General features: G+C 40.3%; 1 protein-coding gene across 1 annotated transcript; it reads left to right on the top strand.

The window, feature by feature from the left end:
• Window positions 1-63,927: 63,927 nt before the first annotated feature.
• On the top strand, window positions 63,928-283,039 carry LOC311497296 (CUB and sushi domain-containing protein 3-like). The gene is made up of 70 exons (XM_084557548.1): window positions 63,928-64,365; window positions 79,193-79,415; window positions 99,901-100,013; window positions 111,172-111,366; window positions 122,642-122,888; window positions 129,777-129,889; window positions 131,047-131,124; window positions 132,591-132,678; window positions 133,169-133,293; window positions 134,865-134,986; window positions 137,604-137,707; window positions 138,291-138,403; window positions 138,663-138,845; window positions 139,557-139,883; window positions 140,633-140,827; window positions 141,317-141,455; window positions 142,288-142,475; window positions 146,534-146,722; window positions 149,256-149,372; window positions 151,906-152,121; window positions 153,491-153,679; window positions 154,496-154,665; window positions 156,035-156,191; window positions 158,148-158,339; window positions 159,575-159,701; window positions 160,709-160,911; window positions 162,870-163,061; window positions 164,379-164,517; window positions 165,858-166,045; window positions 166,406-166,600; window positions 171,890-172,006; window positions 187,763-187,876; window positions 188,426-188,521; window positions 188,877-189,080; window positions 196,122-196,246; window positions 196,427-196,523; window positions 197,454-197,558; window positions 206,355-206,473; window positions 207,478-207,547; window positions 209,195-209,311; window positions 209,552-209,761; window positions 210,191-210,379; window positions 211,724-211,901; window positions 215,894-216,039; window positions 216,566-216,646; window positions 217,449-217,562; window positions 222,788-222,976; window positions 223,086-223,244; window positions 224,517-224,705; window positions 227,392-227,577; window positions 228,488-228,682; window positions 229,339-229,512; window positions 231,927-232,100; window positions 232,724-232,897; window positions 235,384-235,569; window positions 238,317-238,490; window positions 246,467-246,649; window positions 249,143-249,319; window positions 255,270-255,452; window positions 260,628-260,801; window positions 265,785-265,958; window positions 266,606-266,679; window positions 267,890-268,001; window positions 275,011-275,190; window positions 275,627-275,692; window positions 277,355-277,513; window positions 277,910-278,022; window positions 278,748-278,835; window positions 279,820-279,961; window positions 280,648-283,039. Exons 1-70 carry the CDS (start codon window positions 64,188-64,190, stop codon window positions 280,805-280,807), a joined length of 10,872 nt encoding a protein of 3,623 aa, XP_084413674.1. The 5' UTR covers window positions 63,928-64,187; the 3' UTR covers window positions 280,808-283,039.
• Window positions 283,040-285,124: the final 2,085 nt, after the last annotated feature.

The following is a 285,124-nucleotide window of genomic DNA, read 5'->3' as shown; positions in this document are numbered from 1 at the left end:
TATTTTTAGGAGTCCCAGTAGTGAAGTTTGGCTTCAAGCAAAGATTTGTTTTTGTTTTCTGTGGTTTCAAGACAACACGGCAGGTGTGCCAAATTACAAGCCGAGATAAACTGTCACATGCACTGGGTGGCTTTCCTTATGTAGCGATTGTGTGTGTGTGTGTGTTGACAAAAAAACGCTTAAAATAATGGATATGGCAATTTGAGGGAAATTACCAAACGGGACACATTAAAGAGTAAACTTGCTGCTTTTTGTTTGGTTATTTAATTGGTACTGATCGTAATTGAAGTCAGTTGAAGAAATAGATTCCTCAGAGCATGCTGCATTGACAGAGAAAGTTGTTTTTTTAACTGTTTTTTAGTTGCTCCCACAGATGTCATTGCATTTCATGCACCATGTGCGAGTAGCCAGCCCAGACCCTGGAGGCAAGCGAATTTTCTAACTTACTCTGCAATATCACAACCTCTCTGTTCGACTAAAACACTGCAAAAACAGCATTAATTGAGTAACGCTGCATTTTGGTTACATTTGCACAAATAGTGCTAATGTCTACACAAAATCTATTTTCAGCATTTCCTGTTATCACCGCCCTAACCTGCAGCTATTTCCTAGTAAATACTGAAACCCCGGCTGTGTATCTGCGTCAGCCAGTGTGCTGTAACTACTCGTCCATAACATCGCTGTTGGAAATGTTGTTTGCAATACAAGCAAGCAAACAAGAGCACCAACCTTGGATTTTTGTAGTCCCCCCTCGAGCCAGTGACATCAACAGAAGAACAAGCACCGGCTCGAGAAGAACATGACCCCCCCCAAAAAATTGTTCCCACTTCATCCTTGATTTGGACGAAGAGATAAGTATGAAATTGTCTATTTTGAGTGTTTGTCAAGTTTATCTGGAGAATTGTAGGAGGGCAGTTTTTGAGGAATTGTGCTAATGTTCCAAACCTTTACTTTGTTTCAGTAAATGACTTTTATATGTATTATTATCTTGTTTTAATAAAAGGACAGTAACAGTCTGCCTTCAGGATGTCCCTCTCCACTACCTGAATATAAACTCACTTCCGAGTTCAATATTTTTCAGTCGTAGAAGCCAATTAGTGGTGTTACTTTTTTAAAGGAGCCCTGGCTTGAAGTATGAGGATGTTCTTAGGCATACTAAACTGAAAGTTAATCTCAGCGTGCTAGCTTTCTCACGGTGTAATGCTGATATTTCACAGCTACTCCGATCAGCCACAACATTAAAACCACTGACAGGTGAAGCAAATGACATTGACCTTCTTGTGACAATACAATGTTCTGCTGGGAATACTTTGGACCTGGTATTCATGTGGTTGTTAATTACTTAGACATGTACCACCCACCTAGATTAGACCAGGCACCCCCACCCCATATCAATGACACTCCTTGATGGCAGCAGCACACACAAAAACAGTTCAGGAACAACTCAAAAAACAGCACAAGGTGTTGACCTGGCCTCTAAATTCACTAGATCTCAAACTGATCAAGTATCTGTGGGATGATCCACAGAGGCCCCTCTCCTCAACCCATAGGACCCAAAGGCCCCCACTAATAACATTCTGTTGGACACCACAGGACACCCTCAGAAGGCCCATGTCCATTCTCTGATGAGTCACAAACTTTTTTGGAGGCACAGGAGAGACCTACACAATATTAGGCAGGGGGTCATAATGTTATGCCTGATCAGTGTATATTGCTTACCTTTTTCACCATCTTAGATGAGTCAGTTTGCTACCATTTGATAATGAATGCAGTTTAAGCTGAATGTCATGAGTTTGTGGGAATGCTCTCGACATAGATAATTTGACCTGATTTTAGTGTTGTGACTAAGAAGTCGGGGCTACAGTGTTCCTGCTTTTTCTGGCCCCCTATTAAATTGGCAGCAGTGCGAATCGGCCAAGAGTGTGAAATGGAAAAAAATAAACTTATGTTAATTCTTCCAACATTTCATGCTACAGTAGCATATTAATCCTCGAGGGGACATTCTGGTAGAGCTGCACCCTCCAGACATTTAGAAAAGAAAAAATTGTCCTCCTTTGAATTTTTGTTCTTTCGTAGCCTGGACCCGACTTGTAGGTTGATGCTGCTTTTGTTAATCAGTAACCAGTCCTGTGAAGTGTCCTTGAACGACTCGGGAAACCTTAACCACTCACTCCTCCTAAATCCTTCTGCATGATAACCGTAAGCTGTTTTAGTCTTGATCCTTTGCGAAGCTTCACATGGCTCCGAATTACCCCTCGAATCATAGAAAGCGCAGCTCATTTGTGGAGCTTGTCACCAGTGTCCACTCCACCCAACGCCAGGAAGCTGAGTGATGGCTCTTCTTGCTTCATTTAATAAAGAATCTGCCCGAGTGCGGTTCATTGTATAATAATTACACTGCGGCTCTATCCTGCTGCGCTCTCCGTTGTTCTTCCTCGACCTGTGGTTAAACAGCACCATCTAATTCAGCGGGTGATGTTATTTAACTTGTCATCAGCTTCGCCTAGTCGAGTAATAACTTGTAGTGCTCCTGCCTGTCATCGCCACATTGTCATTAACAATAATTACAAGTCAACCAACAAGATAAACGCTTATTGGAACAGCGACACTCGAGCCGGAAATGATTTCTTCCCCAAATCATAACATGTTTCCCTGACGTGCTGGCAGGAGGGGAAATATTAATTCACCACAGAGGGCTCAGTTGATATTTATTAATTAAGGTATCTGCTACTTTGACAAGCACACCTGTGCCTAAGATTGATGTGTCCTATGATGAGAGCCATTTCTTCCCAGCAGGTATTGATTGGCTTTTGAATAGTGGCTTCTGGATCTGGGTTGTTTGTAATTCTGAACCCACGCTGTAGGTTGACGTTGCCCTTGAGTGCCGACTGGGTCACAGCCTCCACTGTCCCTAATCCAGGGATGTGTGAGGAATTGCAAACCTTTAAATGCCCTCAGCCGAACCACGAGCGGCGTGTGAGGCCGCTGAGGCGCCACTCGGCCCTGCAGAGTGCGAACCCGGTGACAGAGGTTCAGCTGGTATTTAAAGCGACAGTGGTTTGATTGTAGTGGAAAGCAGTTTGGACTGGATCATGCAGTCACAACAGGGCTCAAGGGCAGTAGAGTGGAGGTGCGTGAAAGTACATGAACTGATGTTGTGCTTCCACATTACTCCAAAGCAATATAAATCCTGACACTGGCTGTGTTGGTCAGTAAAAGATAAAGAAAGGTTTAACCAGAATATAATAGCAGGGTCGTGTTAGAAACCTTTCTGGATTCAAATTCAGCAACATTTTCACAAGCTTCTCATTAGAAAAAACTAATATACACTATATTGCCAAAAATATTCACTCACCCATCCACATAAATGAATTCAGGTGTTCCAATCACTTCCATTGCCACGTGTATAAAATCAAGCACCTAGGCAAGCAGACTGCTTCTGCAAACATTTGTGAAAGAATGGGTCGCTCTCAGGAGCTCAGTGTATTAGAGTGTGGTACTGTGATAGGATGCCACCTGTGCAATCTGATGACGAATCTGGGTTTGGTGGCTGCCAGGAGAATGGTATTGAAGTGTGAAGTTTGGTGGAGGGGGGATTATGGTATGGGGTTGTTTTTCAGGAGCTGGGCTTTGCCCCTTAGTTCCACTGAAAGGAACTCTGAATGCTTCAGCATACCAAGAGATTTTGGACAATTCCATGCTCCCAACTTTGTGGGAACAGTTTGAGGATGGCCCCTTCCTGTTCCAGCATGACGGCGCACAAGTGCACAAAACAAAGTCCACAAAGGACTTCAACCCAATACAACACCTTCGGGATGAATTGGAGCGAAGACTGTGAGCCAGGTCTTCTTGTCCAACATCAGTGTCTCACCTCACGAATGCGCTTCTGGAAGAATGGTCAAAAATTCCCATAAACACACTCCTAAACCTTGTGGGAAGCCTTTCCAGAAGATTTGAAGCTGTTATGGCTGCAAAGGGTGGGCCAATGTCATATTAAACCCTATGGATTAAGAATGGAATGTCACTTATGTTCGTATGCGTGTAAATGCAGGTGAGCGAATACTTTTGACAATATAGTGCATATCTGTATATATAACATATTTATATACACAGCTACCACCTTAAATCTATATTGTGTAGGTCTCCCTTGTGCCTGACTCATGAGGGAATTCACACAGGCCTCCTGAGAGTGTCCTGTCGTGCACAAGGATGCTGGTAGTGGGAGCATTTGGGTCCTATCGATTGAAGGGAGGGACCTCTGTGGATCAGGCTTGTTCCAGTGCACCCCACAGATGCAATCAGTTTTTAGGAGTATGGCGGCCTAGGCCTAATTCATGTTTATTAAGTGGTTCTTGAGCATTTTCCTGCTGTGTAATGCCACTGCAGCCTAGTCAACAACGACCTTTAGGCGGGTTAGGCTATGTGTCTAAGTAACATCCACATAAATACCAGGACCAAAGGTTTCCCAGCAGAGCATTGCATCGTAATGAGATGATCAATATTGTTTCACATGTCAGTGCTTTTAATGTTATGGCTGGTTAGTGCAAATATCAATTGTTTTAAAGCACTGTAGCTGGCGTAGCTGGCTGGCATGGAGCTTTAGCGTTCATGACTTATGTATGAGCGATGTTTTCAGTACATGAAGAGTTTGTGCTTACATTCACAAATCATTCACACGGCTTTTTTTTTTTTGGTCAATAACATCACAATTCTATCCAAACGGTTCATGAGATTAATCAATGCACAATTGCATTTGTGTAAAAACTGTTTTCTTACACCGGTATTATATTTTCATGTTTTAAGATGCCTAAAAATGTGACGCTTTAAGTAATAATATGGAACAAATAATTGACATTCTCACGATTTATGTCAAGGGTTTCAGATTGTCGTACACATCCACACAACGGTGCATATTGTGACGCAAAGGGCTTCCAAACCAGCTGTAATATCACATCGTTATACAAGTATGTATGTGTCAGACTAGACTGATCCACACACATTAAAACAACCATAAGCAAAATGCATATTTAGGTAAGGACGTGTGGAAATGTTACATATGCTTACCACAACACTGTAGCATGTATTACATAGTGTAGCTCATAAAAGCTAATTGGGGTTACCTACTTATTATGCGTGTTGTTTTTCAATTATGCCAGCTGCATTCAGCAGACGTTAATGAGTTATTCTTTGGAGCACATTCATTATACAGACTTGAGTGCATGCTGCAGGCAACAGGAAGATTTTGTGCGAGACCCACTTAAGGCCGTCATGTGTCCATACTCTTCACCTTTGTGTTCCCACTCGAGGTATTGATGTGGACTCATAAAGTGTCTTTGCTTCACGGTGCCGCTTGTTTTGAAATGTTAAACTGTTTGGAAGAAATAGGCGCACAGAAACTCACAGCAGCAGCCGCAGTTGCAATTTTCTCTCCCGCACCGTCCTGCTCAATTGACCGTGAGACTGCTGGGAGTCGGTGAAAATGAGAATGACATCCTCAGATACGAGGGGGACGTTTTTCACCTACAAACATCACGCAGGCTGAGTCTGTGGTATGCTTTGTACCTCTAAAGCCAAAGTGCTTCCTTTTGCTATCCCAGTGATTTCTTTATATAACTTAGAGTGACGTCACTGCTCTCCACAGTATTTGCAGAGATTAACCTAAACAGCGTGTTTGAACTCAGCATGGGAACCAAATTAGGGCTTCACTTGTGTAAACAGCCGGGCGCTTCGCGCGCTGCAATAGGAGAAAATGCTTAATTAGGATTATGGGATTTGTCTGCACCTCCAGATTCCGGATGAAGAGGAGGAGGAGGAGGCTGGGAGATGTCAGAGGGATAAAAGTTTGGTCTCATTTAATCAGCGAGCGTGCCCTGCACAGCCCTGACCCCTGCAGTAATTTATTACCGCTCAAACACAAACACAAGCTCTTTCACCGGGCCTGCCGTTGCCCTGTCATCGGTGACAGAGAGAATCAGCTGGCTGAATATAATGAAACCAGTTATTTCCCTGTCAACTGTGAATACTTTTTTCTTTTCTTTTTTTTCTTCTTCTTTGCACTCTCTCTCTGTCTCTCTCTCTTCTTTTTTTCCTGCCACAGATATTGCCATGGCAACTGTGGATCCTGTATGGAGTAGCTGTTGAGGATGTAAAGTAGTTCCCGTGGAAAAATAATCCTGCAAATCCCCAAAACAAGAGCAGAGGAAGGCATGTGCGGTTGTAGGAAGAGGTGTGGGTATGCTTAGGGAATTTAGCATTTATGGGATTATTCACACAAGTCCGACACTACCGACGCTTGAATACACTCCTTCACATTGCCCCACCTGTCACTGAAGCGGCTCTATATTTACCTTATCTCTCCTTCTTCTTCGTGGTCAATAGATCTTCGCTGTGATTGGCAACTGTATAGATTGAGCGCTGTGTTCTAGTTGCAATTCGTCTGCGCCTGCCACCCAATTCGACGGCTGTCACCCGGCAGTGGCACAAATCCCACAGGCCATTATGAGGCTGGTTTAATCCCCAGAACAGCAGCAACAGAAGCCTTTCAAGAAGGGTTTCGGAGCATGATACCCTGTCTGTCACATGCAACCGTGGGCTCCAGGCAAGGCTACAGTGTGTTGCTGAGATCCCACTCCATCACTTATGTCTTGTCTTATCCCCAAGCCACTAAGACAAATATACTGGATGTCCTACCGCTGAAGATCAATGACATGTAGCATGTAATCTGCTGGGCTTTGTCTCTCTGCTACTGATACTCTCTTCTTTGGCCTTCCCTTTTGCACCTGATAAATTACGTTTTTATTGACGTCTTGATTTTATAGGTCGAGATGGATTTCTGAAAGAACAGCCCTTTTGGCCCTCTTATTTTTTGCGATTGTTTATTAAAGGGATTTTTTTTTCTTGATGAAGTCGAGGACCTCTTAATCCGTTAATGCATACTTGCTTCTTCAGTCTCTCAGTGCTTTTTTGGACCACAACCAATTGTTCATGTGGTTTTTAGCATGTTGAAGAGCAGCTGTTGATGAGAAGGCCAACACCACCCCGGCAAAGATGGTGGCACTGTCAGGAGGTAAATAGCTTAGCACAGCCCAGCATAAGTTGTGAACGTAGACATGTTTTAATTTAGTTTTTGCTTTAGCTGTCATTTTGAAGTTAATGCTCATTGCACATCGAATGACTATCGAATAATTACACCATTGTTTTTTAGATGGGTTCCCTGTAAGCCTGCCTTTCATTACACAATTGCCAGTGAGTACGAAATGTCACGTGCACAAAGGTAATGTGTTCCTGGTAAGTATGCGGACAGCGGAGTAAGGAAGGATTGTGCAAACTGTACCCAGCAAATTAAATGATAACCAACTGTTGGAGGAGATGAAGAGGCAGAAGTGCATAGATTGACCAGATTGATAACTGTCTGCATGCCGCTACTGCTACAGCAAGAAAACAAACCAGAAGCTCCACTGAAGCCAGGACGCTATGGAACATAATCCTATGTTCGACTATGAACGACAAGTTACAAAATGGCCAACTTTAGCATTGTTGAAGAGTTGGAGTGTTTTTCCTGTGCACATTTTGGTGTTGCCATGTCATGAGCCTGGTAATCGCATAATAGCTGCAACCCTCGTCCAAGCCGTTGTTGTTGATGTTACAGGTAAAAACGTTAAATATCAATAGAAACAGGCCAACGGCAAGAAAACTTTTGTTTTTCAGGTGGATCCAGGTAAACAGACTCATATGATAAGATTAGAAACAAAGTATCTGGCCTCTAGTTTAGCGAGCACTAACTGGTAATTTAGTCAGGCTGGCAAGACAGCTTGTCACCGCCCATTGTTCACTTTAAAAGAGAAAACTTTAAAACAGAAAATGAGATGACAGCAGCTGCTGCATTTCATTCCACTAATCTCTCATGTGATGCCCAAAAATAAATAAAGTGCTAAGTGTATAAATTATTGTCTTGGCCCACAGTATGATTGTGGTATGGTTCTTCTCATCTTTCATCAGGAAAGCAAATGAGGAATGACATTCAGTTCCTTTAAATCAATTGACAATATATTTATGTTACAAATGCCTCAGACAAATTTGTGTTTTATAAAGAAACTACATTGTTGAGCTGCTGCTTGAGGAACACAGTGAACAGGAGTGAGCTAAACCTACGTACAGTACATTAGACTGAAGCGGAAGACTCAGGACACACATACTGACACTCTTTTTGTTAAAGACCACGCTTGGTTTGTATGATTTGTATTCTCTTTGGCTGGCACACACACACACACACTTCGTGACCTCCAGATTCTCCTGATGCGCTCTTTGTTTGCCCGTTGCTATTTATTCAGTGCTGGACGTTGCCATCGCTGTCGAAACCTTGAGTTTCAAACTCTGCCCTTTTTTTGCTGGCTGGCCATTTTTCCTCCTAATGAACAAAATGAGAAAATGCCAAGCAGAGTAATTTATTATAATTCATGATCAGCTTCCCTCTGTTCCTTAAAGTCAGGACATGCCAGGTTGCCCTGGGTACTGTGATTGATGGGATGCCTGTGACCTACAATAGACAGACCCACAATTAAAGCGCGACTTATCTCCCAGCTGTGAATCTCAAAGATAAATGCTGATAACACCCTCCCCTTTGATGTTCAATCATGCACTCCACGCCTCGGCCTCAGCTTGTGTCCTCAGAATGACTGATGCGCATTTGAATATTTCCTTGCAGCAGGTAAACATTAGCATTCTTTTCACTTATTCGTTCTCTTGGTTTAATGTAGTCTGTCTGTTTCACACAGTGAAAGCCAGCATCTTATTTAAACGTGATCAGCAGTGAATATCCTGTTATTCTGACAACGTCTGTCACAATGCAGAAGATATGGGCAGTATTTTTTCCTTATTTCAATTGCAGCTTCTTCTTCAGATTGTATTCTTTCCTCCTTATTGTTCTCTTGGCTCTGTCCCAAATATCATATTTTAGAATCTAAAGCCAACTTTCTCTTCGATCGTCGATGCAAAAGATAGTCGCTTGCCATCTGTTCTGGTCTTGGGACAGCTTGAAGAATTTTCTATGGCAGTTTACGTGTTTTCATCCTGCACCAGATTTGGGCATCATTTCCCAGGTGAAGTTCATCTTTAATACAAACTTTCTGCATTGATTCTGATGCAGCCTGAGATTGTGGGCAAACCAAAGCAGACGCCCATCCTCAAGGAACACACCTTTTAGTTTATAATTGTCCTGTTATACAGGATTTTATTGGAGAACTTCACAAAGAGATCGAAAATATAAAGAATGACGTCTGCCTTCCTTCCTTTTGCCTTCAGTTAACTGCTTAGCCTGTGGAGCTACTCAGAGGCGTATTTATCACATTGTACCAGTATGTAAAGCATTTAAAGAATGCTGTAAGGTCATATGGTCTTCGATAGTGTTAAAGTGCTCAGTGTGCAGTGCGTCATGCTAAGCTCTAGTTCTGTATAATTGCATACAGAACATAATGTCTTGAAGTCTGAAAAATATACACACAGCTGCGTTTTAACTTTTCGAGTGTTCTGGTATTGAAGAAATTATATTTCATTCAAAGTGGTAATGAAGCTGCTGAGTATAACGCTATTTTTGAAGAATGGTTTTCCATAGTGTTAGAGCGCACAGTGTGCAGTGGACTCTGAAAGTCACTTAGATCGATGTATACCAAGGTGTGCGCCACGCTAAGCTGCTCCCTCAGCTCTCCTTTTCTCCCCTTGCTTGCCCCCACTTCCTGTACATTTTTCTGTTTGAAAAAAATAAAATAAAAAATAAGATTCCACACAGCTGGCTTTTAACTTTTCGAATTACTGAACTGAAACTAAGTACCTGATGTGTGTTTGACACTCTTAAAACAAGTGCGAACACTCAGAGATGCAATGAAGCAGTCGTCAGTGACCTTTTAGCGGTATGAGCTACCACATTATCCACCAGCTGGGAAGACAGACTACCAAGAAATTTTAAACAAAGAGTAGAAAACCATTTTCTTAGATTTGTTTCAGTTTTTAGCCTTCAGCTTTATTCTTTTTCTCTGCACATGCATTTTGACTGTAACAGATGTTGATGCCTGGGCCCTGAACCTTGTCATTTGGCGTCCATTCATTTCCTTTGAGGGAAGCAGCAAGCCCACTGACATTCAATCACATTATTTTGGCACAGTGATTTGCTGCCTCCACCTGTGACCTGAACCACACATAACGCTGTGCATGACAAATGCTGCGTAAATCACACCACCGCCACGACACATACACACAGACGCCAAATGAATCTCCCGGTGAGACCCTGACCAGCAACAGACATGATCACGAGCACATCTGCAAACAAAGCAGGCCGTGGTGTACATCCAAGAGCACACTTTTCCCCCCTTTCTTCCATATTTTAATTCAATTTCTCCTGAGCCACCTGCAGGGCGATGCTGCGCCGCTCAGATTCCGACCTGTTATTGCAGGAGCGCGATAGAGAGTAAGCTTATAGCAGCCATAACAGGCTTTTTTAAGGGCACGGTGGCCTGCAGGTAAGTGATTTCGAGAAAATCAGGTTGATGCTCTTCAAACCTTCAACCCGAGTCACGGGCCAAGGCCAGGCAGTTGTAAATTTTTTCAAAGTGTCAGCATTTTCCACCTCGCTTACCTTAGACTCTCCTGGAATAAATTCACACACAATTTTCAGAGCTGAAATTGGCCATTGCTGGTGTGCCTTTTCACTCCAGGACCTTTAAAAATTGTCTGAAGGCGCCATTTTCTTGGCTTGCCTCTCTGTATTTAACTCTCCACCTGATCTATACCCTCAGCAGAGACACATTTCTGAATCTTTCACCCATTTTGGAAGGAATTAGTAATGCCGCACGTTGCTGATTTGACATGGCTTGTGCACAAAAAGGAGCGCATCTGACGTGTTCAGGCTCACCAGACACTTAACCCAGGTATATTAATATTTAACACTGTATGCTAGAGGTGAGCGTAAAATGCTTTCCAGATCCTGTTTAGCATTTAACGATTATCCCCTTACTGCCCCACCCTCCCCATTTACCGATCATTTCATTGACAGATTATAACCTTGTAGAAGCCCAGACAAAGATAATTGGTACAGTGACTGATGAACATAATCTGATGAAAGCATAGCAATTATATCTACAAAAAAAGAACTGTAAAAAGTAAAAAAAAAATCAAAAATTTTCCATGAAGAAATAGGGGAGATACAGGTATAGAGAAATTGAGCCTAGATTAATGTGAATAAAATACCATCAGCTTCCAATTAAAAAAAGAGTTTCCAGCTAAATGGAATTATGACAGATGCATTGGATTCTCGAACAAAAGATTTACACCGAATGACATTTTAAGAGTTCAATAGCTCGGAAAAAATTGCAGGATATTATTTTAAAAAAGCCTTCAGTTACACTATTATACCACCAGCTACCCGTGTCTACAATTGTCTCCAATTATTTCAGATTTGAAAAGGAGAAACTGCATTATTTTACAGAAAAATTATCCCAAGCAGACAGTGCTGGCTGGGGGTTCAAGATAGGGTTTAGAGTCTGTGCTATGTCGGCACTAATCACATTTTGACGTGTGTCCTTGGGCAGTTACATCTGCCCCAATAGTGGCGCGGACACAAAGGCCTTGAATCACTCTTAACACAAATGGGAAATGAAATGACAGCATCTTAGTCATAATATTGACTGAACAAATTTGACCGAACAAATTTCGGCTCGTTAAAGCCCGTTTTTTTACACAATTAATGACTGACGTATGCGTCAGACTTAACCGTCATGTTAAATGTTCATTTCTGACTACTTATCATTTCCAGCAAACTCAGCCCACCAGGGGATCAAACGGAAGAAAACCTTGAAAATGTGCGAAAATCTATGCACACACATTGAACATGTCAGACTAAACTGTGAAGCTGAAGTACGTGAAAGCAAGGAGTCAGACTTCTTAAAGGGTTAGTTTCATATTTGAACCAATATGTCTTTTTACCTACAGGTAAGAAAATACCGTAAAAAGGTGGCTGGAGGTTGCAGCTAATTAGCGTAGCATAGCATAAAGACAGCAATATCATATCAAACCAACAAAGACTGGACTTCCAACAAATGTTTCACCTCTCATTCAAGTAGCTTCTTCAGTTCTAAGTGACATGTGGAGAGTTAAGTTGCTATTGGGAACATCAAGGATTCTCCACTTGTGTAGAAGGCTTTCTTTACTTCTCTTTCAACGCATCTGTCCTCCTTGACTAAAATGTGGAGGCTGTCGTGTTCAAAACAGTGTCCCTTGTCCTTCAGGTGTCGGTGGACTGCAGGGTCATGAGTTTGTGAATGGTTTAGTTTTTTTCCCCAGTGTCTACGTCTGTGAAGTGAGAAATGTACAGACTTGTACGCTTGGGGGAAACAAAAACAAGTTGACACTTTGAGCCTCGAGTTTCTTGCTGGTAGCGCGTCCTTGAGAGTAACATTCACTGGGAGGAAAACACAGGATCAAGACAAATTCCTCCAATTACAGGTATTGAGTGTTTGGTTGTGAACAGACCTTAGTCATTAGAATTTCAGGTGGACGCCACCCATGGATGTTGCTAATAAACACCTAAACACCCCACCAGTCATTTAGAATAAAAGAAGCTGCTTGAATGCCTTTGCTTTAGCTTTGTGTGTTGGGTTTACCACAACCTGGATGATTGGACTGCGCTTGGGGAGCAATTTGGGGGTTAGATGCTTGCTCAGGGTACCTCAGCCATGGACACGGCGGGATGCAAACCTGGGACCCCTCTCTCTCAAGCCTCACCTCTTAACCACTACTCCACAGCTCCCCCAAACTTCATGGACGACAGGAACATCGGTTGACGGCAAACTTGGCAGTATTCAGATTTAATTATATCCATTTACCTGCACCACTAAAGGTCACTAAAGAAGTCGTTGGATTTTGTAGGTTTGTATGAGTCCCAACTTAACTTCTTGGGGGTGCATTCACTGACTTGGCTATTGTTATCTCATTACTAAGTGCTGATAGTTATTGACAAAGTTTCTCCAATTCCAAGTTACTGTGCTATAAGCTGAAATAAAAATGGATGTCCAATCTTGACGGAGCCCAGTCTTAAAATGTAAAAATGCACAGTTTGCACTTATGCTGCTTCAGACAGCTGCTGCGGTCAGTACCATTACAGATGATTAGCAGGTATAGTTTGGTCATTCTGCCCGCTTTAATGCACACCTGTTAGTTTTCTTGCTTGCTTTAGGGAATTTGCTGCTCTGACGGTCTCAATACAATTGGACACCTGGCTGAGGGATTCGACTGTCATCTGGCGCCGTGGTAAGTTATGATTTGTTTTTTTAGTTGCTTGCCAACAGTCAACAACAACAAAAAAAAAGCATCTTGAGCCAAGCAGCTGAAAGGTTCCTTTTTTGTGTAAAAGAAAATTTGATGGCATAGGTGCAGGTGAAAATGCGGAGTGTTTATTGACTGATATGAGCGATAGGGATCTGAAAGCAGTTATTTCCTCTCCACCAGGCTGTCATTTGGCTGGCTGAGTGAATCCAGCCCGGGCCTGGTTTCTATTCTTTTACTGCCAGGCGGCTGGGTGATTAGTGCTGGGGCAGTGTGCTCTCGGCAGCTCGGTGCAGTTTCCTGATAAAGGGGTCAGGCTCAGCCTCATACCTACCGCCAACCCACCCTGCCACTTAATAGTCTGTTTCCTGTCGGCCTGCTCTCAGGGAACAACAACAGGTCCTTCTCCCACTTTTTTTTGTTTCACCACGTCTTCCTCCGTGGCTCCCCATGAAGCAGATCACCTTGTGCTGCTGCTCATTGGTGCAAAGCATCTCTGCACTGCTGCAAGAATTACTGAAATCGCTGATTAATCTTTGTCAACATCAGAGCCCGAAAGCCAACAATACAGTCCGCCTGTAGCCAGGTTCCCATCATTGACTGCAGCGGGATATGAGACCACACAGAGAGGGCTGAGAGTTAGTTAATTGGATATTATATTGAACAGAAGTACTTTAGAGCTGAAGGAGAAAATAACTTTTGTTGGTAACGATGCAATTGGGGCTGCATGGGGAGATAAAATGGATGTGATTCTCCCATCAAAGAGGAGGTTTATTGTGTCTCAGATCTTCTGAAAGGGATTGAGATTGGAAAAAGAGATGGGGTTTTCATCTTTTCACAAGATGATTTACTACACTGATATAGTTTCTAATCAGATTTCACTGGTGTTTGAGAAGCTTTTTAACATCAGCTATCTGAAAAATCCAGCGCGGAGTGAAAATCTCAGGCAAATGCAACAAAAAGTCCAAGTATTAACACCACTGCTGCTGCGGCTCTGAAAATTCGCCGTTGCTTCATCCCTCCAAGGATTCTGTGTGAGAAATACTACAGTACAGGGTGAGGGTAGCATTTTTATGATGTCCTGTAAAAATCTCTCTGCATCAAATAAACTTTTTTTCTTTTATAAAAGAAACAAAGGGACGAAGGGCAAAGAGAAGAAACAGATAAGTCAAGTCACATTTATTGAGTGCCAACTTGTGCGGACTTTAAACGACGTCTTCAAGGCTTCTTCTTTATTCTGAGCTAACTTGTTGTGACATGCAAATGAAGTTCAGCGCAGAGCAGCAACAATTAGATCCTGATCAATCATGTCGTCCACAGAGAACGTGTTGAAGTCTCTGCAGCTCACACCGAGGGCCGCTGTAGGGTCAGCAGTTGGATACTTTTAATCTTTTATCCCTCACATACTTGTCAGAGTGACCTTGTACACCCACCATGAATTTCATTACATGCTTTTTTTCCTTTGAAATGGCAGTTGTTGTTAGTTTCCTGAAAGAAAGATAAAAAAAAAAAAAAACTTTAGGCGTCACTCACAAGCCAGGGAATCCATCAATTTACAGGCCTGTTTACCAAAGGAAAAAAAATATTACTTTCAGCTGTGCTTTGAGATTCAAGGCTCAGTCAGAATTCAGTCAAATGTGACTCTTTTGAGAATTCATTTTATTGTCTCGTTTTTAGACACACACACAACACACACAACGCGCCGGCTCAGTTCCATTACCTTGGCTGGCTTTTCAGAATGCATTGCTAAGCGTTATCTGAGGCTGCCTCGCAGTTGTTACTAATTGATGTTGCAGTCAGTCTATTATTTTAGTCTCCCATGGCTGCTCAGATATCTGATTACATGCAGTACACCCTGCATTTAATCAGCGATGAAGCAGCCATGAAACCAAGTATATAAAAGCCATCAAACCTAGCGCGTGCAACCTATCAATAATAAGGTTCGTCTGAGTTATTTGCTAATTAAATGGTTATTATGAACTTCTGCATCAGAGATTCAAATGAAGACTCAAAAGATTCCATTTCATTTGTACGCTGCCTGGACAAAAAAAAAAAGTCGCCACCAACTTGCTTGCTTTCTCCAGCACATCCCAAAGATTCTCAGTGGAGTTAAGGTCTGGACTCTGTGGTGGCCAATCCATGTGTGAAAATGATGTCTCATGCTCCCTGAAACACTCTCACAATTTGAGCCATCTTGGAATATGCCCGTGCCATCAAGGAAGAAAACATCCATTGATGGAATAACCTGGTCATTCAGTATATTCAGGTAGTCAGCTGACCTCATTCTTTGGACACATAATGTTGCTGAACCTAGACCTGACCAACTGCAGCAACCCCAGATCATAGCACTGCCCCCACAGGCTTGCACAGTAGACACTAGGCATGATAGGTGCATCACTTCATCTGCCTCTCTTCTTACCCTGATGCACCCATCACTCTGGAACAGGGTAAATCTGGACTCATCAGACCACATGACCTTCTTCCATTGCTCCAGAGTCCAATCTTTATGCTCCCTAGCAAATTGAAGTCCTTTTTTTCCAGTTAGCCTCACTGATTAGTGGTTTTCTTAAGGCTACACAGCTGTTCAGTCCCAATCCCTTGAGTTCCCTTCACATCGTACGTGTGGAAATGTTCTTACTTTGACTATTAAACATAGCCCTGAGTTCTGTCATTGTCAATCATGATCAATCAGGATTTTTTTTCCGACCACATTTCTTCCTCAAAGACGATGGTTCCCCACTACTACTATATAATGCGTTGGATAGTTCTTAACCCAATTTTAGTAGTTTCTTCAATCTCCTTAGATGTTTTCTCTGCTTGATGCATGCCAATGATTTGACCTTTCTCAAACATCTTTTCCACGACATGGTTGTTTAAGATATGAGAAGCTACTCATTGCATCAGTTGGGGTTAAATAACTTTTTGCCAACTGAAAGATAATCTCCCATGTAGTAATTATCCAATAGGATGCTCATATCTATTTGCTTCATTAAATCCAGGTCGCAGTTTGTTTGTTTTTGGCCAGGCAGCGTATTTCTGATCTCTGATTTTAGGCTACAGTTTTGTTTGTTTTTATTCTTGTTTAAGTATTTACTAACTTGAAAAATGAGGCCAATGCCGATATCAGAAGAAACTGCAGTTCCTTCAGTGGCCACTTGAGGCTGGCTCCACAAGCGAGTCAATTCAAGACATCCATGTTAAAAGATTCAGGATTTAAGTCCTGTTTATTGTCACTTCTACAGTATGTTAATAAAAAATACAGAGGTGTGAAATACTGTTTACCCTATTCCCACTGTTCTACATATATGCTGACAAGACACACACAATAACTACTATAACTGCAACTGCTGCTGCACTACTCACACTACACATAATACAAAATATTATATAAATAGAAGATATACAGACCTACAAGTGGAACTTTTAACTATACAACTCTCTATAAAAACTGTACACTGTTATTGATATTTACCACTACACAGGAAAACAGTACCTAGAATACGTACTGATAACAGTTCAGAAGCCACAGATGCATGTAGTGCAAAATATCATGAATATATTTATAAAAACTGTACAAAAACAAATAGCAATATTTGCGTGCAAGTGCCCAGCTCGGCTGCAAGTGGCTTGTGCAGTGTTTGGGAGTCTGTGGTTGTATGGAAGTACATTATGTGTGTTGATGTTGAGGGGGTTAGTGAGTCTTTTGAGTAGGGAGAGTGGGTAGAGTGTTCAGAGTCCTGATGGCCTGGGGGAGGAAGCTGTCTGATATAAGAACAGTTTTGGTCTCTATAGCTAACTTCTCCCTTAGTGACAACAGTACAGTACATTTAGTAGAAAACCTGTCTATAAAAGATCGAGGGTCAATCAAGTTATGAATGATTCAAGGTGCGGTTTATGCCTCTGCAGGACTAGACGCAGTAACGTTCGCACGTAGCCTACACTGGTGTGAGCCTTTCATACTTGTACGCTCGTCAGTCTGGCTCGCTCTGTAAACACGGCACCCAATGCTAGTCAGCGCTGTGTCTTTTTTGTCTTACAAGTTAATTTTTCTTTCTACTTCCTGCTTCACGTTCAACAATGCTGACAGAAACTTTCGCCAAAATTTCGCCGAAGACGAGTCGTACAAGTGCTTGTACCTTCGAACCTCCTCAGTCAGTCTTTCTTCTGTGTGTTCCATCTTTATTCATCCAAAACAATCAATTTGAAAATTGCAGAAATGGAGAAGCAGCAGGAAATACTAAAGCAGAAACAAGCCACTACCAAGCGAACCAATCACAGCTCTTGCGGTCTGTGTCGTCATGACGCGTAGTTACATTTCTGAGGGAGTGCACATCAGGCTACGGCGTTAGGGTCTGTGTAGGGTCTTCTTAGGGTCTAGGTTGTCGCCGCAGCTACGCAGAAGTGGTGTAGCCTCCTGGCTGCTATAAGGCGTGGCTGCTTCTAGTGGTAGGCGGTTGTTGGCACAAAGCTAGCTGTGTGCTTAGGTATCACTCATCCACACCGTATCTCTTTAACCATTTTTGCATTAGTCAGGAGTTTGGAAGAGTAAAACACTGGCAACATTGCGAGAGTCACCAAACAGCTCTTCAGGAATCCTATGGGTGACGTCACAGAGGGATTTTCCTACAGTCAACTGTTTTACTGCTGTAAGGGGTGAGATTAAGGAGTCAGATGTGGTAAGTGTCTCATTAAACCACATTAGATTTGATGCTCTGTTTCCCAGTAGGTTGTCAGATCGTGTTATCCCACATGGTTTGTACAGCTCGATCATGAGTTGTACAACTGCCCTCCTTAATAACTAGATATGATCTCATTTTAGCTTTTACTACCCAACATAAAAATGGAGCACCAGTGTGATTACTCAGAATGATGATGGTAGTAGTGATAAACACTGTCCTCTTCTGCTAAAGAGGAGCAGCAAAGGCCAGAAACAGCAGCCGTTACAATACAATAAATGCTGGGAAACCCCTTATGGTGGTGGGATCACACAAACCCCACTAAGACCAAAACAGACTTAATTTAGTCCTTATGTTGGAAGTTTACTCGAAACATCCATCAGCTATCTAAGGGGACATCGGGATTTAGAAAACTCAGAGGACGACAGAGTGAAATTCTCTAATTGGAATGCATTATTCTGGGCAGCACTCCCACAAATGATGCATTAAAATGCCATGATCAACACGTAAAAGACCTTATGCCACTGGCAAAAATTCCGTCAGGCAAAAGCGACTGCATGCCTCTGATAAAATGCAGACAAAAAGAAAGACAATTAGGACGTGAGAAAGAAATTATCAGCCTCGCTGATGGCCCCGAATAGAGTCCCCGAGGAGGAAGAGGTAAAATGTAACGCTTCAACAAAAGCGCATTAACACTGATCCCTTCATCAATTTGAGTATAATGACCCTCCCCCACCCCCGCCCACGACTTATCCACATGACCCAGCAAGAAGAAGTATTTACAATGTTCTGGTAGCAAAGTATAATCCTTAAAAAACATCACGGCACCATCCAGACATCGTCAGACAAAGTGTCACGAGCTCGGATGTCACCGTTGTTAATTAATCCTTGCACCCTAGCCCTGGATTAAAAATCCTTCTTAACAAGTATTAGCGGCGCAGTGTTGTTAAACGAAGTAATGTCGTTCTTGGTGAGATATTGGATCGTTTGAACATTTGCAGACACCAAACTAGAGTGGGCCGTTCAGAGGGAAAGAAAAAATCAATAGTTGGTGAAGCTGTTAACAAATCCTAGAGCTCTGAAACCCGAACCTATGTTCTACATGCTGCTTTTTGTGAGATGTCTGCAGCACCAAAAGTATCTTCACCCTTTATAGGGCACTCATTGAAATAGTTGGGAATTCAAAATTTCAACCCCAGTGTTATTGTCGTTGTAGAGCTTAAGAAGACTTGTGTACTTTTGGGAGATTTTTCTCATTTTCATGCAGAAAATCAAGGTCAATGAAATTACCATATATGGTAATGTAAACATGTATTTAGACCATTAGAATATAAGCGCTGATTGAGGCACTTGTCAATATACACTTTATCACATTTGGCCACTACTTTGTGGCACATAATGAAGCCGTTATGCTCATCGTTCATGCACAGGTCCACATTTGACCTGAAAATGATGCCTTGATCTTTGCTGATTGGCTGGGTTAAGGTCAGGGTCAGGGTTAGGGTTAGGGTTAGGTTTGGGGACAAAGAAGTGATCTTACTCATAAAGAGAAAAGTTACTATGCACAGGCACAGGTTGAATCTTATGCAAGTTAAAGCAGGGTTGTTAAATGTGCTCCATTCTCTCTAAAATCAATCCTAAAAAAAATCATCTAGCAAAATATTAATTAAAAAACAAAAAAATGAATTAAAAAGGTTAGGGTTAGGGTTAGGGTTCTCAACCTCACTGAGCGGCATCGGCGTGCAACTTAAAACGTGGGTGGAAGTTACCAAGTACGGTTCCTCGCCCTATAAAGCATTAAGCTCTCAAATAAATATAATGATTTATGTGAGTAGAAAATATGTTGTGGTGTATTGTTTGCACTGGAGTGGAATTATGGTAAATTTCACATTTTACAGCTACTCTTCACCACTACATCATAGGTTAGTAAATCATCCTCATCTTCTTCTGTAACTGCTTGTCCTGTTAAGGGTAGCGGGGGGGCTGGAGCCTATCCCAGCTGTCATCGGGCGCGAAGCAGGGTACACCCTGGACAGGTCGCCAGTCTATCGCAGGGCTAGAACAGAGAGACAGACAACCATTCACACTCACGTTCACGCCAATTTAGAATCACCAATGAACCTAATGAGCATGTCTTTGGACGGTGGGAGGAAGCCGGAGTATCTGGAGAGAACCCACGCAGACACAGGGAGAACATGCAAACTCCACACATGGATTCGAACCCGGGATCTTCTTGCTGTGAGGCATCAGTGCTAGCCACCTCGCCACTGTGCTGCCAGGTCAGTAAATCATTAATTCCAAATTAGCTAGTATACGAGACAGGTGGTAAAAGACATAGCAACAGCTAATGCAACGCTGCCCCGGACTCACTGAATTAAATCCACAATCAGCCTTTTCCCCAAAGTAAAGATGGGTCTTGGTAATATTATCCTAACAGTATTACTTCATTTTTAATGAAGTGCTGGAGTAAGTTCAAGTCCTTAATTTTCTTTTGGCTGCCTTGGCCCTTGTGCTGAAACACCGCTGCGGTTATTTTTTGCAAACACTCCAAGTAACTATATTGATCACCTTGAATGCAAATATTAGAGACCCACGAAGCGAAGTTTCTCATTACGGCACTGAATGCAATTACTTACCGACACTTGAAAAGTTATGCGGCAATTAAACCGAGTCACATAACGTGAGCTCAATTATCAGAGAGCATGGATTAGTATCCATGTTGAGATACAGTGAAAATGATTACGCTGCGGTATCCGCTCTCAGCATTGGTCACGTTCGGAACAAGAGCTGCAGCTGAGTAATTAATGAATGAGCGAGCCTAATGAGCAGAGGTGAGCGCTTCAAATATGAATCATGCAGTCTCATACTAATGATGAGGGAGTTAATTTCAATATTAAAGAGATGTATGTTCTTGAATCATGCCTGGGTTACAGAGGAGGGGGATTTAAAATTTGAATAAAACAACTAAGATGGGATGGTGTTCAAGCCAATCAAATATTTGAGCTGGTTGCCTGAATATTTGAAGTAGAAGTGAGTTACGTGTGGACGGAAAGTCAAGCAGGATTTTAGTTTTATAGCTTTAATCCGTTGAACAGCAGACTATAAACTTCCAATTCAACTCATGTGATTATCGAATATCCAGCTACTACTATTCCCATTCATCCGAGTTTACCTGAGGATACTTTCAAAGCTATGTATTTTTCTTTTTTCTTTCAAGCCAGCAAAAATATCAGGCCGCAGTGTGTCGGTGTCATAATCCTTCATGTTCTAACCTTTTTCTCTCTTGCCGAGTCAGCCGAAGCTCAAAATCTCCGGTGATAACCTATTATAGCCTCCGCCAAAAGTGCTGCGGAGCTCAGTGGTTCCCTGCACAATGGCTCGTTGATGATGCCCTGACATTCTGGCGACACACAAAAAAAGGGATATTTAGAAGTCCTTGTTGTCGCCAACATGGAGTTTGTTCCCATGTGCCACGGTATCCTGACTAAATGCAGCAGCGATGACTTTGAATTCAGCTTTTGTGCTCCTATATGTCCCAGAGCAAAGAGAGAGTTCAATATATTTCCCTAATAAACTCCCCGAGAGCAGGTCATCTTTATTTTATGCCGCGCTAGAATAATGGAGGAAGGATGTGACTTAGGGAGTGATGGAGAGAGTAAGGTGGAGGACTGGAGTGCCCTCGTGGTCCCAGACACAGATGGACAAGATGAGAGGGGAGCACAGGCACAGCTGAGGCCTTGTAAGCGAGGAGCATTATAAGACCAGGAATCAGTGAGCCCCAGCTCTGCACTGATGACACTGGCTTTTCTGCCACTCAGTCAGTCGCTGCTCTCACCATGAACCCCTGGGACGCCGCTCGCCGAGCACAGTTGCATGAAGATTAAAGGCACTTTTCCCCCCTCCAAGATCAAAAGTTTGCTTTGCTCTGCCAAAAGTGTCTCCAGTGGAGTGACGAGGATACAATCTGATAAGTGCACAAGTGCCTGAAGCCATTAGCAACAGGAACGTGAAACTTATCTCAAAGCATATCTAAATGATTTGCATGTTCTAATTAAGCTGAGTTCATTATGTACTGTATGTCCTCCATCTGCTCGGGCAGAAGTCTTTTGACTGGAGTTCAGTAGCCAACACCCCGAATTTGTTCTGAAGTTTCACTCTGACATTTTGCTGCTCCAGGTTACCGTCGTAACTACAAGCTTTGCACCAGAGCTTTTCTTAAAGAGTGTAGTTTATGACAGGTGGATTGGTTTGACCTATAGCGACTGCCATACTTCATTAACTGGACCAAAGTGAGCAGCAGAAATGGAGTAAAATTATGTTACTATTAGTCACCTACAACTTTTATATTCTTCTTCTCCTTATAATTATTATTTCTTTATTTTATTCACAAATTATGCACATCATGCCCGATACCTTACATCCCTTACCGTCGCTTTTATTTCATTTGATTCAGTTTTTTATACTTTGGATGGAAAATTGTTTAAACTTTTCTCAGGGGCTTTACTCTCCCTGTGAGATGAAGTACAAAGCAAACTCTTTCTGGACTCCATAGAGGACAGACAGACTAGTAATCTTCCACCGAGGCTTCACAGGGGAGGAAGAGAAACCACACAATAGCATCACCCACTTCTGTGTCCATTTTGTGAAGGAGAAAAGAAAATGAACACATGGCCTCGGCAGTGGTACAGAATGAAAAAGAAACAGCGCGAGTGACACAATGACATTCCTTAAAGGTCTCCTTACTTCATGTGAGCCTTCATGTGCATTGAGCAAACCGGAAAGTAGGATGTTTGCTGCAGATTCTCAGAAAAACCTTCTCATTGCCTGAGCATTAATTGACATGATTTGACCGTGTGGTGCTAAGGAACAGCTTTTAGCTCAACAATAGACTTCAGAGAATAATTAGGCAAATCCCGAATTCATGGAAAGAGCATTACACAACTCTAATCATTTCCACCCTCGCCTCGTCATCTTCCTCTCCTCTCATATGAGGGAACTTTCAGGTAGGCAACATAGAACAAAGTAACTCCACAGACCAGAGCTGGTTTCCAAGGTAACAGCGAATGGGCCCCCTTTGGATCGAATGGCTAATTTCCACACCTGCACCCTCGCCATGACTGCAGAACTATGTATTTTTCAACATGCTTCATGACTTCTTGCCGGAAGCGATCAGCGGCAACAGACGTGACCACGCGGTGCTCAGGCGGAAATAGCAGACCAACACAGTGCCCCCTCATTAGCAGAGAAGAAGGAGGTGATAGGAAAGGCTGTCTTTTTTTTTCACTGCCACTCTCTTGTCTAATAATCTTTTGTGTAGCTGGTTCTCTCTCTCTCTGTGTGTCTGTCCGTCACCTCATCACCACCTCCCATTGTAAACTCAGACACAAACTGTCCTCAGGTGGTTCTTTTCATCCCCGCCACCGTCAGTTTATCAAGCCTGAGTGCACTCCCTATCTCTCTGCATATAATTATATAGTTATCTGACACCAAAAGATAAAGATCTTACTAATTGATAGCTCTATTGGCCACTTAAACTGTTTAGACAGATTATTTTTTTCCATAATATTAAATGTGGTGCACTAAGGTCCTCCAGGACTACAGACTACATAACCACCAGCTGGTAACTACACACCCGTCGAAGCCTGGTTGTCCTCTCAACCTGCTGGCTATAATCCTGACATTACTTTACTGAATCAGTCTTCAAAACTCAAACTTAGTTTACTGTAAGAACCATTAAGGCTCCCCACAAAATCAGTTAGTACAGTAGTACAAATAGTCATTTTGAAAAGAATCAGACAAAATCTAATCTAATCAGATTAGGAAAACCTCACAAATCAAACTTCAGTCAGAACAGATTGACCCAACTGGAAGGAGTTTTCAATTCAATAGAGAGCGGTGGAAACAGTTCAAAATATTATTAGCGCCCAGTAACCATGTAAATACTTGATCCAATTGTTTCTCGCTGGGTGGAATAAATATTTTCTGTCTGTGCATATTTTCGCCCACGTGGGTAAACATTAGGTGACATGGCAAGTATCTGTGAGGGACAAAAACAGAAGAGCTGTTCAAGCGTTTAAAAAGAGAAATGAAAGCGGAATCGATGCTAAACGTTGGTCCATTGTGTCGTATATTGGTTGTTTTCTTCTGTTAAGTGAATTTATTTGTTTCACTAAAGCTATGGGGAAAATCTTCCTCTTCCGTTATATTCACAGAAAGTGTGGAGCCATTTGCGCAAGTCAAAAAAAAAAATAAATAAAGACATACTCTGATTGATGTTTTGGGGTTCTCCCTGTGTCTGCGTGGGTTCTCTCTGGGTACTCTGGCTTCCTCCCACCGTCCAAAGACATGCTCGTTAGGTTAATTGGTGGTTCTAAATTGGCCGTAGGTGTGCATGTGAGTGTGAATGGTTGTCTGTCTCTCTGTGTTAGCCCTTGGATAGACTGGCGACCTGTCCAGGGTGTACCCTGCCTCTCGCTCGATGACAGCTGGGATAGGCTTCAGCAGACCCCGCGACCCTTCACAGGACAAGCGGTTACAGAAGATGAATGAATGGCACAAGCTTACCTGTTATTGGATTGTTTTGTTTAGTGCCTGTGTAAACAGTTCTGTTGTAATCTCTTAATAGAATGATTTTTGTTTTTTTTAAGTTGGTATTGTCCATTTAAAGATAGCCAATGTGTCACAAATGAGGCTGAAGCTGTCGCTCGCAACTTGAGATACTTCAGCTTCACCTCTGAAAGAAGTATAGCTGCCTCCATGCTTGCTTTGTTGCTTTAGAAATAAATAAGTAATAAACACTTAACTGAAGAAATAAAGGACACAAAAGTTCATTCATTTTCTGTAACCGCTTGTTCCTGTGAAGGGTCGCTGGAGCCTATCCCAGCTGTCATTGGCGAGAGGCGGGCTACACCCTGGACAGGTCGCCAGTCTATCGCAGGGCTAACACAGAGAGACAGACAACCATTCACACTCACACTCACGGCCAATTTAGAATCACCAATTAACCTAACCAGCATGTCTTTGGACAGTAGGAGGAAGCCGGAGTACCTGGAGAGAACCCACGCAGACACAGGGAGAACATGCAAACTCCACACAGAAAGGCCCAGGCTAATGTTTTTGGGAGCCAGAATAGCAAATGAAAGATGTGACTGCTCTGGCAGTGATTTACTAACTCTAAGTGTTTGTGATGAAAATTTCCTAAACCATGTTCAGGTGTTATTTATTAAGAGTTGAACAGTTAATGTGTTCCAGCAGGACTGTGTGGGTTGACCTGATTAAACGTCAGCATATAACCCAACAACATTCATCACTTTTTGACCTAGTTGTTGCGAAATCCTTCCACTTCAGATCCAAAAACATAAAATAGAAATTAGACTCACATTAATGTTCACATAGTACCCCATCACACTTGTACCAAGAAGCCGACAGAGGAAATAACTTCTCAGATCAATTAACTGTGAAGTTTTAAAGAAAAGTTGTGGCATTTCAAGACATTTAAATGAACTCTGCAGAGTGTTTTTGTTTCATTTTCCTCAGGTTGAGTGACTGTCCTCCAAGGGCCAGCAGACAAACAGTATAATGGCAGACGTTCTAATTTGTGCGCATCCTAATGACTTCTGCCCCGAGCTGTTTGCACAGTTTCCCAGCAAGCCATGTGAAGGTCAGCATGGCATCACAGCAGACATTAAAGACACACTTAATTGCTTGAACAATTGACAGTTGAAACACACACAGGCGCGCACACACACGGAGGAAGAGAGGCAGCACTTTCTTCTTTGAACCTGTAGCTTGCACAGCTGATATAAATAAGCTGCACACATGCACCTTGTGTACATATATGTTTTGACATTGACACAGTTTTTGCTGTTTCCCAAAATATACTGTCACAGTTACGGTTATATAATAAGAGCTTGAGGTGCAGACTCTCTGATCTATCTGAGGCAGTTTACGTCCGAATTGGAGGAAAGGTGTAGGATTAACGATCATTTTCATACTTAGTCCCCTTTAATGAGGGGCTCAAAAGTGATCAATTAACATAATAATTCAATAAGTTCATTTTTTATGCAGATTTCTGTGCTAACAAGGACTGCCTGAAGTCAGAAACCATCACTAAACAACATGTTTCCTCCTTTGTGATGCTTTGCATGGCCTTTCCTGCAGCTGTCTTCAGTTTTTAAATGTTTGATTATTTTGGGTCATTGCACATTTGTCCAATCCTTGGACATTTGGCTGAATCTGAGCAGACAGTATGTCCCTATACACTTCCCACAGAGACAGAGTTCATCCAGCTTCCTCTACTGTCACATCATCTATAAAGTGACCCATTACCACTTGGCGCTATGCATCCTCATGCATCACACTGCCTAATCATGTTTTACAGATGACATTGTCTTCTCCATACATCTTTCTCCCGGTATGCTGGTACAGGTTGATATGAGTTTTATCTGTTCAAAGGATGCTGTCCAAGACTGGTTCGGTAGTTAATTTTGCTGCTAATTTGTCTGACATATTCCTTAATTTGTTAACCCAAGGGCTGAAGGAAGGCCTGTTTCACTTGATTTGAGAGGTCCCTATGCTGCATCGGTTCCCAAATGCAAATGGCACACTTCAGTGAACTCCAGACCTTTTACCTGCTTAATTGATGAAAAAAAAAAAAATCACGTAGAGTTATTTCACATCTTTCCATTAAACAGCTTTTAAGCCAATTATCCAATCACATTTGGATCCCTGAAAATAGTGGGTTGTTATATAATGTAGATTCTGAAATTAAAACTGAGAGTCTACATTTTAAGCCCATATTCATTATATGGCTGTAACTTGATTATGTCTTGGTAAAAAGGTTAAATTATGAAAACATACAAACGTACATGGACCTTGCTCTATATTCAGGTATATCTAAGTACACACACATGCTGCATCCCTATCTGTCTGTCATAAACATACTGTATCTTTAGTGTATTGCACTCTTTCATCACAGTGACAGGAAGCCTACCAGCAGTGATATTCTCTACAGCTAAATGAAATGTGTTTTCTGTACCCGAGAGTATTTAAAGGTCCTTTTGATTTCTCTGACATGTTAGACAAAAGCTTCATCTTCCTTCTAAACTGCTGGCATCCTTATAGAGATGCTGAATTCATCCTGAATATGCAGAGTCAGTCAAAGAAATGAAACAATCAGATAAATCACTCCACTGCACACCCTTATGCTTAAACAGATGCATCTTGCGTTGTTGAAAATGAAAAACTGCAATGAATGTGCTCGTCAGAGCAAAGCTGCTCTTCACACTCTCACACTCCTGTAATATTAACGCCTCCTCCTCATAGTTCAGCATTTTTTGCCTTATTTATTTTTTACAAGTAGCGGTAAGGTGATCAAAAAATCTGAAATTCCAAGGGTGGCTTAGAAGTGGAAGTGTTCAGGTCAAAACCAGTCTTTTATGATATTTTATGGTATCAAGCGAGCTAATTTAGATTAGATGCATAAAGACCGAATTAAGGAACGCAGGGGACAAAGTGGCAAATACAAAATGAGCTCAGACATAATGATAAAACTTTGCTTTAATTAACCCTGGAATAATCTTCCTATGCTCTCTGTGCCCTCTAAATCAAAAAAAATATGCACACCTGCCGAGCTGTCCGTTGACTTTAAAGCTAAATTCTGTTTTCACTTATCAGCAACTGGGTTGAGTAACTTCACAGTCCAAAGAAACAATAACAGTATTTGTCGTTTTTATTTGTAAAACCTGAACTGTTGTTTGATCGTCTGCAAGAGCAAGCACATTATTTGTATATATCATACATTTTTGGTAAAACAGGCATACTGTCCTTAGCTAAGGTTCAAATTACTAGTATTTATTGTTTTTCAGTAAATGGTTTTATCTGGACAATTTTACTTCTGTTTGATCTGATGACACCTGTAGTAACTGGCAGTGAATGCAAATGCAGTTCAATACTACACCTCACAGAATTGTGAAGGCAACAAAATAATAAATAAGGCATGACTGATCTATGATTAGCGATTATGGTGCGCACTTAACACTTATCACAAGTCATCTAAGCCTTTATTTCTTCAAGGCTCTTTTAGAGTTTGACTATGGTTTGTTTCACTGTGCTTCATTGAGCTGGGAGTCATCTGCATAGCAATGAAAGCATGCAGTTGTTCGTAATAACATTGCCAAATGAAAGCATTTGTTGTGTAAAACCTAATGGTCCCAGTACCGAACCCTGTGGGTCTCCACGACTTTGTAGTTTTTTTGTACTCCAAGTTTTGTAGGGGAACAATCATTGGTGATATTGACAAATTATAATCTGCCTGATTAGGCTTCAAACCATAGGATTCAAACCAGTCTAATGTGTTTTAATTTTTATCCCAACACTTTCCAGTCCCTGAATAAGATATTGTGATCAGCAGGGCGGATATAGCGTCAAGTCCGTTACAATGTAGGAGATTGTTAGTAACTTTAACCAGTGCTGTTTATGTACAATGATGATGATGACCTCTAAAACCTGACTGCAATTCTTTGTCTAAACCATTCCTGCTAATAACTGATCAGCAACAGCTTTCTCTGGAATATTATTATTAAATTATATTGTTATATTGGCCTATTGTTGGCCAAGCACCTGGGTCTAGAGTAGGTTTCTTTTTAAGTAAAGCCTTAATTACAGCAACTTTAAGAGCAACTTTAAGATACTGTAGTGCGGTTTGGTCTGTTGCTTAAAGTACATTAGTGTGATATAGATTTTATTGGAGGGAAGCAAATATAGATTAAGTCCTACAGATGTTTCTTATACCAATGTACTTATTGATAAATCTTTAACAGTTGTGAGAAGGAAATCTTGAATTCTTTCTCCAATGGCCACAGGTTTGTTTTTAAAGAAGAGTAGAGGGGAGTTTTGTAAAATGTGTCCTGCTTCTTGAAGTATTCTCACTTGTTTCTTCTAGTTGAAGGGTCTTTATGGCTAAAATGTCAGACTGTGATGCAATTTTCTCACAATCCATGAATGATTTTGAACCAAAGATCACTACCTTTGTCCTGGGAATGATTGCAGACTTACTTGCAGTGTCCATCCTTGCACAAGAATAAAAGAAAAACGTCTTCATTGCGGACATGTATAAGCAACTCTGTGATTTTCTACCAGTAGCTGTTGTAAGAGTCAAGACATTAATTACACACAGTGTTCAGCAGCTCTTTTCCAACAATGTTTTTTTGTCCATAGGGGAAGTAAAATCTTTATAACCTCATTCCTCTCAAAGCCTTGACTCGTGTTAGCTCACAATCAATACAGTATCCCCAAAAAATATCTGAAATCCAGTCTTTAAAACGTTTGCATAATGACTTTTAACGTAATACAGAAAAGAATGTCACTCAATGCAACCAAACGGTAGCCTAGAAAATGTGTGACATTGGGCAGTTCATGCTTGAACTGCAATTCAGTCTGAATTACAGCTGCAGAGTTGAATGGTTTCAAAGCACAGCATTGTAAAGGCTGTAAAATCTGACGACACACAAGCACTTAAATGTTAGCGTGAAAGTAGTGCTCCGAACAGCTCGCCTTCCCTTAATGTGTATTCTTCTTGCACACGGAGCAAAATTCAATAACCTATGTCACAGATAATGGCTGCTTTTACAGTTCAAAGCAGTGTTTGTTGGTGATAGAACCATGTAGAATACAGCATTTGGGAAAGTTATGTATATGACACGGCTGCTGATGAAGCATGGCTCTGCACCAGGTGCATTTACTTATGAAGGGGTTGTAATTGCAATGGGTTTTGGAGACAGGGCAGAGAATACAGCAATCTAAGCAGGTGAATTGGCAGCTTTGCCATGGTGGTGCTGAGCAGACTGCTAAATAAGGTTTTCTGTTGTCCAGAGAAAGACTGTGGCGAAGGGGGAGAGAGAGAGAGAGAGAGAGAGAGAGGACAAGGGATACAGACGAGGGGCAAAAGCAAAAGGGAGAGGGAGAGAGAAAGCTAGAAAGACAGAGAGACAGAGAGACAGGGAGGTAAGGAGACCCACTGACGATAGATGGCAAGCATGGAGCTCTGAGGACAGGGAAGAGTAAGGGAGGGAGAGAATGCGAGACGTGCACCTTAGAAAATCAAGCAGCCAGTCCCTTCCCCAGAGAGGCAGTGAGACCGGCTGTGGCTGACTGATCCAGTGCTGTGCTGCACTGTGTGAAAGAGGCCAATAACAGGCTGAGTAATGGGATTGTGCCACTGCAGATTGTGTGTGAACAGGTTGGGTCCTTGGGTGTTCCTACGCGTCAGGTTAGCACCGGCCTGAATAAGACCGGACTGGGGAGCCAAGCCTGCCTGTTGTGCTCAACATCTATAGACTAACGGATAAAGCAGGGGATATTCTATATTATATTTCATAAAAAAAAAAAGACATATGCAACAATGACTTGATCCTCCTAACCGGTATTCTTTTGCGTTGTCAAACGCTGATGCTATCTATTCGTCTGTGCCATCACGCGTCAGGTGTCCAAAAGACCAGTGGTAGTACATAGTGAACCATTTGGTTTCCAACTGTGTTATTAAATTCAAAATGCTTCTGCAGCAGAGATAATTCCTTCTCTTGTCATTGCTCTGAATTGACCACTTTTTCTCAGTAGTGTGCTATATTTCACCGTTTACATGTGAACGTTATCATTCACTGTAACACTTGTCGTTATGATGTCAGCAGTATGTCATTTCTAATACTTCATCTTCCCAATGTGTATGATTCAGGGTAGACCAAAAACCAATCTATATAGTGCAATATGGTTCAACAGCAAATGACACCCTCTAAAATAATCAGAAATTAAACCTAAATGTTTATTTAATTAAAATAAACTTGTTAATCTGACATTTGCGCCACCAGATCTAATTGAAATGTATTTTTTAAGGGGCCGCTTCATTTGAATACATCGCAATATTTCCTGTGTGTACCGAATAAACGCTACACCAGGTGAATTTTTGCCATTTTAGGTGTTCCTCTATGTGATATCCTGGAACTGCATATAAATAGCACACAACTAATGGCACTTTTTTTTTTTGTGCGCCTCCCTACAGTGGTGTCTGACACAGGAAATGGGTAGAGTTAGAGCCGAGGACAGGGGTAATCTTCATGAAAATACATGAAATTATGCCGAAAACACAAAATGCACTCTGACAACATGAGATATGACTTTGCGTATCAATCATACACCGTCAGATGATACAGGCGCTGGAATTACTTTGTGTTAGCCTTGTTTGTAGTATGCTATAGCTATTTATTTTCACTCTGATGTGTCTGCTGTGTCCAGTAATACTTTCTATAGGTGCATAAAGTATGTGTATGTATATTTTGTCTGTCAGAACAGGTTTAAAATGACACACAGCAGATGCCTCTGTGGCTGTGCTGTGCTATAAAGTCTGTGGTTGTCACCGCGTTCGTTGTATATTTGTTTTAGAGCAATTTCCTGAGCACACCATGATACTGGTGGCTTTAACTTGCTTGGATGTTGTCATGTCTCACGCAGCTTGTGGTCCAGCATGCTAACTAGAGGTTAGCTAAATCATTTCTTTCTTTCTTTCTTTCCTTCTTTATTGTGCTTTTGCAGCGTGCTACAATGAAACTGGCTTTGGAAGAAGCTTAATGTCAGTCTGTCATTGGCAGGAATTCATTTTCAGGTTCTGGCCTCATTTATTGCAGAGAGAATACACAGCTGCTACACAATACCATACTGTTCATTCAGTTTGATCTCATAATTATCTTTTTTTACCCCCCATGTGTTAAATAGTTAATACAATAGCAAAATCTCATGCTCTATCCCTGCGTATGTTGGCCTGTCTTAAAGGATATGATAATCTGAAGTGAGTCAGTGGGCTCCATGCTGATGTGTGGTTTAGTTACTGTAGTTCACACAATGTCAGTCTGGATTAGAGCCTCCACTCCTCAACTCCCGCTTTGAAGCCCTCTTGCTCCACGTCCTGCCCGTGCTTTAGCTCACATTTAGCACGTCCCCTTGCATTAGTCTCACTCTGTCCCAATACCTTGTGGCTCAGCTCGAGACGCCGCTGCTGCCCAGTCACTTCCATTTCCCCCGTTGCTTCTTTGATATTTGTCCATCACACCAGCTTGTGTGCGAACGCGCGAGGGTTGTGCCAGAGTGCAGGCTTTAATTGTAATTGATGCCATTTGGCTCGGCATCCAGCTGTGATCAGTCAATTCATTTAGCAGTTCAAGGCGCCGCTAATGCTCGTCTAAAAAGCACAGATGAAGATGGCAGTGTGCAAACAACTTGACAAGATGCTGCCAAAGGCATGGCTGTGTGTCATTTTCACACCAACACAAAATGCATTCACGGGCCCAAGATGATGAGTCACAGGCAATAAAAGTGAGGGTTTGAACAGTATTGATTTAGGATTATTCAAATGAATGTCCCACTTGCTGCATTTGTTGAAAGGAGAATAGAATTCGTTGGTGAGGAACCAAAGCCACGATTACCGCTTGTATTTAACAAGCTTACTATGAAGACATAGTCACTTTCTCTAGCTGCAGAGAGCACTCTATAACTCCTTCAAAACAGCACCATTTTCCACCAAATTTCAGGCCTCTGACGTCTCATTACTTTGGGTTAACTAGTCGTAAGTGCCACCCCTGACAGCACTGTGGGGGCTACAGATGATGGCCTGAGGGCTTATTCATACCCTGTGGCACTATGCTATCTTACCCTGGCATGCTACTGAGAGATAAAGAGAAGCGGGTGAACAGGAGAGTTTAACCGGCTGCAACAGCCTGAAACCTAATTTTGTTTTGACCTTGAGCACATTGTTTGGAGTAAATGTGTTTTTATTCATATTTTTATTCCGTAATTTAGTGATGAGTCATCAGTACAGTAGAAAGGTTGTGTTCTCTGCGCATAATACTTTGTTTTTGCCAGCGTAGTTTGCTCCTTTAAGATGGGCGAGTGTGAATTAGACTTTGCTGAAGTGAAGAAACACATTTATGATAAACTCTCCAGGTAATGAAGTGAAAACTTCCCTCAAACTCCTAGAAAACCAAAGCAAACTTGGTTTGATTTTTTGCCGCTGTCCCATCAAATCACAGTTTAATACATTAAAGGATAAAGGATCTCTTTGGCTCTTTCCTAGACAGATGTCGGTATACTTCATGATTCATGATACATATGAGAAAACAGGATAACACAGATTTTACTATTGACTTCTGTTTATATTAATCAGTATTTTTTGGAACAAGTAGCCGTGTAGAAACATTGGCAATGTGGAGGAGATGGGGAAAAAAAAGGCAGAGAGAGCAAGGTGAAAAGTAAATATTTTACATTTGCAAGATATCCAGAATCATATATCTCCTAATAAATACTAATGTTGCTATGCGTCTCCTGAATGCATAAATGAGCAAAAGGCTAACACATTTGCTAAAGGCGATAATGTGTCACGTTTGTATTTACAGCTTGTTTAGCTGGCCTCGAGTGGCCGAAAGATTAATTTATGCAGGTTTAAGGGCGCCCCGCTCCAATTTAAAATATCAAAGTCAATTTGCTAGACACGTGGAATATTATACAGCCATGTAGTGTCATCTGTGGTGGAGGAGATTAGTTAAGTTACTCAGGTGACATCAATAACGCAGTGATTCCCAACCGGAGGTACTTGTACCCCAGGGGGTACTTCTGCGCTTTCAAAGCATGGAATGATTAGATCATTTGAAAATAAATAAATAAATAAATAAAAGTCTAATTTGAAACATCTGCATTGAATCATTAAACGTGTGTGTCCCATCAGCCAGTTAGCTACAGCAAAGGCATTCATAACATATACAGAAATAGCTGATATAAACCAATCAGGCATAACATTATGACCACTGACAGGAGAAGTAAATAACATCGACCGTCTTGTTACAATTCAATATTCTGCTGGGAAACCTTTGGCATTCATGTGGATGTTACTTAGACATGTACCACCCACCTAGACCAGACCAGAGACTGCCACCCCATAGCAATGACACTCCTTGATAGGAGCAGCCATTCCCAGCACAGTGCAGCCTGACACAGGCACACGCATAAAAACAGGAACAAGAAAAAAAACATGAAAAACAACCCCCTCGACCCATGGGACCCAAAGGCCTCCACTAACAACATCCTGTTGCCAGACACCACAGGACACCCTCAGAAGAACCATGTCCATTCTGTGATGAATCACAACTGCTTTGGAAACACAAAGGAGATCTACAGAATATTAGGCAGTTGGTCATAATGTTATGCCTGATCGGTGCAGGACAATGGATAGATATTGTTAAATATTCTATCCAAATGTAATGGAGACATGGCCGAATCATCTAGGATCTGACAGGTGCTGTGGATAAAGTGGTACATTACCGAGGACTGTGTGACAAATCCTGCCTGATGATCAAAGGATAAAATATTTTAGTAAGTCTCTTTTATGAACTAGCGGTGTTGAGTTTGACGGACATGGATGGGAACCACTCATTTACACCTTAGACCAAATCAATTTATGGAAGCACACTCTGTTAATTATAGGCATTATTTGTATTAAAATGAAATTTGTACATACAGTATTTGGGGATGAAATTAAGACGCAGCCCACGCTGCAGTGGACTGTTCCTGTAGGACTTGAAGCGAGCTGGAGTCAGGGGTAATTAGGCTGGTAGGTGGATACATTTCATTATGCCCAGAGAAAGACGTGGCTAAGCCCCTGTGTTCCACTGTAATCCTTCCACTGCGCTGCCCATTATGACTCAACCCTGATCTGCTGCACTGAAAGTCATCACTTTTCTCCAGCCAGAGTGGGCCTGATGAGCCAGGTGCCTCGGGCTCACTGACACTAGCCCCGTCTCTGGTGACTGAAGTCGCCTCGCCGCTCAGCCGGAGTTTCCTCTTCTCAGGTTGAATAGGGCTGGAGGGAGCACTGCTTAGTTCCCCTTGTTTAAAGATAAGATAAGGCTAACGACTGTAATAGCTCCTCAGGGAAACAGATACTCAGGATAATAGAGATCTACTCTAAGCATCGGCCCAGGTATATTGAACAAAGCCAAGGTTTTAGGCTGCGGGGAAAAACTCTGCCTTACGATTCAAGTCACACTAATGACTGCGGTATATCAACATGTGAGGAAATATCACACCTTGCCCCTTTTTGATTTTAAAGGGGAATTACTGTTTTTTACAACCTGGACCTTATTTCTGGCATAAAATACGATTGTTTACTCACCCATATAACTTTGATGTCATTTGGAGTCGTTCGTCAGATATTTAGATGCACATATATCCATACAGTGGGAGTGACTGGGGCACCGAAACGCATCCTCTAAATAACGTATTATCTGCCGCGAAACTCATTAATTTCACCAATATTTTGTTATGATATGCTAGTGCTATTCCCCATTGAGTCCGGAATTACCTGTTATCATCATCCGGGGTCTGCTAACCTCTCACCTGGGTGATGTCATCTCTGAGCGCAGATGATGTGTTATTTAGAGCCTGCGTTTCGGTGCCCCAGTCACTCCCACTATATGGATATACACAGATCTAAATATTGTCCAAGCGACTCCAAATGACACCAAAGTTATATGGGTGAGTAAATGATCGTATTTTATGCCAGAAATAAGGTCCAGGTTGTAAAAAACAGTAATTCCCCTTTAATTCCTTGCCATCATTTATCACTTTAGTCCATTCAAGTTTTGCTCACTGAAGGAAAGAATTTCAAAGAAAACGCTGGACAGATGATGAAACTTCCTTCACAGTGCTTCTGTGGGGGCGTGAATATTTTTCCCTCCCCTTCTTTTTCAGTCCAAAACTTCTTCAGTCTTTTTGTTTCCTCTCCTCATGAATCTTTCAAGGTTTATTCTGCAAAGTCAAACACTTCCCAAATGTTTTGTGCAGAAATTCTCCGGGACACAAGTAAAAAAACAACCCAGGATGAAAGCGTATCTCACCAAATGCCAAAGGGCTCAGAGCTACAGGTAATTTCAAGCACTTGTTTCGGGGGACGAACACTGATCGTCAACCCCCCCTCCCCCCGCCCCCCAGTTTAAAGGTACCGCCAGACTCTTTGCTAAGTCAGACGAAGCTTCCCTGGTCATGTTTCCGACTGCTGATAAAAACGAGTCGGCTGAGTAGCTTCAAATAACACCATTAGGAGTCATTGCTCGCACCGTGCTTGTTATGTAATTCTGAAAGGGCACCCGCAGCCAGAGTAATTTTTCCACGCTGCTATATCAAATGATTCAAAGGACCAGAGTATGGAAAATAATCATTCAGTGACAGGGCTAATATCGCAATTTCAGGCAAATGTCTAAATCACCAGTAATCTGAACACGGACACAATAATTTTCATTGCGATCACATCTTTAAACAGCAGCCGTCCCACATAGCATTGCACATTAGAGCGAGAGAGCACGCTTTCTGTTAGACTCTCTCCTGCTCAGTGTTTTGGTCTAAATGTGGGCAGGTGCGATTGTCCCTTCTGCCCACACCTTTTACTTTGTGTCGACAAATCCTGTTCGGCGCCTTAAGGTTTCAGTTCCGCATCGACCATTAAGATTATTTGTCCTGATGCTGACCTTTGAAAAGCGCAAATGATTTATAAGAAGGTATTAATATGAATCCTAATTGGTATTTATTTCCCCCCAATTTAATGTCAGAGCAGCACTCTCATACTTTCAGAAGTTTCCAAGTTTGATTTCATGTAATTCATCCGAGGGTACCGCCCAACCATCCGTTCATCCATCCATCCATCCATCCATCTATCCTTCCATCCCTCCGTGCAGCTGTTGAGAACAAGAGGCCTTTCAGAGTGTGACAGCAGCAGCAACAAGTGGCATCATGGGACATACTTTGTGTGCCATTCTTCATGACTGGTTTATTGCATCCACTCATCCATCATGATCTCCTGGGGGCTCTCTCTCTCTCTCTCTGTGTGTGTTCTCTCCTTTCCCACCTTTGCTTCTGCATAAATTGGAAATGCCACTTCTCTGGCCTGTTGGATAAATACTCAGACTGGAGCACAATAACCTTCGTGTTCTTTTTTAAAAAACATTTTATTTATTTTTGGATAATATAACTACAATGACACTTAGATGAAAGTGCTGAGCGTGCGTTTGCGTGCGTGCATGAATGATTGTGCATGTGAAAGTCTGAGTGTAGTCCCACGACAACAAATCTGGGTTACTGTGTACCCATTTTGGATTTTGCTCCTGCTCACTGTGGAGTGAATGTCATCTCTCTCTCTCTCTCTCTCTCTCTCTCTCTCTCTCTCTCTCTCTCTCTCTCTCTCTCTCTCTCTCTCTCTCTCTCTCTCTCTCTCTCTCTCTCTCTCTGGCGTTTTATGTCTGCAGCTAACACACTGCCACCGTGAAATCTCCTGAATCACTGCTGTGCCACTGATGAACCAGTACCGTGAATGATGTAACATAAGTGAGCTGGCATCCTTTAAATATGACGCCCCAACCGTTCTTGAAGAACTCACTTGGCTTGGACTCTGTAAAGGGGCTAACTCAGCTGACCCACGTCTCAGTTTTGTTACTCTCCTTTCTTCTTCTTTTCAAATTGTCTTTGGGCCTGGGTGGCACTGCAACACACAGCTTCAGGTATTGGACTGTAGTCTGTGACCTGTAATTATGTATTTCTGTCTCTTTCCTCGCCCTAACACCTCCCTGATCTTTTTATATTTTAAATATTGACCGTTACTTTACATACTATTCATTTATTTCAGAAAATGTATTTTGCATGCTTCAACGTAAGCACAGGACTCTTAAGCTCCGCTCGTCGCCCCTTACTTTGTCGCTGACTGTTGGTTGCTAGTGGACCTAGCCAACCGTTTCCGAGTAAAACAATCAGAGCATGAAAATATTGCTCTGGTATGGATGGAGCTAGCTCTTCTTCTCCGACTTTAGAGACTACCACCACTCCGTCTGGCTCCAGTGAACGTTCAAAGCCTTTCTACCGAGTCATACCAAAGTCACGGGTGGTGTTTTACCTCGTGGTAAAGTTTAGGGAAGTGGTTGTCGCCTCAAACTTGAGGTATTTCAATTTGCTATAGTCAGCGCTTCTTTTCACCTATTGTAGCTACCACTTTCTGAATTTCATTTACGTTTTTTGGATCTCTTGTTGCCACATCACTCCTGGTCTCTTCCTGTGTGCACGCCCCTTCACTGTGAAATATTTCCTTAATGACTCTGAGTATAATTTCCCTAAACAAACACATCCATAACAGTAAAAACTGGCAGGCTCTGACGACGGCTCCAGCTGGACACTGTAACCTCAATCAATCTTCTCTGGTCCTGCACTGAATTATAGTCTTGGACATGCGGGTTAATTTCCTGTGTGAGAATGCCCACACCCTGACTGAAAATGGCAAAATGTCCTATACCACTTTGGAAGTGATCAAGCAACAATCTTTGTGAGATTGGCTTCACATCACATGCTTATAGTCATTTGCGCAAAAACTGTTTTTAACTTTTTTTTCGTCTCTTTTTTGAAACCACAATGACTCTGCAACGCTCTTTCTGCTCTCATGGCGCATGGAGAGAAATTCCACGCATTTCTCCCTTCCGCTTTAGTCCAGCCTGACAAGAGTGACTAACAAAAATCTGTAGAAGTCGTGAAATTGCAGCCTCAGTCACAATCACACACCTTACAGGTTCATAAGAATTTCTATTCTTAAAGTCTGTTTGATTTCACCAAGTTTGATTGGCTGTGTGACTAGATTTTCTTTTCCATTATTCCTCTTTGAAGTGTCGTTTATTTGACTCAACCAGTGCTGGTACTCTGAGGAGCTAATCCTCACTTGTTGATGTCAGGTTGTCAGTGGCAACAAGGCTTATCAAAATGTTGCTGGCCACCTCACCATTAAAAAAAAAACAACTATTGTTTGAGTGCGTTCTCGGTATAGCTCGAGACTAGCTTCGTTAAATCTCAATTTAAGGATTGAAATGTCTTTGCAACACCAGCTAATCACTTTTTCACTAATGTGGGGGAATCGCTTTTATAGCTTTATCATTTATAATGGCGCTCCGATAATGTGCAAAACATTACTGAACTTCCGAGCAAAATGCACCACAAGACAAATCTCTCCCGTCTTCACTTCGTTTCCAAAAACCAAGACTCTAAAAGAGAGTCAAGACAATCTTTTCCTTGCCATTTGTCAAACACAGCTTGGGCCTTGGGTACACAGACATTTGTCACATAAAATGCTTGATAAAAGACTCTAAGCGGGGCTGGCTTGGACTGATTGCAAATGCAACACCAGTAATAATGAATTTTGTTGGCCCCTTTCTGGGAGTGGTGCTCCCTGTCTGTGTGATGCTTTGATCACGAGACACCAGTAGCACTGGGCATGTTCCCTACCTTTAACTCACCCTATACCACGGGAATATATTAACATATTTAGCTTTAAAAGAGCTGTCGTTAGTGGCTGCATATCTGTAGGTTTAACAATGTCTTTAAACAGATTTGTTTTTCGTTGCCTGCATTTGAATATTGGCTGTCAGCTGGCGTTGTTGCTCTTAGTGTTGTTGCAGCTTACTGTCATCAGAGCATTGGTGTGATATAACACAGCAAACGGGAGCTTAGTGAATAATAGAGACCTTGTGCTATTTGGTAGATATTTTTGTTGCAATTCATAAAACTTCTCACAACTAAGTGCGGCTTGGCTGCAATTTACATACAAAGGGGCTGCAGTGCACATGTCTTCATACCCACTAACTTGACATCCGTGAAAGGAGCACAGACATTGGCATGAGATGGGATTCTCAATAATTCGCATACTGTGTGTGTGTGTGTGACTACATCCATCCCTATGGTATTACACTGTAAGCTCATAAATATGTGGATTTTGATGCATAAACTTTTCGCCCGAATGTGCCGCCTCTAGCAATGTCAAGTTTGATCTGCTTTGTTTTGAGTGCAGAGGTTTCAAGTTGGCACACACTGACCAGGCATTCACTTAATATTTTCCTCAGGCTTTGTTTACATCAGGTCATGTTGAGTATATGAGACATTGCTGCAAAATTTGCCCACATTGTGAGAGCAGCACACAAAAGTTTGAGAGGTTTTTTTTTTGTTTTTTTTGGAGCTGCATCATTAATGAGCCTCTTTGCAAGAGAAAATATGTCCAAAATGTCAACAGTAGCAGTGATGAGCTGTAGCCTTAAACACACAGAGGATACTGACCTGATGGCATTTCCAGCCTGTAATGAAATGATAGATTTCTTATGATTTCATCATATCCCCCACAAGTTATGCTATTGTACGTGTTTCAGATATATTATATTTGACAATGTTTCTCAACTCCACCACTCAGTCAGAATGATTTGGTGATGCTGTATAAAAGTGAATATTCCAAGTGCCTTAAGTGAGAGGAGTCAATGGCAAATTGGACGTATTCTGTGCTTAATCTAATGCTTCAGTTCAGTGATGATACTGCCCCTGCTGAGAGACCATCATGCCCACGGTGAGGAAACTGCAATAATATTCACTGCCACACAGCTTACTGCATTTGCACTTGAGGACATTGCTGAATCATGCAATTATCGTTTGGATGAGGAAAGTCGATAAGTCCCCGATGGAGACGTGCAGAGATGACTAAGGTCACACCTGTAATCATGTGGGAGCAGCACAGTCCATTGACACAATGATGAGACTCCACAGGCAGTCAGGCAGGATTGAGATGGGGGCTGATTGCTCCTTATTGGAAGATGGAGCCTGGCTGTCATGAATGCTGCTGCCTCACAGATGGAGATATGCACCAGTAGTCTCGAGTTTTCTCAGGTCAGGGTCTTACGCCCTGCCGGCAAAGCTTGTCCCGGTGGATCAGATGCATAAAGGCCATTGTAAACACGCAACAGCTAGAGGCACTGAGGTGTCTGAGGAGTGTCTTATGTGGAATTTAGACAAACAGTTAGCAATTAGTAAGATTGTTGGCTTGGGAGGATTTTGCCCCCGATCCAATGAAACTTTTTATTAAATAAAACCTTGGATAATGTGGAGTACAAAATGAAAATCAACTGCATAATAAAGAGAAAATTAGAAGAATTTTTCTAAAACAAAATATTTCATCGAGGTAGAAGGTATAATTAAAACTGCTGACAGGTGAAGTAAATAACAATGACCACCTTGTGACAATTCAGTGTTCTGCTGGGAAACTTTTGGACCTGGCATTCATGTGGATGTTACATGTACCACCCACCTAGACCAGACCAGGACCCCCCATCCCATAATAATGACTCTCCTTGATGGCAGCAGCCACCCCCAGCAGGATGCAGCCTGACACAGGCACACACACAACGGTTTAGGAACAACTGAAAAAACATGAAGGTGTTGACCTGGACTCCAAATTGACTAGATCCCAAACTGATCAAATGTCTGTGGGATGCACTGGAACAAGTCTGACCCCCCGCTAACAACATTCTGTTGCCAGACACCACAGGACACCCTCAGAAGACCTATGTCCATTCTCTGATGAGTCACAACTGTTTTAGAGGCACAAGGGAGACCTACACAATATTAGGAAGGTGGTCATAATGTTATGCCTGATAGGAGCCTTTAATAAGGGAACATGTATGAAACAAATAGAAGTATGCTGAAATTAAAGGCAGCTGTATTCAGCATTGATTCTCACAACTACCCAAAGAACCAGTGGTGCATATTTATATTATATGATCTGATTTTGACGCCAGCGAAATACCAAAAGCAAAGCATGAAGGCATACAAAATCATTTGCGTTTGGTTCTTTGTCGAAGCAGAACGTTAAAGTCACAAGGACGCCAGTGTAGGTTATTTTATCACAACTTTCATTTTCAAACCTGTAAGCCATCTAGGTGAATTTCTCCCTAACTAACCCTAGCACTCAATAAAAAATGAAATCTTTTTAAAATGCATTCCGTTGGCTGCGACTCAGTAGGTAGACCGGGTTGTTCACGAGCCAGCGGGTTAGTGGTTCAATTGTCAGTACATGCTCCACGTGCCAAAGTGCCCTCGAGCAAGACACTAAACCCAGAGTTGGTCCCGGTGATGTGTGAATGAATGAGCAGATGAGCCATCGTGACTGTAAAGTACTTTGAGTGCTAATAGGTTGAAAGGGATGATATAAATACGTGACCATTTACAATTTAAAAGTAAAACACAGCCAGAGAATGAATGAATGAGGCTCCAATGAAACACTGGATAACATTCAGGTTTGTATTCGCAGTATGTCCTTCATTGTTATGTCAGCGACTTAAACCTGCTGCTCTGAACTGTCTTCTACAGATATGATGTGTCCCAGAGAGCAGAATAGAAATGTCTTGGATCTTGTGTCTTTGTGGCAGTCAAGCTGAATGCTAATGCCGCCACTGAGTAAGTTAGTCTTTGTGCTAATGAGTGGGTGACAGCAGTGACTTCAGTCTTCTGTTAGTGCGCCTCTATTCAGGTATCCTCTGCCCAGAAACACCAACGACTGTTTTTTGCTTTCAACCTTTTCTTTGATGATATGTGTACATGCTGCACTAGAAAATGCGAAAGTACAACACGCTGTGCTGCATACTGAGTCGCAGCCGTGAGGAATGTGCAGAGCATTTGTGCAGACTGCAGTTTTGTGGTATATGAATGCATTTGTTTTGTTTTGTTTTGTCTCGTAGAAAAGTTATTGAAATCGTTTAAACCTGATGAACGATATGAAGCAAAACAAGGGCAAGCAGGTAACCATAGTAGCAGCTGTAAAAATTGCTTGTGTGTCACCTTGTTGATCAGTGAAGATTTTGCTTTAACTCCATGGTGAAGCTTCTATGTTGACATGCTAGCATCGCACTGATTCCTCATTGACTTTTGATTTTTTTTTTTTGCTGCCATCGCCTGAAAAACCTTTCCTCTCGCAACATGTCGTATGCACTTTACATTAATAATCCTGTGAAAATCATGTGTGAGCAGGTTCCTGCTGAGCTGCAGCCTCTCATGTAGGTGATTCATTAGATGCCACCCAGGTTTTCACCACGCTTCTCTGTCCACTTCACTCCAATTATTCTTAACAAGTGCTCACTCTGAGGTCATTATGCCAAACCGCCTCTCTGTCTCTCTGTAATTTTGAGTGGGGGAACATCATTTACTCGTCTTTCTGCAACTCTGTCTTTCCTTTGTCTCCGCATTTGCATGTGGTAAACTTGATTAGATGAAAAGAAAAAAAAAAATCCCCCTCATACTAACGTGGCCTCCGCTGCTAATAATCCAAGCTCCGTGTGTTTACCTCTCTGAATCTGCAGCTATTACAGTGTTGCTTTCAGTTTACTATACCCTGAAGCAGACATACCCGCTGAGAAAGAAGGATGGTTTACTGCCAGATTCTCCAGTAGGGCTGCGGAGGCAGAAAGGAGCAGAATCCAGAATCTCGCCACAATGTAAATGAGCGCCATTATAGCAATGAAAAGACATTTGGCTGCATTATTCTAATTGGGCTGTCAGATGAGTTCTATAATGTATTTTCTAAAAATTACAAATGATTCGTTTTCGCACATAAACTGCAGCCTGTATTATCAAGTCAGTAGAAAAACGCCATTGTTTACCCTTTCTCTTGGGCTGAAGACGGTGCAGAGCTTCATTAATTCCCGAACTTCAGCATATTTGCCTTGGCACAAAAATAGGTGCAATAAGAGAGAGGGACTCATCAGAATATCGTTTTGACTCAGTAATGGTGGACTGTTTCTGCTTATAAGCTCGTTGGTGTGTTTTTAGTGTGTGTGTGTCTCCTCTGCAGTTTAAACGTCAGTCCCGTGCAGGGCAACTGTCATGCAGGTGACAAAAAAAAAAATCTACAGACGCGACGTGTTTTGTTACAATAGTAAGCTTTCCAAGTGAACACTGGCAGGGAGATTTAATAAAGGTACGTTCTCTCTAATAATGAACTCTCTCAAAATCCTCGCAGCCGCAAAATCCTCCAGAAAAGACTCGGATTTGTTTGTGCTTAATCAAAGTGATCCGAAAGTAAACCGTGGCAGGTGTTAGATTTTTTCCAGCCGCCTAATTGTATTTACTTAAATGGCTCTAATTTATTTCATAGTTGCGTTAACATGTTTGTCAGGCCCCTCAGAGCCTGCTGTGCTGTTTTACAAACTTGCCAGAAAACGGTGGAAATTGCTTAAATTTACATCAGGTACAGCTTTGCTTGTGTGTGTTCTTTATTAATATTCGCTCGTGTTCTGCACTTGTTCGGCGAAGCATTTATTATTGTGTTCGACTACACCGAGGATAAGATATGTTGCATTTAACCGCCTGAGACTAACAAACATATTTTAGGTGCTGCTGTTTCACCTGGAAGACATTCCTCTTTTTTGATCTGAGTCCTCCACTCTCTCGCACCAAGCTCCTATCCTCCGCTTTCTTTTCTCTGGCACCGAGCTCTTGTCCTCTAATTTCTTATCTAATTTCTTCTCTAGGAGTTTGCATGTTCTCCCTGTGTCTGCGTGGGTTCTCTCCGGGTACTCCGGCTTCCTCCCACTGTCCAAAGACATGCTCGTTAGGTTCATTTGTGATTCTGAATTGGCTGTAAGTGTGAATGTGAGTGTGAATAGTTGTCTGTCTCTCTGTGTTAGCCCTGCGATAGACTGGCGACCTGTCCAGGGTGTACCCCGCCGCTCGCCTGATGACAGCTGGGATAGGCTCCAGCAGACCCCACGACCCTTCACAGGAACAAGCGGTTACTGAAGATGAATGAATGAATGAATTTCTTGTCTAGTACTCGTCATGCAATTCTGTGCTACTTCTGTATAGCATGTTAACTGCTGCGTGTCCCTTTAGACTTGCTCTGGGGGTTTCAGACCGGATGTCGTAAAGCGTCTTGAGACAATTTGTATTGTTATTGATGCTATATAATTGAACTGAATCGAATAACCTTTCTCTAAGAGCCTGGAAGCTATTTACAGTGGAGATTTATGTCACTGATTCTGTTCTGTGCACAATGAGGCATCTGAGCTTCCACCAGGTAGAGGAGGGACTGCTTCAAGCAGCTGCTCAGTGGAAATGTACAAGTTCCTCTCAAACACAAAAAGAGGGAGAAAATAAAAAATGAAATAGTCCACTGAGTGTCCTCTGAATGCTGCTAGATGTATGTAATACTCCTTTCAAAGGGTTGAAGTGGGAGGCAAATGTCCATTTATGAGCATATCCTGCCTGCTTTCTTGTCAGTGCTGCAGTAAAAATACAGCGGCAGGAAACTTCTGTCAATTTTCTAATAACAGTGGACACAACAGTATTTTCATCCGCTCCTCTGTGGCTGCAAATAAAACAAAGGAGATATGAGTGGACTTCTCCGTTGCTTTTTATCTGCCAGCTCCAAAGTGAATTACGACAGCCCTGAGCAGTGTCTGGCAGGCCTTGAGAGATTTCCAGACGGGAACAGTAGAGGTCAAGGTGCGAGAGCAATGCCATAAGCACGACTTGAAACTCTGCCAGTGATTCCTCTCTCCCACAGGCTCATTCACACTTCCACCTCTTTATGTTGCTCTTTTTCTTTCTCTCTCTCTGTCTTTCTCTGTGCTCATTCCTGTCTGTAAGACTGCCCGTCTCTCACTCTGCCATTTCTTATTAGCACCTCTTACGACTTTTCCCTCTCCTCTGCTCTCTCTGTGCAGGTGTAGGAGTAAGTACAGTCAAGGATGCTTTTATGTGACACCATCTCTTTTTAGACTCTAAGAATAAGTGGCTGTCATCCATTGTTCATCCGAGCATAATTATGAGGAATATGTAGGAAGGCTTGATAAAGGCATCTAAACATTTTACTGTCAGAGCCGCAGCTCTTCAAGTCCCTATATATATTTTTTGGCATTTTACATTTTATAGTGTGAACTCGAGTATGAGATGGCTTTTATTATTTTCTTTGCTGCTTACTTCCTGTATTACATACTGCATGTATTCATTTATCATATTTACCATTAGTTTAGCTAATCATTACCATTGCTTCCAGTAATTCCCAGTAAATAACCTCATTAGCCAAATTTACATTCTGATTCAACATCCTGATACAGGCAGCTGCAACATATCAACAATATTTATATGATGCATAAGATGAGTGTTTGTTTACGGCGTCTGACCTAATGTTGGGCTTACTCCATGCATCGTGGCCACCGTAGAGGAAAGCTGTGACAAAGGATTAACAGGAGCCAATATCAATTTCTAGCGGCTACGGTAAACAAAACAGATTACCGAGCCATGGAGACTTTTCTCATGCCACTAACATAAAAGCCCCATATTGGCTGGAAAAACACTCCCTACAATGTCTGACATTCATGTACAGGTTGTACAGGTTTGCTTCTGTTAAAGCAACTGAATTGTATACTTAGTTCAGCTGTATTTTGCTCAAATTGAGAAAAGATTGAAATAATGGGTTGCTGTTGGGTCAATATTTTTAGACAGAAAAAGGAGATAGAAGACAGCCATGTTGTAAGAATTGTAGGAAGTCTGTGCAAAGTGTGGAATTCATAGTATTCGTGCTAGGGCGAGAGGCTCTAATTGGAATAAATAGAGCCACCATTTTTGGATTCAAACCTCCGTAGATTCCATTTATCATCCATGGGTGTCACAAGTATTGGGCTTTATATAATCCCTGCAGATATCACCGCCAACCGTAGTGTAAAATGTGATCCCTCACCGGTTTCCCACCTGGCAGCAATAGTGGCACTTTGGGAATTTTCGTGTTTGATGTCTCTGGCACATTACAATCGCAGGATTCAGGCTGAGAATCCACACTGTGGCATTCTTCATACTTCCTGTGTTAAAACCTTGCCCTACATTCTGTTTTCATTCTACAGCTGCCACTTTTTAATATTTAAAGTTTTATTGCATCACATCGTGCCACAGCCTGCCTAATAACTGTGCCTTTAGCAGCCAACGGGGCTGTGAATTATGAGGCGTTCGGCAGGAGGGGACCTCTGCGAGTGTGCGCCTTTGTAATGCCGGTGAATATTACGGCGTGCTCTTCAGAACACCCAGACCCACACGAGCCAAAAATGTACAGACTGTGCTCCTACACCAGGCAGTATGGTATGGAGGCAGCACTCAACTTCACAGGCCAGGCAGGAGTGTGCGTATTCGCAGCTACACCACTGCTTTGCATTAAAACTCTATATGTTCATTATGGTGGCTGCAGAAATTGAGATGTAACAGCATCGCCCAAAACATGATGTAAATGCAACTGCTAGATTTGTAAGAATAATCTAGGAATAAGAGCGACAATTACTACATCCACTACATTTGCCTGCATATAGAGCTGCTTTCATTTGGTTTAACGCAGGGAACACCACATTAGACTGTCAAAGCTCACACTGTGATTCTGTGATGCCTGGAACAGAGCGATACTAAATGTAAATCTTACGCTTTTGTAATTTCCCATCTGTGCAAACTCTGCGACTCTGTTCTTGTACTGTGTGCATTTTTGATAACAACCAAAAACCAAACAGTCTAGCTTTTGTTCTTAGTTCATTTACTTCACCTGTATCGTATTACCGTTAGCCCCATAATGAACAAGCTGCACGTTTTCTGTGCTTTTGCTGCTGAGCTGCTTAAGTGTGTGCCAGTCATCCTGAGTGAACACTGCTATCCTTTGAGATGGTTTATTCATCATAAGAGTTTATCAAAGGTGCATGTGCAAGGCTTGAACTGGAACAAGCTGCAAAGCAGGATATGAAAGATAACTGTGGTTACATCTACATGCTCCATGCATATTAATGGGAAGTGTTATGGGTCCAGGTCTATTAAACTCTAAATATCCATTGCACTTTGGACACAGTATTTCTGCAGTGAGTGAGTACGATGCATGTGGGAGGTGTATCATCAAAAACATTCATTTGACTCCACTTGTTTTGTTTTCTCTCTAAAAGTACCAGCATTTCATATATAAAACGGCAAATGAAAGCGATGGCTGGGTAGAGAAACACAGACAACCTGCACAATTTCATTCCCACCTTTGTGAAAAATATACAATTTACTGCATGGTAGTATAATAAGATTATTTTTCTTCACATCTTCAAGAAACTCCTACTAAACATGTAGCCAGGATGAGTATGGAGTAGCAACAGTTACTTCTGTATTAATTAAACTAGAAGGGACAAAATAAATTACGAGATAATGGAATTTATCTCACACACTGAGCGTGAGGTCGAAGCAAATCCTGCAAGAGCGCTCTGCAGGATTGTGTCTGAGCCGTGGGTGTCCTGTGTCCTCCAGGTGGAAGGGAGCCAGGGTGGCGGTGTTCGCCTGTGAGACAAGCAGGAGGGACAGCGAAGCACAGTTTTTGAATGAGATGAGACACAATAGAAGGTCTGAGCGCATAGCAATGGGATGAATGGGATGAAGTGAGAGGCAGGAGGACAGAGGCTGAGCAAGACGGAGGAATGTGTGAATGAAACTGGCTCAGTCTCATTGTTGAACTGCAGTAAACTCCTCAAAAAAAAAAAAAAAAAGCCTCAGCTAACACGAAGACGCATCTCTTCCAAAGATGTTTATGCATACAAAACGTTTTTATCACCACTCATTGGAAACTTCTTTTAGATAAGAAAGCGTTGTTCAGTTGTCAGTTTGTCATTAGGTTCATTACCTGATGACAAAACTGATCACAGCATTACACGACTGCCTTTTTTGGTTGCACAAACTAGAGCTTGCACTGCAGTATGGTGAAGGCATAACAGCAGAACAGGTCAGTCCACAGTTGAGTGGTAAGCTGCCAGCTTGTGTGCATAAGTATTTTTTATTTTAGTTGGAAGTCCATATACTTTCAGGAGAGCTGCTGGATATGTGTACGCAATCTGAATATACTACCGCTTATACATATCACTCTCACCTTTAGTTTGGCTGGAGGATCACATCTCTCCGTCTATAGACACACATCATCAAGACACATTTAGAGCTACAGGATACACAATTACTTCCACTTGTTGTGCATAACGTTAATAATTCCTCCATTTGCGCCCATGTATTCAACACGGATTTGACTAAATTACTCTTGGAAACCAAAGCCATTTAGTTGTCGCCCGCATCCTTGTTTGCACCGCGTTCTGCTCTAAGCTATTACATCCAATTTCCACCCTGATGATTATTATGTATGAAATACTAATAGAATAATGGTAGAAGAATAGAAGAGTGCAGAGGTAATTAGTAAGCAGTGGGTCATCTCGTTTGCCCAGAGGAGGATGCAGAGGGAATTACCAGGTCCACAGACAGAGGAGACAGGAGGAGGCAAGCCAAGAGTGGAAAGAGAGAAGATGATATAAGCGTGGCGAGAGATGAAACAGGGACGGCGCAGAGAGAGAGAGAGATTCAAGGACTGCTTCAAGATGCAGACTGAAAAAGAAAAAGAGAGGAAAGCCTGACAAGAGAGAGGAAAGAGAAAAATGAGACTTGTTTCATTTTGAAATGATGGAATGTGTTCCTCGCTTCATAGGTCTGTTCAATAAGCTGCCTTCTGTTGTCGAGCTCCGGAGGAGATGTAGAGGGGAAGGAGGGAAAAGAGGGAAAAAAAAAAGAAGAAGCAAAATGGCCGTGTGTGTGTGTGTGCGTGCGTGTGCACAGACGGAGAGAAAGTGTGCGAATCCAACCCATAATTCCATAAAGAGCATTAGTCCGCCTACTCTGCTGCCTTCAATGCTGTTCACTCATTCCACTGCACGGCTGATTATGATCAAAGAAAGATTAACAGATGGATCGCTACAGTCATACATAAAAAAAAGAAAAAAAAAAAGAAAACAAGTTATATGCCGATGTTGATCTATTTTTGTGTGCCAAGTGTTTAAGTGTTTTAGTGCCTGAGTAATTGATAAACAACTTTGGTTTATTCTGGGTTTGAAAAAATATCCAGATATGACTGATACTGAACTAGATGCACAGCATGGGTTATCTTCATCCCACATATCAACTGTTAATAAAAGTATAATTCAGCCAAACCAATAGAAATGATTAGACAACACCTTAATATTCACCTGCAGCACAATAAAGATGTATTGGATTTCATTTTTGGCCCTGTGGGGGAAAAAAAACTATTCAGAAGAAACTTGCCTCGCAGGGTTTGAATCTTGAATGTGTTATGTTTTCAAACAGAGGACCTTTTTTCCCGCTTGATAAAATCTCTTAATTAATTGTGGATGGTGGGGAAGTTGCTCCAGGAACATATCAGAAAACTGTTCCACTTTTGGAAGAAAAAAAACTTTTGTTGTTGTTTAGTTTAATTGGCCGTGTGTTAGACCTGTATAGATTTAATAGCTCCAAATTAAACTTTTTAAAACCTCCGTGCGCCGACATGAGTGGACAAGCAAACCTCGGCTCAGGTTGAGAAGTTCTGTGAAGTCACCAAACTCCATAGACCCCTAAATATTATAACTTAAGTATGTCAGATTGTAATTAGGTCCACTAAATGTATTCGCACGGTGTGGCCACAGCTAAGCTGGGCAGGAGATAGTGTGGGTTGTGAGCATAAAGTACAGAACTAGAAGGCTGTCCGCTGTGTTGTAATTGCCTGTACAGTTCTCTGTCATTAACCTCTTTGACTGTGTTTGCCAGACAGCATGCCTCCTCCTCTGCAACCTTTATTATTGAGCCACGTGGCTATGAAACGAGAATATCACCCAGCAATGTGTCCTGGATGAAAGGACACAAACTGGCTTGAAAGTTGAGGGCTCAAACTTTGCGTTAAGTAGAAAGATGAGGCCATATAGAAAACGTTACTGTCCATAGTGAGGCACAGAAGTGAGCCTGGAATTTCTACAGATGCTTAGACGTCCTCCCACTGATGCTCAGTCCGCTAAATATAGGGTGTGAATGTGAGCTTGAATGGTAGTCCTTTTGTCAGCAGTAGCCCCTTTATTAGTGTGTGTGTGTGTACTTGCAATGGTACCATTATGAGTTTTAGACTATCTGAGGACATTTTGGCCAGTCCTCATTTTTCTGACACATCTACAAAAGACGGTTTGATGGTTTGGGTCTAGGGAACTGCCAAAACTAACAAAAAACAACATGAAAAATATTAGATTGTTGTTTTGTTTAGTGCTTTAACCACCCCAGATGTTAGTGTAACCTATCATAAAAAGCAGTGCAGTCGAAGCATAGAAATCATCTAGCATCAAAGGGCTGCAGAGAACCACCTTAACGACTCACATCTAGCTACTACAGAGCCATTTGATGACCCTTCAAATGGCTCCAATTTAGAAAAAATGCCAGAATGATTTAAAATTTCAATCTCGTTTCATCTGCAAAATAAAATTCAAAACCACCCGATCTGGTAACACCGCCTCAGGGTACGATACAGCTCCAGACCCTACACCACGGGATGACATGTACCTGCCCAGAGATTCTAGTATACAGACCAAAACAGGTGTGATTGGTTTCATTCACAAGCACAAAAAATTCGACCCCTTCTGTCTCCTAAACATCATCTGCTCAGGTGTCTTCTGTCTTTTCTGTGCTGCAGAGATTTCTGTAAAAATAACTGCGGTTCAAAACTTCTTAGCTTCAACTCCAGCTCCAGTCACCACAGAGAAACTCAACACAGCCGACGTGCCTCTTACTAATGTTTTTGTGGCGTGATTACGGAACAATACAGACACATCAGCGCGCAGATAGACAGTCTACAGTCTGCAGCTTAAGGGTTGGGCATAGGCAATTAGTTTTTATGGTTAATGTTGAGATAAGGAGATGGGGAATGCATTAGCGTTTGGGTTAGGGTTAGAGATAGCCATACAAATATGCAACCCACAGGTGTAGATTTGCTGCTTACCCCTTCACTGTAGCTGATGGTTGAGTTCCATTTAACTGATTCATTATCCGGGTCCTGTTATTGTGCATGCTGGGCTGCTGTCACACTGTTATGACTAACTGGGATGCTTGAATTGAACAAAGAAACAACACCCTTTGTTAACGTTGATATCGAGGCTCGTGCTTTTCCTACAATGACAAGTAAAATGGCTGCTGTGAAAAATAAGAGGCCAATTAGCTGGGAAATGTGTTTGTGTTTTCTCTGGGAATCTCAATGGATGGCCATATAAATGTAGAATAAGTAGCTATGTGGAGACAATGTTCTGCGAATCCAGGACTATACGTTGAGAGAACGTATGAAAATTGCATGCACCGCTCATGTTTATGTTTTTTACATGGCAAAAAATTATTTATGACAAATTACGTGTGACAGTTGGTTTCGTTTTATAGGCTTTGTTCAATGAAACTTAAATGGACAAACCCAAACCCTCTTCTATGCTGATTAACCCTGCCAAATTAACCGGTCACCAGTCCTGCATTATTATTGCAGCATTAAAGTAATCAGAAATGTACCTGCTCAGGCACCTCTGCAGGCCACACCTCCAGTAATTCTAAAATGCGGCCCAGCATCTACACCTCGCTTGAAGTCCTGTTCCAGCATCTTGTCCCGGTTCCTTTTCACACGCATCAACAAATCTTTTCAGACATAAGATGTGCCTCCTGGCTTTTTATTTATTTTTTATTAAACCGCTCCGAGTTCAATTCTGGAGTAGCCTAACCAAACCACCACAGCGCTCCTGCTCAAACCACCCAGACCCAGATCCGCTATTTACCAGAATACTACAGCAAGCTGCTCTCGTTATAGCTATCCAAAAATGAACCCGGGGAAACATTATAGTGGGTATGAAGTTTTTCCTGTCTGACTAATGGCAGCCAGCTCAGCTTCAAGTTTCCTTTTTTATTTTCTTGTAGACCACAAAATTCTCCTTCATGAGTATGTCTCGAAATGGTTTTCACTCTACTTCTCCAGCTCACTCTGATATTTTAGGTATTATTTGCAGCATTATTATGAATACATTAATACATTTTATACAAGTGACTGGAGGAAGAAAAAATCTATGTGTGAGGTTCACTTCATGCAGTCTAAGGAATTGAAAGAGTGAACTGACAAATAGCTGTGCGTCACTGAGATGAAATGTCCTCGAAAAACACAGGACAGTGTCTTTTCTCTATTCTTTATTTATTGTTTATGCTGTATTGTGACGTGTGCACATGCAGTACTTGGTTCAAATAAACTCCTTTGCACACGTGCTCAGATGTACGTCCGCAGCTGACAAAATTTACGGGTTGAATTAGTTCAAGTGAAGCTGAGAATAATACTGAAAAATAGAAAACACAATTTCACGTGATCCACCGAGACAGAGGAATGCCACATACAGTGTCTGTCTGTCTAAACTGTTGTGGACTCTTTAATGTAATACTTTCACTTTGCTGTGGATGTGTATTTGTAAAATAGTTTCTCACCATGATCCAGACACCATATTTGTTTATTTAGTGACATTTCTGCAGTGTCTTGTTTGCAGGAATGATGGGGGCGGTTCAATTTCTTTCTCAACCAATATTTATTCACAGCGATGAAGCAATGAAGAAAAAATTCAAAAGGAATAAAAGGGAACTGAGGTATTAAAGATATTCAGGCCGATGCTAACACTCAACAGTAAGGAGCAAAGCTAGATACAGGCGAGATGCGAAATTACAGCAGCAGCCTCAAAACACACAAAGACAAAAGAAAACACGAGACACAAAATTGGGACTATTACATTATATACTTATTTCTGTCTGAGAGGTTTGAGAGGACTCTTGCAGACAGCACAAGAGAAGTCAAAACAAGGCAACTCAGAGTCATCATAAACAGCAGAGATGCTCAATTAGGGCCACAGAGGGAGGTGGCGTGAATGGGAAACAGATTCAGATGTGAGCGAACTTAAAGCCGCTATAGGGTGAATTTATTTCCTGCTCATTCCAGTCACAGGACACCACAGGCTAAAACTGTCAAATACAACCAGAGTCATCGGAGAAACCAATTCCCTATATGCTGCAGGATGCTTTTCACTGACCCAATCAGGCATGAATAATTGGTTCAAAGTTGTACTTTCTCATACAAGCGAATATGCCCTATTCTGTTTCTTTTTTAGTTTTTCTGCAGGCCTGTTTTTAGTTGCTATATTTTTCAGTTTGACAATCATATGTGCTCAACATTTTAAAGTCTTTCCCGATTTATCTGTGCAAGTGAAAGCTATTGTTTATTTATTGTTCTTATACCTAAGGCTTTAAGTCTCAGTGACGCAGACACAAAGTAAGTTTTCGGGTTTCCACTATTGACTTTTCGGCTCTCTGAAAGCTAAAACCCAAAACAAATATATCTGGCAGCGCCACACAAGTAGTTATTCTTCAAACACAAGAAGTCTAATTGGGCTTTTAAAGGGCAATCACAGCGGGGAGCGCAGAGATCAGGCCTTGATTGCTGCAAATTGGTGATTAAGCAGAGAGAAAAACAAAAATGCACACTTTTCACGACAGTTAAACTGCATTCAAACACAATTCAGTGACACTTCATGATCTACGCGCACTCCGTTTCAGTGCAACCAAAGCACTCACAGCTGTATGTCTGTGATACCGTCCGTTCGGTGTGATTGTGATTCTGGGTTGGAATAATGTCGTTATTAACTCTGAGGGAGTATGGGGCACTAGGGCTGTTGCTGCAAGCCTTGTGGTCCTTGTATAATGAAAGTATGAGGTGCGTCCATATCTTTGGCACTGAGTCAAGCATGTTTCCAGTGAGTGTAGGACTCAGCCAAGGCTGCCCTCTTGACTCAGGTCAAGTTTATGATATTGATGAACAAGATGTCAAGGAATAACCGGGGTGATGAAGCTGTCAGGTATGAGAACCTCAGAACTGCATTATGCAGATATAGTGGTTCTGTTGGCTTCAACAAACCGGGGCCCTCAGCACGTCCTGGGCCTGTCAGCACCGCCAAATTTTCCATCAGAAGAGAGAAGAGATAAAGTAAAGTGTGTCACAGGACGGCTTGAACTTTGCACCTCACTAAGTTGCTTGTTTTTTATAGCGGAACTGATTATTCCTGTTTTAATTTCAGTAACGTTACCTAAGTTAACTGTTTATTAATGCTAAGCTAGTAGGTAATAGTTTAACTAGCAGCTTATTCATTGTTCTTTCAGCCTCCTAGCTTAGCTAAGACGTAGGAGTGCTGACCCGACTCCCCGAGTTGGCGATGACGTAGTCACGAACAACACAGTTAGACTCACTTCTCTGCTAGCTAAGTTATTTTATTAATTTGTGTCTCCTCCATAGTTAAGGCTAAATTAGCAGCATTCAGTTTGCTATTTAGTATTAGATGACTTAGAAGAGTCATGCACATGACATGTATTAAGTGGATTAAGTGTGCAGAGTTGTGTCAGGTGGGGGCCCCTTAAGAAGGTCTCCTACTGTCATTGGAAACTCGTGTTGTAGATTAAGTTTGTCAGCCCTTAGGGGCCCCTTTACTGCTCTGGGGCTCCAAGAAGTTGCCTGCCCTGCCTGTTGACAAGCTGTGCCCCTGTATATTCAAAGATAACAGGGTAAATTGCCTCTCACATGTTATGCTGGTACCGCAAAATAAATGTGCACTCACCTCAGAGATGGAACTGCTGTGTATAATTAAGGTTGCTGGGCATCCATGGAAACTAAAACAACAACAAAGGAGTTTCTGAAGTATGACCCAATTTTGGCAAAAAAAACGCTCAAAGACAGGGGTAAGTACACAAACTTTATGGATGTAAAGTGTTCCCCTTTGAAATAATACAAAAAAAAAAGTGTCTGCAGATAACAAGGTTGCACGGCTTCAAGTCTTTTACGCCTCTTTTGGCCGTTTTACCAGAACATGTTCAATCTGCCACCTGTTGGACTCCAGGCACAGATGATTTATATCTCTGCAGACTGTCGCCGGTTTCTGTTCTAAATGTACACAAAATCTGCTGAAATAACACTATAAAGCTTTACTATCCAGGTTTGTGTTGTGTACATTATGTAGCTGTATCGGATGCTGCAGCCAATCGCTCGGCTCTGATCAAATCAACGTACATCTGCTCTCTGACATTTGAAAATCCCACTTGCGCCTGCATTTGTTCATTTAAGTTCTCTTTTTAAAAGATGTATTACGCCAGAAACTGCATCACACAGCAACTTAGCTCCATAATGAATTCATATTGTACATAATGGTAAAATCTGCCATTTATCTAATTCCATAGCTGCATTAACATGAACTCGTTACCCGTCATCAGGGACATAAAAAATGGAACGTTCTGACCTTTTACCTGACTCTATTTAACGCTATCTCTGTGTTCTCTCATTTTCAGAGATGCAGCAAATGATTTAAATTTGCGATCGCACTCGTATGTATCTCTGTGCGGATAAACACGATGAGTCATCTAACCCACTTGCTCAACCTACCCATTTTCAGCACAGCTCAGCTCTCAGCTTCCGCTCAAAATGGGGTTCATTTTTAAACGTACTCGTTTCTTCTTCTTTTTTTTGTCTCTTTTTAAAGCACGATCTGATAACTTCTTGTATTATTTTATAACTCATTCCCTTTTCCTGCCTTTTCAAATAGGAAAATTAAATGTAAAATGAAGCCACTCATGTGTTAATAGTTAGAAGGAGCATTTTGTACTGCCAAAGATGATTCAGCAGCCCAAAGTCATACTGATACACAGAAAAAAAAAGGCCACTGCATTATGTGTGCGCAGACTGGGGAATCATTTCTGTTTTATTCTTTAAGATCTTAAGTCATAGCTTCTCAGATTACTGTATTAACCTGCTTTTTGACCGCTGCACCTTCATTTCATGGTACATAAATTTGTTACCCCTTGGATATGCACACTTTTAATTTCATCTAATGAAATTTCTTTAGCTATTAATGTTCAAAATAGGCTGATGCAACATCACATCACATAGTGTTTCTCGCTGAAGGCAAAAGAAACACATTTTTATGGTGTAATTTCACTGAGCTATTGATTACTTTCAGTCCTGCTTGAGAGTACGCAGAAGCTGAGTCACTGTGAAGATGGGCAAGACAAAGACGATGACAGCTGAGGAATTGAATGAGCTGGAGAGTAAAAGGCTGAGCGCATCCAACGCCGAGCTGCAGAGCCAACAAGATGCCCTTGAACCAACACTTAAAAACAGGAAGAGCTTGGACCCTCAGGTAAGACAGGAAAAGTAGTGAGCTGTTCTGACACATGTGTATTTCACCAGAGGAGTTATGCTCTTTCTGTTTCTTCAGTATGCTTAATTTGAATCAGGATTTCTCGTTGCTCTGCGAAACAGTAATGCTTCTTCTAAAAATATAGAACCAATAATCTTGGTGGTTTGGCTGTAAGATGCTGAAGGCATTCAGGAGTATTGTAGATTTTCCATTTGAGACAATAGACCAGCTTCTCTACTCTTTACTCTAGCAGAGTTGCTGATGGCATCATTGGAGTCTGACACTCCAGTCGACATGTGTTTTGTGGACCTGGAGAAGGCTTTTGACCGCGTGCCCCCGGAAATCCACGGGGTACTGAGGGCCGCTGCAACAAGCCATCCAAATCCTTATATAACGAGAGCTGTGAGAGCTGTGAGAGCTGTGTCTGTATCTTCTGCTCTAAGTCAAACACATGTCTGGTTCTTGACGCCTTCCTCCATCAAGGCTGCCCTTTGTCTCTGGCCCTGTTTATGATATTCACAGACAGCATTGCAAGGTACGACTAGGGAACCTCAGAATTATGTCTCTGCAGAACACGCAGGGACAGTTCGCGGCTTGTTGTCAAGCAGCAAGGATGAGAGTCTGCACGTCCAACTCTGAGGCTATGGTGCTTTGCTGGAAAACGATGGATTGTTCTGCCCGAAGCAAAGGAGCTGTTGTTCATGTATGATTGTTGAATGGAGCGACAGATGGACAAGTGGTTTGGTGCTGCTGCTCCTGCTGTATTGAGCCATTGTGCTTCAAAGTCCTTTGAGTTTTGCCGCAAATATTCCATATCTAGGACACACTGACAAACAACATGTGACCGAGATAGTACAAGGAAAGGAGACAACATAAATACAATAAATATGCAATGTACACAGTGTGTATACTACACCCTAGATGTTGGTATCATTCAGTAATTTCCTCGTGTTGTTACGAACGACATATGTAGTCTTTTTGTCCTCACAGCAGGTCAGACTTCCCCCTGAGTGGGTGGTCCTGGGACTGTACTCTGGCATTGGCCTTACTCGGAACTTGTCCGTCATCAAATGTCACCAAGCTGAGCCAGGCTCAGCCCTGAAATCTCACTTACCACTTTGACTGCCAGACTGCCAAGTGTGTTCTTTCTGGAAACAGTAGGATTCTCAAGCGAAGCAGCAATACAGAAAGATGAAACAGATTCAATAAAACTGTGATTTAGAAAAAGTGTTATCATTTCAGCGGAGACGTTGAAAGTGTTCCATTTCCTCAGGAAATAAAAATATTGCTGGACTTTCTTTGAGGTTGCATCAACCCATGGATCAAAACACCATTTGTCTAAAATGAGGTATTTGTAGTCTATACCAGTTCTATTTCAGTGCCTTTAATGACAGTATGGGTGGGCCACATGATTGTGTCTTGTGCCTTTGACACATTTAATTTAAGAAGAGTCATCAAGCCATGTAACAAAGCCTCCTGCAAATGGCCCGTGGTCTTGTTCCTCCTGTTTGCGCGGGCTGATGATCACTGAGTTGTCAGCAAACTTGAGGATGAGACTATCATTATAAGCTCTGCGACACTGGTTAGTGTAGAGAATGTAAAGGAGAAGGGGGAGACAGTAACCTTGAGGGGAACCTGCAGATAAAAATAACAAATTAGAAAGAACAGCAGGAGTGAAGAAGGGGCTGAGCCATAAAACAAAGCTTTTGATTTACCAGTTCCAACCCTGACCTCTTGGTAGTGAGTGAAAAAAATGGCACCGCAGTTTCCACAATATGTTTCATTCGAGGAGCTCGGACATTTGGGCCAAGCTCAGGGTAGATCTGCTCATCCTTCATGTCAAAAGGGGCCAACAGATGTGGTTCAGGCCTCAGGTGAAGATGACTCCTGGGCGCCTCCCTTTAAGGGTTCAGTGGGCCAGTTGGGAAGAAACGCTAGAAACAGAATTGGCTGGAGGGATTATATACAGCAGCTCAACTGGCTTGGGAACACCTTGGGATTTCTCATGAGGAACTAGAATACGTTGCTAGACGGAGGGAGATGAGGAGGAAAATGAATGGATGGATGGCAGTTTTTCCCCTGTAATATTGCAAGTACTATAAAAGCGTTGTGCAAGTAACACAGCCACCGCTTTAAAGTAATTCAAATGAGGCTATTTTCTCCTCAGCAGGGGTGAGAATATAGGTAACAAGTAACAAATGCTTTAAAAGGAACTCATGCTTACAGGTGATGCATAAATTGCCCGTATTTATGGCCTGCGTGGCACTGCCTAAAAGGTGTTATTTAAGCATAGCAGCACTTTATCCTCTGTAGTTAAGTCTGGTACTTTAAAGCGTGATGAGCTTCAGCTGTCGTGAATACCAGATTACGGTGCGGACTGTCAGAAAACCTCTCACTCAATAACCCCGGCACATTTTTAATACCGCCAGCACATTTCTAAGTCTCTAGTCCACACTCACAATCAAACATACCGTTTTCCCCTCCCAGGAAAAAGGTATTTAACTCGGGTTTTTTTTTTTTCTTTCTCCTTTCCACCGTCCTCTCCTCTGTGGTGTGAATCAAAAAGCTAGCGTTTGCTTATTCTGTCCTCCTCCCTCTCAATCAGCAATTTTTCCCTTTGATCTTTTATTCATGTGATTAAGTCTGTGTATCACCAGACTGTTCAGTCTACATTTCAATATATGATGAGACCATCTTTGAAGTCAGGCCTGCAGTGGAGTCGCTTTGGCGAACAACAGTTTTTTTTTTTATTATTATGATTATTATTTTTCAGTTTGTATTTTTATTCCAATTATTGCTGGTATGGGAACACATTCCATCTTGTTAATTATCCAGTTTAAATGATTTGACCTTAGGCGTAAACGCATATTTCCTGTTGTTGTTGTTGAGGAATATTGATTTTTATTTTTTTTCGTCCTAAATATAAAATAAAAAACGTTGTGCAAAAAACATGTGCACCTCAAGAGTTTTTTCCTATTATAAACCTGTACCCTTGCTCCTCTGCACGCTCTGCCTCTCTTCCACTTTTTTTTTTCAACGGCAACAACTTCGATTCATCCTCACTTTGCCCTGCTTTTGCTACTTCGTCCTTCCCTGTCTTTCTCTCGCTCTCTTCCATTCACTTCTGTTTTGTCAGACGTGTGAACAAAGCACACGAGCAAGCTCAGTCATCGGGGATTCGGCTCTTACCTAATGAGGAAAGAGCTTCCGAATGTGGTAGACTGGAATGTAATAATAAGGTGATGGTGGTGAGATTTCAGGAAGGTGTGATGAAAAAGTGTTCATGCGGAAGCAGCGGGTCATGCAGGGGAAAGACAAAATATTGCGTGATTCATATTTTATGAAGCTTCTCTTACTCAAAAGAAAAAAATGGAACAAAAATGGTTTTGATGTTTTCGATGTCACTTCCATATTTATTCAGACTGAACCATTTAGCGTGACTCATGGCTCAGAGTGTTGCCCTCGGCTAAAGTGCTAGCATTGCACTGATGATGATCTCGCCAGGCATGTCAGTGAAACTGTCAATGTGTGTTTTTGTCAGTGGGCCACCATGAAACGCGCTACAGGATGAGGCGTGAACGTACGCTTTTGTGTGATTGAAAGATTTGCATTATACCACGCAAATGAATTTGCATAAAAGAAAATAAATCTGCCTCTGTTTCAGACCCAACCTCTGCCTTTCACTTTCCCTATTCTTCAGTTATTATTCATCAGGCACTGGAGCAGAGCAAAGATCATCCACACTGCAATGGTGGACGAATTCATTAAAGAATAATAAGTACACGTAAAAATAAAGAAAAAAAAAATGCAGCTGTAAATGTGACAAGGCCCTGCGATAGACTGGCAACCTGTCCAGAGTGTACCCCGCCTCTCGCCTGATGACAGCTGGGATAGACTCCAGCAGACCCCCATGACCCTTAACAGGAATAAGCGGGTACAGAAGATGAATGAATGAATGAATAAATGTGACATTTGTTTGCCTCTATAGCTCAACATCTTACCGGGTCTCAGATATCCCCTCTCCCTTCTTACTCACATGCACACATATCTCCCCTGTACTTTTTTTACCTACCCCCACCTTCCACTTGCCCCTTTGGGGCTGTAGGTAGCAGACCTGGAGCGATGGAGCAGCAGAACCCAGCAGTGGATTAGAGGAAGTGTGTAAAAGAGGCCAGATTCAGAAACATTCCCCTAGGGAAGTCAAGCCAGCTAATCCTACCCCAGTGCTTACTCTATCAACGCCCTACCAGCAGCACTCTGCCCCAGCACACAAGCAGACATACACACAAACAAAATCTAACCCAGGCGTGAAGATTTCAGCTTAGATGTGTATGCCAAGGCGTATACAGCCACATCATGCAGTCATAAGAACAGACATGCGCTGAGAGGCGCACATGTTGCACGCACACAGAGTGACTCTGACGCATTTATTCACACGTGTGCATGCCTGCCATACACACGTACAGTAAGCACAAACACACAGTAGAACACCTACAGTTCAACCTCCCTCTGGGAATACAGCAGACCTTTAGCCTGTATGTGACACAGAAATCCCTCCCAAGTGCAAGTTCTCATACATGGCCTCTCCTAATCAGAACATGCTGACCAGATTCACATGTATAACAGTCTGAGTCCCTCAGGTGGTTCAGTCACTGCAGCAGTTTGACTGGTAGGTTGGCCGGCTGGTACTTGATGGAGTGGTCAGCAATTAAAGGTACATTCAACAGATTAAGTCCCTCTCTGTATGGCTAAGGCATGCAGCCGTTTGCATAAGTGTGCTTCCGTCCAAAGAAAAGGCCCAGCCATGCACTAGAGTGTATATGTTGCTACACGGAAGTGGACACACACAGAAATGCACACAAAAACACCAGGAGGATCAGGCAGGAGGCATGCTGATTGCTCATCAAGCAGCAAGCGAGAGTTGGTGAGAGGCATCAATACGACTGAAGCCCACTCTCCTGGGCCCACCTGTCGATTACAGTGGTAAAGACAAGCTGCCTGGTGCCTCAATCCATTCCCTGCAGCCTCCACTGGGCCTGTAGACACCTGAAGAATTCTGATGCCAGGGGGGAATAAGGGACCTTCCACTTCACACTGGCAGACACGCGGTGGTTTGCCACTGCAGCATAAACCATTGCGATAAACAAGTCTACAGAGAAATAGAGCGGGGATACAAATCTATCGCTCATGTGGCAGCGATTCAGTTTGTATGGTTGAGCGAGATAGATTTATATCAGGCTGTCCGCAGGAAAAAAGCACTACAATACATTTAAGTCAGTTGGCAAAGACACAATAAATACAGAATAAAACATAATTTATAGGTTACAATAGCCATAAAATGCTTTTTACAGCACAATTCAGAATAAATCTTGCTGTGTTACAATTATAAAAGCAATGCCTCCAGAGCTGAATTATGTTTTCTGGATATTTGGCCAAAGGACAACAAACTCATTGTCCTCTGCTGCCTCATAATTGGAAGAGATTAGGGCTGAATCAAGCTGCTTCCTCTCATTTATTCTCCTAAGGGACAGGAGGGGTATGGGTGGGGGGCTCACCCTGCCTGGTCAGCTAACCTTGGCCAAAGAAACTATTTTTTACAAAAACGATTATAATCTCGAAAGCAGATTTTAGGTAAACAACAAAGAGTCGTATATTCGATCAATTCATTAAGTTTTTGAGCTTATCAGTAAAGTCGTAATTTATATCTTTGTAGAGTAAGAATAACTGAATTATTGTATTCGTGTATTAATCTGAACCACGGTGTTTTAGTGATGAGGTAAGATGAAAACACAAGCGCACAAAAGCAGCAACATGTCCAAGCAGGCGCGCTGGTTCATGTTTCAGCACCATGGACAGCTTTCATACTTCCTCTCATAGTTACTGAGGAGTCCGGGTTTTTTTTTTTTTTTTTTTTTTTTTTTGTCTTCTTCTCCAAGAGGCTCTGCCTTAATTTACCAGGTTCCCTTATGAGCTTAACCTGCTGACATGACGCTAATAAATCTTGCCAATAGGGAACAAAATACTGATTTCTGCGGAGGTCGTTGCAGCTCCAAACATTAATTGGGAAAACCCGAAGTTACGCACGATTTAAAGCTCAGCGGTTATCCAAGCTTTATGCAAAGCTGCTGCTCTCGGCAAGGAGAAACTTTACTTTGTTGGGAATTTCAAAGCTGTAAGAAAATCCATAGTCTGTGTCATAAAAAAAAAAAAAATACCCGAAGCAGCGTCGTGCGCATTTGAATCAACAGCTCTTGAAGAAACTGTCCTTCGTTCTGTGTGAAATCACGACCTCCCGCCTCACTGCTCCCCCCCTTTTATTTACGCCGTCGTTTCAAAGCAGAGGTCGGTGACTCTTCCGAAGCTAGATGGCAGAAGAGCCCCACTGCAGCCGAGCCGAGCTTTGCGCCGTCATCATTCCGTCTTTGCATTGCAAATTGCCCAGGCCCATCGCTCCCAATAACGGCTCCGCTCGATCTCCAAAATGAAAATCAGAGTTATGGTGGGATTGCCTACCGGGCGAATTTCTTTCATCAGCTCTTCGGGACGGGTTGCTGCCTGTCTGAGTCTCACCTAACATCCCCCCCACACCCCTTTCCTCTCCTCTCCCGCACACGCATAAAGCACATGCTGTCATTAACGGAGTTCGTTTCTTTCTCAGGATTTACATTCTTCCCATAAAAGACGTGCCTCCACCCCTTTCTCCCTTGCCACCCACACCTCAATGTTCCCACTTCATGATTTGTTACCCACACATCAGCCAAATCATACTTACACAGGACGCTCTCCCTCCACCCTCTCCCCGCCACCGCCACCTTTTTTCTCTCTCTCTCTCTCCCCCATCTCTCTCTCTCTCTCCTCCTCTCTCTCTCTCTCTCTCTCACTCACTCTGCGTGGTTCAATTGCAGATCGATAAAGGCAGCATTCAAATTGTAGGCTAGACTCCTCTCCGTCCTCAGCCGGTTTTGCAGACATTTAACAGGAAAAGATGTTGAGCAGCAGATGCAAGAGCGCGCCAACAGAGACCCTCACACTTGATGCCCCTCTCAGCAGAGATGGTTGAGCCCTCGTCCAGGTTGCTGTGGTCCTATCCTAAAATTCAGTCTTGCTCACTTCTCTCCTATCAGCTGACATAGCGCGACGGGCGGCTCTGCCTGTTTCTCCTCTGAGAAGGGAATCCAGTTAAACCCCAGAGAAAGAGACATTAGCCCACAGCTTACATGTTTGAGTTGTGAACATGAAGGAGATTTACAGAGACGGATACTACGACGGATCTATTGAACTACGGGACGTTTTCAACAGGAGATGCGTTAGATGTGGCCGGAGGGACTTTGTCCAAGCCAAAACGATGAGGATTAGGACGGGAATTGTTTTTTGGAACCTCATCTTTTCACTGTTGTTCACTTGTGTGAAAGGTACGAGCCACTGCAGCAATTTTCTGTGTTTTCTCTGTGTGCCTCGGTGTGTGTGTGTGTGTGTGTGTGCGGTGTGCGTGCGTGCGTCCGTGCCTGCGCGTGTGCGGGAAATCAAAAGCTTTAACGTTACAGACGTGCGCAAAATGGGCTGCTTTCTGGATGGAGTTTTAAGGCACGCATTTCAGCGGTTTGCGCTCAATGCAGGCTTTGACTGAGCCGCTCAATAGATATTCTTGCGGTAGCCTACGCTCCTTCTAATAGCCTACGTGAGCTGCTTTGCTTAGTAGGCTAACTAGTGAATTGTTGAGTGTATGCACTGCAGATCTCCTACAGGATGTTGAGAGATTCTTATTTGTTTAGATAAGATTTCCTCTTTTTCTGGGTCGAGTTTTTCAAGTGTTAATGTCTGTTTCTTTCCTTCTTTTTGCATCAAGCTATTTTCTCGCCACAGATATGACTGGACCCTTTTAGGGGCCGAGGCAATAAGTGGTGTAGAACCAATTATGTGACTGGTGTTTATCGGACTTGCCAGTGCAGGCAGGTGTAAGGTGGGCTTCTTAGTATTCCAGTGGCTCATTCTCAAGGTCTGCCTATGTTTGAATGAAGCTGGTGAGGTAACCACAGGTTCCATTTCCTTGCAGACTATGCATCCCATTAATTACTTCAGACTAATGAACATTTGTGCATTACACTGAAATGCCACTCCTCTGATAACTAGTTTTTGCGTAGGCTCCTCTTCCTTTGAGACTATGTGGCAACAAAATTCCTAGACATGCACTACTTAACTGTCTGGAACCTGTGTTTTTTTTTATTTTTTCATTATTGCATAACACAACAATTTAAATCGCATTATATACATAGTGGAGTTTCTTTAATCTGAATCAGTCAAAGCAATTGTTGCTTATTTCACCTCATTGCGATTAACATGTCCTCAGCCTTTTTCCAGTGACATTTTAAAAAACCATTTAATGAAAACAAACAAAAATCAATATGTAGTTTCCTCTCTATGCCAGTTACATGTTGATTGCATGTTGATAGAGCATGAGCGCCTCCGTTTTTGTGTTACATGTAAGTGAAATTAAACCCAGAGAAAAGAAAATCTAAATTTTTTTCTTCTCAGCGTGTGCGTGTGTTGCATATCTGTTGAATGCATGTGTTGAATGCACGTGCTTATGAATATGGGCACTCGCAGATATCAATTTACATGCAGATTGTTCGCCCTGTGAGTAATTCTCATGTCTGTCTACTGGGGGTGGATGAAATGTGCAGCATGCAGAGTAGCAGCGCCCACCAAGAATGAGCCAAGTCGTGTCGAGCAGAGTCGGGCACAGTGCTGTTTCATCACCACCCACATTGTGGCAATGTCAGACCTTGAGGCCACTGCCAATCCTCCTAGTTCTGTTACTTATTAGGGAGCCAGCCAGCCAGGAATTGGGGAGGGAGGGAGGCAAGGAAGGGGGGGAGGAGGAGGAGGAGAAGGCCTGGGTCTTCTTTTGGAAAGGAATAGAGGAAATAGTGACACAGGGCAATGTGAGGAGGAAGAGCAGTGGAACAGCTGTTGTTCTTCCGCTCTGACAGTTGACATGTGTTTGCAGAAGTAAAAAGATATCGACTAGATCTGGTCTGTGACTCACTTCTGCTGCTAAGATAATGATGCCGTGGAAAAAAAAAAAAAGCGAGGGAGAGACTGTTCAACCGCACATATCTAGAGGTTCTTCAATTAGATCATTTCTGAGCCAGGACCCTTCACTGGGCAGTGATTCTCAATCCTCAAGGTCTTCTCCATCACCTGTCTGATTCTTGGCACCGGAAAACGTAGCGTAAAGTTTAGTGAAATCTAAAACAATGTTTGGAAGAAAAAAATTTCAAGGCAGCAGGCCACAACCAAAAAACATGGACATCCACTCCAACTGTGTTTCACCTCATCCTCGGGGAACTCATAAAACTGCTTGACACAGGCACAAATTTAGGAAGCTAAAGTGCAGCCACTGGATTTTTTAAGAGCAAAATGAGCAAAAAAAAAAGCAAAAATACCTGGGTCAAGCACAAATTGAATTCCTTTGCACAATGAGCAATCTATGTACTCTGTCTTCTGTCGAGTACGAGAGCTGCATTTGCCCCATTTTCCTCATGACAGTCACACTGCATTCATCGATCGGAGGACAATCAATCACCTTCACAATAATGAGACGGTCACAAAGCTGAGAGCACCGCACTCTTACAACACATGCTTATGGAAGCAATGGATAACATCATGTGAGAGATTAGGGATGTTCTCAGAATGAAGAAGTTCCAGATCGGCATTTTGGCCACGGCTTCGTGCATCTCCGCTTTACAAGTTTATTGTTATTGGGGTTACTGAAACAGATGGGTGCTATTTAACTTTATGTATGCTCTTATGGATGGAAACAAATTTAGATGACACTTTGCATATCAAAGTCCACTCAGATTTTCAATCGCTGTCATTTGGGACTTCCCAGGGAAAGGAGGATGGAGTTGATCATCATGTGAAACTGAAGAGACACCAGTCACAGGGGAGAACAAACAGAGCAGGCAGGCTCTGTTTTTCGCACCACATTTACACGTCAAACGACTGTCAATGATTAATAATAGTGAACAGATTGTTGGAAAATCTGTTGTGGCCCACCACTTGTGTCTTGTGATTACATTGTGTTTCTCAACTTTACTTCTCGCTTCCATACATGTTAATATGAGTTGGGTTTTTATCTCAATACCAGGCAGCAACTAATTGCTGGTAATCAGGTGGGTTGTGCACTAACTATAATCTGGCCACTGAGTCCTTGATGAAGACTTTATCTCAATGTGATTATGTAAACAGGCTGCAAAGGCTGCTGGGGCTAATCAGGATTACAATTTGTCTGTGTAATTATACTCTATCTACAGGGAATGCAGGGCATTATCCCACTGCCCCTAAGGTTCCTGATCTCCTGAAGAGTAGTAGAAGAAGAACCAAAGTACCGGGAAAGAGTGGACAGTCTCAAGAAGAAACTTTTCAAGTGGAACTAGGAAAAGTTTAGCATTTGAAACAGCAACAGATTTATTTGTTTCAGGGCTGACTTCTCAGTGGCCAGTCTTAGCGGTGTACCAAGGCACTACTTAGCTCACCCACTGGCCTTGTGCCTGTGGCTTTAGACCTGGGCCAAGCTCTTAGACGTTGCTGACAGCTCCCTGTGAAGGCTGAATGTGGGTTGGTGGTTTCTGATTATGTCCATTTTAATATAAGCGGGACTCTTGGGGGAAAGCGATGGCAGTGTCTTGTCTTCAGGAAGAATAATATCTTGCAGTTTGTTGAGATTAAATATAATGGGTTGAGGAGAGGCTGCTTCTAGAGACTAGGATACACATTCAAGGTCTCCTGCAACCCAGGTGCAATTTTTAGAGGGGATAAAACTCTGTTAAGGCATTTACTTAAGATAAGATTTCATTTATACATTATTAATTACTTTCACAATGTAATTTAATATCGTTTCCTATGTGGTAAGTGACACTCACTAATCTTGTCAAGATTTCTTTTGGCCACCATATATTATAGTTTCAGTATTATTGCCATTATAAGCTGTAACCGTACATACCGTCATACATCTTCCTCTGCAGTGCCCACTGCTGCTCTTGTTTGTTTCTGTGGCTGTCGACTAGGCTTTTGATATGTGACAGAAGAGCAGGCAGGCCGAAGCATGGTCAGGGAAACCAAGTGGGGTGATGTGAAGGTATCCGAGGAGGGAGGCTGCCGGGTGGAAGTTGTTGTGATTCTACAGCACATTTCAGCGGCAATTAAGATGATAGGTGAGGATGGCTTAACAGATACCTGTTTAGACTCTTAACTAAAACACTTTCATGGCCGAGGTGGAAGCGCAGGGGACTGTATACTCAATTCAGTTGGAAAATAGATTCTGGAAGGCAGAACACAAAATCGCTTCTGTGAGGAATAAAGTTACATGCAGTGTTGTAACATGTGTGATTTTCATGTAAGAATAAACATCCAGGCTTCTGCTGTGCATCTTAAAGAAAATCATGGATTAATTATTCATCTGATTTCAGGGCTCCATGCCGTGTTCATTAGCTTTCACCCAGGCCTTTGGAGTTGCAGTTCTTAAAGCAGTTGTTTATCCATTATTGTCCATCATGTAAAATGTGCCAGAAATAAAACCTATAATGTTTTTTTAAGTATTTCAGTGCATCTTTGCATAATCAAGAAAGTGTTTCCGTTTGGTCCAGCAATTGCATATATATATATATATATATATGCAGATAATTTATGTTCTATTTTCAAAGGTTTAATTTTGGTCATAAGAGCATTATTAGCAAGGACATGCAATACAGAAAAGGTGAACGTCACACAGCCACTGTCATCTAACTGCAGATAACAGACCGACAGTGACAGCAAATTTTAGACCTGCACTTCTAAACCAACCTGTGGAATCTGAAAGCAATGACAAATCACCTGCGGTCTTTTAATCATCTGTTGTGTGTGTGGGTGTGTGTGTGTGTGTGTGTGTGTGTGTGTGTGTGGCCTGCAAAACTCAAAAGCGTACAACAATCAAAGCCAAATAAGGGGGTATGATCCAAAAGGCCAAAAGAAAATTAGTGGTGTAGGTGATGATAATGCTGGCGTGGTTGTCACTGGGGCTTTTCTGTGTGGAGTTGGCACGAAAACCCTGTGCCCGTAATGCTTTTTCCTGTTGTTTTTTTTGTTTTGTTTTGTTTGTTTGTTTTGTTTTCCATTATAAATTCCTCACGGGGATATTCTGTCTCTGCATTTAAACCATCCATTCGTTCACACCAGGCGTGCAGCACCCGGGAGAGCACTTTGGGGTTTAGACGCTTGCTCAGAGCAATTCAACCATGAACTCAGGGGGATGCGAACCTGCGACACAACCCCTACCCCCAAAGCTTAGTGATTCTAATTGGTGGAAGGTGTTCATGTGAGTGTGAATGGCTGTTTGTTATCTGTCATGGACTGGCAACCTGTTCAGGGTGTCCCCCGCCTCTCACCCAGCGACAGCAGGATGGAATAAAGATGATGAAAGGCAACTATTTGATGGACAGGAAATAATAAGGAATTAATAAGCAACAACAGGACATTACGACTTGGATGGCTGTTTTTAAAATCAATAATCACTCATTTCTGCTTCTAGCTTCGCAGATGTTTTTTGTTCTGTAATGCTTGACAGTAAACTGAATATGTTTAGTCTTTGCTCTGTTGGTTGAAGCTTTGGTCACACAACCTGTTAAACAGTCTGAAGGCCTGGCCTCTGCTATTGCATCTAACTATTCTGAATAAACTTATCTGGAAAATAATAAGCAGATCGCCATCCCTAAGCTGAATGTGACAAAAACAACATAAATGTTTGCAACAAATGTATATAGTTGTCTCAAATGCTTAACACAAACCTTTTCTTTACAAACCCAGTGGTTAGTTTAGGGTCAGTAAATTCAAAGTTAATTTGTCAAACACATCTAATGAACTGCTATTTTTTTTTTTTTTTTTACAAAGGTCCATGTTACAAGCTAGAATAAATAAGGCAGATTAATTTAATATAAGGTTACTGTTCCATTTTTGTCTCCTTTATTTATTTTACCTAAGAGATGTGACACACACAAACCCACACCTGCCTGCAGGTGGAGAAAGTGTTGCAACAGCAGCAGCTATTACCGTTTTTTGTGCATGGCGTGATCACCGTGTCTAAGTCTGCAGGTTTAAAATGCAGTCAAGGTTGTTTTTCTTTCCTGGAGGGGCTGCAGGTTTGCATGTGTACAAGTGGACTAACAAATTCAGGAGAGTAACCAAGCTATTAAATATTAACGAGGTGGTTTGTACGTTTGTGATTACAGTTTCAAGCAAGTTGGAAGATGTGCTTTGCACCTTAAAAACATGCCTCCGCTGTGTGGACAAGTTTTTAGCTGGAAGAAGATGTTTACCAAAAATCTGCGGAGTACTGCTTCAGCCTTTGTAGTTGTCTTTAGATGATAATAATAATAAAAAAAAGAGATAGATCCTTCATCTCTGCTTCTTTACTTTTCTCTTTTCTGGGAAAGTGAAGTGTTGATCTTATTGTTTGTTTGGGAGATTGGAGGCTAGAGAGACAGGCATCCTATTAGATGCCCTGTTGGCTCACAGCTTTGTGGTGTACAGCAGCTCTCACAGTGGTGGTCTGGCATCAGGTGCAATATGGCTCAGTAGCACTTCGAGAAGATATTGGTGTCTAGCCACAAAGTACTGTATCTGTCTGGAGGTAGCTAAAGCACCAGCGGCACGCTGATGTTGGGAGATAGTTATTATACCACGCAGACACACAACCTCTGTTATTTCCTTGTGCAACGGTGTGTGTGTGTGTTTGGCGCGTGTGTTTGGCGCGTGTGCTAGCTGTGTTTCCGTGTGGCAGTGTATTTGATTTTAGTATTTTTCACCTCACTGGTTGGCAATTTAAAACCCACCAAATGGAATATTTCAGAGGCCTTTTCCAAATTGCAGTGACACACTCATGAGGTAATAGTCATTCGCAAGAAAGCCTCTTTTCTGTTTTTGTTGTATGAGCCCATTTCCCTTTCATCGAGCATGCAGACAAGCATAGAGAAGGGCTGCGATTATGCACATTCTATCAGTATGAATTGTGAAGGTGCAGCACAACCATGCAGATAAATTCCTTCTCTTTGGGTACATCAGTTTAACACCTCTGTGTGTGAAGTTTGCCATCTCAACCTTAGCAGCCATCACTTATTTCTTCCTGGTTTTGCTGATGAGAAATTATTTTCTTTCCCCCCCTCCGTATTTCATGTCTCAGAGCACAGTTTGTCACACACATAAAAGTTCCTGCATTTAGAAAAAAACTAAAGGGCCTCTAAATATAGCTTCTAAGTGTTGCAGTAGCTCGGATTTGAAAGGGTGCAGACCCCCCCGAGATTAATGATCAGAACACATGACAGCTGCAACATTTTTTTTGTCTCTCTCTCTCTTTCTCTTCCGTATTTGTTCTAATCAAATGTCATGCTCATTGAAAACATAAGCTATGGTTTTCATTTTCCTTTCATTTATATGCATATGAAAATGGTTTCTCAGAGCTGCTCTCATTTATCTTTGAAAAATAGGACTTTATAAAATCAATACTCTGCATCACCCATGACTTATTTTTCTTCCTCTACCTGGTGTTCCGTGAGGTGTGAGGATACAAGAGTGAAACAGGGACTTTGCAGCAAATGAAGCCAATCAGGATGTTTTCTGACCTTTGTTTTGCTTGGTAAGGGCTCCATCACTACAGTCTTTGTTCTGTAACCAGGCCTCACTGATGGATATCTCTATATTGGCTGAGTCACCTTTGAGGTCAGGTGCAAATCGATGCAGTTTTGTTTGTACTTTAACTTTAATGGCTTGGAGTGGTGCTGTTGCGATTCCTCTCTGTTTGTTTTTTTTTTCTCCTTTTGATAGGCCATCATCATGAACGGTGATGAAACGCCGTTCCGAGCAAGAGGTGTCCTTGACTAAGCATACACTACAGTCATTCGTGGAAAAAATAGGGTGTCAAGCAGAGAGACAAAATAATACGTGGCAAAAATAAGTCTGAAAGGAGGAAAGTACATACCTGAGTGGGCTTGTGGATCTCCGGCTTTGGATTTGTTTGAAGAAAGATTGTGTAATGTATGAAAGCAAAATGGCATTGAAGCATGAATTGACTGGTAGTCCAAGAGATGTTGAAAGCAAAATTCACAACTTAAAGGTCTGAAATGACGCATTTTGCTGTTATTTTATGTTTGTTCGGTCTGTACCGTTGTGAATATTTATGCATGCATGAGTATTTGACATTAAATCATATATTTTTACAATCACCCTTGTTTTTTTTTTCCTATTTCATTATTAATTAGACACAATACTGAAGGACTACTCCAGTAAGGTGACAGAGATTCGAACTAGTTCATTGTTGCAAAGTTGAAGAGTCTTTTTTCTAGTGTTTATGTTTGGGTGGAGAATAATTTGTTATTTTGCACGCACTGGATACAAAAAGTCAATTGTAAATTAATTTTTAAATAAGCACTAACAATGTGCACTCAGTTTATGGGGTACCACTAGCAAAACTGATGCACTCTAATACAACAGTCCTGCAATAAATCCCCTTTTGTAATTTTTATAATCTTCCGTTTACGTAGAAGCAATTTAACAGGGGTGGTGACTGTATGATCATTCCAGGGGGGATGCAGTTTTGTGGTGCTGTTAAATCGTATTGAATTACACACATGTTTGGGTTATTGTATTATTTAGCCAGACTAAAATGGGGTAGTAAAAATAATAGAAACATGTGTCAGTACAGCACAATACCATTCAATGGTGCTAAAAGCTTCAGTGAAATGAACACACGGATAAATCAGCAGTTTAAGCAAATGCAGAATATTGCATTCTTTATGGAGCCAAGATTTACTGCAGGAGTTGTGTGTGCGTGTGCGTTAGTTTTAGCTCAGTGTCCCTAATAAACTGATAAGTGGTATACCATAGTTTAGTACTGGTGTAATAAACATGTTAAGTTAATGAATGTGCTGCAGTGGAGCTCGCTGTGAAAATTCGTTTTAAGGATAAGAAGTGTAATTGGGCTTGAAAAATCGCAACTGTGTCAGAGCTCAAAGTAAGATGAAACCAGTTCACCTCTCATCTGTAGTTGTGTGTCTCGGTCCGTGACACGTGCACACGCTGGCTGCAATAACTGGGTACATGGGGGGAAATGTAAGTCGCTTTGGTTCAAAGAATCTGGCCAAGCCGCTGCCACTGCAGAGCTTTCAAAGTGCGGTCCCTTGACAATGTCCGTTGGACTTTTAGCCCTGCAGTGGACGGCCTCCTGCTGGTTTTACGCCACAAGCTATGGCATCATTTCGACATGTTTTTAATGAAGAATGAAAGACTTACAAGTAAAGTTGCCACTGTGAAGTCTTTAGTTCCCAACTTGAATGCCACTTTGAGGATGATAATAATAATAATCATTTTTGCCTGCTACTTTGGAAGAAGCTTACTCTGATTGGTGTCAGACGGGTTGCTACAACTGTTCTTTCATTGTCAGAACCTTTAATACCATTAATTAGGTCAGAAAAACATTCATTTTAATATTATATGGATTAAAGAAGTTAGACAAACTAATCTAACAAGCTCTAGAGGACAATAGACAAGCAATAAAATACAAATACAGGGCAACGGACAACAGATAAAGTGAATATACTTCAAGGGCAATATAGCAAATTGAACACAATATATTTCCCAAACTAAGTGGGGCAGTGTTTCATCCCAATTCAACTGCTACACTGCAGGCAGAGGCGAAGAAAAGACCTGCAGTGAACTGTTCCCTGTGGGATCTTGGAACAACTACCTGCAAGGAGCAGGACGGACTGTGATTGTTTATTTTCAAGGCCTATTTAATGATGGTCTGCTCAAATTAGAGTCAGTCGGGATGAGCCATCTCTCATATATATCAGCAATCATCCATTACCCAGTGGTCTGTTTGTCACTCATAATAATTTGGACAGCGGTTAATGACCGCTCCTCCCATCTCCTGCTGCACATAATTGTTGCTCTTTATGGCCCAGTACAAATCCTCATTAATGGTGGAGGACAACATATTAGCTGTTTACTTGTTCAGGGTGCACCTATCTTTTTATCCATCAGTCGATGTACTGGGAAACCTAAATGTTGCCTTTAATTTCCTTCCCTGCTTTAAGTAAACAATTTAACCTGAAACAACCTGTACAGACCTTAAAAATAATAAGATGCCTTCTATGACGTATTGGGTTTACAAAACCAGTCGCATTTGCCATCCACACTGCACTGTGATTCATTAACTGAGGGAGCTGTGGAGCAGTGTTTAGAAAAGCAGCTTGGGAGTAAAGAGTCACAGGTGCACATACCCTCATTTTGATGGCTAAGGAGCCTTGAGCAAGCACCTAACCCCCAAGCACTACACAGGTGGCAGCCCTCTGCTCCGAGTAGACACACTACTTCATGAATGAATGGATGTGTCAAATGCAGAGACAGAATTTCCCCATGTGGGATCCATAAGGGAATAATCATTATTATTATAACTAGTGAATTTTGCCCCAAATCCCTGTGTTCGCTGCAGGAAAGGAGATCACATTCAGTAGTCTTGCTTCACCCCTTTGCATTGGTGAGAAGGCCAACAACAAATACGGTGTTATTACAGATGTACTTATGTATGGATGTACACACACATTTGCAATTCAGACTGACAAACACCTTCTCATCAGAAGTCTCGTCAGAGTGGCAGATCACTGCCTTTCTCCTCAGTCTGTGTTTTGCACAGCATAACTCTCTGTTATTATCCCTAAAGGTGTGGTAAAAATATATTTATGTTTTTGAGTATCCAAAAGGCCAGGGGTAACTGTAACTACGTGAGGAACAGCTGGGACCGTTCTTGAGCTGTCTGTCAGGCAGGCTGGCTGCCCACTGAGGCCCCCCGCTCCTGCCAGACTCGTACGTTACGATGCTGATTCATATTTCTGAACCATATTTTCCCTACTGAGCAATCACAGCATGTTGTTAATTTGGTTTCTCATCACAATTTATGGGCTTTGCTGCAGAGTGGCGCTAACACGGGGTCGGGGGAAAACTCTGGGGACTGCGTTTCACATCAGAAGTGATGATGGAGGTCGGAGCAGGCTACTGAGCGGTGAATTCAAAGAAGACATACTGTAGGTCTAAGTGATAAATGGATTTATTGCAAGTCCTCTCTCCCGTACATGGAAGCATATGTTGTTGTCGCGATTTCCTTTGAAGTAACAAGATGAATGTTTACAGTGTTCTTTTTATAGATACAGCTTTCATGGAGCTGATAGTGCTTAACATATTACAAGCCTGTATACTTCAGAGCATTGAAACAGGATTGTAGTACATAATGAATAGCTTATGGGGAAAAAAAGGAAAACTAAGAAGGCAAGAGATATGAGGGGGTGAGAGGTAGGGAGGCAGAGAGGGACAAAGAAAGATGCGGGGAACGATTGGCTGAAGTGGCAATGAATTGAAAAGGTGAGTGAACCAGACAGAGGGTGAGAAAAGAGGTTGAGGGAGACACAGAGAAGGGGGGAAATACACATGGTGTGAGAAAGTTGCAAGAGTTGAGAGAGGGATAATGAAGGTTGAAAGCTGTGCACACATCTGAGGAGAAGTAGGTGGGAGAGCGAGAGAGGAGGCAGAAACAAGGAAATAGATATCTTGGCCATGCGCATCTGTTCTGTCATCCCTGGTATTTCAGAACAATCAGCCACACAAACACAACTAAGCAGTTCATAAAAACAGCATTACACTGAACGGTGCACAACATTAGTCTTTGAATGCTTGACAAATTGTGCTGTAATTACCATACATGAGATATAAAAGGAGCGTCAACTAAAACATATAATACTTGATTTTAAATTGTGTGATTCTAACTGCTTCTGAGCCCTACACACGATGTTTCTGCCAGCATCGCTTCGTGTTTACGTTAACTGCACTTAAACTGTGTGGTGACCTTGCTACAACTCAAGTCTAGTTTCCTTGATTTGCACTCATGGTTATGTAGCAGTGATTAAAACTGCATGTTTCTGGTTTCATACATTTTTTACTGTTTTAAGGCTCTCACTCCGACAGACGTCAAATCAAGTGTTAGTAGGCTGGCAATCATTCTGCAAAATTGAAAGAGGGCACTCCAGTGATTTAGTAATGCCATCCACACGTGGCAAAAGGTCAAAATTAAAGCAACTGAGAGCAATGTGATCCACTTCCAAAACTTTGGGACCAAAATTTAACCTAATGCAGAATTACAGCAGCTTTCCAATTACTTTCTGCAAACACCTATAGACACAGGAAGTCCCATCCTTTCTGTTAGGCAACGACTGCTTAAAACATATTTACTGCATTTATTTCCCACGTGTTATCTTATTCATAACCAGACATTGCTAGTCTAGAGTTAACCAAACTGTGATTGGATTTTTAAGCTAATGTCAGCTCACATTCGCAAACGCTCAAGCTGACTAATATATGTAATGCTACACATGTCTGTTGATGTAACGCAGGAGGTTTTGGAACTCACGCTGCCTTCTGATTGAACTTGTGCGCTAATCTGAAGGCCACATGAAGTTTGGAGGTCTGTAGCGATTGTCTCTGCAGAAAGTTGGTGACCTCTGCATACTATGCGCCTCAGCATCTGCTGACCCTGCTTCATCATTTTACGTGGCCTGCCACTTCATGGCTGAGTTACTGTCGTTCCCAATCGCTTCCACTTTGTTATAATACCACTGACAGTTGACTGTGAAATATTTAGTAGCGAGGACATTTTACGGCTGGACTTGTTGCACAGGTGGCATCCTTTCACAGTACCACGCTGTAATTCACTGAGCTCCTGAGAGCGACCCATTCTTTCACAAATGTTTGTAGAAGCAGTCTGCATGCCTAGGTGCTTGAATTAATACACCTGTGGCAAGTGATTGGAACACCTGAATTCAATTATTTGGATGGATAAGTGAATACTTTTGGCAATATATATATATATATATATATTGCCAAAAGTATATAAAATGGTCGAGCAGTCGCAAGTGAATTTTGGAAAATATGTACTCATAATTATGTTCATAATAACAGAGGAGGTGACAAAGTCAGACATCAATATTCAGACAGTGTGAGTTGTGCATTTCTGCCCTTGCAATTATCTAATCCCCCCATTTGACCGAAGTGAATTAAGTCTAAGCTAGGGCTAAAGTACTACAGCACGACTGCAGGTGTGCTCACTTTCAGTAATGGACACGTATTCATGAAATGTCTTCTTCGAGACCATTCTAAGCGTTAGTGTGGGTGACTTTCATTTTCATTTGCTCTTTTCTTTTAAACAAGCCCTCATACAGTTCATTGCTTAAAGTTGGAGACAAATAAAAATACTGGTGAGCTCTTTTGGAGGCGTATTTGTGTGGCTCATTTAAGCAACATTCAGATTTAATAAATTCAACAACGTGCAGCAATTTAACAATATCAAATATCACATTAGTTGTTGGCCAGTCACATTGTATGCAGCCCAAATTTCCACATTTTTCAGATCAAACCCTCAACTTTGCTGGCTCATTGATGAGGGCTGTTCTGGTAATTACGATGTTCCAGAGAGCACTTGAAAGCAGCCATAATGCACTGTGTAACAGGTTGGATCATTTTGACCCTTGTAGGCGGCACATCAATGGTGCAAATTTACCGTGTTTGCTCAGTGCTGGTAGAAATAATTGCAACTTAGGTATGCACCAAACCTTAGTGGGAATTTATTCCTGCTGCATTTAGAACAGAAGCTCATCACCAGACACAACATTATGTATGAGACAGTTTGGGCACACTCTGTTTACAAGTGTTTCTGTAAGAAGGTCGGGGCACTGGATAGAGGAGGAGTGAAGTGGCAGTAGGAGTTTCAGCTGATGAAGATCTACAATTCTGTCAGAAACTGTGGGGCATGACCCCCTTCCTCTGGGCCAGGGCCTCTATGAGAAAGGACTGTGGGGGAAAAAAGTACTGCACTGCGTACATGCAATAACGCAGTTTTTCTTCTGTGAAATACAGTCAGCTGCCAAATGAACCGACTTGACAAGAAGGAAATTGAGTGTCACTTTTAACCGTCTGCTCACATCAGATCAGAAGCCAAACATATTATTGGGGGAAAAAACTACTGTATATCTTGTTAGAAGCCATTTAAGTTACAAAACTGCCAAGTTATCCGTGTTTTTTTTTTCTTTTCTTTTCCATACTGCAGTGTGTGTGTGTATGGCCAACACTATGCAAAACATCCTTTACCTACCGAGTGTGAAAAGCTAATTACACTAGGAGTAAATTGTGGGGGGTAAACCATGCATCTTAATTAAGTTTGCATTTCATTAGACAACATGGAAGACAGACTCAAATAAAAAAGGGCACTCTGACTCAGTGTGTATGGGAACACGGCCATGTAACGTGGTTGATTAGAGATTAGCCGAGAACATGTGTACTGTAAATGTTTATCTGATGCTTTATATTGTTGTATGTGCTACTAAACTATGGCCAAGCTAACCTTGGTGGTGTTGACGGTGAAGATATAATGTTTAACCTAATATGTCAAGGATATTGATTTTCAGTAAGCCAGTGCATTAAAGTGCAAAGATTTATCTTGTGTGGGCTGACTGTTAAATGTTTGTGGCACTAAAATGCAAGACTTTGCATGTTGCTTGTCTCAGGAGCTTTCTGACCCTCTGGAAAGAAATTGGGAAATTGTAGTGATGCATTACAAGCTTTTTGTTTGATAAGACATTGAAAAACATTCCCCAGTTATGCATTTTTCTCCGATTATTACAGCAGTGGGTGTTGGAGCTTATTCTTTCTTCTTCTTCTTGTTTTTTTTTTTTTAATTTGAGGGGGAACTGAAAACATAAATGGAAACACAAAACTTGGCTCTCTGTCAGCGGGTTGCCAGATTTCCCTCACAGCTTCTGCCAGCTGAGAACAATGTGGATTTTCCGAACAATTTGTTCTCAGCTGAAGAAATATTACACCTGAAGCTTGCAGGGTGCATGTAGTTGTTGCAATAAAATGTTACCCAGTATAGCATCTGAACGGGTCCGTTTAAACATTTTAAAGCCATTCCGTTTATTTATTGCTGATTGGATGCTTGTACGAGGCAAAGCTTAGCAAAAGAAAATACCTTTTCTGTGATACCTACAGTTTACTCCCTCTTTTCCTGTGTTGTAACACATATTACTTTGTTTTTCCTTTCAGCTTAGAGTGTCACGCACATTCAGTACATGTGTTTGATATTGACTTGTTTGTTCTCTTTCTTTCCAGGTTTTATCCACACTTGTGGAGGCACTTTAAAAGGGAGGAATGGGACGATAGAAAGCCCCGGGTTTCCATATGGATATCCAAATGGAGCGAACTGTACCTGGGTGATTGTTGCAGAGGAGGGAAACAGGATTCATATAGTTTTTCAATCTTTTGCCGTGGAGGAGGAATATGACTTTTTATCTTTGTATGACGGGCATCCACACCCGGCTAACTTCAGGACGAGGTAAGGAAGTGTTGCACATTGACGGCTGAGTTTGATGGGTGGCGGGCAGGGACGAAAAGATGTAAGGGGGGGAAAGCCTTCAGTGATCGCTTCTGACGGAAAGTTCATCTTTAATGTACACATAACAACAACTGCTTATTCCTGTCAGGCGAGTCTCATGTGTAGTGCGAGGAGTGTTGCGTGTCTGCTCTTTGCTGACACGGTTTCTTGTGGAGCTGAGCTGCCTTCTCAAAAGATTTCCATTGGGCTTTTACATATGAAAAGCTAGTTTTATGTTTTGGTTTCAGCGGAGCAGACGTACAAAAAGGTTTGTTCCACATTAAACCAAAGCAGTCATTACATGTAGGATATATATTTCTCTAGTTGTGTCTTAGGAGGCAAATACATAGAAAGAATTTCCACAAGGGAGTATATAAAAGTCGGAAAAAGACATTTCCTCAATGATATACACTTTAAATAGTCTTTATATTCCAAAGGAAAGCAACCATCCAACCAGACAGCTCTAAGGAGAAACCCCAGCATTTAACTGTGAACGAGCATGCTGTGTTGGCTTCAGTGATGCATGGGTCATCTCAGCAGCCACCATCGTTCATTCAAATGCTTCGCTGGAAAAGATAGAGGTAGAGAATTACATGAACATCAAACACAGTGAATTCTCCTTCATTACTTTACCCACTGAAGAGGCAATCAACAGTTTTTTGGATTGTCACAGAAGCCTGGCATTCAAGAGCTGTGTCAACATTTTTTTTTAATTATTATTTTGCCCTCCGAGTTTTTGTTCTAAACAGAATGATTTGGCCCTTCGTGCGTCCCTTCATAATTCAACCGATGAATTTAACAAAGAATATTTAGATGACAGCGTGCTGAACCCACGTGTAAGAGGGATTAATGTAAGACTGCTCAAAATAGGCACACATCTACAAAGAAAGATATACATAAGGTTCAGGTCTTAACACACATGTATTCTTAGTGTACGCCAACAAACGGGTTTAAGTGTGAAGGTTTTTCAGTCAGTCGTCGCTGACTTGCCTAATGAAATATACCTGTAAATTTACAAATATTCTGCTGTTCAAAAGAAAATGTGATCAAGAAGAATCTCCGCTGCAGAATTTGTAGAATGTACTATCTCCTACTTTCCTCACACACACCCTTTAAAGAATCCTTTGGTGGATTTTAAAGAAAACGCCACAAAGGTCACATTTTTCTTCTCAAATCTGATTTCTCTAAAATAAACCCACTGTTTATAGATCGGTTTGCTGTGTATTATGACAAGATTATCTCTCGGCTGAGTTGATAGAAAAGTGTGGATACACACGTCAGCTTTTAAACCTGTCAAAAGCTCCTTTTTTCTAAAAAAGACATCTCTGTGTCTGATTATCCACTTGTATTCACAAGCATGCTCCATCAGAGGTGAAAGAGAGGTCCAGCAATTCACCGTGAAACACTCAGAATGACGGTACCAAATGATTTCTCATCGTCTATTTACAGTATGTGGCTCAGCCTCAGTGGAGGTGGACCGAGGTCACGTGACATTACAATCGAGGATGTATGGCAAAGAGTGGAAATGAAGGGGAATAATTCAGGAGTTGAATCATTGTTGATACTTCAGCAGCTGAATCACTTTAGATACTTAAAAGATTATGTTGCATAATGTTTTCAAGGTCGGGCTTATTAAAGGCAACCATGCCAGACCATGCCAGTTGGCTATACATCACTAACTGATCTTACAAATCTAACCAATGCTAAAAAACAAAAACACACATAAAATATCACGCTGTTTAAATCTGCAGGGAATTATAGAGCAAAGACTTTGCTATTGAGCAGTCATGCTGCACAAGTACTGACAGCATGTCGGTTCAAATTGGCGTGTTGGATATTAATGGCGTTAAGTTTAGTTTCTGTAAAATGGCACAACATCAGTGGCTCGTGGCAGATACATGTGATCACACACACATTGTTACTGTGCTAACGTTAATCTAACTTGGGTTACTTTCCCTTTTACAGTTTATCTTCAGCGCCAATCTCACCAACTTTAAAAATCAGTGACACTGACAAACTCTAGTACAAAAGGTAATTTCACAATTCAACATGAGAACTGATGTAGCCCTTGAAGGCCTCACGTTATAGGAACGAATTGAAAGCCGAATTTCCCATTATTCTTGAAGGCAGCACACAAACTGTTGATTGGCACCACAAATGGCAGCTGTGTGTAGAAGCGGAGAGCGGTGGTGCTGCTTCAATTTCACCTCCTTGAACAACTTTTGTAAGTTATACATTTGTTTGTGAAGCCTGCTGCTAAATGTTGCGGTCACCTGGATTCATTTGTTTAGGCTAAAATACAAAATTAGTTTGTTTTGCTCATAGTAACGTTAGTAACGGTAGCTCTGGTTGACATGATGGCAGAGCGATTAGCATTGTTAACAAATTAGCATTGGCATTTTTTATTTTTTTATTTTTATTTTTTTTAGATAAACCCTCTAAATCTCAGTAAAATGAAATAAAATGCTGGTAAATTTCGGTGTAAATACTGGAGGTAAAAGAAGCAGCAGGTCAGAAGTAAGCAGGCTAGGAGTCCAATTAGAGTCTGACAGGCTCCTTTCTCCAAATTTAAAATAAGGCTTTGTCTCTTCCTCCTCTTCGCAACCCTTATTCTATGCTAAAACCAGTGACTCAGCTATTAGAAATCAATTTATTATTGACTAATCCATAGCAATCTTAAATGGCAGCCTAATTATGTTTTTGGAGAATATTCAAAATGAAAGGAGATTTCTTTAATTAATTTAATCCATTACAGCATTTATTTTTTTTTCTTTTCTTTCTTTCTTTGCCTCAGTGTTTTGTTGTTTTGTTTACAGTCTCATTGACTTTGTGTTGCTTTCAACTCACTGGTCATGATTGTGTTCCTTGGCCTCGGTCTAATTTGTCTAATTGAAGAAATTTAATTTGAGTTTAATTTCATTGTGATATGATTGCAGCAGTGGTGCAGGGTTAACCCTGGCTCCACACATGGCTATGGTGGCATGCTGATCGAGGGAAGTTTTTTGTGTTACGTTGGGCTAAATGACAGAAAAGATTTATAAGTACTTGCCTCTGTTGTGCACATTAATTGTGGTTACTGCTTTCAGCTATTTTCTTGTCGTTGTGGCTCCGTTAATGCAAATGTAATCATGCAGCCATCTGGATTATCCTCCTACTGTATACCAGTGCAGGAAGAAATATTGTTTTAGTTGTTTCGGTAGGCCTGCAAGATATGAGGACAATCTACTGCACTGTAACATTGATCAATGGTAATATGATGCAAATATTGTGTGCATCTCCTTCCTCAGCAGCCACCGTGCTACAGTAGCCCCCAAACTGAGTCCTATAAATCTGACTGGAACTGATGGCTAGATGGGGCGTCTTCTGATTGGCCAGATGGTGTTAATGCATGGCTCCTGTGTCCAGGGTTCCATCCCGTACGTCAAACTTTCGCTTGCTGGGTGTGAATGCATGCCCTCCTGTAAATACAATATTTTTTCCTCTGCTGTGTTCACACTGAACGTCTTTCCTCCTTTTCATTTGAATGAAGTTAGGGAATTTACATGGGGTTGGGGCTGAATGAGGTGTAGAAAATAAACCAACTTTGCGTTGTGTAATCCTGTTGAGAAGGACCACAAAGACATTACTATAATGGGGGAAGGCATAAAGCAAGAAGTATGTATTTGTTTGCTGCATTTGCATGATAAAACCATTTGCCTTTTCAAGACCCACACAGTGCAGTTTGTCCGTGTTCATGTGTGCCATCTTTCCAGTGTAACATAGCAATGAACTAGCAAACGGCCATCAGAAATCGGAGTGGATCTGAAGATGTTTAAAGGAAATTTACAACTGTGCTTTTTCAATGCCTAGATCCTTTCAGTCTGTTAGATGTTTATGGCCAAATGCATATTTCTCTCTCAAAAAATTAAAAACATGCTTACAAAGTGTTGTAAAACCCGAGGGGGGGGAAAAAAGGTGGCCCTTAACTTTCAACTTGAAAGATGTCGGTACCTCTCTGATTTGTCCCCCCCTGCTGTCCAACATTTCCCCCCTGTGAGTTTCTTCTTCTTCACAGCAAGTTAGTAAATTCTGTTCCCTTTACCCTCAAAAAGCACCATGAAAAGGAGTCAAAATGGCACAGTGCCTGCATGTTTTAATAAAATTATTGATATTTGGCATCATTGCATCAATAATTAACCCAAACCCTCAAGACGCAGTAATTGCATATATTCCTATATATTCCATATTCTGTCCCAACACTATTTAACTGGGGGCTTGTAGTTTGCTCAGACTTCAATTAACATTTGCTTAGAACCGGGTATCGATACTGATTTCCTTTATCGATGTGATTCCGATAGTCAAGGTGTCTATTCAATTCAATATCAATTAATTTAGTGTTTCAGTTTCAAAAAAGATTTTACTTAGTTATGAAATACATTTTCACAAAGCTAATGTTGTCATTGGTACCAGACATTTGTTCTATTTCCACAATATTTTACTTGTAGTTGACACATGGCTTTGCATTTGTCCCACTCTTCTCTTTAGTCATACATTTCAAATCCAATTGTTGCCACACCTCTGCTCGCAGGCTGGATGGTGCTCTGTCATGTTTTGGTTCTCCCTCACATGTGGACTAATCTAGTTGCTCGGTCTTATGCGAACCAGTCTTGCTGGACATAAGATCGATGCAGGAGATTGCATGTGTTTAAAACATGACTATTTTTATGAATCGATATCAGATCTTTCAAAACAAGATCGATTTGAATCAGATTTAAAACAAAAAAATTATTTTTTTTAATATAAAGTCAGTCCTACATTTGCTGTTATTCTGGACTGACTGGCATTCGAATGAGACGGCTGAAATTGTGTCTGCTCTCCAACACTCAGTTTTTCCCATAACAAATTCCCTCATTGACATAATTTAGCCATTTTCCATAGACGGTAGAAAATTATACAAGATCCAATTTTATGGCTTAAAAGGAAATAATTGGTGCAATAAACTGTTCCACTGTCATAGATTACCTCAGGCTAGACATGCTGCATCCCATTTTGCCTTTGCCATTTGCCTTGAGTTATATAAATGATAACATATCATCAATATACAAGTCCAATTAAAGTTCATAAACAGCATTTATCCTCAAGGAAACGGCTGTTGGATGGATATAATGTTTGACTGTAATGAGAGATATGAGATGGATAAATGATAGCAGACTTTCCATAAGTATGTGACTCCAAGTAAAAATTTCTGTTCATATATATCTGTAGAGATAAAGTGCTTGTAGTTTAACCTAATTAAACATTACTTTTCCATGTTCAGTAACAATATTAAAGGAGATGTTGTGTGCAGGTGTAGCTTTAGACAAACTTTTAACATTGCTTACATTTCACATCTGTGCAAGACTACTGCTGATGACTGTCAGTGAACAAATTCTGTGGGCATTACACAATGAAAGTGGAGAACTTTAACTTTATGCATTACTTTAACTGTAATGCAGAAAGTTTTAGTAGCGTACTTCTCAGTATGTTGTCTTTCACTTGTTTATCCAGAGTTTTCCTGCTTGCAGTGCTTCTGTGCTAGTGGTCAGTTATGACTAGGACAGGAAGAATAATACACTGTGGTATTGAAGTGTGCAGGGCTGTGTGAGGTCAATATATATTTTATCAGCAGTATGATGGGGGGATTTTAGCTAGAAGAACTGTATAGTAAATACATTGAATATGCATTTTTCTTCATTCAGTGTGACTCTCCACACTTCTCCCAATAGTACACTGAGGTGTTTGTTTACTGAGATGTTGCTTCTAGCATCTGTGGTTGAAGAAAGCTGCTTAATATTATGCAGTGACAGAAAACATCACCAAGCTGCTATGAGACAAAAGCAAATGTCTCAAATTTTCATGGGTATGTCCCGTCCCGACCTCTAACCTCTAAATTGCACTTGTTCTCTGTGTTTTAGTCACACAGTGTACACAGATTTAATGTTTTGAGGACATTGTATACTGGCAGGATAGTTTTACATCAGCAATGTTGCACAGTCAGCCTGTAGCGACATAAATATTGATAGTGGAACCATGAGGGTACTATACAGTGCAATTCTTATGCCAAGGTATTCAGTACTGAAACCCCAGAAATCCTGAAACTAAAATTATACAATATTTAAACACTGTATGCCAGAATATTTTCTGGGGACGATCTAATTGTGAAGGTTTTTTTTTTTGTTTGTCATTTAGATTTGCAAGTCAGCTTTCAGGTCATTATACACTACAAAATTTTCAAACATGTAATGGAGCATTACCACACAAGATACCTTTAATATATTAACTTCTCTTTATTTTGAAGCTAGGAATTGATCTTAAATATATGAATTGCTTCCAACATTGCCATTATTTATTCATTAGGTTTTTAATTTAGATAAAGAAATAACCATGTATATTAAGTTAACACATCTGACACTGCCTAATGTGTTTTATAAAGGTGAGCCATAGAACTGGACTTGAGACCATAGGGTTATTGAGCGATGCACCTAACTCCTAAACTGCTCCCCATGTGTTCCAATCGACTGGTTAAATGCTGAGAAAAAAATTACTTGTATGTGTATATTTGCTCATTAAAGCTGATATACATTTGCATTAATATTATAATGGTAACCTTTGCAATATGCTTTTTGAGATTTAAAACTAATTGGTTGATTGCATCCTATGATGTAATGTGTAGTCGGCTAAAGTAACACATTTTGGTCATTCAGTCATTTTTTTCCGACAGCATATTAGGCTCAACACTGTAAACTTTAGAATTAAGTGTGACATTTTATGGTTTCAACCATAAACTTCCTTGTGATAACAAGCACTGATATAATCAGGGATTTGGCATAGCTGAAAAGATGGTTTCAAAAAAGACGGACGTTTTCTAGAGTAATAACATTACAATGCCGCTTGTGTGGATGCATGTAGTACAAATTGTGTTTGTATTGATGTTCTGCTACATTTGCACAATTAGATTTATTAAATATCTCCCTCATGAGATTCGTTGTTCTTGGCAATACTGGGCAGTGCTAGATATTTATACATCCATAATTTAGAAACTCTTTAGATTTTAGGAGCTATTATTGATAACATAGTGTTAACAATTTGCAAAGCGTGAAGCCAGAGACAATATTTTGTTGAGGCTTTTTAAATTGACATGAAACTAATCCTTCCATTCAGAGAGAAGGAGGAAAACCACAACTAATTCTTGCTATGAGACAAAAACAAATGGCTGAAATGTTGATGGTTTTTTCCTGATCCAGCTCGAACCTCTAAATAGCAGTGTTGTTCTTTGTATTTTAGTCACACTTTTGTTTGTTTTTTCCACAGTGTGGGACTGCACTGTGTGGCGCTGCAAAATGATAATTCCATGAGTCTTTAGCGTGCCTCTAGGGCCCAACGTATATGCTAGTAGCACTCTTACACAGTTAATCCTTTCCAAAAACAAAACCCAGTGGGAAGGAGGAAAAAACAAGATTCTTTTTCTTGGGGTTTCTTACCTTTTATTTAACTTTGTGAAGAAAAGATGCAGAATATAATTTGCCACTCTCTCCTGCAGCAACACGTTCTAAAAGATACCTAGATCCATATGGTAACATTGGGAACAACTGTTTCCTTTTCTGATTTTTCATGTTTTCCTTTCCTTTCTCGGAATGCGCCTTGATGTGTTGTTGCTCAGGTGTTTTTTTTAGCTGGAATAAATAACAGGGTGAACATAATGACAGGACAACCCCGTGTTCAGCTTTTCTTTTCCCCCTTTGAGGGCATTTAAAAATAGAAACCTTGATCGAGATTAAAGAGGCCTTTTATTTATTAATGCTATTAATTAATTAAGGGAGAATTTCCGAAGGGAACCAGACAAAAGCGACTGTGAATTTTTAACATGAAAAAGAATTGACATCCCCGTGATGGACCTGATTAGTGTGTTTCCCCATTGATCTATGTATTCTCTTTGCTCTGTGAAGTTTTTCCCCATCCCTCTCACTCGGCGCTGAACTTACTTTATGTTCAATCCCTTATGCCTGAGAATGGCTGGTTGTAGCACTCATTATTGTGCTGAAATTATATGCTGAGGAAAGTACAGGAGAGGAGCGTTATGATAAAGTCTTTTATTCCACTGTTGTCCCACACATATAGTGTCCTGATTACTGTAATCTTTTTGCTCCTTCCATTATACAGTTACTATGACAAGTTTAGTTTAAATTTAGATTTTTCACCTGGCTATATGATCTTGTTTTCTTGCTGTAACTTATAAATATGAAATCCCTTCGCACCAATCCTCAGCCGAATCCTGATCTAAGTACTGCATCCATGAAGTATGAAAACATTATTCGTCCTAAGTATTGTTAAGTGACAGTCATTTTGAAAGATGATTCTGATTAATTGTGGACCTGCTAGTTCATTTTAATGTTGTAGTATTTGTCATATTTTTAGTCCCCTTGATATCATTTCAACACAAGCATCGGCTGTTGGTTTTTCATTTGCCATCTGGACAATGTTAGCGACTGTTGTACTTGTATTTTAACAGAATATAGCCAGAGTGGCAGAGCACTGTTTTGCATCTTGGCAGTTGTTCTCTCTCTGCCTGTCTCTCTCTGTCTCTCTCTCTCTATGTAGATTATGTATGTCAATCTAGTTTGTGTAAATGTATGATTAGGATTCTGACCCAGGGATGGAAAGAGTCTTCACACAGCAGAACACATTGTGTTAAGATCAGTTCCTCAAACTTATCTGATCTTCCTCAAACTTGATATATCCTTGGTGAATCTTGCTGACATGGAATATTAAAAATTTGCATGATATGTTTGCACGTTAACTTTACTACTGGGCAAATTAGTCAGAAAATTCCATTTAGATTTTAAATTATTTTGTACTTATCCCTCCAGACAAATCAGTTTAATGACAAAAGTGGCTACAGTTACTTTGTACTTTGTAAGCTAGTTATTGCTGGTCATGCCGACGGCCTTTCATAATAGGAGGCACAAGAAGCTTGAAAAGAATCGTGGGCGTACAGCAGTGAACCTTATGTCAGACTGTTTGCCTTTTCAGAAGGATCATAAAATGTGGTGTTCTTTCTGTAATTGACCAAAGTAACCAAGACTAGGTTTCAACAATGCATGGCTTGCATGAATCTGAAAATAGCATCACTCCGCTGAGAGTGCCAAAATTTAAGCTTTCCTTGCAATTGACAAACGGAAGAGCAACTTCATTGTGCAACAAACTTGTCAAAAGGACATCCAAATGTTACCATGTTGTTAGAGGTACAGTCCAGATAATTAATATTTAAACAGTTATTGTTCATGGTCTGTACTTCACCACAATCAGTTCGAAATGCAGTGATGCACAAAAGAGCTCAGACATGGGTTGATTGAGAGTCGACTGAGGTGGATTGAAGATTTAGGTGACAAAGTGAGGACTAAAGAAGTGACCATATATGTGCATCAAAGTAATAATGAGTCTGTCTGTCAAATGATGTAATTGGGGGGAAAAAAGACCCCTTTGTGACAGCATGGCAAGTCCAAAATGCTCTCCCAGGTGCAGCGTACACAGTTCTTTGTCAACAATCAAGATGTTTTTAACCACAGAGCATTCACAGGAAAGTGCCAACTCCTTGACACCTGCAAAAACCGAACATGCTGCAGCTGACCAGCACTTATTGTGGAACAAAGTTCTATGGGATGGTGAAATACAGTTCAACCTCTATAAAAACTATCCACAGACAAAAGTGTGTAGGGGGAAAGAAAGAGAACATGGCCCAAAACACAGAAACATCATCTGAAGCATTGTAGTAGTTTTCCTATGACTTTGTCGTGACTACCAGTAGAACTGGTGCTTTAATTGATTTATTGCTCCAACAAAAGCGTTGAAATTCATTTGGCAATCTGCACGTGGAAATGTAATGACATTTCTTTGTGCTTGTCATCTTTTTGAAATTTGTTGTTTGTCTCCAACTGTTTTACTGTTTGTGTGTAATTCATCAAGTCTTGAATTTGACGTCTAGTTCGTTCTGTTAGTTTTTTTTTGGTTTTGTTTAGCTGTCTGTCAAACATTTTTTTAAATTTTGGCTTTGTTACTTTCAGAGGATTCTGCATTCTCCTACTGAATGCCAACCCTTGAAAAAAGTACCAAAATTATAATGTTAATTAAGCCGCCACAGTGCCAAAAATCTGCAATCAACTAGTAATTGTTTTAAAGTATCCCAGTCTCACTTGTTTAAAAAAAAGCCCTATTTGGACAGGACTACCATCACCTCTAGTTATTTGTAATAATTACGGAGTTTAGCCCTATTTGCATGGGACTAGTTTTACCTGGGGACGTCTTGTGATTCAGAAACGACCCCCCCTACGTCTGTGTTTCATGTGGTGCATTCGGACGGGATAAGCAAACTGTGTTTTACTCTAATTTTCTATGCATAGTTATGTCTCCGCTACTTTCTGCTTCTTTCCACTGCATGTCAGAGGACATTTTACACTTTTTGACAGCTTTAGTTACTTTGCAAATTCTAATTGATAATAAAAAAAAAAAATTTTTTTTAAAATAAAACATGATGAGACCATTGATCCCGGGAAAGAAATTACGAACGACCTTTTACACTGCAAATTACCTACCATATTTCTCCAAGCACAGTGGTCCTGTGATAATATCAAATGCAAATCTGCATCTCTGTGATTTGGGGTAAGGAAAGGAGGTTTTTTCGTGCCTCCTTCTCACTTAATAGTTGTGGAGGATGTGTTTGGAATTATACATGGATTCTAAAATTCATAGAGCAGTTTGGGTGCACATTGAGGAAGATGTTGCAATGCAGCATGAGACTCATTTGCAGAAAAAGCAAGGTCTAAACCATCCAACTGGTGAAATCTGGTAGGATGATGAGATGGATGACATGCAGCACGTTTCGATGTATTGGATTTTATTTATTGATGCATTAATGTGTCAGTCACTTTGGTAAAGGGGACGCTCATTTAAATATTGCCAGACTGCTTATTAGTTCTCCCTTGGGATCAATACAGTTTTATCACCAATTCAGTTTTTTTTTTTCCCTCCAATGAAACCAGACTAAAATTGTAGACATGTAAGTGTTTCCTTTGAAATGTAATGGAGTGGAAGCGCAAAGTAGCAGAGCCTTGATATCATATATTAATATAATGTTGATAGATTCAAGTAAACCACAGCGCTTATCCTTTGTGAATGCGCCTCACGCAGCACTTTGAATGTCAAATGTGAAAACAAACGCATTATGACCATAGTTGCATTTCCATCTAAAGCTTTTAATCAAGACAAAGCCAACTGTCGAGTTCAAATGTATTTTATTTTTTTTGATAGAAGACCATTTAAGGCGTATTGCAAATATTGGACCATAGTATTGGTCTTCTATCCCTGTAATATTTAGTTTATAGTTGACTTATCAGCAAAGTTCAAGTCCCAGTGATAAAAGTCAGATGAATTACTAAAATTGTTGAAGGTACATAATTCCCATCTGCTTGGACCTTGGTTCTGCCACTGCTCATATATCAAAATATGCAGCCATATTTTCACGTATCTTTTACAGAGTTCTTAAACTTCCCAAATAAAAATACTGAGACGGATCTCATCATGAAACTGTCTTACTCAACTGGGATTTATTTCCATACTGGCGGTAAACATACTTTCTGTGTTGTTCTTCATAACAGATGTCACATTGACAAGAAGTTCACATTGGACAGACTCTACTTTGTAAAGCAAACCACATTACTGAAATACAAAAATATTGTAGCTACCTAGCATGCACAAATTCATCACCAAGAACTGCACAGTACAATTTTTTTATGTGTTACAACTAGGTGTGAGTTAAAACGTGATTCACTGTTGGTATAAATGTTCTTAGTGTACAAACTCTCTTTTATTTGACAGTGTAGTGGCCGGGCATTTACAGTGCATATTTTACCATCCTTATCCCTTGTCGCTTTTCAGTTAGCACCTTGAGTTTTAGGTGGTACAACATGAATCTGTGTCTCTAGACCTGTGTTCTATAGATTCATTTGTTGTGGCTATGCCCTGTGATAAAATCGCTGAGCTTGGACAGCACTAGTCATGGAACAAGTGTTGCCACTGGCAAGTGGTATATTGTACATTCTTCCAGAAGTAACATGGCACAGAAAGTGCAGTACAGAAATATTATGTTATGTTGTTTGTTATAAATGCCTACAGCCAGTCCAAGTACAGTTTCACCTTGCTGTGAGAGGCCGAAGGATAGAATTGAAATGATAAAGTGTTGCGTACGTGATAATAAAGTAACTTAAGAGACATTTTGACAACACATCTAAGTCACAAGCGAGAGTTAAGTCTAATTTATGTTGTCGTTGAATTTTTATGACACAAGTGTGTTTGTTAAGAGTGATATATTTGAGGTTCCTGTTCAAATGTGCATTCTTCTTTTGCATGCTGTATTGTGTTTGATTTATTATTATTATTTTTTTTTTTAAAGATAAAGTTGCTGTTTTTAACCCATCAATCCACACTCATCAATGGCACAATTTTTCATACAAATCAAAGTTATGAAATGTGTGTCTTACAATATACTTTAGACGGTTACCTGTGGAACTCCACATTGTGGTCCTGTTTGCTTTAATGTCACTTGATTAGAACTAAGTTGAGACCACTGCATAACATAGTACCACCAAGCCTTGGTCAGAGAACAAACCCTAGATATGAAGAGTTTTTTCCTCTGCAGTGAAAGGTGCTTCAGCTTTTCCTAAAGCTTTTACCTAGTTCTTTTCGAAGTTCTCAATAACTACTAACTACTTTCAAACTTGCGATTTTCTAAATTAGAATTTAAACTTAAGGAGTGTTTTAGCCAGTGGACTTAGTAACATGTTAGGAAATGTCTGTAGCGTCCTAAAAAAAAAATTCTGTTGGAGAGATGCAAAAGTTCTCTGCTCAGAATACGTTTTAGACCACGTCTTTTCTCATCTGGAAAATTTTGTATAATGTCGCACAAAATGACAACGTGGTTCAGTTAAAAGCTAAAAATGAGCAGCACAATAGACAGGAGGACAATATGAATGTCGTGACCATTCAGCGCAACATGAAAATACCTTTGTTTTTCATTTTTCACTCTTACTATTCATCGAAGAACCAAATATTAATTGACAGGATGATTTGACCTTTAATTCTGTAGTTATTAAAATGAATTTTCTGTATCTGGTGCGTCTTCGATGATTTAGGACATGTCACTGTAAAGTAAGTCTATTAATCTCCCCTTGCTGTTTTTCTCTGTTTCGAGGAGGCGGCCAACTGGAAGGTCATTATTCACCTTCGTGAGCAACAGTTTCCAACAATAAAGTACAGGCAAGCAGTTCAGTTTAATTGCTGCTTACTTGGTAAGATCAGAACACTTAAGGTCTCTTTCCCACTCCATCTGTTTTGCTTCGTTCTTGTTTCACACAAAGAGGTTAAGAGTAGTGTAGCAACAAAGAGCCGTGGGCAGAGACAAACACAAAAAGATACAAAGGGGCATAGCAGCAGAAATGGTCAACCAGCTAGGCAAGAAAAGGAAAAGTGAGAATAAATACAAAAACAACCTGAGGAACAAAAAGTGAGATGAAGGCAGCGTGACAACACAGAGGGAGGAACAGATGGAGGTAGACAGACAGCGAGTTAGACAAATCGAGGTACATATTTCCCGTCTCTCTCTCTCCTCCCTCTCTATGGCGCGGTGATACCACGACACACTAATCAGGTGGCGGGAATGTCTGACAGCTACCTTCAGGGCTGATGTAGTGTGTTCAGGTGGAAGGAAAGGCTGCATCTGTCCAGGCAATTATTGGCACTTTGTTCCCAGGCACACAGCCATTCTTTTGCCACTGGAGTGATGCATGAACAGGGGGCGCTATAACAGTTCAGACAGCCAATTTCTGATTGACTTATAGTAACTAATACAGATTCATGACACCCAGTTAGTCGAGCTAGACTTCTAGTATCTGTTCATGGCTGCACAAATTTTATTTTACTATTATTTTTTTGTGACTAACCTTTGATCAAGTGTATAAAGGTTTCAAAGATGGGAACTCAGTATGTACCTACTGCAAGCTCTGCCACTGTCTTGCCAAGTGTTGTTTTTGAATAGGCTTTGATCAAATCCATCAAAGAATTTTCATGCAAGTTATTTGGTTCTGACCTTGTATTGTTCCTTCTGCACTTGTAAGACCCTTCATTTCTACCCCATCAAATAGTAGATGTGGTATTCTGTAACATGGTCCTAATGTGCTTGAATGAGGTTTGATAATAATAATAATGATAATAATACACTGGTTGGATAAAACTCCGTGAAGTTGTCATGAGGGGCGGCACAGTGGCGAGATGGTTGGCACTGATGCTTCACAGCGAGAAGGTCCCGGATTCGAATCCAAGGGTTCATGTTCTCCCTGTTCTCTCCGGGTACTCCGGCTTCCTCCCACCGTCCAAAGACATGCTCCTTAGGTTAATTGAGTGTGAATGGTTGTCTGTCGCTCTGTGTTAGCCCTGCGATAGACTGGCGACCTGTCCAGGATGTACCCCGCCTCTCGCCCGAGGACAGCCCCGCGACCCTTAACGGGAATAAGCGGTTACAGAAGATGAATGAATGAATGAAGTTGTCATGAAAGTATGCTAACTTGGGATGCGATGACCGCATTCAGAAACGACTAACAATCCCTAAAATAGACAGTGCAATATTTTAAAACAAGAGTCAGACACAGTCCACATTACCATACCAAGATAACCCTTTATGGGGCGAGGAACCATATATGGTAACTTTAGCACACATTTTAAAGTAGAGCTGTCATGCTGAAGGTTGAGTTTTTATTTTCAAGGACACAATGATGACACTCCTCCAACTAACAATCAGACAAAATTCACAAATTAGTCCAAATACTCAGCGACTCATCTGCAGTGGGGAGCGGTTTCAGTTCTAGCAAGCGCAACTACTACTACTTTTGGGGTATTGGCAGTTTTGAGCAACTTGTCATAGTACTGCCCTCTGCTGGATAAAATTAATGAATTTCCTCACCTTTGATCTTTGGGTAATATTTTTTTCAATAAATATTGCGTTGACATATTTCACGCAAATCCTCGTGTATATATGTCGATGATGTTGACTAGTTGTCGCGACACATTTGCAATCAAATCTTCCTAGAGCCTGCTTCTTATTGATGAGAGACCGGATCATGTAGACACGTTTAGAGTCTGGTTCCAACACTGGTTGGAAAAGGCAGATTAATCAGAACTAAAGGTTTATTAGTTCTGTTTATTATTTTTTGGTTAATTAAATGATTAATTTACAATTTAAAATATTGCATATATTATTAAACAAATATAGATTAAATGATTGGAAACATAATAGTTGGATGCAACCCTGAACCTTATGCGGCTATAAATTCTTAATGTGTGCAGTTGTATCAACAGTTTTTTAAAAATACGATTAATGAGCACACTACTGGTTCTCTATGCGAGTATTGATATTGGTGCTTTCCTAGTTCTTGACTTAACATCACTGTCAGTTCACATCTTCCAGTGAACAAGACGGGCCATTTGCTGTGAGCTGTGATCCATTGTTGTCGGATAACTATACAAACTACCACATTTACAAATGTGATATCTGTGACTATGCTATGATGAACTTTACAAGTTTATATTGCAGAGTCTATTATAGTGTGTGGCGCATTTTTATCCAACGTTCCCTAATGAGTGTGGTCCACCTCCCAAAGCCAGAATAGTGTATACACTGATCAGCCACAACATTAAAACCACTGACTGGAGAAGTAAATTACACTGATCCTCTTGCAACAGTGCAGTGTTGTGCTGGGAAACGTTTAGACCTGACATTCATTTGGATGTTACTTAGACATGTACCGCCCACCATACAAGGCTAGGCACCCCCACCCCATAGCAATGACACTCCTTGATGGCAGCAGCCATCCCCAGCAGGATGCAGCCTGACACAGACACACACACAAAAACGGTTTAGGAACAACTCAAAAAAACATGAAGAACAGCACAAGGTGTTGACCTGGCCTCCAAATTCACTAGATCCCCAAACTGATCAAGTATCTGATGATCCACAGAGGGCCCTCCCTCTCAACCCATAGCACCCAAAGGGCCCCACTAACAGCATCCTGTTACCAGACACCACAGGACACCCTCACAAGGCCCATGTCCATTCTCTGATGAGTCAGAACTGTTTTGGAGATACAAGGGAGACCTACACAATATTAGGAAGATGGTCATAATGTTATACCTGACCGATGTACTCTAGTATTTAATATGTTATTTTTTTGTAAACTTTCAAATAGAAATGTGATTTGATTTACAGACTTTTGTGTGAAATCTGAGTCAGGAGCTTCTTTTGTGTGAAAAGACAGCAGACCCCTTGGTGTTTGTTAATGACATTTTCCACAATTCACCTGATGCTCCTGTTGCCAAAGCAACAGCCTGCTGTGAATGCCAGATGATGGAGATCTCTTTGCTTGCTTGCTTTTTATTTAGACACATACGTACTGCAGGTCACAATGTGCTATTTGGCATAAAGCTGACCAAAACAAGAAATATTCATTAAAAAATAAATAAACATCTATCTATCAATCTATCTATCTATCTATCTTATGGGAAATTCTTTTATCAAGAATGACAGTCACTGGAGTCTCATTCTATCTCTTATGTTAGTCTGTTTGAGAAGGTTCAGCAGAGAAAACATCTCTTGCAGAAACTGCTCAAATTGGCTTGAGAACAGTCCAACGCATTATTAAAAACTGGAAGGATAGTGGGGAACCATCGTAAAAACATTGAAAATCAGCAGTACAACTCAGGGCTATGTTTAATAGTGAAAGTAAGCGCATTTCCACACATACAATGTGAAGGGAACTCAAGGGATTGGGACTGAACAGCTGTGTAGCCTTAAGAAAACCACTAATCAGTGAGGCTAACTGGGGGCTTCAATTTGCTAGGGAGTATAAAGATTGGACTCTGGAGCAATGGAAGAAGGTCATGTGGTCTGATGAGTCCAGATTTACCCTGTTCCAGAGTGATGGGGGCATCAGGGTAAGAAGAGAGGCAGATGAAGTGATGCACCCATCATGACTAGTGCCTACTGTACAAGCCTGTGGGGGCAGTGCTATGATCTGGGGTTGCTTTTTAAAATGATTTGTAAAATAAAACGAACCTTGAACCTTGAACCTTGCTGCAGTTGGTCAGGTCTAGGTTCAGCAACATTATGTGCCCACAGAATGAGGTCAGCTGACTACCTGAATATACTGAATGACCACGTTATTCCATCAATGGATTTTTTTTCTTCCCTGATGGCACGGGCATATTCCAAGATGACAGTGCCAGAATTCATCGGGCTCAAATTGTGAGAGAGTGGTTCAGGGAGCATGAGACATCATTTTCACACATGGATTGGCCACTGCAGAGTCCAGGCATTGAGAAGCTTTGGGATGTGCTGGAGAAGACTTTGTGCAGTGGTCAGACTCTCCCATCATCAATACAAGATCTTGGTGAAAAATGAATGCAACACTGGATGGAAATAAATTTCTCTTGCAGCTGATATTGCAGAAGTATATCAAGCAATATCACAGCGAATGCGTGCTGTAATCAAAGCTAAAGGCGGCCCAGTAAAATATTAGACTGCATGACCTTTTATTTTTGGTGGCAAATGTTTTTTGGCCTGGCAGTGTAACTATCTCTATATCTCATCTCTATATATCTCTATATATCTCATCTCTAGCTCTATACATCTCTATACATCTTTATATATCTCTTTGTATATAACAGTAGTTTCCATGTCTTTTTCAGAACCTGCAGACAAACCAAAAATGTACAAAATTCATTCAGAATAAATATTTCTTGGGCAGCTGCTGGTTTTCAAACCCAAGTTTTCAGTGTGTGCTCGTTCAAGTTCAAATTATTCTTACAGCTTCCTAATCAGTGAAACGCAGGTCTTCATGTTGGAATACAGAATTTTGACCAACTGTGCCTTGACTGTCACTTTATAATCCTTTTCACTGCCAGCTTTAGACGACATGTCTTCCCCTCATGTACACTAACCCTGTGACATCCTCATTCCCTGGTTATTTTCTGCCAAAATGACAAGAGTACAATCTAAGAAAGGATTTATTTCAGTTTGAGGCTCAGTTTGGTGAGGGCAAGCTGTTTCTATGGTATTTTTCTCTTTTCATATAGCTAGATAGATAGATAGATAGATACATTTTTACATGTCTAAAGGAGAATAAAGAGCTAGACTTGAGCTCATCAGGCCGTGTTCTTCCCATTACCCTGAAAATATTCATGTGCCACTGAATCTGTTTTCGCTCTCATCCTTGGCTCTCTGTGTCACTTGTTGCCATAGCAGCAAATCTTGTTTGCTCCTTGTACACGCCAATGTTTGTAGTAAATACTTTACCATAACAAGTTTGCTCAACTTTTGATTTGTAGACACACTAATTTAGTCTACATTTGTTCCACTTCTACAGTAACTATTGCAGGTCAAGGCTTTTTAGTATAATTGTGTAACTGCACTCTAGCTGGTGGGTGCCATTGGCGGTGTGAGCATGTATTCTGCAGCCACTGATTGTTCTGTTCCTTTCTGTTCTGCTCAGCCAATAATTAGTTCCCCCATGGATCCTCCTTCCCAGACTTGGGGTAAGGAGTGCTGTTATAAAGACTGCCCAGCTTGACATCAAACTGTGATTCATCGGAAATGTATGACCCCCGCATGGAAATGGCACTGTGGACCCCTCCACCCCTGTCTTCCTGTTTAAATGGCAAACTGAGGGACAGAGTCGTGTTGCAATAAAAAGACTGAAGGCTTATGTGTTACATGCTGCAGCAGCTAACTGTTGGACCAAAGGGAAAGGCCAGGGTTACACACTCGTATTTTCAGTGTGACTTTTGTGAATGGTAGCACAAAGCCCAAGTTGGATCTTACAGATACAGAATGTCCATGACATTTTCACATGAACTGTCTTGAGTTCACAAACCTTCATGTTTCAGTTGTCCACACCTCTAGGTATGTTGTTGCTTTTGTCGTTTCCTCTGTTTTTCATGCTTCTGGACCTTCAAAATGAACGACAAGGCTTTTAATATTGAGACTGTAGCCACTTTGGATACTGCCAACCAAATTTCAGTAATAAAACGCGTTAAAAAATCATTTAAAAAAACAGGAGAGGTCCTTGTTGCAGGCCAACAGGGATTTCTGATTCCCAAATGTGCATTTACTTTTAATTTAATCTTTATAGCTTGTAAATTCATTTAAATCGTCTTTTGTGTTCTGAACTTCTAACAAGGTTATGTTTTAAGTTCTGTTTACAGTATTTAAAATTGCATCATGGTGCAAGTCACTTTTAGCAGGAGCTTGGCTTGCTGTGCAGTACTTGGAAAAAGAGGCAATTATTTACTGCAGAGTTCATGGTGCTGTAATTGGAAACTCTACTGAAGCTGTAAATACAGCACCCTCTTCCTTACTGTCACTGGAGGAGTTTCTGTTTTTCCACATTTGGTCTGCTGCAGACATTATTTACCTGCCCTATTGTCAAGTAAAGATTCAGTCACACAAACTACTCTAAAACGAGCAAAAAATAATAAATAACAAGAGAAACGACGAATGCAGTTGAAAAGGAGACATTTTGTATCGCGTTCAAGTTCAGTCCATACTATGCTGCCTAGGTTACAGCAGTGGAAGGTCGATAGAACATCAGCGGCTGCCGCTGAGGAACGGTCAGCAACACATCTTCTTTACGATGTCGTGAAAGCAAATGGATTTGTTTGGATCTACACCTAATTTAAAATGCAGTAATGAAGCAGTCTGTTACAATGCAGCTGCAGGCCCTCAAACACCATCCAACAATAGGGAAAGTTCCTGCTTGAGATTATATAGTACTCGGCATGTTATTGGTGGACGAATTGTAATACAATTCTCAGAGCAGTTCTGTTTTATTAGGCTCTACAAACGCACCTGTTGTGTGAGGTCTTTGAACACTGAACACTGCAGTGTTTGTGCATCATTACTCTCAACAGAAACTTATTAATTTACAGCAAATTACTTCTCAAGAGGCCTGTCTGGTTAAATACAAATATGGCACATGCTTAACATTTTGTATTTCTGCCTCGCATTTTTTTAATTGGAATTGCTACTGTTTGAAGAAATAAAAGGCCTAATTTGTTTCACAAATAGTTGACATCAAAATGTCGGAGTTGATTACTCTTGTGTGGTTTTAGCATGTGGAAGCTGCAAAATGCAAATGTTTTAATATGTGTGTAATAGTTGGCAGGCTGTTGTGGGCATCATCATTTACATTTCTCTAAAAGGTTGGCCTTTTTTTTTTTTTTTAAATCCGGCTTGGCCTGCAACTGTATCATATAATTTTTATTATTGTGTCGAAATGTGATGACATTAAATCGTACCTTCTATAATGAAGTCTCGTTCTCTTCTCTGCAGGTTAACAGGATTTACCATCCCTGCGCCTGTTACCAGTTCTGGCTCCATTTTTTCATTGAGGCTTACCAGTGACTTTGCAGTAAGTGCTCATGGATTTAAGGCAGCTTATGAAGGTAAGGACAGCATCATTTTTATTCTCTTTGTCTCTTAAACTGCCTTTATATAGAATTTAACAGGAGTATGTGATTTAAGTGAGATGCAGTATGATGCAGATCATCATAAACTGCTCTATACTAAGAAGAAAAATGCATCAGCCAGGAAAGCAGACACCAACTATTCTTAAGAGAGGGACGTGTGATCACACTTGCCTCTACCTGATTTCCTCTGGGACTTCTACTGTTGAGTTATGGAAACATTAGGTACTTCAATTAAGCAAATTAATCTCATATTTTCCAAATCAACATCCCTCCCCCCAAAGTCCTGAACCTTTTCTGCGACTCCAGAGGTGCATCAGAAATTGCGTGGCAGATGGCGATGGGAATTAGTTGAACTAATGGATGTACTGAGTTATCTGTGTTGAAGCAGAGCTGAGTGCAGTGGGGAGCTGTCTAAATATGAACTATCCTTCTGTGACCATCTTCCTGACCCCTGCTCTTTTTCCCCTGCTCCTACAGTTGAATTTCTTTGCTAAGCCATCTATCTTTCTCTTTTTGTTTTATATGTTTTGTCTCAAGCATTGCTTTCCTCCTGTCTCGTCTCCCTATTTCATTTCTACCTCATATCTGTTTGTTTCTTTGGCTTGTCTGCACCTCTCTGCTCCCTGCATTTTTTTTGTTGGCTTTCAGTTCTAGCCTCTTAGCTTCTGCTTCGCTAATAATCTGACCCCATCTTCTAACCACACTCCTCCTCTTTTTCTACCATCCTCACCTACCCCCATTTATTCTCTCCGCACCTGGCCCAGACCTTGCCATTCTAGGACCTTTCCCCTCGCCATCTGCCCAATTGTACTCGCTTTCTCTGTCCCCTGCTTGGTTTCTCTCCATCTTCTGTTTGCATTTTTTCTCTTTCTTAGTCTCCTGTGGGTGGCTTAGTTAAATAAGACCGTATTCACCACCTCCATCTTTTGCCAGAATTTCATGCTTATTTTGATGTTAACCATGTCTATTTTTCAGTAGAGAAATGACTACAGTAGAGAATATTTGGGAGATGCAGTTTATTATCAACATAAATTTAGATATTGACCATATACTTGAGTTGTCGTTATGTCACTTTTAAAGAGTGGGAGTCAGATTAAGGATTGAGCCACAGCTGTGATATGGTAATAAAGTACTTAGACTGTAACTTACTGCTCATGTTTGTTATGGCCATCATTCATTCTTTAATAACCTGTTGTGGCAACACAATATTCAGCCCACTGCATAAATGCTTAAACCCTCTCTCGCTCTCTCTCGCTCGCTCTCGCTCGCTCTCAAAAATGTCTTTTGGTCATTGTGTCCTAATGTTTGGCTTTTATGCCACATAATGATGAGTCAGACTTTCTGTCTGTGTTTGCAAAGAATAATTATTTTATCAGTCTTATTTATTTAGTATGTTTGTTTTCTACACTACAGTAATACCATTCAAGTAATGTTTAACATGTTCAAGTCAAGTGAGATTGCACCATGAGACCTGGCTTATGATGGGCAAACTAGCAAGACAAAAACTTAACCAGCACATCCGAACTAGCAACAGCTCACAATAATATAGTTGTACAACAATTAGAGGTTTGCCTGAACTTATCTCTAGCAACCTTTATTTGGCAAACCTCTTGTCCCGAAAAATTGTCACCCTCTACTGGGGATCAAACCACTAACCCTCTGGTTTGTGGTCGGCTTGCACTACCTACTGAGCCACAATGATGTCATGTGATCTGGGATGCATCTTTTATCTTGTTGTTAAGCTTCTGGAACACAAATCATGATATGCTTGACCATTTTCATTTTCTTCCATCAAAGACCCATATACACTGTGTGTATGTATAAAAACAAATTCAAATTCAGTGTACTCATCCATAATGTATTAATTTTCAAAGCATGGTACCTCACTGTCACTGCTATACTGTATATTCTTCCTTGTTATGCTGATACGGCTAGCTACATCTTGCACATGAATATGTATGTGCTCCTCATTCTTATGACTGAATGTGTGTGTTGCTTCCACACTCTGAGTTGATTGAATCATGCCTGCAATTAAATGGATTTGAATCTACACGCAAACCAAGGACACAATGAAGGACACGGCCAGATGGAATCTAATTTTGACGGCCTGTCAATCTTTTGCCAAGCATGTTGGAATGCAAACCAGCTCCAACTTTTTGGGAATGTTATTACTGATTAGCGCATACTTTCCTGTATTATAGCAACTCTGCCAGTGTGATCGTGCTGTGAAGCTGCATTTATTAAGGGATAGAGCTATGCAGCCTTTTCTACAACACAGCTGAACAATGGACACTAGTGCTTTCAAAGGGATAGTGATAGGCTGCAGACATGTACACAGGAGATGGGAGTAAAGCTATCTGTTTGCCCTTTACTGAAGTTTGTGTGTTTGCAACAAAAACATAGCCGTGCCTATCTAAAACCTGCCTTGATGCCATCTTAACATGCCCTTTTGTTGGAAAAGTCTTTGAAAGACAGCTGACCCATGAAATGGAATTTCATCTTTTCTCCTCAAATCATTTCATTTGTCCTTCTGTCGCAGATTGTCCATTGAGTTGGAAAAGTATGTTTATGCGTGTACTGTGAGCATTTGTTGTTTTTTTACTAGCTGCTTTGCCATGTAATCCAACATGGGTTCAGTCAGAACTGTATTCCCCACCTGGAGAAAAAAACAAAAAACAAAAACTCATTTCAGCTCAGCAGCCAGTAAAGCAACCATCCAGGAAGCCAGACAAACAGTCTACACAGGCGACTCCTATGGGGGAAAATGTGCTGCTTGTGTGCTCACAAACACTGCCACTCCGTCAGACTTCCCTCTTCTTCAAAGAGCTACAGAGTCATTAGATATACAGGCGAAATAAATAGCTCAGCCCCAGAGAAATCTCGCACCCATCTACCTCATTTACTAGTTCACATAACTCACTTGTTACCAACGTGATGAGGGATAATGCAAGCCAGTCTCACTCCTGTTGTTTGTCTGTGAATTATACATAAAAACTGAGTTTTGTTTTGTTTGTTATAATGACGATTTCCTGTGGCCTTTCTCTGTGTATATACTAGTTTAACTCGACATTCTTTTATATATATTTTTGTAAATACACCATAGTTTACAGATAACTCTGGGACATTCACTGGTTTAAAACACCCTGACATTAATCTTTGCTTTTGAGTTTCTCTGATTTAACAGTCTGACTTCACAATCTTTGCCTTGTAAAGATGTTATGCACCATGTGCGTGTATATTTTTAAGTAGATTATTTTGAAGATTTGCTTTGTCGGGTCGTGAGTACTCTTCTGACTTCATATTTGTGCAGGTTTTAAACTCAACACCAACTATTGGTGTTTTCGAGCAGCTGTTTTCCCAAGGTTCAGTTGTATCAACAATTTATTTAGGATCCTCCAGACAGCAGCACTTGTTAGCTTAGGGGTAACACTGTATCTGAAACACTTCATTTCTTTAGGGGGTTCTTCAAATCCTCCATAAAAACGGAAGCTTTGATTCAGTGTTAAGTGCAGCCTGTTATTCAAGGTAGTACTTTTCCTCTGACTTTCACATTGAGTTATGCAGCTGGTTGAAACTGAAGCACAGAGTTTTATGATTATTTCTCGGTTTTCTTACAACGAGAGCCTTATCCAAAGCAGCAACAAATGTCTGCTCCATGTCCTGTGAATTAATTCAAGAGCCATGTCTGCCTGAGACATTAGTTATGACTTTCCATGCACCAAAGGGCAGTGAGTCAGTTCTGGTATAATTACAGCTGGGATGCATCTATTACTTTTTAATTAGTGACCTGGGGTGAGTTTCTCAAAACATTTACTTGCGAGAATGGGTCTTCTGTTTCTCTATATAGTGCTCTCAAGAACAACCCCAGTTAGTATACCTGATATTTACCATAAATTAGTATGTTAGTTTTTTGTCAGACCAGTGGATCTATAAACTGGATATATAATTAACATAATGACCATTAATTAAACATATAAACTCCTTGATTTAAAAATTGTGTTGAGGTTAGCTAAGTTTCATACTTGAGTGCATTCAAACTCTTGCTTGAAAACATTTATTTAGGACAACTTCTTGGAAAAATGAGGTGTCGTCCTGGAAAATAGTTTGTTATCACATTTTTATTTGGTGCAATCTGCCCAATGTCCCAGCAACATCTGGCAGCTGAAATTAGAGTTCTGTTCAGAAGCAAGCCGAGGTTCACAGAGTACAATCTGCTTTTGGGTATGATTTGTAACACTCCCAACAGCCCACGACGTTCTGAGGTTTGGATTTCGCTCAGTCACATTAAAGCACACAGCATACTAGTCTCGGACTGAAAAAAATACATGAAACAAGTTGACATATTCTTGCAAATATTCACCAAATATGAGATGATACGACGTAATGGGTCCAGGTTGTACACACTTTCCCCACTGCTAATTTTTGCAATTTTAATTGTTCTCAGCCACCAGTTTTCAACCCAAACTGCAGTGGTAAAGGCACCAGTATACTCCATCTAAACCGTCTGCTTCATGCTCTAATAGCTTCAGAAACCTCTTCCCACCGCACTTGCACTCATCTAAGATATATACAGTACATATGTCATGCATTGCTTCAGAACCCGACCATATTATTATTTTTATTTTCTTAACATCATTGGCACAGTTCTGTACCAATAAGTCATCCAAAAAAATGCTTGGCGGCATGGTTCAGCAGCCAGGCTCTTGCTGCATTTCTTTTTAATTGCCTGCGAGTGTTAAATGGCTAAATCAAAATGTGTCTATGGTGTTTTCCAGTGACTATCACTGTTCTTGCATTTTTAATGTCAAGTCAAATGCTATTGGTGTGATGGAAGGCTTTGCAGCAAACCACTGGGGAGTACTAAATCTAGTTGCATATAGCACACTCCCCGACTAGATGATTTTCTGTCTCGTACAGATATTTTTTTTATTTTTTATTTTTTGGGATGCGTATGTTTTCAGCTCAGGACTATGCTGTATTTCAGCCTGACATTCTCTGCTTCTAACACTAAAGGCTTGTTGTGGTAAGTTTGTAGATATTTAGATTGCCTTTGATGTGCTTAGTCACACTTTGTTGAACTCCACAAATTTGTTATTTCAAACAAATGAATTTCAATTTCACAGGCTTTCCGCAACTCCCACAGAGACATATTTTCAGTTAGTTGCTGGGGATGCTGTGGTATGGAGGGATGCATATTTTCATTGCAGCAACAACATCAAGTACGTTTCATAACGATTGTGAAGCAGGGATAGAAAATAATACAGCAGATCAATTGACATTGGTTTAAGAATGTGTAATGCTGTGTTTACTGCTGATTTAAAGTCTTTGTCCTCAAGTGTATAGAACCACAGGTTTTTGGTATTTCAGATAATTTTAACATTATATATTTAAATGACCTTATGTATTGTGGCACACAATTTATTAGTTTTTTTTAATTTTTATTTTTGAGTGAACAGTGGCCTGTCTACCTCAGACATGTCACATTAAACAGTTTGCCCTGGTTAACCTTTCTCAAACTTTGCGTAAACAATAATTTACATATTTGCTAATGCAGAGTGCTGTAGTTGCATATGAATGTAATACTCTGGCTGTCTCGCCTCACCTCAGACCTCTTCACTAATCAGATGTCAATCCCACATGCCCTTCATTCCTCCTCAGTTAGCTGTCATTAGGTCTGCGCTCTATGGGCCTGTGCAGACCTGATCTGGGCGATCCGATCACGTAAAAGACAGCTGTGAACACCCCCAGAGATTCATTTAAGAGATCTCTGACCACATTTGGAGCTGGTATGGGTTACATGTGCCCAGGTTCCTATGTTAGTGTGAACCCAATCCGTCCCGAGTCGCAATAAAGATCTCCTATACTCAACAGGGGTGCTCCTGCCTCAGAGGAGATTCTATATTAATTATTGATGTGGTCATGTTGATGTATAAGGAGCCGTGTGTGGCTAAGTTGTATGTATTTCCTCAATCACTGATCTTTATCTAACTTTATTACCAGAGATTACAGTGTGTATGGAAACTTCCACGGTTAGAGTTATAAACTGAGTTTTGTGCAGGTTTAACTAAAACCAAGACACACACACATAACATGGCACTGTTCTTGGTTCTGGAGCAGTGGTAGAGATCCATTAGAGACGGCCACTGTAAAAATATTCTATTTGGCCCCAGATGTTGTCGTGGTTTATTTGCATATAGAGTGCAAAACCGAGGTCGGATCTGGAGATGCATTTGGAGATGCATGTTAATGCCAGGTCTTGACACTCGTGCTTAAAGCTGGCCACTTACGTTTGGATTGCCCAGATCAGATCTTAGTACAAGGTCTGAATAGACTCTATGTGTGCTGATCATCTTCCTCAGTTTACTGAATGTCATGCTTTAAAACAGTACATTTCTAAAATATTTTTCTCTAAAGTGAGTATTGTGAGTTAGTTGTGGAAGGAGGTAGTGCAGTCTGAAATGGAACCTGCATGGATCTTAAATGTATAATAAATCCCATTATACATATTTTATTGTTCTGAAGCCAGACCCAAAATAGGATTTAAAGGAATGTTTAAACATAGCTGGTTTTATGATGAATCAAAGCTTGAGCTTTCAGTGTTAGAGTTGCATCTCACAGCAAAAAGCTGAGAAACCCAGCTGCATATACTTTATGTTGTTATTTCAGTTGTTGTGTTTTTGTTTTAGAAATTTTACGGCTTAAGTGAAGCTCAGGAATTAGTCTTTTGGAAATGGTCACTGTCCCAGTGGGTCTGTCAAGAGTGCCAGTATTTTTCCTGTGTTACTCAACAATTTGTCTAGTTAATTAAAAAAATCACCTGGCAGCCTGTTGGTATTTCATTTTTCTCATAAACCTAGATGGCCACAATGGATGGCAAGGATTTATATTGGCCTTCATTAGATATTATACGTAAGAGGGAACATCTGCAGTTTAAAGAGGATTATTAATTGGATTTCCAAAACCATTCTTGAAAATGAACATTAAAAAACGTGACTTCAGAGTCCCTCTTTGAAATCTACATCAGGATCCAGCTCTCAAATAAAACCTTCCATATTCCTCTCCATCTGCCTTTCTGTCCATAGAGCCATGTAAACACACAGTGTATGTGTTTGAATCCTGGCTTGCCAGTTGGAATAATAAGTCAGAAACAGATGGCATATATCAAAATAATAATTTTACTTGACTGCATGATCAGTCACTGTGTTAAGCTATACGGTGAAAGGAAGTTTTATACTTCTACAAAGAATTCTGGATCAGACTAAGAGGGTTGTATCGATCATTAAACACTTGAGTTATGCAGTGTTCCTTAACAAAAACCTGGGCCAAGTCTGTATACAGCACAATACAAAGATGATGCGTACAGGAGAATTAAGAGAGTGACTGTGCTTAGCTACAGTACCGTTTAAAGGTTTGGAAACGCACCTTGTTCACTAGTCTTTCGTTCTCCATTGTAGATTAATACTGAAGACATTGAATCTATAAAATAACGGGTGTAGCAGTTATGTAGTACATAATTCAACCAGCACTAGAGTAAAGTACTCCAGATCATTAATACTGTTTGTGTCACACAGGAGGTAAAGGTTCAGTGACATGAACTCCTGCCTCCAAGCTCAATAGTCAACACTTGAAGTCAATTTGAAACGGCAGCCCATTTTTCTTTCAGTAATTACACTACATTCATTTAATGGTTTTCAAAGTCAACATTACTATCAGTTCTGCTATATGTGCTGGACATACTGAACAAAGATTGAAATTACATTTCTCTTAGACCCATGATGAAACCCCTCAACAAAGAGGACACAATTTTAATAATTATATATATATATATATATGTTAAGGCCGGGACTTTAACGCGTTAATTAAGATTAATTAATTACACAAAAATAGCGCGTTAAACATTTTTTACGCATTTTAATCACACTTATTTTTGCACCGCGGAACGTTTCTCACTGGATGAGTTTCGGCGGACCGATTATACTGGAGCACCAACTAGCGTTCATTACTTCAGACAACAACAAACCACAGTGAACATGAACGAAGAAGCTGATGAGACCGCTTTGGTTGGCCCCGTGGATGGGAAATATGCTATTGCTACACTTAGTGGCAAAATTGCACTGGTCTGTTAGACAAAAATAAACAATATTTTGTTGCTTAAGCTTATGTATTCAGTCATTATTCAATGGTATACTAAAAATCCATATGAAAAAAATTACTTCTCACTGTTCTCAGGTCAAATATTTATATGCGATTAAAATTTGATTTATTTCGATTAATTACAAAGCCTCTAATTAATTAGATTAATTTTTTTAATCGAGTCCCGGCCCTAATATATATATATATAGACACACACACACACAGTATATGAAGTACAAAAGGGCGGCACCAGTGGCGTGGTGGTTAGCACTGATTATAAGTGTGTAGATTGAAATGTAGTTGGGCAGTTAAAATTAAGTTACTATATTTAATATTTTGTGGGAATTCCTTTCAGATCCATGGACCGACTGGGCCTTTCTATGTGGAGTTTGCATGTTCTCCGTGTCTGCGTGGGTTCTCTCCTGGCACTCCGGCTTCCTCCCACTGTCCAAAGACATGCTCGTTAGGTTCATTGGTGATTCTAAATTGGCCGTAGGTGTGCATGAGAGTGTGAATGGTTGTCGGTCTCTCTGTGGGTGTACCCTGCCTCTCGCCCAATGACAGCTGGGATAGGCTGAATGAATGAATGAAGTACAAAAACTACAATTTAGCAAGATCCTTTACTGTGGTTTCAAATAAAAGCCTAACATACACATAGTGTGCAGGCTGGATGTGTGTGGGAATCCTGACAGAGATTGAGTTATATGTCTAATATGGCTGAGAAATATACTAGAAGATTGTGTTCAGCCTGAAGAATGCAGGACTGAACAGCCCTCCAGATTGGTTTATCACAGCGTATGGTCGTTATCAAAATTCTCTTTAAATGGTTTGCCAAGAAGCACATTAATCACAGTCAGTGACTGAACACAATAGGATGGTGCTAGTAATTTCTGAGGGGTGGCTTCTTTATGTAAGATATATAACTTCAATATGCTATTCTCATATGCGTTTCTGCGTTAATTTCAAATGACAGGAGTAACGTTATTTTTCATGGTTACAGTCTATCACATGTAGTTCTATAAATATATGTTTGTCCATGTTTAGCAGTATATTATGGATAGAAAATTGGTAATAAGAAGTGGTGCAATTAAGTATGGATTAGACATTGTTTGTGTTATTCAAGTAACATGAAGATCAGGCTGCAAGTATTGAGGCAGATGCACTTTATTTGTTATTCAGGCTTTGAGCATCAACATGTTCAGTTTAAAACAAGATGTTGCATACAAGAATGCTGGCAGCTGTTATTTGGTTAGATTTGTATGTTTGTTAGATTCTTACTGGACTAAGTGCTGTGTATAAGTGTATAGATTCAAATGTAGTTGGACAGTTAAAATCAAGTTATTATATTTAATATTTTGTGGGAATTCCTTTGCAGTTAGTGAATGCATCAAGTCAATAGACATGCTTTCTATCTTCCCTGGTGATTCTCGCAGGCATTGGTTGCAGGAATCATCAGCCCTTGCTTTTTGTGCAGCTTTACTGCACTTAGTCTGGTGGACTGTGGATTTAGATCATGCAACTGACTCAACTTGTGGTTATGTCTGCATTATACTTTTATATTAGTTTGCATTTGTTGCGTCTGCAGTGAAATCATCAATAAATGCCAGCATGACGGTTCCATTGGCGGCCAGTTATTTCCGTGGTTAATCTGCAGCTCGGGCAGGCCAGGGCCTAAAAATTAACATTCTGATTAATAGCGGCTGGGCGAAATAATAGCTTATCTTATTAATGAGGAAAATATCAGCTACTTACATTCTCTGACCGGATTTTCATCAGGCATGAATTAGCAGTCATTCATAATTTTAGTTAGAAGCGATTAAAGATGTCGGACTGTGTTTAGGCTTTTGTGGAAATGCCCGTTACCCTTTTTATTTTATCAAATATACACCCCAGCAGTTGTCGTGTGTGTGTTTGGGTGCCTTTCTACATTTGAGAAAATATTTTGTTGGGGTGGGTCGCAGGTAGATGATTTATATGCAGATTCAGATGACTTCAGAGCCGATACGTGCATCACTACTTCCTATTGACGGAAAACTCCACTAATAAATCGGTCTAAATGTCAACTCTCTGTGATCTCTGATCCATACGTGAGCTCTTTTGTCCATGCACTAATATGGAAAGAACATAGAACATAGGCAAATGTAATGTGTCCAGTTTCATTTGGCAGTTATGTCAAAAGGACTACATCTGCCACACCGTTCTTTCAGTGTAGACCTAATAAATGAATTAGGAGACTTGCCACTTTCATTACATATCCACTGTTGTTGCTGACACTGCATAGCATAGAGCATAGAGCTTGAAAAAAAAAAAGAGAACTTGTCTGCAGTCTGGACTGTACATACATGCCGTTTTCACCATTTTATTATGAAAACAAATGGTAATACCCATGTCAATTGAGGATAATTAATGCCCTTCAAAAATCAAAGTCTGTGATGTTTTACGATGATGAATTTAAGAAAATAATTAGAATTTTACCCCTACTATGAAGCAAAATGTTTGAGAACCGTACAAAAAAATGATTAGTCTGTAGATGTAGCTCCTTCCTCCATTTCTGCCTGCCATTTTACACTACCTTGCTCTTTCTCTCTATGTATATTGTTTTACTGTGCTTGTTTTTTCTGCTCCTCATTGCTGCCTACAGCTATAGATTTATGTTATTTCACTCGTTTTTTTAAGTAAAGAGATGGGTACGACACTAGTGCGACGCTTCAGCACTCCCCCCGGGGGAGAGCATTTTATCATATCACATCTTCTTTTAATGCAAATGCTAACTGAGTAGCAACTTTTTTTTACAACTTTTGCTTTCATTATCTGTTTATGTGGACTCTAGCTCTAAGCTGAGATGACTAACAATCTTGGCTATAACACTGGGATAGAATCCTTTTAGCCAATGAAAACTAAGCTTTATCTTTCTTCATTTACAACTACAAAAGAAATTAAGGAAATCTTGGAATATTTCATCACAATTTTTACTCTTTACAACTCTCTTTTCCTTTTCCAGAGCTGCGAAGCAGTTCATGTGGAAACCCAGGAGTTCCACCCAAAGGCATACTGAATGGAACTCAGTTCAATGTAGGTGACAAGATCCGGTACCGATGTGTCACTGGCTATGTCCTGGACGGACATTCACTCCTCACCTGTGTGAACAATGCAGCCGGTGTGTCAGTGTGGGACTTCCCCGTGCCAATTTGCAGAGGTAAGGATGTTTTATCACTGAAAGTTAGTTTCTAATTGCATGTGATGAGATGCTTTTCTTTAGCCAACTTTTTCTTCCAAATAATACTTGATGGTATCTACATATTTCACAGTTCCCTTAAGAAATTTTAAATGAGGAGGTGATTGGTTTGATTTGACCTCTCCTCGTTTGATTTCCTTGAATTGCTTAATGTTAATTGCTTTTTAATGATTGACAGCTTGATGGCTGTGTGATTGGCGCCACAAACGTACTGAAGTCTGGCACAAATCTTCATTAGAGCAATACATTTATTTGGAACCTGATGGAATGGGATCATTTTAATCATGTTGAAGTTGATTAAAGTCTCCGTGGCTGTAAAGGTTAATTGAATATTTTTTTTCTGACGTGCATGTAGCCTAAATACATTAATGCTGTAAGCAGGAGTGGTACATTTACTAGCTTTTCGCAGCCTTATTTGTGCTATACTTTGGCTCTAGTCAAGCTATGACACCTCTCTTGATATATGTAAAGGTTTTTAAAGATCCGTTCAACCAGCTGTGATGCCTGTCCTAACATCTCGGCTAATAATGCGCCTATTATAAATCCCCCAAATGACCTTTTCAGCCTGTTGTCTTAACGTTTCCATATTATAAATGAGCCTATATTGTACGAATGTACAGTTTGCAGAATAGAAAAGCTTTCAAAAGTTTCAAGAGTCTGTATTTGTGACACTCAGGGAGCTTCCTAATGTCTTTTGCTTCATTTGCTACGCACAACCTTCAGAGCATATTTAATATACGGTTATGCCCGGGATTTGAACCCTGAAAGATACTGTATATAGGTAATTTGTCTCAGCAAGGTCTTTTGCTCAACCATGAGGAACACAGAGATGCTACAGCATAATGACGGTTTCTCTCTGACAGCTGGGTGATGAATGGCTTACTAGTGCTCTTCATAATATGAACGTTATCCTTCTGAATGCTTAAATGAGACCTGTTGCCAGACTGACACAAATGATCTGCTCTTACATATGTAGAAAGTCACTTTGATGGCGTGGTGGGGTGCAGTAGGTCGGAGCACAAAGGAATTTTAAGCAGTATTGATTGATTGATAGACAGCAAAAAGACTACATTGAATGTCGTTTTTGCAAATTGAATTTAAACCTCATTTAAGGTATTTTGAAATTTAAGTCTGATCAAATTTCTACAACTGCCTTTCTGTCTGGCGCTCTAGTGACTCACATCAGTCATTTCCATCACTTATGGTAAGACACAGCTAGACTGAGTACAAATCATGCTGCTACACATATCTGACCCGTTCTTTTTTTTTTTTAAAAAAAACAACACTGGCTGGCCGTCTTGGCTAAAGATCTGATTTGAAAACCAAATGAAATTTATGTGCAATTTGCACGATGGGCCCAAAATTAGATAAGCAAGACCAGCACTCACAATAGAGTTAATTTCAGGAACTTTTTACCGGCTGAATTAGTTTTTCCGCAATACAGCTGTTGAGTGAAGAGATGTGGATATTTATCTGACATGCAAATTCCAGGTAGGCAACACTTTTTTTTTTTTTTTTATTTGCATTTGCTGCGTCAGCCTCCCTTTGCCCTAATTCACGTCCCACTGCTGCTGTAGTCTTATTTTGAGCAAGTAGAAACCTTGACAGTTCTTTTGAGTCAGCCACCATTTCATACAGAATGTTGCAAGGACAAATAAGCTAACATTAGCCAAACGCTTTAAAGGAGAAGGATTGAAAGCCGTTCCTTGGCACATCATTTCCTTCGATTCTAACATAATAGTCTGCTTCCCCGTTTGTCTTGTTACTGTAGTGAAATAGGCTTATCCAACCTACAATGATTTACTGAATAGAAACTAAAATACTTTGTATTATGGAAATGTTTTGGCCCTGTCTGGGTTTATTTTACATACTTTCTTTCTTTCTTTCTTTCTTTCTTTCTTTCAGAAGATTATTCTTATAGTTTCTTTTAGTGGGACAAAAATCATGAAAAGTCTGTTTTGATTTAATAAATGAGTACATCTTAATGCTTAAAGACTAGGTATAAGTGTGCAGAGACATCCAAACGGAAGAGAATAAATAAAAATAAATAATTCCTCCTCCCCTCTTAACGCTCAGTCAATCCCAAAGCCAGCAGAGCAAATTTGCTCATGCCAAGTCATTCTACAGTGCAAGGCACAGCAAAAACTGAAAGAGGCTCTGCGTATGTTTGAGAAATGGTAAAAAAAAAAAAAGAATCTTCACATGAAGGGTTTCTTTTCATATAAGGATGGTGTTAGCCTCTATAGCTACAGGCCAGAAACATCATTCCTTTTCAGGCCTGGGCGCCGCTTGAGCCACACACTCTCTTCTAAATCCAGCCCGGCTCCTGTATGTGGGCAGATGGTCCTTTGATCTTATTTCCTCAGAGATCCTGCCCTTTCTGCTCATCACCAATTGTTTCACTCTAAACACACAACAACACAAAATCTCTCCCTAGACCATCCCCCTTCCACCACTGTCTCCTGACATCTCAGTCTCTCATCCAGTCACCTTCTTTAGTTACCATCTCTCTGTTTCATCCTTCTCCCAGTTCTCCCCTCCATCCCTGTTCATCTTCTCAACGTCCATTAATGTCAAATGTTTGTTTGTATACGACTGACAGAAAGACATAGGAGGGAAAAAAGAAAAGCAGGTGAAACAACAATGAAAACGCAGCATTTAAATCGGAGTAATGTAGATTAGTAGTTGCTGGACAAAGTTCACTTTAATATAGTGGTCACCGCAAGGTTAACCCTGCGGGCAGAAAGTAACAGATAAAGTGCTGTAATTTAGTATTTTTCTTAATTTGTCTCCTTTTGAGACAAGTAACACATAAACAACATATTTATGTATCTCTATTATGGAGAAAATTTGAATTTATTGCTTAGAGGCCTTGAAGTGTCAGTCATAGAAATTCCATAATCATTCGGTAGTATTTGTACAGCCCTTTTGAAGCTGTCTTCATGCCTGCTCTCTACTCATTTAGCTCAACCACAAACACATGTTTATCGTGGATCACTTTGAAAGGTGACATGGCAGTAGTACCGTATGAAAGAGTGAGAATGTGTACAGGCAGAATCAAAAAGCCTGGAGGATTGACAAGAAAAAGCAGGCAGAATATACTCTAAGCCGAAAGCCAGTGAGATGAAGTGTTAATGGCTAATCTATTTGTGAGTTACTACTGCTCCTCCCAGCAGCCCGTTTTGATTCTTTCCATCTAAATTGTCTCTGGACATTCATTAAACCAGGCAGCAAGACGGCAAACGGGGACGGCATTGCAACAAGAGAATACGTTGTATTGATATGCTGTTATTCTCGCCGCCAGCCACTATTCAACAAAACAAGAAAATTAGGCCATAGTAAGCTTTGCTTTTTTTAAAACATTAACATGTCTGCTAATGTGACTGAACCAAACACAATTCTTTCTCCAAAGCCTCTTCAACTCTCTGCTATTCAAACTGGAGAATTCAAATATGAAAATCTGACTTGCTTACTTGCCTTTGGCAACGTTTTTAAGTCCGAGTGAGTGCTCCGGTTCTCCTCCGCTGTTAGATTTGATATGAAATAACCCAGTGTTTTCACCAGAAGCTACTGCAATAAATCCTTACATTAAATCCAACAGAGTGAAAAACGGGAACCATTTTAATAGCATTTGGATTAAGAAATAGATTACCAGTGTGAACCTCCTTATTCAGTATACATATATTTCAAATACATATTAAGAAGACGGCTAAAACCACTTAATTACTTACTTTTACTTACTTAATTATTTACTCTATCATTTTGTTTGTTGCTGTGCTGCAGTTGCTGTTTGAATCCTCCTCTTATTTACTAATTTTTCATTTAAATGTGAAATTACAGCGAGATGATCACTATAATGAAATGACCCCCAGAAATATCCATGGTGCAATATAAACTGCATCTCTGCACCCATTACAGATCTCCTTATTCCTCAACCTTATCAATGTTTAACATGACTTGCAGCTGAGCAAAGGGGAGACTTACTGTAGACATAGTCACTGCCTTTGCATTAACACAGGGATTATTACAAAGGAAAACCTGAGGTAGTGTAGAAAATTATACATGAGTTCCTTCTCCTCTATCCTTGGGGATGAATATTTCTAAGTAGAAAGACAAGTGTTGTATATCTGATCAAAGTCAAGGGGAGAGAGGCTTAATCCCTCCTCAAGTAGCATTAGATTGCTGATGCTGGGGATGTAAATGAGCTCAGCTAAAGCAGTCCTAATCCTCACACCATCTCCCTTTTTCTTTACACTGCCACCGTTTTTAAAAGAGAGCGATCCTTCTCCATCTTTTAAATCCAGAGCATGCTCTAATGATTTGCTAGGGAACACATTGCCCAGCATTCAGCACCTCTTTTGTGTTGCCAAACCTTGTTGGCAAACTGTACCTTAAATAATAGCGTGTATCCCCATGAAACACTGCTGCAAGTGAATATATTAAACCTGCAAGGCTTTATCCAGTTGATGCCATTTAAAATTTTCAAGCTGCAAAGCACTTTTTAAGCCTCAGACAGCAGTTTGCCTGTACATGATTTACTGTGCCATGCATGGATGCTTCTCAGAGAAACAGCACAGATATTGCATCTTCTGTACGACAATGAATTTCTCCGAAGCGGCTAACTAATTTTCCTGTGCAATTTGTCTACAATTGTAGACATATTAATGATTTATAAGTAAGGGCCTTGTTAATAAAAGCAGCTGTGGGCATCTATCTCATGCCTGTTGGAAATATTGGTGATTGATCATAAAAACTAGGGATTAACTGGCAGCTTTTTTTAGTTTTACGAAAAAGTCTATTTGATCGACTAGTGTGGTGCTTTTCGGGGTCTAAGAGAAAAAAATGCACTATATATTTTTTAGTTTGTAGAGTTGTGGATGTTTTAGCTTAGAATAAGTCCTTCATATCTACATAGGGAGGGGCTGCTCTTCCACAGAGCCAGCCATATTGACCAGGTTTCAGCAGTGCCCCAGAACGGACAAAGCAAACACCTAAAGGCAGACTTCTATGTTTTTTGTGGCGGATTAAAGCGTTGCTATGGATATTATGAAATTATTTTGAAAGCAGCAACTGGTACTGTGCACACTTGGAAATGGAGGTATGAAGGAGGGGTACTGCGTGGCTGCACCACTTGATGCCACTAAATCATACACACTAGTCCTTTAATGTTGCTTTTACTCTGCAGTTGCCACTGTGGTGTCTGCTATTTTCGACAGGGAAACGCACACAAGACCATCTTTGTGCCTGTCAGTCCTTTGCTGCCGCCACCCGAGCTGGATGATATTCACCAATGATCACAGAACATGTCTGTTATCATGGAAACCACTTCACAGAAAATCATAAAAGAGCTACCTTTTTCCAGCATCCTATTCCCGTGTACAAAGATCTTAGTAACAAAAAAGGGCTTTCATTTTGTTTACAGTTTGAGGGAGACATTTCAGTGTCTCTTTTTTTTTGGTTTTTCCTCCTATGATAATGTCAGTGGAATCATTTGCCACAATGGCAGTGCTGTGTCCTCTGTGCCTCCCAGTAAAAACTTGGAACATACAGTAAATACTACAGGATGACTGGCTAAGGTTTCCACTCACTGTAACCACATACTTAAAGGTCGAAAATTAATTTATTGCGCATCGACAGTACTGTTTCTTACTGCCGTATGTTGATAATTGATTGATTTATACTGTATACGTGTCATGTTTCATCTTATGATGCCCCTAGGCCCTAGCATATGCCCTGCAGATTATCAGATAATGGTTCTAGACATATTCCTTTCACATTTCAAAAGCTGAAAATGCAGTTTTATACTGCATGTGTAATTCAGTTACGGCTGCTATCACATTCAGTTTGAAGAACAGTTTAGAGATGAAGGTCTGTGGGATATATAACGTAATTTTATTCTTTGACTATAGTTGTGTCTCCTGTCTTGCAAATGGAGGTTCTGCTTCCTCGGTTATGAGAAATCTTTGGCTGATCATTGCCAGCTGTTGAAAACTGTAATCCATTTTGTAATCCATCTGCCGTCGGCACCATACCTTAAATAGTTGTGTATCTAGTTTAAAAGGTACTGTGCATTTTGTGAAGTTTGCCAGTGTCCCCGGGGATGAATAATAATCAGGCCAAGATCAGATCTCATGCTTTAGCTGTTGTCAGTGTGCCACATACTGTAACTACCATGTCGCCCTACAGTGGCTATACAGTAGCCTAGAATGGACAATCGGTGGATCTAAAGACTCTTTTACATTCAAGTGGCAAATTGAATAAGGTGTTGCTAGACACGGCGAAATCATTTCAGAAGCAGCTGTTAGAATGAAATTCAGGCTTATCCTTAAGTTCAGATACTCGTGCAGTTATCAGTGTGCCACCTAAATACAGATGGTCATTTTTAATGGGTTTCGCAGTTATTGCATTTTATGTCTCTGTACTAGTCCTAGTGCAAAATTGTTCATAATTTCACTGTTCCTCAAAGCAGAACATTTCCAGAGCTACATAATTCTTACTGGCAAGCAAACTATATAATACACTATTTAGTTTAATGTTGAAGGATTTCAGACTCGGCTTAAGAAATGAAAGAGGACATCAGACATGTCCTCCATGATCTGGTCTGGTAGCCATTTACTAGAAGAAACTCTCATGTGTAAAGTTATCACCCAAAACCCAGCACCTTGTTCAACAAGTTTGGAGTGTATTGTGTATTTTACATGGGTAATGATTCAGCTGCAGATTAAACTATGGAACAAAACTGGAGTCTGAGTGATCCGCTTCAGTTACAGCCCTTGCAGTTATTGATCAGAGCAGACATGGCTCTGAGAATCCTACCTGCAGGATCAAATAAAACACTGTGTGAGACAGATGGATTCATTAATAAAACATTTAATACTGGTCGATTTGAGTCTGAAACCTGCTCCCCTGACTTCCATGTTTACAAGTCTGACAAAGAAAAAAGTTTTGATTTTATTTAAAAAATTTAACTGTTTGGCAGGATGCAAACATACCAGATTCTCTGAATGGCACCAGTGTTTTCAGCTTTGTGTTTGGTCTAAAATTTAAACTGGGAGATAATTAGGAATTGAATCACAGCAGTGGTAATATGGGGCTAATATACTAAAGTGGGTCATACCCTTATTCAGCTTACAATTGTTTTAGTGATGCTAGCAGAGACATGTCATTAAGGTTGTCCTAATACTACCAACTGCATATTTTTCTGTATGTCACCTAGATAAACCAATAGATTTACTCAAAACATCTCTGTTCTTTTTGTACCATTTTCTATTTTACTGGGGAATAAGTCTTTCTCTCTTTCTGTCTTTGTCAACAAAACAGTAGCTCCAGCCTGTCATCCTCCATCCACTGTGATAAGACATGTTGATTGATGTGTCATGGCCGTAAGTGTAAACAAAGGAATAACTTTAAGTTCCTGTATAATTGTCTGTCCAGAAGTGCAAGGTTAATGCAAAGATTTAGTGTAGGGGAACACCATTTACTTGAGGCTGTAACAGAAGCCTGCAGAACTGATTTGTGAATTGAATTTGAATCGTAACACTTTTTGAATCATTTGAGAGAACTAGTGTGGGTGGCCTTCACCAAAAGCGATTAAGGCCTGTATTGAATGTATCAAAACTCAGCATAACTCAAAAGTATAACCAGTACCGCCTGCATGCTAGAAGTCTATTGAGGAACAGCCACAATGTGTAGGTATGAGTTAATGAATTCCTCAACTTGATATCAAAATCTAATCTTTCATGTCATAACGTAACAGACAGGTAAGGAGAGTTTGACAGACTTAAAATAAGGCAGCATCAGCAGCACAAAAGACTTTTGAAGTGAGAGCATAAAGCTTTCAATGACGTAATAAGAATGCTTGTACTGCTACTAATAATTATCATATATACTTCAGAATCATTGTGTCTTGTTTTTATGATCCTCTTGTTCTTCTGCAGCTAAACGTGCTACTTGAAGACGGCATCATGAAGTTGATGCTGATCTATAGATACAGTAGGCTACAATACAGTCTGTAACTTCAGCACCACGGACAGCGGTATGGATTTATTAGTGACCTACATGGCACATTTGCTGATAATTCAGAGCTAAATACACTGCCTGGCCAAAAAAAAAAGTCACCACCTGGATTTAACTAAGCAAATAGGTACACGCCTCCTATTGGATAATTACTGCATGCCGATTATCTTCCTGCTGGCAACAACATTTATTTAACCCCAACTGATGCAATGAGTAGCTTCTCATTTCTTAAACAACCATGTTGAAAGACACATCCTGTGGCTGTGGAAAAGATGTTGGTCTGTTTGAGAAGGGTCAACTCATTGGAATGCTTGAAGCAGAGAAAACATCTAAGAAGATTGAAGAAACTACTAAAATTGGGTTAAGGAATGTCCAACGCATTATTAAAAACTGGAAGGATAGTGGGGAACCAGCATTTCCGAGGAAGAATTGTGGTCGGAAAAAAATCCTGAATGATCGTAATGGGTGATCTCTTAAACATTTGGTGAAATCAATTTGAAGAAAAACAGCAGTAGGACTCGGGGCTATGTTTAATAGTGAAAGTAAGAGCATTTCCACACGTACAATGCGAAGGGAACTCAAGGGACTGGGACTGAACAGCTGTGTAGCCTTAAGAAAACCACTAATCAGCGTGGCTAACTGGAGTAAAAGGCTTCAATTTGTTAGGGAGCATAAAGATTGGACTCTGGAGCAATGGAAGAAGGTCATATGGTCTGATGAGTCCAGATTTACCCTGTTCCAGAGTGATGGGGGCATCAGGGTAAGAAGAGAGACAGATGAAGTGATGTACCCATCATGCCTAGTGTCTACTGTACAAGCCTGTGGGGACAGTGCTATGATCTGGGGTTGGTCAGGTCTCGGTTCAGCAACATTATGTGTAACTATGCGGTTTGTATGACCTCATGACTGACTGACACTTTTCAGAAATGTCAGTTCACAGCAGCATTGTTGTATTTAATTTAACCATAACATTATATAAAAGCAAGACCTTCTCCCCTCATCAATAACTGATTCTGGGTAGCAGTCGTGGACTCTTCTCCCACATCTGACAGCTCCTCTGCCAAGGACACTACTGGCCAAGGCTTGTGTGCACACACTTATTTTTAGCTGTCAGTTCATGCATTTAGTTAATGAGCTACTTTACCAACATAACATACAGTATGCTAGAAAATCAAATGTTAATGGATTCACATCAATTTGAGTTAAACAATGGTTGATTATGATTGGATTTAAAGGGCACAGTGGTTGATTATCACTGAATCATCATTAACATTATATAACCATAATACCTGGCTTAGACTCGATATTACCATAAAACCTGAAAGTGGAGGGAGGGGGGCAGGCAAAAAATATGAGTTGTTCCCCCTATACTGACACCAGTGGGCAGAATGTGTCCCTCAATAAATAATAAGACCTCATTTCTCATTTGCAACATTTAGACAGAAGATTACTGCATCTTGAAGAGTGACTTTTAGATTAGTGTGGGTTCGGCCTGTGAAGAGGCTCGCCTGCAGAATTTTCTTCTGACATTTTATTTTTCCTTTCCTGTCCCTTTTATCTCTCTTCTGTCTTCCTGCAACAGCCTGACATCCCTCTCTTCCTTCTATACTTCTGTGTACTCTTCTCTCTCTCTCTCGCTCTCTCTCTCTCGCTCTCTCGATGTGCTCTTCGCTTGTCTCCTTTCCTTTCCACTTACAATTTTTTTATTTTTTTTTTTATTTCTCTGTCTTCTCTCCCACACTTGCCCCCGCCATTATCTAATGCTTCTCAACAATTCCTTCTTGGTCTAGTCACTTAGATAGCCATGAGAACACTCTACACTGCCCTCCTGTCTGTCGTGAAGGTTAAAAAGTGGTATTGCTCCTCTGGTTAGATTCTGCAGCACTTTAATATCAATTTCATTTTAGCCTATAGCAATTACTCAGCAAATCTGCAGGGCGCTCTTTTGACATGCCATCTTAAATGCATTGAGGGATTATACCATTTGTCACTCAGGGTAAGTTTTATATGGTGGAGAGTGAGATGACTTAAACCAGAAACAAATCATGTCTCCATATTCTTCTGTTATTACAAGGCTGTCGGCTTTCAACAGATGAGCCTACACCAATGCTGCAAATGAAAGTTTTTCCTGGATATGAATCATACATGTGTGGACATCACTGATGCCCCACGCAGTATCAATTTCACATCCCTGCCCTTCATATAAAGACTTTGATCAATTGCAGTGCCTCTGCTAATGCGTCAAAGGACACATCTAGCTAACTAGCAGCTCCTGCTCTTCTTTATTCTCCTTTTCCCCCCTCCGTCTCCTTTTGATTTTCATACATCCACTTCCTTGTTCCTTGACCAATCGTGTAATGCAGCATACAGGAATGTTCCAAGGCTGGCGGCTCTGACAGCCCTGAGTGGTGCGCTGAGCCATCAAAGGTTTTAGCTGGCACAGCCGAGTGTCACATATTAGTCTTAAATGATGTGAAAACTGTGAAAGCCCTGACATCATTAGAATTATTTAGGGAGGAAAACGGATACAGGGATGGAGAGGAGGGTGATGAGTAATAGTGATCTGAGATGGGCTGTGAGAAGAGGAATGGAAGGACATAATAAAGAATGGAGGCAGAGGGAAAAGCTATGTGGAGGGAAGGAGTTCATTAGCATTCAGGTGACGTGTCATGCTCTGTACACTAGAAAAAAAGATACAGCATTAAAAGTCCTATTTTTGATCATTTGTTTGTTTCTTGAAACGTGGAGGGGCCTCAGAGGAGATGATGAATTACAGACTCTGGAATAAGGGAAAATCGTAAGAGATATCTCATATTGTGACTGCGATGAAGAAAACTGTGAATTATTTCACAGTTAATTTTCACATAATTCTGCCAATTGTCACTTGTCTGAATGCTTTATTTTCAGTGTAAAGAACACAAGTAACCTTTTTAATTTTTAATTTTGAATCATTAACAGTTGGGCTGGTATTCATTGTAAACACTTGACAACCTATGAATGTGTGAATTTAAAGAAAACTGTGTTTAAATTCCTTATGTGTGCAGCTTCCATGTTGGTCTTTCTCTGGTTTGCTTTTATCTGAGTGGACAGGTACTGATGTTTCATGCCTGCAGCTGTTTTTTCCCCCCACGTTGAGTTACATGTCTGAAATAACCCAGAGACTATGTGTCTGTTCTGCTTTCACCTCCCCCACCCTGCTTTTCCCTTTGGTGACTGACAGCGGAAGACACGTGCGGTGGCACCCTGAGGGGCTCCAGTGGGATCATCTCCAGCTTTGATTTCCCCAGCGGTGACTCCCCTGGCACTGGTGGAGGTGGTGGGGTTGGAGGCCTGGGCAGCAGCGGGGAGTGTAAGTGGACCATACTGGCAGATCCCGGCGACACCATCTCTCTGGTGTTCACTGAATTTCAGATGGAGGAGAAGTCGGATTATCTGGAAATAGAAGGCTCCGAACCGCCAACTATATGGTGAGTTGACCTCTGAGGAGGAGTGAGTGCTGAACATTGTATTAACATTTAGTTGTACAATGGGGTGCTTTGTGTGTTGACAAAAAGGACTGTAATTGGTGCGAGATGAGTTATTAAGGATGCAGGGTGGCTTTCAGCAACTGCAGCTGCAAATCTAAACCAGACTTTCCAAAAATATGGTGCATAAAAAAAAAGGGAATAAAAAGCAGTCCCAAAATGATTTAGACTAGAAAGGGGTGAATACAAAAATTTAAATGGAAGTTCTAAAAACATAATACTCTAACAGTGCCATTTTAATCCAGTAATAAAAATAACTAAGCTACGCCAGCCGAGTTTCTTTTGTTCATTATCCTTAAAAAAACAAAACAAGGCTATGGCCGCTGGAAATAAACGCACTTTGATTGTGGATGTGCAGGTTGTGAGAGAGTTGCCAGCTCTAAATATATTCAAAAGAGAGGTAAGCACATAGTAAGACAAGACAGGATTGCCTTAGGATTTTGTCTTCGTTCCAACACCTGCCTGCTGACATTTTAATGCATGCGAGGGAACAAAGGGAGCATGACCGTGTAATATTTTGGAGAAGCATTAAAAGCATGTATTGGAAACTTAAAAGAAAAAAATACTCGACTGGCTTGCAAATGTAAATTTAATGAATTTTAGTCGAGAGTTGAGTGCAGAGAATGTAAATATGCCTTGTGGCTCTGATTGAATTCAATCAATTCACAGAGATTGCCTGTTCCATTATTCAAATTACACATGAATTACAAATCTTTGACAGAGTTTTAAAGCCTCCTTCAGACAGATATGTGTCTTTGTACGGGCATCATGTAGGAGTCTTTCTCAACTGGAACAAGGAAATATGAAAGGGTTTTAACCTGCAACCTTCAGGCTAAGGTTATCCATCTTCTTTGCGTCCCGTGTGAATGGGAGCATCCACCAGGTTTATGTGATCCTGCCGGGCATTAATTATAACTGGCTGAAAGAAGCTTTAATCAATCAGCAAGCTCGGAGCTTTGTTGTCCCTGAGAGTTGCCATTGGAGTCGAGAGAGAAAGAGGGAGAGAGGCAGTCACTGTGTCAGTGAGAGACAGTCTAAAGGAGAGGTGCAGTGAGTGCGGTGATGACTGCTAAGTATTCTATGTTGACGTAGCTAAGAAGACTGTGACAGGCGGCCGATGTGGGATGGCAGTGATGTGTTTTGACAAACCATCAGGTAAACCACCTTTCATGAGTATGAAAGCTCCAAAATTAACCGTCTCTTTGTCTCTGCGGTGTATTATCATATGTATTCTGCTTTTTGGGGTTTATGAAAAATGTTTTTGCAAACTAGAATTATTTTCACACATTTTATTACTGTGTGTTTTTGGCATTCATCCCTATGGTCAAAGAGACTGGAAATGACCAGTGTGGACATTTGACTGGCATTTGTGTTGCTGTTTGACCTGATGGACCACATGGATTGTTGCACAGAATACATGAACATGGAAGCTGTTTGATAAAGAGAAGGCACGTTCAGAAAATACTTGGACGCACAATGTGTCAGTTGCTGTCCGTCACAGGATAACTTCAGCCAACCAGATGGTGTCTTGCTGCCGTCACCATGTAATGTTCTCACACCTAAACCTTGCCTTTAGCTGCCCGTAGTTTCTTGTACGATGCTGATAGGGCCATGTAATTTGCAAGATGGATTGTCACATTTTTTTTTTGCCAGAATCCACATCCTTGCAAGCTAAATTGCCATTTTCCAAGACAAACAAACTTGTGCACCTAGCATTGTTAATGCGTGACATGAGAAACTAGGGATGCAGGGCAGGTTACTTTGGTACGACTTCAAAATAAAAGCATCTACAAATATATGAAATTAAACACATGCCGTAGCAGAAACAGTATAGTCATGTTTTTGTCTAGTTAGTCTGTACTAACTACACATGAAAAAAGTATATTGCAATATGTTTTATTGACCATAACAAACAACTCTTAATATAAACTAATTACATTAAACTATAACAATAACTAATAATAACTGTCAAGCACTAGCCAACAATTAGTTATTAGTTATTAATTTATAGAAATTATTATAATAAATGTTGAAGTTAAACTCTATCAGTGTATGTTAAATGAATAATTATATATTTTTTTTTACATTACAGTTTATTTAAAGCAGTGAAGCACTTTAACAAGCAGTGATTTTATTTGTGGAGGGGTTTTTTTTGTGTGTGTTTTGTGAGCGATCACCATGCATCATTTGAAACTCCAGGATGATTTTATTGTATGTCAGCAAATGTCAGAGGCTGTCAGGCAGAGTTCTCATTTTATGCCCTACAACCCAACTGGGACCCAGTGAGCTTGAGTGCAAGTGGGGCCACATTTGTAGAGCGATGGCTTCAACTTTGCCAGGTAAACAAACAGACAAGCAAACAAACACAATTCAGAGCGAGTGATTCTCTCATGTCCATAAAATTCATTGCTCTCGCTCGCTCCCTTTTTATGAGCGTCTCTGAGAGTATACAAGGCCATTTGACAGCTAAACTTTCAAACATCCTAACATATAGCACGGGCTTCAGGCAGAGACAAGCAAACTGTCAATTTACCCTTGAGGTTTACTGCTGCTTAACAATGATTGACAGTCTGGAACCTGACGTCTGCCAAATATAACGTTGCCTGTTTGCTTTTTTTCAGGCATATGGACTTAAAATGTGATCCAACTTAATTTGTTATCCTCCTCCAACCTGTGGTATTACATATTGTCATTATTATTATTATTAAGTGATGATCCATTAAAAAAAAAAGACTGACAATTAGTTGAATGTGAAGAAACCTTCATCCCTGACATAATAATTAACTTCAGTGCTGGAGAGTAAGAAATGCAAAATAATTCCTGAGACAGCACATTTCACACACACACACATAATGATCAGATCAATACATATTTTCCGCTATACAGCTGCAGATCTGAAAAAATATAGAGACGGTTTGGAATCGCACAGTTTTGCCAGCTCCTTTTCTCAACATGGATGTGGACATGATTACTAATAATGGAACACAATTCCAGGAAGTTGAAAATTCAAGTCCAGAAGCACAGGACAAGGCATTTGTTTTGCTGACACCTCTTAGCAGCTTTTATCCTTTTATCAATTGAAGATTTCTATCAGATCTCTGCAAATGAGTTTATTGATTCCATAGTAGTCCAGCTGGGCGAGGTTGATATGAGGCTATACATCAATCACTGTGAAAATAGAAAAAACAAATCTGTTTCCTTTCATGAAAAACAACACTGGACTGTGGCTAGGCCAAGGAAAACAGTTCTTTGTTATTCTTCTGACCTTTAATATGATTGTTCAGCCCTGTTCACAAAGGGCAACAACATCAAGCTGTAGATTACATGTCAGTCATTATTTCTGATATGGACACAGGACATGAAACCTGAAGGATGATTAGATTTGGTCATATACTATGAAATTTGACCTGAGAATTTTTTCATTCTTTTCTCTGTCCATCCTTTTGGATATCTTTATGGTTTTGATTCAGTTTGATTCAGAGTTTTCTTATTATTCAGTTCAATCCAGTTACATTTTATTTAGTGTCAACAACAATCCAAATAGTCTCAAGACACGTATAACAGAAAAGGAACCTTGAGCAAAACCTATATGGGGGGGGATCCATTAGCTTGAGACTGGCCAGGTAGAGACAGAAAAACATAAATGAGAAGAGATGAATTCATACATATATCTGAATAAAATATACATGCAGCGTTCTCTTCTGTCAACCTGATCCTACATGTTAACATACCATGAAAGCGGAGAGTTATGAATTAATTGTTGCTTCCTCAAACAATCCAGAAATATTTTGTTTGCTTCACTCTATATGAACAATCCTTATCTAAGTTGTTGCCAGAGTAGGAACACAACATTCAAAGCATGTTCAGAGCAAGAATAGACCTGCAGTTAAATTACCAACCACGATTAAATTATCATTTGTATTAGATTCAATTTCTTCTTTCTGGGGTTTACTATTGATCTTTCCAGGCAAAATATAACCCATCAAAATGCCATGCTCTATTGCGGTCAGACTGGAAAGAACACAATGTCTAATTGTTGGAATGTGAATTGACAATTGTCCACCTGGACGATAATGTAAGTAGCCTCTGGGTCCACAGGAACTCTTTGTTCACAGAGGTAGATGTACTTGCATACGGACAGGTACCGAACAGGTGAAGTTCAACTCCTGAATGTAACTGATGATGGAGTAACAGAAGGATTAGAGAGCTTCCTTATCACAGAAAATATTGCTACACATACTCCCTCTTGACAGATTTTATAGAATATGTGTGGGATGAGAGAAAGAGGAAATTACCTGGCTCTTTTTTTTATTTTTTTGACAAATTAGAATTGATCGCTCATTATCTGTGATGCACTGATGTATAACCTGCATCTTTGTGAAACTAAGTAGACACACCAGAGGCTTCAGCTTATCGCTATGGCCTTGAGGCTACGTTTGGCTGCAGTATGAGCACGCTGGGACTCGTTACGTTGGCATTTTGATGAGATAACCATGCTTCCTTCAATCCCTCATTTTGCTCAGAGAACTTCACAAGAAGTCTCTAATAAGCCTCCCAAAACAATATCAGAGCAAGACTACCAATAGTCCTTGAGACGCCCCAAATCAATGCTATGAAGCATGCTAAAACTTGGATGAAACCAGGCACATAAAAACTCTGCACTCATGCCAAGAAGTAATCTCCGAAAAGCCATATTGCATATCTGGGAATGAACAAGTAGATGGCCTGAATGAGTCTGCAGGGACAGAATGGCACTGCGTTATGTGAAGAATCCATTTTTCCCATTGGACTTTCTCATCTTCTGTTCAATATGTGCTAGAGGAGATGCAATAAGAAAACAGTAGACAGCGCTCACTTGTTCTTATCTGTTTCAAGGAGACTAGGCAGTTGACTTTCCACAAGTAATTTATTTGTTTCCTGCACAGTTACTTTGGGAAGTACCAACAACATGCACCCTTTCGCAAAATAGCCTTGAATAATTTTGTACAACCATCTGGCTGCTCTTTAAAATTTTATCATCAACTGGACAAACAAGGACAACTTGTTTCATACAACATTCAGTATATGTCAGAAAAATTATGAGAAATATTTAGCACACGAGTCATCGGTTTCTTGTATCACATCAGATGCTGTTTCTTCTGTGCTGGCCTTCAGCCTATCAGCACATTTGTGTTCATTTGGGTGGCTAGCAGCAGCTGGAGGGAGTGTGTTTCTGCTGTGCAAACCAGACTTCCGAGGAAACATGGCACGATACATCAGTCATATTTTCGTGTCCACATTGGGAGATTTTTTTTTTTTTTGCCTGCAGGACATGGTTTACCACTCACTGATTAAAATATACCTCTTGGATTAAAATGAACTTCCTTCTTAGTGACTTGTCTTTAAACTTTTATTTTGTGTCATGCTTCTCTTCCTTTGCTGCAGTTGCTGACTGAACATATGCACTACCTCTGGCCTTATATATGTAACATCATTCTTGTGCTGTCTAGAAAATCCATGCAGCTGGGTAGACCTTTACTCTAACATCCATATTAGTTTAGACATCTGTATTTGTTAATTTGTAATTCCCACTACAGGAGACATGGAGGCTGTTTGTTCTACCCCAAAGCTGCTGTTTTTCATCCCGTACTACCCTTACTTTATATTGGTGTCATTAGCATTATATCTGTGACTTAAAAAGGTCAGCTTTTGTGTGAAAATCAAATAGTTTTCAACGCCCATCTCGGAGCTGCCATCATCTCCCCTTGTGGTGGATAATTTGGATTAAAAAGATCAGTAGTTAAAAGCAGCATTTAATTTGCCCATCAATTAAAAATAAAACATGCAACAGCCTATAATCTATCTGACACATATATTACCCTTTGGTTATAGAGCTCAAATTTAAACAGCGGATACCAGTGGTGAAATAAAAAAAAAGCAGGCTTACTAATGCTTCACTTATGTCTGCACTGGCCACCAATTAAAAAGGTCACCTTCTCCTCTTTGTTTTTCTCGTAAAACTCATCATCTAGGAACTTATTTTTTGCTTTTGTCTCTTTGCCCCTTAACTGTAGTAAATGCCAAAGAAATTAAATAGAAAAAACAAAACCTTAAACATGGCTCATCACACCTTGACACATAAACAATATAAAAGACAAACACGTGGGTGGTCACACACACACAGACAAGCTAACACATTTTCACATACTGAAAAGCAGTGAGAACACAAGGCTCGGCTGCATCGTGGTCTTTTTCAGCCAGTCCCAAGTCTCTGTTTAATAGCTGCAATGACACTATGTGCTATTGACTGTGGTATGACAGGGCACGGTGTAGAGATTGCAAGGCATTAGAAGAAGAAAAAAAAAGAACAAAACTGAGATGGTTAGCCAGACAAATGAGAAGGCCCCTGGCAGCTTTAAATCTCTACAATTATGGAGCGTCCCTGATGCCGTGGCCACACACTGAAAAGAACCTCTGATCTAAGACCAACGACAGACAGCAAGACAGATGGAGTCAGAACACACAGCTTTTGATAGATCGTTACTAGAGATGTGACAACACATCAGTGCCACTTTCCTGTTTTCCACCTTCACAGATATACAATTGCAAGCACATATACTTATAAGAACCTGTGGAGTCAGTTAAGGAATTATTTGTCCTTTCTTTTAAGAGATTTTAGCTGGTGTTTACCTTCCATTTCTTAAGTCTTAGCATAGAAGGTTTGTAATTATGGTTTCTTTTTTTTTTTATGCACCAACGGCACAAGCCTATAAATGACCACAATGCAGTGTAGATGAGTAAAAGTTAAAACAGATGACACATATTTTCTGATGGCTGACTTTTCACACTCAGGCTAACTGGAATGAATATTCCAGCACCCATCATCAGCAACAAAAACTGGCTACGGCTGCATTTTGTGACGGAGAGCAACCACCGCCACAAAGGCTTCAGGGCTCAGTATCAAGGTAAGACGTGATTACTTCATTTACACTGCGTAATAGAGGACCCCGTGCCTGAACAAAAAGGATCATCGGAGGAAAAACACGCTGTAATTACAAAACATGTTTTTGATCTTTGTTAACTGAATATTAAAGGGTTTGGTTAATACCCTCTGTAGAGGGTGTGGAGGCTTTTTTGCTTCAAACCATTGACTTCAAAGAACCTTGTTAGTCAAATATTTGAACAAAATATACTGTATGTTCTTTTTTTCCTCCCTCTTAGCAAATCCTTGCTTTATCAGCTCAATAATCTATTACATTGACATTGTTCTCTGGTATGACTTTAAAGTCGGTGTATGTGCTGCACAGCTGCCTATGCTCTCGAAGCCCGGCCCCAAGCCACAAATGAAACCTGCACCTTCACTATAACAGCTGTGTAAAAACCTTCAGTGACATGCATGTGCGGCAGTTCGTGTCAAATTAAGACGTAAAATCAACTGCATGAAAAAAATCTATTACTGTTTGTTGTGCAGTTGCCACACAACTTCCGAGAGAATAATTTAGGATTATTGCTCATTACGATTTGAAGAATATAACAATTCTTATCTGCTCAGGAAATAGATTCACGTCCTAATTGTGCTTGAAATAAACGGTTGACCCACAGTGTAGTTCAGACAAGAGGCGTCGTTCCAGTCGGTTCACATTCAGATTGCCTTGTTTTTACTTGTTACGCCATTTATTGCTTTTGGCTCTTGTGATGACAGCCACTTGCATCACCTGGCTTCTGTTTGCAATCTGGCCCCTGCTGTGTTTAATTAGACTTTCTTGAGATAAGTAGCATCACAGTCCTCGGGCTGCTCTTTGATTCTGTGTGGAGTTTCCCCCCTTGACAAGCTTTACCCATTGAATCTGCTCTGACCAATCAATTTCCATCCACTGTTTAAAATGTCGGAGTTACGCGAACAGGCAATCATAACACCAAAAAACAAAAAACTCTTAGGAGTGACTCCCAGACTTGGCACACATCTCTTTTGTAAAAGGATGCACAGTAATAGCAATTACCGTCTGATGTTCTTCATAGGACCAAGCATTGTCCAGAGAAAGAAACACTTGTACTGTATCTTCTCACATCTAATACTGTAACTTCTTTTATCTAATGAACTCTTTCTATTGCTCTCGACCAGTGAAAAGCTCTGGAGAGCTAAAATCCAGAGGGGTAAAATTATTACCAGGAAAGGACAACACTAACAAACTGTCTTTGAGTAAGTCTTTTATTTTTCTTATGCAACTGTTTTCATTGTTTGGATTTTTGTTTATGTAGAGCTTGCGTTCTGGGTCTTTGTTTCTTTCTTTGTCTCTTTTTTGTTTTTTGGTGAAGGAATTAAGCTACAGTACTAGATTTTGCAGAAGTGCAGTCTTTTTCTTTCTGATGACCTATTTCGCCCGATGTCCCCTTACTTCCCCGTCCTGACTGAACTCTGCCAGATAAGGCCTAGTTATGAATATTGCACCATTACGCTAAATTTTATCAGCTTCAGTCTGACAGAACTCCCCCTCTCTCATTCTTTACTACTTAAGCTTTAAAAAGGAGATTGACTTATCGTATATCCATGCACCGTGTGATCTAGGTCAAGGTCGAGTGACCAGTCACTCGTCAGACGAAGCGGATGCATTCTAATTGCTGGCGGAGCTTTGTCATTAACATAAATCAGGAACACAATTCCCTTTAACTCAACGGTGTGCTAAACACTTTGATAATAACAGGTTGTAATCTTTATTACCTTGTGTGTCATAGATTCGGCACTGCATGGAGACATGAATAATGCAGAGGCCTGTAATCTTTTCTGTGAGACAATACTGTATATCATTTAAAAGACTATGAGGAGAATCTTCATAAGCCCCGTGGATTTACTGCGTATAATTGAACCCATAACTGCATTATAACCCACAACAATTAAGTTCAAAGCCGATAAACTTGCTGAAAGAAGTCAATGAAGAAAACACATGCCGTTGGAGATACTACCATTTAAATGGATGGGTCTGTGTGTGTGTGTTTGGGGTTATGTCTTGTTTTCAAACACGACAATACACAGTTCACTACATAATTCATAAATTTAATTTCCAGTACATGCCTGTCTTAGGTTTACAGATCATAAATTGAGGGGAGGTAAATTAAAAATCTGTACACATACAGGCTCAAATGATTTTCCTGCTTCTAAACTACCTCTCCGCATTTCTATCACAGTAAAGGCAATACTTAATATAAACCGTATCTCCAAAGCTTTATCTAGAGGGCTTAAATTATTATTATGTATGGAGAGTCTGAGTGATTATGGTTGCTCCTACACTTGATAGTTGAAGGTTATTTAATCCTCTTAGTCCCTGCTGGGCCCAGATAGATACTCCTGTTTTGTTTAGCTCAGGTACAAGACATTCACCCTCGGCACTCACTCCAATATCACAAAACACAAGTGTGAATATACAACAGCGCTGCCAAATAACTGGCAGTTAAAAGGCTCTGTCAGTCAAGAGATTAGGTTGCACTGTTGAATGTCTAACTATGTGATTCCTGGAAACTAATTCTGTTACCAGACACAAGTGTTGAACAGGCAGAGTTATTGCTATTCATGCGCTTTTCATGGCAGTGGGTGTTTTCTGAAAGCACGGAGCTTTGACAATTGAAGTGTCTCTCTCTCACAGCGTTCTTGGTCTTTCTCTTTCTGTGTAGTGAACGAAGGAGGAGTCAAACAAGTGTCTAATTACTGTCCTGACCCCGGGGAGCCGGAGAATGGCAAACGAATCGGCTCTGACTTCAGGTGAGTTGTTTCTTTTATTTTTTTGCAGCTGAAGTCAAAGAGCTAATATTTGTGTGGAGAGTTAAGGAGTTGGGAATTATGCTCTCCAACCAATTTCAAAGTAATATGATGTTCAGCATATTACTGCATGTCATCAGTATTACTATCACATCTATGAGTCAACAACAGTTTCGGCCACAGTCTGTTTATGACCACCTACAGCAGTTTGCAAACTTTCCTATAACACTGTCATATATTAGATTCGCCATCTCCACAGTCCACTGGGTAACTTACTTTTTTAATAAGTAAACATTACATTAAAGCAGTAAACAAATTATCTCTTTGTCACGCTAAGATTTAGTAACCTTCCATTAAGTCCACACCTGAGTGCAGGTTCCTTTGTCCATGAATGACGTGAAATAAATAATGAATCCAATATTCGGTCTGCCGTCATTTTTGAAGAATTGATTGCATTTTTTTTATGCATTAATGGTGTTTGTTATCTTCGCAGCATCGGAGCAACAGCTCAATTTACCTGTGATGAAGATCATGTGCTGCAGGGTTCCAAAACGATTACCTGCCAGCGCGTAGCCGAAGTCTTCGCTGCTTGGAGCGACCACAGACCTGTCTGCAAGGGTGAGCTCGGCTCCTGAAGAGCTAATAAAACAGTTTGATTAAGGCAGTGCCTGTGGATATAGGCTCTATGCAGATAGGAAAGTTCATTTCTGTTAATTATGTATGAAAGCCTCTGCAGCAGCACTCTCCACTTTTCCATTCCAAAATGCTCTGCCTGTTTTTCTGTGTTTCATAATACCTGGAGCACCTTTTAGAATTTGATTAATGGAATGGCAGCTAATAGACCTTCTCTCTACTTGTGCAAACAATATATTAACTTTCAGTCATATTACAATGCGGGAGTTATTACTCTCCCTTCTGAGCACCATTTCTATCAATATTTATTCTAAGTTAGAAATGGATTTTTAGGTTGTGTAACGATGGTTTATACTCTGCGTCCTGCATGCACTGATCAACCTTAACATTATGACAGCCAGGTGAAGTGAATAACAGCAATCATCTAATTATCATTGAACCTGTCACTGGATGTGGCATATTTGACAGCAAGTACAAGAACATTTTGTCCTCAAAGTTGATGTGTTAGAAGACAGAAAATAGGGCACGTGGAAGGATCTGAATGACTTTGATTGGGTCAAATTGTGATAGCTAAATGACTGGGTCAGATCATCTCCGAAACTGCATTTCTTGTTAGTTGTTAATTGTCTGCACTGATTAGTACTTTTCAAAAGTGGTCCAAAGAAGGAAAACTGCTAAACTGGTTACAGGGTAATGGGGGACCAAGGTTCACTGATGCACATGGGTAGCAAAGGCTGTCCCACGTGGTTCGATCCAGCGGATGAGCTACTGTAGCTCAAGCTGCTGAAAACTAATGCTGGCAAAGCAAACTTGGTTCATGAATTGTCTGAGGAATACAACAACCAGTTCAAAGTGTTGTAGGTGTTTGACTTCCAAAGTCCCCAGATCTCGAACCAGTTGAGCATCTCCATCTCATAACTTACAGGACTTTAAGGATGCGCTGCTAAAATTTTTGTACCAGATACCACAGCACCCCTAATGGTCTAGTGAAGTCAGGGTTGTTTTGGAGGGTAAACGAGGACCTGCTCAATATTAGACAGGTGGTCATAATGTTATGATGGTCATAATGTGCTGATCGATGTACATACATATATCTATATAGAGTACCTATGTCTTAATCTATACATAAATACATTGTCAGATATCTTGAATCGATCTTTCAACTTAATATATGTTAAACTGAGGAAAGGTTTAGGTCACGAAAACAACAGTGAGGATGCTTTCAAAAATACTGGCACAATCACTTTTTATTCATCAGTCAAATTCATAGGTACTCTTGAGCATAGATTTTTTGGAAAATACTTGGCAGGTCGGTTGTTCCAGGGATCTTGGAGAACTTAATGAACTAAAAGCTTCATGTCTCTTTGTGTAGTCCTGTTCGACATTATAAGACCAAGATCAAGGCCCTTTGGGGGTCAGACCTTCAGTTGCAGGATTCTCTGTTCTTCATTTTACTTAAAATATCTTTTTTAATTTTGGTTGTGTGAAGTTGTTGCCATGCTGCAGAATGAATGTGACTCACTGTATTGCTTATTTTCTTCATATTTCTGTTGCAGTTAAAACCTGTGGGTCAAACCTACAGGGACCATCTGGGACGTTTACGTCCCCTAACTTCCCTATCCAGTATGAGAGTAACTCCCAGTGTGTGTGGATCATCACTGCCAGCGATCCGAACAAGGTAGTAGAACAAACTATTGGCATCATTCTCACTCTTGGATTCTCCATTAAAAACCCACTGACACTCATATCATGTGAAGATCCAACAATAACACGCTTTATGATCCATGTTCACATGTCAGAGTTGTGCAATTAAATACAGATACAATCGACAAATTTCCCAGTTATAGCCAGCTTTACATTATACACATTGCATTGGAACATTTATGAAGCCATTATTTCTGTAATAAAAATGCCAGATACAGAAGATGCCGATTAGAGGCCCAATGAGGCTCATGATTACTATTACAGTTGGTGAAAATATGAGAAAAAGGAAAAAAAATGCTGTGTACTTCCATCACTACCTGCAGTCCTATTAAGGTAATAAATACTTCGCTACCACTTGTAAAATGTACCGCTGAGTAATCTCTCTGCGCTGTTTTTTTTTTTAAAGATTAAACAATAGCTTTTATTTCCTTGATTAATTTATTGAAGAACTCCCAGCCCAAGGGTATAGGTAATGTGCTGCAGGTCTCACGTGTGCTGTACATAAACACGTTCAACAGTCCTTCATTAAACATTTTTTCCTGCTACCCCGATGAGGAAACTCTCACCTTATTATAATAGAAAACTCTCCCTGATTGTGGTGCAGAGCAGTTGACTATGCATTCCCTTCCTGGCTGTCCTTTAGGACATGCATCTATTTTCTGAGGGTTTCCAAAGGTAGGAAAAGGTTACATAGAATATGCATAAATTTGGGCTTAAGTTCATTGTTACTGTTTCTCATTTATGTACATAGCTGCAGTGGATTGCATTTTAGGTTCTCTCTAGACTACCAGCTAGACCGTGACTGTTGGCAATTGAGCGATTCGCTACGCTGAACTAGGGTAACAGAAATGGCGAGAAATAATGACTGAATGCGACCAGCTTTTCCCCAAAGTGAAGAGGTCAAAGCCGTTTTCCTAATTGTCATTACTGCTTTCTACATAAATCCGTCTCTATTGGTATTCAGTCCACTGAGTCATATACATGGGGGTGTCAACTAAGTGCTGTCCTGCTAATAAACAATAAGTAACCAACTAACACCCATTCAGAGCTGACTAGTACTGGCAGTTGCCACAGCTGCGTGCCACTGTGAGCTCTCGTAAGCAAACACGCCATCGACTGGGCACTGAAACTTGGTCCATTAGTGTTATTATGGTAATTATGCTTATGTGTGCGTTGTAATGAGGTTGTTACATGGATACTGTGCTGACATTGTCCTCCCCATGGCCAGAAATAAGGGAGGATAAGGATGAGTGAGCGTCCGTCATATGTTTATCATCAACAGATGTGACGCTGGTGTCATTACACCATCTTTCCTTTCAGCACTAATCCATGCAGACAGAGATATGTGGCGTTATTGAAATGTCTCTGCAGTAGCCTCACTTTAACATGATTATTATTAGCATAAGCAGCTGTTGCTAGTCTCATTATTAATATGTCATCTTTTGTAACATTATGTACATTTGTTACGGGGGGAAAAAAGATAAACCAGTGACAGCCAACAAAGAGATCTCAAGGGTAAATGCAGGACAGGCAGTTAATAATTTTGATCTCCCAAATTTACTTTGCTATGATTGGTTCTCAGAATTTCATTTGTGCTCTGAAATGATGATTCTGCTGTCAGTTTCTATATTTCTTTAAGGGATGTTTGCTGTGTCCTTTGTTTGTGGGGAGGCACAGCATCGGCACGCAGTGTCTTATTCTGTGAAAATTAAAAAATTTGATGTGAGCTGAGCTTTATGTTTGCTTCGCATTTTCTGTTGATGACCATGTTTATTTGAATTTTTGCCGTGGTTTCTGTATAATTCATAAAAGTACCAGTAGGCTGCATTACATGTAGGCTATGTAATGCAGCTATCTGAAGTAGTCAAAGTCAAAGTCAAAGTCAGCTTTATTGTTGATTCTTCACATGTTCCAGACATACAAAGCAATCGAAATTACGTTCCCCTCCATCCCACGGTGAAGACAAGACATGTAGTTAAAAAAGTAACCTAGAGTTAAACATAACTAAAAAAAAAAAAGATAGCTAAAAAAGATAAATACAATAAATAGACATTTGAACAAGTATGAGAAACATCTCAGGCTTTTCACAGCATTGCTTGATCAAATATGTTAGTCTCTGTTTGTGCAAATGTACATGGCATTACATTGGCTTTCACTGTATAGCTATCCCTAGAAACATTCTCTCAGATGGCAAGTTATGGAAATAAGCAGCTGTGTTATGAATTTTATATAAATGAGATGGGTTATTTGGTAATATTGCTTGAGAATCATTTAGAGTAACACCTCTTCTGATATGAGGGGGTTTGCCGTATTTAAATTAATACTATGGTTAAGGTTAACTCTCAGGGTAGCAGTGTCTGTCAGTAATTCTGTCTGTTTTAGCCAGTTCGGTACAGTCGGAGGTAAACAGAGCAGTGTCCGGGGGAGATGGTTTACTTTCAGATTCGAAGTTCTGTGTCACTTTAAGTCTGCACTGTATGTTGACAGATATAAATGTTTCACTTGTTAGCATTTGTTGGGTTGCCTTGCTGCTTGTTAACTCTTAGCAAGAGACAGACTGTCAAATTGACTTCCGTTATATTTGCCAACAGGTTATTCAGATCAACTTTGAAGAGTTCGACCTTGAAATTGGTTATGATTCGCTAACCATTGGAGACGGAGGGGAAGTCGGTGACTCTAAAACAATAATTCAAGTGTAAGTGTTGCTTCACAACCTATCTGCACATTTTTAGGATACTTCCACACTAAAACGTTTTTATTTTAAACCACTGGTAGTTGATGTCTCAGAAAAGGGTCACATGATAGAGGCACAGCGAAGCAGGAAGAGGACACGTGTAGCAAACCTGGGTGTCTGTCATTTCCAAAAGTCTGTGTTTCTGCCTGCCCAGTCTGAGTGTTCGACCTAAATTGGAGTCAGCGACATTTAAAAATAACTTGTTGTAGGAGTTGTCAGGAGCAGTGTCAACACTACATACGAATGTAGTAAAAGCAATATGTTTTAAAATAAAACAGATTGTTGTGGATGTAGCCTTGGACTATTTTGTAAAGCACTGAAAAAGAAAATATCTAATCTTGAACCAATTAAATTACTGCACCACTTCAGATTCTTCTTCTGTTGAAACATACAGTATTTTGTTATGCTGTTTAATTTACTTATATCTCTATGTAACACTGTTTGCTGTGTGCAAGTCTACAAAGTGTCTATATTGCATTGTGTGGTGAGATGGTGTTTGAAAAGGTGTGTTTTGATACCATAGAGACTGTTGTTTTGTCTGCAGGCTTACTGGGAGCTTTGTCCCAGACCTGATTGTCAGCATGTCCCATCAGATGTGGCTTCACCTTCAGTCTGATGAGAGCGTGGGCTCGATTGGCTTCAAGATCAACTATAAAGGTACCGCAGGCTTTTGTGCTGATGTTATCTCTCTCTGCCTGTATTCATGTCAGTCTGTGACTGTGTTTCAGTGACGCAACAAGTCTCTGTTCCTGTCTGCCTGTCTGTTACCCACTCTCTATCTCTCACCAAAGTAACTTCCACTGCCCAACTCTCCAACTGAACCTTTACAGATAACGGTAAAGTTTCAAAGTGCTTGACTTAATCCTCTTCTCACTCTTTTTCATATTTCCTTTCCCCCCCCTCCCCTCCCCCACAGAAATTGACAAAGAAAGTTGCGGTGACCCTGGTACACCTCTGTACGGCTACCAAGATGGTAGTGGCTTTTTAAATGGAGATGTTTTGCGCTTCGAGTGCCAGTTTGGGTTCGAGCTCATCGGGGAGCGGATGATAACGTGCCAGAACAACAATCAGTGGTCAGCTAATATCCCCATCTGCATATGTGAGTCCCGTGCATTCTCTATTTTTCATGACAGCAAATAAAGCAATTACTTATGCACTTGGAAAGTTCACAGTGACACTAAGCTATTGGAGGATTAATTACAGTGCTGGTAATTGTACACGCATTAACATCCATTTTTTTTGTAAACAGCCAGCAATACATATAATGTAAAATTGATGGCATATGGTTGCCTTGCTGCTTAGAGTTGCCTAGAAAGAGAATAAAGTAGGGTACTCACTGTTATGCTACACAAATACTCTGGAGAAAGGAACCTGCATTATACAGTGCATTGTCCTTTGTCAAGTCAGCCTAAGTTCCCCCTTTTAGTTTCAATATTCCTAACCCAAATCCATAACAAAAATCTAGACTTCTGTTTCTCCAAGTTAACTGCGTCCTTTGGGACAGTGTGCAGTATTCCTGTGCACCTATATTGCTATATGTCTGTATTTTTGTACACTCACTCCTCTACTCCCTCCCCCTTAAAGTTTCATGTTTCTCCAACTACTCAGCGCCCATGGGAGCGGTACTGTCTCTTGAATGCTGAGCTACTTATACAGTACTGACATTGTTCTGTGCAGATCTTTGTTCCTGATCCTGTTGTGGCAGAATCCACTGTGTAGACTGTTTGGCCACTAGTGAAAGTTGCCTTGTTTGGGATATTTCAGTTTTTTTTAATCGTCACTGATATATTTTGCCACCTCTATCACACAGTCCCCTGTTTCTCCAACTTCACCGCTCCCATGGGGACGGTGCTGTCTCCCGACTACCCAGAAGGCTATGGGAACAACCTCAACTGCGTGTGGCTAATCATCTCTGAGGCTGGCTCCAGGATCCATCTGGCCTTCAATGACTTTGACTTGGAGCCGCCGTATGACTTCCTTACTATCAAAGACGGGGATCAGACAGGAGCCACGATCCTAGGACGCTTCTCAGGGGCTGAAGTTCCTTCTCATCTGACATCCAACAGCAACGTTCTGCAGCTGGAGTTTCAGGCTGATCACTCGATGTCTGGGCGAGGGTTCAACATCACGTACAGCAGTAAGTGACTGTTGGATGCGTCAGTCATATAATGGTAAAACCTTTAGAAGCAAATAAATACAACCACCATATAAGTGTGATTCATTTTTTGATTCATTCTTATTTATTTGGTTAATTGTTTACAACAAATTTAAGAGCAAAATAGTTTGATATTTTAATAAAAATAAAGGAAGGAGTGAAGTTCAGCAGCACCTGTAAATTATGTAAATGCTCTCAGTCACAAAGGTTTTTCTGTTCCTTTTAAAAAATAATAATTGAATAATGATAATAATAGTAATTGTTTGTTTTGGCGCCTTTCAAAACACCTGAGGACTCCTTACAATACATCAGAACAAAATGCCAAAAATAATTACACAGCAAGTTGTTAAAATCTAAATGGATAAAGCCGCATTACAGTTGAATTATAATAGTCATCCCAACCTGAATAAATGTTTGAAACATGTTTAAGCGTTTACTGTGCTGCACCTAAAGTGCGGCTAAGAGGATCTCAATGGACAAAAAGCACCATTTAGGACAATGAATGTAGTCCTTACTGCTCATGCTCTATTGACTAATACAGTGCACAACAAGCTCTAAAGACGGAGGCTATTGTCATCCTCAGGTGTATAGAGCAGACCTGTAGAATTTTTCTTTTCTTACGGACAGCTACATCCTTTTCCCTTATCTCTCTGAAACTCAGACCCCATTTGTCATTCATACAAGAGCAAGAGTGTCGGGTCACGTGACCTTCTCTTTCTTCTCATTTCAAGCTTTCGGAAGTAATGAGTGCCCTGACCCTGGCATACCGTTGAATGCGAGGCGCTTCGGAGACAGTTTTCAGCTGGGGAGCTCCATCTCTGTGGTTTGTGAGGAGGGCTTCATCAAGACCCAAGGGGCAGACACCATCACATGCCATCTGGAAGAAGGCAAAGTCATGTGGAGTGGACTCATTCCTAAATGTGAAGGTACAGAAATGGAATTCCTACTAATTGGGTGGGTTTTGGTCTTGTCATCACTCATCTCTTTAGTTAAGATGAGGAACAAAGAGCCGTGAATTTATGTCTGTGAATGTTCTCAGTCATCCAGGTCATTGTAGTCTGGACAAGGGTTTAAACCCAACACGTCTAGCTGTCCTCATTTCAGCTTTGTTTTTTGGATAACTCGGAATTCAGATGAATAAAGTGAGTGGGATATGGCATGCAGCTCAGTGCACCCAAACCAGGCTCCATTTATTTTCAGATATTTGTGTAACTCTAGCTTTTTGGTGACTCATCCTCTATGTACTTTCTTTCAGTATTTTTCATGTGGGTACAAAAAGATTACCAGGCGATATCATATTTAAAACAAGAACTTTTATTTTCCCTCCTCTCACCTCTCCTCACCTCACATCACCTCATCTCATTTTTCTATTTCCCGCAATCTCTCGAAAAATTCCCACTTCTCTGCTCCTCCAGCTCCTTGTGGGGGACACTACTCAGGGCCGTCTGGTGTCATCCTCTCCCCGGGGTGGCCAGGCTACTACAAAGACTCCTTGAGTTGTGAGTGGGTCATTGAGGCCGAGCAGGGTCGCTCCATCAAGATTAGTTTTGACAGGTTTGTGTGACATAAAAACACACCCTCACACAAAGGCGGACAAAAAAACTGAGATAGCACTTAATTCCTTGGGTAGTATATCCACATACTGTACATGACATAACTGCTAGTATACACATGCAGGCACGTATCTTCTCATAGTATATTAATACATGCATACATGCACTGTTAGCCTCTCAGACATAGGAAATCATCAGAGGTAGAAAACAGGCCCTTTATCTAGTTACCAAAAATGATGAAAGCCCCAAACAATTTTCTTACCCACTTCACTCACTTTCTCAGTGAACTGTAATTTAAAGAATAAAGTCAGCTTTAAGAGCTTCATTTCTTAACATCAAAAAGTGAAAGTGTATTCGTATTTTCTAATCATCACTTTTTCAGTGCTGACGCACTCCTTTGTAAAGAAACCGAGAGCTTCTTTAACTATGGTTTTGTGAAATTAATCCTAACTTTTCACTCTTCTCTTATTTAAATGATTTTTTTTACAAATACTTTATGCAATTCATGGTAGCATTATACTTGAGGTAATGTGCACATTTTCTTTTATGAATGAAATAATTAACGGCACATATTTTAGTCTGAAAATGCTATTGAAGTTATTTTTCAATAATATTAATAAATCGTTACACTGTTGTAGGCATTTGTTGGATATGGAGGCCAGAGGGTGATCACAGATTCATACCACATTTCTAAGAAACTGGCTGGTCCCACTCTATTGCAATAACTGGAGTGCCTGATGGGCGAGATATCTTTTGTAATCTTATCTCCCCCAAATTAGGATTACCTGTTGTAAATTCTTCAATTCCACCTCTCTTCTCTTTTTTCTTTTAAGGTTTCAAACTGAGCTCAGTTATGACTTTCTGGAAGTGCACGACGGTCCCAACCTGCTGTCTCCTCTGATTGGCTCGTTCAATGGAACCCAGGTCCCTCACTTCCTGTTTAGTAGCAGTAACTTCCTGTATCTGCTTTTTACCACTGATAACAGTCGATCAAATAGTGGCTTCAAGATCTTCTATGAAGGTAAGACTTTGCTACTGTTGTCTGGATTCACATTTATAGTTTTTTTTCTCCAAAGGATTTAAAACCTGAAACCTGAATCTGAATCATGTAAAACGAGCAGTCAGGACCAAACTCTGTGGCCGGTGTGTTTCAGGTGGATTACACGAAGAGCACTAGTATTAACATAACGGCTTGCCTTAATGAGCTTTGGTTCTCTGGCTGAAGCTAAATTTATTCTGCTTAATATTTTAAGAGTGAGGCTGCATAATTTCAAACACTACTTATTTTGGGAAGGGAGGCACACCAAGGTCAACCGCTGCTGTTGTGAATCTTGTTGTCTGGTGTTGGCTCTTAATGTCTCAAGCTCATCTGTAATAGTATTTTAAAATAAAGTAGGTTGTACATATTAATCATGTGAATATAGCTGGATTTCTTCTCATTAGAGACTATGTGGGCTGTGAATGTATAGAAACTGTTTATGCCAGCTGTTCAAGTTAATTGCACGGGCTTTGCCTTCACATTCTGTTAAATCTCAAAATGTGTTAATTACAATGGCAGTTGCCAGTGTAGAAATCAGACACAGTGTACATTTTCTAAGTATTTAAGCTATTATTCTGGTTAATAGTGTTCACTTTTAAAACTTTATAACTAAATTTAGCTTGATATACTGTATAGTGCACTTTATGGTGTCATTCTTTCTAAAAACCTGGTTTATACTTCTCCAATGAAACTATGCAGAGCCTACTGTGTGTGGGACGACGACAGTGTCGGCATCGTTTTGTAAATACCCGACCAAATCACTAGTCGGCGGCTCATAAGCCAGGTTGAGTTTCTCTGTGTACTTTACACAATGGCAGCTGAATTTTGGTGGCTCATGTTGGAATGGGTTTATCATTGCAACCTGAAGTTATATTTCTGGGGAGGTGCACATCGGGCTGCGGCATCGGATCCGGAGCCAAGGTGTAGCTACTGCATGGAAGTGACGCGTGACCATAAATTTTGGCTCAAGGCTCTCACAATTTCTCTGGCTACGTTAACTAAACTCACTAAACTGGTCTAAATGAACTAATCTAATAATATATCATCAATCTAATACATCAACTAGAATATAACATTTTTGACATGTGCAAAATAGTTGTGTCTGCTGTGTTGAATGTGCTGGAAATATAAAAGAAGATTTGTTTTTTCCCCAATTTAATTGACAACAAATAATTTATTTGATAAAAGAAGATAGACAAATCTGGACACATATTTTCTCATTCTGTCTCCACTGAGGTGGTTGGACATGAGGATTGTTTGTTCAAATTGAGTTTTTATTCTGATGAATAATCGAATACAAATGTCCATGTAAATGTTGTCAATATGTGGAGTTAATTAGGGCTTTCAGTAGCACCAGCAGTATGTTTTGCAGTCATTATGTTTACCGTACATGTTTTTCTACTGAGAAGAAGCGAAGAGCGAAAAGAGGCTGTTTTAATTTGAGCAACCTACCACTATACCTGTGGAGCAAACAACCACCTGGAATTATGTTAATGTCCCCTTTCTACTGAGTCATATGCTGAACATCATTTGATGGCTCAGAGCTCTCAGAAAGCTCTGTCAATACAAATTATCCAGCTAATCTTAGGTAGTCAAAGGTGGAAAATCCAACACTTTTGCTGTAAACGACAAATGTAAACAAACGGTAAAGAAAAGCGTTTTCAATGGAGTCGTGGGACTTTTGTCAATTGGGGACTTGATCAGGCACATATGTGACTGGAGCTGTTTACTTGCACTTTACATCTTGTCAGGTGCAACATGTAAAACAGAAATTATGTGTCTTTGAAAGCTAGTGAGTCAGCTTTTCTTGCAGGGAGTTTGTAGTCTAAGCTTCTTTTTTTTTTTTCTTTCCACATCATTATGCATGGAGTCGTAGTCTTTGAAAGATCTCATAGTAAACTACACTGGACACAGTGTGATCGGTTTTCACAATTGTTTACACTAGCGCCATTACCCCTGTCACTCAGATTTGATTCATAAGACAGAGTTTGTTATTATGTCTGTGTTATTGACTGAAAGCGGGCCACAAGTGCCTTTGTCTTATTATGTTTTGCTCTCAAGTGCACTTCACTTTTGTTGATGAGGCTATTGAAAAGCAATAACAGTAGGATCATATTAGCTTCTTCCATTGCCATTTAAGACATATCTTATTGCTAAAATACTTTGGGGAAACCTAGCCTACTTCATTTGTAAAATTGGTCGTATAAAATAAGGGTGGATTATGCAGCGAATAAAGTGAGACACAGAAACGCTGCGTCATTCCCTTTATATGTAGGAAACTAATCACATGCAGCCCCAAACATTATATGCACAGTACACAATAACATGCCTTGCAGGACCCTTAAAGGTTAGAGGTTAATGGAAATATTTTTTTTTTCCACCAAGTTCCTGTTCTTTAGAGGCCAGTACCAGCATTGATCAATGAATGCTCCGCTTCTCTAAAAGTCTAAGGCAAGAATCATTGACTTCCTTACTAAAAATATCAAGTATTAGTGAATCAGAGCAAGACAAGAGGCTTAGAAGTACAGAGGGAGATCCACAGGAGGAATCTGTCTTCCTTGGCTGTTACTATACAAGTTATTATCAAACACAATAATCTATAGCTTACAAACCTAATTGTTTAACTCTGTTGCACCGTGTCATTTTGGTCATTAATGTCATACTGCATGTGTTTGAAATACCTTTAGATGCATTTGATGCTGGGCTCAGTCACAGATAATGACCAGAATCGTATTGACTGACTGATAAGAAGAATAAAAGATTTGGATTCTTCATTAATATCTGTTCTTAATCAGTACACGGAATATATTGTGTCGAGCTACATTTCAAGCAGATTAAGCAATTTATGTTATCTGCTACTGATCAGTTGTGGTTTTATTTTAATCTCAGTGATAAATTATGGACTGATGGAGTAATAGACTGACTTGCTGATCATAGCCATTGTCCCAGTAACTGCATAAAGTGTAACATGGCTTACCTTTTAAGTGAAATTGCTTGCAAAGTGACAAAAGTATGAGCTAAAAACACAGTACTTCCTTAGAATAGCCTATCCACTGGTGACCTGACAACTGCTTACACAACTATTACCAGTCAGTGCCTAAAATCAGCATATTTTTAGTGCATCAAAAGCAACCCTACTTGGAAGGTATCCAAACGGCAGTCCTGGAAATCACAGGGAAAAATGGGGGCATCTCTTTGCAGCTTGCATGCCTGAAAATTAATAGGGAGCAGACGCTACTATGAAATCTGCTCTAGGAGCAAAACCAGCAGACAAAAATAATTTTATGGCACACAGAAGTGGTGGCCCAACACTTAGAGGAGGAAGTATATTTGTACAATTTCACCAAGGTCATACCCCCAATTCTCTCTACCAATTAAAATACCGCCCTCTACTCTATACAGCACCTATCTTACATCCACTTTGACCTTCTGTCAGTGGGCGACTTACTGATTTAACAAACAGGGGTTAGCAAGTTAAACTCTGTTTTCTTAAAACGAAAAGGCATGAACAACTCTGTCAAGGTTATTCGGAAAGGAACTGTCAGACATTTCATCCGCTGATACAACAGAGCGGATTTTCTACAAGGTCTCAACTGCGGTTGAGTGCATGCGGTCTTTTAACATGAGCGAGTTTAAGTTAAAAGTCAAAAATAATCTCTTACTTGTTAGCATTTGCTTTGTATGTTACATATGTGACCTGATGGTTAATGCAATGATTATGTCAATGTTTTATTAACATTTCTGACTGCAAAAATAGAAATGCTGCTTCATATTTGATGAATGAATGTGTGATTTCAGTATACATCTGTAGCGCAAAGGTTGTAAATTATTTGCGCAAGTAGAGTAGATCATCTTTACTGTATAGGTCGTTCAATAATATCTAATGTTCTGCATGTCAGAATGGAGGAAACATTCACAGTAATTCTATATTCTATAAATACGCCAATGGCATTCGTAGTTTTCAATTGCCTTCAATTGTGTAAAGATGTACAATTATCTCTCACGTATTCAAGAATGATGTTTGATTTTATTTCCTCTAGTGGTCACACTGGACACATACTCGTGTATGGATCCTGGTATCCCAGTGAATGGCATACGGTTAAGCAATGACTTGTCCATCGGCTCCACGGTGTCCTTCCAGTGTGACCCAGGATACAGACTGAGCCATGAGGAGCCGCTAGTTTGTGAGAAGAACCACTTTTGGAGCCATTCGCTGCCCACTTGTGACGGTATGTGTACTGAAGTTGTTGTTGTGCATTCAAGCAGAGATGTCAGTGAAATACATAACACTGCAATTTTCTTTTGAGTGAACGCTCTAATGACATAATGGGGCTTAAAGCTATAAAATACATGGAATGTATTTTTAATAGACAATATAAAAATACATGGAATTATATTGTTTATAGCCCTGCGTTAGACTGGCGACCTGTCCAGGGTGTACCCCGCCTCTCGCCCAGTGACAGCTGTGATAGGCTCCAGTCCCCCTGCTATCCTCCAGAGAAAGAACTTTTTATTTTGCTGTAGTTTTAAATCTGGTGTCTGTGACAGCTGTGGCAGTCGAGGAGATTGAAAGAAGGAAGTGCTCAAGAAGACGCTTTTGATGCTTCAGGAAAAAAAAAAAAAAAACGATACAGGGGAAGGGTTTACATCTAAAAATCAAAGTGATCAGTGGTGAGGACAAACGTGTATTATTGTTAGAGGTGTTGTCCTCGCGAGAGAGACACTAGTGAAGTCACTGCACACATTGACGGTGTTTTTGCAGTTCCTTTCACTGCCATAAGGGGGAAGTTTTGCTCAGCAGGTCAAAGTATTTTTGAATGAATGCTAAGAGTTATTAAAAATGTATCCAATAATTGGCCTGGTAATAATTTAATAGACTATTTGAATTTGATACAGCACCAGATGAGTTAATTGCAGTGTCAGAAAATACACCAAGACACCACAAGTACCACTAGTTACCGCTAGTAACTGGCAAAAGATTTCCAAACAGTTTTTTTTTTTTTCAGATTCTTAAAAATGAAAGATTTGACTTTGACATGACAAGTTCCCCTTTAATTGAGCAAATTCGTGCTCCTTAGTTATGCCTGGTGCTTGCGTGAACAACATAGTGGAGTTTTATGAATCATGCAGTAGTGAAGACGGATCATGCTCCACTTCAAAGCTCAAGAAAGTTCAGTATGTTGTTGATACTTGTGATGTCTCGCATAATTCCCTCTGCTTTTTGAAGCAAAACTGTACACACACATTTCTTTGTTGAGAAAGTATGCTGTAGGACAATTGTAGTGATTACTGTTGCAGTGCACAAACTAAAATATGCTTCCTAATCGCAGATCACCCAGCAGAAACTAATAAGAACATGCAAGGGTTGTCAGGCAGCACCATACTACGCCATATGGCACACTAACATGTTGTACAGCTCCATCCCAATAGTTGCTCTGAAAAAAACATGCTATATCCCGTAGTGTTTTCTTGCCTAGGTGTGTGCCAGACTGGTGCCAAATGCCTTGGCTCTCTGCCTATGGAACCTCTAAAGTAGTCCATTTGCCAAGGATACTCATCCACTTTTAATGACTTTATGTAATTTTGGTTCATTAATAAAATATCTGATATAATTTTGTTGGTGGGTAAGGATTCAGGCCTTGATGTGTTGTGCTCGCTGGAGGGCCCAAGGGTAGAAGGAGAGAGGATAAGACGGGGCTGGGTGTGTGCAGCTGTGGAGCCCCAAGCATCCCAGTGATCCTCCAAAACATCATCTGACATTTATTACTTTGAAAATATGTACACACGCAAGAGTTCTACTGCTAATATTTGTCAACGATAGCTGTTTGAGGAAGGCATCCATGCATTTGGCTTTAGAGCCGCTTGTTTTCAGGCCAACACACACAAACATGAGCACACGCTAGAAAGAACAAAAAAAGAAAATGTCTTGTCAAATTTCATGAAGTCAGTTTTTTCTTTTAAAATCATTGCATTTTATGTCAATTGACCTTTTATTTGAAACCCAATAACGGCATGAGAAAACGTTAACAAGTTTGAACAGTATCCAATTACATCGGTTAACCTTCAGGCACATGTAGCATTAACCCAGTCCCCAGCAGCCAACGCAAGTAGAGATTTATCTCATTAACGACGGCTGATGAGCTAAAGAGCTTTTCCGCCAGTAAATTATGTCAATGGTTAGCTATTCATGAGATATTAACTGAGGTGACATGAGCGTTGTTCCTTTAGACAACATTTCCTATTACCTTATATCTAGCGACACGGGTGGTTGCAACTGGATCATCTCCCAAGCCTGACAGAAAAGCACTTAGGTGGCATTTGTTTCGATTTGGTAGAAATTTACTTGACTTTAAATTACATTGACGCCAACAATGAAAACAAATCAGGATCGGCTGAAAGTGCTTGTCAGTTCTTGTAAGTAAATTTAATGGATTATCATGTTTCCTGACAATGTCTTTCTGTGTAAGGTACCAAGAGAAAGGCGAAAATGTGGATAGATGGCTGAATTAATGAATAATTTATTGTCCTGTTAGGCAGCTGGGCTGGTTTGGAGAGAGGTAGTGGGGGGAAAAAAACATTGTGTTGGCAGAATTACAGGTACTCATAAAAATAGCAGGACAGGATGTGATATGACTCAAATGCATTATTCATCTAAATCGCTCCTGTGTCTTCAGGTGAAGGATTTATTGGTTCATTTACAGTTTTCATTTTTTTTTCCTCTCCAGCGACAGTTATCATTCATTATCTTTCCTTTCTATTCAGCATCATGTGGTGGGGATATCAGGGGACCTGGAGGGATCATCTTATCACCTGGCTACCCAGAGCTATATCCTAACTCTCTGAACTGTACATGGACTGTAGAAGTCAGCCATGGAAAAGGTAAGAACACCCTTCTCATTTAAAAATAATGCATTCCTCCATGAATGCATGCAATGTATAATACAAATATGCAAAAGCCTTGTTAATAAGACAATTTTATTATTTATTTTTATTTTTTTGTATATGCATCAATTCACTTCCTACACTTTGGTAAAAGCTGGTTTTATTTTTAAAGCCCTTACCACAGTGACACATTCAACACTTCTCACAATGCCCAACTTATGTAACCATACATTAAAAGGACACCCCCTCAACAAATTCTTTTATCATTATTATTATTATGAAGTGAGAAGCGCTTAAAGCATGCTATATCTTACTGGAGCAAAGTTTAAATATTTAATTCAGGGCTCTTTTATCAGTAAGTCTTCAGCTTACTTATATGAACAAATTATGTTCAGTAAGGTGCTTTTCACATCCTTCAGACTGATTTTATAGTTAGGAGAACATTACATATATATATATTTCTTTTTACCCTGTTCATTTAATGAACTGCTTTTACATTTCAGCGAGTGGTCCACCTGCTAAGAGAATTCTATTATATCAGTTTTCTTTTCAGATGATTCTTTATTAGTTTAATTCTGTTATCGCAGCACGATCGCAAGTTTCTCCAAGATGTTCTCATTCATACATTTTTGAAAAGCACGCTGGGCTTATCTCGGTTCCCTAGCTGTATTATCCCCATATTTCACCATAGTGTTTCTTGTTATCCTTCTCCAAACCGGGAATTGAAGAGCCAGATTATACTCTTTGTACATTACTAGTTTATCCTATTGTCAAAGGGATCTCTATTTCTTTTCTAAAGAGTCTTCTTTGATTGACCTATCAGCAATCCATAAAAACAAGATGTTTTATTTCTGCCTCAAAAGGGTTTGGTCATTAACTCTTTCCCCTATTCCCCTTTTTGTAAGATGAATGTTATTACTGTTCATATACTAAACTTGTGATCAAGGTAATGGTTAGCTCCCTGTGTGTAGCTTCCACAAGTAGACAGCATGTAATGAATAAGTGAAGTACCCACTGACGGCGCTTAATCTTTCCCCAATGACTCACATTAACAACAGAGTGATTTTTTTTTTTTTCACGTTACCATGTTGACTTTGTTTTTCTTTATTTCCTTGTGATTATTATAAGATTAAAATCTCTCTTCCTTATTATTTGTTACATGGGTCTGTTAAAATTGTAAAACATGAGGCAATTAGCTTAATTGTAACTGTAAACCAATAACAACAAATCAAAAAGCTGAAAACCTCCAACAAGTTGATTGTAGATTCATTTGACATAGGACCTAATAAGGCTCAGTCAGTTACTCAAAATGGAATTAATTTTGTGTGAGGAAAGTGGTATCAACACCTGTTCCTGTTCTGTTCTGACTTTTACATTTACCTCACCTAAAACCTCATGGCTTGTTTAGCATCATTTTTTTTTTTAATCCAGTTGTCAGTCAGTTGCTCATATGTGATTTAGAAAGGCAGCGTTTCACAATTTGCAGAAACTGCCGAGCAAAAACCATCTCAAAGTTTTAAGATAATCACCATAGCGCTGATAACTCAGAGGCACGGTGACTTTCATCAGTTTGGGACCTCGGGGGTTTCCTCTAAAGTTGATTGTCCACCAGTAACTGAATCAGCACCTTGGTGTTGGGTTATATACTAAGTCTATATCTTACATAATATAAATTTACTCTATATAGTTTCCGTACCTGTGCTACATACCTGATCTAGGGTTTTCTTTTTCTGATCCATTTTAAATTATTAATCATTTCTCAAGGCTTTGATTTCCTGTGTGTATTTCATTAGAAAACACATTCATCTTCAGCGATAGTAGCTAACTACGAACAGCATCCTGTACCTTCTGTATCCTCACAGGGATGGCACTTGATTAATTGATCATTTGCATTTATGCACCATACTATATAATTGTTTTAAGGAGCACAATCAATCATTTTGTTTTTATTTATTTATTTTTGGGGCCATTTGGGAATTACTTTTATGAAGTGAATCAAACACTATGGAGGACATTATAGAGTCGTATTCCAGCAGATTCAACAGATGGCTTTGAAATTGAAGCTCTGATTGTGCTGAAAAGCAGCCAACTGGCCATCACGGATGGAATGCCGATTATGTTAGTCGGTCTGGGTTAGTGTGGTGGAACAGATATGCCTATACATTTTGCAAATGTTGAACCTAAGCCTTAATAATTTATTGCAGGAAAATACAGAAACATCTTAACTACATGAAGGCAATTTATAGTTTTTTGTGATTGGTGTAGGCCATACTTCTTTAGTTACATCCTTTATAGATGGAAATTGAAAGAGAACGTAAAAATCTATTATATTGACAGTTTAAGATATACACAATTTAGTTTTATTCTATGCTCTTAATTTTAAACAGAACATCTATTCCTAAACCTCATGGGTCAATATGATCATCAAAACATCAACTTTTTGGAGTACATATTCTATTTAAGGCTATCTCTGTAATTCTGTCAGCGGTTCTTTCCTGGAAACTTACATTCTGTTATTTTCTCCTCCAAGGTGTCCAGTTTACTTTTCACTCCTTCCACCTGGAGGATCACCATGACTACCTTCTGATAACCGAAAACGGCAGCTTCGCTCAGCCACTGGCTCGACTCACCGGCTCAGAGAGGCCCGCTGCGGTTAATGCCGGCCTCTATGGGAACTTCAAGGCCCAGCTACGCTTCATTTCTGACTTCTCCATATCGCTGCAGGGATTCAACATCTCCTTCTCGGGTATGAAGGCATATGTGGGCTCTGTCTGTAGGAGGAAGGGGAAGTAGGAGTGTTGTTATGCGTATGGACAAGGTGGCTAGGGAACGTTTTAACAAAGAACAGAGGATGAATTGAGTGGAGCAGGCGGGGCGGGGAGTAAGGTGATGAAAATGTGGTGGGTGGATTTGTGAAGGAGGGTTAGAAAGGAAAACGCGGAAGGCGTTCACCGTCAGACAGGAAGAGATAGACAGTTCTTTCATTGATGAGATCAAAAGCGCCAAGCCTCTCTCAAACGTGCATACAGTAACATGTGAGGAGTGAATTGTCGGTCATCGGGCTTTAAGGTAGACCATGCCTCGTGCCTGCGCCAGTCAGAGGAGGATAATTAAGAGACGGCGGGGTCATGCAGGTAGAGGGTGTCTGTCCGTGATGAGAGTGATCATCAAAGCACGCCATGTGGTCCGGTGTCTTGAGGACTGAGGAGGAGGCGACGAGGTAAGGCGGGTGGGGAAATTATGGGCCCCCCCACATGAGACCAAGGAACAGAGAATTAGAGAGAGGTGGAGATGCAAGGCTTAGAGAGAGGGAGAAAGAGACGGGAGATTAGACAGATGGCGATGCTGAGAGAGTGGGGTTGATGGAGAGGGCGAAGAGAGAGAGAGCGCGAGAAAAAGAGTGACAGTAAAGTTGGAAGAGGAGAGAGAGAGAGAGAGAGAGAGAGAGAGAGAGAGAGAGAGAGGGAGACTGGCTAAATGTTTGCCTGCTGTTCGCTGAAGTGAAGCATAACTTAAGCAGCCATGAATATTCATAAAACTTTTTTTGAGTGTGTGTGTATGTGTGTTTGCACGTGTCCTTGCATGCTCTGTAATTAGCATCTATAGATTTCCTAATTTGAATTCATTTTTTAACCTTTTATGACCTTTGATGAAAGTCTGCCAGTGCTGTCAGGCCACGTTCTACACCCGAGCGCTGCTGTAATGTTTTGTGGTGCTGAAATCAATAGACTTACGTAGCCCTGCATATCCCGATACAGACCGTGAGAGAAATCCTGATGGGAGGAAGATTTTTATTCTTCTTTCGCAGCCTGTGTTGCACCTTCTCAAATTTTAAGGCCACCAACTGCCCATGTATAAAAATAATGCATAAAGGACGGCCTAGTTTTTAGAGAGCACATCTTTCATCTGGGATTCAAGCTTACGGCTCCTGATGATGTGTCCTTGAGCAAGACAGTAAATCCCTTCAAGCTGCAATATTGCTTTCTCAGGCTGAACGTGCACTCTTATTAGAAATGAGCATGAGAAAAGATTTCCTTTATATGAGCTATTATCAAAATTAAGACACACATTGTTTTAAAGATTTCAATTAGTCACAACTGATTTTTCCTTTCCAGAGTACATCCTCGAACCCTGCCAGGATCCTGGAACACCTCCGTTTGGATGGCACACAGGCTCCAGGTTTGGGATCGGTGACTCGCTTGCCTTTTCCTGCAACACGGGCTATCGTCTACAGGGGGCGAAGGAGATCGTGTGCTTGGGAGGTGGCCGCCGCATGTGGAGCGCCCCTCTGCCAAGGTGTGTGGGTACGTGGTCAGCTGCTTTTATTCCGTTTCCTCTCCTGTTTGTGTATTGCAGAATGTGCAGTGTTAGCTAGTGTCAGCTTTAAATGTGTGTGGCGTGTATATAAACTTTTCATTAGATGTTCAGGACCTCTGTGGAATTGGATGCACTTAAGCAGGCTACAATTAAAAGTATGGGCCTGTGATTAACTGATGTCAGCCGCTAGGTTGAAACTATCTCTTTTCCACCGAAGGGTGCTCAAGGGCAGGTCAAGGGAGAGCAGTTCAGGGAAAATGCCGCGGAACTGATTCCCTTCACATAGAAGCTCAATTACATTACTTGCACATTTCAGCTCTCCAGAGATGTAGTCATTTCCTAGCAGAGGCATTGTGTCTTTTTAAGTAGTACCATCACCCTATTTGGTGGAGTGCCTGGCGTGTTTTAGAAGTAGGATTGTTCTTATTTCAAACAACTAAACATAAAGGAGCAGAGAATGCATGTAATGTTTCTCCTGTGCACTGATGCAGAGCAGTTAATTCTGGAAAGTAATCCTCTATACTTTTTGTCTTTTCAAGAAAGCTAGTCGATGTTTTTTCACTGAGCATTTAATAGTCTACTCACTGCTTCATAATGTGTCAGTTCCACTTGATAATGATGATAATAAAGGAATAAAAATGGATGGACACTTGGATAATTATGGTCATCCAAGTAAGACACTTAGAATTGTACAGTTATCTCTTTAGTAACATGCTAATGGACCAGTCATGTAATGTCTTCCGTGAGCATCCCACACAAGGCAGCTGATTATGTCTATTGTCTGCGTGTTTGTTTCCTTGCAGCGGAGTGCGGATCGACAGTCGCCAACAATGAGGGAGTTCTTTTGTCACCGAACTATCCAATGAACTATGACAACAGCCATGAATGTGTGTACAGCATTCAGGTCCAAACAGGCAAAGGCATTAACATCACTGCCAGCACCTTTCAACTCGCACAAGGTGACATTCTCAAGGTAAAGGCACAATGCGCGCATTCCTCTTTGTTGACAGAAAATGGATAAACCAACAAATAAACAAAGAGCTCGTGTTAGTCAGTTCAGTTCATGTCAGCGTTGAATTAATGTTAAACTATATTAGCAAGATCTGGGTGCTTTTTGCTATGTGCAACGTGGGAAACTAGAAAAGGGATTTTGTGGAAAAGCACCAGGCAAAATACTGACTTGTTTTTTGCCTTGTAAGTCAGAGCAAAGGTCAAACTATAGCAGCAGCACCCCCCTAGGAAGCAGAGTATTCTTTTCTTTGCACAAGGGTATTTTAATAGTCTTGGTAAGCACCACAGATGTGATGCAAATGACTATGTAGCCCCACTTCACAGCTGGATTGCACTCTTTTTAGGATGCAGATGTCTTATCTGATGCTGCAATTAACAGCACTGTAGCCTACTATCTGTGTTTCCAGTAATGGAGCTGTGTAGACTGTAATCTCTTGTACTTCCTTTTTGCGAACATCTGAAATGTGGAAAGACACGTAGAACGCTAAATTGCCTTGAAGAAAATGAAAAACAAAATGAAGTGCCTCGGTACGATTTCAAAGAAAGAACTTACATCCTTTTATCTAATTTGTTGTTATTTCACTGACATCTGTCATGAAAGATTCGGTTTGCAGGTAAAAACCTGCATTCCCGAAGGGTCTGTGGATGAAAAATGGAGAACAACATCTAGATAAAAAACAAAACAGCAAATACTGGCATAGTCATACTCAATTCCTATTAGAGGGTGAGTCTGGTAACACTGAGATTTCATTATGGAACCTGTTTCAGCCAGTACAGAGAAAGAAATACTGGCTCTGATTGGTCGTAGGACTATTCAATTGCACGTAGAGTGCATGTAGAGTGTTACTCTTATGTGCATGACCGTGTAAACCCTGCTCAAATGACTAGACTGGCCTGGCAGATCATTACTGGGACATAACTAGTTCACAACAGAGTGATTCCAGACCAACTTTCCTTCACGGAAAATTTTATGGGTGGGCTCAACTTTTGCACAAATCCACAACACCTCTACAAACAGTACCTTACTCTGGGCTTGGGGAATTTTAGTGCTTAATTATTGAAGAAGAACATTTAATAGTTATTCTTCCACATCATGAGTCCATCATCCACTTTCGTTTAGCTCTGCCGTGTCAGATCAATGAGAAGAATTATGGTCCAATCAAATTTTCACATTTAGGACATTGGCTTTGCCATAAAGATACCATAAAAAAAACAGGATATACTGTGCTAATATCTCCTATTTAATTGTTGTTCTCTTTCCTCGGCATTAATATTTAATTGTTGCAGCAGAACCTTCCATCATGCTTTTTTCTGTCTGTTTCTGAATATAGCTGTATGATGGAAAGGATGGTGCAGCTCCACTCCTTGGCACCTACACAGGCACTTTGATGCAGGGTCTGTCCCTCACCAGCACTTCCAACTATCTGTGGCTTGAATTCTACTCTGACCATGAGATGACAGCAGCGGGGTTCCAGCTCATATACCACAGTAAGTCACATTTCATTTCCCATGGGGGAGGAGGACCCTAAAGCTTTTCCAAATGAGTGACTTTAGCCTCCCTTCTGGAGCCAGGCATTTCAAGTAGCAGAATTTAAAAGAATTTTTAATTGACCCTCACCCTGCTTCACTGTGTCTCTCACTGTCAGGGTATCCATTAAACACAGCGTGGTGTTTCTGCTCCATGCCTGTTGGAAAATTAGCTTTCTTCTTTCCCTCCTTTCCCTCTCTCTGTCTCTCTATGCGGATCTTTTTTTTTTTCCCCTCTCTTTTCTTTTGGCCTCCACTCCTGCAATTAGCGTCCATGCCTGCCTAACTGTACCTTGTTAAAACAGGTGAATTATTGTTGGGACCGTTTGAAATCACTGTGCCTACGTTGTGTGCGAGCATGCACTGCATACAGCGCGTGCCTCATGCATATACAAGAATGCATGTATGTATTGAAAGTTTTGGTCATCGCTGTTAGTGGGCCGGTAACAGATGGGTTTTGTTTCTCTCCCTAATTGGCTTGCTGACTGTGTGTTGTTGCTAACCATTTCTAATTTATTACTGTGACGAGAGAATGTTCTGGTGACGGTGCATTTCGCCATCCAATTTAAAGGGTTTTTGTGTTTCACCTGCAATTGCGCTCTTTGAATTTTTTTGTGTATGTCAGTGGGTTTTCTCAGTTAGTGAGAAGTTGTGTTTTAACTTTTGGACAGTTTTGAACTTTAGAACTGTGTGAAAGCAAAGAAAGATTCTGGCCAACCCACAGTTACTAGGCCTACAATTTTCAGTCTATGATAATTACACCCGGTGTGCCAGGTACAAGCAGTAACGGTTTTACAATTCAGTGCAGTTTGGTGTTACTCATGAAACATTTGAGAGTTTAGATCCTGACAGACCTTCAGAAATAATAAGAAAATGTACCTTAATCAGGGATGTGCGCTCATTTGTAACAACAAAACAAATTGCCATCTGTATCTAAATGCAAGTGCAATTAGTCTGGAAGAAATGGCTTAATTACAAGCTGCCATTTAAGTTACAGAATAACCCATAATTAATTATTGCATAATTGGATTTCATTTGTGCTTTTGTTTCAGGGATGTGCACAAGGTAAAAGGCATATTGTTAGCTAGCACACTTTACCCATCTTAAAGTGCAGTCTTTTCAACCAGAATGAATAGCCCCTTTCAGCGTGGAGAGGATTGAGTGATGTACAGCGAGAGGGCGAGGAGAAGGTGTTGGGATATGGTCAGTTTAAATCTTCTCTGAACATGAAACCCGATCATGTTTTCATGACTCTTCCACCAAAAGTGCAGAGGTAATTTTCTAAATGTGAGCAGTAACTGCTGGAGATTTATACTGGGCATGACACTTGTAATACTGCCATAACATCTGGCATGGGCATGGACCTCGCTGTGAGCAGAGAGGATAAATCAGAGCTGTTAGGTTTATGTGCGGCCACTGTTGCTGCATAGCAGAACACTTATGTTTAGTACCTGGAAGAGAGGGACACATATAAAGGCCATGGCCAAGTTCAAACTCGGTGAGTTATTGCAGCATTTTCTTGTTTGTGGCTTGTTTTTTGAACATCTTTCTTAATAACCAAAAGGTTTCCAAGTGGATGGGCTGTTTGTCAGTTATTTCCACACTCAATTGAACATTTAATTGTGAATGTCTAGTTGTGGCCTTTGTCCAGAATGGATCTTCTCCTGCCAAGTAGTATAATAGGACTGTAAGCCCTCATCTGTGCTCAACCGGAAATTAATTCTCAAAGCTCAATCAATAACTTTTTACAATGCAGATAAATGGTGATATGGTACTGGGTTAAGGAAAGGCTGCTCTCCAGTGGGCTTGGTTAAACACTGATATATAGTTTGGATAGTCAGTATGTCATTTTTCAACTCATTCTTCTCCATCCTTCTTTCTGTCTTTCTCCTGTCTGTCTAACTTGTACCTGTCCAGGTTTTGAGCTATCCCACTGTGATGATCCAGGTGTGCCTCAGTTCGGCTTCAAAATCAGTGACCAGGGTCACTTTTCTGGAAGTGCCGTCACGTTTGGCTGCGACCAAGGATACACTTTGCACGGCAGCAGCGTCCTCAAGTGCATGACTGGCGAGAGAAGAGCATGGGACAATCACCTCCCATCTTGTATAGGTAATCCTTTGGTCTCTGTCTGTCTCGTGGCCCACCTCTCTTTCTCACCCCCACTGTTAGTGGCTTATTTTATCATTCTGAACAGGCACACTATCAACATTGCTCAGCTAGGTGTTAATCCTAAGGATTTATCCCAACATGATTTCTACTTAATTGAACTTTGTTGAAAGAAAATACACTGTGTGTCATTTTGTAAAGGAATATAAACAGCTCTGATGTTTTATTGTGAAACATTGATCTTTCTTTGTGTTCTTGATTCAGAAGTGGCTGCTCTCTATAGTGAGAAACTTAGAATTGCTATTGAGCTTCCACTGTGTCGCTCTGACTCTGCTTCATTTGTTGCCTCTGTAATTTAAATGTCTGAATCCACAATCAATCTGCATTTTTCTCGAGGTAAAAGCACGATAATCAGCGTATTCATTTTATATTGAGTAATGGACGCGAAACACAGTCTTGGCCGTATTTTCAGAATTTCGAACATGCTGAGAGAGAAAGGCGAAGCTATTACCTGCACACTGCTCGAGTCTGGAAGGTGTTGTGAAGCAGTGTCTGTTTCCTGATGTCTAGCAGTGATGGATTAGGGCAAAAAATGATTTCCAAATTCTGGACGTGTGCAGAATTGCTCTTTAAACGCCTGTGTTCCTTTTGCCTTTTCCAATGAAACATGTCTTTGGCTCAGCATCGAGGCATATTCAACAAAATGACTAAATCAGTCAATTGATTAACACGTGTGTATTATAAGTGAGCTTTGTTTCAGTGAGCTGAAAGCGAAATGGATTCTGCAGTCATGCCTCCAGGGCCACATACTGGCTCCCTTCAAGGACTTTTACATTTGCCCAGTGTAACGATACTGATGATAACCCACCACTGTAGCAAGCTAATGCAATTTTCCTATTAATTAAGCGCCATTTACTCTGTAATATATATCACAGGATTAGGGAAGAGACCACATATACTTGATGATAAGATATTACTTTTGTCATTAACATTTGTAGCAGTGTCCTCCCTGCTGTTCATGCCCCGTCCTATATGAACACAGTCTTTTCAATGTTAATTAATAGCATCATTAGGGACCATACTAAAGTCTTTTTTTTTTTTTTCCCAATCTATGAGTATCTCTGCTCAGACACAAAATCCTTGTTGCAGTCTCAGTATGTTTGGTTATGCAAAAAAAACCTGCATGTTGGCACTTTTGGAGGTAATTGTGTATTTTGTGTTCACTTTTGTGCATGCAGCGGAGTGTGGTGGTAGTTTTAAAGGCGAGTCTACTGGGCGTATCCTTTCTCCTGGGTATCCCTTCCCCTACGACAACAACCTGAGATGCACCTGGACACTTGAGGTCAACCCTGGCAACATTGTGAGGTAATTCCAGTTGCTGATAATGCAACATATTTAATACTTTTTAGAAAATAGTTACAATTTTGAATTTTCAAATTACGATGTGGGATAATTATCAACACATGCAAATTGTATTGAACATCATTACCCATAAAAGGTGGTGGCCAGTGTTTGTGACTTTAAATAATTACTCCTATCGAGAAATTAATATATTAGAAATATAAGGCCAAACATTCAGATGATTTATGTAACAACACTAGGCGAATGTTGTTTGACAAGAAGCTGCAGTTAACACACAAGGAAATTAACTGAGGGCATCTAACTTGGCCTGACTTCACAAAGTCTTAAAAAATGAAACATCCTAAAAGTGTTTTCATGAGATGTCGTAAAGTTCATTTAAAACATGAAAAATTCTCCTCTAAAGTTAGATGTCATCAAGAGAAACCGCCTGCAGCAGCTCCATTAACAGAGAATGGGATAGGGACTTTGTAGACACAGTGACAGCACCCACGGGAATCTTCCTGGGACATGGAAACACTTTTTTTTTTTTTGGTTTATAGTTCCTAGTATTACTGTGAAATAAAACCCATTTGGGCTTAGAGGTCGAAGTAAACATGGTATGATTTCATAAAGTCTGCCACGCAGTTTTTGTCAGAAAAACTGCTTCGGGCCATCTCTTGATGAGATTGCAGATAAGTCTGTGGTCTTGTACTATATTTCTAACTTTGACAGAAATTGACTGATGATTCCAAATCTCATCTGAAATGCCCAAAAGCATAGGGGCAATGTTTTTAGTTAGAATTCTCTTTTGAGCTCAATGCAATCTTGCCAAGTCTACACCCATTTGACTTTCCTTCTTGTGAAAATTAGTTTTGGGATGCAGAATTGTGCACATTATTAATTCAACAAAGCGATAATTTGTCTGATTTTGATTCAGTCCTGCAGACCGTATTCAAAGTAATACAGTGATTTGACTCAAACTGAACTAATGCCAAACTGAGCCAACAATCTCTTGTGCTCACCTCTTTCAGTCTCCAGTTTCTTGCATTCGACACAGAGGCCTCCCATGACATACTGAAGGTATGGGACGGGCCTCCTGAGAACGAGATGTCTCTGAAGGAGGTTAGTGGCTCGCTGCTGCCTGAGGGAATTCACTCCACTCTCAACATCGTCACTATTCAGTTCGAGACCGACTTTTACATCACCAAATCTGGATTTGCCATTGACTTCTCAAGTGAGTATATTTTAGTACTTTATATTTTTTGCTCGCTCTTAGTGAGAGTTGCTCTGAAGTGTTGAAAATGATCAGATTTATTACCCAGCTTATACATAAATGTAAAAGTGTGTCGTAAGTACACTGCAACTACAGATTATTCTTAAGCCTTATATTGTAGCATGCTGATTCCTAATATTTGCCCAAATGTGCTTTTTAGTTCCATGTCATGTGGAGCTTCCAGTATTTTGTATAATCTTTATCCATGCCTTGATGAGCAGTGAAAGTCCCAGCTATTTTACAGATCATAGCTGCTGTGATACTAATGGAGTCTATGTGTTCAGCTGTCAAAACCGAGCACCTGGAAGTTACTAAAACCTAATGTATGCCATGTGTGATGGGTTTGTAAATGTTTTCATTAGCATACCGGTATGGCAGCCTAATTTAAAAATCAATTATATGAGATTTAATGCACTGCGTTGCAAAATTGGAATTGATTCTGCAGAGACATACTGTACTTAACTACTCTGTTTGCCTGAGGCTGCTGTTTTTCAGAACAAAATAAAGAAAAGAATAATAGGGAAACTATCATGGTACCAATAGTCTCTCAGGGTTGCCCCCAATTATTTCATTTTGTAAATGTGTCTTATTCTAGTAGAATTGAATCTATGGCTCTTTACACTTAACTGAACATCTGTCGCATTCAAACCCAATGCTCTTTAAGCCAATCGGTACCAGATAAGTGTTCCTGTATTTCATAGTATACTAGAGTTCAAAAGCTGTTGACTCTGGTGACGTTTCGCCATTGGTGCACTGGTATTGACGCGTTTTACATCAATCAGCAATGATGATTTGCCAGAGCAGAAGAGGGGAGACACTCTATCGATGGAGTAACCCACAGCAACTGACAGGGCTCATGGCAGAGAAACTAGTGTTACAAATATAACTAAGGCTCTATGAGTTCATCGTCTCCGCTGTTGAGGAAAGATTAAATGGAACTTTTGAAGCGTCTGAGAAAAGTTTCTGATTCTTCAGATTGTTTCTAAAAAAAAAAAAACAAAGCAACAGCAAATACACTAGTGTAGCTTTTCCTTGTTTGAGGAGCCCTGAAAATGTAGGTATACATCATATGCATGTGTCAACAGTGTTTGTGTAAATACTGGGATTGCCAGAAAGGGGAGACAAAACCTCTGCACTGTAGCTTGAAATGATTGTTAGGTGAAACTTTTACTTCCCTTATTCACTGATTGACAGCATCTTGTAGATGGTAACCATAATTCTGTCAAAAAGTTACATTTATATAATCCTTTGTGTAGAATTGAGGTTAAGTGTGTCTTTATTACAGGGTGCATTATAGCCCCTTGTTTCACAGGGATAAATAATATTCATTGAGCCTATCCTGCTAGAATCTGGAATTACATAATCAAATCCATTGTGCCGTGTGTGTAATAGCGTCATCTGTTAATCAGATCACAAACATCAGAATAACCGTTGCCTTTTGTTAATCAGATCACAAACATCAGAATAACCATTGCCTTTAATTTCCTTTTTCTTTCCTTCAACATTTTATACTTTTGTTAGATCTATTTATATTTTGATGGGGAAAAAAAGAGCAGCACTGAGCAGCAAACTGCAATAAACTTAACAGTGTTAAGTCTCTCAATAAAGTCTGTCGAGATGGAGTATTTTAAGAATCCATCAGATTTTACCAGATCATTGTGGAAGCTCTGGGCTGCTGCACAGCTGCGGTTTACAGAAACCTATTACGAAAACATGGCAGGATTTTGACTGATAGTAATGTGCTCTGTGCTGTAACTCTGTTTGAGCTACAGTTTCAACTTAACAGCTGTCAACCGTATACTATGTAACTCTGTCTGTGTACAATAAGTGTTCTTTCTTGCACTTATTGATCCCTTGTAAATTGGATCTACATGTGTGTCCGCTATGTGTGAGTCACGTGCGCGTGTGTTGCTCTTCAGGTTCACTTGCGACAGCCTGCAGAGATCCAGGTATTCCCATGAATGGCAGTCGCAACGGTGAAGGGCGGGAGCCCGGCGACTCTGTGACCTTCTCTTGTGATCCGGGATATGAATTGCAGGGAGAGAGCAGAATCACCTGCATCCAAGTGGAAAATAGATTCTACTGGCAACCCAGCCCTCCAAGCTGCATTGGTAAGAAAGAGCAAGAGCGGGTGATAGTGTGTGCTAGAAAAAAAAGGGGGAATGTGTGGAGGAGATAGATAGGAACATATAGATTGAAAGAGAGAGGGAGGGAAGTGTAGGGGATCAGAGTGAAAGAGAGATGAAGAGGAGGAGAGGGAGTTTGTCTATTAACCAGCTGTACCAGAGAATATAATTCTTTGTCGCTGATGTCTCAAATTGTGTGTAGGATAAACAAGACTCTTCAGATATGTTTGAGCTGTTGCCAGCTCTTATGTGGACAAATCCACTTCTGCTGGTGGTTAAAGACCGAGTTCTCTACAGTCTCCCAACACATTGTCTTAATAGAGCTTAACAGCTAATTACTTAACAATACAATTAGAAATAATTACACTAAGTAGAACCAAAGAAACCTAGATGTTCTTGAGCTGCTGCCAACTAGTCTAACAGAGTTTTTCCTCCGGCCTGGAAAGACCTCGTCATGTGCAGGTCTTGCAGTGCAATTACAAGATAACACAACCTCTGCGTAATGTAAGGGCACCAAAAGCAACCCAAATGCATTTGCAACTTGGTGTAAAATGCCGGCTGCTCTGTAAGCACACTAAATAAAAGTGTCACCGTCATCAGCGGATTTCATAGCTTTTTTTGTGTGTTAAACCAAATCATCAAATAACAAGTGAAGCCATTTGTGAGGCTTTAGGATTTTGGTGTTCTGAGGCAATAAAAGAATGTCATTAAAAAATCACATAAACATAATCCATCCAGTTAAATCCCAGAACAGACTTTTCCACATTTATTAACTGATTATTAAATTGACTTGCTGGTTTGACGTCTGCTGCTTCCTTGTAGTCCCAGCGAGATCCATGAACTGTCATGTACTATAGTAATTAAGCCCCCCCCCAAAAAAAAAATAGTCTCTCAAAAATAAATGGATGATTGCTGTCAGTTTTGAGAAAGAGAAATCCATGTTCTTGCCGGTAGAAAATACATGCACTACCGTTGCATTGTGTTGTTACATTTTAGTAATGTGCAGTTACACAAAGAACAATTTTCTGTGCATGCATGTCGTTGCTGTTTGTTGAACTGACTAAAACACTTATGTGTAAGGCAGAGATGAACTGTGTAGCCCTTCTAATGACCACATTTTTGGTCTGCAGTACTTGAGCTCAACAAAAGTCTATCATATTTAATAACCTATTTATGCTCATTCCTTATCTGTGCTATTGATAGATTTAGAAAGTAACAGGACAAGTACAAAGACTTAACTCTGATTGCTGTATTCTTCTTTTTGTTCATCTCTTTTTCCTTTTTTTTTCTTTATCTTTCAAGCTCCTTGTGGTGGGAATGTGACGGGGTCCTCTGGATTCATCCTCTCTCCCAACTACCCACACCCTTACCCACACAGCAAAGACTGTGACTGGCTTATTGCAGTTCACTCCGACTATGTTATTTCGCTGGCTTTCATCAGGTAATATCACAACATCCTACACGGCCCATTTCAGTTATTAAAAACAAGTTCTTAAAAAGAAGTTGGGAGCTGGAGTTTTTGCATGATAGGAACAGCTCGACAGATTTTATATTTGAAAAAGAAGAAGAAGAAGAACGGCGATGTTGGTGAAGAAAAAATAGTTTTGTCCGTTAACTACATGGTCCAGCAGCTTACAGGATAAGGCTTTCCATAAACCTGTGGTCTGTTTGTAACTTGCCTGAAACAGAATGGACTCAGTTCTCAGCGGATGCTCAGTGGCTCAGTATGTGCCATGGAATTGCTTGTTTTCTGCTGTGGAACCGGCTATAACATCACAGTATTGAGCAAAGTTGGCCATGTGTGTTAAGCAGAATACCTGAGTTAGAGTCCAGGTGTGTTGAGAGATAGGGCGACTGCAGTCTTGCCTCTACCGACGGCGTGAAGACAGGTATTCCAGCCACTTTGCCGAAATGTGGTGAAACAAGATTTCTGGATTAATACTGTATGTCAGAATTGCGATACGAGTGCATCTCGCTTCCAATCCCGAATGATACCCAGACCTTATGCTTTATATTATTAATTGCAATCCAAGCATGTAGCAGAAATGCCAGCAGGGCAAACTAAAGGATGTGCCTGAGGGCGGTTTTCACGGGGAGCCTTCTTTTGACTGTTGAGTGTTATTTTTATAGACATTTCATGGCGGGCTAGAGAAGGAGTATAGGTACATTTGTTCTTTCTGTACACCCACACTCCCTGTTCTGGAGGTGAAGGAGAAGTCGTTGCCATGTTTCTTTCTCAACTTTGTCCTTCAAAACAAACACCTAATAGAGTTAGCACAATGCTGCTTTCTCTCTTGGGAATATCAAATGAAAGGATGGAGTTATGATTTTAAATTGGAATTGCCTTGATCCAACTCAAATGCAATTATCTCCGAGCTATTTACATTTTCGTCATAAACCGCGCTCATTATTTTGAAAACAAACGCCCCTCTCTCTCTCTCTCTCTCTCTGCAGCATGTGATTTGATATACCGAGCTACGATATGAAACGATCTTTTCACACTGCATTGCCGTGTTGCCGTCTGGGAAGATTTTGTGCCACCGCAGTGTCACAACAATTTAATCTCTTCTCACCTCTTGGGGGAGATATCTTTTTTTATGTCTTTGTCTGGAGATACAAAACAAATCGCTTGGCGTGACTCACTAGCACCGTAGCGCACACTTTCATTTTGAGACCCTAATGCATTCTAAATCTCTCCTACAATCTGTACAATGTAGTGGTTAAGACTTAAAATAATAGCTGTTTTATCTTTCATTTGTCTGTTGCTTTCACTCGTCACAGCTTCAGTATCGAGCCCAACTATGATTTCTTGTACATCTACGATGGGCCAGACAGCAGCTCTCATCTGATTGGCAGTTTCCAAGACAGCAAACTTCCAGAGAAGATTGAGAGCACTTCCAACTTCATGTACTTGGCATTTCGTAGCGACGGCTCTGTGAGCTACACCGGCTTTCATTTGGAATACAAAGGTACTCTGAAGGCTTGTGCAAGTGGGATTCTGTATGTATTTTCACTGAACGTGTTTATGTATTGCAGCGGGGGATTTAGTTTGATACATATGAATTAGAAATCATGTCTTTGAAGTATGTTACTGCATGCAGCTGCTCTTTCTAATCTTGATCCTAGCTGTGAGAATAGCCTACCATTCACCCTCATCTCTTAACACATGGTTACCATAGTAATTCATTTTTTGTTATAATAGCTTTGTTAACTCAAACATACCCTTGGAGTCTGTATAACAGTTTATACCTATCTGCTTAATTATAAAGCCCTCTTATGTTAGACTCTTACCAGTGCTGTAAAAGCTTTTGTTTTTGTTTGATTGGCAGCAAAACTACGGGAGGCGTGTTTTGATCCGGGGAATGTGATGAATGGCACAAGAATGGGTATTGACTACAAGCTGGGATCTATGGTGACATTTCATTGCGAGGCTGGCTACCTGCTGCAAGGCTACTCTACTCTGACATGTGTCATGGGCAACAGCAAGAGACCAGAGTGGGACAGAGCTAAACCAAACTGTCAAGGTGAGTTTCTACATTTCAGCAAGGTCTGAGTAACAGTGTGCTGCTGTTTAGTGAGTATTTGATACTGTGTGACACCAGAGCTTAAAAGAGCTGGAACATTGTTCACATTACTCTTGTGGAATGCAACAAAAGCAAAAATCAGAGGACTGAATTCTGTGTGGCGGCACAGATGTGTAGTGGTTAGCACTGATGCCTCCAAGCAAGAAAGTTCTGGGTTGAAACCCACTGGTCGGCTGGGGAGTTTGCATGTTCTCCCTTTGCCTGTGTGGTTTCCTCCCACAGTCCAAAGACATGCTCGTTAGGTTAATTGGGGATTCTAAATTGGCCGTGGTTGTGCATGTGAGCGTAAATGGTTGTCTGTCTGTGTCACTTTGTGCCTCTTGCCCAATGACAGCTGGGATAGGCTCCAGCACCCTCTGATACACCGGAGGACAAGCAGAAAACGAATGAATGAATGAACTCTGTATTATAGATGTAAAAGACTTAAATCACTACAGATCGTTTATTGTAATTTTTATAAGCATAAACAAAATAACACAGGACAGTAGCTTGTAAGGTAGTTATAGAAGAATCACTATCTCACAAGTTTATGTACATTATACTGTGGTATGTCACGTTCTTCAGTGTACCAAAGCTTAAGCTGTAGCAAGTAGCCATTTCCAGAAACACGCAAAACGGGTAACGAAATAAAAAGAAAAATAAATAAATACTTCAAATTGCTCACTTATGACTTAATTATTCTGAAGCTCATCAGTCAGTATAGGTTAGATGACTGTCATTTAAATGCAATAAACACAGATAGCTACCTTTGACTGTATTAAGATGTACAAACCCTCTGTGTTGCCTGTAAGATTCCTGAAATCCCTGTGTGTGATGGCTCCAGCCTTTGTCATCACTGCATTGCCTGTCTCCGGCTAAGACAGTAATTGGTGACTGCACAGGTGAGTGCAGTACCTGTCACTTAAAGCGGCTATGCCCTAAAATATGCTTAAATGTAAGTACTTAATACTAAATAGACAGGTCCGTTTACGGGGTAGCTCCCCAACTGGCCTTCCAAGGAACTGCAGCTTTCTGCAATTTCTTGTTGCCTTTATTTTTCAGTGGAGGTTGTGACTTAACACCAACATTAACTACCTATGCACATTTTTTTTTTTTTATTGTTTTTTTTTGTTTTGGGTTAACGATTGATAATCCCATTAAGACAAAACTACACTTCCGCCATAAACACTGCAGTTCCAATTATTCTGAACAGAATAAAAGAAATGGTCAGTGAGAACAAGCACAGCGCTAATACATTCATAATAATGTATGGCCCTGACTTCATGCTAAGTAAAGCAACCTTTGTGGTGAAGAAGAATAGACGGGACTAATTACTGAAAGTATAAAAGCCCACATATTTGTCTGCTGTATAAAAGGTCTGTTCTGTAGAAGTAGTTTATTTGTGAACTAACAGTGGTTGAAGCAACCTCATTAAGTCTTGGCATAAGGGTGTATTGCAAAGAACATTTGTTATTGTTATTTGAGGCCAAATGTAGGCATTGCAGAGAGCGTTGCAGTATCACAGTGTTACAGGAGGAGAGAAGTAAGAAACGGTGCGAGTCGAAAAGAAAACTATCAAGCGCTCCTTCCTCCAGTAGCTTTCCACCGTTTAAAAAATTTTCTATCCAACTATTTAATGTTGAGGTTAAATTAAACCTTAAATCCCACTTTCAGCAGAGGAGAACAGGAGCTCCTACTCTTACACCAGGGAGCTATTCATTATTTTTACCCTTGGCACCTGTGTAACTTCACTCAGACGCTCTGGGATTATGTGCTTTACTAAAGGGTCTATCAGCATCTCTCTGTTAAGTATTTTTACTCTAAGACCAAATCTAAACTAATGACTTAACTGTCTAAAGGCTAAATGCAATGACTTCAGCTGCCCCTACATATGACAAGCTTCTTTACATTAGTTAGACATTACTTGAGGTTGGTAGTTTCTCTCTGCAGACACACGGTAGACACATTTTACTTTATTATGGACAGCAGCAATTTTCGCTGAAGTCATACGTTTCACCTGGATCACTCAAATCCAGTTTATGGTCAAGTTAAAAAAAAAATGAGTACATCCCAAGGAAACTGTAGACATTTTCCACATTTTTAAACAAGCAAGCGTTCGGTCCTCTTTTAACCAGTGTCTACAGTTAAATGAGACATACTGAAAGAAATTACATATATAATCCACATTTTTATGAATCCACTAACAACAAAGAGAACACCCTCTACATTTATCACAACATTAAGTCCATTAAAATTAGAATCAAGTGCTCCGGTGTAGGTGCCGACGAATTCAAAGTCCTCTGAGAGTGACAGTTAGAACTTGATTTAAACCTTTGCACAGCAAGGGTCTTCTATTCACTCTCTGATTGAAGTACATGGTGTGATCACGCCAAGATCTAAAGAGCTCTCCAAAGGCTACAGGAAGGAAGCTGTGGATGCCTATAGGCCTGGCATGTGATTTAAAAAGATCTCCAAATTATGTGAACTACTCTGAGGAAAATCATCTACGAATGGTGCGTATTTAAAAAAACTGGCAACTTGTCCGGGACTGGTCGTCCCAGAAAATACAACCCAAGAGCTGAACATTTGATGCAAAAGGAAGTCTCTACGAACCTAAAGTATCCCCCTAGGATTTTCAGATAACTCTTGCAACTGTTCTCAAAATATGTCTGAGAAAAGGAGTGCACAAGTTTGACCAGTACAGGAGGCAAAAAAAGAGTAGAACTACAAAGATTATATTGCAATAATGTGCTCTGGAGAGAGGAATTAAAGATAGTTGTCAGCTCACTGTATCAGTATTCATATTTGGACCAGATCAATGATAACATTTCAGGAGAAGAACCTTAAATCAATGTGAAACAGTGGTAGTGGAAATATTATGACTTGTGGTTGCTTCACTGCTTCAGGAACTCAGCAGCTGGTAGTCACCGTTTCAACAATATTCTGCAACATATCAAAGTAAACCTTAGAACTGGTTCATAATCCCGAGTGGACAAGCAAATCCACAAAGGAATGGCTCAAAGTGAAGAAATGCCTGAACAGGGCAATATTAACTTTTGAGCCCATCTTTCTTTTTCTACAGAAGAATATTCCATCGACTGATATTCCTATTAAATAAATGATTGAATAATCAAATTTCCCTTGTAGAAGCGTTCAAATGTACCACATTTATCTTTCGGCACTGTTTCAAAGAGGATCACTTGTTAGCTTGTCCAAATGGGTACCAAATAGTGAACAACGTAACAAACGAAACACATATTTGTGCATTAATTTTTTTCAAGAAAATGAATAATTTCAACATGTATATTGTAAAAAGTAACAAAGCATCAAATTTCCACATTTAAAAAGCTGGAAGCAACATACTGGAACCCAGTAGTTGACTTTCCTGCTTAAAACGCTTAAGATACTTTGTGAACCCCTAGTAACACTATAGAGCAATGTTTCGATTTTCATTTAGGTTGTAACCTGCATGTGCTAAAGAATGCACATTTGACCTGGACTGACGTTTAGATCCTCCTCCTCCTCTGCAGCTGCCAGAATAATATTTTTTTTACTGACGTATGTACACAAAGGTGAAAAATACGAGTTTGCGTATAACTAGCATTTTATTTTTCTCTTGAATATTGATATTGATAAAGGCCTCACTATGTTTTGTCCCTGCCTCTGTCCATCTAGTCTAGCATTTCACCCAATGCATTACATTTGTCTTGTTGTGCAGTAATGTTTCCATTAGCTTCCATTAGACTATCTAATTAAGAATAGGGATAAGAGGATTGAGGGGCTGGATCAGTCGATATTGTGTGTGTGTGTGTGTGTATATATATATATTTATATATATATATATATATCTATATACACAAAGTCAGTTGAACCCCTTTATTCATGGCTGTCGATATAATGGTCAGTATTCAGATGTTTTTAAAGCCCTCATAGAACAGTAACTCGCATAAAAATGTAATTCTATGCACTGAGAAGATACTGAAATCTTATCCACTAATATGTTAAATTTCTATCACTATTTGTAGATTTAAGTATTAATGCAAGTATTGTGGTTATTCCTGCCTAACAGAACACACAATGATTTTGCAGTGTGCCCACTTCTCCACAGCATTCCCCTCTCCTGTCAGGAGGAAACCATTAAAGCATATCTTGAGAATCCCTTCCTTTTCTTGGTGCTGCTCTCACCTGCTGTAGATTGACAGTGCTGTGTGCTCTCCTTCCCAGTAGCAGCATTCTTAAATTCCTTCCCCACCACAGTCCTTTGTCTCCCATTCTGTCCAGCAAATCAGCTTGAATTAGAGTCCCTCTTGCTGTCATTGCTTGTTTGATTACATGCGTCTCGCTGCTTTCCCAACAGCCAAATGCTGGTAAGCTGCTGAGCCATCTTTTTACATTAACACCTCTGCTCACGCCTCACGTGCTGCACGGTGAAACAGCAGTAACAAAAGCATTGTGTGGGCCACAGGGGGTTCAGAGCAGGTGGTGACAGCTTCCCTACGACAAAATGAGTGCGCGTTTGTTTACAGCCGAGGCTCCCCCGCCTGATGTCTTGGTCCGTGAGGTCTGAAGCAACTGTGTTAGAGGGCCTCTTGGCAAATTAGGTACATCATTAACAGCTTAAGTTAGGACTCTGAGATGTGACGCAGGTGCAGGACAGACCATAGCTTATTCTAATGAACCCAGTTTCCAACTTGCCGACAGTAGTAGTGAGTAAGTTTAAGAGATCCAAGCATCAGTTCCTCCCTTGGGGATGGGGTCTTCATACCTTACTGTTGCTTCAGCGCCACAAACTGCATTACTGCATATTAAAATACATGCACATTGTATTTAAAGGTTAGGGAAAGCAACTTAAAAAAAGCAACTCAACGGGTGACAGAGGTCAGCTAAAGAGATATGAGCTGAAACCAGTGACATTTGTGATTGTTTTGTTGATGGATGGTGCTTTTAAAGGCGAAAAGTAGTCACAGGTGCTCCCTGTGGGGGTTTAATCCTGTGAACACGCCTCAGGCTTTTTTTCCTGACTGTTTACAGCTCACTTTTAAAAATGTCCCCAAAGTGTCTTTCAAAAATTACATTTGCCAAAATTACATTTGTCAGCAGCTGAAGGTTCAAAGGTGACTCCTTACCTTGCGTTTCTGCAAGTTAAAATATATTTGCTGATTGTATTTTATTATCCTATTTCCCCAGGTATCATAAGCTGGTTGTTTCACATTTGGTAACTGTGCTTCTCGTGCATTTCTGTCCCTACAGCTCCATGTGGAGGTCACTTCACAGGTTCAGAGGGAACTGTGCTGTCCCCAAACTACCCACACAATTACACCAGGGGCCAGAGCTGTGTCTATGACATCTTCGTCCCCGGGGACTTTGGTAAGCATTTGAGTTGTGTAAGGTTTTTAATTATAGCCTGTGAATATCCTGGTTGTAGCTCACACAGGGCGTAGTTGTCCAGAAATATATTTATTTACAAAAAGGAATAGGCTAAGAGAGACAGCTCTTTGAGCATTCTTTCATCTTTCATGTGGATATTTTTGTGTCTGTGAAAGAATTGAGACTTATTCTCATATCTTGTCATATGTGACACAGTACTAGCAAGCAAAACATTCATTTCCCTGTGGAGCTTAATCTGTGTTTCATGTATTCTGTAGTTTTGTAAGTCTGGATTGGTATGTTTGATGCTGACAGACACTGACACTCTAGCGACATGCCTGTCTGTTGCCGGAGTGATATTCAATCCATGTAGACTTGTCTCATATCTAAAACTGAATCTGCAGCGAATGACCACTCAGTGAAGGCATCTTCCGGTATGTACCTGACGAAATTTTATTTAATCAATACATACGTGTTAGAATTCCACAGCTGGTTGGGGACCCCTGCACTTCTTCCAGGTGCTCTGCACTACAGCGTACGAGAGATAGGATCAGTGCAAACAAAAATTGATTGTGTTGACATGGAAAATGCTCGACACCACAAGTAATCGAGAAGAAGGTCAAGCAGTGAAGGGATGTGGGGAATAGAAGGAGCAAGAAAATTCTCGAGCGCCCAGTTAATCCAAGCACCTCTGTATATACATAATTCAGCAAAGACATCCAGAAGACCTTGATTTGTTTTTGCTCAATACCCCATGATGTTATATTCCATGCCTATGGAGACACAGATTAAGATTAATCCCCTGTGTGATGGTCCAGACCAACAGTTTACATCCTCTGTTGTCAACTCTCACTGCTCATCGAGTCCATTTTAAGTACATGAGCAAATATTGCATACAAGCGCAGCCTTTGCTTAAATTGCCAGCAAAAAGCCTAATGGAGTGTTGAATCCACCAAAAATCATGCCCTCCTGGATGTGTGAATTTATTCAAATTTATTTGCACACCCAGGTGGGCATGTTGGCAGTTAGGTGGAGAGTGTAGAGAGATGCTATTGAAAAGTCTCACTCATGGTGAACAAGACTGCTGTGGTACGGCTCGGAGGAAATCATGTGTATAGTAGTCTAAAAATGAAACTGGGCTTCACATCTTGAGTGTAGCAAATTGAATATATTGGAAATCCAACTCTGAAATTTTTCATTTTACTGGTATTATGTTAATGTTTGGTGTACAGTCTAAAGCACTCAGAACATTTAATGCACCTAAATCAATACTCTAGTAATGGTAATTAAATAGGCTCACCACATTCTCTTTTTGCTGCAATAATAATAAACTAAACAGAGCTTGTTTGCATATATATGTAAATACCCTTGGAAACCAGCCATTTGTTTAACATGTGTTCAGTTATACATTTATTTGAACATCATTTTGTTGCTTTAATTAATCATGTGAGTTATGAAACTAAACACAATGACAAGTACTGACTGGAAGATCCAACATTTCACCGTTTTTAACCTCCATATGAAACAGCATTGATAGAAATTCTGTTTTGTCTGCAGCAGCTTGGATGCTGAGTTTAGCCTATAGGCAGTGTGATAACAGAAATCACATTTCAGTGTCTAGTACACAGGTAATTGAAATTTGTAAGCGCCTAGGGTAGAGTGTCAAGGGTGTGTCTTAGTCTGTCCCACATATGACCGATAGCGCACCATAAGCCTTTCAGACATTGTGTCAGCCTCGTTGCGGTGGCAGGAAAAGGTCAGTGGGAAATATCATCTCCTGGCTCTGGCATGGTAACCTGAGGGTTTTACACCTGGGTTGAAGGGTTGGAGAATTATGTTGATGTATGCCTTTTGCTGTCAAGGTGTAACTACAAGGGTTTAGGCAGATCTTAAAATAAATAAATGTTATATGGTGTCATAAAATGTTTCTGAATATTTTAAGAGTTGCAAGCACCCTGTGTATGCGGAAAACTGAACAATTTCAGAATGAATTGATTATATTCTAATTATTACTGGAAAGAAATGTGAGTACAGTGTTTGTGTTTTATGGGATTCAGTGCTTCATTTTTTATAGTTTTTATTTTCTGGAACACAAATGCACAGAATGACTGATCAGACAGGTCATCAGGAGTAATACATACAGCTCATACTTTATCAGCATTTGGCTTTGTTTTAATGGTTTCTTTCCCAAAAGCCCCAGGAAAGGAAGAGAGGCATAAAATAAAAACACTAACAGCGTATCAAGTAGGGTTTGCTTTCATATCCATAAATCCATATCAGCTTCACTCCATCTCCTCCCAAAAGTAAACTGAAGTCTCGTACAAAAAATTAGTCTAGCAGTTCACATACAGAGACAGTATTTATTCACTAAGGAAATAATTAACAGAAATGAAAGTGTTACATTTTTAATATTGGTAAACCACATACTAAAGTCTAAGGGAATGAAGGCAATGCAATATGTTGGTGCGTTGCAATGTTTACTAAAAATGCCTGACCCCAATGTCAAAAGTGAGTTAATTCCCCGACACTTGAGAGATGCTTGTTGTTGTTAATAATTTTATCCTGCTGAAGGCAGTAATGCAACTACTAGCTAAAAACTGTCAATATCACAAAGAAGAAGTTGCAGGCTTACTAAAATTTAAACCGATCCCCACTTTTGTCTGATTGTTGTTTGGTGGTCTGAGCCTTAAGTTGTTGTGGGGTCCAGCTCAACATGAACCTGGGACGAGATTCTAATCCCTAGCCTGGCAGCACTGCTTTTCATTGCATTTACAATTTGTAAGCGGTTGGTTTCTTCACATACAAACCTAATACCCTCTGGATTAATGGTAGTAATTAAGTAAAATAAAATGAACAGATATTTTATTTATTATTAGACCTGAAGTCCATACTTAATTAGTTACATTACAACTGTATTGCAGTCAGATGTGAACGCACTCAAGACCATGTTTTGGAGGTAGTCCATGCCTCATGTGACCATATTCTTTTAGCTGGCGGAACATACAATAAGTCCTGGCCTTGACTGACCACCCCCTCTATTAGTTTTCTAGTTTTGCATCACAATTTCATGTCTTGTCTTGTACCACCACTTGAAGAAAAAACACAAAACCACTATCATGAAAGATGAACAATTAGAAAACATAAAGTATTCATCCATGTCTATTCATTAGCCTTTTTAATGTTGTTTGCCTTTGTAGCAGTTAAACTAAGCTAGTAAATGTATCTATAATCTTTATAATCAGCCTGTGGTTAATACCCATGTTGAATGCCAAGTGACCACATGCAGTTAGTTAACTCAACACACTGTTCATGGTTCTGAAACGTAAGCATTGATTGATCCCTCTGAGACGGCACAATATTCTGTTGCGCCTCAAATGATGTAGATGTTTATTTGCATACAGAGCTCAAATCCGAGTCCAGTTATAAGTGGTCACTGTTGACGCATGTGGAATCACATTCTCCTGAGCATACAGTACGTAGTTACTGCTGTACACAAGAAATCACCCATATTAATGGCAGGTGTGAGCTTAGATTCGTTCCAACTAGAAGATGTTTGCAGGTAAGCGTACAGTAAAAGACAGATGTGGTGACATTCAGCTACACTGGTTTCTCTTTGTTTTGCCATCTGCTGTAGGTTTTTACTAAAAGCACTGTGTGTGTCTTAAGATTCTCTGACAGGTTGTCAGAGAAAAGGATTGTGGAAGCATAAAAAGAATTGGCGATATTTCTACATGTGTGGGATGTTGTCAGATATTTCGTTCCTTGTAATCATTGTAAAGTTTGTATAGGTTTACTGTATTCAGCCCAAGCTGTCAAGTTTTCTGTCTCACTAGCTGAAGGCATCCTGTAGGAAGGTTCATACCTCCCTGTGTCTTGTGTGTTTGTTTGGACATCATTTTTCCATACCATATTTTGCAGCTGTTATCACATAATGTATGCACATAATAAACATCTTTCCATCCATCCAGCATCATCATGCGGCAGTATGTAATCAAGTTCATTTCTCCCTCAAGCATCACCGCAATCAAACAAATGTATTTTGGTCTTAAATTGGACTGACTGGTCCTACACAGCATATATTTACATTTTGGAAACCTGTCTCTGTGCTTTCGGTTTGTTCACATGTTAATATAGGCATTTATGTACTGTATGCAGTTGATGATCATAAAAATGATGAAGAAGCTGGCAGTAGACACCATTGCTGTAAGCATGGTGAGCATATAGTCCATAAAAAGGCTCTTCTTTCATTTATGTGGCATCATTTCTTGGTACCTCGGCACTCACGCAGCCTTCTGTGCGTAGCTTAGTTTACTTTGCACCGTTCAAATGTCATTAAGGTGCAATGTGCATCTGTCTTGCCCTTTAATGTTTAATTATTCTGTCAGAAATAATGGTCGTAGTCATATTTCAAACAATAACTCTCTTTCTGTAAGGGGATGAATTATTCATGAGACTCAACCTTTGCCTCGGGCATTGCTTGTAAACACACAGAACACACTCTGCCCCACAGGAATTCACTCTTGTATGCAGCTATTTAAGAGGCTAGCGTGTAACTTTTCTGGTGTGGTATTCTCCTACATAAATATTAAGACAAGATATAACTTCACGGTCGTAGTGGACAAAAATACCAAAGCTTGTTTCTCAGTAAATTGTGTTTTTTGTTCAGTGTAGCCTTTTTTTTCATGAACATTCAGAGGTGAGCCAAATAGTTATTTTTTTTCTTTTGCAATGCAAAATTTGCTTGTTTTTAATGCTGGAAAATAAAATTATCTAACAATCTAATATTCTTGAAAGGCTGAAGTCAAAATTGAGGCCATTTCAATGCAATAGTCTACCTATGTATAGTATGTAATCTATCTGTAACCCTGGACCTTATCTTTAACAAGGTTATGTAGCAGATTTTTAATCGTGGTTAACTTTACAAAAATGCAGTTTCATCTACTCTTACTGGAAGAATCTCATAATGAGTTGTTGCTGCACTTGATTTCAAAGAGCCAGCATTCATTTACCTCTGTTTATCCGCCTGTGACTTTTTATAGCTCCAGTGCATGTGTCTAGATAATACTAACAACAACATATGCATAATGGCCGAGACCGAATGTGTCAGGAGGGCAAGACGGGAGCACTGACAGATTGCTGTAATAAATCTGGGCTGTAACAAGATGGACCAAGAATGAGTGAGAGAGAGACTGCTCAGACTGCAAGAGGCAAAGGGAGTAGGTCTAACTACAAGAGAGAGGCATATAGATCTTAGTCGAATGTGAAAGTCACAGAGAGAGAACAAGTAAGATGGAGAGTGTGATAACGAGTGAGAGAGTTATAATGAGCGAGACAGTGAGTGAGAAGAAAGACGGGGAAGCGGAGTATGGCTCAGAGCGATCATAAAAAAAAATGACCCCTAGGGGCTGGTTGTTGACTCATCAGTGGTGTTTGCTGAAGACTAAGATTATGCCTGGAGCCACCCTAGTACACGACTCGCTACATCCCACACAAAAACTATTACCTTGTCTGTCTGCATCAGCTTAGATATATGCTTTCCTCAATGTGAATTACCTGATATGAACTGTGAACTAAGCTCTTGCCCAGCCTGCTCTTGAAAGCTGTTTTTTCCCTATAGTGCTCCTCAGATATGTCGGTGTGTAATTAGAGAGTCTGCCTTTGACAAATCAGAGTGTCAAACACTCACTTGAATGACTGCATTGACTGGTTTTGACAACCTGTACTTTTCAAGGTGATGAGATTCTAGGTGCTCTTTGTATCGGCGCGGTGGCTTGCGTTACCTTGTCAGAAACACTGAACGCCTGAAGACTACTTCATCTGAAGACTGCTTTATGCTGTTTCTAGAGTCAATAAGTAAAAACCATAATAAAAAGCAGCAAAATGTAAAAGTAGTTCGGATAGAACTCTAAGTAATAAACCAGTTGCATATCCTTGTTCTCTTATTCATCTTTTTCTTTCTTAACCATTACTTATAGCTTTCACTCCATAGTGGGGACTTTTTTTCTTATCCAAGATAGAAGTCTAATGGACTGCATGCAGCTTGTGCCAAGGTGCAGCCGCATACTCCGTGCCAAAAGGGCTGATGCAATTTCACTGTGATAATGGGTCATTAAAAATATATGTGTCTGTGCTGTCATATAATCCCTTTGGTTTCTGTAAATGAGGCTTGTGTATGCTGTCACGTCCCAGAATCTCAGAAGGCTCGTGCTGCCACAAAGCAAAGACGACAGGTAGCTCTTCCATAATTCATAACCAGAAGGACAAACATATGCTTCCATTTTTTATTTATTTATTTTTTTACCTTCCTCTATTGCCTGTGCCGTTAGTGTCTTTAACACTGAGCATTAGGCATACCTTGCCTTAAGGCACATGTAGCAAATCCAGCGGGCAAAAACGGGGAATTACATTTCATTTAAATTATGCGTGTCCAAAGCAGCTGCTTCTCAAAGCAATACATGACTCATAAGCAGTTTTAAAACAAAGTAAACCAAAGGATTTAAGTGTCAAAATGTGTGTGATGGTCACACATCACGCACAAAGAGGTTGAATCTAATTGTTCTCAATAGATTTTGGATTTAGTTAGAAAATGTGAAAGGGCAGATTTTTTATTTATTTATTTTGTTTTTTAAATTAAATACCCAGAAGATGGCTTTGTTTTAGATCATCAGGCAGAACTCAAACACCACAAGGACAAGGGAATTTAAAATGAGCTTTTAATGATTTAACATGCACCAAAAACAAGGTTGAAAAATCTTGGAGACAAATCTCCAAATTCATCATGTTTGATAGGAAAAGACTCAGTTTACTTAAACACAAACCAAAATGTGCAAATGCCTTCATTAGAAGGAACTTTACGGAACAAATGCTCAGACAGGTTGTTGATCACAAGAATAAGCAACACAGCTATTGGAAAGAAACAAAAGCTAAATGAAACTCGGATACAGATGGTGCAGGCATCTCCATCATATCCTGCCTGAGTTGGTTTCGTTGGCGAAAAAAAAAAAAAAGGCTGCACAAATGTGGGATGGAGGTAGCTTTTGGAGTTGGAGGACTTACTTCCGCTTCACTGCCAGACAAAATGCCTTTAAGACCTTTCAGACAGAGGCAAGGGCAGGAGGACATAGAGACCATGCAGAGGTTGTCAAGGTTCACTGGTTACCTGCTACATGATACCACAGAACCACAGCCTGTTATCTGACTTGTATACTCCATTTTCAATAAATACTTTACCAAAACTGTTTTTATCGCTCCTAAGAAATATGGTGGTGAAACAGTTTTGTAAAATTTTATCCAAACTTTAGTCAAGCGGCATTTAGTTGAAATAGCACAATGGTTCTCCTGCGTACAACCACTTAATATGAATATTTTATCACAAGTCCTGCTTTACAGCACGATGGTGACGTACAACAAGTAAGATTGTAACATCAAAAGGTTTTCAGATTTGCTGTTGTTTCTTTGTTTAGGAGATGTTGTAGCGAAGTAGTCACAGTGGGTAGCCAGAATAAAAAGAAAAAATGTCAAGTACTGACATATCCAAATCAAAGAGCACCCTCAACCAGAACCAGAGGGTCTGTTCGTACCTCTTTTTGTTGGATGCTTTTGAATTGCTTAAGTTATGGAATGCAGCCCCAGTCTGCAAAGGGTTTCAAGTACTAAATTATTATACTTAATCTACAAGTATGACGTTTATGTAAGAGGACAAAAGTGGTAATTTCATCCTTGTATATGCCATATATACGTATATATGAAAGCAGGCAGTCAAGTAGCATGGGTGAGTGGTACGCCAACTGGATGTGGGGTTAATTATTAACATTTACATCTGACAAATATATACTGTATATTTTTGTAGATTGATTTTATAGCCATACACGGTAGGGTATAGCATTTTCTCTCCATTACCTTTGCTAGTTACACAGTAATGGTGACTAATAATTGGTGTGGCTGTACTTGATGGCTCCTCCTTTAAAGTCATTTTGAGATTTTTGACCGATCACAGCACAAAGGAAGCTTTCTTGTTGTGAGGCGCTGATTATCTAAGTAACACAACACAAGGGTCGATCCACAAGCAGATTGGATGTTCAGGTTAAACGGTGACAGAGAGAAAATGATTGCTCCGATTCACCTAACAGTACAGGGGTGATTAGTCTACTGCATGGGTCCTGTCATCTACAATCGTTGGCGCGTCTCGCTGTGGTCGCATCTAATGCCAGAGCTAGTTGGCGGCCAGTCAGCTGTGTTGGGTTTCTCTGTGTGCTTCACACAGTAGCGGCTGGAACTGACCACCTTGCTGCTGAAGTAGTAGATAACTATTTTTAGACACAAATTCATTGCAACACGGACGAGAGAGAAGATGGTGTTTACCAAGCAGAGAGAGGTTGAATTTTCTGTGCTTGTCCAGCTGCTGGAGCCCTGCATTCTGAGATGATGTTAACAGTTTAAATGCAATAAGCGCTAATATTTCTTCACACAAAGAATATATGTGCTAAGCAACTCTTAAAAGAACACATCTTTAAAAAGATTACTTAACAGTATTTCCTCTATTCTAGGAACTGCATGTAATTGCAAGGAAATACACAAAAGATGATCTTAAACTTGAATGTGAGTTTATTTATTTATTTTATCTATCTGGCTTTTATGGGTTTTATGATAATCTGCTACTTTCAACAGACAAATAACCCAGGGGACCAGGCTCATTCATTTACTAGGGAAAAGATCAAACGGCAGAGGAATGAGAGGCGCAGAGTGAAAGAACCTTTCTAAGATTGTGACATTTCTCTTCTCTGCTGGATTGCAATGATCCCATCTGCAGCACATGCCCTTGGTTTGATGGGGAAAGGACTCCACCCCAACAGTAGAAATGACAAAATAGCAGATAATACGAAGAAGCCAGATGAAAAGTGCAGCCAAAGTTTATGGTGGAGAGGTGGTAGCGTTCGGCCAATCTGATATATTTGCTTTTTGGCTGTTCCAACTTTTCACAGATTGAGTCGTTAAATTGAGACCGAGCCTTAGAATCAGATTTCAGGTCAGACCTACATACTCATCACATTTCTATAATGAAACTCAATTGTTCTCTTTTTTTCCTCAAAAAATGACGTTCCCTGTGCAAATTCCCTTTCAAACTGTGAAAAGGAACTGTGCTCAGCAGTAGTTCAGGACTGAATCTACAGTCTTCGTGTAAATGGGGACTCTGTTGTATATTTGCTTAATCTTGGTGTATACAGCAGGTTGCCTAAACATCTTGTTTGCCTTTCCTCGTGAAACACAGCACACTAGGAAATACTCTGAATAAGAAATAAAATAACAGAAAAATGCAGAACAAGCAATGTATATGTAGTGCTGTTACTATACAGAGTACTCTATAGTTATTTGGGCATGCTTCTCCGTTCTGTCTTCTAAGTAGACAATTTTTAATTTTGCAGTGAATTTGTGCTGCTTTGTAAACATGAAATCTTGCACGTTGACCACAAAAAAAACATCCATTTAAGTTAATATAGTATAAGAAGCTTCTTATTCTTTTTAGAAATAAGACTTTTTGGTCATATTCATTGTAATTCATCAAAGATGCAACTCCTTTAATATTGCCCAAACAGAAAAATCTCAAAGATATGTACAAATTAGAGTTGCCATGTTGATAGAGATGGATTTGTCTGCCAGTATAAGAATAAAGAGCTATTATCAATAAGATGATAATAAGAAAAAAGTCAAACGCAGTTGACTTACCAGGTTTAACAGTTGGATTCATTATAAAGACAAAAACAGCTGTTGAAAATGGCAAACAAATTAAAACGCCTCAGATGATTCAACACAAGATGCAAAAACCTGGTCAGCATCAAGACTGACTGAACAAACATCAGCCTCTGTCAAAATGGCATAGAAACAGGAATCTGTGTTGAAGATACATACATATATATATGTATATATATATATATATATATATCGCTCTTGACCGAAAGCATACCACCTCATCTGTCAAACCTGGTGGTGATTGTATTACTGTGTTGTTTGGACACGTACTGCTGCCAGCGGAACATATCATTTATTGATGATTCTACTGCTCACACCAGGATGAAGCAAAAGCTGAAGGTTGCCGCGCTGAAAGCCTGAGAGAACATCACCAGAGAAATACAAAGCATCTGCTTTTATTCCACAAAAATATTACATCTGAGGATTTACTTTGGCTTTGTGTGTATTTGCTTCTTTGCTTTTGAATACCTAAACTTTAAAAAGAGCTAGTTTATAGTATATCCCCCACAGTCCAAGGAGTTGCATTTCTCATTTTTACTATTATAGCAGTAGTTCTTAATATTTTGCGATTAAGAGCCCCTTTCAGGGATGACAGTATTTTGCAAACTTCCATTCAAGGAAAGTAGAAGTACATGATGTCACTGTAGTGTCACTGATTTAAAAACTACACTCGCACAAAAAAGAAAATGGTTGTGCTACCCAAAGGTAGTGGAGTAAAGTCCATCAATTGAGTCATCTTGCAGGCTACACGGAGTATGGGTTGTTTGTTGAAGTGAAACGGGGTGGAGATGTTTTCTTGGCACACATTGCCTCCCCTTAATACCATCTGAGCGACATTCAGACACCACAACATACTTAGACGTCGTTACTCACAAGGTGCACCCATTCATTGCCAAAGTGTGCACTCTTTCAAAGGGAGACTTCCAGCAGGATAACAAGCCTTGTCTCAAAGCACTCATCATCCCCCAAAATGGTCCCAGGGGCGTGACATTGATTTTAACTTACTTCACTTCTCTGCATTTTCTTCAGATCCCTGCCCAGCAGAGCACCTTTGAGATGTGGTGGCTCGGGGTGTTCACGGTACAAATGTGCCAGCTAAAATCTGCAAGCGCCGTGTGTCACTCTGTTGAATACATGCCTCAGCAAATTTAGGCAGTTTTGAAGTAGAAATATGCAAGTACAGCGACACATTAAGTGTTCATTACATATGAATGTGCTCTTGCAGTCCCTTCATTTTGTCTAAATGATGTAATGTATGACCACCTGGAACTTTTCTCGATTGCTCAAATTGCATGATCAATTTATACAGTCGCCCTGATTGGACAGATTCATATCTCTGTGAAAAAAACGCTGAAAGTGGTGGAAACCCTCACAGGCTTGTGTCACATTTTTCAAAATGACTGCTTTCAAACGGGAAGAAATTAGATTGCCATCACTCGAGAGAAGGATCAACCCATAATTGCACATTTCTTTTGCATTATCAATGCCCAGCGGGCAGAGTGGCATGAAAGATACAGGGATTCGCTAATATCATTATGCCCAGAGAAGTATGCATTTAAAGTGACTTAAAGGCTTTGGGATAATTCAAGGTGAAGACGCAGACAAGAAAATGTTGTCCATTGTCCCAGTGCATTGCCTTACATTACCATGACTACGCCCAGAGGACAACAGATTCATCATACTCCTGCATAAATTAGGTAACAAGTTTCCGATGATTTATTGACTTAATATCTGGACGTGATTACAGCAAAGGAGCAGATTGGAGTCATGCATGGCTGGCTTTGGATTAGAGGCAGAAATGAGCGACACTGTACTTGTGAGAGTGTGTATCTAGGGCTCATGTTTGAGTTTGTGTGTGTGTGCGTGCGTGCGTGCTTACAAAGCCGGGGACTGCAGCCTATTCAACATAGCACAGTGTTGGTATGCTAATTCCACAGCAGTGAGCTGTCCCTAAGGGTAAAATCATCTCTTATTCAGGCTGTGGTTCAGCCATAGGCGTTTTCACTTCTCAGCAGATAAAGAAACAGGTCTTCATGTGCTGCTTGGTGTGTGTGTGTTTGTGTGTGTGTGTGCGTGCATGTGTCATTTCTCTTTGACTGCTGTGTGTGTTTGATGCGCTTCATTTCACTAAGTAGCAAGGCACCCTTATTGTAAAACCATAGAAATTACTTCACCTTCTCCCACCTTTTCCTTCTTCCTGCTCGCTCCATGTCCTCACTACTATTGTTTAGTCGGTCACTTGGCGGTCAGTCTAAATGCCTGTCCAATGGGACATGAGATGCAGTGTTGCCCAAAGTAGCTTTTAGGTGTAGTTTAGTCCCTCGTTTTTGTTTCTTGTTCTGCCTCAGTTTCCTTTACTCTCTGCGTCTTTCTCAGTTGCAGTAAGGCGGATATTATGTTTTCACGGAGGTGGTGCCAGAGGAGATCCGTACTGCTGTAAAGTGAAGATGACAGGAAACTCCTCCATAATTCATAACCAGAAGGACAAACATATGCTGTCGTTTTCTACCTTTAGCAATTGTCTCTCTCAGCAGTGTTGTTTTTTTTTTTCTTACACCTTTTCAGGTGTTTCTTGTGTGTGTTTTGCCTTAAGGCATGCAGCGAACACATTGGCGAACGCTATTACTGGAAAGAAACTGCCTCATACAGGCTCTTTATTTAGCAGTTTATGCCATTTGAAGTCTGTTCTTCTGTGGCCCAGTGATAGTTACCCTGCATGTCTGTGTTCCAGTTAAAGCGCCTATTTAATCTCATTTAAAATGTTTTTCTTCATTTTTTTATGACACAGAAGTAAATCGAGCGCACTTTCTGCAATGTTTGTTCATTTGATAGACTATAGCTGAGATTACAAACAAAGAATATTGAAAGTGTACTGGCTCCAACAGGTTTTTCAATGATTTGAACTTCCCCCTTGAATTTGTACTTTGTAGTTATAAAACGGGTAATAAGATAATGCTTGTTGAAGCCACACAGAGTTTATGCTTTTTCTCTCAGATCAAACTCAGTGGAGAAAAACTAATTAATTTCTACATTTTGTTTTTCTGTTAGATATTACATTGCTTATTATTAATTATTTTTCTTTTAACTTAGCCTTTTCAAAACATTGCACCCGTTGGATAAGTGAAACTAAGGCAGCTGGGGATTAGCTTTGTTGAAAAGGTAAACTATTGGTATCATTTATTTTTTCTTCCCCTAACTTGTGCCTTTGAAAGTTGATTTCAATCATAAATGTCATAGTGATATCTGAACACGAGCAAAACAAGTGTCCACATATCATATGGATATCAGCTGAGGTGGAAGAGCATGCTTTTAATCCTCAAGTGTTCTTGACCAAGACACTTAACCTGAAGTTGCTCCCCATGTCAGACGAGCACCTTGCATCTGCAGCTTTTTCCATTAGTGTGTGTGCACGCGAATGAGATACTCTGTAAAGCTTTGAGTACCGCTAAAGTAGAAAAGCGGTATATAAGCGCAAACTATTTACCATTACCTGTCACTTGCACGCCATTGTGGATGATTATTTGCTCACATTCAGGAAACACTGTAAAGACACTAATTATCCAAGAACCCCTGTGGAAGGCCTAAAAAAATATAATCGGATTGTGGTAACGCAGTGAAAACCGTAGCCCTCACAAGGTCCGTGTTCGCCAGAGGGCAAGATCGAGGCTGTAATCTTAACAGTGATAACAAACGCATACAGTACCTTTGTGTGCACAGGCATGCACAACTGCACAGACACAAACACGCGCGGTATCGCAGAAGTGGTGATCCAGTCGGCCATGTCTATTCGTTTGGTTGGAGGATCAGATTATTTTTCAAGGGCATGCACACGTTGGTGTAATCAGGAATGCTTAATTGGAAATATTTGTGCAGGACATTATTTAAATAATTCTTCGTTCATTATCATACGTTCTCCCTCACTGCTTTTACAGAGGATAAGATTTAATTATTACTTTTGTGATAAACAGTAATGTTTTCATGTGACTTTTCATTAAATAAAGGCTGTTCAATTAAATTAAAGGTCACACTCTACAAAGACTTTATCCAGATGCCTTTTCAGTACAGTTCGTGGCGTGACACTATATCAGCTCGGGTGACTTTTCCTGTGACGTGCAGAGTGGTCTTTCTTTAAACTCACTCGTTGCTGGTTCAGGGAGCCAGGTGAATCAAGTTAAAATGAAATGGCATTTAAAACATATCTCCAAATCATATGTCCCATGTTCTCTATATTTATGTGTATATTTTTTGTTTCACTCTGGCACTACCTTTCTTTGTATTTATTCATCAAAATACTGTGAACGTCCCATCTCCCTGCAGAGAATCAAATTGCTTCAGTTTAGAACATTTTTGCATAAACTTGTAAGAACATCATCCTACCATAGGCACATGGTCGCGCCGGCTGAGATTAGTTCCCCTTTTATCCAACTGACAAACATAAACAGTGTCTTGTCCTGTGACTTAGCTGGTTGAATGATCAAACAAACATTTACAGAGGGAAAAGTGCCCTGCAAATGTCAGTTTTGGGGCTGCGTAGCAAATTAGCTGGTGAGCTGCAGCATATTAAACAGCATGTAAAGCTACCTGTAAATGTCAGTCTGGTCTATTTAGATGCTGGTGTGGTCCTTACTCTTCGGTACCACTGTTAACAAAACACTGCCCACCCGAGGCTTTTAAGCTACAGCGTGAGTTTGTTTACGCTTCCTTTTGTTCTCTTGCTGGCACCAGAGCCACCTTGTCAGCTGCTGTCAATCCCACTGCCCCCACTGATACACCAGCTCAGCATCTGAGAGCCTCTGAAAGTAGCTGAAAATGACCTTTTTTTTGTCCTTTAAATCTAAAAAATAAAATCTACATTAATTACAATAAATGTAAAATAACAAATAGATACATATGCTTTTAGTTTGACCTTAAATGTCACACACTGTGTTGCACGCAGGTGGCTCTGTACACGTTAAATGCCATGGCGCACCGAGACAGATAAAGAAAATTCTAAGGAATACCTAATTATTGGTTTTTCAGAAAATGTCACGGAAAGGTTTATAGTAGGGAGAAGATGTGACTTGGCTTGAACAAAGTATGACCTATAAAAAGCTACTGTCCAGCATAGAATATTTCACCAAAAGTCATTGTTACTACGCAGTTCATGCCTTCAGACACATTTAACAGGTTTGTTAACATTAGACTTAATTAAATTAGATCTGTGAAGACTAAACAAACAGAGAACCTGGTATTGTGTCATTGTGTGTGCCTTATCTAAACGACTTTTTGAGGATTAAAACCTGTTGAGGCTTGGTTTTAGGGTAAACGCTATAAACAAAAACACATGTGATTGGCTGAGGCATCACCGCATCAGTGGAGCGACAGAAAAATGTGAAGGCAGCTCAGCTTCCATATGTCGCAAGAGACTCGCCTGTCACTTAGCAACAAGTGTTGGGCAGCATCTTTTGTCTACATATCACCGGCTTCTGTTGGAAATGCATTGAAGCTTGTTGCCCTATTACTCGTAGTGTGAAGGTAGCATAAGGGGTCAGGTGTCAATGGAATGTCCTCACAAAAACACAAGTTTTTGTGTGTGTTTTGCTGGGTGAGGTAGGTAAACAATGGCTTGATAAAATAGCCTTACTTAAGGATGGTAGGAAATCAAAAGAAAGGCTAGAGTAAAATTAACGAGCCTTATGTGGCTGAATTAAGTGTGTATTCAGTCAACATCTTGTGTAGTTTAGTGTGAATGGGTCTATCTGGGGAGAGCAACAAACTAGATTGGATACTTAACCCTTCTAGGGTGTTGTAGTAAAAACAATATTACACATCTGTGTTATTGGTTCAAGGTGTTAACTTTGTCAAAGCAGCAGCCAGACTCTTGAAAGATTAAAAAGATCTTATGATTTTAATTTCTAGCAGCTTACCTGATAATTGCTTCTGGCAACAGTAAAATCCCTAGTGAATGAGCTGAAGGTTGAAAAACTCTCCATCATGCCACTTATTCCCCTCTCATTTGTTTCTCTGCAGTGCTCTTCGGCCAATTTGTGGTGTTCCAGACTCTGACCAGTGATGTGGTTGAGATCTATGACGGGTCCTCTGCAGATTCAGCCCTTCTCTCGTCCATATATGGATCGCACTCAGGTAAAAAAATGTACCTGTCTGACCGTGAAGCAGAGTTTCTTGTTTAAATGAAGCTACTAGCTCATAGATATGAGCACAGAATGAGCATTTAAACTGCACATCCGTCTCTCACCTCACTTCTAATCAAATAACCAATTTCCCCAGACAAATGAAAAATCTAAAATCCTAGCTGCTCCGTGCTGCTTAGGATCAAGTTCTTCCCTTCTAACACTTCTGTGACGTTGCATAATACATTCTGATTGCAACTGAATAAACCCCAGAGATTCCACTTAAAATAACAAAAACAAACCAGCTGTTGTCACATTGTATTTAACTAGACTGTCACACAATGTAAAAACATAAACAATAGATGAGGTCTTTTGTTTCCAGCCATGCCACTGAGAATGTACTGTAGATCAGACAGTATATTTAAATCTTAAAATTGTTGTTGTTTTATGCTGATTTATTTACAGTTATTAACACTGTTTGAATATTTTATGTTCATCATGTGTCAGTGTTTATATCTGTAGATGTACAAAAAGAAATGTGCTCTCTGATTTTATAAATTAGGCGAGACACTTCCCCTGAGTTCAGGAAACAAGATAACGCTCAAGTTCACCACAAATGGAACAGAAACAGCCAAGGGATTTCATTTTGTATATCAAGGTAAGGGATTTCTCGTATGTTCCAGTGTGCATGCTTATTTGTTCATTGTGCATTTACTTGCTTTTGAAAGAAAAACACAAACTTTAAACTTGTGCTCATCACAATCACGCTGTGGAGCAGAGCGCCACTGCATGTGGATGGGCATGGCTGAGAATGGTGTGAAGTCAAACAAACTATCCTGGCATAGCGGACAAGAGTGACTAATGACGTGTGAGAAGATTCACAAGGGCTCTGCTATTTCATTGTGCCTCTTTTTGGCATTTCTGTCTCCCTGTTGTATATCTGCCTAACACGCCCAATCGCCACTCTTTGTCTTTCTTCCTCTCATGCCCACTTCCTCCCCTTTTATCCCCAGCCGTCCCCCGGACAAGCGCCAGTCAGTGTAGCTCGGTCCCTGAACCCCGGTTCGGGAAGCGGATAGGGAACGACTTTGGCACCGGCATGGTGGTGCTGTTTGAATGCAATCCAGGCTACACGCTGCACGGCTCCAACGCCATCAGGTGCGAGGCCGTGCCCAGTACCCTGGCCCAGTGGAACGGCACTGTGCCCACATGTGTTGGTAAGCGCCCTCATCCTCCAACCCTCGCCGTACCCCCCCTGCATGCACTCAAACACACACAGAAGCAAAGAGATGGAGCAGGTGCACAAAACTGGTTGGTGTCTGCTTTTCCTAGTCATTACTTTTCCTAATGTCTCTCACCGTGTGCAGCTGCCCATCTCTAGTCTTGGTGGATCAGATAAGAAGAAAAAGGAAAGGACAAACAAACAACTGAGTGTAAAATACATTTTCCACCTCAAAAAGGGATTTGGATTATTGAACCTTTACAGTCTAATGGGAAAATAAATGGCAGTGTGAAGAAGACTTCAGGTCTTTGAAGAACTCTATACACTATACACGGCAAACAATTTATCATCTAATGTAGTTCAGTACAACAGCACGGCTATAAAGGGCATTTCTAATACTTTGGCTCCCCATATGTAAATGAAGGTGGATAACACATTAAAACATCATGAAGATTTATGGATGTTATAAGACATCACACTGCATATTACTTTATTCTTCTCATGGTGCCTTAGGCAGAAACCATATAAATGTTGTATACATCCTGGCATACTGCAGTTCATCAGGTACACACAATCTAATAACGGCCTTCATTTCATGAGCGCAATACGGTATCCTGCAGTAGAGCTTAACTTTGCATAGCTAGTAATCATACTTAATACTTCATAGACTTTGCAAGGCGGATGTAGCTATATGGATATTCTATAATGAGTGTTTTAAAAGACAAAGTGAAAGTGCAAGCTACTTTGAAGTAGCACATCTACAGAGAATGATCAAACTAACAACATTACAGAGCTATCATCCAGTTCTGGTTTGCATTAGACTGTAGCAGGCACCTGTTGTCAGGTGAGGAAAAAACTAAATAAGAAATGTATAACCACAGATATGGATTGGCTCACCCAAAACATAATATGACAACTTTGTGCTATGAGTTTGTTTGTGTCGGCCTCAAGTGGCCAAACTTATCACATGTCTATTATTCAGGTCACTTGCTTTTCACTCTGTGTGTGTGAAAGTGTTGTGGGCAGTCTCCGAGCCACGGTAGAATAGAATAGACTTTATTTCCATTTGTATAGGTACATTGGAATTCTTGTGCAAAGTTCCCGGAGTCAACTTTTTTATAAGATAACAAAAAAGAAACAAAAAGCAAAGGTAAACATTTTAAGTAGCAGCACACATTACATTGTTCATTAGCACGCTTTAAACACAGGTGACCTATAGCTCAGCACTTACCGTAGCTGCTGCTGAACATCTAGATGGAGACAGAACCTCTTACTCTTTCTTAGTGAATTTTTTAAAGATAACACACTGGTAAGCTGTGTGGACCATCTATTGAAGGGACCAGCATCTCAGCAGCAGGTTGTTTGGCTGACTTTTTATGCAAATAAACTCTGACACCATTTGGGGCCCAGTAGAATATTGTAACAGCTGCTGTCTCTAATGGATCTCTACCGCTGATCCAGAACCAAAAACAGCGCGTGTGTGTCATGACTTCGGCACACACGTATTATTTATTGGTCCCCGCCCTGACGTTAGTTAGACCTGCACAAAACTCAGATTATAAGTCCAACTCTAGAAGTTTCCATACGCACCGTGATATCCGGTAACAAAGGAAAAAAAAAAACATTGATTGAAAAAAATATATTAACCTAACCACATGTGGCTCCTTATAAATCTACATGACCGGATCAGTAATTAACTGCATGCTGTTATTTAATGACAGAATCTCATTCGTGCACTCATATTAAATACCTTCATTTGTTAATTCTTGGTTAGATTTATCCATTATTTCATAAGTTAACGGCTACAAAGACCAAATATTTTAAAAGGCTTTCATTACTAATGAACAGACGTCACTTATGGTGTTTTTTCCTTCACGAGCAATCATTTATAATAGCAGTCGGCTGATGCAGGAGCATCCCTGTTGAGTATGGGCAGTCTTTAATGTGATTCAGGACGAGAATGCGAGCACCCAAACCAGCTCCAAATATGGTCAGAGATCGGATCTCTTAAATGCGATCGTAGTGCGTCCTGGGGGTGTTCACACCTGTCTTTTGCAAGGTCAGAACAGGCCCACAAAGGCACCAACCTGTCTACTTTGATAGATATTGAACTGTTGACGGAGTAAGGTGAAATCAGTTGAAGTCGGGCCTTGTGCCAGCCAGCAAATAGTCCCAGCCGGTGGAGTGCGGGAGATTTCAAGCCAGGGTTCAGCCGAGTTTACTGCCAAGTGGAGAGGGAATAGGGGTGGCACGCGCGGTTCCCTTTTAAACACAGTGATTTTTATCAGGAGATTGAATCTGGCTGCAGCATCTTCCCCAGCGGCGGTGTACTCGTCCAGAATAATGGATACGGTTCCATAGAACAAAAACACTATGCTCAATTACTCAAGCTCTCTTTATAGGATATGACGGCATTAGACTCTGCTATCCTGTGAGGTACCTGTGTTTCTGAATATTTCCATTTCCTCGTCCAACTGTGATTAACCCAGCTCGACATGCTACACTTACTTTTCTTTCAATTTCACGAACACAAAGCCGCTGAATTAAAGTTTTGCTGACGCGTTTGTACAACACTCTTTTATTATTTAGTTAGCCTTGCTTGAATGGATACATAATGTTGTCTGGTGGACTCGGGTTGAATTTTATGTAGAGCAGTTGACAAGATGTTTATTTACAGAATGAGTTCAATTTTGAGCTTTTAAAAGTCTCTTTAAATGGAGTGATTGTGAGAAAGAGCACGGGTATGTTACAGGTTACTATAAAAGCAAAGGATAAATAGATGAGTAGTGTTTTTGCTCGAGAATACTCTCACACACATACTAAATCACTTGTGATTGTAGAAAATCATCACTGCAGCAGTGTTACGTAAACTCACAGATTGCCATGATTCATACTCAGTATGCCCACACCATAGAATTCGCTGTTGGCTTACACACGTTCAGAGGTGTCAACAAGTAAACAGTGTCACACAGAGCTTGTTTTAAACAGTGGATTCTTGTTTTGAAATAGCCTCCCAAGACCAATTAAAGTGTCTCAGTCTGGGTTTGTGTGGTAGAACCGGGCCAGAGTGCATCTGTGGAGCGAGATGAGCTGCTCTCGAGGTCTTGCTGCATTTGGAAGTTTGCTGAAGTTTCTGTAATGAAAGTGGAAATTACTGCCTGTTTGAATAATAGGCTACAACCTTTATATTTTAAATTTTTAGTTTTTTAATCTAGAAAACATAATCACACAAAAATAAAAACACAAGACAACAGCAGTCAGTATTTTATAAATCTATTTATTCTCTCATATTTTATTTTCGCTCACTGATTTGTCCATAATAACTTTGACTCTGTGGCTAATATCTGTAATTTATTTTAGCCTAAAACACAGTTTTTGCCTTGAAAACAGGAGCATTTTCTCCCCGGTCAGTTCCAATTAAACTGTCACCGTTGTCAGGTTTGGTGCTTAAATATTATATTAAGATAACACAGCCACGTTAGGAAAGATTACTGTGGAGTTAGTTTACAGGTTGTCACACTGAGATAAACATAGTTAATATATATCTAAAATTGACACAAGGACATTTTTGACTGGATAATATTTAGTTGCATATATTTTTATTAGAGGTCAGGGCTTTGCAATGGCCACTCAATTACCTCGACTTCGTTGATCTTAATCCATTTTGCCGCAACTATAGAAGTAAACTAACTCTACAGCAATCTTTCCTGTATAGAAGTATGCATAGGGTGCCTACTGCAACAAAGCACCCCAACAATGTGATGTTGGCGTGAACCATTGTGCTTCATGGTTGCAAGCCCTTTTTTCTCTTCGCATCATTATAGTGAATATATTTAAATTTTTGTTTCATCAGACCAAAGGGCATTTCTCCTGAAAGTAAGATTTTTGTCTCCTTGTCGCCTTTCAGGTTATGTCGATGTAAGACTTGTTTCGCTGTGGATATTTTTGTACCCGTTTCCTCTAGTTTCTTCACAAAGTCCTTTGCTGTTGCTCTGGGATTGGTCTTTGTACCAAAGTATGTTCACTTATAGGAGACAGAACACGTTTCCTTTCTGAGCGGGATGTTGGATGCGTGCACCCATGGTGTTTATACTTCTGTAGTATTGTTCATATAGATGAACGCTGTCCGTTCAGACATCTGGAAATTGAACGACACTTCATTGCATTTATTTATTTTAATTTTTTTATTTCTGAGGTCCTGGTTGTATTGGATGTCAAACCAAGATGCAGTGAGTCTTAAAGTAGGCCTTAAAATGCATCCACAAGTATACCTACAATTGACTAAAACGATGTCCATTAGCCTATCGGATGCGTCCAAAGTGATTAAATAATTTACTGGAATCTCCCAAGCTGTTTAAAGACAGCAGTCGAGGTATTTAAAAGTCTGACCCACTGGAATTGTGACATTGTAAATTATAACTGAAACAATTTATCTCTAAACAACTGTTTAAAAAAAAAATACTTACGTCATGCATAATGTAGATTTCCTAACCAACTTGCTGAAGCTATAGTTTAACACTGGTGAATGTTGTGTAACATTGTTGTGATGACTTGAACTTAAATGTATGTAGACTTCCGACTTTAACTGTATATATGAATTAAATTATCAAAATAATGAAAAAAACTAATGCATCAAACAAACACATGTAACAAGTCATGTATCAAATGTATTACTCACATTATGTTCTGACTTTTGACACTTTCGACTGTGAATTCTCTTCAAATCAGATGGTGCTAGGGTGTCATAATGCATGTGGTCCCCACTCTTGCCCAGATGGGTGACAAGGGATTCACTGGTGACAAGTATTCGTGTAGTCATGATTCTTAACTATTGGCAGGTCAGGGGACACGAAGGAGAAAATATCCTAAAATACAAATGCTTGTTGTTTCGATCATATGATTATATAAATACCAAAACACAACAGAACTGTCTCATATTTATTTATGTATTTTAGTTTAGCAAATAAAGGTCTAGTGATGGAAATACGTCACTATTTTCAAACATCGTACAAAAGGGGTTTGAGAGCGAGCAGGAACGGACATACAGTTATAGTGTGGAGACTCGGCATGTTACTTAATGGCTTCTCATACATTCTAGGACCCTCAAAGTGGTCCTTATAGGAAATGACATTCTGACTACAGTGCTCACGGTTTTATAGGCACTGACCTTCATTTTTCATTTCCAGAGCACAATTCAAAACAGTTACACAAGCCAGTATCCTTCAGCGGTGATGTTGGAGTTAATCGATTTCGGTGCTGAATGCTCGACACGTGGCATGCGTTAGTGGAAGAAGTCATTACTGAGATGGTGATTATATGTAGGTGTGATTGCTGTGAGAAGCATAGGAGTCATTTCCTCTAATGTGTCACCAGGAATGAAAGGAACAATGTAGTCGCTCTGGCGCCATTCTCTAAGTGTCTGTAGGAAGGTAGATATCACCTGTGAAATATAGATCAGTGATCTTGCGATAAGATGATGGCTGAAAAATAATATTTTTTATATATTCTTTCTATATTTATTTATTAAAAAAAAATAAAATAAAATAAATGATTCCCCTGTTCTGTCAGCCATTTTTTCCTCTTTGTGACAAATGGAGTACTTTCCATTTTTTCCTCTCATTTTCTATATCTCCCCTTGTCTTTCACATCATAGTGGCTGATGGGTTAGGATGATGGGCTGGGAACTGTGATTATCTATCCCCAAATCCTCGCTCTTGACAAATAGCATCTTGTTGTTCATTGCGAGAACATCTTATACTGCTCTGCTGAAAGTCTCCTTTGAGTGACACCTATTCTCATGGTCTCTTACTATAAGGAAATTGTTAGATGCAAAGACTAGATAACCGAACTGTCAGAGTTCTGATAAAGCCGTAACTCTGTTGAATGGATAAAAAGATGGAAAGGCTTTTATTTAAGTTGCCACTATATCTTCAGAAAATCATTTTTTTTCTGTATGATGAGCTAAAAGAGGAACGTAAGTTACATGGACTTGTTATACTGTTTCTGTTTGCAGTGTACAGCATATGTCATTAATGATGAAACTCTTGCAATGTCTTAACAGACTTCTGAGACTAATTTCAACTGGTGGCTGCAGAACAATGGTTCTCAACAGAGCAAAGATTGAAAGTGTGAAAGAGCTAACACTTCATACACTTCTTTCTTGCAATAGTGTGTCACAAAAGCCCAATAGGTTATTATGTGTGTCTGTGTTTGGGAAGGAATGCATTTTGTTGCTGTGCAATCCAAAGAATTCTGGTCTGCAAGGCGAGGTTAGCGCAGTTCTTAATGAACAAAAAGTGGAGCCAAACACTGCATTGAACGTTGGTGGCTGCATACTAGGACACTTGGCAGCCGTCTGAAAGGCAGTGGAGAAATTTTTTATTTTCGTTTCTTTTACCCTTGCTCAAATATATCACAGCTGACAATGTCAGCACAACCTGGTCAGTGACTCCAATTCAACATTCATCAGGAAGCTCGGAGTCTCGATAAATATGTTACTTGTGTCTCTGATGGAAAAGATGTTCTCCGAATGACTTTTGCATTTGAAAGATACAATTTGTTTGGCCTGTGAGAGATGAAATTACGCATCAGAGTTGAACTGTTTGCTTCTGTGTAGAGCAAGAAATAGTGTGTGCCTCCATTTTGCGGTCCACTGAGTGTTATCTGGCAATCATATTGTGTGAATAAGAATGCCATAAAATAAAGTTAATTTACATAATGGAGGTTAAACTGACTATTAACATGGCTGGCATTATCGCAAAAGTCTAATATTTCCTTAGAATCAATAGAAATCCATCACATGAAGTGATTTTACGGTTGCTCATTTAAAGTCCATTTATTAGTGGTCATTTATAGAAGGTGGAAAGAGGCTTTTAAAAGCTTGACAGTTGGCTGCCTCCAGCGTGTGAAGCCTTCCCACACCTGGTTTTGTTTTTGTGACTGTCGTTAGCCACAACTGTGTCGAGACTGATTCTGTTTTTCTGCTTCTTTTTTTTTTTTTCTCTCTCTCTCTCTCAATATGATTTCCTTTGTCTAGTTCCCTGTGGTGGAGTGCTAACTGACCGCAGAGGCACAATCCTCTCTCCTGGATACCCAGAACCGTATGCCAACTATCTGAACTGTGCCTGGAAAATCTCCGTTCCTGAGGGAGCTGGCATCCAAGTGAGAAGACCCAGATCTCAGCTGTTATGTTTGATGAGAGATTAAGTGAAATATGGGGTGGATTCATTATTTATACATGTCCCAATTATTAAACATTTTGCTCCTTGTGCTGGTTTCTTAATTTTTGGATTTGTGTATTTTTACAACCTATAATTTTATTACGGTATAATTCCCTTTCAGATTCAAGTCGTGACCTTCGCCACAGAACACAACTGGGATTCACTGGATTTTTTTGACGGGGTCGATGGTAATGCTCCGAGGCTTGGTAGCTACTCAGGTAAATCCAATACAACTGAATTTTAGTTGTCAGCTCCCACTTAGAATTTCAGTCAGAAATCACAAAGCCCCGGCAGCAGACAGAGATGTGGTGATGGATCGGATGGCATTTGGCATGTCCTTTGAGAACGCTGTCTAAAAACCAGTTAAAGAAGTCAGAGAGGGGAAAAAAAATAATCCCTCCTCCTTCACACTCTCCCTGCCATTGCGGCAGAGATCTTCATAATGTAACCCTTGCTTCAGCGTGGAATTTCACAAGTGTAGTGTTGCCTTAGGGCTCACATTAATGAAAATGGTACGCTTGCCAAATGGCATCTTACTAGAAGCGGGCCATGACATCATTTTAGATGCTGAATCCTAGAATAAGAGGCACTGGTGTAGCATAATGACTTCTGCCTCTATATCACCCATCAGTTTTATGAGACTGGGTGTCAGATCTCTCAAGTGGCGGATATCTCATTGTGGAACAAAACTCTTTAAATGGTGTAATAGCTCCTCAGTACAACTCTAACTGCACAGGGCAGCTACAGTATGTGGTATGAAAAGGCATTTTAAGTGTCAAGGAATCAGTTTTAGCTTGGACTTACCTGATTATACTATTTGAAAGTCAACATGCAAAGTGCCAAAGATATACATGTAAAAGAGAAAATTATCCCTGACTTCAGTGCTACCACACATACAAAACATTTTGCAGTGAGTTAGTATTGTAGACCATGCTTGTGGTCCTAGGTGGATTTTATTGGTCTCTGATTGGAGGTCCTGTGGAGGTGCATTGATTTTCTGTTTAAGGTGTAAATGTAGAGTGTCATCCATGTAGTTGAACAATTTTGGTTGACAAACTTTGAAAGGAGATGTGTATTTCCAGTACAGCATGGGTTTAAATCTGTAATATGAATTAGACAACAATATATATGTATATTCTATGATACAGGTACAACAATTCCCCAACTGCTGAACAGCACGTCCAACAACCTGTACCTGACCTTCCAGTCTGACATCAGTGTGTCCGCCGCTGGCTTCCACTTGGAGTACACAGGTATGAGGAGAGATGGCTTGTCTGCCTGCCTGTCACTTTATCTGTTGTCACTTTATTTCTGCATCCATCTGCCACTGGCTTGCAGCTACTGCACAGAGGTGTAAGAAATAAGAGGGACAGCTGGTCTGGATGGCACAGTTGGAAATAGAAGAAAATAGTGTTAGTGAGTGGGCTGAGATTTTTTTTTTTCTCGCTCTATGTCTATCTTTGTATCGCCATCTCTGGCATTCCAGCTTGGTATTACCTCGTGTTTTTTTTTTTTTTTTTTAATTCTCCCGTAGCTTTAAGTTACTGGACCAACATCCTTCTTTATTTAAGGACTGAATTTGCTCATCTCTCAGTGGGCTATTCACTCAGGGGTATATCGGCTAAAGAGCATGTTAAACATTTACCGTGAACCAAAATTTAAGGAGTGCAGATGGCCCCAGTGGAACGACTGATTTACTAAGTCCTCTCCTTCAAAAACGGTGTAAATTAAAACAGGGGTGATTATCTGCTCCTGATAAAAGGAGCCTTTTCTTTACAGTCTTAATAATACAGTCTACTGTTGCATCTCAAGCACTGTTCTTTATCTCCTTTAATGTCTCTTTCCTGTGTTTCTTCCGTCTCTTAGATTGATTTTAACTCTGTAGCTTTTCTCCTGCTCACATTTGTCTTCCTGCGGGTTTTTTAAAACTCCCCCACTAAAATGTGTGACCGTGACTGTGGGAGACTCATTGTAATTCACTGTCCATGATGTACATCAATGGCAGAGAAAAGGCACAACCACAGTGTGAAATTAAGAATGAAATGAGATGATGTGGAAGGGAAGATCATAAGATCTCTGCTTACATAACCGACTTTAAGGTCCTATGCACAGCATGACTAGAGAGTAATGCATTTTTGAGTAAACTCGGTTCAAACTAACAGTTTTCACCAATTTGTTTCAAAACAAAAGAAGCATGAAAAAACTGTCACTGAATCTGTCCCCGCTGTCAGTCGTGTCAGTCCATGAGCATCATACCACCGTTGAGAACGACTTCACAGTCATGTCTCTCACAGTCGGTGCTTCGTTTCTCTTGCTTGGAATCACTCTGTAGTCGTGTTGCTCAGTGGGCTCTTTCCTTTCTGCATTACACCCACCCTCCCAACTATCACCACCTACTGCTGAGAATTACTTCAGTGCCATGTCTCACAGTCAGTTCTTTCCTCCATGTCAGCCTTACACTCTGCCACTCCTGCCCTTGTGAAGTGCATTCCCTGATGCTTTGTGTAAACCACACTCCAGTCAAACTCCTCTCTGCTTTTCCGTATTAGTAAGCTTGCCTGCATTATGGTTATACACTCATAGCGTATGTGCGTTTCAGCCATGTTGATTCCCTATTGACCTCTTTTACTTAATATTGCTGTTTTTGTGGTTTGTTGTTTTCCCGGTTGTGATGTTCTAGTCTCCTCACATTAGACAAAAACTTTTTCTCTGACCCTTATCTTATTTCCAGACAGTGGTTGGCTTGATCCAGGTTTTTATTTATTTTTTACACACTCCGGTTTTTGGCTACCAATTAATTCTCTGAATGCTCAGTACGGTGGTAAGAAAGCTGCAACAGGGATTGGCACAGACCCAGTCAGCCAACCATCTGTTTTAAAATGATTCCTTTGGGTGATTGTTGCAGTCTGTTGAGACCAGTCATAGAAATCCTGTACACCACCCTTGAGTACAACATCTGTAAAGCCAAGCGTTTAGCCAGCTCTCCTGAGGCAGACGGTATGCTATAGCTGAAAACAAAACTGCCATGTTCTCCAAAACATTATGGCAGAAATAAAGTCCCACTTTGGTCTTCAGTCGCTGCACTCTGCAGAGGCCTATATTATTTTTTTAGATGAGATACATGCTGCAACTACACCAATCAGCCACAACATTAAAACCACTGGCGGGAAACGTAAATGACATTGACCATCTTGTGATAATACAATGTTCTGCTTGGAAAGACCTTTTTGGACCTGGCATTCATTCATGTGGATATTACTTAGACATGTACCACCCACCTAGACCAGACCAGGCACCCCCACCCTATAGCAATGACACTCCTTGATGGCAGCAGCCATCCCCAGCAGGATGCAGCCTGGCACAGATGCACACACACAAAAACAGTTTAGGAACAACTAAAAAAACATAAAGAACAGCACAAGGTGTTGACCTGGCCTCCAAATTCCCTAGATCCCAAACTGATCAAGTATCTGTAAGAAGCACTGAAACAAGCCTGATCCATAGAGACCCCTTCCTTCAACCCATAGGACCTAAAGGTCCCCCACTAACAACATTCTGTTGCCAAACACCACAGGACACCATCACAAGGCCCATGTCCATTCTCTGATGAGTCACAACTGTTGTGGAGGCACAAGGGAGACCTACACAATATTAGGAAGGTGGTCATAATGTTATGCATGATCTGAGTATGAACATAAAATGAATCAGCCACGAAAAACATTCACTGTCTGAACGTGACTCGAAACCTTTTCTTTTTTTTTTTTTTTAAAGTCCAGTCACATGACATTATAGCACTGCAGTGATAATTCTAAGCTTATCAAATATAAGTATTAAGTACTCACACGCTTTTGAGTGTCATACAGTATGACAATTCAGCTGAACTGTAGGACTGTCATGTCTGAACCTTGGACAATCATTAAAGACTAAGAGCAGGTCTGTATTTGCATTTGCCTATGCTAAAATGATAAAGTTTTACAGTTTTACAGTCTTTCAGCTGTAATTACACTATATGCTGTGCTGCCAGAACGCATGCTGCAATTGAATGTAAAAGGTCTACCCTGTGGTCTTTCCATCTTTCAATGATACGTGTCAGCTAGCAGGTGCTATTAAACTCTTGGCCCCATTTTTTGTTCTGTTTAAAAGCCACTGGGAGTATAATTATCATCTCTGAATTTGCACTGGCCCATGTGTAATTTGTCTTACAGCAGAATGGGAGGAGTGGCACAGATGAACAAATGCACATGAAGATACACAAGTAAATTTTTTCATCATATAAGTGTCCGAAGCAGAGTGAGTAATGGATTAAATATAGTGATTTATTCTAACTAAGCATACACTATACAATGAGCTGTGGGTGGTATAAAGGCCTTCGTATTCTGTTGATTAAATGCTAGGAACATATGGAGTGTCTGTTTCATGCAATATGCTGCATGTGATTGTTTAGAGGTTCAATAATGTGAGTATTTTATTTCATCTACCTCAACGCTAAACATAACACATAGCTTTATGACAAAATATGTGCACAATGCACGGTGTTTGTACATACCGAACAGCCGGTGTACTTGGTACACAGCAGGCGTCCTCAGAGTGCGTACTTAGTTCAGAGACATCTCTCCTCCTGATCCACAGAGGATGTATGAAAGAAGCTCATGTGACTGATGATTGATGAATCCCGTCCTGACTCACACGTACACAGACTAACAAGTAGAATTCAAGTAAATATACAGTGCTGCTTAAAAGTTTTTGTGCCATTCAGAATTTTCTACTTTCCTGCATAAAAATGACTCAAACTTTTTCACGCACACAAGTCCTCAAAGAAGACAAGAAAGCAAAGAGAATCCAATCAAAAAATATAACAAAATGTTGTCCTCGTCTATTTGTATATTTGGGAAAATAGCCCAATATTGCACATCTCTGAGCTGCATGTAAGTGCACTTTTAGTTCGCTTTTAAGGCCAAATTAGAGTCCATCTTTTCAGTGTTTCTAATGAATGTAGTGAGTGTTTTTCAGTGCCCCAATTTGTTTAAAAAAAATAATAAATCCAACCAAGGAACTTCCTGACAATCTTTAAAAAAAAAATAAAATAAAATCCAGACAGATTGTGAATAAATGGATATTTAAGATGTCAACCAACAATGATCACTCCAAAAGCACAACGCATAATAGTCTGAGAGGTAACAAAAGAATCCAGGGTAACTTCTAAAGAACTAACACTGACATTTATTAATGTTCATGAAGCGACTATCAAGAAAACACCGAAAAACTATGGTGTGCATGGGAGAGTGGCAAGGACAGAGCCACTGCTCTCCATAAAGAACATTTCTGCTCGTCTGCAGTTTGCTAAACAACAGGTGGACAAGCAAGAAGACTATACGAGAAATGTTTTGTGGACAAATAAGACCAAAGTAGAATTGTTCTGTTTAAATGTGAGGGATCATATTTGGAGACAAAAGAACTCCCAGCATCAGATGTGAAACATGGGCGTGGTCATGTCCTTGTTTGGGGCAGTTTGGCTGCATTTGGGCCACGACGGCTTGACGTCATTGAATTCTGAATTATACCAGCGAATTCTGAAGGAAAATGTCAGATCTGTACGTAAACTAAATTTTGAAAAGAAACTGTGTCATGCACCAAGACGGCAACCTCAAGCACACACATTGTTCTTCAAAATAATGGTTCAAGAAGAACAAAATGAGAGCAGAAACTGTTCTGTACTGGGGAGTGAGTTAAAATCCCTCCATTATCTGAATAAATAAATGCTGAAACTGTAATATTTCAGTTTCATTAGTTTGACTGGGTTCTCTTTATCTACCTACAGGACTTGTGTGCAATGTATAATTTTTATGTAAAAGTGCTGTAGGGGGTAAAACTTTTAAGCACCACTATATACACATAATACGCTATCTTGTAATAGAAGTCACCTCAGACTTTTATAGCCACTGATATTAAAATAAGTTGAAATTATGTTAAAGTGTGGATGGTCCTGATTTTGATACTTTCAGTTAATGGTGCAGATCGTCTGGTTGTCAAATTGACAGAATTAATAGACTGCCATATTTATGAGCGTTGTTTGGACGGTTAATCATGATGTGGAAGAATATCAAGATGTCATATCTGATATTGCAATTCAGGTTTAGTTAATTTTTATAGAGATAATGTCCATGAGATACTAAATTAATTTAACACTTGGATTTGATGTAAATTATCCACCAGTATCCCTACCTTGTCTTAAACAGTCAGTTACCTGTGCTGTGGACAGTATATAAGCACAGCAATGCGCTTCATAGACTTTAAACTTCACTTTGCAAATACGCCAGAAAAAAAATTATTTTCCACAGAGTAAACATTTTCTATATTTTGTGCCCTGTGTTTTGCTTTCTGTCTGCCATGTTGCTTTTATTATCTTGGCAGATTTGTTTGCGGCCAACCTCCTCCCACTCTCTTGAATACTAAACAGTAGTTGTTTGATTTACAGGTTATATTGAATAATTTTTATAAATACTGAAATTATTGGATTCATGCAAATTCACATATTAAACTGAAAACGGGAACAGATAAAACGCTCGGCTGCAATACACTTGTCTCGTCGGCACATTTAGATAAGAAGTGATCAGTCAGCAAGGCGTCCTGTTTAAAATATCAAGTATGTTTGATAAGGACGTGGATGCACGTGCAGGAACAGGTGACCTTCTCACAGCAGGGTGACAGCAGCCTCTTGCCAAAATGGGCACTCTGACAGTTTGAATGGAAACCATCTAGAGAGCAACAGGAATCAGTGCCATATGTTCACGGGTACTCTGACTTATCCTGAAAAAGTGAAGATCTGGTTTGCTGCCAGCTTGTGGAAATTGGTCCCTTACGTTTTCTTTCTGGAGAAATTCTGGCTTCGGCATATGCAGTGTTATCTTAAATCGGGTTAGTTGGGGGTCAGTTTATTTTTTATTTTTTGTTCCTGTATATAATGTAGGCAGTTGTCAAAGCATCTTGGTTTACAGTGTTCCACCAATAAATTATTTTCATAGCTTGAACCTCCACTGATAAATGCAAAAATGCTCTTTTCACAGAACACTACAGGGGGAATGCTGGTTGTTGCCTACAGTCAGGACACATGATAATTTCATTAAACAGTCTTATGTATTTCTGCATTGTGCTTTGATGTCAGACCTACCTTCTGGCAGCCAACAGCAACTGCTCTGCTTTCATGAACTGCATCACCAAATTAAGAATGGCCAAGAATTTGTCCAAGTCATAATCTTATTCAAACCCACATAAGACAAAGCGTCAGTGATTCAAAGAATACACCTGCTTGTACAGTAGCTCTCGTTTAATAGATTTTTTTGTGTCTCTGGCTGATTTGCATTGCTTCCTGCTGGGCGCCTCTTGGGCTAATTACTCCTCCCACTCAAATATCCTCTTTAACTTTCACTAGACGGTGAGTGGAGTAACCACTCCTGGTACTCAGCGCTTTGAACAGTTGCCTATAAATTCTATTCTGAATCCTCTGTGGCCATATCTGCTGCCATGTTTACGTACATCCACCCACCTAGTTGCTTGAAACTGCTAACTTTTTGAGTGGGTTTAAATGTGAATGCTCGAAATTGCATTTGTTTTTATTTCCAAAGTAGTGTGTATGTGTGTTTTCTGTGCCCTTGCATAGATTGGGATGCTTGTGTTGCTGTGTTGGTATCTGCTACTTCCCACAATCTACGACCTACATACTAATTTTTCACTTATATAAAGTATATGGACAAAAGTATTTGGCCACACCCGTTATTTACTGAATTCTAGTGTTTGAATCAGATCTGTTGCCACAAGAGTATAACATCAAACACCTAGCTATGTAGTCTCCATGTGCAAACATTTGTGATACAAAATGGGTCGTTCTGAAGAGCTCAGTGACGTCAAGCGTGGTTCTGTGACAGGATGCTACCTTTGCAATGAGACGGTTCATTGAATTTCATCCCTGCTGGATATTCCATGATCAACTGTAAGTAATATTATTTAGAAACCACAACTCGGCCACGAAGCGCAAGACGACATAAAATCACAGAGCGGGGTCAATGACTGCTGAAGTTCATGGTGCGTAAAAGTCCCCAACGCTCTGTTGATTCCATAGCTTAAGAGTTCTGAACTTTCACTGGCATTAATGTAAGCACACAAACTGCGCTGCAGGAGCTTCATGGAGTGGGTTTCCATGGTTGAGCTGCTGCATGCGAGACTTGCATCACCAAGTCCAATGCCAAGCGTTGCACGGAGTGGTGTAAAACACACGCCACTGGACTGTGGAGCAGTAGAAACATGGTCTGTGGAATGATGAATCACGCTTCTCTGTTTGGCAGTCAGATGGGCTAGTCTGAGTTTGGCATATACCAGACTTATATACAGTAAAGGGCATTCTTAAGGCTTAAGCGTACTAAGACATTTTGGACATTGCTGTTCTTTAAATTTTGTGGCAATGGTTTTGGGAGGACTAAACAATAAAGCAAGGACTATAAAGCCGTGGTTTGATGAGTTCAGTGTGGAAGAACTTGACTGGCCCGCCCAGATCCCTGACCTCAACCCCATCGAGCACCTTTTGGATGAACTGTATTGGAGATTGCAAGAGATTCCTTCTCATCCAACATCAGTGCCTGACCTCATAAATGCTTTACAGAATGGATGGGCACACATTCCCACAGAAACACTCCAAAATCTTGTTGAAACCCTTCCAAAAAGAGTGGAAGCTGTAATAGCTGCAAAAGAGGGACCAACTCCATATTAAAGTATATGTATTTGAATGCAATGTCAGTACAGTCCCTGTTTTTCAGAGTTATTACAAAAACAAGGATCGGCTCTGCCAGCGGCCAAATCTGCATTCACGTATAAATATCCATTTGCAACATATTTAAAAATATTTTTTTTTTCAATTTAGAGACCATAACACAATCGCAATGAGACAGGTTTTAAATAAATTAATATGCAAAAAGTTCTTCTTTTCCTTGTGGCTGTTCCCTTCAGGGGTCGCCTCAGCGAAAAATCTGCTTCTATCCTCTGTATCCTTTTCTCTCACACAAACTACCTTCATGTCCTCCTTCACTACATCGATAAATCTCCTCTTTGGTCTTCCTCTAGACCTAGCCTGGCAGCTCTAACCTCAACATCCTTCAACAAATATATTCACTATCCCTCCTCTGCACATGTCCAAACCATATCATCCTGGCCTCTGTGCCTTTATCTCTGAAACTTCTCACAGGAACTGTCCCTTTAATATACTCATTCCTGACCCTATCCATCCTGGTCACACCCAGAAAACCTCAACATCAGTAAACAGAACACAGGCTGATATCTTTAATTCGTTCAGACTAAAATCATGAATGTAATCAGTTAAAGCTACCTGATGACAGTTGACTTGTGTCAATTAAAAAAACTAGCATCACTAACAGCATAATAGTTTATACAGTCGTTAATAGTGTTTAGACGTTTCTAATACAAATGATACCTTACTATATTTTCTCAAGTGAATGTTGCCAAAAATGACTTAAAATGCTATTAATATAACACAATGCTGGCGTCACCATTTCTTTTAAGCCTTTAAAACACTATATCAGACCTCGCAATACCTGGCGAGTGGCTTTGTAATCATTTTGTTCCAGTGCAGCTCAACGCGTCTGTCAAGTAATACTTCAGGGAATGCTTTGTAATTTCACACTGATTGCTTCAGATCAGTCGGAAGGATTTTGCAGTTCCAAGTAGAATAGCTTTATGGTTTGTCCCAGTTTCCAAATGTTTTGATGAGGGGGAAGAATAAAAAAAACTCAATTATTATTCAATTACAATAGCATTCAAATGAGGGACGTTGTAATTATATATTAAAATGTTTGGGTTTATTTGACTTATTCCCATTTCCGTATAGGAAACAAGCGGATTAAATGTACATACTTCCATGAAATGTACGATGGATGTTCAACAGTGAAACAATATCAAATGTGCAGCTGCAGTTCTCCGTTGGTGTTCTATTATGCAGAAGAATGATTGCTGTCCACACTTGTGTGTTGTGACTCTGTCCTAAGCAATAGGTTTGGATTCGTGCCCAGAGCCGCAGCCTCCCAGTAACGGACAAAGAGTGGGCGATCGTTACACTGTGGGTGACATGGTTTCCTTCCAGTGCGATCAAGGCTTTTCATTACAGGTAGGTGAAAGCGTACAGTATATAATGTGAGTACTTATGGTTATGATAAGTGGATCATATCAACCTGCCTGGGGAGACTAATTCAAGGGAATACCCAGAAGGATGAGCCTATCAGAGCAGCATTACTAAGTACTTTTTCCAGGACATTTGAGAGTGGAAGAGTTAGTAGCCTTCCTGTGTATTTATTCTTGCATCTTGTAATGGTGTGTGTCTTCTTTCCTTAAATGCTTCTCTGCTTGAATGTTTGTGTAAGTGTGTGTCTGCTACAAAGCAGCTTTAACTTTTTCCAATCCTCTCTGAGTAGATACTGCAGCTGTGGCGTTTTGAGCTATACAACCTTCCAAGGCCACGGGCGATGGATTGTGTTAACAGTGGCCTCGCTAATCCCACACCGTTTTTTTCCCCCCGGCTCAAGCATTCACTTCTTTTCACATTCTCTCTGGACCATCCAGCAGCTTCTCACACATATCTTCAGGCTGAGTGTCTAAACACCAGAAACAGACTTGGGGCCATTGTAGAAACAAAAGCACAAGTATGGATCAGTCTTTAGAGTTCAGGGGTGTGTGTTTGTGCGCCTGTAGTTGTACACACACACCGATGCTTGGGTAGCGCTAACATCTGAATGGATTAAAACACCTTCAGTGCTATAAATATTTAACCTTTAGATTTTTTCAGTGTGGGACAGAGTCTGAAAGCAGGATGTTTGTCTTGTTCTCTCAGGCTCTAACACATCTCTCTGCTGTCAGACCACAGGTGGTAATTCAACTGTCAGCCCAGCAGCCAGGCCTGCCCCTCCTATGCTTGATACTTGATCAAATATTTACACTCACAAAGAGCATTTTGAAAAAGCCAAATATCTGACTTTAATTCCAAAGATCTATAATACTGTTATAAATTCTGCAGGAATCACCCGCTGCTTTGGCCTCATTGTGTTCCTTTTCATTTTTGCCGCAAAGTATTTTAAAGGTAGTGAATACATTGTTTTTATTTGTTCTCTTATACAGGGTAATGCATATATTACCTGCATGCCTGGTCCCGTCAGAAGGTGGAATTACCCCGTACCTCTGTGCTTGGGTAATGTATTATTTTATACAACCTGACATTTCTAGTGAATAGGCTTTCAATGAGGTGACAACAAAACCATATTTATTACACCAAGTCGTCTTTTTTTTTTTTTTTTTTTTTTTTTTTTAAAGATTTCTCCATCCACTTCTCTTCATTGACTCGTTTTATCTCTTCTTCTCCCCATTTTATATTTCTCTCATACCAGTATTTTACTCATATACAGTGACACAATAGATCATTTTCCCCACAAAGGGCTTGTTATTGTATTAGGGAAAGCAACAATTTCATTGTAAGATCGAGGGAAGGATGGTGGTTGGGCGCGGAGGGCTTTGGGGGTTAGGGATTATGAATTTTCTGCTTTCCCCTTCAGTTGAAAATCAATAAGGCTTTGCACCATCTCAGTCTGTTGTTTGATTTCTGATACCCCTGATGAGAGTCTCTTGTCTACCTCAACACTTCCTCTGATGTTGATTGCCACGTTGATAGATTCCAGAGATTACTAAGGATGCACTCCAGTTTCTGTTTTAACGTCTCACTGTTCTGTTGCCCCTCCAATTACACACGTGCGCAAACACACTCACAAACACATATTAGTGTAAATACCCTCACATTGCCTATAAGCGCACAGACAAAACTACACACTGCTGCGCTCTTCATGTAAATGTTCTGTCCCTCTGGCTTTCACAGTTCACTGCAGACATAAATCCCGGCTTTACTGTTGACAGGCATGTTCATGGATGCGCGTGCTCACTCGTTAGCTTAACTCCTTGCTCGCTTACGGTACATACGCTCATACCAACACCCCGGGATCTGCATTCGCTTTGTTGCTGATAAACCCACATCAAAGTGGTTGCATGCCCCTTCACAAACAGTACAACATCCTCATAAGTGCCTCCCCTCTTCTCTTTCATTTCATGCACAAGCAGGTCAACCAGCCCCTCAACACCAGCTATACAATTAAATCCCAAGACGGTTTCTTTGACTCATTCTGGCCTTGGTTGATAGTCTCAAAAGTATTAGCAGCAATACAGAGTGTGTTTTCCACCATTTGCCACATAAATAAGCCTTTTGAGGTTGCGATGGAAAAAAACAAGAATGATTTAGCTACAGATTTATAAAATTGTATGCACTTGGGTGTAGAAAATACTACGGTTTGTGTCAGAGGAGATGGGGGTGAGTGTAACCTTCACATCAAGCTGAAGTGTTCTCTAACATACAGCAGGGTGCTCCCGGGGGGAGGGTGAAGTAATCACCGCCACTGCTGAGAAAAACTATGTCGGTCCATCGAATATTGATTCCCTCATTATTTTGATTTAAAGCACCACCTAACAAGGATGGCGAAGTCCGATATCTTTTTTTATGAATCCCCTCATGGAGTATAATCCGTACGGTCAATAAGAGATGCAAGGTCCCCCACCCCAGGCTGCATTCAAATACATGAGTGTCTAAAGCACATGCAGGAAATGAATGCTCTTCCTTTTTTACTGTGTATGTTTTCAACCATTATATGTGTAGTGGAACTCATACACACTGAGACACAAGACTATTTGCTGTCTCTCCATATTCACCCCCCTCAGTCATTGTTTTTCTTTGTTTTCCCATTGAGCCGTTCTGTGAAGATGTGACATGTTCTTTCTCCTTGGTTGGTCTCCTCAGCTCAGTGTGGCGGCTCTATGACAGACTTCAGCGGCGTCATCCTCAGCCCAGGCTTCCCAGGGAATTACCAAAGCAGCCTGGACTGCAGCTGGAGAGTTCAACTCCCCATTGGTTTCGGTCTGTTATCCCCCTCTGTCTTTTTGCCCCCCCTCTCCATTTCCCCTTTTTTCTTTTTTGTTCTGCTAGCTCTCATTTCTTCTGCATTGTTCAGATTCTCTCTCCTCTCCTCTGGATAGATTTGAAGTAACATAACTTACTACAGTATTTAAAAGGAACATACAGTACCTGTTCACTTTGACTTTATTTGTATATTCTCGAGTTTGCTTCTGACATTAACCCTTTCTTTCTGCTCTTCAGGGATCCATCTGCAGTTTCTGAACTTCTCCACAGAGCCTGTTCATGACTATTTGGAGGTGCGCAGTGGGAGTCTTGAGACGGGAACAGTGATTGATCGGTTCAGTGGCCCTGTGGTGCCCAACTCGCTCTTTAGCACTACCCACGAGACAACTCTTTTCTTTCATAGCGACTACTCCCAGAACAAGCATGGCTTCCACATTGTCTACCAGGGTGAGGAACAAAGATTGGTAAAGTTAAAGTTTTATCATAGCAGCAGCTGAAGTGGAGGACTGAAGAGTTTGTGGAATACCCTCAACTTCTGTACATTTAGCTCAGGTACAAAGATTGGTCCTGCAAGGCACCACTTTTCACAGAGGTTATAAAATTACAAGAATAAAGACAAAAAATCTATGTCGATGTCCTCTGAGACATTATGTACCAAATATCCTTGAATAGTAATATTGTTGTCTACCTCAGTAGGAAAGTCAGTGTAGTAGAGATGCATTAGTAAACATATTACTACTTTTATTTTCAAGGTTTGTAAAAGCAGCAGCAGCAACATAGATATTATATTGCAAACAATATATATAATTTTGAACATTTACTGTCTGGGGTTTCATAAACCTCCTCATTTGTGCATTGGTTTGACTTTTCCCCCAGCATACGAGCTACAGAGGTGTCCAGACCCACGGCCGTTTCGCAGTGGCATAGTGATTGGTCAGGACTACAGCGTGGGGATGAGCATTTCCTTTGAGTGCCTGTCAGGTTACACTCTTCTTGGAGAGCCTTCCCTCACATGTCTGCACGGAGTCAGCAGAAACTGGAATCACCCCATACCTCGCTGTGAAGGTGACTGGCTAGTTTATCTTATAAACAAAGTAATGCAAAAGAGTGCAACTAATCCCTTTAGTTAATACTCCATCAAGACCTAAATGTTTCCTCCAAATAACTCCAAATGTCTTGTGTCTAACGTACACCAGATATCACCTAATATCTTAATAATGTCTAATAATGTCCAGTCATGACAACAATTCCTCATGTAAACACTCATTTGCAGCAGCTTGCCCCGACTGGAAGGCATTTTCAATTGTACTGACTATCGTGTCTCTAGTTGGAATAAATACATTCTTTATGTGCAGGCATCAGGCGGTGTAATGAGTTTCAGGGAGGGAATCATGACGGTAGCAAAACTACGAGTTGCTGAAACAAGTGTTTGAAAGGATGAACATCCTTCCTGCAGTTTGACGCTCCTCAGCTGGTAGCCCCACTGTGTGCATGTCAAAAGAAGTTCTGTCCTGATGGATTTAACATCAAATATCTTAAAAGATAATTTTATGTGGTGTCCACCTAAACAGTTAAATTGCAGTCTAATCAGAATCATTTCCCTTGGGTCGAAGAATGTAGTCTCTGTTTCCCTGAACTAAATAGGGTTGTTCAGATCCTTGAGAATGTCACCCATGCAACTTCTCGAGAGCCTGACTGAAGTGAATACTGAGACGCTTTTCTGTGGCATAACCCACCAAAAATAACATGTTTGAAGTTATTTTGAAGAGAAGAGCACATGTGCGAGTCTGCTTGTATTCCCATCCTTTTTTCTTGCACATTAAAGCATCTGACTCACTAACAATGTAGCTCCACTTACAGAACTATAAACCGATGCAGCCTGTTATATTGATACATAGAGCAATTGCAAGTCTTTATTACCAAGCTATATATGTCACTCAGGTGTATTAAATTATCTTTCATCAGTTCAGTGAGGATTCAACATAGCTGTTAAGTCTTCAGGATGTCTTGGTGGTTGTGTGAGAAAACGGTAAATAGTTTTGTTTTGCTTCTTACTCACTGTATTGTGCAAGTTGAGTTTATAGTCGTTTTTTTGATCCTGAAGGCAGTGCTTTGGCTTTGACTCCCAGTTCAAAGTCAAATTTTAACACATCTGAAGGGGTATGACGGAGGGAGTTATAGTGTCAGAATCAGTCTGCATCATCAAGTTCACAGCAACGGGTAACCATTTCCTGCAGTAGCAGGTGCATTCTCCCTCCAGTATCTCAGCGATAACCCAATAACACGCTGTTACGGTTTGTTTTATCAACAGTTAGTGGCAATACAGCCATAAAAGCAAGTTTTATGACTTGAGGTAAGGCTGGCTTTCTATTTTTGTCCAGCATCTCTGACTTTCTTCTCTCCCTCCAGCTCTCTGTGGTGGAAATATAACATCCATGAATGGCACAATTTACTCACCTGGACACCCAGCTGACTATCCACACTTCCAGGACTGCATGTGGACCGTCAGAGTACCTCCTGGGTATGGCATCTACATAAATTTCTCTGTTATCAATACAGAGCAGATCTACGACTACATCACTGTGTGGTAAGTTCTCATTGCTCTCTCAATATGATATTATTCATGTATATAGAGCTAAAAAGAGTTTTTCCCCAAGAATGTTTGTGAGGAAGTTTTTGTCATGTACTGTGCGTAGTGCTCCACCATAATGCTAAAGAGCAGCTTCGACAAAAACAATAGAAAATAGTACCTCCATTGGGGCGATTGGGTGAATCACCAGCAGAAGGGGAAAGAACAAGATATTTTCTACTTCGTTCAGCCGCAGTGTTTGCCTAGCCATCAGTGACTGTCATTGTTTTAGGGCCCGTTCAGACCTTTCATTAAGATATGATCTGAGCAAGACGATCAAAAATAATAACCGACTTTAGGTACATTTGTTCAGACCTGGCATTAACATGCATCTCCAGGTTCGATCTCACTTTTGGGCTGTGTATGCAAATTAACACTGGCATCATCTGGGATGCAGTAGAATATTATAACACTACCACTGCTCCGGAACCGAGAACAGTGCTGTTTTAAATGGTAACTGGTCTTGTATTTATATAGCGCTTTTCTCCCTATTGGTACTCAAAAGTGCTTTACAGTCACAGAGACACATGTACTCATTCACACAGACGAGCACACACATTCATGCACCAGTGGGAGCAACTGTCTTGCTCAAGGAAACTCCAGCAGGTGCCATGTTCCGGAGATCGAACTGCTTACCCTCTGGTTTGCTGACAACCCACTCTGCCTACCCAACCAGAGCCTATGTGTGCGTCATGACTTGGACACGTACATTAAGTTATTATTTATCGATCTTTGCCCTAATGTCAGTTAGACAAAACTCATATTCTAGCTTCAACACATGAAGCGTCCATACGCATTATAATATCTGGTAATAAAGGTAAATAAAGACCCTGGTGATTGAGGAATTACTTAACCTCACGCAGCTCCTTATACATCAACATGACCACGTCAATAATTAACCACATGCTGATATGTTATTTAATGGCAGAAAAACACTTGTGTACTCATGTTAAATACTTTCATTTATTAATTCTTGATTAGATGTATTTACGTAGTTAGTTAACAGCTACAAGGACATAATATTTTAAAAGGCTATCATTACTAAAGAACAGACATCACTTACAGTGCTTATTCCTTTTCTGGCGATCATTTATAATAGTGGTTGAGTGTGGTTTTTTTTTGTTTTTTTAATAAATAGGGCGAAAGAAAAATCAGCTATATCTTATTTGAAAGCAGTCCGTGTTTGTTTTGTCACTTTATACCCATGTAATAAATCTACAAATGTCAATTAAATTGTAATATGCTTAAGAAAAAAAGCAAAACAATGTTTATGGCGATCATCAGCTTAGAATGATCTATGTGACCTGGACAGACGTGATCACTGTGAGCGGCTTCCGCTATATTTTCCTTCATTGCAACGCAAACTAAGAAGCTGCACAGAAGGGATTCAACAAATGTCCAACTGACCTGTGGCCTTAACACTGTGTCAAGTTCGGCTCACAGCTTTTTGATGTGACTGCCATACTGAATGAGTCAACAACCATTCAATTATGATGACCTCTGCATGCGACATTTGTGGCTCCTTTTTTTTTTCCTGTTAGCCTCTCCTTCAAAGAAAAAAGAAAACGTGGTATGTCATTAATTGGAAAAATACTGGTAGTTGTTTAACTGCTCATCTCTGTCTGAGTGTTTCTTTAAAAGAGTGAAATGTGTATAGTTTCAGCTTGAAAACGGCACCTCTGAGTACCCTGAGATGTTTGTCAGAGTGTAGAAACAATAGAAACATTACCTCTTAACAGAGAGTTGTACAGCAGTAAACAATACTATCTGCCTCCTGTCACTCCATCAGCTGCCTCGCTCTCTGTCTCTCCTCGTCTCTACAACTCTCTGTAGCCTCTCTGTTGTATAGTATGCCCTAGGCAGTCATGGAAAAGTCCTCATGGGTGATAAAGTAGGGAAATGCCTTCCAGCATCCGGGGCTGCCATTCATAGCTTTGGAGGAGGGAGCTAGTGGCACTACTGTTTTCAAATGAAATGGTGCATAAACAATCAGTCCCATGATGGCGACATTTCATTTCCCTGCCCGACTGCCATCTTCCATTATGCTGATCACTCTGAAATGAAACCGCAACAAGCCTTTTTTATTATTTTTTTTTTTAAGTATAAAAGACATTAAAGGTACACATACGCACAGAAAAGCATTTAGTGTTCATCATTCTGCTGAATGAGCCCGGAGCAACTTGGAAGTGCCAGTAATGAAATGCTTTTCTCTTTTACAGAAATAGCATTCATATATAATAGAACAGCACAGTCTTCTCATATTAGTGTTCATTTTTATCCACATTTTGGATATCCAACTATCCAACTTTAGGCAACTTATTTCAGATGCAGATCATACACGTTTTCTTACAAGTGTTCCTCCTCCTCTCATTAGCAGAGGCCATTCTGTGGTTAGCAGCTAATACATGTTTCATAAATGGCTTCACTGCTAATGACACATTCTGTAATTACCCCGTAACCATCCGCCTATCCATTGGGTGGGTAACGATATTCTGGCTTAATGTAGTTTTATCTTGCAATAGAGCTGCATGTGAATAAATGTCCTGGAATTTCTATTTAGAAACGTATGACACATGAAAACGCCTAAAGTATAACACATGGAAACGCCTGAATCAAATGGCAAATCAAGACATAAACCATCTTAATACCCGGCCCAACATATAACTGTTCATCCATTTTCAGACACTTCCTTCTAGCTCCACCTGGGGGTTCCTGAAGTCCACCGAGGCCCGCTGGAATATATAAGCATTGTCTGGGTCTGCCCTCGGGTTGTCCCCCTAGTCGGTCGTGCCTTAGGTATCTCCACAGAAATCCACCCCAGAGATGTTTTAATTAGACATTTGTGGTGCCTCAACTAGCTCTTCTCAAGAGAAGTGGAGCGGCAGGTCCAAGCTCGGAGTTCTCGCTCTATAACCCCAACCTGCACAGGCAGCTTTTTTTTTCAACTTTTTGTACCCATAAATCAAGAATTTCACCTTCAGGCTAAGCTTCATTTTCAGCACAGTATTTCAGCACATGCCATTTGTCAATTTCACACATCACTGTAACCTCATTTGGGATCAGGGCCCATAGATACTTAAATTCATTCAGTTGGGGCTGCAGCCCCAAATGCTAGAGGTGGATAGCTGTCCAAGAGAAGCGTTAGACATGACAGGCTGACAACCTTCATTCCACTTCTGACAGCATGCCAGAAACTATTTCAGTAGCTGTTACTGTCCTAGCCTCTTGGCTATGGTAATATGAAGGTGTTGAAAGACTGGCTTCCATTACTTCCACCACATTTTGATTATGTTGTGATATTAACAGCCACATGGCACCGTCATGTTATGCAAATGCGGGTTTACATGTGCACAGACACATCTACCTTTCTCTCACCTCAATGAAAAATGGAAGTTAGGAGTTAATTACGAGTCAATTAAGGTTTGATTCTCAGGGCTACAGTTTTTAGGAGTTTAGGAAGATTTTATGTTGATCATCCTTGAGCATTCTTGATCATTAATGGCACCTAGTCCTCAATATGTACATTCATATACAGAATATTAAGTCTTGGCTAAATTTAAATCAAACATTTATTTACTTGGCTAGCGGGAAAAAAAAAAAGGTCAAAATGGCTGCTTTCTAGTTTAAACGTTTTCCAGAGCTCTGTATCACCTCATCTCCCCTATCAATACGTAACATGGCTGGAGGCAGGAAAAGTTTCAGTACTACACCGCCTCATCAGATACCACACCAAACTTTTACTTTGACACTGTTGATTAATGTGAAACTTTTTCCCAGATTGTCAGAATGACTGCTGAGTCCACAAGACTGCTGGGGGGATGAGTAGACCTGCTCTTTGATCCCAGCAAGTTATTACTGGTGTTTATTCATAAATCATTTGCCTCCTTCTCTCTCCCTTCCCCCTCACAAACCCCCTCCTCTCTCTGCACATCCACGTATCTCCGTACCAGGGATGGACCTGACCAGACGTCTCCTCAAATCGGTCAGTTCAGTGGCACCTCCGTACAGGAAGGTGTGTCCACTACTGCCAATCAGGTCCTCATCAAGTTCCACAGTGACTTCAGCACAAGTGGCTTCTTTGAGCTTCATTATTACGGTAACCTCCTTTTTGATAGCAGCTAAACTTGTTCGGTACTGCTGTTAATGATCCTTATTCGTGTGATCTTCAGGTCTCTGCTTTGTAGTAAGAGATCAGAGTGATCGCAGGAACGATTGCCCCCTTGTTTCTATATTGAAATGCCTTTAGTTTTCCCTTTTTTATCTGGCCCTTTCATTTTGCTCGCAGTATTGCTTCTACTTCTGTGTAATGTTCAATGATGAATGCCTTCCTATGCCTATTTTTTTTCCCGTCTGCACTATTAAAACGCCCTTTTGTAAAGAAGTTGATTATAATAAAATCTCCCCCGTCTCAGCTAAATTAGTGATTGGTTTTTGATGATCATGAACAGTGATGGGTGGAATTTTATGATCTAATCAAGTTTCAGTATGAAAGGAGAGTAAAGATTGCTGCGACTGAATAGAAATTACACACACACACACACACACAGTCTACGTCTCTTTTCTCTTTTGTTCTTGGATGCACCTCAACGCTCTGTTGCTCAGTGTTTCTCTTATCCCCACAGCGTACCAGTTGAGAACATGTCAGCCACCCCCTCCTGTCGCCAACGCCACTATCCTAACTGATGATGACGAGTTTGAAATAGGTTTGTCTGAATTTATTTTTCTCTCTGGCCAGGGACAATGTGTAGTAAAATTACTTTGAGCTGGACACAATCAGTCACAATGGATGCATAGGAAAAAAAACATCATGTCATACTGTTTTGGTCACTAATCAATTAATCATTTAATTACGTAATTAATTCCCCAGTTTGTTAAACCATTTATCTTTGTTGTAAGTCTTCATATTGTTACCTTCCTGAGTTTAATACACCTGTTCATGTTGTTAATTATATTAGAACATATACATTTTTCTATAATACTGTATGCAGAGAAATGTTCTTATTTGTGCTTTTTGCCATTCATATGTATATATTTTTCCTTTTAATTGTTCCTGTCTATTCATTCTTCATGTATTAAAATATTAATTTGAGAGCTGGGCTAATTAGCTATACTTATACTGCTTGTATTTCCAGTGTTCTGAAGTGATTAGCAAAGTGAAGTGGAAATCATATGGCTAGTGGCTGTCGTACTTTGTCTTGAAATTGAGTGTAATTTTGATTGTGTGTGCGTGTGTGTGCATGCTTGAGTACAAGTTAGTGGCTCTGTAATGTAATGAAATGCCTCGAGTATTCCAGCAAGCTGAGGGGATGTCAGTCTTCATTAGAAAATGTGTTGTTGATTATTGTTTCAAGTACTGGGACTGAGGAGCATACTGGGACTGACATAGCTTGGTGTGTTTGTGGGTGGGTGGGTGGATGACTGGATGGACGTGTTTTTTTCCTGTCAACTCATCGCTTGTGTGCATGTGTGTGGGTTTTATGATTGCGGGTGTAAATTACCTCACAGGGGACATTATTCGGTACTCGTGCCTGCCGGGCTTCACCTTGGTGGGCAGTGAGATTCTGACCTGTCGACTTGGAGAGAGGCTACAGATGGATGGACCACCACCAGTGTGTCAAGGTTGGTTTGTGAGTCTGTGGGCATGTTTTCATGTTTCTGTGCGATGTTTGCATGTGTAAGTATTCCTCTCAATGTGTGTGCACATTCCCCATGTCAATATGGATGTGTAACCATGTTCGGTTATTTGTGCTCTTGACACTACTCAAGGAGCCAAGGTTGCTTGTAGTCATCGGCACCGACCGCATCATTTAAACAACTGCCAGCAGGGCCAGTTACAGTAGGATTGTAGTAGCAAACAACATCTCTGCTCAGATTTATCTGTATACTACTGACCACATATCACAGACCTGCACTCCCTCTAAACCAGTAGTTGAATGTAGAGGATCAGTTTGAAACCAGATCAGCAGGTTTCATTGACAAGGTAGACGGCAGCTGTTGTTGTAGCTGACCATTTATCGAACTTCATGTGTCTGATTGATGTAAATTGTCTTCCTAGGCATGTTTTTTTTTAGAAGCTGAATTCTCAAACAAGAAGCAAAGGAAAAGAAATGTCCGTGTTGTCTGCATCAAACATTTTGTTTAGACTAAAAAACAAACAAATGCCATCAGCCTGCCTGTCATTCCAATACAATCCCCTGTGAAAAGGCATCTGTTGAAGTGCCCCGAAGTCTTTTGTGTACAAGTCTTGAGTTGAAGAACATTTTTGTCTTTTTATTTGTGGAAACTATGAGTAATCGCTTTGGACTTATGATCAAGGCATGCCAGACACTCCGACAAACCCGGAGCCCTGCAATGATAAAGCATCTTAGAATAGAACTCGTAATTTGGAACCAATTTGCTCATCTCCGGTTATTATTATTTGATGTCTGACTCGATATCTTGGTTTCCCGCCTGTGGCCATTTTTCAGCTGACACAGTTTTGCTGTAGCAAGTAAGAATTTGGCTGATTTTATTTATTTATTATATGGCTGGTGCCTCGAGTGTCCGTGAAGCAATGCACCATAAGTCAAGAGACCTGACTGGCTGATCCAGGATCCCATATCCTTCACTCGTAAAGGCTCCATGCAGACCTGTCAGTGAATTGCTCTTTTGAAATATGCACGAAGGTGGAAACAGACCAGAAAGCGAGGCAATTTGAGCAAATTTACATAGATGTAGTAGGTGCCTGTGTGCAAGTACTGAAAACAACAGTGCCCACCTGTACTGGTGCCGCACTGGGCTTACCTAGCATTTTTCTAAATTAATAATTCATAAAAGCACAAGCGGTAAAGTCCTGCAGCATTTTATTAGCTTGTTAGACATCGTAGAGCAAAGAGGGATGGGAAATAGAGGAGAGAGAATGGAAGAGAAGGTTTTAATACTGCATTACGGCCTGGTATACAGATGTACTTTCGCATCATCCTGACGTGATTTTTTTGGAGCAAAATCCCATTGTCTCTTTCGATGTGACCGAAAATAGCAAATTGGCAACAATAGGAATAGGAATAATTTTACCAATTTTCCTTGTGCCAAGAAAGGGCATTCAGTCAGTCTCTACATAATACTGGAAGATAATCAAACTCATCCATTTGTGGTGGTCTTGCCAGCTCACCTCCTCATTTTGTTGTTCACTACTCGGAGATGTGCCAAGACCAACGACCATCTCAAATCACCTGAAACTCTGTACTTACTGTACTTGGAATCATTTCAGAGGCTATAATTTGAGGTGCTAAATTAACCTGCCAAATAAAGATGGGCAATTCAAGTAGAACTCACTAAGGCAATCAATCATATCGGTATTTCAGATGTCACAGGCTCTCATACATTATAGAAAATTGTGTTGTAAATAGTGTTGTGCACTGCCAAGACAACTGATGCGCTTTGACAGCTATGGGAGTAATATATATAATGTTAATCATATGAGAAGACTGAAGTAAGTTTAATAAAGAGATTACACCTTTTTAAATTCATATAATAATGAGAGAAAAATGTATAGTTTAAATGAATAATAGTCGACAACGACTATTATAATCTCCATTGAACTGCTGCCTAAAACTTGCCTCGAGCATCACATATGGCATACAATTTTAGGATTAGTACACGATTTTAGGATTAGTAATTTGTTTGACATTTTCATGGTTCAGCTCATTACTATGGCCAGGAATTCATTACATTTCCTTGTGTTGGATATGTTGCGTCCTTGTGCCACCTCTAGCATGAAACTAATTGCTCTCCTTGGGACATGTGAAGTTGAACTTAATTTGAGCCGACCCGTTATTCACATCTGAGAGACTGCTACAGTAAGCTAGTGAAGGGTCCATCTCCTGTCAGCAGCTTGCCAATAGCCCAGGAAGGGAATTCTCATGTGCTTCTCCTGATTCTGCTTTTGTTTGCTGTCAACCTTTGTGTTAATTGTCATTTTATGCTTTTAAGATAACACTGGAATGCCCTTGCACGGCTATGCAATTTCACTCTCAAATACCCTTGGTTTTTAAGATATTTCCCCAGGCTCTGTCTTCATCAAAGCCTATGAGGAAGGTTATGCAGTAGCTTTGATCAAGGATAGAGCCACAATTGAGTTGACTGCTGTGTTGGGTAAACCATCTGCCACATTGAGGTTCAGTCTAACCTATTAACTGCGGCTATATTGCTCCTGTCTACACGTTCTTATTGAGTTTTATGCCATTCAGAGGCCGCGCTAACCTCTCCTTTGTAATACACATGTAAACATTTCTTGTGCTATATCAAGTATTTGTAACAGTGGCTGTCATAATATTATCATTTCAAGTGTAGCGACCTGAGTGAAATAATTAACATGTGGTGGGTTTGCACAAGGAATTGCCAAGACATGCCTCACAGTGTTTGCAAGATTAAACAAATGCTAACACCGGCTCTTAATCAAATCATGTAGGCATGCATACCACTGCAAATAACAGATCAGGCTGTATGTATGGCGCTTAAGACGGTGCATGATAGTAATCGTTTCTCAGTGGCTTAAGGATGGGTGTTAGTATAATAATTTACAGTTTAATGCTTTTCCCCTTGAGATAAGATGCTAACAGGATAACTACAGTATGTTTTTTTTGATGTTTACTGTTTTCATTTAAATCACTTTTATTTTAATTGTAATAATTTTATTTTATGAGTTTTATTATATAAATGAAGTTGTTAATCTGCATGTGATCTGAATGTATGTTTTGGATCCAGAGTAGTAACAATCACACTTGGGCCACTTATAATTTAACCAAACCACCATATGAATACATTATAATAATAATCTCCTGTGTGGGTAGCTTCCTAACAGTACCATGAAAGATGGAACATACTGTAACCTGCAAAGTGGCAGTGTTGAGATGTCTGAAACCTTTTGAAGCCTTTCATGATCCCTCCTTTTTTTTTTTTTTTTTTAAATCCCTGTACTTAAAGTTTTAGGCAAAGTAGTTCAAGCTGCAACTGTGCTCTCTGGATAGACTAGTGTTTGTTGCCTGGCAACATTACTGTATTAAATTAGCAGTGGAGGCTAAATTATTTCAGTAACAAACTTTTACAAGCTCTATGGCTCAATTTGCAGAGCATTAGTTCCTGTCAAGCGTGTCAGTTTCACGAGTACAGAGCCGTGCAGTGAGGGGAATTGCTAAAGAGTAAGAGTGTCCGTATAGGTTGATAACCACAAGTGCAATATTGCATAGGAAAAATCTTGTAGAAGTTATTGGTAGTTTTTTTACCTTGCAGGTGTAAGGTAGAAGCAGATGTACCTGTTGACAACAGAGCTAGGGATGCAACCCTGCACAAGACCACATTGACCTCAAATATTACCAGCGGAATGGCAATATTTTCTCATTTCCAGTGCAAAAATCAGATTATCTTCCTGCATAGATTTTAGACGGATTTAAATATGATGGTTTAAATCATTCAGATGTTTTAAAATATTTAGATGTTTTAAACAAAACTGGAAACTGACTACAATGATCTATTGACTGCTGACCTGACTCATTACCACCCACTACTCTGCAGTGTGCCCTTAGTTGATGTCAATATTCAATGTTCACAGGTCAGCCTCTTTGGCTTGTTTAAAATAAATGTTTAAAAAGCAAATATATTCCACACATTGCATTAGGACTGACTCATTTATAGATTTACACTAGATAGCAGCCCTTCTTTTGTTTTCCATAGTATATATCCGTTACACAGCACACATCAAGGAACTGCAGTGCTTGTAAGTAAATACAAATGTATTTTTTGTGCATTGAGGAAAGCAATATACAAAAGAAGCTGATCGGAAAGTTTTTCATTCAACTGCGCACAGGAAAATATTGATTATGTTTCTCACAAACCGTCAAAGAATGGTGGTGAAGAAATATTGCTGTTTCCCAATAAAATACTATGTTAATTTATTTTCCCAACACCTCGAGTTGAGATTTGTTGCCTCCCTCGTGAATACCATACAGTGTTTCTATAAATATGGATTCTGCCATGTACAAATCTTGTTGTGCATTTGTTCAGTTATTTACATATTTAATTTCATTGTTGTCTAAGATTATTTAATGAGATCTTTTTACTTCAGAGCCCACAGAGAGCTTAGGGTTTTTTTAGAAAATCACTGGCTCAGTGTTTTTGGTGGAGATCATGTCTGCCTGTAATCTTTGAGCTAAAGGCTGTTACACTTCAGCACGTTGAAACGTTTGCAGTGACTCGTCAGTGGGAATATTCATACCACTCTGCGTTACAATTCTTTACTTCTGCCATTTCTTTTTTTGATATGTGTCCCGATTCTTCTCAGTGACCTTTTTATCTGAGAGGTTTAACCTTTAATATGCATCATGTTTCTTCACTAGTGGACCAGAAGAGAAACTTCTGTTTCTTACAGAAAAGGAAAAGGAAAGAAACAGGACTCTCATTATTTCAGACATGTCAGCCAACAAGAAATGAGGGAAATGTTCCGAGATGATACACATGAACTCACATACTCACACACAACATTTTTCCATACAAAGTCTGTTGTCTCACAGAGTGACTATTATTATTTGATAGATTGATATAATGGGAGCCTGGTGATAACAGCAGATTCACCAGCTCAACCCTTAGGTGCAATATCAGTCTGTCTGGACTGTAATTGTTTCAGGACTAGTTATTTTTTAATGTGATTCTGCTTCCCCTCATTCACACCACCTTGACTTTTCTCTAATTCTGTCTTTCATTCCCCCCTCATACCTTCCTCCTCCTCTGTCCTTGTATCTTCTTCTCTCTTTCATTCCTCCTCTGTCACTTAGTCCTCCTTTAACTCTTTTCTGTTTCTATCCTCCCAGTCCAATGTCCAGCCCATGAGGTGCGTTTCGACTCAACAGGGGTAATCTTAAGTCCAGGCTACCCTGATAACTACCCCAACCTCCAGATGTGCTCCTGGCTGATCAATGTGGAGAAGGGTTACAACATCACTCTACACTTTGAACTCTTCCAGACAGAAAAAGAATTTGACATCTTGGAAATATTTGATGGTGGGTAATGCCGGGATTTTGAATTTTGTGGAAAAAAAATGTTTGTTAGCATGTAATGCTTGATGTGGACCATCTTCTGTGAAACTCTGTGTGTAATCTTTGTGTCCAGGTCCCAACATCTACAGTCAGAGCCTTTCATCACTCAGTGGTGACATTGAAACACCCTTTAGCCTGACCACCACAGGCCACCAGCTCCTGCTGCGCTGGTCCTCTGACCATGGCACCAACCGCCGCGGCTTCCACATCAGATATGTGGGTGAGTATCAAAGTATGTATCCAGCTTATAATCATATTCTCCTTTTTTGAATGCTGTTCCAATGTATTTTGTCTCAAAACTGCAGACAAGTGATAAAAGTCATGGGTCTACAATTTGGACAGTTGTATTTTAGGGCACTATGTGGAGTCGCTTCAGCTGAACAAGCCTACACAGAGGGAATATAAATAGATTTTTCACAGCTGCAATTACTATCAATGTGGATACAATGCGACCCCATGATTTTTATCTGTGTGCTGTGATTGTTTCAGGCTATTTATTGAGTTTTTAATATCAGTCATCTGACAAACATCTAATTTTCCACAGATCGTGGCTCACTATAAGAGATGTTTTCACACGCAAAAGCCACAAGGCTGGAACAAAGATTGCATGCTGTTTTGCTCTTCTTAATTTCAGAGGGTTTAAATTGTTAATTGGGATTTTAATAAAGCAAATGGTGCTAACCAACAGCAGCTGAGGGATCTGCTTCCATTTGAAATGCATCAGTAGTAATGCAGACGGCACAAAAGACATTTATTTTTCATGTTGTCTCTGCATTATATTTAATACACGAGAGTTCCTGTGGAAGCAAGTCGGTGTGATGAATTTTGTAAAGAAAACTGTTCTTTGACTAGATTGACTTAAACGGGAACTGACTTAAACGCCAGTCTGGGTCTTTTTGTCTTAAATCCCAGCCATCTCCCACTCATGCAGTTTTAAAGACAGATTTTGTGAAGCACGTAGTCGTCCCCTGGATTTTCTGTCCCATTGGTCAGTGGTCATATTCTGGGAACCGGATTTACCTTTTTTTATGTTCAACTGGCTGTAAGGAAAGGAACACTATGAAACACACCACTGTAGGATGCCCAAGTATTGCATGTGTTACAGCAAACTGAATATGTGCATGCCCATAAGCTAGAATGGAATAGTAATAATGTGAATTTGAGGACTTGCTCTGTGCTTGAGTGATAAACTGATGCGACAATCCTCCGGCGTATTCTCTCATTATTGCTTGTGTTGGAAATGTCTACTGAAATAAAAGAAATGCATTTAAAACGGAGCCTTCCTGTAACAAAAAATTATCACCTTAGTCTTTCTCTAGAGGTTCTTTGTTAATGCCTCTCATTCTTTTCTCTGCTTTATCCATCTTTCTCTCTTACTATCTGCTTTTCGTTTCTTTTTCCTTGACTTCGTTTTCACCTTTTCTCCTGTTTCGCCTTTTTTTGTTTTTTGTTTTTTGTCCTCTACTCTATACTCTCTGTTCCTCTTTTCCTACGGCTGTCGCAGCAATGTACTGCAGTACACCAGACTCCCCACAACACGGCTTTGTAGTGAGCCAGACCGGGGGTCATCTGAACAGCATGGTACGCTGGGCTTGCGACAGGGGGTACAAGCTGATCGGAAAGGGCTCAGCTGTGTGCAAGAAGACCACCTATGGCTACTACGCCTGGGACGCGCCAGTTCCTGCATGTCAAGGTGAGCTCACTGGCCCTGGGAGTCTTTTATTTACAACGTCAGACCTGCCTCTTTCCCTGTTCTTCTGGTCACTGCTTCTGCACTCCTGGTTTCAGCAGGCAGACAGGCACCCGCTCAAGGCATCCAAGTGTCTCAGACCAAGCCCTATTCTTGTTGTTGTTGTTGCTAAGAGTTGAACTAAATCCAGTCTGGTTGAGAGCCAGCACCCTGTCAGGTGGAAAGGAAACAGAAATCAATCCTCCCTTCTTCTGTCAATTTCCACTTCTTCAAATTACTTTGGCTAACTTGCCATTAGCATGCAGTGTCTGCTGCTGTTGGGCCTCACTCAACTAATTGGGTTCTTTGATGCGCACATGTGAAATGTGTGCATTTACGTGCACATGATTGCATGCACTGGCACAGGCACACAGCAAACATCAACAGATGGTGTACTCAATTGGATTTTATCATGATGCAGTGAAATCAAAATATGTATGTCATGTGCTCTAAATGATTTAAAAAACACTTCCCACCTGTGATCGATTCCATCAGTTGCTAATTGCACACAGCTTTTCCAAAGCACATAAACTGAACCTTGGCTGCAGATCAACGGATATATTCATACAGATGCTGTCCATCTGTTATCTGTTTGATGCCAAAGATTACATTACAATATGTTCCATCTCTCATTCATTCCTGTGAATGGTATGCCGCAGTATATTAAGCTCTCACTGTTGATCAACCATCTCAAAGAAAGAACAATGACTTGTAGATAGAAGATGGCAATGGTAATATTTCCATTGGAATTAGAGGTATGTATGCAATCCCCCAGTCCTCCTCCTCCTTCAAGCATTGTCCAGTGAGGAAAAGCCACAACAATGCTAATCTGTGTTTGTCCTCTTCTTCGATTTCCTTCTTTTTTAGACGAAAGTCCTTCCTCTGAACAGAATTTCTTTTTTATCAGCAGCATCACAACGTCTTGGATACTTCCTTGATTCTGTTTTATTGTTCCTGACTGCCAGTGACTGATAATTCACAAATTAGTCACATTTGTAACTCTTGAGTCTCTTAGTTGATGTAGGTTCTGGCAGTCATTGCAGGTTGAGAAACAATGCAAAGCCACTAGTGCACCAGCTCTGGAATTTAAATGTTTGTATACTGTGAAATAAAGAGTGATTCATCTGATGCTGACGGGCTTTATCAATATTGAGTCAACTTGTTCAGCAAGAGGTTGAATGTAACAGACGTTAATTTATATGCAGCAGCATTTAGCTTTGGATAATTATCTCTCTGAACATAAAACTAGTATCTGATGATTGATTCATATCTGTTAAATTGTCACTGAGCACTACTTACAATTGAATGGTGACTGATTCACGGGGTGCTGAAGTCCAATGCAATGGCTGCGTGCCATGTTTGCCTACCTTTGATGTTTCACAGTGTGCGTTTTAAGTGTGTTTGCAAAACCGTTTCCTTTCAGTGGGGCCCTGCAGATGTCGGTTTCTTTGCTCTATTCTGGCACTGGTAATAAATGCCTTAAACCCTTCTAGCTCGAGCTTTTCGTTCGGTCTTAGACCACAGTAACCCAGATTTACTTTGTATTTGCAGGGACACAGTGCTGCGAGGGAGCTTTTCTAGTGTGTGAATGAGTCTTTCGTTTGCATGCTGGTGTTGCAACTAACATTGAAACTTTACTGGTTGCATTAGTTGCTTTAATTAGTTTATACAAAATGTTCAGATTAGTCACCAACAATGAAAATAATGCCACCTGTTCACAGCTTGCATTAACTAGCGTTCGGTTGATCCGATCTTAAGCGAGCGCCTGGAGTGAGCACTTGTGATTGGATTTCAGTTTAGCACTTATGCAAATAAACACATCTTTTGGGGCACACAGTACAAGCCATCATTTTTTAAATAGCAGTACCACCAAAGAAAAATATAAGAATGAAGCACAAAATGACATTGAACATGATCCATGTGTTCACACTACTAAAAGAATGCTGTCATATAGGGACAACCTTCAAATATAGACTGAGAGTAACTGGATCTTAATGCCCTCACACTTAGACATCCCACTTCGGGTCATCCGGGACACCCAGGGCCCAACCTACTGTTCTTGAAAACATTCTTGTAAGAACACCTTAAAAGATTTATGGAGGACTTTTTGATAACCTCCTTGCCGTGTGCTAGGCAACTTCTACTTTGAGGTGGCTATATATTTCCTTTGTTTCCTCTGCCTAGTGAAACTTTAACACCAGTTTGTGAATTCCGAGCCAAGTGTTTACGTGACAGAAGCATTTCAGCATCATTATTATAAATGCCAAAATGTTTGCTGTGGCAGTAGGCGTACTGTTTTACATTCTAGCAAATGTAGCCCTCTGCATTGTTTGTTCCTGAAGTCTGCAGTGCCATTGTTGGGGGATTACTTCCTTTTGTGTTTTTGTTTACAAAGATTGTAACCATTTGAAAGGAAAATAAGAAATAGCTAAATGCATAAATTGAAAAACTCCATGTGACTAGTTTTGCAGTATGGGGTTGCGCTCAGTGCTGGAGGGAGTACATTCACATGTGTATTTATCACTTCCTTGCAAAAATGTGACTTTAAATAGAATGTGTGGCTGCCCACCAAGTTTGTGTTTACCAGGCATCTCTAGCATCCTTCTTGTATAAACGTGTGTGTCGTCAATGGTCTTCTTACTGCCTGCAGCTGTGTCATGCGGTGTGCCCAGTGCGCCAGTGAACGGAGGTGTGCTCGCTGCTGATTACTCCGTCGGCACACGGGTGACCTACTTCTGCAACAGCGGCTATCGGCTCTCCTCCAAAGAGCTGACGACAACAGTCTGCCAGCCAGACGGCACCTGGAGCAATCACAACAAGATACCCCGATGCATTGGTGAGCAGAGAATGCTGAAGGGAGGATGTGAGGGGATGCAGACGAGGATTTTCGAAAGATGAGGTTACCACAAGAACTCGTGGCATGATTCAGCCATGAGAATTTGAGACACGAAAGGATAAAAGTCTTTTCATAAAAACATTATAGAATCTTTTAAGGTTTATGAAGGCTTTTCATTTCGATAACCACTCTGAGAAGGCTGGAGACTCGGGGAAACCATAGAAGGATTGAAAGCTTGAAAAATAGTGATAGAAAAGACAGTCGGGGAATAGTTTGAAGAATCCTTTAGAGTGCTTGTAGAATATCAAACCATTTTAACAAAACTATACTCTAATGCAAGGTGCCACAAAAAAATGGACTGTCATCCCACAGAACCGTGATTTGCAATTTTATTACAAAAACACCAACTTGTTGGTTACTGATAAGACAGATGGATGATGCGGAGAAAATAGTGAAGAAAAAAATGTGTAGCTGACACTAGGGAGTTTTACATGCCAGTGCAACTCCTCCAAGTTTGAAAGTCAGTGTAAGGAGTGATTGACAACATTGTTTTCTGTTGAGACCATTGTTTATTCCCTGCTGTATGTGTCTCGCAGTAAAAAGGGAAACAGAGTTTGTTTTGGAACTCATTTAGTTTAGAGAGAGACGATTCATAAATAACTTTTTGTGTTAATATAATTGAAACACAAGATTATGTTATTCTACAGCTTAAAATTTCCTTCTTCACTATTTGTGGTTTCTTTATGTGATTGCTGCATTTGTTTGCAGGATTTGACTTTGCTGAGTGTGTGTGTACACAAGATAAGAGGAGGAATTGAAATGCTGAATCTGTTTGAATGATCAAAAACTAATAATGTCCACTCTGCGTTGAGTTGTTGAATCTATTTGTTTTTGTTTTTTTTTCTCATAGTGATGACGTGTCCCAGCCTTAGCTCCTTCTCTCTGGACCATGGGAAATGGAGGATAGTCAACGGTTCCCACTATGAGTATGGAACTAAAATAATCTTCACCTGCAACCCTGGATACTATCGTGTTGGTCCTGCCCACATCCAATGCCTGGCCAATGGAGTGTGGAGCTGGCGAAACGAGCGTCCTCGGTGTAGAAGTGAGTGACTTCTTTTCCGATCTTACCTGAAATGAACTCTATTATCTCTGGTTTATTGTGGCATTATCACAAGAATCCATATGTAGTATATAGTTCCATTGTAGTATCTCACTATGTATGCGTATTCATTAGTTCCAGTCAATAGATAGAAAAGAAAGCATTTTAAAATTGTTATCAGCCAGATTGAAACTTCAAGTACGGACTCGACTTGAAGGCTGAATAGCTTCTTCACATTCCACTTAATCAGAAGCTCGACGCTTCACTTTTGTATTCTTGACTTACTTGTCTCAGCCTAGGTGAGACATTGTTTATTGTGGGGTTTGAATATAAAAGCTTCTGTCTGCTACCATTGGAGCTGCTTTTTTTGAGAAGCAAAAGAGCTGAATACCCCATGTAATGGTAAAAGGAAATGTCAGCCAGCATGATGAAAGATGTTGGGACAAAGGCAAACACCATCATTATGCTCCCCATGTAATGGTACGGGTCGCCTTTTATCGCATTAAGGTCAGTAAGAACGCTGTAAATGACTGCACTCCCATTGACTCTGAAGGTGTAAGCCAACTTCCATTCACTCTTTCTTTCTCTTTTGGTCCCTCTTACTCTAGTGGTTCGTCCTCTATCTCCTGCCTCTTACTATCCTCTTCATCTTATTTCAGTCATTTCCTGTGGCGATCTTCCCACTCCTCCTAATGGGAAAAAAATTGGGACTCAAACTACCTTCGGAGCATCAGCCATTTTCAGTTGTAACCTTGGGTATGTTTTAACTGGATCTACCGTTCGAGAGTGTCTCCTGTCTGGACTTTGGAGTGGGATGGAGACGCAGTGCCTGGGTAAGCAGGATCTAGATGTTCTCTTTACAAGGTTTTCCTTATTTTTCCTTACTGTTACAATATCATCTTAAACAAGGCAAACGTTTTATGTAGTGAAGTGAAAAATAATCCCTGTGAGCCAGAAGTTCAGGCTTCAGATCTCTGAACAGTCGGTTTCCAGCGGTTCTTCCTCTATGAGGTGATGTCAGCTCGTCACAGATTTCATATATGGTTATCTGCTCTAGGCACAAAGTCTAAGGTCTTCCTGACAAATGTATGTACACGTTCTCCCTGACCTGATACTCATTTAATGTTCTCCAGCTTATGAATAACCGGGTGGTAAATGGCCTTGCTTTTATACAGCGCTTTTCTACCTATTGGTACTCAAAGCACTTTACAGTCACAAACACATCATTCACTCAAACAAGCACACACACATTCACACATCAGTGCCACGCACTGGGAGCAACTGGGGGTTCAGTGTCTTGCTCAAGGACACTTCGGCATGTAGCACATTCCATGGATCGAACCGCTAACCCTCTGGTTCATGGACAACCCGCTCTACCTACTGAGCCACAGCCACCATGGTGCATGGCGACAGTTATTTGGTCACAACAGAACAACAGCATTTTACATTTTACTTGGCATAATACCTTTGATATTTGATAGAAGGTCTTGACAATCATGTTTCATTATGGCTTTTGAATGAAACACTGAATCTGTCCAGAGCTAAAATAAATGTGAATCATGGAAATTTACACTAGTGGAGTCCCAGAATAAAAATTCAGCTGTTTCAAAGGACAGCTTTGAGTTGGGTCAAAGATTACTTCCAATCTGATTAGAGTATGAACTTTTTTTGTCGCACCAACATTCCCAGAATAATACCAGACGAGGAAGCAGAGGATGGCTATAATCGCCAAGTCTCTATGTCCACTGACTATAAATAATTTAGTAGATGTACAACTTTTTTTATGGGCTTTTGCTGACATAGTACTGGTATGCAGTGATGCCACTGGACCACTGCAGACTGTTTCAGACCGGGTAAAAATCCTAGGATAACATTTGTTTTTTCAAATGTGAGAAATGCACTTTTGGCCACAACCTTTATTGGCTTGAAGTAGAGTTCAATACAGTAAAGGTTTTAAGTCTGTGATGTTTGGTGTTTAGAAAACGTTCAGTGTGAGAGAGCAGCTGTCGAGCTCCAGCTTCCCTGAAACTACGAGACACTTGCCAGTCTCTACCACCACAATTTTATCTGTTGCAAGAATAAATAAACAAGAAAATATGCTACGGCGTAGCGTAGCACAGCTCATCACAGCTCTGTACTGTGGAAGAAAATGAGACATACGTAATTACTTGAGCCGCATTCAAACCCACGCAGCAGCGGATTGTGAATGTTTCCCTGGCAAGTGCATTAGTCCATTTATCAAGTGCGTGGTGCCAGCACTCCAAGCTCGGCTCCAGATTGGTTCAGTTCATTAAAAGAAGGACACCTTTCACTTGTTTTGTGATATGATTGACAGGGTTAACAAAGCCAGTGACCTCTCGGTACAGACACCTACTTCAGCACTATCCACACAGAATCTGGGTGCTCTCAACTGGAGTGTGATAATAAAACGCTCAGCTGAGTTCTGGGTTCAGGAGTGAATTAGGGAAATCAGACTCACAGTCAGTGGCAATTTCCCAGGTTTTAAGTGGCAGTGGAAATCTCGGCTAGATTCCTCCTCTTTGAAAGGGATTTATTGTAGCTGAAAGTAATACGATTATGTGCATGAGCGTATTGCACAGTTTTTGAAGAGTTTCACATGAGTCTTTCTGTCTGCTGTAGATGAGAAAGGCAAAGTTATCACCGCAAGTGAAGCTGAAGATAATGAGCTGAAAAAATTATTTTCCAAATCCAATATGTTTTATGACTACGCTAACTGATTTTGTTATAATTCCAAGGCCTTTTAAAACATCCTTTTTCTCATTTTGCGTTATAATGCTGTTGTCAAAATGCTAAGTTATTCAAAGGTGATAGCACAATCGAAATTGCGTTCCCACCCTGCAACTATCATCCATTAGTTCAGTGCGAGACGCTTTTCTGAAATTACAGAACGTGGAACTAAAGCATCACATGAATGATTGACTGAAAATATTTATTATGATTTGTAGAATCCATTACTAAAAAACTGGACCTCATTACTGGCAGAGTATCATATGTGGCATACTACAGTAGACTACAAGGGTTATAGGGTTATTTATCAATTTTTCCGGTGTTTCCCGCAACGTGAATGTTGAATCCTACTCTTGGCTGCGACACAAGTAAACTAAACTAAAGTTCAAAATGCACACGGAAGGCTTTTTCTGTTTTGTTTTGTCTTTATCTAATCTGATCATTCAGATAAGTGAAACCAACCAGTTTGTCCATATGTTGTTTTTCCCTCATCCTACAGCCGGTCACTGTGGCATTCCAGAGCAGATTGTGAACGGGCAGGTGATCGGAGAAAACTTTGGTTACAGAGACACCGTGGTTTACCAGTGCAACCCTGGATTCAGACTCATTGGCTCCTCAGTGCGGATCTGTCAGCAGGATCACAACTGGTCGGGACATCTACCAGTTTGTATTTGTAAGTTCTTTAACACCGTCTCGTCCATGCTGATTGGCTGCAAGTAGAATCAGGGGTGTTTGTGCATTTTCAACTAGTATATTTTTGACCTAGTTCAAAATCAAGACAGGATGTATGCCTGAACCTCTTGATTTCACAAAAAAAAATAAAATAAAATGAAAGAACCTGTCAATATCAAGATGAAAAACGAAAAACAAAGTACAAACAAATACACACTGCTCCTTATGTTTGAAAAACACTGAACGCTGACATCAGCTGATTGTCGATATCTACCCTCGCGATGTAATTCTCAGTCTCCTGTCCACTTATTGATGCACTGAAATATGCTGTTTACCCTTTCCCAATCGAGATCATGTCCTGACTCCTAATTCCCCCATTGTCTTCTGAGGTCAATTATATGATAATGACTTTCTATGATAGGTGTCACTGTATGTGAACCCCGATCATTGCTATTGAATTTCGTCTTTCTCCTGTATTCTCTCTGTCTTTCCACACACTCTATGTTTCTCACTCCTTCTCCTTTACCCTTTCCTTGGATCCCTTCTTTGCTTCTATTCGTCGTCTGCCCTCCTCTCCACCTCTGTATTTTCATCACGTACCTGGGTGATACGTGCGAACTTCAGCTGTCACATGTGGCCACCCTGGTAGCCCTATCTACGGCCGCACCACAGGCGATGGCTTCAACTACAATGACATGGTGCGCTTCTCATGCAACAAAGGCTACACCCTGGAAGGACCTTCCACGTCCCAGTGCCAGGCCAGCCGTCAGTGGAGCCAGCAGCCACCGACATGCAGAGGTAGGGTTCAGCTACAGAATGTAGAAATTACTGTCAGCTTGAGTAACTTTAGAGTATCGGAAGGAGGCAGATGTACCCTGACAGTTGAACTCGGTGGTCTCTGTCATGTTTAGACAAAACACATAAACTCACAGACAGGCAAAACAAACAGGAATCAAAAGCAGGAGTCATAACAGGAATTAAGAATCAGATGCATCATATTATTTGCATTTCGTTAACTATTTGCATTTCTGAGGAGGGATGCAAATAACTGAAGCCACTTTTTTTAGTACTGCTTCTGTCCAAAGTGTTGGAACAAAATGAGAGAGCCTTTGCAGGTGCTTGGTGATTATGAAGAACCTGAAGCCAGAATGACCACAACAATTCAACAGCCGGCAGATGATCGTTCAGGAGTCAGCTGCCAGTGTCTGCCAGCTTGCAGATGCTCATGCAAACAAGCAGAACGGACAAAGGTGGTGCTCACATGTCCGTTGATTTTAATGAGAAAAGTCCCTACCTGCTTTCCTTCTCTGGTTAGAGCATTAGGCAACAGCATCTGGAGCTTCGGCCCCAGAGCAGAAGAAGGCAAACTGAGAAAGAAGAAGGGAAGGGAAAGCAGTAATGAGCTTACAGCAGGATGTATGGGAAAGAGAAAGTAAATGAGGCATTGTTTCTACAAGTGTACTGTCAGTTTTTGCCGAGGGGCTTGCTACAGGTAGAGGTAGAGATTACTTTGAAGGCAAGGTTTTTTTTTTTCTAGTTACGACAAGTTATATTTTCCCCCAGGTTAGGCTCATTAGCTGTGTCTTCAAAATAACCAGTAAGTCAAGTATTTAAAATAGCGTTACTACTGCGCAGTATGATGGAAGCTCATTTTTTAATGATACTTAGAAAAATATATATATATATATTTCATGTAGAGATACAGATATTTGTAAATGTAGGTGCCTTCTTTACAATGTTAATTGGTTTAAAAAAAAAACTGTTAAAGATAATCTGTCATCTGTATAAACATTGAATTAAAGAAATTAATTTAAATTGTATCCATCAAGCATTTAATTGGTCTGCTTCGTCTAGATCTTGTCAGCCAAAGCTTTATTCGCCAGACTTTGCCCATTTAAAAATATCTCTCCTCTTGGCATGAGTTTTTTTGGCAGTTGCCATAGATGTGAAGAGACACTGTTTTTCTTTTTTACTTTGAAAAGCACCGCAGGGACAGACCTGGTGAAAGAGTGAGGTCATATTAAACTGTCATGAATCCCTTTGTCGAAATACGGCTGTTTGCTCCCACCACACTTTTATCACATTAAGCCGTCTTTTGTCACACATTTGCATTATTGATTTCAGTTTGATGTCTCTTTGAACTTTGAATTTCGCTCTCATCTACTTTCAGCCGACTGAACCACGTTGTCAGCATTGTGGGTTTGGAGAGGCTCCTAAAATGGACGCTCAGGAGTTTATGTTTAATAAATGTGCCTTTGGTTTTCAGGAAGAAGCAATATGTATTATTATTATTATCGGCAAGGCTTTATATAGCCTGTGCTCACTTGTCTTCGTGTTTGTAGAATGAACAGAAAACGCCACTGATTAGAGCATGTCATCAGTTCTATTATTAACTCACAAGCCAACATGCTGACAGATAGCATTTATGCGACTTCGGCTCCAACCAAAGAGAGAGACTGCACAGCTTTCAGGAAACATCCCCAGCGATGAGATGGGGTGGAGTAAATTAGACAGATTGCCACAGCTATATTTATGTTGTCTTTTGACTCGGTGTATTGTTCAAGGAACATAATTCTCGACAGAATTTAACTTATCAGTATAAATTGATACATACAGCATTAATCAACACTGTAGATATAATATATGCAAAGGTAATAAATAGATCCATCACACATAATTCATTTAAAAATTATGACAAGACCTTTACATTGCAGTAACAATACAATATGTGTAGAATTATAGTTTAATTAAGAATTAATGTATTCTATATTTCATCTCCTGCTGTGCACTGGCAAGATGTGCACTATACGCATCTTAATGCGGTAGCAATACATTTCATACATTTTCATTAGATACGTTTGGAAATATTGCCAAGAAGTGAATATTCAATTTGGCTCAACGTTACTGTCCTGTGCTGTGCATCAATAATCCATTTGCATTGACTTTGAAAAAAACAGAATAAATTGATATTTGTGAAAAGTTGCCAGGGACAGTTCAGATATCCATTAATACAATGTCACAGGGCACTTTTGATCAAGTGAATACAGATAATAAATTGAATCCATAAAGAGAAGTAATAAGACTCCACTCAGGGCATGAGAAATACGAGAAAAGGGCAAGATTCCTTTTTTATGTACATATTTAGTTTAACATGTAATCGTATGCCTTTGCAATTCCAACAGTAATTTTCCTGAAATTGTCTTGGCTGAAATATCCTAACAGCAATAAAAAAAAAATAATTGGACTGATATCAATATTCTGTGTTTCTTTCTTTTTTCCTGTAGTGGTTAACTGCACAGATCCAGGTATCCCTGCAAACTCTATCCGGGAGAGCAAGATCGAACATGGCAACTTCACATTCGGCAGCGTCGTCTTCTATGATTGTAATCCCGGATATTATCTGTTCGGCTCATCGGTGCTCACCTGCCAGCCCGTGGGCCATTGGGACAAACCTCTACCAGAATGCATTGGTACGGGGGCAAAATATGTCAATTGTTCATTATATTTAAGCATGTACTTCTGTCTTCTGTCCTCCATTCAGTGCAATGATCTTACCCCATTTTTATTTAATTAATTAATGTGTTTTATGCAACAAGGAATTATCTTACTGGAGATCCGACTAAAGGAGTTAGAGAAAAGTTTCACTCCCACTTGAGTGTCCCCAACCTTGACTTTTCATGGTACAAGTTGCTGAATGCTGTGAGCATCTGTGCAATGTGGATAGCCTCAGTGGTTTATGGTGATGCTGCCAAACTGATTAAGAGGTAGAACCGTCGTAGGACCAGTTGTTCAGACTACAACTAATCTTCCTCCTTGCTTAGCACAATTTAAATTAAATTACAACAACAATCATCTATGAGCTGTAGGGGTTATCTGAGGTCATAATGCTGCTCTCAGACACCTCGTTCACCGTGCACTCTGTTTTGGCTGGAGTGTGCCAACAGTAATAACCTATTTCTGGTTAAATTATCTAAAGTAAACCTCAACATTGTGCACGTAGACTCGAAAAGCACTTCATTTCATGGTAGAGAGATGACGCCCAGCATTTATTTTATCAAACTCCATAGTAATTAAAGAGATGCTCAGGAGCGTCTGTCTCAAATGTTTATTCACTGCTGCAGGCATCACTGACTCTTTGTTAAGAAATTAGCTTTGCAAAATTACAGAACCTCACTTTGCATTATGAGACTAAGCTGATTAAATGACACACAGAAAGGTCAAAGGAATCAAATAGCTGAGAAGGTGTTGTACCGAGTTAGTTTTCAGATTATACTAAGTGTGATTGCTGTATGACACTTAAGATGGCTTTTAAATGGGAAGGTTTTTATTTATTTTTTGTTCTTTAGGATATGTGCAGCGGTACATATCAGCAGGTCGAAATAAATTAATGGATACTTATTGAAGTGTACTTATTAAATGCTTAACGTTCACCTGTGTGTTGTTTTAAACATGCATAAAAGAGTAAAAAGTTGGTAAATAGACAAAATGAAAAAATGTATCAATGTATGTTAAAACATATATTAATGTATATATTAAATTTAAAAGAAGCAGGTGGACACAGGAAAATAAGATGACTGCATGTTGGCCATTTGCACAGTGACTTTATGATTAGAACCTCTGAGGATTCAGATACAAACTTCTTGCCGTACTCAATATCCGAAAGGTCAAGGCGTAGCTTTCAAAAACGTACTAAAAGAAACCGCTGGAGCCGTGTAACAAAGCTGTGAGGACTGATGAAACAAAAATAAACCTACAAAAATGATAGAGTGATGGAAGTAAATGCATGGCTGTCAATGGAACTGGCACACTGGCATTTATTGATTGAATCATTGATCTCGCTGCTGCCGGGAGCAGCAGGATGAATGCAGAGGTGTACAGGAGCGTTCTGTGTGCTCAGATTCAGCCAAATAAATCAAAACTCAGTGGACTATCTCTCAGCAGGACTATGATCTTTAAAAATTATCCGGGGCAGCTGAAAAGTTTTGCAGGATATGAACTAATGAACTGCTCGAGTCACTCACCTTATCTCAGTCTGAGTGAACCACGTTCAACTTGCTGAAAGTCAAGCAAGAGGCAGGGATACCACCAAAGGTGTCTGCAGTGAAAGTTCGGGGGAGCCTCACTTGAGATCACAGAGTGGTAAACACTTACAGTGTCTACAGCGATCAGCCACAATATTAAAACGATTAACGTGCAGGTGCCTCCAAAACATATCTTACTTATATCTGACAGGGAATAGACGCAGGCTTTCTGAGGGTGTCCTGTGGTTTCTGACACTAGAACGCTAATAGTGGGGAGCCTCTGTGGATTGGGCTTGTTCGAGCGCAGTCTACATACAGTTTGGGATCTGAGGAATTGGGAGTCTGGTTCAGCAACTTAAGCTTTTCATCATGTATTTCGATCTGCTCCCGAGAAGTTCTTGTGACGTGGCAGGCTACATTGTCCTCCTGGGTAAGGCTGCTGCCGCTGGTAGTGTCCTTGCTATGGGGTGGGGGTGCCTGATCAGGAACAACATTTAGGTGAGTTCTACGTGTATAAAAAATATCCATGTCAATGACAGGACCAAGGGCCAGTGGTTTTAATGTTGTGGCTGATTGGTGTAGGTTGAAGACCTCACACTTTGATCATTTTGTTTGACTTCATGTGATTCTGTCCAACTACTTTCAAACCTCTAGTCTTTTGGCTCAGTATTCTAAAGGGGTTTTATTTCCTGTAAAGTTCTTTGTATTTTCATGTAACCCTAATCAATTTAAAGCTGGCACTTTGGCACTTTAATTAAGGACCCATTATATTACTTCAAATTAAATATGTTAAGGCACTAAGACTAAAGAATAGAAGAGCTGTAACTGTCCAAGTACTGGACTATACACCAGATCGTCTGCACAGGATGAAAGGAACAGATTTCTGTTTTAAATTATGAAGGCACATTAATCTGGTTCACATTGCTCCTTCAGCACAAGCTTCTCTCAAATGCATATAGATCTACAGCACTGTATTGGACTGATTACAGGTTTAGCAGCTTCATTCTTTATAGCTGTATAGCAGTAATATATGTGCTTTAAACAACCAAAATAAGATGGTAAGAAAAGGAGAAAATTAAGTTTGGGAAATAATGCGGTGTCCTTGTGGCACCTGTAGAAGTGTGAGTGGGGATTTTATAAAGTGTGTGGAGACAATAATCTATCCATCCATCCTGTCCCCTTTCTCCATCATGCAGAGGTGGACTGCGGCCACCCAGGTACACCTCCCCACGGTGTGATGAGTGGGGAGAAGTTTACCTTTGGCTCCACAGTGCGCTATTCCTGCCTCGGAGACCGACAGCTCATAGGAGACTCATCACTCACCTGTCAGCTGAATGGACACTGGAGTGGTCCCCTGCCCCACTGTTCAGGTACACAGAAACACACAAATATAGTCATGCATATACACACACAGACACGGAGACCAGTGGAAGCCTATCTTTTTCAATTCCCATAAAAACAGTGATAGAAGTAGTATAATACAGCATTGGGGAGAGGTTTGAAGGGTATTCTTTCAATATAATGGTCCATGCTTTCTACACAAACGTTCTCTGAATTATGGAAAGAGTTGTGTTTAGATGTGTGGTTTACTTGAATTACTAAATTTTCTTTATTTAGTTTCAAAATAAATCTTGCTGGGCTCTTGCTCTGATCTACAGAGGTGTAATCCAGTCAGTATCCTGTGAGCAACGACTGTCTGCTATGCAGATGTATTAGCTGTCACCATCACCAAGTGTTAATTACCATCTGTTCACTATAAACTACCTATACTAATTATTCGCTAGCTGTCAAAGCAAACTGGGGCTTGTTGTTTTTCCTTTCCTGCGCTACCCGGTGACCGACAGGTAGTTCATCCAATCAACTTTTTTGAAAGTGCCTGCCCTTTTAAAAACTGTTTCCAAGGATAACTCCTCAGATGGTACAGATGGTTTATCAAACCATCTGCCGCGTCAGGTCAGCGATATCTTACCATGCACATAGTTTGGGGTTTTATGTGCCCTGCTTTGAGATATCTATGTCTGAGATTGCTGCCATCACCCCAATACTGTAGAGTTTAATGGAATTCTGTTTGTGGTGTTCACAGCTTTAAAAATACTTTTAAAATATTCAGTCTATTTTTCTGGAAACAAAGTCTGCAATGCTCTGAATATTTCACAGAACGCACTGTCAACATTAGTCATGAGGATTGTTTTTTAGTAATGTCATTGAAAGCTATTTACAGCAGTGTCCAGATATTACACAATTAAACTGACATTTCCGGAGAGACGGTTTAAATGTTTCCATGTATGGCCCCTTTTAGAGCTGGTATTAACATGCATCCTGAATTGTCCGATCGCAACTGGCCAGTGCAAAGTCCAACGGTACCAAGCTGTATTGAGGATGAATTTGAGAACTGGTTCGCTGAGATCACATTTGGAGATGGTCTGGGGAGCTAGCGACCACATTCCATTATTAAAGATAACACGCAATGCGTCTTTGCAACACTGACACCGTACTCTGCAGAAGTCCTCTTGCATGAGTGGAGTTTGGCCTCATTCATTCAGAAAAAAACACACAACACAGAAGAGAATAAAAAGCACAGATGTCTGTTTATTAGCAACAAGAGCTAATAAACAGACATCTGTTGAAAATATTGTGTCATTGAAGCTGTTAACTAAACCATTAATAAATCTAGACAAGATATCGGTGCTAAACTGAAATCAGATTTCCGGCAGTAGCTCAAGACCCATATGAAAACATATTTTAATGTCAGGTATGAACTCACGTACCTAGCTGCATGTGATCCAGCGTATGTTAATGCCAGGTTGGAACAGGGCCTACATGAACCAAATTCAAGTCCTTTATATCTAATTGCAGAAATGTTGAAAAATATCCAAATCTGGGCAAATAAGATAAAATATCTGCATAACTAGATAACACAAAAGATAAGTCAGCAGAATATGTGTTCTACCTTAGTGTCTTGGCATTAATTGGGTATTTGATCAGACCTGAGCCAATTTACTGCCCACAAATTAGCCCCCTGTGGAGCTCTTAAAGGTTTCGAGGTGCCAAAACATTTGACTTTTATTAACCTCAGATTTCCCATTTCCTCAAATCAGTTTCAGCATTTCCCTTCCGAAGCTGACACTCTTGGGGTTTATCTGATGTATCTGCATTTGGCTGATGAATGCTCGAAAAAGTACACCAATGGTGGACCATCGCCAAACAATAATGCTAACCCGTCATTCCTCTTCCGTCCAGTGATGGGGAGGTGTGACTTTGTGCCTCAGCCAAAGAATGTGTAGAAGCTTCATGCTGGAAAAAAATCAATTGAGATAGATAGATCGCCCCCGACGTGAACTAAATGCCAACTCCTGCAAACAAAAAATTTAACAGAGCTTTTGCTGTCCTCTTCTGAGTACATTTAGTTCCAGACTCTCCTCTTGACACTTTCTGAAAACAGGGGAAAAAAGTGTTTTATGGTGTATGTCTGCAGAACTACAAACTCCCCCCCTTAATCCCCTCTGTGCGCTTCCCTCCCATCACACTTAAGCATTCCTGACCATTTAAGTGGATTCTTTTTACTGAATGTTCACTTGGTTTGTTCAACTCACTGACCCAGAAGTAATGTTTGTAAGCAGACTTGTATGACAGTTATTTTTTCTTTGAAATGGAAGTGCAAACTCTACTCACCTTTGGTATTTTGTATTTCCTTAGACAGCTGAAAATAGTGAGGCAGTAGGGAAATTAAATTCCTAGGATGGTGAGGAGATGCACATTTGCCATTACATTTTCTGTTTTTAGTACTTCAATATGCAGAGAACCACAGAGAGTTGTAAAGGGGTAGTTCCCTCATTTGAGCCTATGTAATTATCTCATGTTTACTTTCAAATAGTTGTTTTCAGACCTGCAATCATAGCTATAGAATCTAATAAAGCAGATCATTTGAAAGCTTTTGGTTGGAACAGAGCTAAATAGTTTTGCACGGCGTTTTTTATCTTTATCACCCATCACCTTGGTTTTCAAAGTAATTTGGTATTTATTATTGAGATAATTAGATCAGCGCCCTGCTGTTATGACAAATTAACATCTCTGAACATGACAATTTGCACATCTGCCATTTTATTATGGTTCGTTTCATCCTTCTCTAATGTGTCTTACCAACATGAACTCAACTGCCTCTGTACGTATGAGGAAAGTCGGCTCTTTAATCTGGACAAGAAGAAAAAAAAACAACATTTAATACCAAACCAGATTTTGTGCATTTAATTTAACATGTTCAAAACCTAATCAGCATCAGTTTATATCCTGAAAAGTGAGATAAGTAAAGCCAACATTAAGCTTTTCCCAAGTATTAAAATAGTCCAAGAGCAATCACTGTTTAGAGAGTTAATCCATGGAGGAATTAGTACAGCTGAATAGCTGTCCTGGGTCAAGGAACAGAGGATTTTATCAAAATAAGTAACAATGTAATTTGCTAATCTAAAGATAAAATTTGTTCAAAGGTGGGCTCCAAATATGAGAATGCAATGAGTTTGGATTACATACATTCATATTGAAAATAGCAGCTTGAATTAATGTTGTACAGATAAAACTGTTTTCCTACAACATATACACTATATTACCAAAAGTATTCGCTCACCCATTCAAATGATCAGAATCAGGTGTTCTAATCACTTGGCCTGGCCCCAGGTGTATAAATTCAAGCACTCAGGCATGCAGACTGTGAAACAAGACATTTGTGAAAGAATGGGCCGCTCTCAGGAGCTCAGTGAATTCCAGCGTGGAACTGTCATAGGATGCCACTTGTGCAACAAATCCAGTCGTGAAATTTCCTCGCTCCTAAATATTCCACAGTCAACTGTCAGCTCTATTATAACAAAATGGAAGCGTTTGGGAAAAACAGCAACTCAGCCACGAAGTGGTAGGCCACGTAAAGTGACGGAGAGGGGTCAGCGGATGCTGAAGCGCATAGTGCAAAGAGGTCGCCGACTTTCTGCACAGTCAATTGCTACAGAGCTACAAACTTCATGTGACCTTCAGATTAGCCCAAGTACAGTACGCAGAGAGCTTCATGGAATGGGTTTCCATGGCCGAGCAGCTGCAGCCAAGCCACACATCACCAAGTGCAATGCAAGGCGTCGGATGCAATGGTGTAAAGCACGCCGCCACTGGCCTCTAGAGCAGTGGAGACGCGTTCTCTGGAGTGATGAATCACGCTTTACCATCTGGCAATCTGATGGACGAGTCTGGGTTTGGAGGTTGCCAGGAGAACGGTACATTTCAGATTGCATTGTGCCAACTGTGAAATTTGGTGGAGGAGGAATTATGGTATGGGGTTGTTTTTCAGGAGCTGGGCTTGGCCCCTTAGTTCCAGTGAAAGGAACATTGAATGCTTCAGGATACCAAAACATTTTGGACAATTCCATGCTCCCAACCTTGTGGGAACAGTTTGGAGCGGGCCCCTTCCTCTTCCAACATGACTGTGCACCAGTGCACAAAGCAAGGTCCATAAAGACGTGGATGACAGAGTCTGGTGTGGATGAACTTGACTGGCCTGCACAGAGTCCTGACCTGAACCCGATAGAACACCTTTGGGATGAATTAGAGCGGAGACTGAGAGCCAGGCCTTCTCGACCAACATCAGTGTGTGACCTCACCAATGCGCTTTTGGAAGAATGGTCAAAAATTCCTATAAACACTCTCCTCAACCTTGTGGACAGTCTTCCCAGAAGAGTTGAAGCTGTAATAGCTGCAAAAGGTGGACCGACATCATATTGAATTCTATGAGTTAGGAATGGGATGGCACTTCAGTTCATAGAATGAGTAAAGGCAGGTGAGCGAATACTTTTGGTAATATAGTGTATTACTCAAAAAACCTTTTGTATTTAACCTCTAAAACACGTTACCCCTGTGCCGGCGTGGGTTCCTCCCACGGCCCCAAGACATGCTCATTAGGTTAATTGGTGATTCTAAATTGGCCGTAGGTGTGCATGTGAGCGTGAATGGTTGTTGATCTCTCTGTGTTAGCCCTGCGATAGACTGGAGACCTGTCCCAGGTGTACCCCGCCTCTTGCCCAATGACAGCTGGGATAGGCTCCAGGCCTCGCGCAACCCTCTAGAGGACAAGCGGTTACGGTTAATGAATGAATGAAAGGAATGAATGAAAACAAATTTAGCGGCAGTATAAGCATGTAAGGGTATCATTTGCAATTGTATCTACACATAGAATTGTTTTTAGAAAACTGACATTCAATTTTTCATTTGATATCGATGTTGTTGTAAGAATTTGTCATCATGTTGTCGCACAGGATTATACTGCATCAGTGCTTCTAATTAAGTATGAAATCAGCCGGTTATAATGGAAAAAAAAAAACACATTGTAAATCACTTGTTCATCGCTAAGAAGCTTGATGAATTCAAAGCTGGCAGTAAACATCTGTTACAAATGCAGCAGAAACTGGAACCACAACACAGCTGGAACTCAGCTGTTGCTTTCAGGAACTAGAGTTGTGATGCTGCAAATGTCTGGGGAGTTTCAAATCAGTGCAAGCGTACATTTTAGCACCTAGTTTTCACCAGCACATTAGCAACGCCTCTCAAGTGATGCAGTTAATGCTGTTTGCAAGATAAATGAGTTACCTGCAATGTGTTAATGAACAATAATTCCCTGTACGATCCTCTACAATCATTTCATACACCCATCGCTGAGACTGAGCTTATCTTTGTAGCTTTTCAGCGGTTGTAATGTTTATTTGCAGAAAGGTTGCTACATAATATACACACAGCTTCATCTGCAGGACTAGGCCCTATGGAAATGGCCCATTATAATTCTGGTTCATCACCACTAACAGCAAAATAATTTGAACTATGAATTCCTCAGAAGTCCAGCCTTACCATCAGCAGCAGTTCTCATCCATGCATCCATCCATGCATCTATCCATACTCCATTTGTCCTCTCTTGTTAATTAGCAAGATGGGGCTTTAAACCGCTTGCCAAGTCATTCCGCTTTTGTCCTCTTCGGTTGCTCAACTGAGTTGAAGGCCTTATTATTTCCTCACAAAGAGAGAGCCTGGTGAACGGACATTAACTCAGACTCAAACCAAATCCACCACCATCCCAATTAGTGAGATTATAGCTGTCACAGTGCATGCTGATTCAGGCTCCCTCACCTAACCAAAGGAGACTAATGAAGTAACGACAGCTGCTGTGAGACATACACACACATGTATGCACAGATTTGACATGCACCTACAGGCAGGGACTTCTTCCTACCAGAGACTGTAGAAAAGAAGTCAGTGTATCCTCTGGGTCTGAAAAGTCAAGCTAATATGGAAGTGTTTCTAATAGCCCGCAGAGGAAGGTTAAAAAAAGACATCTGCTTTTTACTTTAATTAATCACTTCTTATTTTCCTCATGATCCTAAAATTGCCAGTTTCCAAGTCTTTTTCTACGTTATCATTTTGTAAATTATGACCACATTCAGAATAAAATACAGGATATTTAGGACGTGGCTTCCACGTCACAGAGTACATACTCATTGCTGTACATTGCAATGCTCATCTGCTGTGGTTTTGTGTACTTTTAAATAGCGGTGATCTAGTTTTTGTCTTAAATCTCAGCATTCTGTCGTACTAAAATACACTTTTAGTTGGTAATGCATTTTGTTGTAAGTCAGTTTTAATAATCCAAGTTAGTATCGGAACATGAAATATGGATGAACTTTGCTAACCAAGCTAGCTAGCGATTGCTTCTGCTAGTGGTAGCCGAAAACTTGGTGTACTGCGCTGGTAAAATGTGGTAACTATGGGCTGTGAGGATGTAAAGTCATGCGTTAATGCAATAGTAGCTTTGTAGCTGAAGCATGATTGAAATGGTAAATTTAAGCAACATTAAGAAAAAATTTGTTTTGTGCTGGCACATGTGACTAGTGTCATTCCTCCATCCAAGTCCCGCCCATCTCCTCCAACAAATGGCCGCCTTTGACTCCTCAGCCCAGTGGCTACTACCACTTCTTTTATACAATCTATAATGCATTCTTGACTCTTGTCTCTGTAAGTACGCTGTCTTACAAACACACTGTAGGACTGTATGCATTGGCACGCACACTCATTGCCAACCACAGCCACACGCAAACTTATTATCCCCAGCTGTGAGCTCTTGACCTGACAAATGCAGTTTGTGCACATATGAGCCAGGGGATGTGTATAGATGATATGAGGTTTTTTGTTTGTGCAGCAAGGCTTTGTCAACAAGTCCAGTATTACTGCAGCTGCTCTGTACAGAGAGCAGCAGCCAACACACAAGGATTGATGCACAAGGTGTATTCACAGCTTAAGGAACAGGATCTCTAAGCCAGTTAAGTCTGAATCCCTCACAAACTCTCTGTCTCCCTGCCCGTCTGTCTTTAAATGTATTTGAATATCTGTATTTCCGTATATATATCTTTCTGTCTGTTATACACAGTCTTCTGAAGCAGTTTTCTGTTTTCTTTCCTGGTTTCATTTCTGTGAGAGAACGGAAAGAGCAGCAACAGTGGAAGTGGTGGTTGGTGTTATGTGTGTTATGTGCTTTTCTTCCCCCCCCCCCTCCCCTTTGCTCTGAAGTAGTCCCTAGTGAATACAAAACCACCCCACCCGGTAGACTCCATCCTGCCTAACACACCACTCAGCTTGGCTTGCTGTTCATCACAACATTAAATCTTCAGCAGTGATGGCACTGCCCTGATTCCATACCTGTCATCCCTCTCTCTCTCACTTTTACTATGGCTTAGAAAGAGAACATGTCCTATTTCTTTCACCCACCAGAGACGACTCAAATGGGAACATGAAGAGAATTAACAAGAGATCTTTCTTATCGGATTTAATTCATTGACATGCTTGACAGGTGATACAAGGTGATGACACTGTAAGTACTATATGTTTTTTCACAGAACAAAAGACAGACGTGATAATTCAGGATGATGAAAACGCGTTTGACTTCAGAGGTGAAACTGTATTCATCATTTCTCATAACCACAGCTGGTTGCCTTTTAATGCTGGCCTCGCTGTTTTTATGGACAGAAAGCTCCTGGTGTCAAAGCTGTGAAAAGTGTAGGTCCTCCAGGTTGTTGGCATGGTGACAGCTGCTCATTGGTGCATTGTGTGCTTTATAGCTGCTTCCTGGAGGACTCAGAATTTGTCCAGTTTGAGTCCAAGCCTGCTCTGTATTGTCCTTCGCCTTGACAGACAGGAACGCTGTGGTGTAATTCGCTGGCACACTAACTTGAAAGGATCCATCTGTGAACACACACATAGACAGTTAAAGTGGAATGCATTTTCAGTGTCTTGTTTTCATTGCTCCCTGTCTGGTTATCTCCCATTGCAGGTGACTCGACAGGCACCTGCGGGGATCCTGGCACACCGGCCCATGCCAGCAGGGAGGCAGGGAACTTCAAAGTGCGCAGCAAGGTGCGCTTCACCTGCGCAGTGGGACATACGCTGTACGGCTCGGCAGAGAGGATCTGCTTCCCCAATGGGACCTGGTCGGGTAAACAGCCGTTCTGCAAACGTAAGGGAAATCTTTCAAATATCTCGGTGATGTTATGCATGAAAAAGTAGGAGCGGTGCAGATAGGAGTCACACAGAGAGGTAACACACATGTATCTTGAAAAACAAGCACACGTTTAGACTCCTGCAGATATAGAAATACAATCTTATATGTATGGGTATTTTAAGCAGCTGCTTTCCCATCAGCAGTATACGAGTTTGTGTTTCTGTTTTCTTCTTCCTTTTTTTTCCACCAATCAATGTGACAAACCAGCCAGAAAACTAAGTTAGTACATAGTAGAAAGCTTCATGGATGCTAGTGACTATGACTGGAAGCTAATAGACTTTTGGCTGGCATGGCAGAGAATCCCTGGAGTTACTGACGACAAACCTTTATAATGTCTGAGCAATGCTTCAGAAAAGGGGCAAAATTTTGTGTGTGCACCCGGGTGTTATGTTTTAACCCCCTCACATTAGATGTGTTATCTTTTATAAAAAACAAAAAGAGAAAGAAACTGCTCCCAGCTGCAGTTTAAACACACAAACATTGTATGCAACATATTGGCTGCATTCTAGCAAATACACAAATGACTGCAAAAGCTCTCAAACGCAGTGCTGCACCAGATGGATAAATATCTCCCTGCTGCAGTAAGTATTTCATGCCAGCACATGGTACTGTGACTAGCTTCCAGATTGCAACCAAAAAATTCATTAATTCTATACACCTAAAGCCAAGTCATTTTTGGATTGTGATAAATGAATCTTTGTGGATTTTGAAGATATTGGTTCAGAGGACGGCAGCTCTGCATCTTGCATAAATTACCCCCAAGGGTCAACCGGATATTGAGGCAAATGTTTGACTGCTCCTGCTCTCTACTTAATGTCCACCAGCTTGGAACAGTTCCAATGTCATTTTTAATATAATAGGTCAAAGCACAGCTCCTCCAAACTGCTCTCTGTATTTCTGCCTTCTGTGCCAACTTCCTTGTTTCTTTCTTTTTCTTTCTGTCTCTCTGGCCTTCATTTTCCCTAATGCCATCCCTTCACCCTGCTTCTCCAATTTATTTCTCTCTGTCTTAATCTTGTTGTCTAAATGTCTCCCCATTCCTGTCCAGTCTGTCTCTGGCCCTCCATGTTACTCAGCATTTTCCCTCGCTCTCTATTTATTTATTTTTTTAGCCCCACGTTTCTTTTGCAGTGGATTTTTATCTCTCCATCTCACAGCTGAACTGATTTAAAGATTGTTTTAACCATCTCTCCACCTCAGGAGGGAGGGAGCTGGAATTCGCTGGAGCCTGAATGAGCTTCAGTGCTGTCTGTCTGTGATCTAAAGCCCTGTCTAGTGTTAAAGTCCATCCATCCATTATCCACAACCTTTTACAGTCTCCGGAAAACAGCCACTGTGGATATTCAGCCTAATATCCATCTCACAATGCCATCAAGGTCTGTTTTGTGTGTCTGTCATCGCGTCGATCTTGAATTATTTAGAGAGGAAACTGAAAAGGCTACCGTACTTCATTTTTGGTAAAAGCACACACAAGCGCACACACGTTAGCTTATGTGTGTGAGTGCATTTGCAGTGCAGTGCAGTTTTCAGCGTGGTGGCACCTGGTGTGTTTGCACCCAGATGAGTTTGTGTGTGTGCCCACGTGGTAATTGAGAAATCACAGCCGCACTTACGAACACGTCTGTCTCTTGCAAGAGTCACTATTTCAGATTTTCCAGGCAATTAGGTGATTGAGGGAGCAGATCAGTTTTATAATTATACATGATTTGGAGCAGAAGAAAAACATATGAAACCAACTCTGTCCTCTCCGCTCTTCGGGGATACATTTTGTTTGGCATATTCTGAAACTGCTGAAAAGGATACCCTTCTCTACAGTTTTTCTTTTTGTTCCTCCCCCAAGGATTGCACACTTATTATCATTAAAACCCTGAGTCCTTAGACTATAGTTAAAAAGTTTCACATTACCCCCAAGATGCTCTTGTTTTTCAGCAGCACTAAATGTCATTACCCGAGATGCACTATGGGACTTGACAATACACCAACTGCACTTTATTTAATGATGACTCATCAATACTGCGATGGGGTTTTGTGTAGGGCTAAAACATCTCTGCGCATTAGCCTCTCTTAATAAAGCTGTGATGTTGTATAGATTAGTGGTTCTTTACTGGTTTGGTTCACAGCTTCATAAAAAGAACAAAAACAATGCTAAGTCAGGGCTCCTTATGTGAAGCACATAGGCACAATGGGGAACTCAGCCAGTGATTTCTGTCAAGGTACTTCAAATATTCATGAAGTCAGAAGCAAAAATGCAACTATATTATTTCAAAAGCATTTAGTATTTTTCACATGATATAAGAAAAAGAAAAAAGACCTTCAAACGTCCTCTTGGAGCCACCTTGGGGGCTTCTAACCCTCTTGATTGTGAATCACTGATATGGAAAAAAGAAAATCCATTACTATTTTATACCTCTGACCTTCACCTCCCCTCTTTTCTCCCCTGAATTTCAGCGGTGCAGTGTGGGAACCCAGGTACCCCTGCTCACAGCCGTATTTCCCGTGTGGATGGCACGACCTTCTCCCACTCCATTGTGTATTCTTGTATGGAAGGATATTTCCTCACTGGCTCGCCCACACGCCAGTGTCTTGCAAATGGCACATGGTCTGGCATAGCTCCAAACTGCACAAGTGAGTATTGTAGGCTCAGAAGCATGAGGGGAAGGTGTCTCTTGGTCTTGTGGAGTTTACTTAAAAGCATTCAGCTGCGCAGTGTTGGTTTTATGAAATCAAGTCGAGAGTGATTCTAGGTGTAATCACAGTCAAAATAAACTGTGAAATGAACGGTGTCTCACCAGTAACACGGGGTCAAACATACAGTACTCCCAATTATAGCGCTATGGACCGAGAAACATAACAGAGAGAAGTCTTTCCTGGTTCATATTTAGTTGAGTCACTTCTATCCACACTGGCAGTAACAGAAATTGTTATTTAGGAAATAGAACTCAAAAAAGAAAAATAGGACAAGGAACACTCTTGTGGGTGTCACGTGGGCGCACTCAAACTGAACATAGTGATATCCCGGTAGTGAGTTGCTGCTGATTATTCGCACACAGCCAGAACTTCATTCACAATAAATATTCTACTTTTAGTATCATGGACTGAATCAGCCACTGTTCTAGTGCTTTGTGTAACGCTGCAGACTCGAATTAACCATGATGGACAGATAAACTTCTCTGAAGATGATCTCGTCTCTTATTTCTCCAAAAAACTCTTTGGAGATCAACAGTGGTGCCAGGATATGCTACACAATTTCAAATAACACATAAATCTTTTTGAGCCTCCTCTCCCTGCAAAAAGTGTCAAACTGTCAGGCAGTTTTTATTGTCTGGATCTGCGCAAATGAGCCTTGCAGTAATTAAGAAGTATGCCAATCTATATTCAATTTGCACCAGGATGAGTATGAAACTAAATTACACATTGTTCTTCTCTCTGAAAATCTCTCTTCCTTATTCTTTTTGCTTGTTATTGAATTACACGAAAAGATAAATGGCATGGGCATAACTTTCAATTTCGGAATAAAATGAGGCTCTTGAGAGATGGGCACGGGGAGGGAGAGAAAGGAAAGAAAGATTGGGAATTGAATTGAATAATAATGATGATGCAAAAAGGCGGAATAGCTTTCGCCCTTCTTTCCATCCTCTTGAAAAGCCTGCTCATCACCAAACTTATTCTCCTTTATACTATCGCTTCACATCGAAGTTTAGTGGTCAGTTCAGGGACATCAACACTTAAGATGCCAGGATTGGCTCAGTGTGCCTTCATTAACGGGGCAATCATTTTCACGGTTCATCGGTAATCGATCATGTAGGTTACCAGATCAAAGTCACACAACATTCTCAAGGGGAGAGAGGAAAGTTCCTCCTTTATTTTTTTTTCCCCTAACACATTTTGATGGCTGATGAATGAAATTTATAGAGCATGCTCAGGAATTAGCAAATTAGTTGAAGTGCATTGGAAAATAGATTTACTCAGTAGACTGTGAAGTGAAGCCATAAAGCACTTCATGAAACACACGGTAAACACACTTTTCAGAGAGACCATTTGCCCAGTAATATGCATTTTTCTGCTACGTTACGGCCCTTGCCTCCTAGATGTCTAAAACTGAAACACTACAGATCCTGTCTCCTGCTCCAAATCTATGGAGGGGCATAAAAGGAAAATCTCCATGATACAGCATCGTCATGAAATATATGTCAGCGTGATTAAAAAATACAAAACAGAAAAGAATAAAGAATAACCAGCAGCATTTAAAATGATTAAAATCAGCATTATTGAAGTGGGGGTGAGTTGTTGAACTCAATAGCCTGCAGAGTTTCTACATTGTGCTGACACATGTAAATATTGACACATGTAAATATTGACATTAACATGTACATAGTCTTCTCTGCCGTCGCCTTGCTCTCTTCGAGCAATACTAGTTTCCCACCTCCTCACAAGATGGTGTGCTATTTGATGGGAACTGAAAGTTTTATGAGCTGTCTCTTATTCATGCCAGCTGCTTCGGGCTTATGTTTGGAGAGAAATATTATCCTTAATTCAAGATAACGTGTAATGTTACTTGCTCCGAGTCCAAATAAACTGAAGATGTATAATGTGGCAAACACAGGCACTCATGTACTGTCTCCTAAAAGTGCAGCTTTTCAGAGATACGCAAGGTCATCTTTGAACGGTCAAACCTGGTTCTGTTCTTCAGGTTCTTTGCATTTAATGTGAAATGAAAAGTGAAAATATACAGTATTTTTATTGATGGTATTAGACTGTCAGTCTCTTGACTTTCCGCCATCAGCAAAATATAATATATATTTATATAAATATAAAATATCTCTGTATTTACTTGATGGATTGGCAGAAACATTTTAGGCATGGTTCCCGGACAATAAACCCTAACTGCTTTGGTAATCCCCTGATTTAATTTTTAATTTTTTTTTTTTCTCTCTGGCACAACTGTGAGTTTCACATTTGTAGTTTTGAGTTAAATTATCCAGCTGTTGGATGGATTGCTTTTAGATTTACTCCTCACATTTGTGCATTTCTCTGGATAAGTTATAATAACTTGAGTTATTAAATCCTGACCCTTCGTCACTTTGGAATATTTGTTTGTCTTGTCCTTTGGTTTATGACCACAAATATGCAAAAACATTCTCATTAAGTCCAAAGCCCTGCCAACTGCAGGCGTGACTGTAGACTTTTAATCTCGTTAAATTTTTAATGACATTAAACAAATTATTATTCTTCATCTACATTGTTCTGTTTATAGGAAATATTTTACTGCACAGCTGAGGAAATGTGGCCAATTTACAGAACAGCTGCTGTATTATTGTAGTTTAAATTTAAACCAAAAATTTTACCCAGAAGGGTTTAATGACCTACGACAGCGGCCACTGAGCATGAGTGGAAAGAGTGGCTATGAAACATAATTTGGAATTATTTAACATGTCAACACATCCCATATCTAAATCCATTAGCCAATGAATCTTTTGTCCCCATATTGTCGCCTAAAGGTTGGAGGTTGGGATCCCTGAAACTGTAATCGTACCAAACATTAATCAGCTCTGACATGATCCATATCGATCGCCTTGAACACATAATTTTCTCTGATTTTGTGATCTACATTTAATCCAATATTGTCATTATTTCTTAGCTTGATATGCAAGTGTATTGATGTAACACTATTCTAAAATATGCAGGTTTTAAATAAGGTATTTAATTTAATATCATAGGTAAGGTATAAGGTATTTAATATCATAAATAGATAGAAATTTGCTGAACATCTCTCCAAGATCTTCTTTTTGTACAGTAGGTAAATATGTTTGTGCATGACTGTTTCCATATGCACTGCAGGCATATAACTGGATCAGACATCAGATACATCAGTGCCAATTGCACTGCAGTTTATTCACCTCCCACAGATTACATTAAATGAGGTGCAGAAACTTTTTAGGAGCAAGTAGTGTGTAATTCTTCCAAGTAAACAGAGAAGACACACAGTAAATAGCAATCCATGTCAGACAAACATGCAGGAACTAAATGCCCAAAACCTCTGTTAGAAGCCAAGTAGTTCTGTGTGTTCATAACTAGCAGTTCTTGGATGCATTCTGTCAGGATACAAAATTAGTCTCAGTGTTGAAGTCCTCGGCAGCCACAAAAAATAAACAAACAGAAATTAATTTAAGGGAGGAGGCGTTTCGCAGAGACAGCCATATGCATCAAACTGGCTTCTTACATTAAGATGAACAAGTCAGGAAAGATTTTTTAATAAGTATGTACAAATTAAGGCCCGTGAGATGAAATGAGAGCTATGAAAAAGCAATCAAATAAAGGCTGGCAACTGTAATTTCATCATAGACAGCACTGGGTGAAGACCTGACAACATAGTGGGCCAACACGCAGCCATCTGTTTACTTTGGAGAAACTGCCATGAGAAGATGCCAGGAACAGGCATATGAAAAGAAGAGCCTCAACAGAAATACAGAGTACAGAATACATTAATTTCAGTTTTGCTGACTTAAATTAGACAAATGATATTCTATTACGACTATACTGCGTCTTAGAGCACAATTTAAATAGTGATTACTGTTCGTGTTACTGTTACAGTACAGGTGTCCCTCAGTCTAAGGTCAGCACGACAGATGTCATGTGGTGATGCTTTGAGTGCTTGGTTGTAAGTCAATATGGCTGCATCATGAAATGTACATAATTCAACGTCACATAAGCTGTCCTGGAAATCATTTTATTTGTCTTTATTTCCTCAAACACGGTTTTCTGACAAATGTTGGGTTAAATGTGCCGTGTCTAAAAAATAAAATAAAAATCCTTTATGCGTGAAGAGCCATTGTAGTTAATTTGATTGCTTTATGCACAGCCAGCATCAGTTTGGTGGAAAGTACACAACAACAGACAAACTTGTATACTTTTATGTAAAGTGGCCTTTTTGTATGTAGATTAAGCAATCTCTTGCTATCTAGTAAAAACCATTACACCCCCATATTTTGTGAATTTTAACTAAAAATTCCCACGATTTACACTAAAGACCTCAGTTCATAATGTAGAAAATGCATGACCACAAACCATGTATCTTTACGATAGAGCATACGTGTCAAACATATGGCCAAAACTGGCCCGCCAGATGAATTTGCGAATTGCAAAGATTACATTGAAGACATTAACTGCAATTTTTCCAGTAAAAGTAATTGCTATTCCTAGGGTTCACACAGATTTAATAAGAGTTGTGGACATAACACAACACTGAGACCTTAAACTAAACAGAAATTGCATTTCTTTTTCTTAAGAAATGTCCAGTCATTAAATGTAAACATTTTCATAATGTTCTTCTTTGCACTAAAACAAAGGGAAACATTCTGAGTTGTCGTTATTTATTGGTAAATACGCTATCGTGTTATTGGTTTGGCCCCCTTGACATCAAACTGGGCTATATGTGGCCCCTGAACTAAGATGAGTTTGACACCCCTGCTATAGAGCATCTGTGTCCTGCATTAATCCCATGGCCACAGCATATGAGCTAGATTGTTGAAATATTCCCATTATTTTATTTGAGTTCCAGTCGCTGTTTTGGGTCAAGTAGGGTATATTACATAGTTTGTGGTCATAATTTTCTTTTCTTTGTCATAATTAAGATATAAGACATAAAGATTTGGAAGTTGACCTCAATGCTTGCTGCATAAATCTTGTTACCAAGGTCATTTACATACAAAGTCCTGCTGAAATACATGCTATATAGAAAATATTTAAATCATTTGAAGTTTTCATGGTGAAAAATGCATCTAACCCGGTCCCTCCTGGAACAAACTTTCTTGATCATTGTTACAGGACATCATTGTTTCCACCCCTGTTGATAAGGGAGGGAAACAATGATGCCTCTGTTGAAGCAATCCACAACTGCTCAGAAGTGTTTGAGCCACTAAAGTGAAAGACAACAGGGAAGCAATTAACGCTTAGCGGTCCCAACCACATAATTACCACTTGTTTTGTGACGAACTATTTAGTGTTGAGTTGTTGAACAAAGGTCTACTCTTCATCAATGTAAATATAAACTAAGTATAAACTGCTGGTGAAGAACTATGAGCCCAGGTGCGTCCTTTGATTTGTGAATGTTCTAAAAATGCGGGCAGTAATTTTCATCATACAAAACTATAGATGGCACAGCTGTGTCAAACATTTGAGACAAATGCTGTATATGGCTGAGGACAATTATTAAGCGTCAAGGGCTAATTAGCAATCCTCACAAGCTCGATCCATCGTTTTTGCCTGTTGCATTGGAATAAAAATAACAAGTGAATGGTTATGTCTTAATGGCATAACTGAACAAATCGAGGATTAGGAAACCACCAACTATACAAGAAGAGAAGGCTAAATATAGAAAATGTTGAGGGGTAAAGCAAGCCCTCTCCTGTGCTCACTTGATAAGCCCTTGCCACTTATCCCTTAGCATTCTTATGCATAAGGGTTTGTTACATTAGACGCTGTAGAAACTAGTATGTTTCATATTGCAGTTACCTCCTTTTACACGGTTCAAAATCATTTCTGATGCATGGTTTTTATGTTTGGCTATCAATGGCAGTGATCACCTGTGGCGACCCTGGTATTCCAGCGAATGGTCTCAGGTTTGGTGACGACGTGACAGTGGGCCAGAATGTGACGTTCATGTGCCAGCCTGGGTATGTGATGATAGGAGGGGATCACACTGTCACTAGGTCCTGCACCAACAATGGAACCTGGAGTGGAGCCATGCCAGCATGCCAAGGTACGTGCAACCCACAAGAACATATTTCATATAGATTGTCGTACACGCGCTGCAGTACCCGGGCAACCTTGATAACCATCAGACCGTGCTGTAACAACCTTGGCACGCTAGCATACTGTCACACATAATATACACTACATGCTTTCACCCTGAGATCTTATGAGATTAGCAAAGAAGGTGACACGGGAGTCTCTGTGTGGTGAGATAGTGTCATATTGTTCACTTAAGTGCTGTGATAACACGAGTTCCAATGATACATTAGTTTGGACACCTGCAAGACAGAAATACACAATCGCATTTGCATGAGTGCATGTATACTTAAACACACTTTTTTCTCCCCATAATAAAATTACTGCTGCATTTTTGGAGCACTTGATCTAGGACACAGTGATTTCACCCACACCTGCATCTTGCACCTGTGGTGGCACAGACCCAAGGCTAAAAGTTCGTCTGACACCTGACGATGGATGGCTAACGAGTCCTCTTCATCACAACAAAGCTCTCTCTAATTGTACTCCAACAGTTAATCATTGGCTTCTCCACGTTTGTGCATACTCTACTCTATGATTAACATCAAAGTTGGAAAATACAGCAAGAGGACTTAGTTGCTGTTCGCCCATCAGCGCTACATCACTCTGTGATTTATGACGCTCGAGTGGAGGCACAGATTAGCATTTCTGCCGCAGACATCCGAACGTAAAGTATTGCGGGGAAGATTAACTTGTGCAGCGAACAATTTAAAGATACACCAGGAAAGGGAAGAACCTACGAGGCAAATGGTGGCTCATTGTTGCTAAGGAACAGTTCCCAGACTGCTGTCTCAGATACAGCAATGCAAGCTAGCGTTATATTTGCCTCTTGAGGAATGGGAAAGGGTGATTAAATATGAGAAAGAAAAAGGCAGAGTATGAGAGACACATAGCAACCTGTTTAGTAAATACATACTGCTAAACATTCTGATGTAATGATGTTGTGCATAGGAACCCAGATGTAGTCAGTGTCATTCCCACTCTTTAGCTCAGCTGTGGGTTTAGGCCACACACATTTTGCCCTTCTCAGGCTACCTGCGTGATCTTGCCTAGGGGCTTACAACCTCCAAACTGACACTGATTGTAATATTTCATTAGTGTGTTTTATTATTAAAGTGCCCTGGTCCGTGGTATGTTGAAGCTGTTGCATGAAATGGTGGTCGTGCAATGGTTGCCCCCATCAGTGTAGAGAGAGAGAGTACGAGCTCGTGGGTGCATGCATGTGTGTGCAGGAGCATGTGAAGCTCCTAACCTCCGAGCTCTAATCCTTGACAGCTACTGCAGCAGCTCAGGCACTCGGCCCCGATTCTGCTATGCTTGATGGGGGTAGAGGGGAGAAGAGAGAAACCCTTAGAGCTTAGGCTTCCTCATCACACACACCACTATGCATGCGTACAATCACAAGGAGGCATTCGATTCAACTGTCTCTTTAATACATACATAGGCACAGACGCTTACGCACTCACGTTTTCTCACCGCTGCTGCCTCTGCCTAAGTGTTGTCAGCTTGCACTGACCTGTCTGCATTAGTCAGTGAGCCATAGCCCCCCTCCTCTCACTCTCTCCACTACTCTCACTTTTCCAATAGCACTTATTTCTCTCACGGGGTAAATGAATAAATAAAGGCAAGAGAGGGGAGTCTGATTACAAAGTGGGTGCTCTACATTAATTTTGCCATTCCTCAATGTGGATGTTGCATTGAGAAGGAATGCACATTTTTACATGCTTTATTTTCCCCTTGTCACTGCTCTCTTCCTCTCCTTTGGTCTCTTTCTAAGACTATCTAGGACAAGCAATAGAAAAGCTCACTGGTAATCACTGCTTTTTTTTAATCATCGCTCACTGACAGCCTACGCAGCCAGATGTCTTAGAAAAGGGCTGTGAAAATATCTATATTCTTTTCTTTCATCTGAAATGGAAAACAGTGCCTCTTGCCGTCAGTTGTTGGACTTTTTATTTTGCACGATTGGGTGTAAGTCGAAGGTGCAGGGGTTCAGGCAGGGCGAGCTGTTTGAAATAGTCATGATGCAGGGCGTCTGTCATCGTGTCAAAGATTTGGATGATGTGCCACAGGGATGTGAGCTGATATTCCAGGAAGGGTGGGGTAAAGACATTGAGGAGGATGTGAGAGGAAAGGAAGGAAAGGCGGGAAGAGAAAATTGAGACTAAAAGAATTTTTACATGTGCCAACCCTGTGCATAATTGTGCACGATGTGTGTTAGAATCATTTTATTTGTGTGTGTGATGTGCATACACACCCTGCAGATGACGCATCCTAAGCCTCACCCAGCAAGGATTCAGTTTGAATCCCAGGTTTGGCATGTTCGGCTAAGAGCCACTAATGCTGCTTAGAAGTACTTAGGAAAATGGGGACACTCTCCGCTTCTCATTCAGTTCTGCCTGCCACCCATGCCTTTAGTTTTTTTTATGTTTTCATTTTTTCAAGTCATTTCTGACGCGGTGCTTACTGAATTAGTAGGCCTACTCCTATAATCAGCGTAATGTTCATGCATGCATGCATGCATGCATGCATGCGCTCACTCATTGTCTGTCTTTCCCTTTTCTCCTTCTTTGTTTCTTTCACACAGACATGCTGTAAGATAACTCTCACGCCCAAACCAACTTTCTTCTTCTTCTTCTTCTTCTTCAGCATCCAACCGGGCATTTTAGTGACAAATTCATAATTGAACTTTAGCATGAGGTGTCTTTTCTTCCCCTCTCTACAGCAACAGCACGGAAATCCCAAACTGAAGACACTCTTGTCTAATTCATAAACTTCAAAGAAAAACAGTTTAAACAGAACTTGTTTCTTCTTGAGGACTTCAGAAACAAAATTACATTAACAAACAGATTATTAAAAAATAAAACAGACTGCCATATTGCCGTAGTTTTGCCTTACAAAATGTATTCATTGTACATCATGGCCTGAATATCTTTCCAAATATAGCATACTTGTAAAGCATATATAGTGTATACGGCTGCAAAATGTCCATATGGAAATGCTTTTGAATCTGCTGCCAACTGAGAACAAAAGACATTTCCACCTTGGGGACAATGTGTGCATATCCCACAGTGGCTTGTTCCAAATTTATTGTTGCTTATTGTGAAGGGAAAAAATAAATAAATAAATCTAACATAGCAAGAAGATGGTCCATCTTGTGCCTACCTTATAATCACATTATTGCTATATAAAGCCTATTTTTGGATGTTTTGATGACGTAATGCCTTTAAAACGTCTGTGCTCTGATTTTTGTATATAAAATTAAAAAGCGGATAGTGAGAAATTAAGCTACTCATTATGTTAAAATCACTTGCCTTTATTCTCTTCATATGCATAGGTTTCAATTAAGTTTAGTTAATTTGGTTTAGGCTGTTTTAACAACATTATATGCTAAATTACAACTTAAATTATCTGCAATGACAGAGGCTGACCAAAGACAAAGGCAGCGTATATTCGTCAAATGCAACAGCAAGTGAATAAATAGATCTCACCTATAGTAATGAATAAGTGGCATCATCAGCTGTGATCTTTATTTGGCATTAAAATCAGCATGCTGACTTCTGGCATGCAGTGTGCCATGGTGCCTGGATGTGCTTCTGATGTGCTTTGAACATGAACGGCAGGATTGTTTTTCATTTGTAAGCTAAGCTACCTAGGTAGTTAACTTTGTGGCTGCTATGCAGCTGGTGTTTGAGCAGAGGAGTTTCGAAAAATTGCCTTCATGTGGCTCCCTCTCTGTTATGTCAGGCATTTGACAAATGAAACCTACTTTGTTGTTGTGCTGCCAGAAGACTAAACCTTTGTCTGAGAACCTTGGTGTTAACATGACAGTTTAAGTAACTCCATTCATAAACTAAATCTAACCGACAGTTGCAAGGCTTGAAGAAAGCCTGACTTCATTTTGCCGATGTTTGTTCAAGTGTTTCATGGGTGTTGATGAGGAAGGATAGCAATGGTATAAACAAGTGCTAAAATTTATTCACATTCCTAAAACCCATATCCCATCTGCGTCCCCACGGGTTCATCTCCAAGTGTGTCAGGACAAACTCAGAGTTTTATTATGCATTCGGTTATTACATTTTTTTGAGCGGAAAGTTTACGGCTTACACCGACACAAGATGTCCCCTCGTTTCTCACAGAAATTTCAGTCTGTGTACTCCAAACAGAAACAGCAGGAAAGTCGTTCACACGCAGAACACACACTATTTCTCCAGGCTAAAGACCTAGTTTCCACGCAGTCCTAATCAACACTGAGTAGAGCGATTTGTGCCGCCTCCATTGCTTCATGATATCTGGAAAAAATACCTATAAGTTGATACATGTTGTGTGGTAGTAATTTTGACATGTTAATTTTTTTTGCATGTGAATGTTAACTTCAGTGTGGCTGTGTTTGAGAAGAAGCATGCACTCTGGGACATTGAAGTATTTTATGATTATGGGGATGAACGAGAAACTAAAACCTGTAGGAATGACAATTTAGTGAAGATTACTGTATTTAATACATTTTAATTCCACTACTTGCTTTTACCATCACCGCCACCACCATTTATCAAAATTTTAATTAGAAATGCAAGACCCAGGGCAGAGCTACATGCTTGGAAACACACATAAATCATAGTAATTATCTGAAAACCATAACACCGTCTGTTATCCTTGAGTTACATCCAATTGCTGTTTTCATTCAGTCAGTTCAAGGTAGAAGACGTTAACTGTGTTTTGTTGTCTTTTTGTTTTTTTCCCCCTCTCAATGATTTTTCATGTTTGTGTCCATGGCTATGTTGGATCCAATATCTTCAAGACCACAGAATTTTCTTGCTTTGATTCAGATTCCCACAGCAAATATTTTGACCATTTTGGTGGGGTTCAGAGGGAGGCAGAACACGGCGCCCATAAACTATCAAAGATTTACCATCTACTACAACTCCTTCATGTTTGCTGTAGACCTTCCAGGGCTGCAGAGGATGACAACGTGCAGCAATTGTGGATTCTTCTCTTTAATGTTTGAAAGGATTTTGCGCTGTTAGACATATAAATAGTTTAAGCTTCAAAATGTCCTCCTGTGATTTTTTTGCTAGATCTTGTTTTTGACTCTAATTTATTCTTTATTCTGATCAAGAATGTGACTGTGTCCTCAATATCCCCACAGTGGTAATGTGTTCTACACCCCCGCCCATCCCCAACGGCCTCCTGGAGGGTTCAGTCCTGGAGTGGGGCACCAGTGTGAGCTACAGCTGTCTACCTGGCTATGAGTTGTCCTTCCCCGCTGTGCTCACTTGCACAGGAAATGGAACGTGGAGCGGAGACCTGCCTCAGTGCTTGCGTGAGTCACCGTTTCTTACCTTCGTCTGTACCCACGCCCCGATCCCGTGATAATTATGAAGATAATTACCGAACTCTGCCGATTAAGTCTCCTTATGTTTGGACTGTAATGATTTTAGTGACTTTTCTGTTGCCATCTGAAACGGGGTTATTCACACAGTGAGCTAAATTGGCTCTTTTCTCTTGATGTCCCTCTTTAGAAATTATCAAGCATATGAAATGTTGGACTCATAATTAAAGTCTGGCATCCTGTCGCTTTCCCTCTTCCTCATTGATTGATCATAGATTCATATTACATCAGTAAGAAAACAAAGATAAAAGATTCTGCCTTGCCTATTTGTCTGTTAAATTACCAGGGTTTCTTTTGTGCATGAAATCTGTAAGACATGAAATGCTGAGAGTTATATTAATGCAGTCAGGCTAAGTTATAATATTGTTCATTTTTCTTTTGGGTAGTCATGGCAGAACTGCTCTCTTGACAGCTATATACTTGCATTTTATTTTACAACCTGTCTCATATGTTCATTACATTAGCTTTGAGTTGTTCTCCCAGGCTAACCTCATTACACCACTTTGCTACGTGCCCTCGTAGTTAATCAAATTAATGAAATGCATGAATAAGTCATGAATTTTTGACATCAGGACCTAGGTGGAAAGACTAAATTCTGATATAAACAGACCAAAACAGAGATGCAGTACAGAAACTACTAGTGTTGACTCGAGCTTCATTATCAAGGGAATTTTTTATTAGCAGTCAATCATATTTAATTACACAAAATGTTAAGAAGGAGAGGGACATGGAATCATATCTGTCTGTGAGAAACAAAATTTAATATTTCCTCGTTAGTACATTATATTTCCTAATTTACATTTTGATTAAATGAAAAGTGAGTTGACCTCATGTGCCAGAGTCAAAGCCACACTGTTGGTGATGAGGATGATGATCTGAGTGGAGCACCGAGTGGACTGTCTGATGCGGCGTACTGCATTTAAATCTTCTCACAATCATCTTTGCAGGCATAATGAATAACAACCTCTGCGATGTAAGACTGCTCAAGTGTGTCTGACAACTGAATCATCCACGCGTTCTGTCAGTCAGACAAAATGAAACCTCAGAAAGTGTCAAGTACTTGTATAGAACTGTCTTGTTAGTGGGATGAATCAGATTCCACTAAAACATTCACAAAAATACTGAAAGATGTTTTTTGTTTTTTTATTTGAAGCATCACCACTTAATCTGGTGCATGCAGGCAGTCCTTTTTGTTTTGACTAGTGAAGTGTAGCACTTTGCATCACACTAATTAATTATTGGAACTATTAAAGGCAAGAGAGGGGAGTCTATTCCAATTCCTTGGAATTATTATCTAAGGAATCTCTGCTGTCGTGATTAGCTACATCCAGCAATAGTTCATTCGGTAACTACATTATATCATTTGCAATGTAAGAGTATGAATGGGGGAGAAATTAGTATTCGGTAATTATAGTATATCAGTTCCCTATGTTGGATCCAACAGAACCTGTCTGAGACCCCTGAGCCCGTTTAAAAAGAACTACATTTATATCTGTGCTCTTTTCTAATTGATGGTAATGACAGAATTTGTTGCTTCTGGTCGTATTCAGTCAGGCAGACACGGCCCCATTTGGGTACTTAGCATCTGAGAGGCAGCTGACAGACGGCTTGTGTTTGTGACCAAGCAACTAGAAGCACAGTACCTCGTGCAGCCATTTGCTCCTCTAAATGGCCACATTGCAGTCGCTTATTGTGATTCATGTAAGTCAATGTGCACAATGCCTTCTGATTGATATCCTGCTTAACTGTAAAAGACCATGCTTGTCTGTTGTGACCAGATGTGTGCTTTAGGAAAGCTAAGTGACCGAATGCGTGTTTTTTCTGGAGGTGCAGTGGCATCTGTGTTCTGATCCTGCATTGCTTTGATATGTCAAACATGTCACGTGGCCATAAAATGGATGAGGTGCCACTTGGTAAATGTGCCGTGTCTAGAAACTGTCGACTGCAATTATGATGAGCGGTCTCATCCTTAAATACGATGCAATGTTTTTTTTCCACACCTCCAAACACTACTGCAGCAGTGTGAGCGAGTAACCTTTATGTTCCTTGATGGTATTTAGTGAGCCTAGGCAGAGAATTGTTTTTGACGTAGTAATTACATTTAATAACTCCATTACGTATGAAATAGAATGCGGGTTCCAATAATTGTGCAAAATTGATGCAAATTAAAAGCCATTGACTATAAATATAACCCAGTGTGATCAGTAAATGACTTGTGTATACAGAAATTGGCTCTCATGCTGCATAACTGGAGTGGGAGCAAGTCTGTGATAAATCACAAAGGTTTACCAAGGCCAATAAATGAGTGTGGAAATAGGAACATAGGGGAAGAAATTGCTGATCATATTTGGTGTAGAAAAGACTATTATCTGTGCATTAAAATGTCAGCACAGCACTTTGAGGCTCAGGTGGTAGATACAATAAATTGTGAAGTCATTATTAAGCCTTAAACCTCACACTGTAGAAATAGCAATGACAATTACTGTGCACACTCTCTTATTAGACACATGCGTTTGTCAGGCAGACGCTGTGAATGCACATAGGCCGGTCATGTATTTGTTTCTATGTACAAGATGCAACAATGAGGACCTCCAAGAAATAGTCGGACCATTACATAACCCTGTAGGTTGAAGGTATGTAATGAAAAATATGTAAGCTCAACAAGAAGAATAATCAGATGCAGATGATGGTTGCATCATTCACTTTGTCTGCAAATTATACCTGGGAAGTTGATTCAATTTAGTTTGTTGCAGCATAATTGTTAAGCCACTGCCCTGCTGTTTATTAGACATGCAAAGTGGTTGCACTGCTGTATATTTCCAGAATATAATTGCAATTCATCTTTAACTCAGCACTTTTTTGCTGAAATACAGTTAAGTAAAACTGCACGAGATGCAATGAATGTGCAAAAGCTCCTTTTTCTGCTTTTATAAGAGTTTGCAGCAAAACAGGATTAAGATGCATGCTGATGTTCCCTATAACAACACATGGGAAACTGCAAGATTCAGTGTCTGAGAATGCTAGTTCGTGCGTCTGCAGGGATAAGTCTGTGATCCCAACTTTGAATGTGGCCTCTGCATACTGATTACTTCAAAGCATTGATAATTCATCAAGGAAGGAGAGAGGCGGTGAGAGAGATTGAGGGAAAAAAAGTTTGACTAGTCCCTCTCCTTTTTCTGTCTCACTCCTTCATCTACACACACATCCATACGCATGCACACACGGGCGCATTAAATATGCTGAGCTTGGTTTGGCCTGGGGCCATGTCTCTTATATATCCATAAAACAGTACATTATTTCCCTGCAGCTTGAAGCTCATGACTGATGTGCATGTCACCTGTTTGGCCTGTGTTGTCAACCCTTCCAAAAAATGCCATCTGAATACTAAGTCTCCCATTTGAGAAGTGACGAGAATCGTTTTTGGATCCAGCAGACATTTGCATCTTTATTTGTTGTCCTATCAAACACGGTCAAACTCCAGCATACTGGGGGGTTGGACCTCACAATGCCTCGTTTTCAGAAGGGACCTCACAATATAGGCAAACATATTCTCCAGGAGAAGATATGTCTCTGAATACAAGGATTTGTTTCTGAGATAACATTTTGCAGTAATGGCTTTATTCAGCCATTCCTACATGGGCTGGATTCTAATCTCCTCTTTTACTAGATATCTGTTATGCCAGGGATTGGCTGTGGGACGACCCCGTTGGTTCCTCAGTTCTAGGAAGAGAGCAAGCAAGAACTTATCTCTGTCTCCAGACCTCCACACAGCAGCACATGTCAGGTCTGGAGAAGCGGTCTGCTTTATTATTGGCTTGATCCCACAGAGCTGCGGCTGCGTGACTGAAGGCTGAGACTCTCATCCTCACCTCTGCTTTCACACACACTGAGCATTTCTCAACCTTATACTGCTAACCTGTAACTTTTAACTGATCAGTATGTTTAGAGTGGATTGATACTTGTAGATTTATAAGATGGGTAAAAAGATACATTGAGAGACTGTAAAATGGCTTACTTCTCCCTCCATCAAACCTATTCAGCCTAAATTATTCCAGTCAGTTTGATTCAATGTCTATAAGCAATAAATTGAAGGAGCAGCAGCAGCGATAATCCACCAGGCTTCATCTGCTGGGACTGTGGCTGGAGTCCCATTAAAGAAGAATATCATACAAGAGGCTTAGAGAGAGCAACAGCAGCAGCAGATGGCTCAAGTCGTGTTAACCTCAAGGCCCTGTCAGAGAAATTAATATTTCACTTGCTAATTATTTTGATCTAAAATTGAGAGCCATGACCCCCCCTCACTCCCTCTGTGCTGCCAAGTTGAATATTCACATACCTACTGTAGCCAGTCACCACGAGGTTGATCGTTGGAAACAAAGAAAAGATTAGACAGAGCAATTCATCCACAGACAGAAATATCAATGCATCTGCCCACATGCAATAAAAAATGGCCAACAGACTTTCTGCAGCAAGCATAATGTCAATGCAATTTGAATAATTTAGTCCTTGAGGACTTTTCGAATCATATAGAAAGACAATGATTTATTTATTTATTTTTTTCAGTCAGGTAGTCAAATAAATAGGATATAATAAAAAGCAACATATATCAGAAGCGATGGAACCACTGTGGGCACTCATCTTCTCATCATGTATTGTTTCATAGCAGAAACCCACACAGCGTATTATTTCTAAATTAAATACTGAGTCGTCTGCTGAATGCTGCATTTTATGAGTTATTAAGTGAAAAAGAAACAGAAGTTTGTATTGCAAAAACAAGGCAGATCAATGATGCATCAGTGTTGACAGGAACAGGAGGAATGGTGCGACTGTGTATATATCCTGTTACAAGAGCATCTGTTTTCAGTTTGTTGGTCCTCATCACGTCAGCAGTGTTGTACATTTCTGCCTCCGCAGCCAAGTTCTGTGGAGATCCTGGTACGCCTTCCAAAGGGCGCAGAGAAGGACGTAGTTTCATCTTCAAGTCGGAGGTGACATTTAGCTGCAGTGCCTCCTACGTGCTGGTGGGATCAACAACACGCATGTGCCAGGATGACGGCACCTGGAGCGGCTCTCAGCCTCGATGTATAGGTACCGAGTGTTAGTTTGGATGGAGATATATTTTGTGTGTTTCAAAACATTTATAATTTTCTGTGGATTTAAATTATTTATCACAGAATCTTGTTATGTTAGGATCTGATATTATCTTGTGTTTTACACAGTGAAATGACAAAAGTTGAAGTGAAATTGAACAAGCATGTCTGCCAAATATGAAGGGTGGCTAGCATGAATAATAAAACACGGCTAAAGGCAAACTAGAGTCAGTAGTCTGCTGAAAAAAAAAGAAATTGCATAATGATGTACATTATTTAGGTTTTTAAAAGCAGTGCTTCATATTTTCAACATGGAATTAAAGCCTAAAGAAAAGTTTCACCAAATGCCCCGTGTCCCAATTTGAATTTGGTTTCACCAATTATTGAAAGTTTGAGAGGTCCGTATTCCTGACGCTTTTAAAAGCCAAGAATTTCATTTTTAAAGAGGTTAGGGATGGCAGGGTAATTCTGCTCGTGTTACGATGCCACTTCAGTAATTGTCCTCTGGTACATGGTACTCCAGAGAGAAATTGCTTTTTCATTATCAATGCTTGGCCCTTTGTCACATTCTCTCTCCCTCCTTCTCCTTTTTATATATTTTGCTCTCCTGCAATCACTCACCTTCACAATGATTTGTTGTACAAGAGCCCACAAGAACCACGTGTGAAAACCCAGGGACACCTGAGCATGGTTTCATGAATTACACAACAGGCTTTAAGGTAAGACCAACACAGACAGCAATGGATCAATGAATTTATGTGCTTTCAATGGAAAAAAAAAGTGTTTCTCAAACAGTGCCAGAAAACTCATATTCTTAGTACGGCGTACGGTAAGCTGACATGCATTATATTGAACCCTGGTTCCATATACAGTATGTAGGTGACATAACAGAAGCTCACAATACACTGCAGGCATGTCACATAAAAATATATTGTGCGTTGACTTTCAGAACACATTTTAAGTAGACTGGTTATTGCACCCAAGAGGCAGAGGTAGAGGAGTGTGCACAAGAAGCATCAGATCAAAAAAACATTCAAAGCTTGTAGCACCACTGTTTTGAGTACTTAGTCCGCTGTCAAATGGGCAGTTTCCTGTGGAATCTCCAGGTGTGGTCATCATTTATTCCTTTGGATGATGTTGCTGAGGTGCAAGGATGTAGCGGTGAAGTGTCTACATACGCATCCCAGGTGTAGGCACCAGGGATGCATATGGTGCATTTGTCTACCTCTGTAACTGTCTCTGTAAAGACATGGTGCGTATAGGTCTTTAATAATGTGCACTGTAAGCAGTCCGAGGGTAGGCATAAAACGAGCAATGCGAAAATGCATCACAGTCAAAAAAAATTGATATCATGACCACTGGTGTGTGCTCAGTGGCTCCCTTGAGATGCTTTCAGCCAGTGTATTTCATTTTATTTCCTCCCTGTTGATTTTCGAGTGTCGCTTACAAGTTAAGTGCAAACAATTTCTCCACAACATCCACCAGAATATCCAATATTAAATTCGCGTCCCAAATGAAAGCAGAAGCAGCTTATTTGGATCAGTGCGTCTAATAGCTGTAGTCTGTGCGTGAAAACCCTGTGACGATGCTGTCTTTACACAGTCGACTGGGAGGGTAGCGGAAAATAAAAGTAATTTATTAAGATAAGAGAAAACCGTTGTGGCTGCATGTTTGTACCAAAAAGTCATCTCCTTCACTTTCTAATGTCTGTGCATCAGTCGAGAACACAAACATGAACCACCGCCTCTAGGAATAGTCTCCATCTGCCTCCACACACCACGGATAATCATTAAAAAAGAGAAAAAAAAAAGAAAAACTTTAGGGTGCAATGTTTTTTCCAAGCTCTTTAGATTTGATGCTGGGAGCTTATTGGCATTTGCATCAGCGTATTGACTCTTTCCACTTTGTGTGCTGTCTGTTTGTGGCCAGGTGGGCAGCAGAATAGACTTCCAGTGCCAACAGGGACACATACTGCAGGGCTCCACCACCAGGCTCTGTTTACCAGATCTCACCTGGACTGGCATCCAGCCTATCTGCATCCGTGAGTGCTGGTTCCTTATGCTCTCTCTATACCTTACTGTCTGTGAACCCCTTCTGGCATCTCGTCATGGTTTATCCGCATTGCTGCCTACTCAGATTCTCTGTTTTTGCTTCTTTTCAAAATCCTCCCCACATCCAACTCCCCACTCTCCCTCTGTCGATGGCTCCTTAAGCTACAAGTTCTCTTATTTGCTGAGTCCCGCCATAACCTCTGACCTGCCAGTAGATTGCAGCCACTGCCTCAATCAACTTGCCATCATTCTGAGAGCGAAGTGTTGACCGTGATTACTGTCATTGTGTTTGAACTACCTGAACTCACGACCAACAACGCACTTGGGTTCTGCAGCTTAGCCCATCGCTTTGCCAAGACAAGTGAATTTCTGAGTTGTGATGTAATCCAGTATCTCAGTGGAATCCCTTTCAGCTTCAGCATTTTTATGGAAATGTTCCCAAAACAAATCTGACTATAAACAACATCTTACTAAGCACTTACACTGTAAATGCATGAGCTGTGCAATGATAAAGGGATTTGGATGATATTTTGTAATCTTGATTTCATAACGACAAGATGATTTGACACTCACTTGAATCCCAGAGACATTTATGCTGAGAAAGCAGAAGCGTTATAATACCTCCCATTCATTCTCTGCCTCTCAGCTTTATGTGTGTGTGTCAGTTGTAGTCAGAGTCAGAATTGTGAATCCTTGAATATGTGCATCTTTTTAGTTTGCATACACTCAGCTGGGAATTCATTAGGTACACCTCACTTTATTAAATCCTAGTTTCGTCAGAGTTAACAAGTTCAGTGTTTATTAACAGTTTCAGAGATGTGTTGATTCAACTTAATGGTCATTTCGGAGGCTGTAATTTGTGATGCTTGTGAATTGAATTGTGTTACGCTGAGAGAGGCTTCTAATATTCATCATCACCTCATTAAAACAGTTAAGAGTGCACGCATGTGGTTGAGTGCAGGCACAGTTCATTTATGCAATAAACACATTTTTCCAATATTAAATGGAAAGCAAATCAGTAAGAAAATATTCAGTTTTCGGTAAAATGTTATCATTTATTGCAGTTTTTACAGTTGTACAGAACATTTTACAATAGAAAGAAGCAGCAAACCTTTCACAATTATTATTACTTTAAAGCTGTAATTGTCATTCATCAAGATTTAGCTTTTCGAAGATTCATTTGAACAGCTTACAGCAGAGAAGAATACAACAACCGCACCGTTTCAGACTTGACAGCTCCTCTGCCTTTTCCTGCTTCACCTGTATCGTCAGACTGTTGACCCTGTCGTCCCGTTCACTATGGAATGATTCAAGATGTTGCACATCCCCTGACTCCAAAATGGCGTTTATTGTAAGCACTGTGATGGGTACCTTGAAATAAAGCAGCAGTTTAAGTCAAAAATAATTATAGGTTAAAGCTCAGGCAAACTCCTGAAACAGCCACTTAAGATTTTTATTATAACCAGAGAAGTGACGTCCTGTGACTGAAAAGGTTTTAGCAGCTGTGTCAGATGAAGAAGAATGTCTCCATGCAGGTAAATAACAAAAACTGAACCACACACTGTCTCCATGCACTGCTGCCAAAATCTCTGAACGGTTCAGATGGCATGGTCTTGGCCACTCTAAGAAAAAAGGAAAAGATAATAACATGTTAACAAAATGCAAGACAAAGCAGTGCACAACTATATGAACTTGCATAGCCTTGAAATTGAATTTTCTTGAAGTATCTTTCAGGCTGTTGTACACCACTTCTCTTTATTATCCTCTTTGGAAACCTAATGAATAATAATGCATCTTGTGTTGTTGTGGAAACACAAGTGAAGTTTCCACTGGTGCTTTTTTTTTAAAGGCGTAATTTAATCCACTTTATCATCACCATCTTAGTATGCTTGTGCCTCAAAATGGGCCACATGAGCCGAGGCCATGAGTCACTCAATTGCTATGCAAATCTATTCTATACTCCTCATCAAAATTCATAATATTTAACCTGTAGCATGTTTAAACATGGTAATTGAGATTGTAGATTTAATAGATTAATAGTGGGATTAATTGATGCCACACTGCCTGATTAAAATCTCGAAATATGTTAACAAAATGGACTTTATATTTGGAAGAAAAAAAGGTTTGTTTTATCTCCTATTACACATTTTAATAGTTTTCATGTGACAAATCATTTTTATGACTATGACTTGTCACTGTGGGTATTAAGATATAAGTGATGCATTGAACCACAGGGAATGATCTTAGAGGATTGAGAGGCAAAAAATATCTCAGCAGCCATAGTTACGTTTAAATTGTTAAGGCAATAAATGTAACATGATATCCTGTATAAGACATGATGTTTCGAGGCTCTTAACTTTCTTGACTCACGCTGCTCTGCAGGTGTATTTCTTTGCCAGGTATGTCTGCCTGCTGAGGCTGCAGTGTTTCAGAGTCTGCTCTCTGGCACTGGTCCATCACCTGTGAGGGCTTGAAAAATGAACAGATTTTCTTCTTCCTTCCTCCTGTCATTGTTACCGGTGGAATTAAAATAGATAAATCTCTCCCTGATGATCAACACATTCCCCCACCATGCAGTTTTAGGAATGAATCCTCAAATATGTCGCCTTCGTGTTACACAAACATCGGTGAAGTTAATTTTGCAGCGTTGGCTCATTAACTGGTGAGAAGTAGAACCATCTAGTTGATGTTATGCATTAATGTTGTACGGCAGGTGCTCTTTTCTGAATATGTTGTCAAAATAACTTTCTAACTTTAAATCTGTTGGTCTGGTATATGAATATATATTGTTTGTGCAAGAAAAACAAGAAGCCAGTCTTATTTTCTGTTTATACAAGACAAGAAACAAAATCCCTGTGGACTTGCGTTGCTTTCTGCTGGTCATACAGTGTGACCTGTTCTTCTGTTCTTCTGCTTAAGTTGATAACACTGTCTTTCAACATTAAACATTTACTGTGCTGGTGGAAAAAGTCAAGTGAAACCCTTCAATTTAATAACACGTCCAACTTTTTTTTTGGCAGCAACTACTTCAAACTAGTGTTTCTGGTAGCTGCGGATCAGACTGCACAACTTTCACAAGGAATTTTTTGGCAGAGTGTCCTTCTCATTTTTTCACCTCGGTGAGAACTTCTGTGTTTGAAATCATCTTTCCTGTGCACACCTGCTTCTACTGAGAGCAGACATCGTCTATCTTTTTATAGACCGATTGTCTAACCAGTGGACTGATGAATATCTAAACTCTTCAGGACGACTTTGTAACCTAATCCAATTTTATGCAAATCGGCCAAATCTTGTTTCAGACTCCAGTGACCTTTTTATTTCATTAGCATAGATGGTCACATACTTCTTTTAAAACCTACACTTGGAGCCCAGTGGTGAGCTCATTATGGACCAGAGCAACATAACTACTTGTCTGTTATGAGCTTATGTTCGTTAATTCTGTCTTTTTCTAATAGTACACATCAGTGAATAGTGCATTCGTGTAACTACATCCAAGAGTATAGCTTATAAAATATAAAAACCAAAAAAGCTTATGATATAATTCAGCTTTAAGATAAAATGATTGGTTCATTTTCAGTTTCTTGATGCTTGAAGATGGGCATCAAGGATCAGAGGGCTGTCTGGCCCATAATATATAGCGGATAAATAGTGGTATGTATATGTATTTGGTTATGAGTGCTTTTGTATGGATCCAACACTCTGTGCTGACCCGCGGTCATAACAGAGTCATAAATCCTCTAAAATACCTTTCTCTATGATTAAATGGTCCTCTGATGCTGTGAAGCCACTTAAATGGATTTTAAAGTGAAGCCAACCAATCCTGTTCTGCTAGTGAAAGCAAAATCTTGGACGGATTATCAACACAATAAATTTAAAAGATGCAACAGACACAAGCCAGTGTTGAATATCACTGGATTTTAATCACGTTATCTTTCTATCAGATTAATAGTTTTGCTTGTAGGTAAAAACTTCTAAATCCCCTGATTTCTCACAAGCTCAGTAATATGTTTAAATTCAAACGTGATCGGTATTGGGTCCAAAGCTTTAACAGGTAACAGAGTCGGTGTCAGAACCTGCAGGAACCTTTAATAATTTGTCATTTTGTACTAATATTTGACAAAAATGCTACAAAGAAAACCTTTTAACAATTCAAAAGTTTACTTTGTCTACTTGTCCCCTGTCTGCCGTCACTAAAGCTGGCCCTGCCTCCTTGTCTCTTAACAGAAATCCATCAGCAGGACTGTCTCTGTGTGTCTACCTCTAGCTGTTCCTGTCTGACTCCTTAGTACTTCCAACTAATGCACTCTGTCTCTATCAGATACCAAGTTTGAACTAAGAACATTACATGTTGTTGTGTGGCAGAAGAAGTGTCCTTGTAATGTCAGCAGTGAGGCCACTGTGCGGTTTCCAAGTGTAAATAAACATGGCACTGGCAACAGAACGTGTTGAGGGACATGACACGTCTTTGATACAGCAATTCGTCGGCCTTGTAAGTGTCTTTAGTATTCATAGTCTACAGACTCGACAACAACTCTTGACGTGTGCTCACAGTTTGTCATTTTAAATGGCTTACATAGACTTCTAGTGATCATGTAGTTTATTTATATATTTATGTCTCCAGACTTCATATCTGCAACTTCCCTTCTTTCCAACAATGTCAATGAAACACACATTTTTTTTCTTACTTGCACACACAGTTGACTCAGTCAGTCTTTCTTTATGCGTAATAAAATGTCTTACTCTTTTGCATGTACCTTGCTAGATGTTGGCACACAACTGTCACCTTGATGCACCGGTCTAGAGCGTGGACATTATGTCTGCCAACTCAACATAATTTTACCAGCTCAAACACCAGCAGAAGAAGTATCCGCAGAGAGGGATTTCCTGCCACTGGATTTCATCCTGACATCCCCTCCGCACCGCACTGCCACTAATGTCATTAAGAGGCCATGAAGGACCAATTTGGGTCTGTGACTCACTTGCAGCCATCTCTCATTTGACAGCTGGCAGCATATACTGTCACTCACAAGCTGCAAAACTATTTCACTATTTTTACATTATTGTTGACGCCTCAGAGGCTTGTGACTGTTACACTCCTTAGTGTTTTCCGACGGTGCGGCGTGATTTGCATAATTTTTTGTTTTGGAGAGAGTTTGTTGATGTGAAAAATTAAACCGTGTGCACTGAACCCACTCATGAGAAAATGCAAATGTGTAATGCGGTCTATAAGAGAGAGAGTTTACGATTGTTTTGGCAACACTAAAGCAGACAAAGCTAAACAATGCATTTAAATGTTATTCTTAATGAGCATGTCTAACCTGAATAATTTCATCAAGTGAATAAACACATACACATGCTTCAGCCAACCTCACTTTTTGCACACATTGCTGTAACTTGTAAAACTCCAAAAATGAAAAAATCTCTCCTTGACAAAAGGATTCAGACACTAAATTCACACCCGTCTGTAAGTAGCCAGTTTGTCATCACTTACAGCCTCAGATCGTCTTGGGGAAGTCTCTGGAAGCTTCTCACACCTGGATTTAGCCAGTTTATCTCATTCTTTCTGGCAGATCCTCTAAAGCTCCATCAGATTATATAGAAAGCATCTCTAAACCGCCATTTTCAAGTCTCTCCTCAAGAATTCTCTAGGATTAAAGTCTGGGCTGTGGCTGTGTCACTCGGTAACAATCATGTAACGCTGAACCGTCCTCCCTGTAGCCTCAGGTGTTGCGCACTTTTGGCTGCATTCATCCTTCCCTCAGTCCTGACCGGTCTCCCAGATGCTCATGCTGATAAGAACACACACACACACACACAGAGCCTGATGCTGCCACTACCATGTTTCACTGTTTGCATGCTTTAAAACTGATGAGCACTGCCTGGTGTTCGGTAGTCCTCATTCTTGGAGTTCTGCTCAATTAGTTCAGTTTTGACTCATTGAACCAGAGAATTGTTTCCCTCTCTTAGAGTCCTTTAAGTGGCACCTGATATATCTCTAAGCAGACTGTGTCTTTTACTCGGAGACGCTTTGTCTAGCTGCTTCACCATAAGGGCCTTATCGATGGAGTGCTGCCAAGATGGTCGTCCTTGCAGCAGCTTCACCCGTCTTCACTGTGTCCCTGGTCACCTCCCTGACCAAACAACTGTTTGCTCGGTTACTCAGTTTGGTTGGGAAACCAAGTCTAAAAAAAGTCTTCTTCTATTTCACAATGATTGAGTTCACTGTGCTCCCTTTCAGAGAGTCTTTAAATTGTTTTGCCCTGATCGATTCTTTGCTGTAGCGAATCATATGAATACTTTAGTAAATTAAGAATTTAAGTGTTTGATTTATATTAAGTTTGCAGAAGTTTCTATAAATAGGGTTTTGTTTTCTCATTATACATTATTGAGTATACATTAATGGGCAAAAAATGACAATTGTGTTAAAATAAAATTACATTTACCATGCTGTAAAGTGTGTAAAAAGTGAAGAGCCTTGTAGCTCACGGTACGTTTTCACTGAGCTCCAGAGACGTCTTATTGGCAAATCATTTTATTCAACATTCTGCCTTCTTCCGTGTCTGAGTGCGTTTGATTGTGCAACTGTTATCCACAGTCATACCCACTCCCAATCACTTTCACTTTTGGCTTTGTTTTACAAGAATACCATTGACTTTAGTCCATTTTGTTCTAAACATTACAAGGTGCATAATCCAACCCACAAGCGTCCATATTCAAATCTGAAAAGAAACTTTACTTATTAGGGTATCAATAAGCTTCCTAATAACTTCACAAACTCAATTAAGGTGTAAGATGAATGTGTTACCTTTTTTATTCTTTCTTTTTTCTCTCCACCTCCCCTATCTCTCAATCTCTCTGGCCTCAATTAAGGGCTTAATTATCTTTTGTCTTTCTATGCATCTGGGTGTGTGCATGAGTGTGTGTATTTGGCTCCATTTATATTGTGTGTCTGCAGCTGTGTGTGTGTACCAACACATTTGCCCTCTGCTTGATCTCCAGCCCACTCCTGCAAGCAGCCGCGGAGTCCAGTCAACGCAGACGTCACGGGACTAGACCTGCCCTCCTACGGTTACACCCTGGTGTACACCTGTCAGCCAGGTCATTTCCTCTCCGGGGGTTCAGAGCACCGGGTCTGCCGCTCTGACGGCAGCTGGACTGGCAAGGTGCCTGTGTGCAGAGGTACGTAGTTGGCAGAGGTCAGCAGGGGTGGATGATGGAGAAGATGGGGTGAACGTGTAGATGGAGTCAGAGGTAAAAGGTTGTGCATAAATATGGAAGCTGTGGAGGCGCTGAGTGTATGCACAGAAGGGTTTGTGAACACTATTTCAAATTCTGTGCTATGTAATGTTTGCCAGTTATATCAAATATACTGATGATCAAACATAATGAGGTGCTGTGAACCCACAAGTCACTGCATTGTCATTCAGTTCCGACGAGCCGCTTAAGACTTTATAAGTTTCCACCAGCAAACTTGATCTTAACAAACTAAGGAAAAGTTTAACTCTAACAGCATGTTACAGTTGAATGATGTTTACTTTGGAAACATCCTCCTGCTGTTAAGCTTTGCTGTGATTCACTGCTTCTTTGTAATATACATATTTATGTTCTTCCATAGCTGGCTCCAAATCACATGAGAAAACTGTCAAATCTGTACCAGGGACTCCAAGCCCTAAAATAAATGGTGAGTATTGAATTATTCAAGCTGTTTAGCTATTAGAGGCACAAGCTGGCATTCATATACAGTATGTGTGTGTTGATAGGAACATTATCAGTTAAAGGAACGTTTTGTTTCACAGATTGAACAGAATCTTATGAATTCTCCACTTAGAAGTGGTGACTTTTTGCATCCCATGTGCTCTGTGTAGTGTGAGAAGTGCAGTTCTCTGCCTGCCCGCTATGTTTGGAGTAATAATTAATTACAATTACAATATACCTCCATTAAAATCACAATAACAATGCTTGACTGTCTTTTAATCCCTAATATTTCAGCTCAATGTCAGGGTGTAACTGCATACAAAGATTTAATTATTATTATTCAATTATTGACACAGAACCTGGTGTTTACATGTCTACAACACACATGCAACCTGCTTCTGTCTTTGTGGTCCAGTGTGTCACTTTCTTAGTAATTAAGAGTCAATAATTACAACAAAACATAATTAAATGTAATTAGTACCAGGTAATATTAGCATCGGCAATGTCTCCAGGCTATGTGCAATTGTAAAATTAGAAAATACTGGTGCAACAAGGCAGTTACTTGTGTGTATGAATTACTTTTATAAATGCATGCAAGTAACTGGTAGAGATGTTTCTCTGCATTTGTTATCTAAATATTCAAAAGGCTCTGATGTTGCCTTGAGCATCAGTGAGCATTATAATACAACAAAGAAACTGCTAGTTCAGAATGTTCTAATAGAAACTGACAATCACAAATAATTGGTACGTACCCTATGTGTGTTTGGAGTAGGAACATCCTTCCAAAAGGAAATCTGAATTTTCAGAGCCAGGTCCTTGACAGAACATTAGGACAGGTTTTCTCTAAGTTGTTGCTTTTTACCCTTACCTGATGCCTTCTGCTATTGACATTCACATCCCCATGAGCTTCACCTATACTCTGTACTCGATAGCAAATTCTGACCCGCTAACATCCTGATAGAGGCCATTCTGCACCTTTTGAGTATAGTGACTTAAAATTTAGTTAAAATCACCATATTCTAAAAAAACAAATTCTTGTGTTTGTTTCTGTAAATGTGGTCATAAAAAACATACATATATGAAGTTTACAGTATCCTCATGGTATCAAGTGTTCTATCTGTAAAAGCCCGTGCCTGTAATACTGATCCCAAATCAACACCATCACTTTTTCTGTTGTCAGTGTCACACACAGGAATGAGCCGTCAGCATATTACTTGACATCTACTTTAAGCCTCCTTTCTAAAACTTAGTGGTAAATACTAAGTAATTATTCTGCCTATGATTACATTTATGATAAACAGCCCCCTGACTTTTCTCATAATGACTCCTGGATGCCTAATAAATAATTACCAGAAGATAATAAGTGTGCAGTAAAACAGCTAGAAAAAGTTTTATCGCAGCTATTAAAAAAAGTTCCACAGTTTTCACAGTTATCTCTTTCTGAATGTGTTTAATTGTCATTCACTGAGGTTGTCAAAGTACATCAGGAACTTGATATTACTCATATTGAACAGATTTTCTTCAGCTGTTTAATATGTAGATTCTGCTGCATTTCTGACCATCCTTCAACATGTTCAACTTTCGAAAAGCGGTTGTTTCCTAGGGATTTATTTCATTTATTTCTCGTGTGTTTTATTTCCTATAACAGTTCCTGATGATGTCTTTGCCCCTGATTTCGTCTGGAAGGGCTCCTATGATTACAAGGGCCAGAAGCAGCCGATGACTTTGACAGTCGCCAGCTTTAATGCCACGACGGGAAAAGTCAATGTAACTTTAACAGACAGTAGCGTGGAGTTCCTCCTCTCTGGTGAGTCATCTATAAATCATCTGTCTCCTGCCTCCTCCCCTGCACCTCCCCCCTCCTCCTCTCGCTACCTCTGTGTGTCACTTCCATTTATTTTGAGGGTGCCTCATGTCAATCAGTCAATCACCGAATGATCTCATGCATGAGAGTGGAAATTAACTATTGGCTCTAAAGACGGATGTATTAGTCTGCACTGACTAACTGCCCACTCAAGAGTCACTTGTCTCCTCCCCTCCTCCTCCCCTCCTCCTCCCCTCTTCCTCCCCCAGCAGTTTTTCTATTTTCTTTCCTTTTCTCCTGCCTTTCTGTATTTTCCTTCCTCCTTTTTTTTCCCCACATTCCACCTCACTCATGTGTCTTTACTCACATCATTTCTCTCCTTGTCCTCTACCCTTGTAGGAGTCTACAAACGCCAGGAGGCACGGTTAATGCTCCTGCTGTACCAGATGAGAGCACTGGCCCACAGCTCCTTGAGCAGGATTACTGAAGAAACCTGGGCAATGGACGGATTTGTGAGTATACACAGGACATTCCTACCAGGAAATTCGTCCAGCCATGAGCTGCAGCTGGTTTTTGTTTTATTGTATTGTATGAAAAATTGGAACTGTAACTACTTAGGAGCCAAAAATACGCCTTCCTTGGACTGACTCAAACCTTTGTTCTTTAAACCTCATTATTAGCTTGCTGTTGTCCTACATAGGGTGCCAAGACAGGAAAACTAATCTCAATACATGAGAAGAAAGCGTAATAGTAATTGCCATGTGTTTATGCTGACACATATTTACATTGGCTGCACATCAGATGCATCAGGCACAGTGTATGAACCACGTCTGCGCTGACTGTGTGCTGAACAGACACAGCTGACGTCTAAGGGACCTGAAACAACTCCAGAACAATTTTTGTTGGTGGAATTGATGCTCCTTTTCTAAAATTAACTTCAAGGTCCAGCTCATAACAGCCTGTGACAGGTGACTGCACTCCACTGAGCTATTGATAGCACATAGTTTTCTCAATTGATAGTTTCCAAAAAAAAAAAACACAGGTGTTATTTTTGAATGTAGTATGACAGAGCGTGTTGACTGTCGTACGAAATACAGTACATCTGCGGTGTTTGATGTGGTGAGGAATAGATGTGTCGCTCTCATAGGTGCCCAAAAAAACCCACATTTATTCTTGCATTTAAAACAAAACGTAGTCTACCATTAGTCAAGCTCTTTTTTTCTTTTTTTTCTACCAGGTTTCAGCTGAGCCTGAGGGCGGCAGCTATGTGTTTCAAGGCTTTATACAGGGTAAAGACTATGGACAGTTTGGACTGCAGAGGCTTGGTAAGCGTCTTCTTAACGATCATAAACGTCTCATAGCCATTGTTCACTCGTCATCATCCTCCATTTTTCACCATAAAAAAAAAGTATGGGGTGATATTTAAACCCCTCTTCCCTTTAAAAATCCATTTAGCTTATTATTACTTAACCTGATGTCTGAGCTTCAGTGTGCAAATTGATGTGAGTTTGCTCCTCGGCAGCTGTTCACACATTTATCCACTGAAGGGAGTTTATATGTGCTCACCTTGAAGATGCATATTATGCAAGCGTGATTTGTGACATTACAAGTAGTTTGGGAGTCGGTTTTCTGGTCCGATGTTCAATTTCTCTCGACCGAGTCTCTCTGGTCATGCTCTATTTATGCAAATACTGCATAGTCTGAACACAAGTAGGATGTGGAATCTTAAAAACAACAGCACACAAACATGATTCATGTAATTTAATGTCATTTAGAACATTATTTTTCAACCTACAAACTGAGGCCCAAAACCGGGTATTGGGTTTCGCTCTATTAAAATCTGCTATCACTCTGGACATGGTATGTTTCAATAACTCTACACTACTTGTATTGGCAGCATGCGTACGTTTCTAGCACATTGCTCCTAATAGTGCTGTCAGCCTCGCGCCCGAGTCGCACACAAGCTGCAGATTATCCCCTTCAGCGTCATTGTCCTTCATTTCACTGCTGCTGTCATCGTCACGATTGTCTTCAACCAGATTATCACAGTCACAGTAATGATTATCAGTGTGATCATTACGACTGCCGTCTTTATCAACTGGCTGCTGTGTCTGCTGCTTGTCAACATGATAAACGTCGTCGCCGTCATCGTTGTCGTCATCCTCATCGTCACCAGCAGATGATACGTATCTTTCAATTATTCCATTCTGTCTGTCTGTGCCATTTTTTTTTTAAATCTATAAATGAAATACAGCATATTGAATATTTTACGTATTCTCTGGGTGAAAGTAATGTTTTTTTTTTTCCAGGTTTGAGTGTGAGAGAGAATGTAACACTCACTGACCCTGAAACCAATGTCTCCACAAACAGCAGTTCTGTTGCTGTCGCTATCCTTGTGCCTTTCTTTGCTCTCATCTTCGCAGGCCTTGGTTTTTATCTCTACAAGCAGCGGTATGTGGTGCATACTTGTGTCTTTCGTATTAGCTCTATCTCTTTGCTTCCAACAAAGAAAGAACGTAAAACATTTTTTTTTTTGTCCCAGGTTAACTTTTAATTATCTAAGATTGATCTGATTTTGAAAAAAAATGTTTGAATCCCAGATTTCTGAACATGTTTGTAAAGATTAGATGATATTAGCTGTGGTTTGCTTCCATAGCCTGCTTTACTGCAGTGAAGTTGTTCACTGAATACAGTAGCGTACTCGTGACAGACTTCAAAGCATGATGCAATATTAGTCAACATGTTACCATTCAAACCAAATTAGAAAGCAGCATATGTCATGCATCTTTAATGAGAACTACTTTGATCCAGTGTGTATTGTATATATATATGCTCTATGTACTGCACAGTGTGACTGTGTATCGTATGATTTTGTCTTAATTTAAGATGAGCAGTTCATACGCACACTCTGTGACGTGCAGATTCTGCTCTCATTATGTTAGTTACCAGTGAAAAGGCATAGGGCTCCTCTGACTGCTCCTTTCAACAATAATTACTATTCAGCCTAATTTACCTACTGCGGCTGTCCACGCCAAGATAATGGAAACATGCTTATTTGATTGGAAGGAGCAGAGATAATTAAGATACTCTCTATCAACTAATATGCAACCTCCCTTTTTTTTTTCTCCCTCCCACAGAAAAACAGATAAAGCGCAATATACAGGATGTTCTGTCCACGAGAACAACAATGGACAGGCCACTTTTGAGAATCCCATGTACAACACAAACACAAAAGCTGCTGAGGGGAAAGTTGTCCGCTTTGACCCCAATCTCAACACCATCTGTACCATGGTTTGATGTCTTCTGAGAGGAGGAGGGAGAGGAGAGAGGAACACGTGGAGATGGATGGAGAATAAATCCTCTCCTTGTTTGCTTCACGTGAATATATATATATATATATATAGAGAGAGAGAGAGAGAGACATATTTATACTTTTCTTGTTTCTGGTGACACAGCAAAGACGCAGAAATTGCTCAGAAACATAAAGCACATTTTCAGCAACACTTAAGGTAGTTGCAATCGATCGTACACTTGAGGTGAAGGATGAAAGTGAGATGAAGGGGAGGTTCCACACCTTTTCAGATCTTCCCGTAGCGCGGTGAAGAGAAGTGTTTTTGCACTCTATGAGTGTTGGCTTTATGAATAAAAGAGCCTCTGGCATATAGATAAAATGGAGTATTCTATGCTCTGTAATATAAACATAGCGGGGTGATTTCACAATGCCAAATGAAAAATTTAATTATTTTCTTTTTCAAAAAAAAACAGCCCAGCTCTAGATCCTCTTCTTTTGTTTTTGTCTCAGTCTTGAATTCGTCCTGATGAGATGAGGAGCCCCTCAACTGTGAGTTGATCAATGTAATCTGTTTTCTATTTTCCAAGCAGTAGGGTATTAAAAAGGAGACGATGTAGTAGAAAAAGAAACTGCCTCCCTTTGAGAAACGTCAGTGCTCTATTCTGTTCACACAGGTCAATTATACCTCTTAATTGGATGGAACCTCCTACTGACGAAATATAAGGGCAGGGATTTAATTACTGAAGTGCAGTGCAATTTCTCGAGTGCCACAGGGAATGCGAGGGCTTTTATTGTTACGATGCAGGTTCTCTGACAACAGTAGAGTGCATTTTCTTCAGCAGATATAAATATATATAGTCTACATTAAGGTTTATTATCGAGTTGTGTGCAGTGAATTTGTTTTTGACATAAATGTTCATTTAATATGCTGACTGGCTGGAGAGAGCGAGACGAGATTTTGTACCTTTCAATACATGAGTTATGTGGGGGGAGTATTTAACTTAACTTTCTTAGTGTGATTATTTTTTCAGCCTGAAATCACTTTGTTTAAACCAAATTTGGAGTGAATAAACCCCAGCCTTGAGCCCGTATATATCAAGTTTCTCAAAGTAGGAGTTTCCTGCTCAGTTGTTTCAGGTTTTATAAAACGGCAAGGTCGAGATTATATAGAGTGCACAGAACCTACAACTGGCCAGGTTTCCCAGAAGTTTATTTAAGCCTGGATTGCAGTAAATCAATGCACAGATATGCCAGTGGGCAGTGTGAGGTGGGATGAAGCTGGATGTCTTGTTTTTGTTTATAAAAATAGTTTGACATGCATCTGCCTTATTTTAGAATAACTCCAAGACATAATGCGTACCATATCATCTCTGGTTTTCAGAGACGGAGCAGTGTGTGTTTGTTTTTTTCTATAAGTCTTTTGGGAAACCGTGCCTTAGTAAATTCTTGATCCATACTCCTACTCTAAGACACTTGATGAATACACGGCCTTGGCCTATTTTATTAACGCCCACTGACACAAATGGTTATTTCAGCATCCTACAGAACCATCAGCTTCTGCCAACAAATGTACAGTATACAAGAAAGAATTTGCACACTTAAAAATGAGCCACCATCGTTATTGTACTATCATCCGGTTATGTTTTTAAAATGGATTTGACACTGTCATCACATTTCTACATCATTGCAGTGCCTTGAATACTGTATGGGCATACGTTGTTAAGGGAGACATAACATTTAATTCATTAGTGACAACTGCACACTAGTGTGAGTTATCTGCACAGTTTGCAATGATTTAGCAGAGTGATGTCAGATGGTTTAAATGTGGAGAGGCGTCGAAAAGCAGCTCATAGTTTCATAACTGTGCATGTTGGCAAAAAGTGATCCAGTATAGCAATTGCTGCTATCGTACTTTGTACCACTACTGTCATTGCTATCCCATTTTGTACATTTATACAGTTTTGATACTTGATGGCATTCTTTGGCAAGATGTCTTGTGTTATCGATAATGTAATATATTTTGCGAGTTCATATTTCTTATGGATGATGAAAAGACATGCATCTGGGTAAAAACACTAAACGAAAAAAATTAATAAAACAACACAACAACAAAATAATATAAAACAAAACAGTGAATCTGTCTTAACATCCAGAGACTCCAGAGTAGAGTAGAATGCTTTTAATTAATTGTACCACACAATTGTTATCCCATTCAAGAAACTGTGTAAATGAATATGTACATATTACAAGATTTTTGTAAAGAGTTATATTTTTTATGCAAATAAAGCATTTGTAAGTTATTGAATATGTTGTGTAAAATTTCACATGTAAATGTCATGTAAGATCAAAAAAATTTTGTATTTTTTCTTTATCAGCAATGTATAAATCGTTAATTTATATATAAAATACAAAATAATGACCTTGGGTTGATACTGTCTTTTATTTATTGAGATTTGATGACCTCTTGTTATAAAACTACGCACTCTGCTGCAGGATTTGAACCATTATCACTCAACATTTAGTGTGCTAAGCAGAGAACATGTTCAGTAGCTGTTTCCTGCTTGGTTTCACTGAAACTGTCTTTGTTCAAGGGATTCTGTAGATTTTCAAAGTGTGCTGATAGCTGATGTGACCGGGCATAATTTGACTTTTCTATCAAAAGCATCTTCACGCATTCAAGAGAACTTCTGCATCGGCTATTAAAACTTCCCTCGTCTCCGTGGTGATCTGAGTCTCATTTTGTTCTGCCTGTCTCATCACAAATAGCTGAAATTTACTCTGGAAAGGTCACATAAATGAAGTGGTATTTGAATGTACATTCCTTTGCATGAAATATGTATTACAGGTGTTTTTTTTGTTTTTGTTTTTTTTCTGGAGCAACAAGTGCTGCAAAAACACACTCCTGTTTATCTTTCTTTAAAGAACACAATACAACACTTTAAGGTTCTTATGTGTTCAAACAAACATATTAGAACAGATGATTAGAAATGGCAGAAAAGAGATAACCTCTTGACAGGCTGTACTGAAATAACCTGCCACAAAGGTATCATCATCATCGATGTTAGTTTGTCATCAAGTAATGGAGTGAGATGAAGTTAAGTGCTGCTGCAATCAAAGCGGAGACACTGAGCAAAGGAAGCGCGATAGAGATCACGTAACACTTCAAGCATGAAGAACGCCCCATTTAAGTCGAGCAACATGCGCTTGAATGGCAGGAACAGGCTTGATTTCAGGTTAGACATATTCTTTAATGTCTAAGCCTGGGATTTGTGTACGGATTAGAAATATTTGCCAGAAGGATTTTTCATTGAAGTCACTCAGAAGCTTCATCAAGCAGATTTCGCCAAAGGGGTGATGTAATGTAAGCTTGTGCTAGGATCGAGGTGTCGCAAAGGCTCAGGGTGTTTGCTCGGTATGTGTTGTAATACACTAATAGTGGCACCTTCTAACCACTGGCTTGACCCCAGAACGGCATATTGCTTCATTAGAGCTCTACTTTTGTCAGAGAATCCACCGAGGAACCTCTCTGATGTTCAGTGGCGGGATTCTGCAGCAGTTTGTACCATGTCATCCCCGAAAATACCCCGATTTAGATGTGGTGACTGAGCAGGTTAGCGCAGTAAGCTGAATTCACGCCCTGTTTATTGAAGGCATTTGTGGTCTTGTGGCGTGGGCATGTGACTGGTAGAGAAAATCAATTTGCAGAGATGCATGCGCTGGTACAATGAAGGGATGTTTTTGGCTGCCTCTGATGTTTGGATACCCTGTAGCGCTCATGCACTTTCATCAAGAGGCTGAAAATGTACCGTGAAATCACACCCCATAACATTGCCAGCCAGCAATATTGACACATTGGCTCATGGATGGAAAAGCTTGTGGTTTTATACATAACACTGGGTTTCTCACAAGGAACAACGGGAACTCTTTCTGTGAGCATTTTTGATAGGATTCTCCAACAGGCAGAGCTGTTCACTTCTCATCTGGAGTTTCATAACATTTCATGTGTGCAGAGGGGAGCACAAACCAGCGAGGCTCTTGGTTTTCTTCCCCAGTGCATGTCAAAGCATAATGAGTTGTGTGTGCTTTCATGGATCTTTTGGCTCTAATGCGCTGGATTGTCAGTTGACTAAATAGCCTTTCTCGCCGTTATATTTCAGTCATTCACTAATGAGCCATTTTCAACAGCTCTCATTGGCCAGATGTCCCCGGGGGTGATGGATTGTTCATGATCAGATGGGAAGCTGGTGAGAGAAGAAAACCCCAAGGAAATGCAAGTCATAGACGCACTTACATGTAGCTAAATCAATCAGAATTTAGCACTG

The sequence above is a fragment of the Chelon labrosus genome (genome assembly GCF_963514085.1).
Source record: "Chelon labrosus genome assembly, chromosome: 12".
NCBI classification, from domain to species: domain Eukaryota; kingdom Metazoa; phylum Chordata; class Actinopteri; order Mugiliformes; family Mugilidae; genus Chelon; species Chelon labrosus.
This window is presented reverse-complemented; position numbering and strand designations above follow the sequence as displayed.

Coding starts and splice junctions, on each gene's coding strand:
- LOC311497296 (XM_084557548.1), top strand. CDS start 64,188: ATGAAGGAGATTTACAGAGACGGATACTACGACGGATCTATTGAACTA. Junction 132,679..133,168: donor CGAATCGGCTCTGACTTCAG/GTGAGTTGTTTC, acceptor TTATCTTCGCAG/CATCGGAGCAACAGCTCAAT. Junction 232,101..232,723: donor ACATCTACCAGTTTGTATTT/GTAAGTTCTTTA, acceptor TGCGAACTTCAG/CTGTCACATGTGGCCACCCT.